The 269,527-nt window shown below is 52.3% G+C and overlaps 11 protein-coding genes, 1 long non-coding RNA gene and 1 other non-coding gene across 22 annotated transcripts; 6 read left to right on the top strand and 7 right to left on the bottom strand.

Annotated features, from left to right (window-relative positions):
• Nucleotides 1-1,318: 1,318 nt before the first annotated feature.
• Nucleotides 1,319-114,894, bottom strand: SIL1 (SIL1 nucleotide exchange factor). 2 transcript variants are annotated; one of them, XM_069029036.1, is made up of 15 exons: nt 114,854-114,894; nt 110,645-110,792; nt 93,517-93,631; nt 89,557-89,692; nt 72,933-73,053; nt 68,648-68,744; nt 64,608-64,723; nt 60,330-60,426; nt 47,488-47,603; nt 43,171-43,267; nt 40,823-41,014; nt 36,174-36,295; nt 6,039-6,135; nt 3,772-3,936; nt 1,319-1,794 (listed from the first exon to the last, which is right to left on the bottom strand). In XM_069029036.1, the coding sequence occupies exons 3-15, from the start codon at nt 93,619-93,621 to the stop codon at nt 1,444-1,446; spliced, it is 1,812 nt and encodes a 603-aa protein (XP_068885137.1). In that variant the 5' UTR covers nt 93,622-93,631; nt 110,645-110,792; nt 114,854-114,894; the 3' UTR covers nt 1,319-1,443. The 2 variants fall into 2 exon arrangements, with proteins under 2 accessions (XP_068885137.1, XP_068885138.1); XM_069029037.1 differs by lacking the exon at nt 110,645-110,792 and having other exon boundaries at nt 114,854-114,888.
• Nucleotides 114,895-128,396: 13,502 nt separating this feature from the next.
• On the top strand, nt 128,397-129,978 carry LOC138118139 (uncharacterized). The gene is made up of 3 exons (XR_011155010.1): nt 128,397-128,540; nt 128,835-129,069; nt 129,674-129,978. It is a non-coding gene; the product is annotated as an uncharacterized lncRNA (long non-coding RNA).
• LOC138118431 (small nucleolar RNA SNORA74) lies at nt 129,329-129,531 on the top strand. The gene has a single exon (XR_011155127.1). It is a non-coding gene; the product is annotated as a small nucleolar RNA SNORA74 (small nucleolar RNA).
• A 2,923-nt stretch (nt 129,979-132,901) lies between the features above and the next one.
• Nucleotides 132,902-159,143, top strand: MATR3 (matrin 3). Of its 3 annotated transcripts, none has more exons than XM_069028974.1 (15): nt 132,902-132,991; nt 140,836-141,918; nt 146,239-146,300; nt 146,909-146,950; nt 147,201-147,304; nt 147,905-147,957; nt 148,440-148,565; nt 149,158-149,283; nt 149,472-149,642; nt 150,894-151,025; nt 152,786-152,829; nt 153,297-153,687; nt 155,312-155,705; nt 156,278-156,399; nt 157,861-159,143. In XM_069028974.1, exons 2-15 carry the CDS (start codon nt 141,028-141,030, stop codon nt 157,909-157,911), a joined length of 2,709 nt encoding a protein of 902 aa, XP_068885075.1. In that variant the 5' UTR covers nt 132,902-132,991; nt 140,836-141,027; the 3' UTR covers nt 157,912-159,143. The 3 variants fall into 3 exon arrangements, with proteins under 3 accessions (XP_068885075.1, XP_068885076.1, XP_068885074.1); XM_069028973.1 differs by lacking the exon at nt 132,902-132,991 and adding an exon at nt 133,238-133,326; XM_069028975.1 differs by lacking the exon at nt 140,836-141,918 and having other exon boundaries at nt 132,914-132,991.
• Nucleotides 159,144-161,687: 2,544 nt separating this feature from the next.
• Nucleotides 161,688-170,224, top strand: PAIP2 (poly(A) binding protein interacting protein 2). Of its 2 annotated transcripts, none has more exons than XM_069028773.1 (4): nt 161,688-161,795; nt 165,349-165,514; nt 167,738-167,917; nt 169,108-170,224. In XM_069028773.1, the coding sequence occupies exons 2-4, from the start codon at nt 165,377-165,379 to the stop codon at nt 169,171-169,173; spliced, it is 384 nt and encodes a 127-aa protein (XP_068884874.1). In that variant the 5' UTR covers nt 161,688-161,795; nt 165,349-165,376; the 3' UTR covers nt 169,174-170,224. The 2 variants fall into 2 exon arrangements, with proteins under 2 accessions (XP_068884874.1, XP_068884873.1); XM_069028772.1 differs by having other exon boundaries at nt 161,723-161,795; nt 165,355-165,514.
• Nucleotides 170,225-171,953: 1,729 nt separating this feature from the next.
• On the bottom strand, nt 171,954-176,422 carry SLC23A1 (solute carrier family 23 member 1). 4 transcript variants are annotated; one of them, XM_069028993.1, is made up of 15 exons: nt 176,213-176,422; nt 175,682-175,753; nt 175,390-175,494; nt 175,143-175,300; nt 174,980-175,068; nt 174,835-174,902; nt 174,569-174,750; nt 174,350-174,470; nt 174,090-174,246; nt 173,767-173,914; nt 173,542-173,647; nt 173,336-173,465; nt 172,998-173,141; nt 172,760-172,855; nt 171,954-172,641 (listed from the first exon to the last, which is right to left on the bottom strand). In XM_069028993.1, exons 1-15 carry the CDS (start codon nt 176,420-176,422, stop codon nt 172,394-172,396), a joined length of 2,034 nt encoding a protein of 677 aa, XP_068885094.1. In that variant the 3' UTR covers nt 171,954-172,393. The 4 variants fall into 4 exon arrangements, with proteins under 4 accessions (XP_068885094.1, XP_068885095.1, XP_068885096.1 ...); XM_069028994.1 differs by having other exon boundaries at nt 175,390-175,491; nt 176,213-176,291; XM_069028995.1 differs by lacking the exon at nt 175,682-175,753 and having other exon boundaries at nt 176,213-176,284.
• A 244-nt stretch (nt 176,423-176,666) lies between these two features.
• Nucleotides 176,667-177,811, bottom strand: MZB1 (marginal zone B and B1 cell specific protein). The gene is made up of 4 exons (XM_069028997.1): nt 177,557-177,811; nt 177,163-177,269; nt 176,920-177,024; nt 176,667-176,841 (listed from the first exon to the last, which is right to left on the bottom strand). The coding sequence occupies exons 1-4, from the start codon at nt 177,746-177,748 to the stop codon at nt 176,667-176,669; spliced, it is 579 nt and encodes a 192-aa protein (XP_068885098.1). The 5' UTR covers nt 177,749-177,811.
• A 516-nt stretch (nt 177,812-178,327) lies between these two features.
• PROB1 (proline rich basic protein 1) lies at nt 178,328-182,986 on the bottom strand. The gene has a single exon (XM_069029324.1). The coding sequence runs from the start codon at nt 182,984-182,986 to the stop codon at nt 178,703-178,705; it is 4,284 nt and encodes a 1,427-aa protein (XP_068885425.1). The 3' UTR covers nt 178,328-178,702.
• Nucleotides 182,987-186,301: 3,315 nt separating this feature from the next.
• Nucleotides 186,302-201,017, bottom strand: DNAJC18 (DnaJ heat shock protein family (Hsp40) member C18). The gene is given in 8 exon segments (XM_069028812.1): nt 186,302-188,840; nt 192,332-192,504; nt 194,336-194,445; nt 196,224-196,336; nt 199,033-199,218; nt 200,577-200,722; nt 200,844-200,905; nt 200,907-201,017. Coding segments are annotated over 8 exon segments (1,026 nt in total). The 3' UTR covers nt 186,302-188,715.
• Nucleotides 201,018-202,631: 1,614 nt separating this feature from the next.
• Nucleotides 202,632-220,523, bottom strand: ECSCR (endothelial cell surface expressed chemotaxis and apoptosis regulator). 3 transcript variants are annotated; one of them, XM_069028830.1, is made up of 11 exons: nt 220,411-220,523; nt 211,461-211,502; nt 210,877-210,927; nt 209,412-209,528; nt 208,897-208,947; nt 206,981-207,049; nt 206,349-206,447; nt 205,499-205,597; nt 204,861-204,897; nt 203,798-203,897; nt 202,632-203,270 (listed from the first exon to the last, which is right to left on the bottom strand). In XM_069028830.1, exons 1-11 carry the CDS (start codon nt 220,460-220,462, stop codon nt 203,262-203,264), a joined length of 726 nt encoding a protein of 241 aa, XP_068884931.1. In that variant the 5' UTR covers nt 220,463-220,523; the 3' UTR covers nt 202,632-203,261. The 3 variants fall into 3 exon arrangements, with proteins under 3 accessions (XP_068884931.1, XP_068884930.1, XP_068884932.1); XM_069028829.1 differs by lacking the exon at nt 202,632-203,270 and having other exon boundaries at nt 203,286-203,897; XM_069028831.1 differs by lacking the exons at nt 202,632-203,270; nt 206,981-207,049 and having other exon boundaries at nt 203,286-203,897.
• A 2,224-nt stretch (nt 220,524-222,747) lies between these two features.
• SMIM33 (small integral membrane protein 33) lies at nt 222,748-225,078 on the top strand. The gene is made up of 2 exons (XM_069029002.1): nt 222,748-222,831; nt 223,278-225,078. Exon 2 carries the CDS (start codon nt 223,294-223,296, stop codon nt 223,702-223,704), a length of 411 nt encoding a protein of 136 aa, XP_068885103.1. The 5' UTR covers nt 222,748-222,831; nt 223,278-223,293; the 3' UTR covers nt 223,705-225,078.
• A 6,526-nt stretch (nt 225,079-231,604) lies between these two features.
• PCDH12 (protocadherin 12) lies at nt 231,605-244,286 on the top strand. Its single transcript, XM_069029323.1, has 4 exons — nt 231,605-234,442; nt 234,882-234,976; nt 236,145-236,332; nt 241,044-244,286. The coding sequence occupies exons 1-4, from the start codon at nt 231,605-231,607 to the stop codon at nt 241,406-241,408; spliced, it is 3,486 nt and encodes a 1,161-aa protein (XP_068885424.1). The 3' UTR covers nt 241,409-244,286.
• An 89-nt stretch (nt 244,287-244,375) lies between these two features.
• Nucleotides 244,376-261,479, bottom strand: DELE1 (DAP3 binding cell death enhancer 1). Its single transcript, XM_069028655.1, has 11 exons — nt 261,177-261,479; nt 260,997-261,093; nt 260,754-260,874; nt 260,300-260,443; nt 253,818-253,873; nt 251,989-252,082; nt 251,130-251,272; nt 250,135-250,293; nt 249,177-249,269; nt 245,683-245,839; nt 244,376-244,790 (listed from the first exon to the last, which is right to left on the bottom strand). The coding sequence occupies exons 1-11, from the start codon at nt 261,308-261,310 to the stop codon at nt 244,540-244,542; spliced, it is 1,449 nt and encodes a 482-aa protein (XP_068884756.1). The 5' UTR covers nt 261,311-261,479; the 3' UTR covers nt 244,376-244,539.
• Between the last annotated feature and the right edge of the window lie 8,048 nt (nt 261,480-269,527).

Below are 269,527 nucleotides of genomic sequence, written 5' to 3'. Positions count from 1 at the left end.
AGCTGGGGGGGTCACTGGGACTCTCCCGCAGGCACAGGCACATCCTGCTGCCATCCCAGGCCACAGGGGCTATTCCAGGGCTGGGCACCGAGTGGCACTGACCAGGAGACACCACCTGCTCCCTCCCGAGCTGCCCTGGAGCCCCACAGGCACCCCTCCGCCCCCAGGGCCAGCCCAGGAGTCCCCAATGAGCCCCTGCTCAAGAACTTGTTGGCTTTAAGACTTTTAGGAGAAGTGAGTGGGATTTTGGCTTTGGGGTTGGACAGGGAGGGCTGCTGGTGGTTTTCTCCCTGGCTCAGCCCCTAAGGAGGTGTTAGACAATCCCCACCTTAAATCCAGCTGTGAGATAGTGACAAGGCCAGGCAGGGCCTGAGAAATCCCTGTGCTGATCCTCCCCCAGTTCTGCTTGATCCCTGCTTCACCTGGCATTGCTCCAGAGGTTCAGGTTTCCAGCAGAAAAGCCCCTTCCCATGCTTGTCTTGGCTGTTAACATCAGAAATAGATACATTTTTTTAAAACCTACAAAGCAGTGCAAAGCCCTGGCAGGGCTGGATGGGACATGCATTTCAGATAAAAATAGAAAAAAAAAATTTAATGCCAGCAAAACAGCCTGAACAAACCCTGAAAAGAGAAAGACCAAAACAGAATCAATAGTTACAATTAGCCCTGCTACTTAACAGTGGCAAGTGACATGCTGTACACAGGAGCCACAAATATTTGAGCACAAAGAAGGGCTGGTGTCCAGTGACTGCAGGGCCATGGGGGGGATGGATCTGGTGGCATTTGTGCCCATCCCCAGTGGTGGCAGAGCCCTGCAAGGGCTGGGGATGGAAGGGACCAGCTGGGCTCTGCCAGGCCTGGAGGGAAGGCTGGGATTCAAACATTCCCCCCGGCTGTGCTGGAAGCCCGGTGTGCTCTGTGTTCCCACCTCCCACTGCCTTCACCTCTCTGTGCTGCTGGGCAAAGCCTGGGGAGGAAAAGCTGCTGCTCCCCAAAGGGGGTTGGCAAGAAAACTGCTGGACACCACCCATGGCAGTGGCCAGCACGTGGCTGCCGTCACCTCTCAAGGCTGTGAACTTTGTTTGCAGGGCTTTTTTGGTATTTCACAGTGTTGCTGCTGCTGTAGGAACAACCAATGAAGGGTGGGAGCAGCACAAACACAGCCCCCCATGAGAACACTGCTTGTTCCCTTTCTGCAGATCCCAAATTCCCCAGCTGAGCCCCCACCTTGTTCCCTCCACAGTACACCTCCCTTTTTCCAGCAGTATCCCATGAAAACAGGACATGCCCCGCGCCCCAAGGTGTTTTAATAATGAAGTTGTTGGCACATAGTGCTGGGATCTCGTTTAGTCCAGCAGTTTATTCCAAAGTGCACCTACACCACTGCCAGCCACACTCACGCTGCCACCCTGAATTCCCTGGAATTGGACTGAACCTACGGTTTCACCTCAGTTCCTGGATGATGGTGTTTATAGAGCCGAGGAGCTCCCTGAAGTAGCCGTCCTTGTCCCCTTCCCGCTGCTCCTGGGCCGCCAGCTCCTCGTACTCGCTGCGCAGGAGGCTGAGGGCGGTGCCCAGGGCGGGGTCCCCCCGGTAGTGCTCCCTGCAGAAGGCCATCAGGACCCCCACCAGCTTGAGGACCTTCTCGCGGGTGTCGTGCTCGGGCATGGCCAGCAGATTGGGCACCAGGGCGCACCAGCCCTGCTCCAGCACCGCCGGCACCAGCCTGACCTGCCGGTACTGCTGGATCTTCTCCTCCATCTGCTCTCCGTGCTGGGAGTCCTCAAGCAGCATCTGTGGGAAGTGGTGGAACACAGATTAATGTCCCTGTCAGAGAGGAACTGCTCCAGGAGGTGACACAGTAGAGGATGCACGCCTGTACCACCTGCCTTGGGACTTGCCACAGAAGACCAGACTGAGTTTGTGTCCTGGCTCCCTGGCCACAGGGGCTGGTTGTCCACCCTGGAAAACTGCCAGTGACTGGGGGTTTCTGTGTCACACAGCCTGGGAGGGGCTGAAGGGGCAGGAAGCCCAGCAGGACTTGTAAAGTCTCTGGTCTGATGCTTTTTGCTGCTGGACAGGTGCCTGCAGCACCTAATGAACATCATCACTTGGCTCTGTGCTGCTCCTCCTGGAGATGGGGATCTCAGTCTCCTCCAGCCACAGCAAGACCTTCCCCTCCCAGCCTGGTCCAGAAAACCCAGTACTGGAATTCTGCAGGGGGCTGGATCCCTTACAGTGAGAGAGACCTGCCCAGAGCAGCACGGGGGGCAGGGGGAGGAAGGAAACTCCCCAACACCCTCTGGGGCTCAGATGGTGGAGGGGCTGTTGACAGCATGGAATTCCCAGACAGGCTCCATTCCCCCAGGGCTCCTGCTGGCCTGGTGCTGGCCCCTGTGACAACCACGATGTCCGTGTAAGGCAGGGCTCTGTGCCGAGGGCTCCTGTGGGACTGCTGGGCAGAAATCCAGCCCTGGGGATGGGATGGGGCAGCCAACAGGACAGGAGCTGCCAGAAGCCTTGGGACAATGCTGTGGGTCCCTGAGGGGGTCAGTACCGTGTTCCCTGGTCACCAGTGACCGTGGGCTCTGCCAGGCCCTGGGCACTGCTGTGAGAGCCTGGTGACAAGGATTGACAGGAATGACACAGTGGGGACATGGAGGGAAAACACCAAGGAGACCTCCCCTCTCCTGGTCCCCTTGGAGAGCTGCCTGCTGGAGTGCAGGCAGGATTTGGGGTGAAAAGGAAGGAATGTGGCAGAAGGAGCCATTCAGAGCCCCAGCAACTCCTGTTTGCACTGAGAGCACTGCCAGGGTGGTTTATGATTCCAAACCAACCCATCTGACAGTCTCCCATCCCACCCCAAACCTGCCACCCCAGCTCAGAGCAGCCCCCCAGCACCCAGGGTTCAGCATTCCCAATCCAAAAGTCATTGTTTTAACATAAATCTGAGAATCTGCAGGGCTGTGCCTGCCCCAGACCCACGGAGCTGGGAACAGATGGGGCTCCTGGAGGGGGCAGCTGGAAAATGGGCAGCAGGATCAAATGGGAATGGCTTGAGTCAAAACGCCCATGTCTGCTCCTTTCCCATGGAGCTGTCAGGATCATGTTAGAGTCAGCACCTGGTAAGATTTCAGACCTGCTAAAATAATTTGCACCTTTACAAAGTCTCTTGGAAAATAACTGATTTAACAGAGAGGTGCTGCTCTGCCGTGCCTGCAACCCAGGTATTAGAGCAGCCATAATCCGCAGGGCAAATTGGCCATAAACTGAGCCAGAGTGGATTTAATTCCCATTCTCTGGAGTCAGGGAAATGCACAGACTGAACAACAAGCCATGGCGAGGAAAGACAGGCTTTAAACTGACATTTACAGCAATAATCCAGGGTATTTGAAAATAAAACACGGAACGTGGCGGGCTGGGCTCCAGTGAGGGACGTGCAGCAGGCAAAGGGCTCTCGGCAGGCCAGGCTGGCCTTGTCCCCTGGCCTCGGCTGGACACCACAGCCCAGGGCCTGCATTCCCTACTTGTGTCCTTGGTGTCCTGCTGTTCAAACACCCTCGGGAGGAAATGGTGGCAGTGGCTTGAAGGCAAACGAAGGTTTCAGCTCCCCCAGGCACTCGTGTGGTGTCAGCCAGGGGCTGTAGGGGACTCATCCCCACTGATGCTGGGCTGGCTCCTCCTCATCCTCCAGCTGTGAGGATGTTCAGCCCTGGCTGGTTTGGGGGTGAAGGTGGGGAGTGCCTGGCCAGGTGCCATCCCAGCTCTCACCTTCTCCATGATGAGGTCGTAGAGCAGTGTCACCACACGGACATGGAGGGTCTCCATCCCCTTCTGCCGGAACAGGCTCCTGAGCACCTGGAGGCCACCCAGCTTGAGGAACTGCTGCTGGGCATAGGGGAAGTGTCTCAGCATGGAGGACAGGGCGAAGAGAGCCTGGTGGAGAGGAGAGGGCAATCAGCACAGTGGCCATGGCCATCACATGTGGCACAGCCCCTCTTCATGGCACCCCGTGGGGACAGCAGAAACACGCTCCAGCCCATCTGTGCAGAGCTCCACAGAAAATGCATTCCAACCTTTCCTTGCTGAGGGGCATCTCCAGCAGTCCCCTTTGCAATCCCAACCCTCCCCAGCACTGTGAGGCTGCCCAGACTTGGGTACTTCCATCCAAACCCCAGTCTGGGCTGTCACTGAGGGGCCCATGGCCAGCCCCTGGCAGACCCAACACCATCCCTTCTCCCTGTTCACCCCCACACAGGCACAGAGCCCGGCCACAGGATGGGGTGAGGGGGGTCCACCAGCACTCAGCAGAGCCTGACCCCTGCGAGGTGATGTGGATACCTGGCTGATGTCCCTAAACCTCCACAGTCAGAGGACAAGGCCACGGCATTCCCCAGCACCCAGCCCAGCCCAGGCCCTGTCAGGGTGCAGCCCCACACACCAACAGCCAGAGCCCAGCTCCCACGGGTGCCCCGGGGCCTTGGCTTGGAGCCGAGGAGGCAATTAGGGGCCACCCCAGCCCCGCTGCCTCTCGCACTGTCTGGCTCTGACAGCCGTGGTGGCACAGGGACGGCGGGGCCCGCCCGGGGCAGGGGACGCGCTGCTCGTCGGGCGCCTGCCAGGAGCCGAGCGGGCTCCTCGCACAGGGGCCGGGCCTGGCCCGCTCTGCCGGACAGATCCGAGCTGACAGCCATGTCTTCCCCGGTCCCATTTGTTTCTATTTTCCGTTTTCCGAGTTGCCGCTGGTGAATTTGAGATGCTGCTGTCTCCCTTTTTAATCGTAGGCCAAAGGACGGCGGAGGGAAGAAGTGCACTTTTGGCCTCGCTGCCGTGTGAGCAGCGGGGCGGAAGAACCACCGGAGCGGAGCCCAGGGCTGCTCCCTGTGCGGGAAGGGGCCGGGGCACCGGCCTGTCCTTGGGAGCCGGTCTGGAGACACAGGAGACTGCACACAGCACGGGAGCTGGAAATTAAAGCCTCTGTCCTCCTGGAAAAGGGAGTTCAGCCCTTGGAGGGTCTCGTAACGCTGTGTGTGAACGTGGACAATACTGAGCCCACCCCTCTCGCTTCTCCAGGGACTGCCAGCACGAGGCACTCGGGTTCACTGGAAAGAATTATTCTGGTTCACAGTGATGCAGTGAGAGCCCCTGCATGCCCGGCCATCCCTCCCCACCCCAAAAGGAGCGCTGGGTTGAGGCACAGGCACTCCTGGGAGGAGTTTCTGAGCATGGAGCATCCCGTGGGATCACCTCACATCCATGGCCAAATGCAATGGGGTTCCACAGCCTCTCCTGTGCCTTTCACTTGCTGGGTGACTCTTACCAGGGTTAAAGGGGAACATATTTTAGGGAGCTCGTTAGAGGTGAATGGAAGAGCCAGTGGTCCCCCCACCCTGCTGGACCCCTCGTGCAGGAGATCCCCAGGGAAAACAGGGCTGGGGGTTTGGGAGCAGCCAGGTGGTGTTACAGAGGTGGCATCACACACTAAAGCGAGGGTAATGGGATCTCATGCTCCAGGGAATACAGCAGGGAGGGAGGGAGAGGGGGAGGGAGGGGGCGAGGAAGCCCCCAGCCCGATGGACAGCGCTGCACATTTGGCTGGGGGCTCTTGGTGCTGCTCCTTGCTCCAAAGCCTCTGTCAAAGGCAGGACACGGGGCTGGCTGCAGCAATTAACTCCTTCCAAACGTCAGCTCCCGTGTTTGTCAGCCTGGGATGCGCGTGCTGCCGTGGGGACCCTGGCCTGTGCCCCCCCAGGAGCTGTGGCCCCACGCCCTGTCCCCGCAGGCTGGCAGAGCCACCGTATGTGCCACTGCTGGCACTGGGAGAGACCACAGAGCCAGGGGAGTGTGGGCACCAGCCAGCGCTGCTGGGGTGGCCTGGCCCCCAGGGCCCCTCTCCTGCACCCCTGGGAGTGAAGCCCACCCAGCGTGGGGAGCAGTGGGGGTCCCACACTCTCCAGATGTCAGTGATGTCCTGAGGGTGTTTACATGGAGCTCAGCACAAACCCAGCTTTGCCCAGAGGTGCAGCCGCACTCCTCACCTTCTTCCTGACAGCCAGGGGTTGTTCCGTGGCCAGGATAACCAGGAGCTTCTGCAGGGCACCCCCCTCGATGGCCTCGATCTGCACTTTGGGGTTGCTGCAGGGATGAAAGCAAAAGGCAGGTCACCAACAGAGTGGGGCGTGGCAGGGTGGGAGGGACCCTGGTCTGGACCCTGCTCTGGCTTTACCAGCAGGACCAGGGCAGTGCCCGTCCCCTGTGCTGGCACTGCTGTGGCACCCCAAGGGCTGTGTCCAATTCTGGGCCCTCACTTCAAGAAAGACCTGGAGGGGCTGGAGCGTGTCCAGGGCAGGGAACGGAGCTGGGAAGGGGCTGGAGATCCCCAGGAGCGGCTGAGGGAGCTGGGAAAGGGGCTCAGCCTGGAGCAAAGGAGGCTCAGGGGGGACCTTGTGGCTCTGCACAAGTCCCTGACAGGAGGGGGCAGCCGGGGGGGTCGGGCTCTGCTGCCAGGGAACAGGGACAGGAGGAGAGGGAACGGCCTCAGGCTGGGCCAGGGGAGGCTCAGGGTGGACAGCAGCAGGAATTTCCCCATGGAAAGGGTGCTCAGGCCTTGGCAGGGGCTGCCCAGGGAGGTTTGGAGTGCCCATCCCTGGAGGTGTCCAAGGAAGGGCTGGAGGTGGCACTCGGTGCTCTGGGCTGGGAACAAGGTGGGCATCGGGCACAGCTTGGACTCAATGGGCTGGGAGGGCTTTTCAAGCTTCAGTGGTTCTATTTCTATTCTATTCTATTCTATTCTATTCTATTCTATTCTATTCTATTCTATTTTTCTGCCCGACAGTGGACATGAGCAAGGGTCAATCCAGCCTGATCCCAAACCAAAATCCCCCAGCTCCCACCCATCCTGACTCATGGTTATGGAAATGTACAAACCCTGCAGCCACCTCAAACACACCTGAAATGAAGGCAGTCGGGGTGGGGAGGGCACACTGGATCACCTGGGCCTTCCCACCACACCCCCCATCCCACCTGGCCTCCCCTGGCAAGGAGCCCTCCCCTGTGGCTCCCCATGAATCCTCTCACTTCACACCACATCCACTCCTTAACAGCCTTTGCATTCCAGTTCCTGCTTCCCCCTCTCCTCGCTTGCTGCGAGCCACCCACACACCTCTCACAGCAAGAGCTCCTCTCCAAGGACTACAGTGGCTGAATCCACCCTTCTGCCTGCGAGGACAGGCTGAAACCTCAGGTCAGGGTGTCAGCAGCTGCCCAGGGACACACAGACAGACAGACAGACAGACCATTGCCCCCATCCACGCTGACGCATTGCAAGCCCACTTCTGATGCATCTTGGAAGGTGGTGGAGATGCTCCAGGCTCCCTCCTTGGCAGGGCTTTCACAGTCAGAGCACAGTGTGCCAGCTGTCTGATCCCTGATCCTGGGTCTGATCCCAGGTCTCTCATGCTCCAGGAACGGCTCCAGCACTTCAGCCTTTGCTCAGCTCTGAAGCAGCAATTGCACCGTGCCAGACAAGGGTCACCGTCCCTGCTACAGCACAGCACCCACAGCTCTCAGTGCTCCCAGGGAGCTGCTGGAGCAGCCATGGCCAAGCCCCTCCATGAAATGAGAGAGACAGAGGCAGGCAGGGTCATAAACAAAACCAGAGACAAATGGAGCTGGGCAAGGAGCAGCTTGGAGTTAAACCCAGGGCTCCCGGAGACACAGCAAAGCACCACACTCATCTCTCGCAGCCAGTGTGCCCTCCCTGCTCCACCCACGCTGTGCTGCTTGCACCAGAAGGAGCCACCCATGGCTCAAAGGCAGCAGATCTGGTATGGGACTCCCCAGCTGGCATTACCAGCCTGACCTCAGGGCAAGAAAACCTTTGATTTCCCCTTCCTCAGCCGCTTGCTGCAGCAGACATCCAGGCAGAGCCATGGCACAGGCACCCTGCTGAGGTGGGGGCATCTGTGACCTGCCCAGAGAGGGCAGAAGGGAGAAAGAACCAACCCAGGAGCTCCAGGATCCTCCTGCAGATGAGATTTTCACAGTTCTCAGCCTCACATGTGCAGCCCTGCAGCATCCCTGGGAGCAAACCAGCTTCTGCAGTGCCTGCGTTGGGTGGGACCTGACACATTTGCCACCCTGAGTCCATCCCCAACCTCCCCATGCCAGGATGTGCAAAGGAGTCTCCTCTTCAAAAACAGGATGTGATTTTCCACCCCAGTACATTGTGCAATGACCCATGGATGGCATCTCTGAATGGCCTGGGCTGGACACTGATTTGGGGAGTCAACAGAGGCAAACAGCACCAGCTCCAAAACTGCAGCTGTCCCCAGGCCACTCCTGGGCCCAAGGCCATCTCCCCCAGCTCACAACTGGGGCTCTCATTCATCTCCAGCAAACCCGCAGCCACAGCCATGGCCCTGACAAAGTGGTCCAAAAATCTGATCCAATTTCACATGCAAGTCCCTCTGGGCAATGGAGACCAGAGCAAGGGCAGAAGCAGCTTGCAGGAAGGCACTTTGCTGAAAGGCACTGCACTGAAAGGACAATCCCCTGGGCTGGAGACCTCCTGGTGCTGTTCAGGGAAAACAGCACATGTGGGATATCCAAGCTTCTTTGTCACATCTCTCTAAAATAAATAATAAAACCTCTTACAGCAAGAGACACAACTGAGAAATTGGTATGCCTTTAATGCTTGGCTGGTCACCTGGAGGATTTGATCTAATTAAAATCTCTGAACCATGGAGCTTTTGCAAAGGAGCAGCTCCGGAGGTGAGGGAGCCTTCCTGGCTGCTGGGTGTGCCGCTCACTTCTCAGTGCTCCTGTTGCTCTGTCTCTGCTATCAACGGTCCTGGCTTCAAGCTAACAAAAAGGCTCATTTGAAGGTTTGGAAAACTCAGCACAGATCTGTACAAATTACACTGTCAAGCCCAGGGAAAAGCAGCCTGAACAAAATAAACACAATGAGACAGAGTGTGGAGCGCTCGCATGGGAAATTCAGCCGTGCTAATCTGCTCATGGGGACAGGATGGTGGCACCTGCAACAAAATTCACTGCAATGGGAGTCTGAGGCTGGGCCAGGGAGAGCAGGCTATGGTGACATCCCATAATGCTGCAGTGATGGCACAGATTTGGGTGTGCTCCACTGATGAGATTAATCAGCCCCTCTCCTGGGACAGGAACAGCCACAGGGCTACAGGGACTCCACACAAGCCCCATGCAGCTTCCCAAAAGAGACCCCCGTGTGCTAAACAGCCCCAGGTTGCCCTGGGAGGACCCAGCCTGGCTGTGGGGTCACAGCACATCCCCTCCAGATGTGGCCCTCACTGCACATCTGAGGTCCTTGTGCCTCCCAGCTGTGCTGCCCACATCCATCACACCCACCTCTCCCAGTCTGTGGCTGAAGAGTAGCAAACAAGGCTGGGTAGAGGCCCACTGGGACTCATCCATGCAAGAAACTGCCCAGGCACTGGGACAGGCTGAGGTTAAGGGGCACATGCTGTGTTCACGCTGGCCAAGAGGTGTGGAGCAGGGGTGAAGAGCTTGGGAAGACCAGCAGGATTCACTACTGCCCACAGGTGCCCTCACCATCATCCCTGAGCAGCTCCTGAGGAAGCTCTGTCCCTTGAGAGGTGGGACCTGTCCTGTGGTGGGAGTTCCTGAGACATGTGCCACCCATCCCTGACTGGGAGAGCCCCTCTGAGCAGCTCCAGGCAGGGGCCATCAGCCCCTCTCCTTGTGGATCCTGGAGATGGATCCCCCCTTCCCTGGCTCTGGGGTTGTGACTGCAAGCACAGCTTTACTGTGCCAGCTCTTCAGCCCAGCACTTCCCTCTTGGTGGCTGGGGAGGGTGACCTTCACTGGACAGGGGAAACACAAAAGCAGGGGAGGGAAAGCCACCAGCAAACCTCCTCCCAAGCCTGTCCTGTGCACTGGAGAGAACCTTGTCTGCCCCTTCACACCTCCCTGTGCTGGAATCACCACTTCCCACGAGGGGCTGGACATTATTACAGTCACAGCTGCTTTGCCAGAGCAACGTGAGCCTCAACAGCTCAGGGAGAGGGGAGCAGAGGAATTAAACTGGGATCAGCTATTGGGGTGAAACCAAAAGGAAGCTGATGCAGAGCCTGGTCAGCAGCAGGGCCTGCCTTGGGCAGGGGGTGAAAGCAAAGATGGGACCCAGCACCTTCCCCAAGCTGCCAGGTCAGGATGCTTGTGCCCTTCTTCCTGTTTTTTCTTCCATTAAATCTCCGTGTGGAATCAGCAAGGCCTCAGGATATGGATGACAGGCCAGAGGATCCCCAAGCAGGACGGAGGTGTCCTGGAAGAGAGATGGTCTCACAAGCTGGGGTCAGAGCCCCCCAGACAGCCTCTGCATGTCCCCCACTTCCCCAGCACCTGGCTGGTAGGGACCTGCTCCTGCCATGGCTGCCCTTTATCCCTGGATGCTGGTTTGGGAATGCTGTGGAGCAGCACCAGTACGGCAGATTGAAAATCCAGCATGGGCTTCTCTGCCATTTTCACTGGCAACCCATGGCATGGAAGCAGCTCCCACTTTGCAAATGAAGGGATTTTTGAAGAGCACTCTCTGTTAAGAGATACCCTCATTCCACTCCTCCTAGGACAACCCCAAGTGCACAAATTTAGGAGAGACTTCTCAAAGTTTTTGCAGACTGCACATGCAATGGGTGTGGGAAGACTGAAAAGCAGCAACACAGCCCTGAGGCGACAGCAGCTCTGGAGTTAGGTGGGAACTTACAATAAGGCAGCAAAATTAGATTTAAATTAAAAAAAAAAAAAAGCAAGCAAGCCAAGTGGTGCAGAGGGACCCAGGGACTTGGAAGCACAGAGCAGGGCAGGCAGGCAAATGCCCTCGTCTCTCCTGCTCTGACAAGGACACACACAGAATATTTATTTCATGGCCTGCTTGTTGCAGAAACTGCATGAGACCTTAGGAAAGAAAGGGTCACCTCCTCTCCTGGACATCCTGCTGAAGCCACGTGGGGAAGGACCAGGCAGAGGTGTGCAGGGGAGTGGGATGGAGGGGCCACCCCTGCCCAGCTGCTGGCACAGCACCTCTCCTGCCCTGGCATCTCCCCAGGCACCGGGAGCCGAGGCTGCAGGGTTGTGCTCTGATGAAAGCCCTGGTGCTGGTGCAAAGGCATGATAATCACCGGGCTAGACAGGGCTTAATGGGTCTCTGCTCTGCTCAGAGCCAGCACTCTGTGGTGCCACGTGGGAAATCAAAGCCTGGGATCAAAGTCTGTAAGTCTCTGAAACAGCCTAAAAAATTTAGTGTAGTCTATTTAGCTTGTGCTATAACCTGAGGATCAGAAACAGGCAGCGAGGCAGCATTGCTTACCTTGCCCTCCCCCTCTTTCCCTTCCCCTCCACAGTTTTCAGTCCAAAATCTGTTAATGGAGAAAACAAGAGCGAACCAACAGGACCGAAATGTGCCTTGTCTGGCTCCTGGGGCTCTCAAACCCTCACACCTGGGTCACAGTTTGACAGGCAATGGAAAAGGTCATTTTTGTGAGTCCTGGAAACAAAGCAACACAACCAGAGTCACACTTGAAAAGGCCAATGACTTCTTCATCCTTCTCTGTGTTGGGAGGATTTCTGACAGCTCTTGTAAGCACAGTCATGTTAAAATTATTTGACAAATAATAGATAGAGAGATAAAACAGATCATTACAATGTCAGTAATTCCAGCCTGAACTAGAGCTGTAAATCTGAGATGCTGAACAAGGGCAGAAGAGAGAGGCAGGGTGATCAGCAGCTCATTAATACTTGCACGACTGAATTTCAGATTGCAGGTTTAAGAATAAAAAAATAAAAGCATTCAAACAGCTCAAGTGAGAAGTGACACTTAAGGAGAACATGGTTTCCTCCTGCACTCCAAGCTCTGGCTATGAACTCTCCCTGTGGGAAATGACCATGGAGCAGCTGCAGTCAGCCAGATGGCTCTGAATCCATGGTATCCACATCTCCTTCCAAACTTCCTATCTTCCTTCTTAAGAGGAGAATAACTGGGACAACTCGATATCAACAGCCCTGCAGGCCCCTCACCCTCCGAAACGACCCCCTGGCTCTGCCAGCAAATGACCCTTAGGCACAGGGTGGGTGAATCCCTTACAAACCACATATTTAACTGAGGCTTCTCACACTGCACGGTCCCAAACTCTGGAAAAGGACATTTGCATGCACAATATGAGATACAGGATAATAAGATAACCCGAACGCCACCAAGGCTGCCTGTGACTATTTGGAGTGAGAAGGAGGAGGGATGAGGCACAGTCACCCCCAGAGCCCCAAGGGCTGCATGCAGCAGAACTGGCCTAAAAATCCTCTTCTCTGAGCACCAGCTCAGACCTGAGTTTATCACAGACAAAGGCCTTCAGAGCTATGACTTAAGGAGATTAAAAACCATCCAGAAAAATGGAGCCCTAAGTAGTTACACCGATGAAAATACAGCGGAGAAGAAAGCAGGGGTGAGGGGGGAAAACCTGACAAAAGGAAAACTAGGTTTCAATAGGCAACACAATACAACAATTTCATATGAAAGATGTGAAGCATAAAAGTGATGTTAGATGTTCAAAAGCCCAGAATATAGGAGAGATATAAAAAAATCCCCAAGAAGATGAAAATCTCCACTTCAATGCGATGCTGCCTTCCCACTTTCTACCAAGCCAGGCGCTCGTCGCCGTAGCGGGGGAGCAGCGGCGTCCCTGGGAGAGCAACACGGCTGCCGGTGACATCCTGGATTACAGGGACACAGCACGGCCTTTAACGAGCAATTAGGTTATGGAGTGTTTGTTGCTAAGAGGAGAACAGAACTGCAGAGGATAAATTGGAGCTGAGTACGTGACTCTGTGATTCTGATGGGCTGATGCGATACTCAAACGGAGGGAGCATGAATCATCCCAGAGATGCAGGAGCAGCGTGGAGGGCACCTGGGAAAAGCTGGGGGAACCTTGGCTTGGCTTCCAACCACGTATCTGTGTCCCAGGCAAGAGAGAGCCGAGCTTCTTATGAGCCCTCCAGCATCCCCTCTGAAAGCAGGAGGCTGTAACATCCCATTACAGAGAAGCCCCAGGCTCCCTGGGAACACAGTGACATCGGGTTTAACTGGGAAAACTCTGCTCTCAGCCGCACCATGGAAGTGGGAATTACCTCGTGCCAGCACCTGGCCCTTGGCAGTCACAACACTGAGCTGGAAGTGAGGAGTGTGGTGTGGTCAGGAGCCACTGGGAGCCGTGCAGGGAGGAGACCCAGCTCACCTGATCCCAGGCAGGGCAAGGGTAGTGTTCAGAACAGGAAAAAATCCAAGGAGCTGCGGTGCCCTAACGCAGCGTAACAGATGGATAATTAGATTTCTACAAAGAGCTGTAAAAGTAAGTAATTAAATAAAAATACAGAATAACAAATCTGCTGCAGCAAGACACCTCACAGGGCTGCAGAAAGCTCCTGCAGCTGGGACCCAGCAGTGCAGATGTGGGATGCAGGAGCTGGGGCACTTGTGTGGGTCAACAAAATCCAGGAGTTTCCCAAAGCACCAGAGAAAGCAATGGGAACACAGGGACTGAGCTGAGTCCCCTCCTCTTCCTCCCCTTTCTAAGGAGCAGAGTAGAATGAATACCAACTCTGGCAGTAAAATCTCAGGTGCCAGAACAAAACCAATCACACCATATTGTTCTGCTGAACACACACAAACAACAAACTGACTGGCTCTATTTATAGCTGTAGGAAAAGATGGTCCCACAGAAGCAGGTAGGAGATCACACACAGCCCCCAAGGGAGCCAGGCAGGAATCCCAGTGCTGCAGTAGGAGTGGGGCCTCCAAGGACACCCTCAGAACCCTTCTCTTCTCCTGACCCTTGGCTTTGCCAGCTCTGAGCTGTATTTCAGTGCCAGCACGAGCCCCTGGCTCCAGGACACCAATGCTGTCACTGAGCCCTCACTGGGCTGCTCCAGGGGGGATTTGCACCTGGAGCTCCCACAGACACCAGCACACACGGCGGGTGCAGCTTCAAGAGCCTCGGATGACAGCTCAGCTTCTGGGGGTTTAATCAACAACCCACAGACTATTTTATGATAAAAAGCAAAGGTTTGGGGATTTTCGGGGCGTTGCCATCCCCCCATCAGCACTGTCAAGGTCAGCCTGACTTCTCCCTTCTGATGGTGAAGGATGGGCCGTGCAGGCCACTCTGAGGGTTTGTCACCCCTCCGTGACACCAGGGCAGGACTGGGTGGCTCGTGTCCCACCTGCAGTGGTCACAGGAACGGTGTGAGCTCTCTTCCAGCTCAGCGTGGTGAATGACTGATCCTTCCAGGTAGGTACAGGCAAGTGCTCCACAGTGCACAGAGAAAGGCATCCCAGGAAATCCCCCCAGTGCTCAATCACCCAAACTGATGCTTTGTTTTTGAGGGTAAATCAACCTTATGGCTCTATGTGCCACACTTACAAAACACTCCCCATGGGTTCCTGAAAGCCTGGTATTTACTGTAGGTCAGACATGGATCGGTGCCAAGGGATGGGCTGTGCTTCATCAGAGGCTACATTAATAAAAATGAGGAGATGCTCTCCGAGTGTGAGCAGAACTCATTTATTTCTGTGCCATTTTAGCCAGAGCCCTCAAAAATTGTGTTCATTTCTTTTTTAAAAAATCCCGACACAGCAAGAAGCAAGAACAATAGTGCAGGATTAATACCACAGCCTCGAGCTCATCCCATGTTGTTCATCACACAGCCTTCAAAGCACCCCCTGATTTATAGACGGGGAGACTGAAGTGCTCCCAGGAGCGTCAGCAGCCACGTCAGGGTGCGAGTGTGGGGCTCCTGCCTCCCTGCTCCTCCTCTTCCTCACATTCCTGTTCTCTGCACGCCTCCGCCCTCCCGGCTCCGGACCTGAAGTGGCCCAGGTTGGTGGCAGAACACCCAAGGTCCTTCCCAGCTCTTTGCTGCTGCTGCAGGACCCCCAACAAGCCCCTCAGACCCCGCAGTGGGGCAGCTTTGCACAGAAGCCTCCCCACCAGTCTGCTGAACCGCTCTGGGCATCATTCCAGGCATGCCAAGTCACTCAGATATTTCAACAAAACCTATTCACACGCCTTAGGTGAGATGAAAATACTGCAAAAAGCTGTCTGAAAGCACCACAAGAAGAGAGCCTCGGCTCGGAGCGCTCCAGCTCTCCGGTGCCGATGTGACACATCCCACTAATCATCCTGAGAGATGCTAAAGGGGGCCCGAGGCTGAGCCCTTCCATTGTTATTCGCTTTATTTGTTTGCTTGCTCATTTGAGCTGATTTTTCTTTAAGACAAGTGCTAATAATATCAAAAACCCGAGGAAGCCTGTGCCTGGCGCGTTCCTGTTGGGAATGCCAGCGGAGCGCAGGCACCGTGCAGCTCTTCCCCGAGACACAAAGCGAAGTGTGAGAACAGGCATTTCACTCCTCTCCCTTGCAGCAGCAGCTCGGCGCAGCCCTGTCCTATTTTAACCCTGCCATCTGCTCGCAGCTCCGCGCTCCTCCCGTAGCCGGGAAGGCAGAGCGCTGCTCCAGGCACAGCCTTCCATCAGCTCCCACCCGCTTGGCTGCCGGCCGTGCCCCGGAGCAGCCCCGGCTGCCACGGCGGGAGGTGCTGCTCCTTAAACACCGATCCACTCATCGCTTACGAGCCTCATCCCGGCCCGTCCCACTCCTTGGCAGGCCAGGGAAGATGCTGGATCACAGGGAGACTCCCCCCCACTGCAGTGTCACTCTGACTCTTCCCAGTCCCACCGGGTTTAATGGTGCCATTAGAATCGTTTTAGTCGATAAAAGTAGATTTGTTTCACTGAGTCATGACTCGAAACCAAGACTTTGCTCCATCTACAAAAGCAAATCACCATCTTGCAAATGCCAAGCACAGATCTCAGCTCCAAAAGCGAAGCCTGGGGAATTTTTCCAGCCAGGGAGAGAATGGAAAAGCTGCATCTGCAAAAGCTAGGAAACGTTTTTTTTATTTATCTGGTTTCGATAAACAGAGAGGACGGCCTGTGGAATACCAGCTCCTGAAGAAACTTGATGAACTCTGCATCAAGCGACTCAATCAAGCATTAATAGAGGGGAGAGCAACAGCAGGAAATGCCACGGGACCAGGGACTGCAACACAACCCACAGACAATTCCAGCCAGTTCCCGGGTGGGAAGCCCTCGAGGAAAACTTGGGAGTCACAGAAAGCACCAGCAATTCTTTCTGCTTTCTGATTCATCCCTACTCACTCACCCACCCACATGCCATGGCAGAGGAGGCTGTAACTGCTACATTTAGGATGACATTTAAAAATCAAGGTTGTGCTGCTGATGGTCATTAAAAATCCCACAGCATTTTTCAGAAAAAAGTGGGTCCCCCCATCAGTGTCCCTGCCAAGTATCAGCACAGCAGTCATTTTTCTAGCAACTTCAGTTAAAAGATAAAAGAAAATTGTGCCCACCTATAATTACTGTTATTACTGTTGCTGTTGGTTCTAAAACATTCACTATATACCTCCACATTTTCTAAATACAAATTATGAAGAAAACATTTCCCAAAACCTTTCCAAGTGTCAGATTCATCTCTGTTAACATCAGACAGCTACAATTAAGACATCCAGCCCATAAAAGCTGCCTGGGCTCCCTCAGTAACATGTTCTGACCTGTGGTCTCCACATCCCTGGAGATCCTGTGTCTGTTCTTCCATGGGACTTGCCCTGGCTAACCCAGAAAGGCAAATCCACTGCCCAGCGCTTTGGGGGTCACTCTAAAGGGGGCTGCATCTGTTCTGAAAAGCATCTGAGGAATTCAAGGTCAGCAGCAGTGAGCAGAAAAGATGATTTTTCTCATGGGAGATGGGGCTGCCTTTGACTCCTGCCTTAGCTGGAATGATTTGCCAGTTGGAGGAGTCCCTGTCCCTGGATGGAGAGGGAGCCTGGATAGCCAGCTCAGGTGGACACCCGCGTAGGAAGACTGAAGCTGGGTGACACGGATCCCATCTTCAGAGAGAGGGTGAAGGAAATACCTACGAATGACTGAATCAAGCTCCCAAAAAGCCAAAATTATCAAGGTAGTTAATAAAATATGGGAATAACGCAAAGAATTCCTATGCAGGTACAGGAAACAAAGCCATGGCAGGTACTAGAGCTGAGGTGCTCAGGAAGAGTGGGAGCAGGGAGAGGAGCACTTTCAGAAGGGAAGATTCTGCATAAAAGATGCAGTGGAATAAGATAATTATGCAGGAAGAGAGAATGTCAGCAGTGTGCCCTACATCACTGATGGATGGAGAGAGCGGATACCTTGACAAAGAAAGCCAATGTGCTAATTAAGATTTAATGACCCTGAAGGCAAAGGAAAAAAGCCCTCCTGTGCCACAGTGGAGGAGGGAGTGGACAGAGAGCCCCAGACTGGCAATGAAAGGGTTAGGAAAAGCCCAAAAGATGAACAACATCTCTGCAAGAGGGAGCATCCAGGCAGGTTCTGCAAGGCAGGAGAGAAGGGCTTCATCACCAGGGCAGCAGAAAGCTCCGAGAGCAGAGCGTGGCTGCGGAAGCTGAGCCGCCCAGATCCAGGAACAGCTTGAATGCGAAGGTGAAGGAGGCAGCGGGTTCAATTCATTCCACGCTCTGGAACTGTGGAAAGACATACGCCAGGCAAATGTGAGTTGTGATGATCACTTCCCACTGCTAGACTTCTCTAGGAGAGGACGGGAAGGTGACACAACCAGGAGTTCACACATGTGCTGCGAAGGCGCAGGAGGAGCCAGGGCTTGCCGGTACTGGCTGGGATGTAAAAGCTCGGCCTTGTAAACAAATCTGGCTCTGCCTCCCCACGGCTCTGCTGCCCTCTGGGTCTGCCGGGGTCAGGGTGCACACCACGGGGTCTGCCAGCCCTGGGGGGACGGGGTGCTGCCTCTGCCTTCCGAAGCTTAAGGAAATCACTTCAGAAATCACTGGTCCTACACCAATGCTTCCTGCCCAGATGGATGTCGGTGCACCCACGTGGGAGCAGCCTGTGCTGAGCTGCTGCAGAGCATCTCCTGCCGAGGTCCAGCAGCAGCAGTCAGACTGAGCCGTGCACACCAGGGAGCTGGCCACGGCCTCCAGCCGAGCACACAGACCCCACGGGAGGGGGCTGAGGAGTCACCTGCTGTGTTGGTGAGTAAGGACATGAGTGCATCACGCTCCCCTGGCCAGCCCTGGGGTGTGACACACTGGCCCCTTCCCGAGCAGAGCTGCCGCTGCCTCCCACTGACAACATCCGCGACTGATTTGTGACAATGACATCAGCGTCCACAAACATCCTGCCTGCTCCAGCCCTTACTCACATCCTTCCCTTCCTGCTGCCCCAGCAGCAAGGACACCGGCCTGCCGCCCGTCCAGGGAGGATGAGCACGGCTCCTCATCCTCCCTCACGCTGGGCTGGCTCCCCACCTCACCCCACAGCTGATGGCACCGAGTGGCACCAGCACAGCAGGGTGACACCTTCCCCATGCTGGGCAATGCAGAGTCCAGGTCACAGCAGTTGTGGGTGATGTCTGCAAACCATCACCCCATGGAGAATCGTCGTCACACTGACCTACCTCCTCCCCATTCTCTGCCTACTGTGCAAAAGCAAGAAAAAATGCTCCATTTGATCTCAATCAGCCATTTTTAAGTTCAGCAATGGATAGCAGCTATTCCACAGATTCACCCCTGCTCCGGAGACAGGCTGAAAGAGGTGGGGTGGAGGATGGAATGCTCTGAGGAAACCTTAGAGCCCCTTCCAGTGCCGAGAAGGGCTCCAGGAGAACTGGAAAGGGACTTTGGACAAAGGCCTGGAGTGACAGGACAAGGGGGAGTGGCTTCACACTGACAGGGGCAGGGTTAGATGGGACATTGGGAAGAAAATGAGACCCTGGCACAGGGTGCCCAGAGCAGCTGTGGCTGCCCCAGCCCTGGAAATGTCCAAGACCAGGTTGGACGGGGCTTGGAGCACCCTGGGACAGTAGAAGGTGTCCCTGCCCATGGCAGGGGGTGGCACTGGATGGGCTTCAGGGTTCCTTTCCACCCAAACTATTCTGGGATTCTGTGGTTCTCCTCTCCCAGGAGGGCTGACCGGACAGCAGGAGTTGGAGACAGACCAATTCTCATGTTGGAAAACAGGACTTGGACAGGCTTTGTTTAAGTCCATCTTGCAGAACCGTTACATTCAGTTCCAGTTCTCTCTCTTTTGTGTGTGTTCACTGTGAATTCCCCAAATGCAGCACCATCTTTCAGCACTCCTGCCATGGGATGAATCTGGGCAGGTTCCTGGGCCTCAAACGCTGTTCCCTGTTTATGTCCTTCATGCTGTGCTGTGGCAGCACGTGCCACACAATGCCTTGGACAGTCTGGGCCCACACATTTATGGCCACAGACCTCTGTGTTTCACAGCACAAATTTGGGAACCTACAGCTGACCGTGGACACATCACTCATTCTTGAAATGTAGGCCACAAAGCTACTTTAGTTCTGCTTTTGCTTGTAAATCAAGGGCTTACATATGTAATTGGCCCAACCTTAAGAGCAAACAACAGCAGTGGTAGCACCATGCCAGCAATTATTCATGCCTATAATAAACGGCTGTAAAATTGAAAGCCAGCCTTTAAAAATCTGGCTCCTCACTGCACAAACAACAAAAACTCATTTGCAGGGCTTGGCCAGGGGAGTTTTTAATTTTGGGGGAGAGATTGAGGTGGGTGAGGATTTATTTTTTTCTCTTTTCATTCTCTAAAAACACCACTCATGCCTACGTTTAGGTCACGGATTATTCTGGCCACACTTCAGCACTGTGGGATAAACCCAGTGAGAGGCACGGGGGACAAATCTGCCCTCTGCATTCCAAGAGTAGGGCTCTGGGAACAGGCACAGCTGATCCCCATCCCTTGGCATGTGGGCACAGTCAACTGTTTGCAGGCAGCCCTTCCTGCCTCCGTGCTGAGCCAGCAGCGAGCCCGCAGATGAGACACCATCCCTGGGGATGACACAAGCACTGGCCCTCCTGCTCCAGGCAAACCCTGTGCTGCTGTTCCATGCCAGGACAGGGATGCTGAGCCTTGCACAGGTCCTACCAGTTAATAACAGCATCCTGGCTGATAAATCACTCCTCAGGGTCGAGCAGCAAACGCCCCTCTGCCTCTTGTGCCCTCTTTAACCAACCGTGGCCACAACACAGCCGCTCCTGGGCTTGCAGGGCAAAAGGTGTGATGAGATCATTCCTTCTGCTGTGCATATTTCTCACCCACAGTGCCAGAGCAACCCCTATAAAACTCTTGGATGAATGATGAAAATCTCCTTGGTGGTTCTGAGCAGCGGCCCCAGAGCAGCGGGCAGGGCCTGAGCGCAGCAATTCCCCCGCACAGGAGGCAGAAGTGCTGCCCTGGGCAGGGCCCGGCCCTGAGCAGAGCCCAGAGAGGCTGTGCAGTGTCCCTCGCTGGGATATTGCAGAGCTGTGTGGGCACACTGCTGTGCCCTGTGCTCTGGGATGGCCCTGCTGGGGCAGGGAGGTGGGATGACCATTGTGATGATCACTGTGGTCCCTTCCAACCTGAACCATTCTGTGATTCTGGGATTGTTTGATGGCAAAGATCCCACTGCCAACAGAAGTCTGCCTGCACAGTGGTCCTCAGAGGCCTGGCAGACAGCGCCCTGCTGAGATTCCATCAGTTCTGGTCCCTGAATTGCTTTAATAATTAGCAAGGTTGAAAGATGCTGGCACAGTGAGCAAAGGAGTGAGGCTGGAGTGACTGGCAGGGAGCAAACCTGCAGCCCCATGTGCTGGGGGGCACCACGCAGGGTGGGTGACTGCCAGCACCCCTCACACAGCAAACTGGCCTGTCACCCACACCAGTGCCCCCAAAACCAACGCCTCGAGTCTTCTCCTTGGTCTCTGAGTGAAACACAGCTATCACCACATCCTACAGAAGCCCTTCCCACGCACACCTTCTCGTGCATCTTTGGCTAAGGGTCAGAGCTGGTGGCTCAGCAGCTCTGCTGGCCTCACGCCCCTTCAGCACCAAGTCAGGGCTCTGCTTCCTCAACACTCACCAGGCAGGAGCAGATTTCTCCCATTCCAGCAGCAAATGACAGTAGCAGGGACCTTCCACATGCTCTGGACCCCTGAGTTTAGAAGGTCTGAGGCACTGTCAGACTTCTTTAGTGAGGAATCAACCATTTTACATTCTCCTTTGGCATTTCTGGTTGGCTTCCTCCTGCTTAAAGCAGTGGCAGAGCATGAATGGAAGAGCTCTGAGGACTGCTCTCCCTCTCTGCTATGGAAAGCTTCCCTCGTCAGAAATCTCCTCTAACTACCAACTTTTAGTGTCTTCTGAAGGAAGCTGCATTCATCACAGTCCAGAAGGGACCTTCTGGCCTAATCCCCACTAGAAAAGCTGCCAAACTGATCCTCCCATCACACAATTAGCAGCCACAGAGACTCTGCTACACCGGGCGATGCGGTGCTGCTATGACAACAGGAACGGGAGGCTCGTTAAGGGTCTCATCGAGAGGGATAACGAGCAATCAGGGCTCAGAGAGAAAGCAGGAATCAATGAGAGCTGTTGATACCAGCGATTTTGCTGGATCGGGCCAGGTATTCGGGAGCCCTGGAAGGTTGGCTCGCATTGTTACGGCACGGCCGCCGCGAGTACAACTTCTGAGGACAGGCAGATTCCTGGGGAGTAGAGATGAATATTCATGAAGGAACTCAGTTTGGGAGAGGAAATGAATCAAGTGTGACAAATGCCGCCTATTAGGAAAAGAGGGTGGCGTCTATTTTTAGTGGAGTTAAGCAAACATTAAGGCTCACTCTCTAAGAACTCCAAATAATACCACTCCCTGCTCTGCCTCCCCATCGCCAGATAAGAATTTAGCAGCACGTTCCCACCAGCCAAAACCCGCTCGCCTCAACAGAAGTTTTCCGATTTAGCCCCCTTGTGTGTTTTATAAAAATACAAGTTTTAATCTCTCATCTGCATAGGAAGATGTAACGGCTTCCACCAGGATTTATTTCTACCCCCCCCCCTTCTCCAGCATCATAAGGCTTGAAGGAACCTTTTTAAGACGGAAGAAAACGCTGCATTCAAATCTCCTAAAAGAGCACTCACGCGGAGCTGTAATCACTTCAGATGCACAGAATTATCAGGAGGAGAAAATTCATCTCACTTAGAATCAAGCCCCAATTTGAAGCAGAAAGGAAGAGGCTTGGTTTGCCGCCGTGCCAAGCACTCAGACTTTTCACTGAAGTCAAAGAAGCTACAGCTGCTCTGAGCCATTGAAAATCATGCCCAGAATCTCTAGCAAAACTTGTTTGCAGAGATGGTAGCAGGCTGATAAGGATGTTGACTATTCCGAATAGGCCCACGTTATTTTATATTTTTAGAGATACTTAGCCTGCCTATTATTGTTATTAAGCAGAGGTGGAGTATTTACTGCCCTTTTCTCAGAACTCTGTACAAATGCTGCTTTTCAGCAGACTCCTCTTTTTTTCTGGTGAACATTAGAGTTTCCTTCTTTTACTTTTCAGGCTTACGAACATCCAATTAAATAAGACAACAGCGAGAGAATAGTGCCTAACAAAAATGCCCACAAAAGCATGCCCATGCCCACAAAGCTACTTGAGAGGCCCTCATCCCATAAGCTAAGGGGCTCCCCAGCCAAGATTATGACCAGAGCATTTGGAGAGCGTTATGACATGGGTGGTCCTAACAGTGAGCACTTAGAAGACCCCTGGGCAAGGGGAGAGCAGGAGCCAGGGGTGAAGGACCCTTGCCACAAACTCTCCAGGCTCAGTCCAGGCAGGCTCCTGCCATGCACCAAGGGCCAGCTCTTCAAGGCAAACACCCAAACTCCTCAACCTGCAACACCACCCTCTGTCACCTCTCCTGTAGAGTGTCAAACACAGTCCTCGAGTTGGCTGAAAAAGAAGCTGCTGTGAAATTAGACATGTCACGTGTTTATTATCCATACCAGTCTCTGGCACCAACCAGGCTGGGTGAAGGTCAACAGCAGAGGGATTCAGCCTTTCCCAGGGTACCCAAACCTGGGAAATTCCCTATGGCTTTGGGATCACAGGTGGTGCCACTCCCCGAGGTCCCCCCCTTGGCCTTTCCTTCCTGATTAAGGGTCCTCATGATTCCCCCTCAGCTTTCAGGCTACGAGCTCCCCTTCCATCTGGAGGGGAAGATGCCCACCATTAATGAAGCGTGACTTGTAACTGGGTCCACTGGGGCAGCCTGCAAGCCCAGCCCAGCTGGGACCCCAGCAGGATGAGAGCCAGCACACAGAGCTCTCCGTGCCATCACCTCCCTGGTGCTCAGCAGTGCCATTTGTTGGGAAAGTTGGGCCCGGTGTCCTTTGGAGAGCACATCTCCATCCCTCGCCACGCCGGCCCTCAGCAACTGTTGCCATGGTTATTTCATTGGAGTGCTTTTCATCAAGGAGATGCTGCAACTGCTGAATTGTCTCTTGCAAGAGTTATATAGGAATAACTAGCTGATAAGTAGGAATAACGGGTTCTGACTGCCCACGGAAGCCAACGATCCCAATTATTTTTGTTTTGATCCTGTCTTTCTTTTGGTCTCTACCAGGCTCAGGTTTAAAGCAGGGGTTAGAGATAAGCAGCAGAGAAGGAATGCTTCCTGATGGGAAACGCACTTGGCTCTGCCAGGAGATTAAAGGTCTCTCCTCACACAAAGCCTCTGCTTTTCAATCAACCCTAAATAGGCTCTAACAAGGCACAGCAATCAACCAGGCAACATATATCCATCCTCACCTGTCAGCTTGGGGCAAGGAATGAGATGTATTTCCCAGTTCCATCATGTTAATTGTTAATCAAGATATTACAGGCAGAGCCCCAAACCCGTTCATCAGTCACGGGGAGTGACGATGTCCTGGGCTCGGCTCCTGCCCCGGCAGCGGGAGGGTTCTGCTGGCGGGGGCCGGCCCACGGCTCTGCCGGGGTTCATGGTGAGAGGCGGCCGCCTTTCAGACCCACTTTCAGCATCACAGAGAGCAGGAATAAAGCCTGCTCTGGAAAGCCAGGGCCGTTTTGTTTAGCTCTCATTGAAAGCTCTGAAGAGTGACTGGGTAATGATGGAGCTGCTCTTCCCCCACCGACGGGGCCCCACAGCGCAGGCCGTTAGGCTTTTAACGACAGAAATGCCTTTTTCTGCTCTCTGCTGTCCCTGGCACAGGGTTTGGGTAGGGAAGGTGCCACCTCAGACCTGGAGAACGGTGCAGCTGGAGGAGAGGCACATGGAGCCCACTGCAGCCTGTGCAGCCCCCAGCACCAGTGTCACCCAAATCCCAGCCTGTGACAGTGGAGGGAGCTGCCCAAGGAACCAGGATCCTCCCCACAGAGGGATGCAAAAGAGCAGGGGAAGATCTCAGCTGCATTCACAGGAACGAGCCCAAGGGGAAAAAAAATCTATTAGATTTTTCTTTCATCATTTTTGGGGGGCATCAGGCCCAGCATCACCAGCCAGGCAAGGGGGGGGGATTGTCCTGCTCTGTTCTGCACGGGAGTGGCCTCACCTTGAGGAGAGGCTGAGGGCACTGGGCTGGTCCAGCTGCAGCAGAGGAGCTGAGGGCAGAGCTCCCCGGGGCTGCAGCTCCTGCCCAGGGCAGCGCAGGGACAGCTCCGAGCTCTGCTCCTGGGCCAGGGACAGCACCCAGGGAGCGGCTGGAGCTGGGCCAGGGCAGGCTCAGGCTGGAGAGCAGGGAAAGGTTCTTCCCCAGAGGGTGCCGGGCACTGCCCAGGCTCCCCAGGGAATGGGCACGGCCCCGAGGCTGCCAGAGCTCCCAGGGGTGCACAGGGTGGGGTTGCTGGGGTGTCTGTGCAGGGCCAGGAGCTGGACTGGGTGATCCCAGTGAGTCCCTTAAACTCAGGATATTCTGATTCTAGATGTAAGCCAAGCACACCTCACAGCTGGAGCTGGGCAAACACTCTGTGCTGTGCCGTGGAGGCACTCGGCAGGGCCGTGGTGCTGGGTTTAACAGGGTGCCTGCCTGGAAGAGACACCTCAGTTACTACCAGTGGACTCAGACAGCCAAGCTGGAGCCCCCAGGCTGGTGCCAGCCCAGCTCTCCGGGGCTGAGCTCCCCTCCTTGCCCTGGCACAGGCAGATGTGGCTGCAGAAAGCCGCAGCCCTCGGCAGCACTCGGGCACGCACACCCTGCTCCACTCAGCAACCACCCACGAGGGACGGGCTCTTCCTGGAGAGCACACTGCACTTCTGGAACAGCCACAGGCTAAAGACAAAGAAGTGAATGTGGATGATGTGACCCCAGAGAGATCAGGATTCAGCCATTCTCGAGGTACCAGAAGAGACAGAAGACGACTTCGTCAATTCCAGCTGAAATAGCTGGATTTAAAGAAATTAAATTTGTCAGTTCATTAGTGTGTAACATAAGAATGAAAAATGCATTTCTAATTCCTGATCCACTAATCCACAATCCGCTGATCTGCAATCCCCAGAGTCCCCAGGGAAAGAAAAGAAAAGAAAATCCACAGCAGCCTTACAGTATCTCTCCATGACTTCTGGCCAGGTCCTGCAGAGAGAGCTCAGCCATAGAGCCTTCCTCCCTGTACAAAACACACCTCAGCAAACTCACTGCCATCCTAGGGGGACTCAGGGACAACAAAAATCAAACTGCACTTGTTGGAGTGGGTGAACACTGGATGTCTGGTGAGGTGTTGAGCATCATGTTCTAGGAGTTAGCTCAGCTCCCCACAGATCTGCAGGATCAGCTCATTTCCAGCAGTGCTCCCACTCCTCAGGACATTTAGCAAGGTCCCAGTCACCTTCTAAACTGTGAGTGCTGCCACTGCAGCACAGGAAGGGGTGCTGGTGCCTGTAAAAAGGCTGTCCTGGCTGCACCCGGGAGATGTGTCCCCTGTACCTTCCTCCCAGCGAGGGACCCATGGATGCCACTTGTCATCCAGTTTGCCCCAGCAAGACCAGTTCAGTGCACACACACCTGCCCAGCACACACAGTCACGGGCCCCCGGCCACGTCTGTACCCTAAACCATGATCCCCACAGCCAACTTCAACTTCCCACACCAAATCCTTCCTTAAATTATTCTCGCTGAGCTGCCTCAGGGGGAGGCACCCACAGCCCTCTCTTTGGCAAGTGCCCCCCGGCAGCACAACCCGTGCACAGAGGCCAGACCAGCAGTGAGCACCAGGTGGGAAACTGGGAATCTCCTGGGGCTGCCACTGCTGCCCTTGACCATCCTTCCTGCCCTCTCCGAGTGGATGTGCTGACACAGCTCCATAGCTGATCTGGATTTGCCTTTGCAAAGCAACTTTGCCTTCACTTGCTGCATCTCCCCAGCTCCAGAGCTGCTCAGGACTTGCTGACCATGAAAGCACCACCATGAGCAATAAAGCCAGTTTGCACAGGGAGGACTTGCTCCCAAAACACAGTGGGAAACTCTCCTTTCTGCAACACCTTTTCTTCCTCCTTTCCAGCAGAAAATGCTGTAAATGTCTGTGGCTACAGACCCCAGAAATATGCACTAATTCTGAAGCCACCATGCATAAGACACCTGGTATTTCTCCATTACTCCCTTCCCTCTCACAGGCAAGGATGGGAAACCTGAGGAAACTGTGCAGGTTATGCATGGAGCAGGAACTCAGAGCAGAGCCCAAATCCCATGCCACTGCCACACCTCTACATTCCCGTTTCCAAGTTTTTTGGAGCACGCCTCAAAACGTTCCCCTCCTCCCCGCTCAGCTCTGTGCAGTGACACCAGAGCCATCGTGCACAGCTGTGGGAGGCTCGAGGCAGAAATAGCAGCTCATTACCCAGGGACGTCATCCCACGCAAGGACCCCGACACGCCACCGTCCCCTCCTCACCCCGACCCACACCTGGGCCAAGCCCGCCCTCCTCCAGCCGCACGTCCCACCGGGAGGGGACAGCTCGGGGCTGGCTCTGCCAGGTGACATCTGTATGTCTCCCCCCGAGCTCTTCATGCCAGCTGAATTGATCCCCAGGTGCTGCCAGGGTAGGACCAAGCCCTGACTCCACTGCACTCTTGAAGGTTTCAATTAATCATAAAGCCAGTTCCATTTTGGGCTCCATCTGTCTTTATTCCTTCAGGGACTAATAATGCCTCACCATGTGTTTTCACACACTAGCTGAACTGAAATTAAGATGGATTTCAATATGAAGTACCTGAGAAGAAAATGCATTTTTAAAAAAGAAATCTCATGGTCGTTACTGTTCTCAGCTTGGAAAAAGACCTTGTTAAGTAAAAGCAGCGGGGTATTAATTTGGAAAACAACTCAGGTGAGTTCCTGCTCGTTGCAAGACGTGCAAACAAACTAAAATCATATTTAGGGGCTTTTATGACAGAGTGTGTATGGAAATATGACATAACCTGCTTCCACAAGGAGAGGAGGAACAGGCAGAGGAGCTCACACAGGCTCCCATGTGCAGCCTCTGAGCAGAGGGATGCCGGCAGCAGCCACCCTGCTGCACCAGGCATGGACCAGAACCCAGAAACTTTCTCCAACTCTCCCTGTTGCACTGACAGAAACAGATAAAACCTAAGAACCCTTGTGGTTCATCGTGTATGGCAGGTTTGAGCTGCTCAAGGCTTAGGGAAACCTCATTTACATGTCAGCACACCGTTAAGCACCTGGGTTTTGTGTTCCTTCCTCTGCAATCCAGCCAGGGGGGCTTTCCAGCCAGCCAGGCCTGCACGTCCACTTCAATAGGGCAATTCCCGTGTTGATCTGGTGGGTTATACAAAGCAACAGCCCTAATTATTGATCTCAGCAGATCAGCTAAGGATTAATGACCTGTCCCTTGGAACTGCCACTGCAGGGCTGTGCCCATCATCCCCTGGCTGTCAGTCTGGCAGCACCAGCGTGTCCCCTCCCTCCTCACCCACATGGAGATGTTGTCCCACATGGTGACAGCCGAGGCTGACGCAGGCAGGGATGCCCAAAGCCAGCTCCAGGATGATTAACAGAAGGGAACAGGTACAGCCAAGCACCAGGAGGGAATAACTGAGTGAGTCACGACTGTGGAGAGCAGCAGTGACAGGACGTTTAGCATGACCCACATTTTGCCTGGGCTCCAGCTACCACCACCTCACTGCAGGAAGAGCCCTTCCCCTCTCCCACCCCCTGTTTTCAAGGCGTTCAGAAAAAAAAGGAGAGAAGTCTGGAAAGGATGGTTGCAAGGAATTATAAGATGAGCTCCACGTTGAATTCATAAGAGACATGTGAGACGTGAGGAGTGCAGAGCGCTGAGGGGCATGAGGCTTCTGATGGAAACGAAGATCCTTTGATGGCAGCCTTCTGGAACTGGCTGCAGTACCTTGGAAAAACTCATTAAATGCAGCAGAAAGGACAAGTGACGTACATCTATTGATGCTCTGAGCAGCAAATTAGTTTTCCTATCTATTCAGGGCTCCCACAGTGGCATCAAGGGGCTGAGACTCGGTGGGAAGCGGCTGCGAGGTGTTTCTCCACCTCGAGTGGGGACTCTGAGCTGCCCTCAGGGAGGGGGCTGCCACTGGCCCAGCTCCCTGGGGATGTGGGGTGGCCACAGACAGCTGCCCTGAGCAGCAGGGCTCAGAGGGCTGCACGGCTGCTCAGGCAGCCAAGCCAGTGAGTCATCCCCTTCCAAAACACGCCAGGCCGCTCCGAGGGCCTCTGATGGACATCTCCTTTCAAGTGGAAAAAAGATCGTCTAAAATAAAGGGACATCAAAACCTAGCTCACAAGAAGAACAGAATGTCTGCACCTGAGGGAAGAGCAAGTAGTTAACAGTAATGACGAGTTCCTTCAGAAGGAGATAATTTCCAGTAAGCTGTTGTTTTCTGTCATCATCCCGTTCAAACACCTGGAGAGCCTCGAAGCAGCTGAGGTTGGCAGCAATCTGGTGAAGGCCTGAGGAACTGTCTTCATGGATGAATAATCACCTGTTTCAATGAATCTTTAAGCACATGAATAGACAGATGAGAGAAAGCTTATCAAAGCACTGTATCAAGAGAACAGGTAGGCTGGAAGATGCCAGCCTGGAAACAAGTTCCCTGCCGGGGCTTGGTCCCTCTTCAGTCAGGACAGTCAAGGGCCATTCCTGGATGCCAGGGGAGCCTGCAGTTGCTGGTTTGTGTTATTTTGCCTCCTATGAAAGCTCTGCTGGCCTCTCCTTGGCACAAGGAGAGGAGTGAGGGAGCAAATACAGCTAAATCCAGAAGAGAGGCCACGAGAGGCAAGGGCAGGCCCCCAGCACCCCTCTGACAGCCCAGTGCTGCCATGCAGCCCCAAAGCTGGCTCTGCATGCTCACTGTGTACAGCCTGCTGGCACAACAAAATCCAACAAAAGCCACGGTCAGGAAGGGGTAGGAGGGTGCACACAGCAGGACCTACAGAGGAAAAGATGGGGCTCAGACAATGGCTGCAATCATAAGGGTCAGTGCTGTCCACCCCAAACCCTGCTGCGAGCAGGTCCTCACTGAGGGTGGATCCTGCATTTCCCACTCCCATTGTTCATCTCCCATTCTTCCCTTCTGTGTTCTGTTCAATGCACTTTCTCAACCTCCCTTCTGAAACACACATCAGTGGGCTGCCACAGCCTCCTGCACACCCTGATCAAAGAGCAGATGCAGACGCCTCCTCTCTGTGAGTGTTTTGCACCTATTGTTTGAAGGGAATGCAGAGAACACGCCAAGACCTGGGAAAGTCACAGCAGGTCAGGAAAATAATGTAGGTGGTTAGGGAGGGAAATCTTTGAAGCTTGTGAAGCCATTAGCAGAGAGTGCTCAGGCTGTAGTAAAAAGGATAAACAGAAAACACAGAATCACAGAATCATTTAGGCTGGAAAAGACATCCAAGATCATCAAGTCCAACCATTAATCTCACACCACCGTGTCCACTGCTAAACCATGTCCCTAAGTGCCACATCTGCACAGCTTTCAAACCCCTCCAGGGCTGCTCCAGTGCTTCACAACCCTTCCAGTGAAAAACACGTCCCTAATCGAAACCTCCGCTGGCAGAACTGGAGACTGTTTCCTCACGTCCTATTGCTCGTTGCTTGGGAGAAGAGACCAAGCCCTGCCTGGCTCCACCCTCCTGCCAGGGAGCTGTACAGAGCAAGGAGGATGAATTAATAGTAGCTGAAGAGACAGAGGAAAACATGTTGTGTCCAGCTACAGAACCAGGTCTACACTGGGAAACAGCAAGTTTGGGCTGGTTTTTTTGGCAGAAAGTGATTAGGTAACCAGCCTGAACATGTCTTTTAAATGGAAACCACCACAATAACTCAAAGGCTTTAGCAGAGAGCATTTGCTAAACACAATGAGACAGAAACAACATGTTTTATATAATGCATGAGCTGGCTGTGATGCGTCTTTCCCTCCCTGCTAAAGCTCTGCTGGAGCAGCTTCCTGGTGCTCCCCACCCCTGTCCCAGCCCTGGGCAGCACTGGCTGTTCTGTGGGGCTATGTTTGCAGGGCAGGACACCTCCCACAGCCCTCAGAACATCAGCAGCTGTGGACAGATGAGAGCCTGCAGGCTGTGGGAGCACCCATCGCTGTGTGAAGGGCACAGGAGGACAAGTTCACCTACCTGAGCCCCAGGATAACTGGGAGAAGCCAGTGGAGCTGGGGGAGCCGTGTGGGAGCTCACTGCCCACGTGTGATGTGAGGCCAAACACTCCCATTTCAGTCACAGCATCCTCCCAGCACCAGCCCAACCCAGAGAACTCACTCCAGAATTCCCATGTTTTACAGAAAGGACAATGTCCTCAGCCTAAAACCAGTCCCTTGGGCTGAGGCCAAGATGCCCATCCCACCTTGTCAACTCTCCAGAGCTGCAGGCACCTGGGGAAAACACATCTGGAACAAGACAAGGACTTGACCCACCCTCTGCCACTTCCAGCCATCAGCATTTCCCCAAAAATTTCTCCCAAAAAACCCAGGAGCAAACCTTGGATTCTAGACTTTTCCCTCCTTGTCTTCCCGAGAGCACAAGGATGGCAGTTTACTCTTTAAATGTTAATTACACTTTCTTGTTAGATTTCAGAGGCTGAAAAATGTTTAGGGATTTATTCTTCTGTGTAATTAACCACAATGATGAAACACCCATTTATACTGCACTGCAGTTTTTGTTAAGGTTATTCATAATGGGGAAAGGCTAAATAGGTTGAGTTCATTATCATTACAGAAAAAAAATTGAGGTGACCCAATCAAATTAATTTGAAATTAAGTGCAGTGAGGCTGATAACTCCACACAAGTCAGGAGTTCAAATAAAGATAGAGGAGACAATCTACAAAGCAAGAAATTATAAGCAGTCAAGGAGTGGAGCTGGAATTACTGCAACTGGGAGATGGCAAACACATGGTGTGGGCAAACAGGGCCACTGAAAAAATCAGGCACAGTGGATAAAGAGATGGGCAAATACTGCAGGATGTAAAAGGAGAAGCTGGAGGAGGAAGGGATGAAGATGGATTGGAAATAAATGGGTAGGGACAGTGCTTGTTAAGCTAACCAGATTTATTTCTCCACACAGAAATTCTTATGTCCTTACAAGACAGCATCGAAGCAAGGTCTTTAATTTTACTTTTCCTGGGTTTATTGCTTGGGCCTCTGTGTTATTTAACACCAGTGAGCACCAACCAGTTTCAGTGCACAGCTGGACCTAACTCAAACCCCTTAAATCTGGTGGAAGCTCTTTCCTCTTGACAGAGGCATCCTGAAGGAGCTGCTGCTTCTCCAACAGAGCAGGGAAGTCATGAGCCCTGGGAGAATGGACACCACCAAGGGACTGATGGACAGAGCAAGGAGACAGAACTCCCACATCTCTCCTCCCTCAGAAAAGACAATGGAAAAGTAGAACCAAAACCAGGTGGACCCCACGATGCTGAGCTCTGTCAGACACCCCAGCACAACAAGGGGAAATAGAGCCCATCACTCAGGGAGCTTCTTTCAGGCTTCTCTTGAGAGGCAAACACATGTTTTATGCCTCTCCTGGCTTTACCAAAGTGGGGCAAGCTCTGAACGAGCCTGGGAGCTGGGTAACACAAATAATGGTGAATGGGATATTCAGGGTGCACATGGTCATCCTTTAAGGGGTTTAATCTCTGGGAAGCAGCCAAGACAATCCATAGCAAACTCATGTGTGCTGCTGCAGGATGATGCTTCAGTTATCACCTGTGATGAGTTTACTCCCAAGCCTTTACCAAGTGCTTTAGCACTCAGGGCCAAAAGGGAACAGTGAGACCCCAGCAGTGCTGGGCTTGTGGCCAGAGGCTGTGCTGGGCCTGTCCCATGCCCTTCTAGGGCATATGGCAAGCGCCAGCTCGGACCATCAGTGGGACATCACTGTCCCTGGCCACGTGGTTGGGTGGGGTTTTAAAGGTCTGGCCAAAGTGCCACGAGTCTCTCACTGCAGCTGCACAAGTGGCCCTCCCAGCTCCCCACTTTGGCCAGGCCAAAATCTCACCTTCTGAGCCTTCTGCCTTGTCCCCATGAAACACAAACTGCTTCCCTTTGCCTTGAAGGTCCCACAGCTTAACTTCTCTCCATGCTCACCTCCAACTCACCCCTAAGCGCACGGGCAGCATTTGGGATAAAGCTTCAAGAAGGCATTCAACATAAATTATTATTCCCCTTCTAAACGGATTACAAAAATCCTTTTATTACAAAATACTAAAATGTTCGAATTATTGGTGTGGAAAAACGTTTCCTGTAGGTAAAGTTTTCAAAAATGGAGGTTTTAATCACAAGCATAATCCTTTCTGGCTAACATTTCCAGTCTTGTGAAACATGGAGATGCAGATTGCACAGAGGCCTGGCTGTGCCACGAACAAAGGGAGATGCTGCCTGTAAATAGCTCAGAGGACATCAGAAGACACTTCTCTCATCAGCAATCTTTTTTAGCTTAATATAGCTCCTCTTTGCATAAAACATTGACATTTTTGTAATGTTTGGACCCAATGGTGCGAATGCTGATTGTCATCCGAACATACTGGAGTGTACCTTCAAAATATGCAGGAACATTTTACAGACAGTAGTTTCACTTGCCTCCAAAATGCTGGATCTTAATATTTCACACTTATATATATTTAAATGTTAGTACCACAGGATAAATGCTAACATGCTTTTATGCTAATGCAATCACTGGAAATCCAGATAATGCCGTGTATTGGCATATACTGTTAGTGAATTATGGATACCTAAATGTACAACCCCACATGCCTAGCAATCATTTTTGTTAGTGCATTTAACTTTTATTTGCAATCAGAGCACTTGAGGATTGTTCAAATGAAGTTTACTTTTGCAAACTGCTGAATGGAAAACATTTTGTTAAAGGCTTAAAAACAGTAAGGCTGTGATGAGGTTTTAGACTTGCAATAAGGGCACTGCTCAGAGAACTCCACCAGATGGAACAATGTTTGATTTGGTCACAGACTCAGCGATTAAAACCCAAATGCCTGAACTGAAGGACATATAAGAGAAACATGAGATGAAACCTTGATTTCCTCCCCATCAGGTGAAGAAATCTGCCTCTCCTGTGGCAGAGGCTCACAGAGGCAGATGGATGCCAGGAGGTCAGATCCTGGCAGCTGCACCCCAGGACCTTGTGCCCCAAGGTCCAAATCCTGCTGTGCTATGGCTGCTTTTCAAGTCTGCTTTAAGCCAAATAAATAGGAGCAGTATCAGGAAGGAGAAATCCTGAGCTGGCCCTGTTGTGCCTTCTCCTCCTCCTGCCTTTGCTGATTCAAGCCTTGGCCAGCCACCTGACCTGCTGGCTCAAGATGCTGATCCCCTGGAAAACCCTTTTATTCCAATGGGCTTTCAGCACAGCCAGAGCTCCGGGCCAGGTCCTGGCAGGGCCATGTGCAGGCAGGACCTGGGTGCTGCAGCTGCTTGCTCCACCCCTTACCTGCTTCACTACCTGAATGGAGTTGAGGACAATGCAAATCTGGAGAAGATCTGGGTATTTTTGAGAGCTGAAAAGTTCTGGATGTGACCCAAGCATGTCTGGAATCACTCTGTGTCCAGCAGTTTCCTCCTGTGTTAAACACGCGTTGACAGACAAAGCCAAACTCCCTCTTCCAGACTGAGCTGTGCCAGGAGTTACTGACCTCCCATGCCAGGCTCTGGAGCTGCTATCACCATGCCCTGATTTCCCTCTGGGAATGTTTGCCTGGCTTGAAACTGCTGGCCTGAGCCAGCCCAGCCGAAGAGACCTGGGAGGTGGCCACAGACCCACTGGGTGAGCAGCAGACCATTGCCTCTTCCCAGGCTCAGCATCCAGCACAGGACCTGACACCAGCCCCAGGCACACAAGCACAGAGCAGATCATGTCCCTGCAGCCCAGCGAGCTGTGACACCTCTGGGAATTTACTGGAAAGCCCTACCACCTCGCCAAGGCTCCCAGGAACAACCACGAGTGAAGGAAATAAACAACAAGCCCTCAGAAAAACACAAAACGCTGTGTGAAGTACCTGAAATGCCCCCGACAGTTTAACTGGAGCATGGAGTAAGCTGAGAAAATGTATGAACAAACGAATTAAGCAGTGAGCACACAGCAGACAAGTTGGCATGTAGGTGTCTACTGAGAAAGCTTAAGCACAGCAAGGGGAAAAAAAACAAACTCAAACCAAGGCATAATATCCCTCATATTTTGGAACGGAGCTCTCAGACAATGTATCACCCAAAGCACTCCAAATTACCATCTGCCAGAATGTCCTTCAAAGAAAAAAGGCCCACAAGTTTGCAAAGCAGCAGTTTAATGTTGTCATATCAGATGAGAGGTCCAAAGAAGGTTTTTGCACTTGAGTGAGGAATACTACACAAAAGCATGACTCTGGTGGCCACTGCTACACTCTCATGTGCCGTGAGACAGTGAATTTTTGGAGTCTGGACCATGTCATGTCAGGTACATCTGTGAGAAGCTCTTTAACAGCCCCTGTCATTTCACTAGTTACCTGCAAATATTTCCACACCCTCTGCATGATCTTCTCTGTATGGGACATATAATTAAGAATCTACATAAAGAACCTGAGCAAACCACTCCAGTATTGTTCCAAGGATTAAGATACACCAGAATATGAAGAGCAGGTTGTGTTTCTGATGTATCCTCCTGTCATCACTAAGTCAGGCTCTGTTTCAGACTAGAAGCTGGATCCTTTCCTGGTGCCAGTCTGGGTACCCGCTCCTATCCACGAGGCCCCATCACTTCGCACATGCTGAGGGCCAACTGCATTGTACACAAGATTGCCAAATAAATGCAGGTCTGTGGACCATGTGTTAGACTAAGCCATAAATAATTTATAATGCTGGAGAAGGTGACTGTATTTTTAGGTGTAGAAATATGCAGATAAAACAGCCCTGACCTTCAATTTTCACTCTGCACTGCTGATCCTGAAGTTTGAGTCCATCCAATGCATTTCTAAAGCCTCTGCACCTCTGAATGTACAACACATCCCCTGCAAAGTCCCAAACCCCATAAATCCAAAAGGGGCACCAAGAAAACCCATGGAGCCCACAGGGTACCTCCTGTAGCACTACACACAATGCCCCAGCATGAGGCAGACCAGGCTCCTACCCGTGAATCTCAAACATCCTGGAGGCCAGTCTCCTCTGGATTCTGGCTGCTGACCCTATTCCTGACCCTGCATCTAATCAACACCTCTTTGATGTCAGAGGCACATGTCTATGGGGCCCAAACTCTGCTCCAAAGACCATGGGAGCTGCTCAAACCAGCATTTTGCCATCCTGGAGCAGCCCAGGAGCAAGGAAGAGGAGGAACAAAGGTGCTCACTAGGGTGCTCGTCACTGCACCCCCCTTCACATCTTCCCCCAGAGAGGGCTGGGGAAGGGGAGAGAAGCAGAATTATTCCCCCCTTGGACTTTGTACAAGCAGGGAACCCAGGGAAATCAAGAAACAATCCTAGATTTGACACCAAACTACTTCTGGATATGTCCAATGAGCAAGATGAGGACAGACTGAGGAGAAGGGGTAATGGGTGTTGCAAGAGCTAGGCAGGGGACAAGACAGTTTTGGGGGAGTGGACTCTGTGGTGTGTCACAGCACAGCTTTCAGTCTGTGCTATCAGAAATAAACCAAGAGAAGTGAAGAGAGGCACAGAGCCCAGCTGAGGGCAGGTCTCACCTGGACAGGGCAGCTCCCAGGACGAAGGCAGCGTGTTCCTTCAGCGCGGCCTCGCTGCTGTTGAGCCCCTCGATCACCAGCCGGAGCCCACCCATGGACAGGAAATCCTTTGCATTGTCCACCTGGGACAGCAGGGAGAGAGCAGGTCCTGTCAGCACGAACCCCCAGCCCTTGGAGAGCACCTCCCTTCACACCCACAGCATCCCCTTCCTCCCGCTCTAACCAGCACAGAGTTTTAAACGGAATTAAAAATTCGGAGGGAACAGCTTTGGCTGAACTCTGCAGAGCCCTGCCCACGAGCAGCGATGCCATGGCTGCACAGGCACAGTGGGAGGATATTGTCACATACAGAAGGCATCACTGGAAACTCCAATACTTTGATTATAGCTATCAAAACTACTCGACACATATTTCAGTAATGCAGCTGGTGTCAAAATCTCAGTACATCTGCTGATGTCAGAAAACTCCAGCTCTTCGCTCCCACCTGAGCAGGCCTTTACTGGGGACCCAGGGAATTGCATGCTTTGCAAATGCAATTAATTAATGCTGTAATTGTAGCACCAGGAGTCAAGGATGTTTAGGAGCCTGTCAGCACCAACAGGGTACACAGGTGGCATCGGAGTGAGGAGTGTGGGCAGTTCTGGGAGTTCTCCATGAGTTCCATCAACAACTTCATATGGACAAGGCAAGAAAAAGCCAGTCCTTGCTTGGAGGGGTCAGCCAGGAGCTTCCCCATGGAGCAGCCCCACAATGACCTTTCTAAGCAAATAATAATGGATTAACTGCCAGTAGAGAAAAGTTTACACATTAGTGGGGATTCATCAGCCTCTGGCTCTAACTGGATCAGGGGCTAGCCAGGCACAGTCCCAGCGGGCATCTGCTCTTGGAGAGGAGATCAGAAAAGGCTCTGAGTGCTCACAGACAAAATTTAGAGAAACAGCACAAGGTACTTCAAGTACAAAATTCAGTCCAAAGTCAAATCGATGCATTTTGGTATTCAATGATTTTTTTTTTCAGTTTAAAAGGGGATCTGATGAATGCTCAGAACTGCCTGCACAGAAAAATCAGGTTTAGAAATTCGACATTTCTCCTCTCTGAAAGACAGGGAGACAACAGCAATCGTTGGCAGATGGAAACAGAATATAAAAATGAGTTATCAGCAGGGCAGACCGACCCCCCAATGGGGTGGGACAGGACAAACACCACAAGCCATGCAGGGCATGTGGGACACTCTTCTAGTCAATGACTTCATGCTCGGTGTTATATTTATCTCAACCATGTACCTTCATCAAAACTGGCCCAAAGTCAGATATTTCAGGTACCCAGGAGAAGGAAGAAGCTTTGTGTCCTACGGGTCTGTCGTCACCAACCAAAGCAGGACCTGGGGAGCTCCAGCTCGTCTCTGCTCCCCAACGGGACAATACCCACCACTTGCTGTCCCTCTGCAAAGCTGCTCTCTGCAGGTCTGCTGGGGCTGATTCAGGATTTGCAGCAGCTTTTGTATCCTTTCAGATGCTGTTCTTTTAACTGTCCCTATAAACCAGGCCTGCCAGATCGCTCACTTTTCTGCAGACCCATCTCTGTCTACAAAGAAATCTATGCAGCAACCCAATTTCAGCTGCCAGTGGGTCCTTTTATTACTCAGCCTCTGTAAAAACTGGTTTAGTGCTGGAATGGGACGTTGACTTCTGCACGAGAGGGAATGTATGGACAGGCAGGAATTTGCATCCAGCACCCAGTGTGGTAAAACCAGCCATTGCTGGGACCTCAGCAGCACCAGAATCCTTCATGCCACCCTAGCATCAGTGAGACACCTCAACTGCAGAACATAAATTATGCTGTAAAGCTTTTTCTCAAGATGTGTTTATCTTTTTTAACCAGAGTCTGTCGTGAGAGCTCCTTCCCTCACTCACCGTTTTAAAACCAACAAAATCCCCAAACTTAACAACTTGAAGGTATTAACCTCTCTGGGGAGCAGCGGATGCTGTGAGGCAGCAGCTCCTACCTCGCTTCAGTCCACTGAAATCGGCACAGAAGAAAAACCAAAGATCAAAAGAGCTCTTGAGTAAAGTACACAGGCAAAGCAGGCAAGGAGAGAGATGGGAGAAGAGCAAATATGACAGCAGTTATTCAGGGAGCAGGTTTGAATTGGAGGAGAAAGAAAATAGGGAGGGAAGGTGAGAGAGAAAATGTTAGAAAACAAGAGCAAGGGAAAGCAGCATGTCAACCGTACGCGATGGAGAGGAAATTAGCAGAGAGAGACGGTGTAGCATGTCAGAGGAGAGGAGAGAGGAAGATAAGGAGAGTAAATAATTGAGAGAAAGAGCCTGCAATGCCTGAGAACGGGTCTTGGCTCCGCACACTGCTGTGCAAGCACCGTGAATGCTGTTTATGAGTTACGCTCTGCCCTCTTCACATTTGCATTTGGGTTTTATGCGTTACAGATAACCCAGTAAGCCAAACCCTCCTGCTCCATCTCCGAGACGGGCTCCCGAACATGCCAAGCTGAATCGTGACTGAGGAGAGGCAAACCAGAGCTGGCAACCAAAAGCTGAGCAAACACAGAGCCCTTGGGCTGACTCTTCAGAAGCAGGAGAGAGCATCTCCCGGGCTCGGCACCGGCCACGGCTCCCGCTCCGCTCCCCGCGGCGCGCTCCGAGGCACGAGCTGCCTCACACCCCGCTGCTTCAGGGTGCTCACCACCAGGACACAGAGCAGGGAGCAGCCTTTGCTTGTACACCCCCCAAGGCATGGCATTTTCCACTCAACAGGGCACCCCGTGCCCCAGAGGCAGCAGCACGATGGCCAGGAGCCAAGGAGTTGTGAAAAGCCATGGCACGGTACTGCTCTGAGGGAGGCTGGGGAAGGTGGGACCAGCAAAGTGGTCCCACATGTGGCCTGGGCCACCTCCACCTGCAAGGATCCCCTGCTCCCGTGGCACAGCACGGCTGTGACTCGCTGCAGAGGAGTCCTGACAGTTCAGCCCTTCCAGGGTTATGCGGCACAAGCGTCCTTTGGCTGCTGTTCAGTAATTACATTAAGCCAGTGCTGCTAAAGGCAGTCCCAAGCAGAGATAATGCTCTGGACGTATTCAACTGACTGGAAGAAGAAAGAAGAGGAAAAGCCATGCTGGCTTAGAGACAAGTCATATTTCTTATCAGCTTCCTGCCTGACGAGAAGGTGCTGCCCAGCCATCTGCCCCGACAGCGCGGGCACAGAGCAGCGCTGTGATCGGCGCACAAAGGAGCCTCTGTGCTCCCGCCAGCCTCCTGCCATTCCCCCTCCCTGACCCCTTTGATGCTGGATGTGCTTCCCTTTGATGCTCCAGCCCCTGCTCCTCTCGCCATTCCGAAATTGTTTGCCCCATCCTGTGCTGCAGGGATTTTCTGCTGGAATAGTCCAGACCGTTATGCTGGAATCCAAAGCATCCCAGGGTGTTTGGGAATTGCTTTTTAGCACGCTGGCCTGATGCTCTGGCACCCTTAATCAGGCAAGATTAGCCCTGAGTATAAATATGAAGCTCTTTGGGCGCCCATTGTTCACACTTATTCTCTGAGTCACACAGATGCCGTCAGTGACACAAAAGCAGGGAGAACAAACAGCAAGGCAGCCTCTGCATGCCCACAACAGAGATTTAGAGTGGAAATTCAAGACAAAGAGCCTTGGAAATAACACTTCTATCAGCTGGCACATGGACTCCCTCTGTCAGCAGCAACACTTCAGCTACCTGCCCCCAAAAGACCACCTTTGGTTTAACGAGTGCCGTTCCAGTGAAAGGGCTTGCACTGGCACCTCCCAAGAGCTGTCCCATTTGCCCTCTGAAATGATAACGTGACACTGGAAACTCTCCCAGCGCACTCCAGACCCTCCCAGCCACTGGGGAGGGAGAAGCCAAGTCTTTTCCCACAAGGCAGAGCAGAGGCTGGATGCCCAGACACCCTCCCAGGGGTGGCACTGAGGAAGGCACCAAGCCCAGGGGAGGAGAGCTCTGGTGCCTGCAGCTGCATCCAAGGGGAGCTAGGAATGTGTGAGCTGAAAGCAGAGCAAGAGAGATCAGAGGGAGGGGGGAAAGGTGTGAGCACAAACCCAAGGAAGCGAGATGCCAGGAAATATGTTCACCCTCACACAGAGCTAATGAGCACAGCGAGGCTCTACACGCCACTGCTTACTCACACCAAGACAAAAGAGGGGGTTTGGGGTGGCTGTCGCCTTCCCTGGTACAAAGACATTATCTGTGAACTGATGTAAGGGCACCTACCCTCAACCATGGCAGCTTTCCACGGAAGCAGTGAGAAAATAATTATTTTCTTAGCACCCACCACTCTACCTACCCAAAAATGGCAGCTAAAACCCCATTTTGTAACATTAAGCAGATGAAAGAGGAAAAAGAGAGGATAAGAAAACCAGCCTGATAACAGACAACAAATCAGGCAACCCCTAGGATACTGCTGGCTCCTGGCATGACAAGTGATTAATTCAAACCTGGATATAAAATAAGCCTGCACTAGCCCTCTGCTGTCTGGTATTGTCCCAGGATTATGGTAATTAAGCAATTTGTATTACCTGATACCGATAAGAAAAATAAAACCCCATTTACGACACCATATCCCCTGGATTTTACACGGCAGTTACTGATGCATTCTTGTTACCTGGTGAACATAATATTCGAGATCATAAAGCGCTGCTACTTTTTCATCCAGTGTGGAGGCAGAGCTGTTGAGTTTGCTTATTAATTTAACCATAATTTCATAATCTGTTTCCATCTTCATGTTCAGCTTTTCAAACTCCTCCTTCAGCTGCTCTATGGGCCGGAACTTCTTCCTCACCTCTTCCTCTTTGGCCTTGAAAACATAAGGAGGAAACCAGAGATGAAGATGGGAGATGAAGAGAGACAAGACAGACACAGAAAGGAACGCCACCCCAAATTTACAAAGGGAACCTGGCTGTCTGTGCCAATGCATTTATTGCTGTGCATCAGAGATGCAGGGGCAGGGCTGGAGGGTCCTTCTGGGAAACCCAGTTACTTGTGAGATACCCACAGTACGAGTGAGCAGTAGGGCTTGTACACCACTTCTACATCCGGACACCATTTGTGCACCATTTCTATGTCTAAACACCATTTGTGCACCATTTCTATTTCCCACATCCTTCCAGCTGAACATCAAGCCCACAGGCAGCAGCACTACGGTTCTCTGTTTGCCTGCAAGTGGATGTTCTCAAAACCTGACTGCAAAAAGCCCTGAGCCACCTCCCTGATCTTACAGCTGAACCTCCCTGGAATGGACATGATGCTGGAGAGCTCCGGTGATCCCACCCAGCCTGAAGTGCCCAGTGACTCCAAGGAGATCTCGGACACAGACAAAGATGTTTTCACCATTCCAGGCACTGAACACATTCCAGGATGGCTCTATCTCCCAGGGAAAGGTGTGGGGACAGAAGGTGTCAGAACGGGAAGCAGGAGGAGCAGTGATAAGCTGGGGGCAGCTGCAGTGCTGTGCCACGAGGCTTGTCCAGGACACAGCCTGTCCTGAGCACAGCTCATCTCCCTCGCAGTAACAGCATCCCAAGGGCTGCCATGAACTGAGAGAGCTGACACAAAACATGTGATGAGAAGGAAAGGATTTGTCAGAGATCTGAGAGAGCCCCAGAGGCGCAGGAACATCAGCACTGGTGGCACTGGGGACAGAGCCTGCTGCTGCAGGGGACACAAGAAGCAGAGAGGCCAGGCTGGAGCTGGGCTGCCCCAAGGACAGGAGAAAAAAAACCAGGGGAAAACCTGTTGTGTGAGCAATGGAGGTGAAAGCTCCATCCATGTACTCATTAATTACCACAGGTACCTCACCCAGCACCACGCCCACCCCAAGCACCCGAGCTGCCTTTGCTGCAGCACAGAGGGACACAGGCTCCCTGTAACTCCATTTCCCCTGACACGGATCCTTCAAGGATGGATCTGCTCTCTGCAGGAAGGACTGCAGATGGAACACTTTAGGTCCATTAGATGTAGCTGCTTTTAGCCCAGTTGCTGGGACAAAAGCTATTCTAACAGGGGATTTTAAAATATGGCTTATTTTCACCTAATAGAGGATCGCTAATTTTTGCATTTCAATGATCCTCATTTCCAGCAGCCCTTTCCAGCAGCCCTGCAATCAATCTGCAATGCTGCTATGGAAATAATTGCACAGCAAACGAAACCATGCCCTGCTGCCACATAAGGGGAGAAGAAGCCTTTCTGCGACAGCAAAACTTCAGGGCCTTGACTGCTCTTTCAGTTTTCCTTTGACTGAGCCAACACCAGGGCAGCAGGAGGAGAGAGGGTTGAGGAAACGCTGCTGAGGGGGAGAGGGGAAAGAGGCTGTGATGCACCTGCTGAGTCACACTTCGTCCTACCTATTTACTTTGGGTTGAGGATTGTTTGTAACTAAATGGACAACTTGGAGCTTGTGTAAGGAAACTTCAGCCCCTGCTTCACCATGGCCATTTGGGTTTTTCTATCCAGGGCATGAGGCTGGAAACAGAAAGCAAGGAGGGCAGTGAAAGGGAATGTAACTCCCTTTGTAAATACCATCAGCTGCAATCAAGCCCCCTTTGGGGCCTGCAGACATTTTTGTGAATTGAGCAGTAGTGGAACAGATAAATTACACTGTTCAGAGCAGCTGTGGCTGCCCCAGCCCTGGGAAGAGCTCAAGGCCAGGTTGGATGGGGCGTGGAGCAACCTGGGATAGTGGAAGGTGTCTCTGCCCACCGCAGGGAGTGGCATGAGGTGGGCTTTAAGGTCCTTTCCAACCCAAACCATTCACAGAACCATAGACTCCTACAGAAAATCCAGGGAACACTATCACTAACAGGTTAGCAAAGGTATTTTAGGTCCATATTCAGCACAAGATTCGTTTGCACGGTGTTTTCCAAGCAATCATTTTAACCACTGTATTTCTGCAGTGTGCAACAGGGTGTGTTCTCAGCCCTGCACTGTGCATTGCTTTAGAAACAGGAAACTCACCTTCCTTTCGGCCTTCTCACTTTCCTTCATTTTAGCCAAGGCCTTTTTGAGCTCCTCAGATGTGAATGAATTTGCATTGACGTCGACCTTGCCCAGCCTTGCAGAAGAAACCAAACAAACCAGAACATGTTATGAGTGAACAACTGCCTCTATTCTGTTTTCACTGTGACATTCGAGCAATGGCCAAGGGCAGGAGGAAAGGAATGAAAAACCCACCATGCTCAAGAAAAGATTGGTCTGAGTGCTGTATTCTGCGTGGGGTTTGCAGACAGCTCACCCTGACAGTCAAGGGCTCTGCAATCAGCCTGCTGACCCAAAATCTCAAGTCCTACCACAATAAAAGCAGCTGATTAATTGATACCTCAGAATTTCATGTAGCAATACAGAAAGCACCCCTGTGCCACTGAATCATTGCCTAGGGCTTACAAGCTTTAACCTGGAGATTTCAGCTGAAGGTCTGATGAGCACTGCACACAGAGTCAGGGCAAGGGTAAATCCACACAGAAATTACACAGACATGCTAAAAAACACGTTGTGTTGATCTTTATACCTCTCTTCTTGGTTCAAGAAGTGTTTATCTGGGCCACAATCACTCTTGCACAGAAAAAAAAGGAAATGCAGCTGCTGAGGCATTGTGAAGCTAAAGAGCATCTCCATGGCCTGAGCAGGAGTCACTGAGCAGGCTTTGGTGGCATTGCTGCAGGGGCCACTCATGTCCAACCCCCCCTCTGCTGGTGACAGCTTTGGGGACACTGCTCTGCCCCAGCCCAGCAACACCAGCAGGGCCCAGTGCTGGGACTGGCACCAGTGGGGCCCTCTGTGCACAGGGACCCCCAGCCCGGGGCGGCCGTGCCAGCACCCCCAGGAACACCCAGATCTGGCAGCACTTTGCTCAGCTGCCCTTTCCAGAAACGCAACCATCTCCTTCCCGAGACAATTCAACCTCTACCCAAGATCATTTTCTACACACTGCTGATCAGAAATGTTCCTCTGGACTTCCTCCACCAGAAACATGCCCACAGCCCTGGAAGAGATTCCAGGGGCATCATTAAAGCCTCCACAAACACTGCACAGGCACCCAGGATCATCAGCTTTCCTTCTTTGGCATTCAGGCTCCCTGCACTGCTCCTGTTCATGTCCTCCTCCTCTCTCCAGAACGGTGGCAAGCGCAGAGTTCCCAGGCAATCCCAAGGCCAGTGCCTTCCATGGCTTGTTGGACACCCCCATGGCTGATGCCCCTGTTGTTCCCAGGGAAGCTGCTGAGTGCCAGAGGGGGCCCTGAAGTTGCTGAGGGCACTGGAGCACCTCCCTTGTGGGGAAAGGCTGAGCAAGTTGGGGCTGTTGAGGCCAGAGAAGAGAAGGTTGTGTGGAGAGCTCAGAGCCCCTTCCCAGTGTGTGAGGGGGCTACAGGGAAGCGGGAGAGCGACTCTTCCTCAGGAACTGTAGTGACAGGACAAGGAGTAATGGGATAAAAATGAGACTTGGAATAGATTTGATGATGGGAAGAAGTTCTTTACTACGAGGGTGGTGGTCCCTGGCACGGGCTGTGCAGAGAGGCTGTGGACGCCCCATCCCTGGGAACATCCAAGGCCAGGCTGGACAAGCTCCGCAGCAACCTGCTCAGGTGGGAGGTTGTTCAGCTTGGAAGCAGATGATCTTTAGGGTCCCTTCCAAGCCAAACCATTCAAGGATTTGATCATTCTATGATCTCCATGTCCCACCGTTGAGTGGCCCTGAAACTTCTGTGACATCACAGACAGTTCCACATGGAACATCCAGGCCCTAGAAACGAACCCAGTGGGCAATCCACGTTGACAGTGGTCACTTGGCACTTGCTCTTCGCTACGTCAGCAGTGCTGAGCTGTTCCTGCTGCCTAGATTTCTCCTGCCCGCACTGAAACACCAATTGCAGCAGGATGTCCGCTCCTGTCCCAGCAAAGGTACAGTGCCATTCCAGGGAGGTGGAAACCCCCTGACCGGGTGGGTGGACTGCAGCCCTGTGGGGATGGTGTGGGACAGGGACCCCACTGAGACCTTGTGCTCCCTGATGCAGCGTGCCAGACGCAGCGCAGAGGACACGGAAGTGGCCATGGTGGTAGATACAGAAGAAATGATGGAGGTGGACGTGAAAGAATCTGTTGAGGACATGGATGTTGATATGGAGGATGACATCGAAGACATGGAGGTTGACGAGAAGGATGAAATCGAGGACATGGAGGTTGACGAGAAGGATGAAATCGAGGACATGGAGGTTGACGAGAAGGATGAAATCGAGGACATGGAGGTTGACGAGAAGGATGAAATTGAGGACATGGAAGTTGACGAGAAGGATGAAATCGAGGACATGGAGGTTGACGAGGAGGATGAAATCGAGGACATGGAGGTTGACGAGGAGGACAACACCAAGGACGTGAAGGTCAATGAGAAAGACAAGGAGCAGCCCATGATCCTCGGATGAAGATGCACCCTCCAGCAGCAGGACAGGCAGACGGTCACCATGCACTGCCCACAGGCAGAGTGGGTCCCCTGCCGCCAGGCTGGGGCTGGGCTGGCTGGCCCCGCTCAGGGACACAGTGCCCAGGGGGGACAAGCACCACCTCCAGCCCACCCTGCACTTGCTTTGGACCACGCCAGCCCTATCCCAGTGCTTGGGGCCCATCTCCCAGCCCCAGCCAGGCTCAGTGCTCAGGGGAGTCCTGCTCTGCCAGTGTGTGCCAGCCTGAGGGCACAGAGAACAGCCCTCAGTGTCCCTGCTGCTTCCTTTATACCACGACTGACAACGACTCTGGCCACAGATCTGGACGTTAGAAGTTTTCTGTAAATACGTTCTAGATGTTAGAAGTTTTCTGTAAATACGTTTTGAAGATTGTTAACCCTATAGGCTCCCATGTAAATACGTTTTGAGGATCGTTAACCCTATAGGCTCCCATGTAAATACGTTCTATAGATTGTTGTTGTTACAAGGATGTTCTGTTGCTGATCTATTAAATACTGTTTATTTTTAAAAGCCCGCTTCTCTTTGCAATTCCTTTGGGCACCGGCAGCCTTTGAGAATTGTTGTGGCTTCTACTTGCTGCAGGTTTCCAGGGCTGGAGGTCCCTGGGGGTGCTGGCACGGCCGCCCTGGGGCTGGGGGTCCCTGTGCACAGGGGGTTCCACTGACGCCGCTCCCGGCACTGGGCCCTGCTGGTGGCCCCAAGAGCAAAGCTGTCACCAGCAGAGAGGGGGCTCTGACAGGAGCAGCCCCTGCAGCGATGGCACCACAGCAGGCAGGAAACCTTCTGCCCCCCTTCCTGCTGGAGCCAGCGGGACTCCTGGGCCGAGAGCCGGCATCGGGCCCCAGGGAGGAAAAATCCCCGTTCGTGCTCTGAAGGCCATGACAGCCTTGGGAAATGTGGGAAACAGATCTGGGGTGCTGCAGGGGCTGGTGGAGGCTTGGAGCCTCCAAAGGCTCCGGGCTTCGCTCCCCCCGCCCCCCCCGCCCCCGCACTGCATCGCCCTGTGCCCGGATTCTCCAAGAGACAAAAGCCAAGTGAGGGGATCGTCGCCCCGCCCGGATTCCTGCTGCTGGCAGCAGCCACTGGCCCCTGTGCCCCCTCGGGGGATGCCTGGAGGGGCAGCGCAGGCTGTGCGGGGCAGGGGTGCTGGTGCCGGGGCCTGTGGGCCCAACTGGGCCCCGAGCTCAGCCCCTGCGCCCCGCAGCCCCGCGCTCCCCGAGCAGCCCCGGGCCGGGTGGCAGTGGGAAACCCCCGCGCTTCAGGAAAGAAACTCCCCATAGGAACTGAAGCAGCCTTTGTTCAGAGGCTTCCGAGGCGAAAGTCAGCATCAGCTGGCGGTTAAAGCACGTTTAAAAAGGGGGGTGCAGGGAAGGTGGTGTGAGCTCCGCGGACTGTGGCAGTGCCTGGCGTGCAGGTGAGGCTCTGGGGCTGCTCCCAGCCGGGACACAGCACCTGGCTCAGGCCACCCTCAGCCCCTCACGGCTGTTCCCAGGGAGTGGGCTCAGAAAGCCATTTCAGACCAGTTGCTGCAGATATTTCAAAGGACTAAATGTTATTCAAAGAAGCCACGTTGCCAATTTAGTTTCGGTGTCATGGCATGAGAAGCCACGAAGGTGCCTCTGAATGTGCACTCAGGGCACTTCCAGCACCATCCCGAAGGGAACACAAAGGACAGGGCTCTGCTTTCAGCACTGCTGAGCTCCTAACCCAGCAATTAAGTCTCAGGAAGAGACAGTAATTGAGTGCACCAGAGAACCTGGCCTCTAATAAAGGGCATGAAGCCCACAGCCCAGCCAACCCGATGCCTTGCATGTCTGTACCTTTTCCTCCTCCTCTCTCCTCTCGCATCACTTGCCCCGTTTTCGCTGTCTGGGAGCTTGGCTTCTCTCTCTCCTGTCTGCAGGTTCAGCCGCACGTGTGACCCTGCAGGAACGGCCTGACCTACAAACAAAGGTCACGTTATTTCAGAGCATGTGCCCAGTTCCAGCTTTGGGAGGAACTGGGAGCTGAAGGTACATGCTCCTGCCTGAGAGAAGGGGAGAAAACCTTCATCCCACACAGTGAGGACCCCCGTCCCCTCCAGCGGAGCCCCTAAAGTGCTGCTTTACCCTCCAGAAATGCCACCCCGAGCCACCAAAGGTGTCCCTGGGCTGCCAGGCTGGCTCGGATCTACAGTGGAGGTGGAACCCTGAGCCCAGCAGACACTGGTTCCTTCCTCCCTCGCAGCCCAGTTCCTAGGAGAGCACTAAAACTCCTCATCAGGAGTGGATCTGAAGGCTCCATGGAGAAAGGGGAATTGGTTGCTGATTGGGGCAGACAGAATAAAAATGTGGCTGCCAAAGGGAAATCAAAGCATCCTGCAGAGTACAGCCAGGTACGCTGCACATCAGGGCTGTGGTGGTGTGGAAATACTGTATTAAAAGGAATTTATGATCACTACTATCTGCCAAAATACATTAAGCTTCAGTTTTAAATGCAGAAAAGATAGGAAATTCAGAGTGGTTTTCCTTGGTCACAGTTCTCCACGAGCACATCTCGATGGCCAGCCCAGCACTGGGTTGGAGAGGAGGCAATATTTGGTTGCTACTTCTTGATGGCACCACTTCTTCTGTTAATGCGGGAAATCTGCCTGCCCAGGACAGCAAGGCTGCAGCTGAGCAGCTCCAGAGCTGCTCACAGATGGACAGACAGACCACAGCTGCTCACCCTCCTCCCTCCTGAGGAGGATTCCCTATGCAGCCTTTCCTTTCTCTCTCTCCTTTTACCTAAAAAGATGCCTGGGACAGAATAACAGCATGCAGGAGACAGGGAGCATCTCCTGCCAAAGGGAAGTGAAGACAAGGGAAATTATTTTGTACAACAAATACATGCACTCAAAGACAAAAAGCTCTGGTCTCAGGAACAAGTGGATTGATCCCTCCCTGTTCAAAGAGACATTTCCCTGATCAAAGGACCTGCTGCTTCCTACATAAGACTGGGATGTTTGTCACCATTCAGACAGAAACATTTCAAAGCCTGTAGCCATCCAGCAGGTATAAACACATTCAGAGAAACCAGGAAAATCCATCTTGGAGGATCTCCCATTTAAACAAGGTTTGCATTTCTGGTAGAGCCTCTTTCTGCCCATCAGTCCTGCCCAATGGAAGTTGCATTGGTTGGATATGTGAGAGGACAGATGTGATTATCCTCCCATCCTAAACGATGGGAGGGCAGGTTAGATGTGCCTCCTCCATGCTTGGAATGCTTTCCATGCACCGATGCCAACCTCCTCCCGCTCCTTTAACTTGTGATAGACGGGACCTTTAATCTCTGTCTGTCTGTGGGGGCATCCTCCCACGCTGAGAAGGCGGGCTCTGCAGGAATTGGGTGCCATTGCCGAGCTGTGCCCCACGCTGGTGGTGGAGCTGGGACGTGCTGGTCAGAAAGGAGTTTCTAGGATCTCCATGAAAAGGGCAACACCACATCTCCTGTCCCTGGTTCAGGAGACAGCGAGACAGGGCTCTGTCAGCAAGCAAAACACTGCAAATGATAACCTGCTCTAGTGGAAGATGTCCCTGCCCACGGCAGGGAGGTGGAACGAGATGAGCTTTAAGGTCCCTTCCAAGCCAAGCTGTTGTAGGATCAAATGCCATCGCGTGCCAAGGACACGGAAGCAGGAGGACAATCCCCTCCTCAGCAGACACGAACGTGCTCAGGGGCAAAGTGAGGGGCGAGCTGGGTGCTTCCCCCCAAAGCCAGTGGCTTTCCTGGCCGTGTCACCAGCGCTGGGCCAGCAGGGTTCCAGCCCCAGCAGTGGCTGCAGCAGCTCTGGCTGTCACACAGCCAGGAACAGCCCCCGCCAGAGCACAGCACGGCCGTGCTCCCGCTGCACCCGGCCACATCAGCCTCCCAGCTGCCAGGGGAGAGGAAGGAGGCGGCTGGGCTTTGCTTGAGAGGATCATCCACAGGGAAAGCACAGGAGCAGGCTCCAGAAGGGCCGGGGGGCTGGGGGGCCCAGTGAGCGCTCAATAAAACCAAACGCGGAGCTGGTGCACACGAGCTCCACACCCAGCAGAGCCAAGTTACAGAGGCTGCATCAGCCAAGACACAAACCCTTCCTGCTCCTGCTCTGCACACTAAACGAGATTTGGGCAGGAGCATCCGAACCCCAGAGCAAAACTTGCCGCCTTGATGTGTTTAAGCAGCTCTCGGCGCTCCGGGGATTTCTCCTCGCCGCTCCGCACAGCAGCCCAGGTTCATGGCACAGCAGGACAAACACGGTGCTTTAATAAATAAGCCATGAAAACCATCTCTGCTTTCAACAAAAAGATTGACATTGTCACTTAAAAATATTACAGCTGTTCAAGGAAGGTCTTCTGTCTTATTTAGTTTGGGGTATTTTGAAGTAGAAAGTGTGTTTGAGGGTGGGTTGACTTGAAGAATGTGATTAAAATTGCTGATTTAGACGAGTAAGCTGGAAATCCTGAATTTTAATCATGTTTCAATATGTAGCTTCTAGACATTTCCCTTAAAAATAGTTGATTCTCTTTGATTCCTATAATTTGATACTATTCAACAACTGGGAGCACACACTGGAGCAATACATATGTAAGCAGTTACACAGCTTCACATGCTGCTAAAACAGAATCATTCTGTTAATAGCTTTTTCCCGAGAGAAATTAATTTTTTACTTATTGTTTGCATTAAGTTGCATTTGGGAAATGAAACTCAATTAAAAAAATATAAAAACACGTTTATATTTAAGCCATTTTGTAACATTTTTTTCTCCTTGACACCTTAGACAAATAAAATATATGTATCCACAGGTAGGCACTGCATAGATGTGTTACTGAATGGTCCCACTTCCCTGAGAGCTGCAAATCCTACAGCTGCTAGACCTCATCCCTTGCTCCTCATAAAGGGAAGGAAGAGTTTCCATTCTAATTAATTTCCCAGCTCTAAATCAACTACCCAGTGAGTAAAAATAGCTGTGAAATCCCCTCCACCAACCTGCCAGAAGGGCTACAGCTGTGCAGGGGGAAGCAGCAAACTCCCACCCTCACAACTGGTTTGTACTCCTTACCACTTAAAAAATATCCCACACTTGGGATTTTTTTAACCACAACTAAAATAAATTAAAATAAATTAAAAATAAACTCACAGAATCATAGAATCACAGAATCACAGGATGGTTTGGGTGGAAAGGAACCTCAAATCCCATCCAGTGCCACCCCCTGCCATGGGCAGGGACACCTTCCACTGTCCCAGGCTGCTCCAAGCCCCAATGTCCAGCCTGGCCTTGGGCCCTGCCAGGGATCCAGGGCAGCCACAGCTGTGCCAGGGCCTCAGTGCCCTCCCAGGGAGCAATTCCTCACTAATATCCAGTCTGAACCTGCTCTCAGTTTGTGCAGGTGTTATTGCATTGCCTGGGGATGATGGATCAAGAGAAAGCCCCAGGGTCTGAGCGGAGCACCCAGTGTCCCTGCTGGGGATGTGCCACCCAGCTGCCCCTCAATCACTCAGCTGCCTCACAGCCAAAAAGACAGCGTCCAACAGGTAAAGGAGGATAGAAACCCTTGTCACTGCACAAATGACAAGGTCTTTATTGGGAATAAATGTCAAAGCAGAGCGACAGCATTTATTTTCCAAGCAGGAGACACTGATCCTGTGGCAACAGTGCAGGGATGGTGTTATTCCTGTTCTTGATTTAATCCCTTTATCAGCTGCAGAAGCACCAGGACTGGCTTTGGTCTCCCATGCCAGCTCTGACTGACACTGCTGTCCCCCCAAGCCGTCCCCACCCCTGGGTGCTGCCACGTGCCCGAGGCTCCACAACCCAAGGCAGCCGGAGATCCCTCCGAGCATTAGCACTCCTTTTATTGGATGTGCTCTGTCCGTAAAGTTGCTTAAAGAGACGCCGAGGAAGACTTTCATTTATAGCCCCATTCTTTTAATCTTGGTCAGCCAGATTTTTTCAGACATCTGTTTATATCTCCCAATAATATATTGGCTGGAGCAGCAGCACCAGGCAGCAGCTCACTCACAGGGGCTCTGCTGACATTTATAAACCGAAGCGATTTCTCTCGTGTGCTTTATGTTATCAGCTAAACCTGTCCACTTAAATTATTGCCTTGTAACCAAATCACAACTATCTGTTACTCCACTCTGTGTACGTTTCCCAGGCTATATGCTTACATCAAGCTTTGCAGAGGCTGAAAACAAGATGATAAATAAATAAACAAATGGAAAACGGGACATGCTTCCACCAGGCTCACAACTGAGGGAGGACCAGGCATGCTGTGCACCACATTACTGAAAGCAGAGGGCTGCTGTGTGCTGCAGCTCACAGTGATATCCAGAGAAGCCCATCTCTCTTTCTCTAGACCAACCAAATGACCAGCTGTGTCTCCTCACTAAAGGAGAGGGGTCTCACTCATCTTGCCCAGCTCCTTTCCAGCGCATCATTCCATGTGCTGCTGGCCACCAGGGGGTTGGGGTTTCAGCACAGCGAGAGGGCTGAGCCCCAACTCCTTGCACAGCAGCAGGCAGGCATCAAACATAACCAGGGAAGTTGTACATCATACACTGACCTGCAAACCTCCCACTGAGCTTGTGAAATAACTCACTGCGCTCCTGGCAGCGGCTTCCCCATCCCATCCCATCCCATCCCATCCCATCCCATCCCATCCCATCCCATCCCATCCCATCCCCATCCCATCCCATCCCATCCCCATCCCATCCCCATCCCATCCCATCCCATCCCATCCCATCCCATCCCATCCCATCCCATCCCATCCCATCCCCATCCCATCCCATCCCATCCCACCCCTTGGGCCCCTGAGCTGCCAGCCATTGACTGCCCAGCAAGAGGAGCCCAAGAGGGACATGAGACCCTCCCCCTGCAGCACCACTCTGCCCCCAAGGCAAAGGAATGTCCTCTGGGAAGGCTGGTGCAAGCAGAACAAAGGTGATCCAGCTCGCTGAGGCAGATCCCCAAGTGAGCATCCTTGTTTGCCATTGTAAAAGAGCTCAAAAATCTAACAAGGGTTTGAAAACAAGCCCCAGCTATGAGTCAGTAAGTGGCTCTGCAGCTCTCAAAAATTACCTCTGTGTGTGAGCAAGCCTCAGATAACACCTACCTTCCTTTTCTCAGATAACATTTACCTTCCTTTTCTCAGATAACATCTACCTTCCTTTTCTCTTTGTTTCTCTCCATGAAGGGAGTGAGGGGAAAGGGACTTTCTGTCTAGTCCAGGCAACAAAGGAATCTGGAATCAATATGTGAATGTTCTAGCAAAACACACCGGCAGTGCTGCAGTATTGAAATCATCACATTGACGGAGCATCCACAATGAGTTGTCTGATGGCACCGCACCTTCTCCCTTAATAAAATAATGATTAAAAACTACCAGGACACAAATCCCAGGGAGCAGCAGAGCTCCCCACGGCTGCTCCAGGAGCCACCAGTGCCAGGGCTGGGGAACTGGCTGAGGGCATCACGTGCTGGTGGCACACAGGGGACACTGTGCCTGACTCCAGCTGTGCCTGGGTGGATGGGATGTCCCATACCAGGGCACGCTGGCTGCACCAGGGTGCTCTGAGGGAAACAGTGGAGCCAGGCCTAGTCTGGGGGGCTCAGCTCACACCCTGAGCCCAGACTCTCTGGTTAGACCTGCTGAGCAAGGAAGCAGCAAAGCCTGCCTCCTTTTTTCCCCCCTTTCTTTCTTACAAAGGCAAGTCCTACCACTCTCTGGATTGCTTGTTACTTCAAAACAGAAAATTTTACACACAAAAGGAAGATGTGTAGCAGACACAGGTAAGGAAGAGATGGATTACTGATGGGAAGAAGAGGCCCAGAGCCTGAATCTCATTTTATTTCTTTCAGTCTGTTTTTAACTCAGCTACAGCCTTTTGCATTAGTTCACTGTCTGGCACTCACTGCCCCTCCCAGTTAAGTGACACTGGAAAATGTCATTAATATGCTCTATGCCACCTCTTCCCGATAGCTGGTGGAGAGGTCTCACAGCACCAGGCCTGGAAGCTCCCCCAGCAACTGTCCCAGAGCCCCAGCACTCCCCACCTGTGGCAGTGAGGAAGCTCAGACACCTGTGTGCCCATTCCAAGTACACACTCCTGTGACGCTGGAAGAAATGCTTTAAAGATGACTCCCTGTGCAGCTCTTATTCCCACTGTACTGCTGGGAAGCCACAGCTGCCTGTTGAGCACAGCATCTCCTCACAGAAGCACCAGCCTCGTCACTGCCTTTTGGTTCCTTGGGTCACCAGTAACAGCAGGGGCTCTGTTACCTACTGCAAATACTTACAGAGAAAACTCTTCTATAAAATCCCTGTATGCTGTCCATGCTCATAAACTGCCCCTTAAGCATGAGCTTGCAGCCTCTGCAGGGGATGGGATGCAGGATGAAGCCCTGGGGTGATCCACCATGCCCAGTGCCATCGTGCCACCTGTGCCACGCACTGCCCAGCTCGGGCTGAAGGAGCTGTGCTGCCTGCGAGTGACCGGTCCTGGTGGTGCCAGCCTGGTTTCGTCGCTGCTGCTTTGTCTGATCACCGCCCCTGATAAGGACAAAGATCCTGCTGCACAGAGGGCTGACAAGGACAGAGATGTCCTTCTCTTCCTGGGATTGCAGAGGAACCGTAAGAGAGGAGTTTTGTCCTTACAGCGTGAGCAAACAACTCGCAGTGCTGCTTCCTTCTGCCTCCCAGAGCACCCAGACGCACACGGAGCAGGCAGGGCCTGGCCCCCAAGCCACAGACGTCCAGTTTGTGGCAGCAGCTTGCACAGGGTCCCCCAGAAAGGCCCCAATGGGATGAATTGTTCAGAGCCTGAATGAACAGTTAAAAGCACCTCAACAAAATCGAGGAAGTCTCATGTAAGACACTTGAGTTGGTTGATCTGACAAACCTTTCTGTGACACTCCAAGCTATGTTAATAAATATCCTGGAAATCGACCTGTCAAAACAGGGATGTCTAAGTATGACATCTTCTCCAACACTGATTTTGCTCCATGCTGCAGTGGAGCAGGGACAGAAGCCATCTGAAATGCTTTCAAGCTTGCCAAGGGTGAATCTGTCCCCTGTTCAACACCCAGCACTGCCACTGGCAGCAAAGCCGTTCCTGGGAAAGCCCCAAAGTCACCCTGTTCTGATACATCCCAACACCACGTGTGCTCCGGCCCACACTCACAGGTCCCAAAGCAGCAGCACGGCTTTCTGCTGGACTTGAACCCCACTTGAAGAGGGGACAGGGAAAGAATTATGGAATGGTTTGGGGTGGAAGGGACCTTCAGAGTCATCCAGTTCCAATCCCCCACCATGGGCAGTGATGCCACCCCAAAAGGGCTGATCCCATTCCAGTTTCTCATTTAGCAAGAGAGAAGTGACCTACTGGTGCTTGCTGTGCTGCTGCTCTCCTGTGGCTGATGCCACAGAGCTCACTGGGTGCACTCAGGTGTTAGCTCCTCACAACCAGGATTACAGGGAGTCACACCCCCACAGTAACCCTTGGGAGAACTTTCTGGCACCCTGTGATTTTTAATGCCAACCTTGCTGCAATAACCATGTCTTTAAGCCCCATCCATCAGGCCTTCAGCTCAAACATTTGTTTGGCTGAAAGGGGTTTTAGAGCCACTCTTTTGTCCCAGTGCTGAGAGGTTTTCTCTGTAATTTGTTCCCCTCAGCAAATAGAATGAAAACATTTTTAAAATGGTGCCAGAATCCAATCCCTCCTCCCATGATTCAATCCACAGCTAGAGGACAACAAAGCCTCACAAGGAAGGGGCTCTCCACTAAGTAACCCTTGATTAGAGATGTGAAAGCACTGTTCAGTTTGGACATTGGGTTGGACGGTGCTCACAACTGCCACTTTTCCCTGAGCCAGGGCTCTCCGTGGCACTGGGATTTCTGTTCTCCCAAGGGATCAGCTCGTGCCGAGCGCTCTGAACGCTCTTATCAAACCGGTGGCAGCCCATGAGGGCTGGGCTCGCTCCTCAGCCGCCTGCCAAATCCTCTTGGCTTCGCCTCCGGCTCCTGCAGCAGGACAGAGGGAGGGAGGGAGGGGCAGGTGAGCCCCTGGGGACAGGCAGGACCATGGGGACAGGCAGGACCCTGGCTGGCAGTGCCGGAGCGGGCCCGTGTGACTCCCGCCCACCCTCGCTGGCAGCCAAGGCGATGATGATGGCACACGTAGCCCAGCCTTGTGCCCAGAGCTGAGCCAGCTGCCTGCTGAACACACCAAACCTCGCCCCTCTCGTGGCAGGGGAACCACGAGGACAGGAGGGGTGGCTGTCACACACGGGGCACACACGTCCCTCCCACGAGGTGCCTGGCACCTCCTGGGAAGTCTCGAAGTGATGGAAGCGAAGGCGGAGGCCAGCGAGGTGCCTGGGGAGGAGGGATCTCAGGGAAGGAAGGGGTGACAGGAGGGCTCAGAAGGGAAATACAGTGCCTCTGATGCAGGCCCTGCTGCAGCATCTGTTGATGTATCTGCTGCTGCTGCTGCTCCAGTAGGGAAATGCTTCCTGCGGCAAAGAGCTCCTCGCAACAAGGGCTCTGCCCTCCCACCTCCCTTGCAGTGCAACAGCAGCAAACACGCCAGGAAAAGAATAACCACAGGGAGGGAACAAGGTTGCCCTTTTGTAAAGTGGGCACAACATGTTTTCACTTTCTCAGCAAACCCTTCTCCCCAGCTTCAAGCCAGGCACTGCAGCACGTTACTGCAGCCCTGGGTACAGCAGCAGCCATGTGCTCATGATTCAATACGAGGCACTTGATTTATTTTTTCTTCTGATACTGGGCTTGAAGTCTGTGAACTGAAGCAGTTTAGAGAGTTTAATCCCACAAAGGTCCGAGCAGAAGAAACAGAGAGACCAAAGGTATCCAGCTGCACTCTGATATCTCATCTCTCAGATGGCACACCTGGCTGCAGAGACACTGCAGTGACCTTTGTCTCACCAGGTCCCCAAGTCAACATCCGTGAGAAGCTTATTTACAAAAGCCAGTTTTAATCCCTCTCCAGCTCACTACATTATTTATCCCCAAGACAATGCTACAATCCATTCAATAATTGTCATTCCTCAGGTCTATTTGTTACTCCAGAAAGCCCACCTGGGATGCTGAAGGCTGAAGGTTCAGATAAGATCAATGCAGGACATAGGCAGAGAAGGACAAGGCAGGTGACCAGGAGAATTGAGAACCTGACAAAAGGAGCTGAGGATGATATTAATTTTGTGCAATTTTAGGCATCTAATACCTTTTTGAGAGAGGCACCACTGGCTTCTTTACTATGATGGAGATTAGCACCTCCAGAACATCATCAACCATCGTGTCTCTCACATCTGTCACTCTCAGAGAGCCTCTCCTCCTCTCTCGGGGACTCATGAGATGGCCACCAAAGAACCTGGCAATGTGGAGGCACAGAAATTGGCACAATAGGGAGGGATAACCCATCAGGACCAACACCAGTGTGAGAATGAGGAGGTCTAAGCTGGCCATGGTTAATCTGTGGTTGGAAACAAGGAGTTGAAGGCTAAGACTGTGCCATTTGAGGACAGTAAAGGAGCAAAAAAGGAAACTCTTTTCCAGGGGAAGGCTGGGAAGCTCAAGAAGGGGTGTTCATGACCAGGCCTCAGCATTCTCTTTTCCTGTCCCCAGCTTCTGAATCTGTAACTCAGTCAGTGCTGAAACTGGAAAGATAAGACACGTACAACACAAACTCCCTTCTCCCAGCTCCAGCTCCCACCGGGAGCGTTTCAGGACACGCTGTGCTGCTGGCAGGGCGTGCAGTTTATTGCCTTGCATCCCATCTCTGCTCGATGTGTGTCAGCTGGCTCCTCTCACCCATGGCCGCAGCCACAGCCCGGCACCGGTGTCTCCCCGAGCCCGGAGCATCCCGCAGCGCCAAGGGCAGCCGGGTCCGCAGACACTTGGCCAACATTCGCCAGCTCAGCCCTGGGAGGTGCCTGATCCGACCCGCCTGGCTGCGAGACGAGCGGCATGGATGGGAAAGAGCCGCCTGCCAGCCCCGCTGCCAAGCAAGAGTGAGAACAAATTTGGATAATAAAAGCTGGAATAAGAAGATGCCTTGGAGAGCGCGTTGGAATAGTGCTTTGCAAAGCTTCAATTTAAAGCCTTGTTTCTACAGCTAACGCAGCCGTAAGGGACATTAGCCTAATTTCTGTCAAGAGAACTTGTCAACACTGCAGTATTTAAGAGAGACACTAAGGACGTGTTTTATCTCACAGATAGATCACTGAGAAAGGAAGGAGCTGTGCCACACTTGGTTTGCAGGAAAATAAATTGACGTTCTCCCTGGGCCTAATTGGTGGATGCTGTTTTATAACACCACATGCATGAGCAGCCTCACATTTTATCAGTGTGCAGCTGAGATCGGTGCCAAATCCACTGTGGGGTTAGATACAGGAACCCACAGGGACGAACTTCAAATGGCACCCAAGGACACAGAGCTGGGCATTTTCCAGCCACGCAGTAGGTGAAACATTTGGCCATGTCCTGAAGGGTCAGGTGCTTCTACTGATGGTGCTCACCAGCTGAGCCACAACTAGTGGGGTGGGATTTCAGGGCCAAGGGCAGAAAACTGCTGGTAGAAGAAGAGGACTGGCTTTGCCTCCTCAGGACCACCAGCTGGAACTTGCCTGGCCTGGTTTTTAGAGATGCTCCATGGCGAGTCAGTAGAAAGCAAGGAAAAGAGAGACTGTACCCTGCAGCTTTAGGAAAGAAGTGTTAGCATGATCCTGCTCCCATCACACTCCACTTTGAGGCACTAAAACATTCCCAGGAGCCCAAATGTATTAACGCTGGCATGACTTCACACATCCCACGTGCCAGCCTTGGAGCTGGGTTTGAGACATGCCCAAGATAGTGCTGGTGCCATGGCACAAAGGCTTGTCCCAGACTTGCAGCTTCTGCAGTGAAAAGCTGAAAATGCCCTTTTATTCACAGTCGTTACAGGGAAATAACAGCAGTGTAACCTTGTCCCAGCCTTGGAACAGAAATCAGCTTGCAGAGGAAGCCTGAGGGAGCGCGACCCTGAGCTGCAGACTCGAGGGCAGGAGGGTGGCTCTGCTCTGCTACAGATTCTGCACTTGCAGAAGAACTAAATCACTACAACAGCCAGAAATGTCCCTCGGGAAGGAAATCCTCTCAAAGATAAATCAATAACTCAGTGTAATTTTAGCACGCAGCCAGGAGAATTTACATTGCCAGGAAGGCTGAGGGCTCTGCCACAGAGACAGAGCCACAGCATCATCAAACAGCCCTGCAGCAGACCCTGTGCCAGAGCTCGGGCTCTGGGTATTCACTGCAAAGCCACGAGTCTGGGTTCTGCACTTTGGGACCCCAAAGACCCAAATCAGAGTGCTGGCAGCAGGGATGTGGTCCAGCAAAACTCCCTTGGGACAAACCCACCTTTCCCTTTTCTCCTCCTCCTCCGCAGCAAGGCTGCTCCCTGAAATCATGGCAGTGCTGGCAAACTCTCCAGATCCCACAGGGTGAGACACACACAGAGCACAACTAAACCAGGCACTGGAGCAGAGGGGGAGTGCTCCAGCCACAGCCTCCACCCCTGGCCAGGGGTTCCCCCCAGCCAAGCCACCCACCTCCTCTCTGCAGGAGGGACTGCAGATGGAACACTTTAGGTCCATTAGATGTAGCTGCTTTTAGCCCAGTTGCTGGGACAAAAGCTATTCTAACAGGGGATTTTAAAATATGGCTTATTTTCACCTAATAGAGGATCGCTAATTTTTGCATTTCAATGATCCTCATTTCCAGCAGCCCTTTCCAGCAGCCCTGCAATCAATCTGCAATGCTGCTATGGAAATAATTGCACAGCAAACGAAACCATGCCCTGCTGCCACATAAGGGGAGAAGAAGCCTTTCTGCGACAGCAAAACTTCAGGGCCTTGACTGCTCTTTCAGTTTTCCTTTGACTGAGCCAACACCAGGGCAGCAGGAGGAGAGAGGGTTGAGGAAACGCTGCTGAGGGGGAGAGGGGAAAGAGGCTGTGATGCACCTGCTGAGTCACACTTCGTCCTACCTATTTACTTTGGGTTGAGGATTGTTTGTAACTAAATGGACAACTTGGAGCTTGTGTAAGGAAACTTCAGCCCCTGCTTCACCATGGCCATTTGGGTTTTTCTATCCAGGGCATGAGGCTGGAAACAGAAAGCAAGGAGGGCAGTGAAAGGGAATGTAACTCCCTTTGTAAATACCATCAGCTGCAATCAAGCCCCCTTTGGGGCCTGCAGACATTTTTGTGAATTGAGCAGTAGTGGAACAGATAAATTACACTGTTCAGAGCAGCTGTGGCTGCCCCAGCCCTGGGAAGAGCTCAAGGCCAGGTTGGATGGGGCGTGGAGCAACCTGGGATAGTGGAAGGTGTCTCTGCCCACCGCAGGGAGTGGCATGAGGTGGGCTTTAAGGTCCTTTCCAACCCAAACCATTCACAGAACCATAGACTCCTACAGAAAATCCAGGGAACACTATCACTAACAGGTTAGCAAAGGTATTTTAGGTCCATATTCAGCACAAGATTCGTTTGCACAGTGTTTTCCAAGCAATCATTTTAACCACTGTATTTCTGCAGTGTGCAACAGGGTGTGTTCTCAGCCCTGCACTGTGCATTGCTTTAGAAACAGGAAACTCACCTTCCTTTCGGCCTTCTCACTTTCCTTCATTTTAGCCAAGGCCTTTTTGAGCTCCTCAGATGTGAATGAATTTGCATTGACGTCGACCTTGCCCAGCCTTGCAGAAGAAACCAAACAAACCAGAACATGTTATGAGTGAACAACTGCCTCTATTCTGTTTTCACTGTGACATTCGAGCAATGGCCAAGGGCAGGAGGAAAGGAATGAAAAACCCACCATGCTCAAGAAAAGATTGGTCTGAGTGCTGTATTCTGCGTGGGGTTTGCAGACAGCTCACCCTGACAGTCAAGGGCTCTGCAATCAGCCTGCTGACCCAAAATCTCAAGTCCTACCACAATAAAAGCAGCTGATTAATTGATACCTCAGAATTTCATGTAGCAATACAGAAAGCACCCCTGTGCCACTGAATCATTGCCTAGGGCTTACAAGCTTTAACCTGGAGATTTCAGCTGAAGGTCTGATGAGCACTGTACACAGAGTCAGGGCAAGGGTAAATCCACACAGAAATTACACAGACATTCTAAAAAACACGTTGTGTTGATCTTTATACCTCTCTTCTTGGTTCAAGAAGTGTTTATCTGGGCCACAATCACTCTTGCACAGAAAAAAAAGGAAATGCAGCTGCTGAGGCATTGTGAAGCTAAAGAGCATCTCCATGGCCTGAGCAGGAGTCACTGAGCAGGCTTTGGTGGCATTGCTGCAGGGGCCACTCATGTCCAACCCCCCCTCTGCTGGTGACAGCTTTGGGGACACTGCTCTGCCCCAGCCCAGCAACACCAGCAGGGCCCAGTGCTGGGACTGGCACCAGTGGGGCCCTCTGTGCACAGGGACCCCCAGCCCGGGGCGGCCGTGCCAGCACCCCCAGGAACACCCAGATCTGGCAGCACTTTGCTCAGCTGCCCTTTCCAGAAACGCAACCATCTCCTTCCCGAGACAATTCAACCTCTACCCAAGATCATTTTCTACACACTGCTGATCAGAAATGTTCCTCTGGACTTCCTCCACCAGAAACATGCCCACAGCCCTGGAAGAGATTCCAGGGGCATCATTAAAGCCTCCACAAACACTGCACAGGCACCCAGGATCATCAGCTTTCCTTCTTTGGCATTCAGGCTCCCTGCACTGCTCCTGTTCATGTCCTCCTCCTCTCTCCAGAACTGTGGCAAGCGCAGAGCTCCCAGGCAATCCCAAGGCCAGTGCCTTCCATGGCTTGTTGGACACCCCCATGGCTGATGCCCCTGTTGTTCCCAGGGAAGCTGCTGAGTGCCAGAGGGGGCCCTGAAGTTGCTGAGGGCACTGGAGCACCTCCCTTGTGGGGAAAGGCTGAGCAAGTTGGGGCTGTTGAGGCCAGAGAAGAGAAGGTTGTGTGGAGAGCTCAGAGCCCCTTCCCAGTGTGTGAGGGGGCTACAGGGAAGCGGGAGAGCGACTCTTCCTCAGGAACTGTAGTGACAGGACAAGGAGTAATGGGATAAAAATGAGACTTGGAATAGATTTGATGATGGGAAGAAGTTCTTTACTACGAGGGTGGTGGTCCCTGGCACGGGCTGTGCAGAGAGGCTGTGGACGCCCCATCCCTGGGAACATCCAAGGCCAGGCTGGACAAGCTCCGCAGCAACCTGCTCAGGTGGGAGGTTGTTCAGCTTGGAAGCAGATGATCTTTAGGGTCCCTTCCAAGCCAAACCATTCAAGGATTTGATCATTCTATGATCTCCATGTCCCACCGTTGAGTGGCCCGGAAACTTCTGTGACATCACAGACAGTTCCACATGGAACATCCAGGCCCTAGAAACGAACCCAGTGGGCAATCCACGTTGACAGTGGTCACTTGGCACTTGCTCTTCGCTACGTCAGCAGTGCTGAGCTGTTCCTGCTGCCTAGATTTCTCCTGCCCGCACTGAAACACCAATTGCAGCAGGATGTCCGCTCCTGTCCCAGCAAAGGTACAGTGCCATTCCAGGGAGGTGGAAACCCCCTGACCGGGTGGGTGGACTGCAGCCCTGTGGGGATGGTGTGGGACAGGGACCCCACTGAGACCTTGTGCTCCCTGATGCAGCGTGCCAGACGCAGCGCAGAGGACACGGAAGTGGCCATGGTGGTAGATACAGAAGAAATGATGGAGGTGGACGTGAAAGAATCTGTTGAGGACATGGATGTTGATATGGAGGATGACATCGAAGACATGGAGGTTGACGAGAAGGATGAAATCGAGGACATGGAGGTTGACGAGAAGGATGAAATCGAGGACATGGAGGTTGACGAGAAGGATGAAATCGAGGACATGGAGGTTGACGAGAAGGATGAAATTGAGGACATGGAAGTTGACGAGAAGGATGAAATCGAGGACATGGAGGTTGACGAGGAGGATGAAATCGAGGACATGGAGGTTGACGAGGAGGACAACACCAAGGACGTGAAGGTCAATGAGAAAGACAAGGAGCAGCCCATGATCCTCGGATGAAGATGCACCCTCCAGCAGCAGGACAGGCAGACGGTCACCATGCACTGCCCACAGGCAGAGTGGGTCCCCTGCCGCCAGGCTGGGGCTGGGCTGGCTGGCCCCGCTCAGGGACACAGTGCCCAGGGGGGACAAGCACCACCTCCAGCCCACCCTGCACTTGCTTTGGACCACGCCAGCCCTATCCCAGTGCTTGGGGCCCATCTCCCAGCCCCAGCCAGGCTCAGTGCTCAGGGGAGTCCTGCTCTGCCAGTGTGTGCCAGCCTGAGGGCACAGAGAACAGCCCTCAGTGTCCCTGCTGCTTCCTTTATACCACGACTGACAACGACTCTGGCCACAGATCTGGACGTTAGAAGTTTTCTGTAAATATGTTCTAGATGTTAGAAGTTTTCTGTAAATACGTTTTGAAGATTGTTAACCCTATAGGCTCCCATGTAAATACGTTCTATAGATTGTTGTTGTTACAAGGATGTTCTGTTGCTGATCTATTAAACACTGTTTATTTTTAAAAGCCCGCTTCTCTTTGCAATTCCTTTGGGCACCGGCAGCCTTTGAGAATTGTTGTGGCTTCTACTTGCTGCAGGTTTCCAGGGCTGGAGGTCCCTGGGGGTGCTGGCACGGCCGCCCTGGGGCTGGGGGTCCCTGTGCACAGGGGGTTCCACTGACGCCGCTCCCGGCACTGGGCCCTGCTGGTGGCCCCAAGAGCAAAGCTGTCACCAGCAGAGAGGGGGCTCTGACAGGAGCAGCCCCTGCAGCGATGGCACCACAGCAGGCAGGAAACCTTCTGCCCCCCTTCCTGCTGGAGCCAGCGGGACTCCTGGGCCGAGAGCCGGCATCGGGCCCCAGGGAGGAAAAATCCCCGTTCGTGCTCTGAAGGCCATGACAGCCTTGGGAAATGTGGGAAACAGATCTGGGGTGCTGCAGGGGCTGGTGGAGGCTTGGAGCCTCCAAAGGCTCCGGGCTTCGCTCCCCCCGCCCCCCCCCCGCCCCCGCACTGCATCGCCCTGTGCCCGGATTCTCCAAGAGACAAAAGCCAAGTGAGGGGATCGTCGCCCCGCCCGGATTCCTGCTGCTGGCAGCAGCCACTGGCCCCTGTGCCCCCTCGGGGGATGCCTGGAGGGGCAGCGCAGGCTGTGCGGGGCAGGGGTGCTGGTGCCGGGGCCTGTGGGCCCAACTGGGCCCCGAGCTCAGCCCCTGCGCCCCGCAGCCCCGCGCTCCCCGAGCAGCCCCGGGCCGGGTGGCAGTGGGAAACCCCCGCGCTTCAGGAAAGAAACTCCCCATAGGAACTGAAGCAGCCTTTGTTCAGAGGCTTCCGAGGCGAAAGTCAGCATCAGCTGGCGGTTAAAGCACGTTTAAAAAGGGGGGTGCAGGGAAGGTGGTGTGAGCTCCGCGGACTGTGGCAGTGCCTGGCGTGCAGGTGAGGCTCTGGGGCTGCTCCCAGCCGGGACACAGCACCTGGCTCAGGCCACCCTCAGCCCCTCACGGCTGTTCCCAGGGAGTGGGCTCAGAAAGCCATTTCAGACCAGTTGCTGCAGATATTTCAAAGGACTAAATGTTATTCAAAGAAGCCACGTTGCCAATTTAGTTTCGGTGTCATGGCATGAGAAGCCACGAAGGTGCCTCTGAATGTGCACTCAGGGCACTTCCAGCACCATCCCGAAGGGAGCACAAAGGACAGGGCTCTGCTTTCAGCACTGCTGAGCTCCTAACCCAGCAATTAAGTCTCAGGAAGAGACAGTAATTGAGTGCACCAGAGAACCTGGCCTCTAATAAAGGGCATGAAGCCCACAGCCCAGCCAACCCGATGCCTTGCATGTCTGTACCTTTTCCTCCTTCTCTCTCCTCTCGCATCACTTGCCCCGTTTTCCCTGTCTGGGAGCTTGGCTTCTCTCTCTCCTGTCTGCAGGTTCAGCCGCACGTGTGACCCTGCAGGAACGGCCTGACCTACAAACAAAGGTCACGTTATTTCAGAGCATGTGCCCAGTTCCAGCTTTGGGAGGAACTGGGAGCTGAAGGTACATGCTCCTGCCTGAGAGAAGGGGAGAAAACCTTCATCCCACACAGTGAGGACCCCCGTCCCCTCCAGCGGAGCCCCTAAAGTGCTGCTTTACCCTCCAGAAATGCCACCCCGAGCCACCAAAGGTGTCCCTGGGCTGCCAGGCTGGCTCGGATCTACAGTGGAGGTGGAACCCTGAGCCCAGCAGACACTGGTTCCTTCCTCCCTCGCAGCCCAGTTCCTAGGAGAGCACTAAAACTCCTCATCAAGAGTGGATCTGGAGGCTCCATGGAGAAAGGGGAATTGGTTGCTGATTGGGGCAGACAGAATAAAAATGTGGCTGCCAAAGGGAAATCAAAGCATCCTGCAGAGTACAGCCAGGTACGCTGCACATCAAGGCTGTGGTGGTGTGGAAATACTGTATTAAAAGGAATTTATGATCACTACTATCTGCCAAAATACATTAAGCTTCAGTTTTAAATGCAGAAAAGATAGGAAATTCAGAGTGTTTTTCCTTGGTCACAGTTCTCCACGAGCACATCTCGATGGCCAGCCCAGCACTGGGTTGGAGAGGAGGCAATATTTGGTTGCTACTTCTTGATGGCACCACTTCTTCTGTTAATGCGGGAAATCTGCCTGCCCAGGACAGCAAGGCTGCAGCTGAGCAGCTCCAGAGCTGCTCACAGATGGACAGACAGACCACAGCTGCTCACCCTCCTCCCTCCTGAGGAGGATTCCCTATGCAGCCTTTCCTTTCTCTCTCTCCTTTTACCTAAAAAGATGCCTGGGACAGAATAACAGCATGCAGGAGACAGGGAGCATCTCCTGCCAAAGGGAAGTGAAGACAAGGGAAATTATTTTGTACAACAAATACATGCACTCAAAGACAAAAAGCTCTGGTCTCAGGAACAAGTGGATTGATCCCTCCCTGTTCAAAGAGACATTTCCCTGATCAAAGGACCTGCTGCTTCCTACATAAGACTGGGATGTTTGTCACCATTCAGACAGAAACATTTCAAAGCCTGTAGCCATCCAGCAGGTATAAACACATTCAGAGAAACCAGGAAAATCCATCTTGGAGGATCTCCTATTTAAACAAGGTTTGCATTTCTGGTAGAGCCTCTTTCTGCCCATCAGTCCTGCCCAATGGAAGTTGCATTGCTTGGATATGTGAGAGGACAGATGTGATTATCCTCCCATCCTAAACGATGGGAGGGCAGGTTAGATGTGCCTCCTCCATGCTTGGAATGCTTTCCATGCACCGATGCCAACCTCCTCCCGCTCCTTTAACTTGTGATAGACGGGACCTTTAATCTCTGTCTGTCTGTGGGGGCATCCTCCCACGCTGAGAAGGCGGGCTCTGCAGGAATTGGGTGCCATTGCCGAGCTGTGCCCCACGCTGGTGGTGGAGCTGGGACGTGCTGGTCAGAAAGGAGTTTCTAGGATCTCCATGAAAAGGGCAACACCACATCTCCTGTCGCTGGTTCAGGAGACAGCGAGACAGGGCTCTGTCAGCAAGCAAAACACTGCAAATGATAACCTGCTCTAGTGGAAGATGTCCCTGCCCACGGCAGGGAGGTGGAACGAGATGAGCTTTAAGGTCCCTTCCAAGCCAAGCTGTTGTAGGATCAAATGCCATCGCGTGCCAAGGACACGGAGGCAGGAGGACAATCCCCTCCTCAGCAGACACGAACGTGCTCAGGGGCAAAGCGAGGGGCGAGCTGGGTGCTTCCCCCCAAAGCCAGTGGCTTTCCTGGCCACAACTAGTGGGGTGGGATTTCAGGGCCAAGGGCAGAAAACTGCTGGTAGAAGAAGAGGACTGGCTTTACCTCCTCAGGACCACCAGCTGGAACTTGCCTGGCCTGGTTTTTAGAGATGCTCCATGGCGAGTCAGTAGAAAGCAAGGAAAAGAGAGACTGTACCCTGCAGCTTTAGGAAAGAAGTGTTAGCATGATCCTGCTCCCATCACACTCCACTTTGAGGCACTAAAACATTCCCAGGAGCCCAAATGTATTAACGCTGGCATGACTTCACACATCTCACGTGCCAGCCTTGGAGCTGGGTTTGAGACATGCCCAAGATAGTGCTGGTGCCATGGCACAAAGGCTTGTCCCAGACTTGCAGCTTCTGCAGTGAAAAGCTGAAAATGCCCTTTTATTCACAGTCGTTACAGGGAAATAACAGCAGTGTAACCTTGTCCCAGCCTTGGAACAGAAATCAGCTTGCAGAGGAAGCCTGAGGGAGCGCGACCCTGAGCTGCAGACTCGAGGGCAGGAGGGTGGCTCTGCTCTGCTACAGATTCTGCACTTGCAGAAGAACTAAATCACTACAACAGCCAGAAATGTCCCTCGGGAAGGAAATCCTCTCAAAGATAAATCAATAACTCAGTGTAATTTTAGCACGCAGCCAGGAGAATTTACATTGCCAGGAAGGCTGAGGGCTCTGCCACAGAGACAGAGCCACAGCATCATCAAACAGCCCTGCAGCAGACCCTGTGCCAGAGCTCGGGCTCTGGGTATTCACTGCAAAGCCACGAGTCTGGGTTCTGCACTTTGGGACCCCAAAGACCCAAATCAGAGTGCTGGCAGCAGGGATGTGGTCCAGCAAAACTCCCTTGGGACAAACCCACCTTTCCCTTTTCTCCTCCTCCTCCGCAGCAAGGCTGCTCCCTGAAATCATGGCAGTGCTGGCAAACTCTCCAGATCCCACAGGGTGAGACACACACAGAGCACAACTAAACCAGGCACTGGAGCAGAGGGGGAGTGCTCCAGCCACAGCCTCCACCCCTGGCCAGGGGTTCCCCCCAGCCAAGCCACCCACCTCCTCTCTGCAGGAGGGACTGCAGATGGAACACTTTAGGTCCATTAGATGTAGCTGCTTTTAGCCCAGTTGCTGGGACAAAAGCTATTCTAACAGGGGATTTTAAAATATGGCTTATTTTCACCTAATAGAGGATCGCTAATTTTTGCATTTCAATGATCCTCATTTCCAGCAGCCCTTTCCAGCAGCCCTGCAATCAATCTGCAATGCTGCTATGGAAATAATTGCACAGCAAACGAAACCATGCCCTGCTGCCACATAAGGGGAGAAGAAGCCTTTCTGCGACAGCAAAACTTCAGGGCCTTGACTGCTCTTTCAGTTTTCCTTTGACTGAGCCAACACCAGGGCAGCAGGAGGAGAGAGGGTTGAGGAAACGCTGCTGAGGGGGAGAGGGGAAAGAGGCTGTGATGCACCTGCTGAGTCACACTTCGTCCTACCTATTTACTTTGGGTTGAGGATTGTTTGTAACTAAATGGACAACTTGGAGCTTGTGTAAGGAAACTTCAGCCCCTGCTTCACCATGGCCATTTGGGTTTTTCTATCCAGGGCATGAGGCTGGAAACAGAAAGCAAGGAGGGCAGTGAAAGGGAATGTAACTCCCTTTGTAAATACCATCAGCTGCAATCAAGCCCCCTTTGGGGCCTGCAGACATTTTTGTGAATTGAGCAGTAGTGGAACAGATAAATTACACTGTTCAGAGCAGCTGTGGCTGCCCCAGCCCTGGGAAGAGCTCAAGGCCAGGTTGGATGGGGCGTGGAGCAACCTGGGATAGTGGAAGGTGTCTCTGCCCACCGCAGGGAGTGGCATGAGGTGGGCTTTAAGGTCCTTTCCAACCCAAACCATTCACAGAACCATAGACTCCTACAGAAAATCCAGGGAACACTATCACTAACAGGTTAGCAAAGGTATTTTAGGTCCATATTCAGCACAAGATTCGTTTGCACAGTGTTTTCCAAGCAATCATTTTAACCACTGTATTTCTGCAGTGTGCAACAGGGTGTGTTCTCAGCCCTGCACTGTGCATTGCTTTAGAAACAGGAAACTCACCTTCCTTTCGGCCTTCTCACTTTCCTTCATTTTAGCCAAGGCCTTTTTGAGCTCCTCAGATGTGAATGAATTTGCATTGACGTCGACCTTGCCCAGCCTTGCAGAAGAAACCAAACAAACCAGAACATGTTATGAGTGAACAACTGCCTCTATTCTGTTTTCACTGTGACATTCGAGCAATGGCCAAGGGCAGGAGGAAAGGAATGAAAAACCCACCATGCTCAAGAAAAGATTGGTCTGAGTGCTGTATTCTGCGTGGGGTTTGCAGACAGCTCACCCTGACAGTCAAGGGCTCTGCAATCAGCCTGCTGACCCAAAATCTCAAGTCCTACCACAATAAAAGCAGCTGATTAATTGATACCTCAGAATTTCATGTAGCAATACAGAAAGCACCCCTGTGCCACTGAATCATTGCCTAGGGCTTACAAGCTTTAACCTGGAGATTTCAGCTGAAGGTCTGATGAGCACTGTACACAGAGTCAGGGCAAGGGTAAATCCACACAGAAATTACACAGACATTCTAAAAAACACGTTGTGTTGATCTTTATACCTCTCTTCTTGGTTCAAGAAGTGTTTATCTGGGCCACAATCACTCTTGCACAGAAAAAAAAGGAAATGCAGCTGCTGAGGCATTGTGAAGCTAAAGAGCATCTCCATGGCCTGAGCAGGAGTCACTGAGCAGGCTTTGGTGGCATTGCTGCAGGGGCCACTCATGTCCAACCCCCCCTCTGCTGGTGACAGCTTTGGGGACACTGCTCTGCCCCAGCCCAGCAACACCAGCAGGGCCCAGTGCTGGGACTGGCACCAGTGGGGCCCTCTGTGCACAGGGACCCCCAGCCCGGGGCGGCCGTGCCAGCACCCCCAGGAACACCCAGATCTGGCAGCACTTTGCTCAGCTGCCCTTTCCAGAAACGCAACCATCTCCTTCCCGAGACAATTCAACCTCTACCCAAGATCATTTTCTACACACTGCTGATCAGAAATGTTCCTCTGGACTTCCTCCACCAGAAACATGCCCACAGCCCTGGAAGAGATTCCAGGGGCATCATTAAAGCCTCCACAAACACTGCACAGGCACCCAGGATCATCAGCTTTCCTTCTTTGGCATTCAGGCTCCCTGCACTGCTCCTGTTCATGTCCTCCTCCTCTCTCCAGAACTGTGGCAAGCGCAGAGCTCCCAGGCAATCCCAAGGCCAGTGCCTTCCATGGCTTGTTGGACACCCCCATGGCTGATGCCCCTGTTGTTCCCAGGGAAGCTGCTGAGTGCCAGAGGGGGCCCTGAAGTTGCTGAGGGCACTGGAGCACCTCCCTTGTGGGGAAAGGCTGAGCAAGTTGGGGCTGTTGAGGCCAGAGAAGAGAAGGTTGTGTGGAGAGCTCAGAGCCCCTTCCCAGTGTGTGAGGGGGCTACAGGGAAGCGGGAGAGCGACTCTTCCTCAGGAACTGTAGTGACAGGACAAGGAGTAATGGGATAAAAATGAGACTTGGAATAGATTTGATGATGGGAAGAAGTTCTTTACTACGAGGGTGGTGGTCCCTGGCACGGGCTGTGCAGAGAGGCTGTGGACGCCCCATCCCTGGGAACATCCAAGGCCAGGCTGGACAAGCTCCGCAGCAACCTGCTCAGGTGGGAGGTTGTTCAGCTTGGAAGCAGATGATCTTTAGGGTCCCTTCCAAGCCAAACCATTCAAGGATTTGATCATTCTATGATCTCCATGTCCCACCGTTGAGTGGCCCGGAAACTTCTGTGACATCACAGACAGTTCCACATGGAACATCCAGGCCCTAGAAACGAACCCAGTGGGCAATCCACGTTGACAGTGGTCACTTGGCACTTGCTCTTCGCTACGTCAGCAGTGCTGAGCTGTTCCTGCTGCCTAGATTTCTCCTGCCCGCACTGAAACACCAATTGCAGCAGGATGTCCGCTCCTGTCCCAGCAAAGGTACAGTGCCATTCCAGGGAGGTGGAAACCCCCTGACCGGGTGGGTGGACTGCAGCCCTGTGGGGATGGTGTGGGACAGGGACCCCACTGAGACCTTGTGCTCCCTGATGCAGCGTGCCAGACGCAGCGCAGAGGACACGGAAGTGGCCATGGTGGTAGATACAGAAGAAATGATGGAGGTGGACGTGAAAGAATCTGTTGAGGACATGGATGTTGATATGGAGGATGACATCGAAGACATGGAGGTTGACGAGAAGGATGAAATCGAGGACATGGAGGTTGACGAGAAGGATGAAATCGAGGACATGGAGGTTGACGAGAAGGATGAAATCGAGGACATGGAAGTTGACGAGAAGGATGAAATCGAGGACATGGAGGTTGACGAGGAGGATGAAATCGAGGACATGGAGGTTGACGAGGAGGACAACACCAAGGACGTGAAGGTCAATGAGAAAGACAAGGAGCAGCCCATGATCCTCGGATGAAGATGCACCCTCCAGCAGCAGGACAGGCAGACGGTCACCATGCACTGCCCACAGGCAGAGTGGGTCCCCTGCCGCCAGGCTGGGGCTGGGCTGGCTGGCCCCGCTCAGGGACACAGTGCCCAGGGGGGACAAGCACCACCTCCAGCCCACCCTGCACTTGCTTTGGACCACGCCAGCCCTATCCCAGTGCTTGGGGCCCATCTCCCAGCCCCAGCCAGGCTCAGTGCTCAGGGGAGTCCTGCTCTGCCAGTGTGTGCCAGCCTGAGGGCACAGAGAACAGCCCTCAGTGTCCCTGCTGCTTCCTTTATACCACGACTGACAACGACTCTGGCCACAGATCTGGACGTTAGAAGTTTTCTGTAAATACGTTCTAGATGTTAGAAGTTTTCTGTAAATACGTTTTGAAGATTGTTAACTTTATAGGCTCCCATGTAAATACGTTTTGAGGATCGTTAACCCTATAGGCTCCCATGTAAATACGTTCTATAGATTGTTGTTGTTACAAGGATGTTCTGTTGCTGATCTTTTAAATACTGTTTATTTTTAAAAGCCCGCTTCTCTTTGCAATTCCTTTGGGCACCGGCAGCCTTTGAGAATTGTTGTGGCTTCTACTTGCTGCAGGTTTCCAGGGCTGGAGGTCCCTGGGGGTGCTGGCACGGCCGCCCTGGGGCTGGGGTTCCCTGTGCACAGGGGGTTCCACTGACGCCGCTCCCGGCACTGGGCCCTGCTGGTGGCCCCAAGAGCAAAGCTGTCACCAGCAGAGAGGGGGCTCTGACAGGAGCAGCCCCTGCAGCGATGGCACCACAGCAGGCAGGAAACCTTCTGCCCCCCTTCCTGCTGGAGCCAGCGGGACTCCTGGGCCGAGAGCCGGCATCGGGCCCCAGGGAGGAAAAATCCCCGTTCGTGCTCTGAAGGCCATGACAGCCTTGGGAAATGTGGGAAACAGATCTGGGGTGCTGCAGGGGCTGGTGGAGGCTTGGAGCCTCCAAAGGCTCCGGGCTTCGCTCCCCCCGCCCCCCCCCGCCCCCGCACTGCATCGCCCTGTGCCCGGATTCTCCAAGAGACAAAAGCCAAGTGAGGGGATCGTCGCCCCGCCCGGATTCCTGCTGCTGGCAGCAGCCACTGGCCCCTGTGCCCCCTCGGGGGATGCCTGGAGGGGCAGCGCAGGCTGTGCGGGGCAGGGGTGCTGGTGCCGGGGCCTGTGGGCCCAACTGGGCCCCGAGCTCAGCCCCTGCGCCCCGCAGCCCCGCGCTCCCCGAGCAGCCCCGGGCCGGGTGGCAGTGGGAAACCCCCGCGCTTCAGGAAAGAAACTCCCCATAGGAACTGAAGCAGCCTTTGTTCAGAGGCTTCCGAGGCGAAAGTCAGCATCAGCTGGCGGTTAAAGCACGTTTAAAAAGGGGGGTGCAGGGAAGGTGGTGTGAGCTCCGCGGACTGTGGCAGTGCCTGGCGTGCAGGTGAGGCTCTGGGGCTGCTCCCAGCCGGGACACAGCACCTGGCTCAGGCCACCCTCAGCCCCTCACGGCTGTTCCCAGGGAGTGGGCTCAGAAAGCCATTTCAGACCAGTTGCTGCAGATATTTCAAAGGACTAAATGTTATTCAAAGAAGCCACGTTGCCAATTTAGTTTCGGTGTCATGGCATGAGAAGCCACGAAGGTGCCTCTGAATGTGCACTCAGGGCACTTCCAGCACCATCCCGAAGGGAGCACAAAGGACAGGGCTCTGCTTTCAGCACTGCTGAGCTCCTAACCCAGCAATTAAGTCTCAGGAAGAGACAGTAATTGAGTGCACCAGAGAACCTGGCCTCTAATAAAGGGCATGAAGCCCACAGCCCAGCCAACCCGATGCCTTGCATGTCTGTACCTTTTCCTCCTCCTCTCTCCTCTCGCATCACTTGCCCCGTTTTCGCTGTCTGGGAGCTTGGCTTCTCTCTCTCCTGTCTGCAGGTTCAGCCGCACGTGTGACCCTGCAGGAACGGCCTGACCTACAAACAAAGGTCACGTTATTTCAGAGCATGTGCCCAGTTCCAGCTTTGGGAGGAACTGGGAGCTGAAGGTACATGCTCCTGCCTGAGAGAAGGGGAGAAAACCTTCATCCCACACAGTGAGGACCCCCGTCCCCTCCAGCGGAGCCCCTAAAGTGCTGCTTTACCCTCCAGAAATGCCACCCCGAGCCACCAAAGGTGTCCCTGGGCTGCCAGGCTGGCTCGGATCTACAGTGGAGGTGGAACCCTGAGCCCAGCAGACACTGGTTCCTTCCTCCCTCGCAGCCCAGTTCCTAGGAGAGCACTAAAACTCCTCATCAAGAGTGGATCTGGAGGCTCCATGGAGAAAGGGGAATTGGTTGCTGATTGGGGCAGACAGAATAAAAATGTGGCTGCCAAAGGGAAATCAAAGCATCCTGCAGAGTACAGCCAGGTACGCTGCACATCAAGGCTGTGGTGGTGTGGAAATACTGTATTAAAAGGAATTTATGATCACTACTATCTGCCAAAATACATTAAGCTTCAGTTTTAAATGCAGAAAAGATAGGAAATTCAGAGTGTTTTTCCTTGGTCACAGTTCTCCACGAGCACATCTCGATGGCCAGCCCAGCACTGGGTTGGAGAGGAGGCAATATTTGGTTGCTACTTCTTGATGGCACCACTTCTTCTGTTAATGCGGGAAATCTGCCTGCCCAGGACAGCAAGGCTGCAGCTGAGCAGCTCCAGAGCTGCTCACAGATGGACAGACAGACCACAGCTGCTCACCCTCCTCCCTCCTGAGGAGGATTCCCTATGCAGCCTTTCCTTTCTCTCTCTCCTTTTACCTAAAAAGATGCCTGGGACAGAATAACAGCATGCAGGAGACAGGGAGCATCTCCTGCCAAAGGGAAGTGAAGACAAGGGAAATTATTTTGTACAACAAATACATGCACTCAAAGACAAAAAGCTCTGGTCTCAGGAACAAGTGGATTGATCCCTCCCTGTTCAAAGAGACATTTCCCTGATCAAAGGACCTGCTGCTTCCTACATAAGACTGGGATGTTTGTCACCATTCAGACAGAAACATTTCAAAGCCTGTAGCCATCCAGCAGGTATAAACACATTCAGAGAAACCAGGAAAATCCATCTTGGAGGATCTCCTATTTAAACAAGGTTTGCATTTCTGGTAGAGCCTCTTTCTGCCCATCAGTCCTGCCCAATGGAAGTTGCATTGGTTGGATATGTGAGAGGACAGATGTGATTATCCTCCCATCCTAAACGATGGGAGGGCAGGTTAGATGTGCCTCCTCCATGCTTGGAATGCTTTCCATGCACCGATGCCAACCTCCTCCCGCTCCTTTAACTTGTGATAGACGGGACCTTTAATCTCTGTCTGTCTGTGGGGGCATCCTCCCACGCTGAGAAGGCGGGCTCTGCAGGAATTGGGTGCCATTGCCGAGCTGTGCCCCACGCTGGTGGTGGAGCTGGGACGTGCTGGTCAGAAAGGAGTTTCTAGGATCTCCATGAAAAGGGCAACACCACATCTCCTGTCGCTGGTTCAGGAGACAGCGAGACAGGGCTCTGTCAGCAAGCAAAACACTGCAAATGATAACCTGCTCTAGTGGAAGATGTCCCTGCCCACGGCAGGGAGGTGGAACGAGATGAGCTTTAAGGTCCCTTCCAAGCCAAGCTGTTGTAGGATCAAATGCCATCGCGTGCCAAGGACACGGAAGCAGGAGGACAATCCCCTCCTCAGCAGACACGAACGTGCTCAGGGGCAAAGCGAGGGGCGAGCTGGGTGCTTCCCCCCAAAGCCAGTGGCTTTCCTGGCCACAACTAGTGGGGTGGGATTTCAGGGCCAAGGGCAGAAAACTGCTGGTAGAAGAAGAGGACTGGCTTTGCCTCCTCAGGACCACCAGCTGGAACTTGCCTGGCCTGGTTTTTAGAGATGCTCCATGGCGAGTCAGTAGAAAGCAAGGAAAAGAGAGACTGTACCCTGCAGCTTTAGGAAAGAAGTGTTAGCATGATCCTGCTCCCATCACACTCCACTTTGAGGCACTAAAACATTCCCAGGAGCCCAAATGTATTAACGCTGGCATGACTTCACACATCTCACGTGCCAGCCTTGGAGCTGGGTTTGAGACATGCCCAAGATAGTGCTGGTGCCATGGCACAAAGGCTTGTCCCAGACTTGCAGCTTCTGCAGTGAAAAGCTGAAAATGCCCTTTTATTCACAGTCGTTACAGGGAAATAACAGCCGTGTAACCTTGTCCCAGCCTTGGAACAGAAATCAGCTTGCAGAGGAAGCCTGAGGGAGCGCGACCCTGAGCTGCAGACTCGAGGGCAGGAGGGTGGCTCTGCTCTGCTACAGATTCTGCACTTGCAGAAGAACTAAATCACTACAACAGCCAGAAATGTCCCTCGGGAAGGAAATCCTCTCAAAGATAAATCAATAACTCAGTGTAATTTTAGCACGCAGCCAGGAGAATTTACATTGCCAGGAAGGCTGAGGGCTCTGCCACAGAGACAGAGCCACAGCATCATCAAACAGCCCTGCAGCAGACCCTGTGCCAGAGCTCGGGCTCTGGGTATTCACTGCAAAGCCACGAGTCTGGGTTCTGCACTTTGGGACCCCAAAGACCCAAATCAGAGTGCTGGCAGCAGGGATGTGGTCCAGCAAAACTCCCTTGGGACAAACCCACCTTTCCCTTTTCTCCTCCTCCGCAGCAGCAAGGCTGCTCCCTGAAATCATGGCAGTGCTGGCAAACGCTCCAGATCCCACAGGGTGAGACACACACAGAGCACAACTAAACCAGGCACTGGAGCAGAGGGGGAGTGCTCCAGCCACAGCCTCCACCCCTGGCCAGGGGTTCCCCCCAGCCAAGCCACCCACAAAACAGCTCCACAGGGATGCACCGCAGCCCCCGGTGATTAATGAGACTGCAATTTACGTAATTATATTCATGCAAAGTACACTCAGACCAGTAAGTTCAAGGGAACTAATGACACTTTAGAGCACAGTTCAACACTGAGCAGTACCTCTAGCAAAAAGAAAAGAAAAAAAAAAGGCCCCTAATTATTCCGTAGCTCTTCTCCCAGATTCTCAGGGTCAGCTTGGAGGAGAAGGTGGCCTGAATTATATTTTCGTTTCCAGAACATCAACAGAATTGCTAAGTGAGTTCCAGCGGCAAGGTCAGAGCCTGCCCATTGTTATGCATGCCAGCCCCGTCCCTTCCCGGCTTGGCAGGGCGGGCTGGGCTGCCGTGCCCTGTGCCAGCGGCTCCCACCACCCTGTCCTGCTGCTCCCGGGGACACGGCCCGGCTCCTCTGCCAGCTCTTCGCTCTGGTCCCCAGCACAGATGGACAAACCACAACAACCAATTCCTTAGAAGCCAACTGCAGCCTCCATGTCTGAAGGTCCAGGGCCCTGTTCAGGATAAGGCTGGTGAGCAAACTGCCCAATCCAGCCAGCAGAGACTCCTGTACACCCAGACCACTGCAGACTGCCTGTCGGCACAGCCAAAGCCCCTGGCAGACATGGAGCCGTGCCAGTGCATGGAGGGCTGGGAAGGAGTGTGCACACACAGAGCTCTTCCCCTGGTACAGCCCACCTGGAGCCATGGAAGCACTCTGGAGCACCTGTGCTGGCCACAGTCGTGCCACTCCTCACAGGCTCCTCTGGTGCCAACAAGCTCTCACACAGATTGTGCCATCAGTGCTGATGTGCTCCAAGAGCCTCTGGCTGTAAATCCAACTTTACAGCAGCTACAAATGCAGTCTGTGCTTCTGTATTACTTCATTGAGACTTGGACTTTTACAAGGGCCTGGAGGGACAGGACACAGGGAATGGCTTCCCAGTGCCAGAGGGCAGGGATGGATGGGATATTGGGAAGGAATTGTTCCCTGGGAGGGTGGGCAGGCCCTGGCACAGGGTGCCCAGAGCAGCTGTGGCTGCCCCTGGAAGTGTCCAAGGCCAGGCTGGACAAGGCTTGGAGCAGCCTGGGACAGTGGAAGGTGTCCCTGCCTATGGCAGGGGATTGGAATTGGATGAGCTTTGAGGCCCCTTCCAACCCAAACCATTCTGGGATGCAATGACTCTGCACCTCGGAAATGCTGAGATCTGCCAGCAGAGCTGACCCAAGGGACAAGGTCAGTGCTCAAAGCTGAAGGTGCATTATGACCACCCCACACAAAGCCAGGACAACTTGTTATGCTCCTACGATGCAGAACACGAAGCTGCCTGAGAAGCCAGGGCAGACAAACTCTGCAAAGACAACACAAAAGAGGAGACCTCACAAGCCTCACATGACCCCTGTGTCTGATTGAAAACCAAACCCAAATTAAATGAATGGTCACAAGTTTGGTGTCTCAGGATTGCCCTCAGAGCTCTCCTGGTGCCTTCCAGCATCAGCAGCAGCATCCAGCAAGAGGGAACATGCAGAAAGCCAACTCAGTGATGATTAGGAAGACACATATGGAGTTACCCATCACAGAGCAACCTGTGTGCACCTAAACGTCCTGCAGTACAATCAGAAATCAATAGCAAGACGCAGAAACCCTCAACCACACAGTCAAATATAAAGAACGCTTGTAATATTGATTTTAAAAGCACCTTGGTGAAGACAGTTCAGAAGAAGCCTGAGAAAGCAAAGCAAAATTCCTGAACTGAAGCCTTTTTTTTTTTTTTCCTCAAAAAGACATTTGTTAGGGCTTTAGGATTAATAATGGATTTTCAATGCAAGAAGAAAAACTGAAACCCACACCAGATTCTCCTGGTAATAACAGCTTTCTGCAAAGCCCAGCTATTAATGTAACAGGGACGTCCATCAATCAAGCACACAGAAAGTACTTTGAGAGCTAAAAAAAGAGCATGCAAACATCTGCTTTTGGCAACTTAAATTTTGCCCTTAAGCACAAGGAACATAATAAATTATCAGAGGGTTGGGCTTGAACTTGTTTTCCTCCATCCTGGACCGAAATGCTGAGGATGGGAGTGAAGGTACACAAACACGCTGCTGCTGGGATTTGTCCTGACAAAAAGTGGGAGAAAGGAGCACAGTTTCATTTGCGTTTTCATTTGAAAATGCTGGTGCCATTCTCAGGAGCGAGCTGCCAACAGCCAACCCATGGGGACAGCCACAGCAAGGGAACACCAAACAGGGGTGTAGCAACTCCCTGCCTGCAGTTCAGGAAGCTCTTATGAACCCTTTGCCACCTCCAGCATCCTCAGCACGTCCAAGACTGCCCCGATGCTGGAGTGGTCCCCCAGTGGGGTGACAAATGTGCCAATGTGCTCCAAGGTGCCCATGGCATCCCTCCTCGCCCAGCTCCTTCCCTGCTCCCCGTGGAACCGTGGTGGTTTTGGCAGGTCCTCGGTGCCCGAGTCCCTCAGCGCTCTCATCAACCACCGCGTCACACTTGGGGTCCATCCACGCAGCCGAGCACTGCCTGGGCTGTCACAGCAAACCCCAGAGAAGCTGGATTTGCACCAAGGAAACGGCTGGCAGCGACAGCACCGGGGTGTCCCCACGCCTCCAGTGTCTCCTCCCTTGCAAAACACAGCAGGTCAAAGCGAGCGCCAGAGATAATGAACACAATTTACTGATTCAAGCACGGGAAGCTGCAGGCATGGCTGCAACTAACTCTCAATAAATTCTGAAGAGTGACACAATAAAATGGCATTACAGAAGGCTGGAGTTATTGTCTCCCCATGCTTCCGTATCCAAGGTGCCACGTTACACCTAAAACACTTTTCTCCTCCGCTGCCAGTGTTGCAAACCCTGACAAGCGAATGGTCGGGCCAGCCCTGCCCCAAACACACACATCTGCACCCAGCACACAGCTTCAGTGGCACGAGCAGGGATAAACGATTAAACCAGTGCTGCCCAGCCTGTCCCCTCTGTGCTGGCTCCGCAGGGCTCCCTGCCACGCAGCAGGACGGGAGTTTTGTCCCTGGAAGTGATGCAGAGGAGGAGCAGCTGTTGTAGGATGGTGCCTCACGCACAGGGACCTGCTGGGACAGGAGCACAGCGAGCAGGGCCGAGCATCCCTGCCCTGCCCTCCTGGGAACACCATGGCCCTGCCAGCAGAGCAGCCCCAGCGGCAAACTCCTGCCTGCTGTCACGGCAAGCTCTGTGCCAGGCATCAGGACACCCTTGTGGAGAAACATGGAGAACCAGAGGCCCTCATGGAGGACCACAGAGCACCAGAGACCCTCAGGGAGAACCAGAGGACCCTTGGTTCCTCGTGCCAGAGCTGCAGGAAACCTCCCCATTCAGCATTCCCAGCTCTGCTACCACTGCAGTGTGCGCTTCCACGGCTCCAGATTTAGCTGTTAGACCATGGATACAATCTTTCTTGAGCATGGTCTCCACTGAGCTTCTTGTTCTCCCTGTCGGTGTAGTAGTCCTAGGCCTGCAAGAAAATCACCTTTGAGCTTCAGGCAGCGCCTTGGGTGTGGATGGAAACTTGACAAGTGTAAAGGTGCTACTGCCCCATCCCGGTCTGCATCACCTGCACTGCAGAGGACACAGAAGAAATCACGTGAACCATCTCTAGTCCTCTTCAGAATAAAAAAAAAGACAACAAAAACCCCCAAACTCACGTATGGAAGTGTATCAGGTATAGCAAACAGTACAAACAGGCAGTGCAGGTGTCTGACCCGAGGATGCTCGCAGTGGATGGAGGAGGGTGGGTACATCTCCTCCTCATCCAGTGTTCACACCTCTGACCACAGCCTGCTCTGGAGGAGCCTCGGGTCTCCTCCTCTCTTGCCAGCTGACAGGTACAAGCTCTCCTGGGCAGCCTGGCTCTGCTCCTCCTCCAGGACAAGTCCTTTCCCCTTCAGAAAGTAATCCAAAGGTTTAGAGAGCATCTGAAGAGATCAGTGTGTGGAAAGATGATGAAACAGGAGTCAAGTGAAAAGCCTCTTGACTTCTCTTGCAGTGAAGGCTCTGCTCCCACAGGGTGCCTTGGCTGCAGCCTCTGGCTCCTGGCTCCAGCCCTCTGGACCCACAACTCCCCAGCAGCTCAGACATCACTTTCTGCTGCCCCTTTTCAAGGAAGACCCTTCTGTGTTTGCCCCATTCAGACTGAAGCTGATATTAGTGGGGGAGCAGTCAGCACTGCCACCAGGGCTTGCAGCTCTCTGTGAAGCCACCATGAGATCTTCTGTCTTAAAAAAGGCACTGCCAGACAGTCCCTGATAGCTGAGGCTGGAAACACCTCTGGGATCAACCCCTGCTCAAGCAGTGTCACCTCCAGCCCTAGGCCTGTGTTCAGGAGGGTCTGAACACCTGGAATGTCTCCCAGGACTCCACCACCTCTCACATGGAGTTGACCTGCTCCAGTGACCCTGCAGTAACCAGATTTTTCTATGTTTAAACAATGTTTTCTGTATATTTTGCCATGGAGGTGTCTTGGAAGAGCAGCACAGCCAACGGGACAGCAGCCACTCCTCCAGCTTTACCTCAGACAGTCTATAAATACCTTCACTACACCTGTAAAACCCATCACCATGTGCCACCTCCTTACAGCTCCAGCTAATCCAGATACAGCCAGGGATAACAATTTTTTGTGTACTATCTGGTGGAGAACAGGGAGATAACTGTAATTAGCAGCACCCTGGTTAGCAGGTGGAATGATAGTGTAATTAATGAAGATCAGGTGGGCTTTGTTTCAGATAAGAAAAGCAGCAGATTCTATCAAAATGTAAATGCAGCTTAAAATACAGCCTTGGTGATCACTTAGAGGTGCTTTTAGAAACAGCACCAGCCTGAAATGCAGAGATTTCACTTGGGCTGAATGACATCCTAAAAATAAAACCTGGTCTGGGGCTAACATGTAAATTGTTGATTAGAGCTATTTATTCACACTCTGCAGTGATGGGAGAGACTTGCAGCTCCATGTTCCTTCTCTCACTCTGCAGGATCACAGGCACATTCCTGTTATTGCCACTTGCAAGGGCTTTGCAGCCCTGGGAGCTCTCCAGCAGCAGAACAGCAGCAATTCCAAGTGACAGGCTGCATACATTAACTCTGTATTCAGATAACATCCTGTTGCAAGTGAATGACCCAAGCAAAACTTCCTGCAGTCTTAAGGAGCAGGCAGAAAAATCAGGAGAGAGGAAAAAGAATCTCTGGACTGAAGAAAGATCTTTTGAATCAGAAATGTTATCCCTCATTAGAATTTCCAACACCACCACATTTACTCCTTCCAAAATGTAAACACATAATAAAAAATTAAACGTGAATCTAGCGCAGAAGAGTTCTTCCAATAAATGGGAATTAGTTCTACAGAACATCAGGACAGACCCAAGGAGATTACATTTCTTTCCCAAGCTTTTGCTGGTAAAGCAGGGCTGGAAGAACAGAGCCATATTTATTTTTGAACTCAGACGCTTCCTCAGGATGCTAAAGGAAGCAGCTTCAGTAAAGCAGAGCCATTTGTCTCAGTGTGCGTTCGAGTAAGAGCAAATGCAAAACCAGCTTCTAGACCTCAAGGAACATCAAATAGCTTTTTAATTTATGTCCCAAATTCCCTGCAGATTCTAAAATGAACAGAGGGCAGGGTTCAGAGAAAATGTCTCGCTCAATCAAGACAGCTGGATGGATATTTGGAGTTTTCCTCAGAGGAGCAAGGTGCTTTCACACCAGAATGGAGCAGGTACAGCACATGGCTCTGGAAGGATCTGTGGGAAATGCAGACCTGTTGCTTGTGTGACCCTCTAAATAAATGTACAGAAAATTGAGTAACTTACTTAGGAAAAAAAAGCTGGAGCCCCATCTGAGCAAGAGCACAATTTGCAGGCATGAGCTGTGAAGGACCAGGGGAAATATTCCTCACAGGAGCCATCTGACTGTGCTGACTGCCTGGAATCCCTCTGATCTTGTCCTTGGCCACCCAGAGTCAGTTTTGTGGAAGTTTCAGTAAGTCAGGCCTTAGTCCATGGGGGAAACTGCAGGGAGGAAGGGCCTGAGCAAGACCATGGAAAATACTCCCTAATTATGGAAAAAGATAATGCTGCTAAACCATGGTTTAGCAATGTACATGATCCAGACTGAACAGGAAGGAAAAAACAGAGATTAGCTTCCAGAGCCAAGTTCTTTTGTAACAAATGCCACACACATCCCAGGGCCCAAATCCAGCAGCTCCTGGAGCATATGGCCACATGTATCCTGGGAAAAGGGCTCAGAAATGGTGATCCTGGCCACGGGCTGCCAGGCACTTCTACTCCAGGAAACCTTCAGTCAGGGCAGGGAGTCTGAATACAGAGCCAGCGCTGCCAAAGGGATGGATGTGGAAGGAGCTGGAAAGATGGTGCATCCCCTCAGGGCTGGGGCAGCTGCCTCCATCACCACCAGCAAATGACAGCAAAACAGGAGAGTGGGCTGAAAACACAGTGTCTGCAAGATATTTATGGGTCAGGGTTTAATTTATGAAATTACAGAATAAAGTTGCAAATGTAGGGAAAAAAAACCAAAACTCTGCAGGAATGTCTGACCCCCAGAGCTGCCAGCCTCTCCCAGAGCGTGTGGTCAATCACATCCTGCAGCAAACACTGCAATGCCTGGAATGCTTGTCCCACACAAGATCACACATTTGAAGCCTGAGGGAGTTGCTGTGATTATATTTGATCAAACCTTCGGAACTGTTTCAGTGACCCTGGCACCCAAGTCCCACGTTTTGAAACCACATTCCCATAATACCCAAGGAAACTGTCAGAGCCGTGGGCCTGGTGTGGCTTGCTGGCTTTGGAAGGACGAGGGATGATAGCCAAATTGGAAATTCAAGATAACCAAGGCTGGAGGCACTGCCAAAACATTTTAGAGGAGGGAAAACATTTTTCTTCCAAAGCACTGTTACAAGCTTGAAATAAATGTGCAGACTGTTAGATAAAGACAGAGATAAAAATAGGCCTGTTATTAAATACCTCTTCTTTAATGAGGTTCATCCTTCTAAACAGCCGTGCGAAGGTTATTTGAGTTATTGCAGAAAATACAGCCTGCTTGCACATAAAAACCAGAGCAAGATATTCCTCATCACCCAGCACACATTTAAGCACCTCTCAGCAGCTCACACGCTCACAGCATCCCCAGCTTGGCAGGGAGGAGATAAAAGGAAGGAATGAGAGATGTCTTCTCTGGGAAACAATCTCTCTTCTTTCAAAGCACTTTTCCCCCACCAAACAATGTAAATTTAACCACGGGAATGATTCCCACTGCTGATGTCTACTGCTACTGTACCAGCACCAGCCTGAGCATCATTAAAGCTAAGTCTGAAATGATTCTGAAAGCTGCAGCTTAACCTCCTCCTGTTGCACTGAAACCACTGCTTGACTCTCAGCACCTCATCCCCTGGTTTATGACCACTCCAGATCACCTGGAATACCCTGCAGAGCTCGGAATTCCACAAACCACTAGCAGCAGTCATGGCTCGGCTCACGAACACACAGCACTGCACCCTTGTTTTGGCAATGCCCCACAGCCTAGCCCGTGGCTGTGGGTCACAGAAGCTGCAGGCTTGTATTCTGGCTGCTCAGAAGCACAATTAGTTTTTGGCAGAATGAGCATCACTGCAAAAGACTTTTGTAACCAGTTTGTTTAATGAAACCAGTAGCCTCACGGCCAGTAAGGGACAGGACTGACCTGACATGCCAAAAACCCACCCCAAAAACCCACCCCAAAAACCCACCCCACTTTGCTCCTGAACCTGAGCACCCCAAGCAGTACGTGTAGGGCTTTTTCTCACCCCACCGGTGCTGCTGGGATACTGGAGCTTCTGGAAATGACAGAAGACAAATTTTACCTGCATTTGGGGGGAAAAAACCAATTCATTACAGAAACACTGAAACCAATACCCTCATGGATGTGCTGGGGAAACACTGACTGCCAAACCTCCCAGGTGAAGGAAAAGCAGATAGAAAACACAGGGAACAAGCCTGTGGGTGGGACTGTACCTGGCCACACTGGAGGTGTCCCAGTGAGTGCACCTTGGTGTCCCTCCCATTCCTGTGAGGGGGCTGCCCTGGGGAACAGCACTGCCCTCAGCTGAGCCACAGGGAAGGACACTTGTGCAGTGTCACCCTGTCCAGAGCTGGCATCCTTCAAACACTCCCTGCTCGAGCAGAGGGCTGGGAACCACCTGCCTGCTCCCTGTCCGAGCATCTCCTGAGCCCCAGCCCTGTCCTTTTACCAACAGCAGGCAGGGAAACACCACTATCCCTCTCACCCAGCCCAGGACCAAGGCATGGAGGACATGCTTGGTGTGACACATCTGCCTGGCACTGCCCCACACCCGAGGCAGGAGCTGCACCTGGGGCTTCGGCCCTGGCACTTCTGCCATGGACTTGGAATTAGGCACAATCCAGGGATAGGGACTCTGTGCTTCCTGTGATGTGGAGGTGAGAGGCAAAGGAAAGCCCACGAGGGTGAGGAAGCTGAGAGAGGAGCCCATGAAGGCAGCTGGCAATAAAAAGGACAGGCACAAGATACATTTAGGATATGAAAAGCCTCCTGTGCAAGAGGTCAGATTGAAAACAAGCAGAGGGAGAGCTACCAGAGACCATAACTCCGCTTCCAAGCACTGAAGATTTGCTCTCAAGTCAGCCAGGCCTTTCCTACCTGCTGGAATCACCCTCCAGCTCTCCTGTTGCTGGCCAGACAAAATCATAACAACTCCACAGTTGAGATTTTTCCCCTCTGCACATCAGTAACAAGTCATTTTATAAAGAAACCCGTAGAAGAAGCATTTCATCTAGTAAGAAGCATTTCATCTAGTATAGATAAGGTTTTTAAAATTCCATTTGCCTTCCCTCTATATGCAAATCTGTGCTGATCTGATGAGGCTCCTATTTCCTGGATTAGACACGTCAAACTTTGCAAAAACGAGCATACCCTGGTGGTTTCACCCTGCATTTCACAGCCCTCTCTTGACAATGCTGCCAGAAATATTTCAGAGACCTGTCCACCACTGTCTGAGTTAGGTCCAGGTCAGCGAGAAGCCAGTGGTTTGGACAGTCATTAATTCAGCAAAGCAATTAGCAAGAGCTGCTGCAGCTCAGGACATCCCAGTGAGCAGCAGGAGCAAGATACCCACAGACAAGGTGGGAGGGGAGCCTCAGCAGCCACCACAGCCCCACCATGGGCTGTGGGACAGGCCAGCACAGGACTCCTGGGCCAAAGGCATTGCTCCTGCCTCCTTCCTCTCTCTCCCAGCTTTACAAACCTCAGCTTAAAGCAGCGCTGGCTCACTTGGCCACCGAAATCTCCTGAAAGAGAGAGACTGGCAATGAGACTGGACCGAGTTGTTCCCCATGCTGAGTCCTGTTCTTTCCAAAACCAAAGCAAGTCCTTCACAGCAGCCTCTGGAAATACCTCCCCAACGTGGCTGCCTTGAGAACTGTGTTTCCATAGGTGTGAAACCCTGTTTGTGCAGCAAATGAGACGGGAGAAGGCCCGTGACAAGTAGGATCAGCAAAGATAGCCTGAGGATCCTTGGAAGCTGCAGCCATGGATATTTAAATGCCAAGCAACGCTATCACTGGCTCCCCACTGAACATAAGACCATTTCATCTTTGCAGAAGCAGCACCAACAGCACGTTCACATCAGCTTCACTCTGGCAGCCTGATCAACAGCAGCAGCTATGGCTCCTTAATGTGATATAATCAGACACTTCAGAAAATGACTCTGGGCAGCACAAACACTGGGGAGTCACTGCAGGTTCAGCTCTGCCTTGCAGAGCTTTAACCATGGCTGAAGGTGCAGGCCAGCCAAGCTCCCTGCTCTGCCCTGAGACATTCCATCCAAACCCCAGAGAGATCCATGCTGCACCATGCCAGTCGCCAGTGCCAGGCTTTGCTCCATCTCTCCAGTCTGCAAGGAGCTGCTCTGGAGCAAAGGCAGCCTCTCTGCCCCACTGCTGGCTGTCTGCAGAGCAGACTGTAAATATGTTGATCTTTTGGGCAGCGGAGGTTCTCACTTGTCCATCTGGATTGGAAACTGGACTCATTAACTCCCAACTGTCAGCTGGAAAACCTGCCAGAGGCTTTCTGCCACATCAGGGAGCAAAAAAGTGCTGCTGCCACAGGGGTGGGCAGAGCAGAGGCCCTGTGCAGCTCCAGCTCTCCACTCACCACTGCTGGGGGGGTAATTAACCCTCTTTTCCTTTCCCAATTAAACCCTTGCCTCTTGTATCCTTTTTCTGAATCTTCACAGCAAAGCCTTCCCACTGCTGAGTGGAAACTTTCCCACCCTAATGCTGGGTGGAAAATCTGCTGCTCAGTGATAGGACTAGATGGACAGAGCAATCCAACCTTCAATCATCATCAGGATCACTAAACAAAATACTGGGAAATATGGTGCCCAAATAACAAAAGTAGGTAATTCCCAGGAAACAAACATTTGTGTACTCTGGGATGCTGCATGGCAGATTTGAGGACACCAGAAAGGTGAAGGAAATGCTGTTATACACAGAACCTCCAAGAAAACTGTCAAATTGATGGAAAAAACCACCACAGAATCATGGAATGTTAGAAAAGACCTCTCAGGTGAAGTCCAACCCTTAACCCAGCACTGCCATGTACCTAAGCACCACATCTACACCTTTTTTGAACACTTCCATTCATCTGTGCCATCCCAATGACTGAGGATCAGCCTCTGGTTGCCACAACCATCAGGCAGGATCACCTTGAGAGGCAGCAGGTGCTTCTGTGTGCAGACAGACTCACCTCCACGAGCCTGGCACAGCTTAATGCACACAGCAACAAAAGCAAGTCACCTCTGCCAGGTTTCTCCAGAGAGGTCCCAGCTCCCAAGGGTACTATCACCTGGAGAAAGTGTATTCTGAAAGGAAAAAGACAGCAGAGGAAGCACAACTTCAAACAAATTCTGTGACTGCGGTGGAGCAGTTACCTGGCCACAAGGAGTCTGAGCAGGGGTGTGAACCTTCATTCAGAGGACACTGCAATCCCACTCACTAAACCCCAAAAAACCTGCAGGTTCCTGTGGACTCCAACCACGGACAGAAGGAAAGGCCCCCCAGATGATGCCAAAGCAGTAGCAGAGGTGCTGGAAGCCTTTCCAGGGCACACGTCTCCCTTCGGGCTGAGCCCGCTGCACCTGGTGCATTATTTAGTGCCAAGTGAGAAAGAAGCAATGCCTAACAAAGTGTTAAAGGACTTTGTGAAGTTTCACCAACCTTTCCAGAGCCCTCAGCTCCGGCTGCCTGGCAGAAGAGACAACTGATTTTGCTTCCAGATTACAGGAGGCACAGCTCTTAGGGCAACTGTATCTCTCTGTCTGCATCCAGCTACCTCCAGCAGCTTGAAGCGTGCTCAAAGTGCAAGAAAGCACTTGATCAAAATCCAGCTCACACTGTAGACAGCGAGGAACAAGCGCCCAAAGCGTTACAGATACAATAACAATTGAATTGGGGGGGGATTTGACAGATTACAGGTTGATGACACTGCTGCAGTCTCGGCAGAAATGTGGATTGATGCAATTAGCAACAGGGAACTAGAAACTCAGCAGAGGAAAACTGGGAATACATCTATAAAAGATGAGCTGCTGCACCATTGTAGAGAAGCACAAAAATCCTGCATGAGCTCACAACAGAACAAGTTGAAGCAGGAGGGAGACGGAGGAAACGCAACTCCAAGCTCCCTCCCCGTGCTCAGAACTGAAATCCAAATTTATTTGAAACATTTGCTTCCCCCAGAGAGACTGGCCCAGTTTGCCACAGGGATACAACAGGAGAGGGAGTGGGAGTGTCCTGGAGAGATGGGCAGCAGAAGGCAAACTCCTGAGCACAGCCCAGCCAGCCCGGCCAGGCTCTGCTGGGCTGCCAGTGCGTGGAACCGCATCGGAAAGCACAGGAAGATGCAGAACCAGTGGATTAGACACACTGCCAAGGTGCAGGGCTCTGCTGAAGGACCAAAGGGTGCATCCTTGTGCAGCCATATCAGCAGCTTCCCTCGTGCCAGGGTCAGCTCCCTGCCCAGCACAGAGCTGTGCTCACACTGGGAAAGCCTCGAGGCCAGGGGCTTCAGGGACGGGCTCGTGCTGGCAGCAGCGTCCCCAGCCTTGGGTAACACACGTGCTGAAAGTTTGAGTGCCAGCCCACAGAGATTTGACTTCAGAGGAGCCCCCAGGAGACAGAAACCAAGGCTGGCAGCGGGAAACCAAGGCAGGCTCCTCTTTGTGCCACGTCCCCAACGCTGGGATCTGCAGCAGTTAGAGCATGAGGCAGGACACCACTTAAGTCTCTGCAAGAGTAACCACAATCGCTCTCCTCTGTGAAGACTGACAAGCTCCCCACTTCCACAAGCCCTTCACTGCATGTGCCCAACACGGAATACCTACGGAAATGAAGTGGAATAAGGCACCTGGGCAGTGGCGAAGGTGCTTGAGAACAAACCCTGCAATGAGGTTTCTAATGATTGCAAGTATGTACATGTTCTGCTCCAACAAAGCTGGTGGGGAGCTGCCAGGCTGAATAATGAGCAGGGACACCACACGCCTGCCATACATAATGGTGCAGAAATGGAATATAAGTATATACTGCGGCTCTGTGGAACGTAGGGGCTTTTGTAGCCATTTATGTTATACAAAGATTTACATTTGGAAAAGTCATTCCGCTATATCTGGCAGAAATCGCAAGACAAATGGAACCCATACTTATTCATTCAATGATAACACCAAGCACAGGATAAAGCTCTTAAATTCAGAGCACTTTACAAAAATTAATTACTACTTAGTTCACCCTTGTGAGGTGGGAAGGTATTACACCTGCATATACATGAGGACACCAAGGCACCAATGGATTAAACAGCTTGTCCAGGACCCCAGAGACAGGCTAATTGTTGAAATATGTATGCACACATGCATCTGTGTGTGTTTGAATGGGTTTGGCCCCTCCAGAGCCTTCCCAGCACACAGAGGCCAAGCTGCTCCGCTGGGCTCCTCTCACCACAGAGTCCCAGGCACGTCTAATGAAAGACACCAACCCAAAGAAAAGGAAGAGATTTTTTTGTGGTTTGCACAGATAGAAATAAAAGCTGGCTTTCAAACAGCCAAGGAACAGAAAGCCCATTGTTAAAAAGCTGTGCAGTGCTCCAGTGACAGCTCCTAATCAGCTTGCCACTGAGCAGCTCCACACCAGAGCACAGCAGACCTGGGAATCCACGTGCCAGCAAATGTTATAAAACCCATCCCTTGACAAATGAAGAGAGAAAGGGCTGTGGAGCCAGTGACAGAGACAGCCCCCCACCCCCTACGGAGCTGGCAGCCCACTCCTCCTGCCCCAGTGACCTGAAAGCACTTGAGCAACTGCTCCCCTTGTGGGACACTTTGCCCTTGGCCTCCAGTCCCTGCGCGGGGTCACCGAGTCCTCCTCTCTTTATCTGCACATCAGCAAAAGCACACATTGTCATGGGAACAAACAGGTGTTGGAGAGTCTGCAAGGCTCCTGTCAGTGCTGACAGGTGGGGTTCCAGAGGGATGCTATAATTAGCCAGCAGCAGTTACCTGGGCGCAGGGTTTGCCACTGATCTGTGGGGTAAAACACTTCCAGGTCTTCAGGATCAGCGTCATCCTCTGTCACCGGCTCGTTCCCACTGTCATCTTTTATGTCGCTCTCTTCTATTTTCGTAAGGGCAAACTCCTTTTGGAGAGAAGAGATTCAGCTCATTAGCAATTGCATCTGGGTAATTTAGTGCTGGCTGAGAATACAAAATTTTTTCCCTCGCCAGCAGATTTTTTTTTTTTTTGACATCCGAGATTCTTTCCACATGGTTAAATTTAGATTTAAAGTATATTAAAGGTTAAACATGCATAACTAGCATGACATTTGTGCTGAACAAAGCAATGCAGCTTATTTCCTATTCCAGAGCAGGTTGCAGGTTTCAAACCAGCTTGCACAGAGCCTCACCTGTATTTCAGTCAGACACAGGAGCCCTGGCTATTATTAGGGTTGTGTAACGTTGTAAGACCCCATTTTCCCTTCCCTAAAAATATGTCAAACTTTTAACTTTTTCAGCTGAAATTTTCCACACGAGTGGAACGCCTCAAGGCTTGTTGGTTGGTTTGTTGTTTTTTTTTTTTTCTTAAATGCACTTATTTCAGGCTTGGAGAAGATTTCAGCTAAAATAGTTCAGCTATTTCCAAAATAGGACACGGGGAAAAAACACACCGAGTTGCCCACATGATACAAATGTGAGGATCCTCTTCTCCACCCGCTCCCAGTGTTCTCCAAGTCTTTTAAAACAATGAGGCAGGGATTTAATCACCACCTCCATGGCAAGTGCAGCACGAGGATGGCAGAGGTGTGGGACAGCAGCCAGCATGAGTGGTTCGACATTACACCAAGGGAAGAACAGGGAAGAACAGCAGGGAAAAAAATCCTTGCTGTGAGGGAAACGTTGCTGTTCAATGGAAAGCCTCCCCAGGGAGATGGTGGGAGTCACATAAAACTCTGGAGAGTGCATAGTAACCCTGTACTCCCACACCAGGCACCGACTCCTGGGTCTGTGCTGGTCTGGTTCGAACAGGAACAGATGAACTGGTCCAGGTTCATCATCCCGACAGCTCAGTGCCCGCTGAAGGGAATATTTTCAGCTTCTGAGATCACCAGTTCAGTCACCACTGAAGAATTTGAGGTAACCACCCTACACAAATGATTAGTCCTGATTGTTGGCCATCAGAATAGAGTTACAGCTCACTTCATGAAGGGTTTGGATATCAATCCTTAGGATGTTTTCACAGGAAAAAACATAAGTAAATTCAGAGGTTAACTGTAAATTTTGGGACGCATTCTGCCTTCAGTTCTTCCACTCTTTGGGAAAAAATGCATGCACATTTTCTCTCAGAATTTGGATGCTCTGCATATAAATGTCCATTTCCAGCCTAAAAGAGTCTTTCTGAGCAACAGAAATGTCAATCTGATCAAAACACCTCCAGTAGCAATGGCAGCGTGGATGTGGCACTCAGGGACACGGGCTGGTGGTGGCCTTGGCAGTGCTGGGTTAATGGTTGTGCTCAGTGATCATAAAGGTCTCTCCCAACCTAAACAATTCCACAATTCCACGACTGTGGTAGCACACAAAGATGGCTGACAAACCTATAGTGTTTTTATTTTAGCTGTCGAAAGGGACTGCCCTTCCAGAAATGCATGAGAAACCAGATCTTAACTCCTGCTTTTGCTGAGTGCAGCAGGGGCTTGGGATTGTTCAAATTATAGCAAATGGTTAAAGCTCAGGAACAATCAGAGCCATAAAAACCCAGGTTGTGCAGATGAAAATCAATGTTAATATTTTCTGAGCCAAGACTCAACAGGACTAAAAAGGAGTGAGTGGAGCAGTTATTACTTAGCTTATTTCCACAGCTCTGTGATTATCCAAGAGGGAGTTAGCGATACAGGCTATTGTAAATTTACCACCAGGCTGCCCAGTGCTGGATCTGTTCAAACACATAATGGAGACAGCTGATGTTTACTGGCTCTGCTTAGGAAAAGTGCTGGGGTTTAAATGCTCAGTAAGGAGAAAAGGATGTGACTTGGTTCATTTAAGTGTTGCTGTCACTGCCTGGCCACAGTTGCTTTGCAATACCCCATTTTCATTAGCATTTCTAGCAAAAATGGGCAGCACCACACAAGCGATTCTTCATTTACACAGAAATCAGTCGAATTCTTTTTGGTTTCTTTTCATAATTCAAGCAGGAGAAAGAGGTTTCCTAAAGAACAGTGGGCATTTCCTTAGAGGCAAAAGGCATCCTTGTTTCATCAGTCTGAAATGGAGGGCAGGAAGGTCAAAAGCCTGAGCAGGGAGGGTCTGGGACACTCTGCAGCCTGCTTGTGCTACAGGAGGGATGTGACTGATGTGGAGCCTTTGGAGGGGAGTGCAGGAAAAGATGATGGGAGAGAAACCCCATTAATCCTGCCTGGACCTTGGGCTGCTGCCCATTCCCACACCTATGACTGGGTGGCTGTCCCAGTGCTCAGTCTCCAGCTGGGATGACTGGGCTCTACCTCCAGCCTCCTTCCTCCCCTCCCTCCCTGAAATAAAGATGTATTATCTCATGTTTCACAGAATCACAGATTGGAAAAGCCCTCCCAGCCCATCAAGTCCAAGCTGTGCCTGGTCCCCACCTTGTTCCCAGCCCAGAGCACCGAGTGCCACCTCCAGCCCTTCCTTGGACACCTCCAGGGATGGGCACTCCAAACCTCCCTGGGCAGCCCCTGCCAAGGCCTGAGCACCCTTTCCATGGGGAAATTCCTGCTGCTGTCCACCCTGAGCCTCCCCTGGCCCAGCCTGAGGCCGTTCCCTCTCCTCCTGTCCCTGTTCCCTGGCAGCAGAGCCCGACCCCCCTGGCTGCCCCCTCCTGTCAGGGACTTGTGCAGAGCCACAAGGTCCCCCCTGAGCCTCCTTTGCTCCAGGCTGAGCCCCTTTCCCAGCTCCCTCAGCCACTCCTGGGGCTCTCCAGCCCCTTCCCAGCTCCGTTCCCTGCCCTGGACATGCTCCAGCCCCTCAAGGGCCTTCTTGAAGTGAGGGCCCAGAACTGGACACAGCCCTCGAGGTCCCTCAGCAGTGCCAGCACAGGGGACGGGCACTGCCCTGGCCCTGCTGCCATCCCAGTGCTGATACAAAAGTCCCTACATGGCTCCAGGTGGGCCCAAGGCACTGACATTACAGTGCTTATACCATGATCTGTCCTTGGATTGGCTCTGGGTGACAGTGCAGCCCCCAGACAGCTGCATCCCAAACCAGCAGCCCAGCAAGGTGCACTGCAAAGGCAGGAGGGTCCAGGCACATGGAGTCTGGTGGTCCCCTGTGCCAGTGTGGCTGGGATCCCTTTATTAGACAAAAAGCCACCATCCTCTACTGCTCAAGCTTCCTCAAGGAAGTTTTCTGTGGGCCTGGCACCGAGGGCTCTGCAGCAGGATCCATCCCGGGGAGTTCTGCACAGCTGTACCTGTGCTAAGGGGAGACAGACTGCCTCAACTGCAGCTTCCAAAAACCACTGCAAGCAGCAAAATCCATGCAGGTGGGACCCAGGGACCTGAAAGGATTCTCTCCTAAGCCTGACTCACCTGTGGTCACTCAAGAGATGCACAGCCAGAAACCTACTGAGGCCACCCCTTCCCCTCTGCTTGCCCGTAGACCACACAATTAGCTGTGCCTCTTGCCAGGGGAGCATGTGTGACAACTCCAAATAAAACATCTAAGCCAACAAGAGAGCTGCCCCAGTGGCACTGTTCCTGCTGGAAACCCTCTGGATTGAGCACATTCTGGATTTCCTGGGGTGAGGCAGACAGTCTTAAGAAGCCCTTCTGAAATTCTGTTGCTGAAGTCCTGCTGTTGAGAAGAGGTCTCACCAACACCCTCCCTGGCTCTGGAGGGGGATGAGGAAAGGCTGTCACCCCAGCAGAGACCCTGGTGGCTGGACAGCCCTTAGTGAGCAGGGCTCCCAGCTGGAGCAGCCAAAACTTACGGGAACTCTGTCACTCAGGCTGGACCAGGAGAAGAGCACAGACAGCAGCAGCACCAGCAGGCTGACTCTGGCAGCGGGGGAGAGGAGAGCGGCCCAGCGAGACATTGCCACCAGCCTGCAATGCAAAGGAAAACAAACCCAACAGTGTTTTTTTCCATTTTCACAGGTTTCAGGACTCTTTACACAACACTTTGCAACACAGCATGGGATCAGGGGTGCGACACCACAGGAAGCACAACACCTCGAGGTGTGAGCACACGGGGCTCATGGGGGGCAGCCGGTCTCACTGCTAATGGGGTTTGTGACAGGTAATGCAAAGTACCTTATACTGACCCTGCAGGGGATAAAATCTCTCCTGGAAAATATGAGGAGACCTGCAAGATTTGTTTAAAATCATTGTGTTAGTGCCGTGGATGACAACTACAGGGAAAAATAAAAAGCAGTGCAATCCCATGAAGGCTTTTTATGCCTCATTTTAAGCACAGAAGTAGCTGCTGTAATTTAAATTAAACAAAACGACCAGCTGTCCAAGGATCAGGGGTTTATCTAATCCATATGTAGGTTTTTCTTGAGGAAAACAACATTTTGCAGAGGTCAACAAGGTTTGCTTGGTGGTTCCTACAGCACAAGGCTTTCCCTGATGCTCAGAGCAGCGGCTCACCCGAGCCGTGGGGACAGGAGCTGGCTCTGACCACGCTCAAGGGGACCAGGGAGCAGTGCCATGGCACAGAGCCACCCTGATCGACCACAGAGCTCCTGCTGAACTAGAGAGGGGGAAAAATGAAGGGTTCTGCTGTTGTGGGTGCCAGTGCCCAGGCACGGAGCTCGTGTGCCCACCCTACGTGTGTAACCACGCACACGTGTGCCCCCACTGCCTCGCCACACGAGGCTCTGGATCCACCTACAGCCTTCAGCTCGCTGCTGGGGTAGGGAGTGGAGCAGCCTGCCAGCACACAGGCTGCACAAGTATTTCCTTTGATTGGCTCTAAATTTACACGCTGCTAAATTAAACTAAATGAGGTCTTTTGAAAGAAGATGGGACTGATTAGTTCCGTTCAAACACTCCTTCATTACTCATCCCTCCATCAAGTCTGCTCCTACTCCTATCCAGGTTTTAAAGAATTTCCTCCCATACATGCAGTCTGAAATATCTTGCTTTCTCTCTGCTGTCCATCAGGATGGCACAGCACACCACAGAGTTCTCCTTCCTTGAAGCAACCACTTTCTGTCCCACAAAGCAGAAAACCTGCTCTCAGGAGCACCCAACACCAGCTCCTGCCACCAAAGAGCCTCTGCTCCCAGAAGCCTTCAGGGACGTGGAGGGAAGGCTCCTCTCCTTCCACCCCTTCACTGGTACCTTGGCTCTCCACTCCATTATGTTACTTCCTCCTCTTCCTGCTTGGTTTTTGCCAGAAAAAAAAAAGACAGCCCACCACATCACACTGGTCAGTGGTGGACAGGAGAGGGACAGAGCAGGGAGCAGAGGTAACAATACATCTGATGTACTTCTGCATCTTCCAAAAACTCCTGAGCCAGGGTCTTCCTCAACCTCTGAGGCACCTCCACCACATCAACTGGATTTTCCCCATTAATTGGTTTTGGAGCAGATCTGGATTTCTGACACCCACAGCATCCCTGAGCAATGAGTTCCCCTGCTTAACTCACAAAAGGCAGGAAAGCATCACCTCCCATTTCCTCCTTCAGAGTCTCCTCTTTTCTGAAGGGTCAAAGAACCACCTCAAGGACCCACAAGTCCTTATTAACCTGAACTGGAGTAGAAGAAAAGCTCCCTGTTTTCGTAAGACAGGCAGAGACAACCTGTGGCCAGAGCCTCCATCTCTCTCCTGGGACATGGCCAAGCAAAACCAGGCTACAGCCAACACCCAGGCTCCTGAGCTGGAACTCCCAGAGCACAATGCACAGGCTCAAACTCCATCTGCTCCCAGAAGATCTTTATGTCCTTCTGGACAGTGCCACAGTCATGACCTCAGTCTCGGGGTGACCACAACACACAGTTCCCTCTCACCTCAGAACAAACTGCTGCCTTTCACACAGGAAACAGGTTTTTAGGTTTGGTTGGGTTTTTGTCAGTTATGAAACAAACAGCAAAACTGGAATAATGAAAAATAGATGTATCCCTCAAACTTTATCTGCAAGCCTGGAAATAAAAAGAAAAAAAAAAAAGAAAAATAAATTCAACAAAGCAGTGGCTGAAAGCAAACGCACACTCCCAATAAAAATAGAGCTCACGTGTACCGAGGAGGCTGGTAGCAAATGACAGCACAGCCTCTTCCAAGCCTCCAGCCTCCTGCCTGCCTGGCAGATGACATCTGCACAACAATTAGCAGCGTGCTTCGGTCCCAGGTAGGCAGGAGGAGCCAACATGTGCAACACGGGGCTCTGAAGCTCCTGGAGAGAAGCCTGCACAGGCTGACACCTCCTTACAGACAGACGCACGCAGAGGGCACGGGAGGATTTCCACACGGAATGTTCTGTGCAAACAATGCATTTTCAGAAAGAACCCTTGCAGCCTGCAAAGCAGGAAGGGTGGTCATGGTGACCCCCCCTGCACAGGGAATGTTTGCTTGGATTTGAGGGCATCTCTGGGGATCCAGCAGCACTCATGTACAGCAGCTGGGCAGCACCAAAACCGCATCAGGAAGGCCACAAATTCCCCTTGTGCAGAGTGGAGGGGCTGATTTTTTCCTAATAATCCTCTTTTGTCAAAGCAAACCAGGTACTAGGAAAAGAGCAAAGGGTCAGACTCCAAAAAGTCTCCATTCCTGTGTGTAATCCTCCTGTCAGAGGAGGAGATGTTGCTGGCTGGGAGGTTCTGCTCCACAGCTCCAGAAATCCCTGTCTGCAGCAGCGGCGGCAGAAACAACAGCCCCGGAGTTGTGCTGCCCATTAGCAGGGACATTTCCACTGATTGCACGAGCTGTGCATCAGGGAGCCTGCACAGCCCCGGGAATGCAGCTCCTGCAGTCACAGGTGACAGCTCAAAGGCAGCCAGCGAGAGGAGAGGATTTCATTAATGCCTCCTGCGGCTGCCAGCGCTCCACGCTTTCATGTCCCGGCACAGGGCCCACGCTGCCTGTCCTGTGCCACTCCAACACATCCGCCTGAAGCCTCATCTGAATTCTGATCTGCTGCTCCAGGAGAGCACACAGACATCCTGGAGCTCCTCAGCCCGGTCATCAGCCTCTGGCTTTGCAGCCAAATGGACGCAGAATGACTGGATCATTTATGTTGGAAGAGACCTCCAAGACCCAAGTCCAAGCTGTGCCTGATCCCCACCTCGTCCCCAGCCCAGAGCACTGAGTGCCACCTCCAGCCCTTCCTTGGACACCTCCAGGGATGGGCACTCCAAACCTCCCTGGGTAGTTCCAATGGCTTTTCCATGGAAAAATTCCTTCTGATGTCCAAGCTGACCCTCCCCTGGCACAGCTAGAGGCCATTTCCTCTTGTCTTGTCCCTTGTCCCCTAGGAGCAGAGCCCAACTCCAACCTGGCTGCCCCCTCCTGGAGAAGGTCCCCCTGAGCCTCCTTTTCTCCAGGCTGAGCCCCCCCAGTTGCTCCTCACAGCACGGACTCTCCAGCCCCTTCCCCAGCTCCATTCCCTTCCCTGGACATGCTCCAGCCCCTCAATGTTCTTCTTTCCATGAGAGCTCAGAACGGGACACAAGATTGGAGGTGCCTCAGCAGGGCCAGCACAGGGGACGGGCACTGCCCTGGTCCTGCTGCCACACCAGTGCTCATACAAAAATACCAATTACCTCTAAGAATAAACAATAGCAATAAGCTAATCCTTGTTCCCATCTAGGGATGAACTGAGGGAGCAGGATGGGTATTGCAGTCTTGCAAAACTGCCTGCAGATTAACTACTTCAGGCCAGGTTTCCATCCAGCCACCCCTCGCCGAGATGGCCGGCGCTGATGGGAGCACCACCAGCACATCGTGTGTCTCCCAGCACAAACCACTGCCAGAGCTCCCTCAGTGAATGCAGGGCAGAGCCAGCCAAGGATGGAAAACCTCGAGGAACACGACCCAAGCACTCTCCAGCTGAACCATGGCACAAAGACCTGCCGGCACTCACAGCCTCTGCGGCTGAAGGGAAAGTTTCCTGGGCAACAGCAGCTCAGGGAGTGTTCTCCAGCCAGCTGTGCCCAGGGGCTGAGGGATTGGAGAGGGCTCTCAGGACACAGAGTGCAATCACAGCGAGCTGAGATCCCCTTCACACACAATGTCCTTTTAATGGGTGGCATCCACAGCTGAGCCCATCGTGACGGGCTAAGTGATGTGCAGTGCCATGGAGAAAGAGAAGGAAATTTAGCTGACCTGACCTGAAATAATCCTCCTCTGAGCAAGAGGGTCCCCAGGTCTGTGAGGAGCACTCATGTTTGCTGGTGCTCCTCGGGAGCACCCTGTGGCCAGCTGTCCCTCCTGCTCGATGACTGCACAGCTACACCGGCATGCCTGGGATGATCTCAGCAGCTCTGCTCCTCCAGGCATCCTGTCCTCAGGAAAGCACCCCTGTTCCTCCACCCCCACAGAGGAGCCCACTACAGTGAGAGCCCCAAGCCCTGCCAGAGGGTCCCACCTGTGCACAAAGCCCCAGAGAGGTAAAAGACAGCCCAGCGAGCAGCAGCACTCGTTTGCAAGCACCCTCACACGTCCAGGATCTCAGTGGAGAGGGTGTAGCTGCCATGCAGACCATTCCATTCATGTTGCTTATGAAATTGCTTTAAAAAACCCCATTTATTCTTCTTGCTTGCTCCTCATCATTTACTCCTACCAGGACTCTGCTCTGGCATGTTAAAAACACTCCTACACAAAGGGAAAAGTTGTGGGAACACCTTCTTGCTGCCTACAGAGGACCCACGCAGCAAGGAAGCCACGCTTTGAGGTTCACAGGAACAAACTGGGCTGGCTGGGCCCAGCCTGAGCACAGGCAGCAGGTCCTGCTCCCACCTGCAGCAGAAGCCTCGCTCCAAACTGGGCCCAGCACACAGGAGGGAATTGTGGCACGGGCACAGGGTGGGAGGAGCAGGATAACCATGGCACAAACACGTGTTTACAGAGCCCGGCATCTACCGAGCGGTTGTGCCACCTTTGTAACTGCTGCTAACAAATAACAACAATAAATATTAATAACCCCTCCAGGCTCCCTGTGCATCCATCAGCTCACATCAGCCCCACGAGCAGCAGCTTGGCCATGACACCGCCCAACGCAGCTCCAACAGCCCTGCCAGGTGCCGGCACAAGCGGGAGCAGGACAGGGATGTGTCCAGCAGCAGGAGACAGCACAGCGGTGCCCGGGCACGGCAGGGGCAGCTCTCGGCACCGGCAGCTTCACCAGCACTGCCACAGCTCCCCCAAGAGCAGAGGAGGGGGTTGCTGTGCATGGCTTGGATAAAGCCAGAATCGCCCCTTCTACCCGGCCACAGCAGCCCTGACCCTGCTGTTTATAAAGTCGCACAGTTTAACACTAAGCATCGTTTAGTCTATCATTTTAATTGACTTAATTAACTCGTTCAGCAAGCAGCATTCACACAAAACGCTGCTCTCCAGAGGGCAGGAGCACAGCTTTGTACTTCGGTGGTTTGAAGCTTGAGCAAGGCTGGCCTCCCCACCCTCGTTAGCAACCGTGGCACGAGGGGCCACACTCATTAGTGCTGGTGGCACAAGGGGCCACGCTCCACCGTGGCTCAGCACGACCCCAGTTCCAGGAGCTGCAGCCCGTGCATCCCCAGCACCCCTCAGAGCCTCCACGCCAGAGAGAGAGCGCTGAGTCCGGGATGGGGGATCTTCTCTGCCAGGATGGAGTGTACAGAAGCAGAGCGTGCCTCGGAGATCAGAGGCTGAATTTATCATTTATTATTTATAAGCAGTGCATCTATCTGAATTTCTGGCAGCTGCTCTCACAGGGCTCTGTGGCTGTCTGCACTCCACATGACACTCCCGCTCCACAGAGCTCTGGGACTGGCAGGGACCTTCAAGTCCCCACCCGAGCGCTGGTGCTGATTTGCACCAATTTAAGACTTTAGGACTTGCCAGGAGATGAGAGATGCACAGGGACCTTCAGGACAAACATCTTTCTGAAAGCTGTCACATTGCCTGACCTCAACCGCCTGAAACAGCTTTCCCCTTCCTCCTCACCTCCCCACCACCCCAAAGCCCAGCCAAAAACACCTCTCCTCCTGCCCTTCTCCCATTCCTTGCTGCCATTTCCCACGCACAGCACATAGAATAAGTGATGTTTTCTCCCCCCACTCAGATCTACCTTTTTCATCAGTTTCTATTTGCAAGGTGACACCTTGCTCGCACTAACCCAGGAGTCTGCCAGCATTCAGCATGGTTTTTTACCCTCTCTGCTTTCCCAAGCTTGGAGAATCTAACAGGAAAGAAAGCACATGCTGCACTAACCAGGTCCCAGAGAACCCTGATGTCCCACTGCAGCTGGGCCCATGAATTGCCAGAGATTTAACTGGCTTATTCCCAGCCTCTCTGGAAACAGCTTTTTGTGTTTCCCAAGTTCCTGCTGTTCACCCGTGGCTCTCACAGGGAATAACAGCCTCCTTCCCCTGTCAGATGCTGGCTTCCCTATAAAGAGGCTCAATTAAGAGGTTAAGAAACCATGCAAAATTCCTGCTCAGTGTTCTAGAAACCCAGCGGTGATGGATCCGGCATACGACTCCCACAGCAGCACCACACCGCCAGCCCAGTACAACCATCCATCCCCATGGCCCTATCTCAGCCTGTCCCAGCCAGGACCCTCCCTGCCAGCCCCAGCTCAGCCTGGAGGTTTCCCATGGGGATTGCCAAGCCAAGGACCGCCCTGCAGAGCACGTGGCACAGAGGTGCCCCGACAGCGGGCATGCCAAGGACTGCTCCAGCTGCCCTATCGATCTGCCAGGAGCGGCGAGCTGTGAGGTTTATGAAAAATGCATTTTCTCACCTCTCCACAGAGCGCCAGGCAGTGGTGACAGCTCTGACTCCCCGTGACAACCCAGGGGACAGGGAGCAGCAGGGAGCAGGATGGCACACGGGCAGCAAGCGTGGGGCTCACCCCCTGCGTGCTCCGGATACGTGGCCAGGAATCACATGGCATAGCAGCCTGTGGGTTAATTGCATGGGGGGCCTGGTTGGATGTCCAGCCCTGGCTGGGCTCCCACGTGCTTCCAGTTTCGTGGAAAGCTCCCCGTGGGATCCACCTCGTGGGTCAAACCCACTCAGGAGCTGCCAGACTGGCACAAGGACCTGGAATAAGGCCCCAGCATTTCACACAAAGACTGAAAAGCAAGTCTTGCTCCCCAACCATCAAAGCTTCTCCAGGCCAAAGCCAAAGCAGAACAGCCAGCCACTGCAGGCAGCATTCCTTCAGCAGGGCTTTTCCTAAGGAAATTTAAATTAAAAAGAGCCCCAAGGGCTGCAAATGCAGAAGCAAATGCACAGACACAGAAAGCTGAAAGAGAACATAATTCCTTCCCTCTCCTGTTCTTTGTCTGCCACCCCTACTTTGGGGAATGGTTTGTTGCCTTTTAGAGCTATTTTAGATGTTACTTGCAGCAATGTATGGAGAAAACAGTTGAAATGTGATGGTGCAGCATTCTTTTTAATTAAACAATCCCTCAGGCACAACAGAATGGCTCCAGTCAAGCCCAGGACACTGCAGGCCTGCCTCCTCGGGGGGAGATGCTGGCCCCGCTCCTCCAGCAGAGCAGAAGGTCTCACAGGCCCCTCTGGAGGTCTGTTATCAGGTGGCCCAGATCTTCCGCAGGCTTTGCGTCCTTCCTGCTGCCATCCTGGCTTTTTGCCTCGTCAGCCTCTGCTAAGCAGAGCTTTGATCCCTCAAATGACTCCTGGTTCAGGGATCTTTCCTTCTGCTGCCCAAACACGAAGGACATGGAGCTGGAGCTCCCCAGCACTGCAGTTTCAGACGGGAAGGCTTTGATGTGGCACAGAGCGCCTGGCTCTGAGATTCCTCTGGTCTCCTCAAACAGCAGCAGAGCCACAGCTTGCGATCCATGCAAAAGAGCATTTTCCTTGGGGAATGGAAGCCACGCCGGCGTTCATCTCCACCTTGTCATGGCAGAAGAAGCTGCATCGGTGCTTCAAAGAGCCCCTCAGCCCTACATCCTTAGAAAATGTTGACTAAGTGGAGAACCTGTCTCTGAACGTCTCATGATGCCAGCAGAGGTTATGAAACAGCATTCCTGCGCATGCCTGCGCCGCCATGGGACCCCGCGCGTGCCGCTGGAATCGCAGCAGCCACCGCAGGGGAGGCTCAGCTGCCCCATGGATATTTGAACTGACGGGTTATGGAGAGAGAAATGAGGTAGTAAAGCTCCCGGTCCACAGGTCCCTCCTGAGCTCCACAACCACACTCCCTGCTCCTCAGAGCTGTGGGGTTCACTCAGAAGCAGTACCTTAACTCCGTGCCACTGCCCCTCAGCCACACCAGTCTAAAACCTGCACTGCGGAAGGAGGAGAACAGAGATGTGACCAGAACTGAGTGGGTTTCCTCCACAATTTTCTCTTCCAAGGGACAATTACTCTGTTTGTAACCACAGCACCTTCCAGTCAGTGCACTGCTTCTCATCTGGAGCTCAGACCAACAGCAGGAGATGCAGACACTCAAAAGGAAACTCCTTTTGGTGAGATACCCTATAAAGAGCCACTTCATGGACTGGCATATCTCAATAGCTGAGCAGCACTGGTCCACAAAGGGTTCTTCCTTTGGCAGCCCCGGCTGTCACGGCATCTGCTGGCTCTGCAAACACCCAAGCAGCAGCCAAAGGACACAGATTTTCACTCTCCATGTCTTGGTGTTTGCTGTAAGGTGATTGGCAAAGCCAAGAGCTCGAAGTGAGCAGCAGGCTGTTACTGTGCACACCCTCAGCTCTGATCAAAGATGCAGCTGCAGCACCTTCCTCTCTGCTGTGGGACACCAGAACATCCTGAGCAGCTGCCTCTGCATCCTGGTGGTGCCACGGCAGGTGGGGACGTGGCACGTCCACCACAGGTCTGCCAGACCCTGTCTGTGCATGTCTGAGCTTCTCCCACGATGACCACATGTCACAGTATCCCACAGGGGTAGGGAGAAGAGAGATCCAGCAGGCAGGAGTTGTGCAGCAAGATTCCTTTATTTAATTATTTTACAACTCTTTTATAGACTTTTTTCTGCATAGTCTAATTGGTCAAAGGATCAGGATCAGCCACCCCTTGATGTGATTGGCTAAAATCCTAAAACATCCACTGTCAAAATATTTTTCTATTTTCTGTACTATAAACAAAGCTCTGCAAGGTCGCAGGTGTTCATAGTTTATAGAACTCTACAAATATCTTCCGTGAGAGAGAAAAATATCTCACGGGACTGGAAAGAAGCAAGAAAAATTATTGCTAGCAGCATATCTGTATCCACAACCACAGACCTCAGCTGTCCCCTCCTGCACACAGATTTCATCCCCAACTATTCTGCAGAGTTCCTCCATCAGCTGCCATCTAAATGAGGCTGCTCTGTGAATCCAGGCTGTTTCAGTGACAGCCTCCACAGTGACTTCCAGTGACCACACACATCACATGTCAAGACAAGTTTTGGCACTGACCCCAATGAGGGAGTGAGAAATCTCCATGCACCCAGAGGCAGGCAGGGGCAGTTACTCACATGTCAAAGGGAACAGCAGTGGGAACAGGCCGCATATGTTTTCTGAGGCAAGGACCCTGTCATTTATGGAACAAATGGCACACTTATTGTGCTATTCAGGAAGAAATAATAATTACAGTGGCCTCCAGTCTCCAGCTCTTTTAAGTCTGTACTTAAAGAAAGAGCAAAAAAAGACCAAAGCAAGCAACGCTTCCACAGAACCCTCTGAACTGGCTTTTAGCTGCTGGACAAAAGCGTGGCAGCAGCAACTGCTCCTCATTGTCCCGTCTCGTTCCCGTTTCGTAACCGCAGCCCGGCACTGCAGGCAAAGCGCGGCAGGAGCAAAGCCCTGCCCGGGTGCTGGAGCTGCCCTGACCTCCAGCCTCCTGCCTCGGCACCGTGCTCCAGGTGGCTCCAGGTGTGCTCCAGGTGGCTCCAGGTGTGCTCCAGGTGTGCTCCAGGTGTGCCCGGCTGGCCTGGCAAGTGCTGCCTGCTGGGCTCGTTCATCCCAGGGCCAGGAGCAGGGAGCCAGCTCGGGCACCTGGCGGGCTCTGCGTGCCCAAGGGCGTTGAACAGGGACAGAGGAGCCAGAGCACACCCAGGGCTCCATCCACAGCTCCAGGATGAGCTCTCAGGAACACATTCCCAGCACACATAACTCTCTGTCTAATCAGGCACTCAGCCCTGTTGTGGGCGAGATTTACGGAGAGGCTTTTTTCTCCTGGAAGCAATAATAGATGGACAGCAGGAAAGGGAAGAAATTAATGAACAAGTAATCATTCCCAAAGTTGCAAATAGGAGCGATTCCTCACTCTGAGACAACTCTGGAAAACAAGATTAAAATGCTTAGGGGACATATTCAGAAAACTGCAGGTAATAGAACAGATAAAATGTATTTACACTATCTCACAGGGGACATGTACTTTTTATTCTGCTGAGGAATGTAATATTCTGCTCCTCATTGCAGAGCTAAAAGGGTGTCCTAAAAAAAGCAACTTAACAAAGCGTTTTTAATGGCAAGTGGGTCTGGTTCCAGAACACAGGCTCTCCTCTGCCCCGCAGCCAGCACGCCACAGGAGCCACAACCAGCACCTGCAGACACACCCAGCACACAAACATCATTAATAATCCATGCCAACAGCACAATTATCCACCAGCAAAAGGAGGCTGGGATGGCAGGGGGGTTACAGCAACGCTTCCTGCGCTGATGTTTCCTAAGAGGAGGAGGCAGGCCTGCCTTCCTCCACTTCCCAGTGCCCGCAGAGCCACGGCTGCCAGCGAACAGACTGCGCCTCAAGTAGCCGCCAGCAGAAACAATTTGTCATGTGTCAGATCAAATAAACTCTTATGAGGCCACTGTGCTCCCTGAAGCAGACGGCTGCCAAACTCCAAAGCAGAAATCCAAGAAAGCGAGCCGGCCGGCGTCAGCCCCGAGTGCTTGCGGAGCCCAGCACTCTTCTCACAGCGCACCATCCGCTCCCGTGCAGCACCCCAGGTCAGGAGCCAGCAGCAGTACCCATGCTGAACAAGGATTTGGTGTTTAAATTATCACTCTGCATAGTCCAGAAACTCCACATTCCTCATCCAGTGGCACAGCACCTCGCTCATCCCAGTGAGGCCTGAGGAAGGCTAATATCTGTCAAGTGTCTGGAATGTGCTGCAATGGATTATCACTTGTCTGAGCAAGTGCTTCCTCCCTCCCAGCCAGCACATGATCTCTTGCTACAAGAATTCCCTCAAAACTGAATTACATATTACTCATTTTTCCTTTTAAATAGTCCTAGAGCCCTTTTCTTTTGTTCATTCCCAAGCACCACTGCAGTTTCTCATGCTTTGGGCTTGTGCCCTTGTGTTGAGGCCCCTCGCAGGTCCCGTTTGCTGCACAGTCCTAGAAGAACCACTAAAGCACAGGACTCAGACATATCCTTCTCTGTGATCCTGCTGGGCAGAAAAACCCCTAAAACTGCTCTGGGCACGTCTTTTTATTTATTTATTCTTTATAAGAATAAATTATGCCAGCAGTACTGTGAGGATCTCAAATCACTCACCTGCTCCTGCAAAGACCAAGCTCAAGCACTCCCTGGTCTGCACAGAGGGCACATCCCTCAGCCCAGGGCTCAGCCACTGGCTCCAGATGCTCCAGTGGGCTCCGTCTGGGAGCAGCCACCTGAGCCCTGCCATAGCCAGGAAAGCCACTCCTTCGATAGAAGATGGATAATGGCCCCATAAAAGTGAGTCTGCAAGAGGCCTGAGGTTCCTGGCTGGAAGGAGGTTAGTTTATGGCAAAGTGAGAGCAGCCACAGAGAAAGGCAGGAGATCCAAAGGAAGGACAGGAGAAGCTGGAGATGTTGCTTCAAGTCACCAGAAAGCAACCTCCTGCCCCAAACTCCAGCAGCAGAACCTCGACACTGCCTATCAACAAAATGAAGTGAGAAAATGGGAAATCTGGCAGCCTAAAGCAAGGAACAAGGGAAGAACAAGGAATCAGGCACGGGGCATTCCCCCTGGCATCAGCAGGGCCAGTACAAACCTCAGCTGTCTGGGGTTTTTCCAGTTTATTTAAAGAGCATCTGATGCCTGATGACAAGCTATATTTAGACACCCTCCTATCTGTACCAGGACTCCTCTCCAGCCACACGGACTGGCATGGAGCACAGGACCCCATCCTGCAGCCTTGGCCAGGATCATTGTTCCCAGGAGCCTCTCAGAACACAACACTCAGGCGCCCCAGGCACCAGGAGAGCTGTAAAGGACTCGCGGCGCTGCTTCCAGCAAGGAGCAAAACACAGGCTGTTCCTGGAACGCGGGAAGTGTTACACCGAGATCCCGGGGAGGAGGAGGAGGTTACAGACACAAGTCTGTCATTTACAGCGATGCTTTTCAGGCACTTACAGCTGCGCAGACATCAGGAGTCAGGTTCCCACAGATTCCCAGCCTTTGCATACTCCGGTTTCCAGCCAACAGCTCTCTGGACTGTGACCCAGCCCAGCTCAGTGGTGGAGAGCAGTGCACAGCCCTTGCCCCCAGCCTTTGAAGGCAGGTTAAGCAGGCAAAGCTTTAGGCATCAACCTAGGACGTGGCTTGAACTCACATCTCTGAATGGAAACTTCCTCTGAAAAATTCATGCTTTTTTCAGCTCTCTGACCGTGAGAGATTTCAGAGAGAATCAAAGGGCTGGAGTGCTGTGGGAGTCCAAAGCACCTGCACCGGGCTCCTCAGCTAACTCTGGTTCTGTTCCTAAACAATGGGAAATTCTCCAGACACGTGGAGAAAACCAAATCTGCCTCAGCCATCCCATCTCACCCTGCTCCTCAAATCTGAACAAAGGAGCCCATTTACAGCACCACTGATGAATTCCTTTTCCCCAAGAACACGTGCCCAAGTGCCACGCTGTGAGTACTGGGATGATTCCCAGAAGCCTCCTGCTGACGTGGAACACCCTTCCTGAGCCTCCCCACATACACTGGGTACTTCATTACCCCACACTCGCTGGGAGAAAAGGAACAAAATGCATTCCAGAGACACTTGCTGATTGCTGAGTTGAGTACAACCATGCTGCAGGCAGCAACACCATCTTTCCCTCCCTTTCCAAGGTTGGCACGTGCCATGTCCAGTTCCCAGAGACAGGAACCTCACACCCAGCCCTTCTGTTCTGTCACCCTGAGGAGGGCCCATCTGGAGGAGCCATCACATATTAGGTAACAACATGGTATTCCAAACTACTTCCAGAACTTGCAGAAGCACTTAGATCACCCATGGCTCCTGCTGGAAATTTTCCACAGTGTAACAGTTTATTTTGTGGGCAGGAAGAGAGCAAGAAAATTAATTAAGGCAGAGTAAGAAGAAAAAACTCCCTGTGAAGTGAGTTAACGACACTAAAGCAGCAGTTGTGGGCAGGCCAGGTCCATTTTAAGGGCTATACATTTTCACTTCCACAGTCTTCAAAAGGAAAATGAAGAGACTTTGTTCTGTATGCATATTGTCCACCATTTGTTATTGTCTGTCTATTGATGCTTACTTGAAAAACAAAATTTAATTAAACCCCACAGTACTGCATCGCCTGCCTTTGAAATATGCCTGCATTAGTGGATCATTACAGTAAATGAAATACAGCTTCATATCGGATTTTTCAAATAACGTCCTAAAACTGTTACAAATTAAATAATACTCCTGCAGAGAGAAATTAAGAGACAGAGTTTTCAGCAAGGGCAAAGAGATGTTTACAGATGAAGTCTGGGATGAGACGTGGAGGCAATGAGGCAGAGAGGTGCCACAGGGCTCTTCCACACCGTGTTGGGAGGGTTCTGTGTACCAGAAACTAGACAAGGAAAGAGTGTGCCAGGGCCAGGCATGTGGAAAGGGCAGTGTCCCCAATCCCCCAAGAGTGTCAGCATGAGCAGACAGGGTTTTGGGGTGTGCTGGCACAATCTGTCAACGCAGAGAGGTGTTTCTGCACGGAGCAGAGCTCAGTGCAGCCACACACCCTCCACGTCCCCTGGAAACCCGGCCAAAGCAGCAGCAGTCACGGCAAGTGAAGCCTTGTAACCACTGGAAGCAGTGCGAGCCTGGACACTCAGTGGCCAAGGACAGGGATGCAGGAAGGTGCTGTTGTGGCAGGATGAGAAATACAAACCCAGGGAGGAGAAAAGCAACAGGAGCTTTGTTATCTCGGGGTGAGCAGAAGCACAAGCGGGTCAGTGAGTCAGCGCTGGGCACAGCGGCAACGCCTGACGGGGGACACCGCAGAGCAGAGTGCTCAAAGCAAGTGAATATTGTGTGAGCCTCACAGCTCTGGCTTCAAGAGATCTTTTCCTTAATGGCACCTGGGGTGATGCCAAGTTTTCTCTGACGATTTATTTACTCCAAGAAATCATTTTCCCTAAATAAGCGGAGCCCATTACCGCATCCTTCTTCACGTGAGCCTGGAAAAGGCTGTGCCCTGCAGCTCCTGTGGCCTCATCTCCATGGTGATGCACCAACACACACTGACTCCAGCAAGAAGGCAAACCTCCCCAAAGGAAAGGCTGAACCTCCCCAAAGGAAAGGCTGAACCTCCCCGAGGGAAAGGCTGAACCTCCCCGAGGGAAAGGCTGAACCTCCCCGAGGGAAAGGCTGAACCTCCCCGAGGTTCAGAGCTCTCCTCAGCACAAGCCCTGGGGTAAGGTGTGCTGCAGGTGTTGGCAGGCAGGGCTTTCCAGAGAAGCAGAGCATGTCAGCCTACAAGCAGGCTGGAAATTAAGAAAACCTTGCAAGGGCACCTCTGGATCCATTTTACAGGAAAACAGTAGAAGATTCCCAGCTGCTGTCCATGCCAGGGAGCAGCAACGAGAGACAAGTTCCTGTAGTTCTCATCAGCCTGTGTATCTATTATTTATAGGAAGAAGGTTCAGCATATAATTATTGAAAACTGTCAACTTCCAGCCTACGCAGAGCTTCCTCTGTGGAAAGGCTCCTGCTCTGTGAACCAGGGACTGCTCACGCCTGCATGTCACAGGATTAAAACGAGCAGCTGTGGCAAGAGGGGATCTATTACACATTGCCTTATCGGTCTTGCAGCAACAACGAGCACTGGGACTCCACAGCACTAACAGCACACAGCAACATCAGGCAAAAAGCACAGGAATACAGAAAATGGAGCCCAGGATCCTTCCTGAAGGAAAAATATGGTGGTCAAGGGGCATTGGGAGTGATGTAAGAGAGCTGGCACATGGAGCAGCTGGGGAAGGAGACTGACCAGGCTCTGTGGGGCCAGACTGGCCAAGGCAGGGCGCCAGCCCAGTGCTCTCCTCACCCGCACACCAAAGCCTCCATGGGGATCAGCAGCACACAGCCGCTCACCTGCACACCCCCAAACGCTCCAGAATCAGGAGATTCTGGCTTTGTGCTTCCCAGGCTGTGGCAAAGGCTCCCGTGACACCTAAAAGCAGCACAACCAGCTTGCATAAAGGATGGAGATTGCTGAGGCTCCGCAGCCATCCCGAGGCGGGAGCGATCTGTGAGTGCCACAATCATCAGGCAGTGGGAGCGTGCCAAGAGCAGGGCAGACAGAGGTTAAAACTGAGCAGGCTTCACACTCCCAGGTATTCCAGGAAATGTGCTCATCCTCAGCTCACCAGCACTCCTCTCCTCTTCTGAACACAGCCAGAATGAGGTCTGATCATTTAAAACAGACCAGACTGCTGCTCCCAGCTTGCTGGAGGAAATAAAGGGAGTGGGATGTCTGATAGGGAGGAGGGGGCACAGCACAGGCACCTCTGGAAGTGCCCTGTTTCTGCAGTTCAAGGTTAAACACCTCCTTTGCACCAATTTCTGAATCTGCCTCTCTCTAAAGCTGCACCAGGTAATTAGAATCATTATAACTATTATTAGACCATAATATTATTATAGCATTTTTGCTACACTTGACATCTGTTGGCTGATAGATTTAACTGGTACATAAGAAATAACTGTGCAGAGATTTCTTGCAAATGAGCACCAACACGGAAGACATTAAAGCATTCTGCATTCAAAAAGTTAATTTTATGGAAGTACGCTTGAAATAAAAATTCTAAAATTAAGTTAAACCTTTAAAACCTCTCGTTAAAGGAATTATTTGGGTTTAAAGTAGACAACCATTAAAAAATCCTGAATTTTGTTTAGATGTTTAAAGGCATTTACATGGCTTGGTATCTCCTTCAGATCAACATATGCATCTTCTTCCCATCTACTCCAGAGATTTCTAAATCATCCTTCCATCTTCCTTTCCCTCTCTCTGCAGCAGGCACTTGAATTATTTGGGCAGAGTCTGACTGCACAGTGAACCAGTATAATCAGGGCTCTTACAACCTGCTGTCTGCAAATCCTATAGAATTATCAGCAAACACACATCTAGAATAAAATACAGCTTCTTGCAGCCCATGAAGCCCAAAGGGCTTTGCAAACTAGACTCAGGATGCAATTTATCCACCACTGAGATTCAGCTGTAATCCAGAGTGGAACACAACCTTTCTATCCATATTTAACTACAGCACACAGCCCCCTGGAGAAAAGTGAGGAAGAATCCAACAGAAGCCACAGGAATGTTTTAGGGAGACTGAATTTTCTCCCCTGGAACTGAACTTTGGTCAGGGCACCCACTGAGTTGTACTCAGTGATGCTTGTGGGTGCCTTCCAACTGAGAATATTCCATGATTCTATGACTCTACCATCAGCCATGGACCAATACAGGAGAGCAAAGAGGGCACCGTGTCTCCATCCTGTTGAGGGTGTCCCTGAAGCACAGCTGGAGGGAACAGCTGGGTACCACAAGTTACCAACCTGGAGAGGAGGAAGAAATGAACACCACAGAGGAATCCCATGTTGTCCTTAGATTCAGTGGGGCCCAAATTTCACCCCACAGTTACACCGATGTGCAAAGAAAGATGGAACAGTGTGTGGAAGAGCACTTCAGAAAAGGACCCATTCTTAAACTTCAGACAGCTGTGCCCAGCAGCTCAGTACTCACGGAACTCGGTCCTGCTTGGGCAGTGATGTTTGCTCCAGTGAAATCTATTTCAGCTCAAGCAAATCCTCTTCCTTAAGCAGTCGGCACTGAGGTGACAGCAGAGCCCTGGTGCATTGAGGTATCCTGCAACCACTCCCACAGTGACACACTATTTAGGAATAAAAATGAGTGTCATTAATTTCTCCAGAGCAAGTAATTTTATTTTTTCCAGAGAAGAGTAACCACACAAGGAACTTGGAATTGCTTGAGGAGAAAAATGTACATTTGCTACCTTAGTCACAAACAGACAAGCCCAACTCTCACTGAGGAGACCTATGGGGAAACAAAGGGGAACGAGAGATGCTGGACACAACTTCGCCCCATGCACACCCCACTGCTCAGGCAGCTCTGAGTGGAAAGCAGGGCTGAGGACTGCTGAGGAGCAGTCGGCAAGAAGCCCCAGGTAAATGAAGTTCATGAAAGCCCTTAAAAATCACCTAAGCCTTCAGAAAGAGAGCACAAATCCCCCACTACAGAGACCTGCCCATCACACCTCTGACCAGCACAAAGCAGGCTTTTCACTCTATCCATCTGATGCTTTCAAAAGCCAGAGGAGCTGGGTCAGGGTGAGCTCACCTTAATGAGGCCCAGTGCTCATAACTAACTAAGAAAAAAAAGACCAACCAAAGCAACTCAACCCCACACACTTGAGGGGTAGCTATCAGCAATTCCCTGTCAGCACAGGAGAAATCCTTGTGTATGGGCCCTGGGAGCTCAGCCCAGGTCTGCTTCTGTTCATCCTTTCCATTAATGGCCTGAACAACAAAAGAGAAAGCACTTACATAAAACCTGAAAGGATGCCCAGAGTTAAGAGCTGAAAGCACTCTGGAGGTCATGATCGGAATTGATAAACTGAAGAAAAGTTCCCAAAACACCCACAAATCAATAGAAAGAAAAGCAAGGAAAACAATGCAAAGAACCGCACCTGGAAACAGCACAAACAGAGATCAGGCACACAAATAGAAACCAGGGGAAAGCTCTTCAGACAGAGGGAATGCTGGGGAAAACCGGGGACCAGACTAAGTGTGCCAGCGCTGTGACAACCACAGCTCCAAAGAGCTAAACATCGCTCTGTGATCTAGGAACATAAAATACCCAATTCTGGGCTCTGTGCTGGGGATCACCTCTAGTCACAGACAAACCAGAGGGTCTGGGCAACCAGTAGAGCAGTCAGCAGTACAAAACACGCTGCCCCATACCAGCTGTGGAGGGGTTTCTCCATCCCTGCTCTCTCCAGGGCTGGTACCAGCTCTCAGATTTTAACAGGCTTTACTTATAAGGACAACCAGCCTTATAAATAAATGCTCCCCATTCTACGAAGGAAAGAGACAAACTGGCTGCTAAGTTTGCTGCAAGGGCAAGTTAGATGAGCTGTCAGGCTCTCTGAGACTGGGATTCCATTAAGGCCCAGAGGGAACTGGGCCCTGTCCAGATCTGCACTACCATCCACCACTGTCCAGCCTGGAGCCGAGTATCCCTCACCTGGCTCAGGATGGGGCCATGGACAAGGAGGCTGTTCCAGCCCTGTATTTCATTTTATCATCCTCCATCTGGCTACTCCTACAGCAGTGACAAAGCCAAATGAACAGCCTTCTCTTCCTCAAAATACAATCCTCATCCTGCTGAGGGGCACCCACACACAACCACCGCTCCCATTCTCGCCTTCCGTATCTTTCACAAACAAAGCTCTTCAAGCTTCATTTGCCACCTCACCGCTGCAGCCAGAGACGCCAGCAGGGAATGGGATGCTGCCCTGGGGAAGGGCATGGCTTTCCAGCTTCCCTCCTCCCCTCTCACCCCACACAGCCCCACCGACCTCTGCAACTGCCCGAAGCCCAAAGGGGCCATCACGCAGCCCCCCCAGACACCTTAATGTGAGGGGACAGTTGTTGAAAGCCATTGAAGTCATTGCCACAAGGTGTTACAAAGCAGGCGACAGCAGCTGATGCCACCAGTGGACAGCTGCACCAAACCCAATCAGCAGCTTGGGAGAAATGCAACAAGGGCACAAGAGCTACAAATCTCACGCAAAAGCAGGGTTTAACTCTCAGGAACATTTCAGATTTCCCAAAGACTCTGAGGGATTTGGGGTTCTGCTGAGCTGCCTCATGAACCGCAGCCAAAATGGATTTGACAAAGCCTCGGTGAGCAGGCGCCGTCTCCCTTCGCAGGGCTGCTTCCCAGAGATCCCCAGTGTTGTGTCACTTCTCACTTCAGGTGCTAAGAATATCTGCGTGCTCATAAAAAATAGCAACTAGCTACTGAGAACTTATCAACAAAGCGCCCGACAAATCTTAATTAAAGCTGATTCACCACCCTCACGAGCCCGAGTTGAACGCTGTTTCTCAGAGGAGAACGCTGAGTGGTAAGAGCTGAGGTGGGTTATAAAAGCCACGGAGGGAGTCAGTAGCACAGAGGATTAGCACATAGAAAGGCTGACTATTATCCCTAAATTTATCCCAATAATCCACTGCCTTGCAAAGTCTCAAGGTACGGCTGCTGTGCTTTCAACCACACCTGCCCAGCCCAAGCAGGAGCAGAGACAGGTTTGGGGGTGCTGGAGTTTTCCAGGTGTTTTATTGCTCAGGCTGAAGAAATTCTCCACTGTAAAAAGGGAGAAGGTGGTGGCAGTAGCACCAGCACTGCTCTTGTGCTGCTTCAAGACACAGGGACAACGCCGTGGGTTCAAAAGCTATTCTGACAATTCATTAGGAATTGTTTCCAGCTGACTTCTTCCAAAGAATCATATTTGCATCCCTTCAAATTCAGTAAATTCATGGTCGCACAGACAGCAGCCTCCAGAACTCGCAACACTGCTCTCACCTCTGGTAGCTGGACTTCTACAAAAAAAGTTTCTGGGACAATATTTTGGATACTTCCACCACAGAAATTCCCTAGAGGCTGCTGAAAAACAACGTGGACCAGACTGGGTCATTTTAAGGCAGGGTTGGGGGAAAGAAAAGAGAGAAAAATGGAAGTCCATCCCTTAACAATGCTACTCCCTGAGAACAAATGAATTCAAAAGATCACAGGGAGCAGGAACACTGCGGCAGCACGTCGGGTAAATGACAGGGTGTCATCGTCTTCTAACGTCCTCTGGAGACTTATCTACACTTAAAAGGTTCCTGCCGGGGCTGTGCACGGAGCAGCCTCTCCCACAGACAGCTCCACCACAGAAATGCCTCTGCAGATTATCCTCCTTTGGCAGGCAAGCTGAACAGTACCGGTGCAGGCAGCTCTGCCTCTGCGCCACACTCGGACTGGGTTAGTTCTAGCAGAAAAACACTGCAGAATAAATAACTTGGCCCTAAGAAATTTTATCTACAGAACTTGTTGGTGTAAACCCGGACCCTCCCGAAGGCGGGCAGCGTCAGCGCTCTGTCAAAGATCACTCCCAATGCAAGTGTTAGTCAACCACTGAACTTAAACATTTCAAGGCAACATTCCAAACAGTGTTTATATACAAAATCCCATTTGCACAGCGCTCCCTTCCTGGCCTTGTGCAACGTGTCATTTTACCAGTTCTGCAGCCAGGGAGCCATATGCAGGCTTGCACCAAAATAATTGAAGCAGTTTTAAAATTCTGGCCTCGTGTTACAGAGCACACACCTTGGAGAAAAATTCATTTTAGTATCCCAAAGCTATTCCAGTGGTTCCAGCACATTTTTATTCTGCAGCGCCTAGGCACTCAGCAGGCCAGAGGTCACCCAGCCCGGCCTCGCGCTCCCGGTAGGATCCAAACTGTGCCCGTCGGGAGAAACTTACGTGTAAATACTTATGTTTAAAACCCCTCAGTGTAAGGGATCCCTGTCCTGCCCCCATTGTGCCCCTAAGTGCGCGTCAGAGGGCCCGGCCTTTTCGGTCACGGCTGCTACACTCCAGCCGCAGCAGCGGCCTGTCCCGCCAGCCCTGCCCGAGCCCCCGGGGCCGGGCACACGCCGTTTCTCACGGCTCTGAAGCGAAGCGGGGCGGCGGGCAGCGCCCACGCCAGCAAGGCCTCATCGCCGCCTCCGCTTGAGCGACAGCAGCGCAGGGGAAGCAGCGGCGCCGTGCCCACCCGGCCGGGACCAGGGCTGCGGCCGGGACCCCGCGTCCCGCACCCGGAGCTGCGGCCCGGCCCTCACGGGGCCGCGGCAGCGCCGCCCTCCGGGACCCCCCACCCCGACTCACCGCTCCGCACTGCGCACGCTCCGCCCGGCCCCAGCCGCTCCGCCCCCGGGCCCGCCCCGCCCAATCAGCACCGGCCTTGGCCCTGCTCCTGCCCCTGGCCCCGCCCCCGGGCCCGCCCCGCCCAATCAGCACCGGCCTTGGCCCTGCTCCTGCCCCTGGCCCCGCCCCCGGGCCCGCCCCGCCCAATCAGCTCCGTCCTCGGCCCCGCCCGGGCCCGCCCCTGCTCCGTGAGGCGGCGGCGCTGCCCCGGCCCCGCCCCGTCCCGGGCCGGGCTGAGCCGTGTCCCGGCTCGGGCCTCGGGGCTGCGCTGGAGCAGGAGCCTCCCTGGCTGTGCGAACCAACGGGCAGCGGGCAGCGGGCAGCAGCCCCGCCCTGCAGGATGTGTCCCTCAGGAAGGGACTGACGGGACTGGCTGGCGAGGGGCCCCTCTCCGCATCGTGTTAGGTTGGACATTAGCAGGAATTTCCCCATGGAAAGGGTGCTCAGGCCTTGGCAGGGGCTGGTTTGGAGTGCCCATCCCTGGAGGTGTCCAGGGAAGGCCTGGAGGTGGCACTCGGTGCTCTGGGCTGGGGACAAGGTGGGGATACCTGGGATGGGTGCTGGGGGTCAGGAGGGAATGCTGGCCTTACGCATCACATCATCCCTGCTGCAGGCTACTTCACCACCTCCTTTATTTTTCACAGGTTTTGAGGAAGGTAGTGAGGTTTCAGGTAAAATCAAGGGTGTAAATTCTCAGCCTTGGCACCCCTGGCTGATGCTGAAATGAGGTGAGAAAGTCAGAGAAGGCACAGGGAATGCCAGGTTGCCACAGGTGTGAGCTCGCTGGTCCCTTCACCTCGTTCACTCTGATTCTGCTGATTAAATTCTGCTGATTAAAATCCTGCCAAAGCATTTCCCACTCCTCTCCCGACTGCAACCGAGTGATGGCATTGCAGAAATGATGGAAAATCGACAGCCACGAGCTGTGCAACCCTCCCTGGCAAGGGCTGGGCTGTGGCTGAGGAACAGGCCATGGAAAACCACCCTGCCAGCCCCAAAATTAAACCTTCAATGCATAATTATCCTGTGAAAGATGCTCAGTGACAGCAGGGGGACCTGTCCCTGGGCCACTGTCCCCACGGCTCCACACACCCGTGCTCTGTATTTCGCTGCTGGCACCCACAGAGGTCCTGGAGGCAGGAGATTGACTGTAAGCAAATCTCAGCTCTCCTTGCCAGTAATTGAATATTTTCAGTCTTTCCAGGTTGGTTGTAAACATCTCAAAAACATAATCTGGAATCAAATCCCTCAAAGCCCATCAGGAGTGCACCAGAGCTTTATTGATGTTTATGATTTTTGTTGGGGCTTATGGTCTCTCAGGCAGCTACGTGATTGCTGGCTGGGTGTAACTCCTGGCCTTTGGATGGGTGAAAGCACTGCTGTACTCCAGCCTCTTCCTTCTCCTTTTGGGCTCTGGGTGCTCTCTGCTCCTGGAGCAGCATTGCCACAGCTCGGGACATGGCACCGTCTCTGCCCAAACCCTCACCAGTGGGGCAGGTGAGCTGGATCCAGCTCTACCCCTTCTTTCTGCCAGGTGGAACAGCACTAAGGGGATGATCCCCCATCTCTCTGAAGCCAGGTGATCCCCCTCTTTCAGGCACAGCAATAAAACCCCTCCAGACACCAATCCCAAGGCTGACAGCCAGGCAGGACTGGTCTCTTTGCTTGCAGCCCAGGAGCAAAATGTCAACTGGGGTACTGGGAAGAGGATTTTCTCCCTGGTTGTCTCAGGGTGCTGGCACACCAGCTACCAGGCAGTTTGGGAAGCCTCACTGAGATGCTCAGTCCATCCAGAGAGGAGTACTGCTGCATCCCTGGGCAATCCCAGCTGAATCCCACATCTGAAACCACTCCCACATCAAAGAGATAGGAAAATAAACTCTGCATGTACGCCTTCTGCATCTCGAGTTCCTCTCTTTGGTCTGATGGGGTGGACGGCTTTTTCCAAAGGTATTAGGGAAGATGGGTGTGAGAGAGTAATTTGGGACTGGGAGTAATTTTTCATCAGTATACTTAAAGACAATCACAGCACTAGGAGGGAGGCCTAATTGTGGAGTTGTGTAATTAGCTTTTATGTCACTGCAATTATTCTGTTGGCTACATATAAAGAACATGGGAAAATGCAGCACTTAATTTTAAATCAAGACTTGATTCTCTTTTAGTAGGTAATTGATGTTGATCACATCACTTAGCAGCGACTATAAAATGTGCTATTTAGATTGTAAAAGGACGGAGAAGAGGACTAAGCAGATAGGTAATTGATGAATCACGGGCCGCCTTGGTGGGAGGCAGCAGGAATCCTTCAGCTGGCTCTGTTTGCAGCTGCTCCTGGGCTTCGTTAGTCCCCAGGGCGTTAATGAGCACAGAGCCCCTCTCCCGGTCCCACAGCATCGCTCTGTCCTGGACCACAGTGACAACAGGGCAACTGCAGTTCATGAATTGATCCCTCCTGGTTAAACCCCATCCTTTAAGGAATTCAGATTTTCTTCAGGAAAAGGTGTGTGGGTTTGTGCCCAGGACTGCCCCATGCTCATCTGGAGCCACCAGGCTCCTCTCCTCAAGGCTGTCTGGCTTCTCCAGTAGCTAAGTTGTGGCAATGTGTCCCAAATTTGGTCACAAATCAAATTACATGACTGGTGCTAGACACCCCTAGACACATAAGTGGACATTTAAGTCCAAAAGCAAAATTAAGTGACAAGGTGCCATCGCTGCGAAGCCTCACAGTGCTGCCCCTTGACAGGTAACTCCTAGTTTTTTAGTGATTTTTTCATACTAAAAGTGCCTGCAGGTAGTTTTGGTTGGAGGCAGACCCAGAGAAAAGCCATGGATGCTGTTTAACACAGCAAGGCAGAGACATTCAGAGGGTTCAGTTGCCCTTTTCCCTCTGGAAGGATGCCAGGACCAGCACGAGAGGTGTCTCTCCTGGATATGAAGCAGACTCCACAGGCTGCAGGAGACTCCTGAGGTCACATTTCCAGGTGGCAGGTCCAGGCTTTGCACTTCCCAATTGCAGCAAAATAGATGGATTTGTGGCCAGAAACACTTTTCCTCTCCAGCCTTTCCTTCCCCTCAACCTTTTTTGTTGTGCTGTAGCAAAATATGAGATGGAAATTGGGCTCCAGTGGGTGTAATTGTTGAACAGCCTGCCCCAGCCAGCCTCACCGCTGCTGGAGAGCTGCCCACGGCCACTTTCCACGCTGACACAATGAAATGCATTTTTACAGCCCAAGAAGTGAGTCATGACCCAGCCCGAGCTCAGACCAGAGGGTTTTTGCAGTACATGTGACTCCAGAGAGGCCAGAGGGGAACCCCGGGCTTGAGATAGGATGGCATCACAGCTGTGGAGTTACCCCAGTCCCTTTTAAAAATGCTTTTCCTCACCCATTTTGTGTGCTGGGACATGAAGGCTATTGCAGGACCTGTTCTGCCATGTCAGCATCAGCCACTCCAAATTGCCACGAGGATCAGATGGCTCCAACTTGCAGCCTCTTATCAGCACCAGCACAAATCCTATTTCATTCACTGCCAAAAAAATTACTCATGCAAGGGCTTTTGCCTTCAGTCCCTTGGGGGCTCCGGAGTGGTAAGCAGGATGCGATGAGCCCAGGGGCCATCCCTGCTCTCGGGAGGGCTGTGCCAGCGGGGATGAAGCACGAGGTTTACGGGTGAGCTGCTGCCCGTGCAGCCGCGGCACAGCTCGGGGCCAGGATCCCGCTGAGTGACAGCCCCTGATGGTTCTTCTCCCTCTGGGCCGAATCCACAGGACAGCTCTGCCCTCGTGGGACTTCAGCTGCGGGACAGAGGGAGGGCTGTGCCTGGTTCGGGAGGCGGCGGTGCCAGGTGGCTGCAGCGTTTCATTCCGGGTTATTAACGGCGCCGTTCATCACCACCAAGTGCTTTGCCCTCCGCAGGTTCCCCCGCTCGCTCCTGCCTGATACCGGCCTTGGATTAAATTAGCGAAGGTGACACAGTGATCAATTCCCAGCGCTTTGCTCCGGAGCCGGGCACAAAGGAGTGGGAAGCAGGGAGGAGAATAAAGCCTGTGGTGAGGGCTCAGGGACCTGTAGGTACAGAAGGGCTGTGAAGGGAACCTCAAGTTTTCAGTGCCACCAGCTCAGCTGTGACCAGGCAGGGACAGCAACCCCACGGACCCTTTCTAGAAGCCGTCACCCCAGATGACCTGGGCAGGGGCCTTTATGGGTGCCCAAGCAGGGATTTGGGTGAAAAATAAAGTCACCAGCAGAGAGGGCCATGCAGGCAGCAAGGGGACAGTTCAACCCCCTGCCTCCTCCCTATGGAACAGACCCTGGTCACAGACACACAGTCCTGGTTATCCCTCAGCAGAGCCAGACTCCCTTGGCCTGGGGGCAGTCAGTCCCTCCCAGGGCTGAAGGATTCAGATCTGGAACAGCCCATGGGCAGCGCCCATCCCTGCCTCTCTGGCTGCCTCCCCCAGGAGTCACATCCCAGCTGCCACCTCCTCTTCGCTGTATTTGAAGCACCTCCACATCACAGCACATGTGGGCTCAGGAGCAAGGGCAGGGACAATTAATAAAACACCTCCCCTGAGGTGGAAACAAGGAGACCATCCATCTCAGCAGTGTTGTATCATTAAGGGACAGGGGATGGTTTTGAGCCATTATTCCCTGCAAAAACGGGCTTTAAATCATCATCCATCACCAACACCCAGCACTGGATGTTCTGAAGGTGTCTGGCAAAGCCCTTGTGGCTCCTTTCCACCATGGCACGGGTGACCACAGTCATAAGTATCTCCATCACCTGCAGATACTTATGGAGCCTCCACATCCACACTCTGCTGCTGCTCCTGGTACCAACGTCCGGGAAGAAATCAGCCCTGTAAAACACCAACAAGACCAAACATGCTGCCTTAGGGTCCCAGGTCCATCTCCCCAGGGTGGGATCACAGGAGGGCAGGGCTCCCCAGCTGCCCCACCCCTCCTGGCGTGGCAGGATGTTATGGAGCAGCAGTGCAGTAACTGAAAGCCTTTTTCCTTCTGGAAGCCCTTGAGGCTGCCAGTCTCTCAGCTGAGCTGGCGCTTGCCAACACTTTTTCATTTCTCCTCTGTTTCATCTAAACTTTCCATTGGGTTCCTCATCCATCTGAGCTGCAATGATAAATGTGGAAATAAAGTGGCATTTACAGCCCCTCTCCTGGGTTGGTTTTGTGTATAAACAAGCTGTGCTCACAGCATCCTCCTCTCCACAGTGCTGGCTCAGGAGCAGCAGGGTCTGCCCAGGACTCAGCGGGGTGAAGGCTTTGGGGAAAATGAGTGTCAGCCACATCCCTGGGTCACTGTGGGGAGAAAACAGCAGCAAAAGGGATGGGGCAAGCAAGGCCCACAGGAATTTCTGTAAAGGACTCAAAGGGAAAGAGCAACAGCTGAAGAGCTCATTGTGTGAAGCATGAAGAAAGGCTTTAATTTGCACAGAGTCTCTTAATCCATTAATCACAGGGACATTTGTGTATGAAAACCTCCCTCTCGCTTAATACTATCTCAGGTTTGTCCAAGAAGGCAATAACTGTTTGGCAGGGGAGTGGGAGGAGCGAGGTGGGACAGGCTGAAGCCATGGGCTTGTTTCCAGGGAGGGAAGATCAGCCCTTAACAGCGTGGAGCCAGCACAGGGATGAGCAGCGATGAAAAGCACTGGACACGGCAGCCCAGGAGCCACAGTGGGCACTGGGGACGCTGCTTTCATAAGGAGGATGCCCCAGGGCCTCTTGGCTCTCTGGAGGTTGCCTGCAAAGGCTGGACAAACCTGCCTGGGTGCCTGGAACAGAGGCTTAGGGGTTTAAGAGCAGACTCTGACATCTTCCCTTCGTCTCCACCACAGTCCCTTCCTCTCCATTCACACTGCTCCAGCGTTCCTTCCCTTGCCCCCAGAGAGCTGGAGGGTGTGTGAGGATCATCCTGAATGCAGAGGGAAGCACTGGCAGCATAGCATGCTAGGGCATGGACCGATCCACCCCTGATCCTCACCTAATGCTTTTCTCAGGCTTAACCTGTTCTGCTTCAATCCCAGGTGCTTTCCCAGCAACGCCAGCATTGCACCAGACCAGCCAAAGTCTCCTCATGTCCCATGATGGTCCCACAGACCTCAGACTTTCCTGTCAGCCAGCGGGTGAACATAATATCTACAAACCCAGCTGCCTTCCTGGAGCTGCTACCTGTGCTCCTCAAGGGAGAAAAATAGGAAAAATTAGTATGCAGCTTCTTCCTCGAGAAATCAATGCGATCTCAACTCACTGTGAAGTTCCCTGACTGTTAGAGATGCTGCACTGGTAAAAACTAACCCTCAGAGGAGAAAGGGTGGGGAAAAAAAGGAAAGAAAAATAAATTCCAGTGACTAGACAAGTCTAAAATGTTGCAGAGGGCTAAACTGCCAGGGCTGGGGCTTGTTTGGAAGTCCCAGAGCAGAGAGGGCTGCGCAGTCCAGCTGTTTATCACCCCACCAAGAATCAGCTGTAATTGTTAATTCTAATTAGAGCTGTTGGGAAAAAATGTAATCAAGAGTTTCCATTAGAAAAAAAAAAATAAGACATTTCATCTAAATGAAAAATTTTGGTTTTTAAGAAAGAGGGTAAACGTTGAAAATTTTGTAACAACTCATTTCAGCATTTTGAAGATGAAAAGGGATGTATTTTTGCTGTGAAATGCATCATCAATTCAAATGTGTTTTATCTTACAGTCTGAAGAGCAAAAAATAGTTTTCAAATCAAAGCAAAAATGGTATTTTAGGCATTTTCTTTTAAAAAGCCTATCTGGGGGTTTCTGTCCTAATTAAGAATGATTATTTTCTTTTCCTTTTTTCTTAATGGAATAAGCTGTTCCTAGTTAGCTCTGCTCTAAAACGCTGGGTTGGTGCTTTTCTTGACCCATCTTGTCCCCAGCACCTGACCCCAGGGCTGTGCTCATACCACCCCGCTCTGGGTGTCAGCACTGCCTAAAATCCTGGAGATTTGAGTCAGGCTTTATAAAACTCACTGAATTAAAGCCAATTCCTTGCTGCCAAGAGACCTGGTGGGGCACTGGAAGGACACAGTGTGTTTGGCGGGCCTTGTGCAGGTCTGAATTCCTAAGGGGAGCAGGTAGTGGTGCCCACACTCGGGGCAAGGCAGCTGCAACACCCCTTGTATGTTTGACCCTGTGGCTTGATGCCATGGGGTTGCCACAGATCCCAGTAGTGGTTTGCATCCTAGGGGATCCTCTCCACAGGACTAGCAGGCCACATTTATCACACTGAGAAAGTGGTTTAGGATCTGTAAGATGAACAGCGGAGTTTGTGGTTTGTGATCTGTCTTCTGGGTGGGAGTACTGAAGGAGGGAGAGGACAGAAAAAACGGGAGGTAAATAGGAGCTGGGAGCAGAAAGGGACAGCAGGGAAGGAGACTGGGCCAGGGAGAAGGTCAGCCAGGGAGGAGAGGAGGGTGGAAGAGGAAGGGAGCAAAGCTCAAGGGCTCTGCCAGAGATGAAATGGGAAAATAAATTGCTGTGCAGCAGTTTCAGCCCAGAACAGAGGGAGCTGCACGGGCTCCTCGAGCTGCCCGAGTGCATTTTGAACAACAAAAAGACCAGGCTCTGACAGGGACAGGAGACTCAGGCGGGGTGGAAGGAGGGAAGTGGGGACAGGGGCTGCAGGCCCGGGGGAGGCAGGGTCCCACAGCAGGGTCCCAGCAGGCAGGGCACGCTCCTGCCCAGCCACATCCCGAGTGGCACTGCTCTTGCTGCTGGTGCAGCCACCCCTCTGGCAGACTGATTGGGGGTTATGTAACCTTTTCTGACTGCTCTTTCCTCCAGACCAAGCAAGGTTGCTCTCCAGCTCCATGGTGAAGGGAACAGGCTGAGCAGCCTTTCCTTGAGCTGCCCAGAGGGACACATCCAGCCTCAGCCTCCGAGACAGCTGAGCAGCAGATCCTGCCTCGCTGCCATCCCTGGGGAGCTGTGCTGGCAGAGCGGTCACCCAGGACATGGCACGTACCAAGCCCCGGTGGGAGGCTGCAGGCCCTTGGCTAGGGAAGGAGATGGTTGGATCATGGGTTCTTCTTGCAGGGAGCAACTGGTGGATGAAGCCTGGAGCACCCACTCACACGTGGGAGCAGCAAGCCTCGTGTTATCCCAGCCCTGCGCCTTCATCTCCTGACATAGCCACGGAATAGTGCAGCAGGACAGCAGCTCCCACTGGCACCCAGGGAGGGTGACAGAGGAGCAGGCTGATGTGCAGGTGAACAGGGCTTGTACTCACTCTCTTACAACAAAATGGTGAGTCCAGCAGAGCAGGACAGGTCAGCAGTTCCCTAAGGGAAGGGGAGCCAAGATGACTTCAGCAGAGATACTGTCCCCATCAGCAGGCAGAGTCCCGCCGGGTCTGAGCACAGCCAGGTGCTGGTCACAGGGTCACCATCTCAGGTGCAGCTTGCAATGACCCCAGTCCAGAGCCCAGATGACCCAGGAGCCTGAGATGAGCCAAGGACAGGGCTGGAGGCACAGCTACAAAATGGATCCAAAGTTAATCTGGGAAATACAGCCAGAGGCATGGCTACAGTGTCTGTCTGAGGGTCCTTCCAGGAGCCAAGGGTCTGACCAGGAGCAAGGTGCTCCTGCAGCATCCCTCACAGGAGGAGGGAAGTTCCAGGGCTGAGCTTCAGTGGGGCTCCTGTCGTGTAGGTGGGGGGTGTCAGTGATCTGGAAGCTCCTTACACTGAGCCCTGGCTGTTGGCTGTGGGTTGTGCCGTGGGTGGGCAGGGGGCTCTGGGCAGGCCCTGTCCCCACGAGGGCACGGGGGACACAAAAGGGATAACACACTGCACCAGGACTTTATGTTCCTAAATCAAAATAAACTTTCTTTTTAAAAATGTATCTAAGAAGAATGATTTTTCTCTTTTTTTTGTTATTATTTTGAAGTTATAAATCATTGAAAGATTTCTCACTACTCTCCCAAACCATTCTCAGGCGAAGAAAAGGCAGTTCTACCTTCGTCAGTGCTTTGTAACAAAATGAGTCAGATTAATTTTGCTCATGATTTGCCTTTGGCTCCCTTTGTCCATGTCTTAAACTACTTCATGGCTTGGTCTGATTAGCAGGGTCTCCTCAGGGGCAGAGGAGGGCCTGCAAGAGCTGGAGGTGGTGCAGGTCAAGATTAAAGTGCTCTGCATGCCATTCACTGTCAAAACTATAACTGGCTTAACTCAGTGCAATTAGATGGCTCAGAGGTTAGGGAGTAACAGCAGCAGTGTTTCAGTGCAGGTGATTAAAGCACAGCCCTGGCATTAAGGGATGTGATTAAAAGGTAGTGCTGGGGCTGAGACCTGGCAGCGGAGCTCAGCAGGCAGGGTTAAATCCACAGCTTCTTCTGGGGTTGGACACCCCAGGGTCTGGAAAAGATCTCCAAGTATCAGCTGAGCCAGCTCAGCTTTTAGGTCTGGAATGCCATCTTGTGATGGCAGTGGGGAAGTGGAAATGGCCCCTCTGTGGAGTCAGAGGACATCATGGAATTACAGAATGAGTTTCGTTAGAAGAGACCATAAAATAATTTTATTCCTCCCCTTGCCATGGGCAGGGACACTGTCCACTATCCCAGGCTGCTCCAAGCCCCAATGTCCAGCCTGGCCTTGGACACTGCCAGGGATCCAGGGGCAGCCACAGCTGCTCTGGGCACCCTGTGCCAGGGCCTGCCCACCCTCCCAGGGAACAATTCCTGCCCAATATCCCATCCATCCCTGCCCTCTGGCACTGGGAAGCCATTCCCTGTGTCCTGGCACTGCATCCCTTGGAAATTGTCTCTCTCCATCTTTTTTGGTAGTGGAAGGCCACAATTTGGTCACCCCAAAGCTTCTCTTCTCCAGGCTGAACAATCCCAATTCTCTCAGCCTTTCCTCTGATCATCTGCCCCATGCCTCTGATCATCCCGGTGCCTCCTTTGAACTCACTCCAACAGGTCAATGTCCACCCTGGATGTGATGAGTGCCTCTGGTTTGGATGGACAGGAAGCCCATCACACTCCAGCACAAGTCAGGGGCTAAGAGAAAATCTGCCTCCAATTGAAAAGTCACGGACTATTCTTGCTTGGAGAGAGTGCAAATGGTTCATTCCATCAACATTTCTCTCTCTAGGTGGATTGTGTGGCTATAAAAGCAGTTTATTCCAGGCTGAAGAATCTGACCTATGTCTCTCCTTGGGTGCTGAAGGAATTTCCTTCTCAGAACAGAGGGACAGAGTCCCACCTATGCCAATAGCTGCAGGGGAAGGACCTCTGGCTCAAGGTGCCATATCCAAGCAGTAAAGGTACTTTCCTTCCTGGACTGAAGCTGGGGAATTCAGCAAGATCACCTCAGCTGTGAGCATCCACACCAACCTCAATGCTGAGATGCACATGTAGGGTCATGGAGAGCCCGTGGAGGAAACACAGGATCTGTGGAGCTGGGAAAACTGAACTCAAGCACCAGCTCATGGGAAGCAGATGGCCAGTGAGCTGCCTCTCTGCTTGCCCCTGATGTGTCCCACTTCAGGCACACGAGGCAGAAGTGTCAGCTCAGAAACAGCTGCCAGCAGCAAAAAATCCAGCCCTGAAATAAGCAGAAAAAAAGTTGTGGTGCTGCCAAGTGCCTCACTGGGAGAAGCACAATTCCACAACTTCCCTGGCCTCCACTGGATGCCTTAACATCAGCTCAGTGCTCTGTGTATCCATGTCCAGGCACAGCAGTGTAACTGTGACCTCTCTCACTTGGGATCCATTCAAAGGAAGTTTTTCTCTGGGCTTTGTGCTCCAGTGAGACATGTCAAGGCCTTTGCAGAAAACCTGGCATCCCTCCCCCATGATCTTCATGTGCTTATGCTCTCAGAGCTTAGGGACGAGCTCAGCTGGAGCTGTGTCTTGCCTCAGGCAATCATCCACTCCAGCTCTGTCTTCTTCAAATGCTTCATGGTCTATTTTCAGCCCAAGGCAGGCAGCTATTCTTCCTGGATGTAGGGTGCTCCTCCCTGGCTCAGCCTGATCCTGCCTCATCCCAGGCAGCTCTGGGCTTGTTGTGCCCAGGACACGGCTGCATGCAGGGAGAGAGGCTGGTGCTGAGCAGCAGGAGGAGTTCAGTGCTTCCCCTGTCGGTGACGAACCTGCTGAGGAACAGGTTTGCCAGCTATGCCCAGTGCAGCACAGGAAAAGCTGTCTGGTGGAGGGACAGGTAAGAGCAGACACAGAGCACTTCAGGCTCTTGTTCCTGGAGGTCTCACTGCCCATGGCCGAGGGCACGTGCCCACAGACAGGAATGGATGATGGCTCTGCCAAGACCCTAAGCCACAGCTTCAGTTTGGAAGCTGTTTATTTCATTAGCGCATCATGGGGCCCAAATTAATATGATTTGTCTCTTTTAATAAGACATTTTCAGCAGGATCAGGGAGATACTTCAAAAGCTTCCTGAATGCCAAATACCAGAACTCAGCAACTCTCAGTGCCAGGACCAGCCTCTCACTTCCCAGCAGATTCCCTCTGTGTGCACAGCTTTTCCTCTGCTTGCTGGCCTTGGAGGGGGGCTCAAACAAAGGCCTGCACATCACTTGTGAACTTTGGGTGAAAGGTGTCAAACCAAATGAAACACACTGGTTCTGCCATGGGAGTGAAGCCCTTTTCTGTCACAGGAATGTGCTCTCTGCACATCAGCTGCAGCCAATCCCTGTTGTTCATCTTGGCTTGGTGGCAGCTAAACAGATCCTCCTTTTCTCCTCGGCACTCCCCGCAAGTGTTGTGGCAGGGGCTGAAGGGACTGAGATGCTTTGTTCCAAGCCAGATTAGAGATATGAGTTACTACAGAACAAAAGCCCAGCCAGCCTTCAGGAGAGCTCCTCTAGTCTTGACACAGCCTCCCCTGAGCTCCCTGCATGCCAGCACAGCCATGCAGCTTGTGTTCAAAGCAACTCAACAGGTTCAAGAAGCCTGGGTAACCCCTGTTGAGTGAATGCTCAGTTACAGCATAAAGGAGGAATCACATCTGAGTGATTTTGTTCCCATAAATTAGCAGGATGGGTTAAACCAGGACACGAGCACTGTCTGCTGGCACAGTGCATCCACTCAAGAGATTTGCACTGGCATGGAGCTGTAATGCTTCAAAATACATGTGCTACAAGCCTGGGATGGGACATCTCCCCCCTGTAGGCGATGTCTGCAGCTCCTGGGGCAGCAAGAGAGATCCTTTACTGTCACCTTAGCCTGGAACACACCCATGCCCAGGGCTCACTGCCTGCCCTATGTCACCACTCACCTCCAGCTCTGGCACTGCAGGGTTGGTACTGTGATCCTTCCATACTGATCAGATCTTGGCTCAACGCCATTTAGCCACACCATCAGTCACCGGAGAAAAAGACAGAGTAGTACTGTGGGAAGAGGAAGAAAATTCAGTGAATCTATGGAAGAAAAGATTTGTGGATGTACTTCATCATTTACTGTGGTGGGCACCTCCAGGCCCACAGCCAAGCAGGTTCAGGCTCTGGTGAGAAGAACTTTTGTCCCCTCGGTGTCTGTCCTGGCTGGGGACTGTGATGATGACGCGTTGCAGGTGTTTGTACCCGCACTGCACTATGAGAGACACCAGCCTTGCTCGGCTCCCACACAGCAGAGATGGGGCAGCCATGGCCTCAACACTGCCTTTTCCTCTTTTAGGAGATATAGCGCTCTTTGAGGTGCTGCACCTAGGTCAGGGCAATCCCAGGCATGAGCACAGACTGGGAGCTCATTGACCAGCAGAGCAGGACTTGGAGGTTCTCGTGGATGAAAAGCTGGACATGAGCCAACAATGCGCAGCAGCAGCCCAGAAACCCCCATGTGCGGGGCTGCACAGAGGAGTGGGCAGCAGGTGAGGGAGGGGATTGTCCCCCTCTACTTTGCCCTTGTGAGACCCCCCTGCGGAGCTGCTCCAGCCCTTGGGGCCCAGCATCAGAAGGGTCTGGGGCTATCGGAGCGAGTCCAGAGGAGGGCACACAGATGCCCTGAGGGCTGGAGCCCCTCTGCTCTGGAGCCAGGCTGGGAGAGCTGAGGGTGTTCACCTGGAGAAGAGAAGGCTCCAGGCAAAACTTAAAGCCCCTTCCAGGGCCTAAAGGGGCTCCAGGAGAGCTGGAGAGGGACTTGGGATGAGGGCTGGAGGGACAGGACACAGGGAATGGCTTCCCAGTGCCAGAGGGCAGGGATGGATGGGATATTGGGCAGGAATTGTTCCCTGGGAGGGTGGGCAGGCCCTGGCACAGGGTGCCCAGAGCAGCTGTGGCTGCCCCTGGATCCCTGGCAGTGTCCAAGGCCAGGTTGGACATTGGGGCTTGGAGCAGCCTGAGACAGTGCAAGGTGTCCCTGCCCATAGCAGGGGTAGGACGAAACGATCTTAAAAACCCCTCCCAGCCCATACCGCTCTGTGACTGATTACCGAGTTTTCCCCGCCCCGGGGGGAGCGGCCGAAGCGAGCGGGGCGGTGCCTGTGGAATCACCTCGGCAGCGCGGGACGGCTCGGTCCTTCTCTGCCTCCGCCCCCGTGAGGAGGAGGAGCGGCTCTGGCCGGGCCGGGATCCCTCGGCTCGCCGCCATGAGGGGCCGCCGCCATGAGGGGCCGCCGCCATGAGGGGCCGCCGCCATGAGGGGCCGCCGCCATGAGGTGAGGGGGGACGGGGAGGGGTGGCGGCGGCAATGGGGCTGCAGACCGGGGCTCCGGGGACGGAAAGCACCACCTGAAATACTCCCATTTTTTTATTTACTTGTTTCTGCATCCCGCGGTGCCCCGGGACTGGGGGTGTTGCTCGGCTGTGCCGTTCAGCACTAATTCCTCAACCTTTTGCTCGATTTGCTGCCTTTTTTTCCTCTCCCACAAGCCAGGCCGCTGCTGTTGAGCTTTATGAATACAGATTGAATTAATGGATTATTTGCGATATTTCTGCTGTCCTCTCTGTAGGTCTTCAGGCGATGGGGGGGATCGAGGTGAGCCGGAGCTGTGGGTGGCCGGGAGCCGCCCGAAGGAGCAGCCCTGAGGGGACCCGACACCGTCGTGTGCGAAACCCCCGAGCCGTGCTGTGCTGGGACGGCCAAACGAGGCATCCCCGGGAGGGCACTGGAGCCTGCGGAGAGGAGATGTGAAGGGACAGCCTGCCTGAGAGGCACAGGAAAAGCTCTGGAGCAACGTGGGTGAGGTGTGACCATGAGCCAAGCAGGGGAAATGAGCAAAAATGTTTGTTTTGCTGTCTTAAATTAACTGAAAGGCTTCTGCTGGCTCCTGTGTTAGCCTCAGGTCCTCGGGGTGGAAATAATATGGTTTATCCAGTGATAGGTTTAGCTTATCTGTTCCTCTTGCTGGATGAAGCCTTGGTGAGAGCAGTCATCACTAGAAAGATGATCACTAGAAGATCACGTTTTTCTGCCCTGTAAAGCCCCCAGTTCTGTTTTCTTTCTCCCAGCAGTAGTCAGCTGCCCGTGGCTGCTCGGTGCCTGTGCCAGTGTTATGCTGCTGGGAGAGAAAGGTGCTGCCGAGTTCTCCTGGCACCAGCGGGGCCGTCCTGGCGCTCGGTGGTGCCAGGTTTTGGCAGTGCTCTGCATGCCCGAGAGTGGAGTAACTCCTGCCCGTGGAGTTAGAGCCTAGATTGGATGCAGACAACACACAGAAAATGAAAAAATCTGCTGCAGATATTTTAATATGCATCTTTCACATAAAAATGGATATCGCCTAATTAACTGGTCAGTGCTACAGGTTGAATGGGGGTCCTCCTTTTAACTGTCTTTCCTGGGTTTTTATTGCAGGCAAGTGGTTGGTGTGGGGCTTGCTGGAGCAGCAGGAGTGGTCAGAAGAAAAGCTGTCGATGCTGCTTTGAAGATCCTTGTTTGAAAGGTATTGGGAAGATGGAAACCTGGAGCCCACAGCTTAAACGGGGCAGCTGGAGAAGGACTTGTTTTCAGGATCTGGCTGTAGGAATTGGAAGCATCAAAGGTGGTTTGGGGCAAGGTACAACAAGAATTACATGTACAATTTACTGTTAATCTCCTCACTGCTTTTTTAACATACATTTCTGTATGACCTCAATTAAACATATTTATATTTAAGCTTGCTCAGTTTGTTTTTCATTATCTTACAAGGCTGTTGGGTGCAGCAGGATTTGAGAGTGGTGTTGAATTCTTATGGGAGACTGGAGTGAGTGAGGCACCAGCTCTCATCCCTGGGCCTGGGGGAAAGGGAGTCCACAAAAGGTTGGAAAAGGCTAATGAATATGTAAAATAATCTAAACTGGTGGGGAGGGGCAAGATGGCCCTCAGGGATTCAGACAACAGCAGTGTTTAAATGCAAAAGTGGGAACAAAAGGAGTGTTTTGCTCTCTCCAAGATGAGATTTAGATCCCTTTGGATTCTGTGCAGTCTTCTTAGGACCCCTGTGCTTGTGAAATAATCCAAACTCCATAAATGTACCTGACACTGCTTGTTTAGCCATGAGCCCTTCTGTCACCTGAATATCCTGAGCTTTGAATGCAGTTTTTATACAGCATGTGGAAATACTTGTTAAAATACTCAACATTATCGGGAGAAATTTTTTTCCTGGTTGAAGCCTGTGAGTTTCTCTGTTTCTGTAGGAACAAATCCTACCTGCAAAACTAACCAAGGATTTCCCTGTGGATTTATGTTGTGCCCAGCAATCTTCCTCTTTCCCAGATGGGTGCCACAGGGCTGGGTGCCTGTTGCCCTCACGGTGGGGGATCCTGTTGGCAGCCAAGGAACACTCACTGTGGAAGGGGGCTCTGCTGCTGGATCAGGTATTTCCAAAAGTGGCAAAAATGGGGAATATGGGCTCTGTCAGCCACATAAAGCATGTGCCATATGGACAACAAATACAAGTTGACAGGCTTATTTCCTCAAAAAAAGGTCTCTGTAATAAAGCTCTATGACACTCATCTCAGGGCTGAACCCAAGACTCAGAAAAGGCAGAACAGGGAAGAAAGTCTGTTGGCAGTGGCAATTCTCCCCTCAGAGCAGCTCTGCTCAGTGAATGCCTCACCATGAGAGCTCTGCTGAGGCCCTGCAGCTCAGCATGTCGTTTTTTTCCCAAATCACAGAATTCCAGAATGGCTTGGGTTTCAAGGGACCTTAAAATTGCATCCAGTGCCACCCCTGCCATGGCAGGGACACTTCCCACTGTCCCTGACTGCTCCCAGCCCCAATGTCCAGCCTGGCCTTGGGCACTGCCAGGGATCCAGGGGCAGCCACAGCTGCTCTGGGCACCCTGTGCCAGGATCTCACCATCTTCACAGCCAAGAATTTTTTCCCATTATCCCATCCATGTCCTGTCCCTCCAGCCCTTGAAAATTGTCTCTCTCCATGTTTCCTGCAGCTCCTTCAGGCTCTGCAAGGCCCCACTGAGGTCACCCCAAAGCTTCTCCTCTCTGGGCTCACCAATGCCAGCTCTCCCAGCCTTTCCTCCCAGCAGAGCTGCTCCATCCCTCGGATCATCCTGGAGCCTCCTCTGGCCTGGCTGCAGCAGCTCCAGGCCCTTCCTGTGCTGGGCCCCAGGGCTGGGGCAGCTCTGCAGGTGGGGTCTCACCTGAGGGGGCACAGGGGCAGAATCCCCCCTGCCCTGCTGCCCACACTGCGGGATCTGCCCAGGGCAGGGGGGTTCTGGGTGCTGGGGCAGGTCCAGCTTCCAGCTTTGTGCACAACTGGAAAATAAAAAATAGGGATGTCCTAAAGTAGTCAGCACAAGCACAGGCTCGGGGGTCTGGAGCTCGGGGTGTCACCTGTGGCAGGAAGGGGACAGCCAGCACTGTGCAGCACAAAGGCAATCAATAAAGGTCAAAATGATTCACCTTGGCCCCACTTTGGTGCCTCGAGCGAAGGACAGCAAAGGGAATTGGGAGAGAACCCATGAAGTCCAAGACTGGCGGTGAAATAAAGCTGGGAAATGGAGCAGGACCTGCATTCACGCTCGGGAAATGTCAGCATGATTTATGGTTCTGTTTAGGAGCACAATACATTTTGCAATCTATATATGAGTTTTACCAGGCAAAAGTGGCTGGATTGCTTCACATTTGCTCTGCTTTTACTGCTCTGCAGCACCACAGCACCGGGGGATTGTTAACTGAGATTTATGAGTTTGTTTTTGAGCACTTAATTGTTTTTTACCCTGAGCTTGTTAAGAGCTTGATTTCTTGTGATTGTTCTCTGAGCACTTCCATGTTATTTCAACATGTATATTGCACCACTTCCATTTTTTAAAAATACCTTAGGTGTGATTGTTTCATTGTGCTCTCCACACTTCTAGAGAAGAAAAATCAGCCTGTGATGAATTGTACAGGCATATTTTCCCTTTCCCCCGGAGCTTTCCCTGAATTCACGTACACACCCTCGCCTTTGTAAAGCTGCTGGAACACAGCAGCTTCCAGGCTGATGGAGAGACTGGCTCTTTAGGCACAAAATTAAATAGGGAAGAAAGATGTTGACTATGAAAGCAAACCAAATAACGAATAGTACTTGCCGGGTTGCACGAGTACCTTGGTCACAGCCCTGGGCGTCAGGCGGGCAGCGGCACAGGGACCGCTCCTCATCCAGCACCAGGTGGCAATGTGGGATCAGAGGAGCAGCACAGCCTCGCACATCGGCCGCAGGGCCTTTCTGCCAGAATCTTCTAACGAGTCTCACAGCCAGCGAGAGCCCAGTTTTGAATATTTTAGCGATGGTGACACCTGCGTTGTGCTGAGGAGAGCGGCCTTGGGCAGGGCGGGGCTGGCTGCCCGTGAGTGTGCCCTGGGACACAGGGAACGGCGCTGGGGACCAGAGGATACTCTGGATATCCCGGACACCCCGGATATCCTGGACACCCTGGATACTCCGGATACCTCGGATACGCAGGACACACCCCGCAGCAGCGCTGCCGGCGGCGCAGCTCCCCGGCAGAGGCTGAGGGGAGACGCGAACCCGCGCTGGCGGAGCCCGCACCCCTCCCGCCAGGGGGCGTGGCCGCCGCTGCGCCCCGCCCCCCGCGCCATCCCATGCTGCCCCGCGGGAGCGCGGACAATGAGCGGGGCGCGGGCGGCGGGCTGGCGGCGCGCGGTGCAGCGGCGCTCTCGCGAGAGCAGGGTGAGCGGCCCCCACCTCTCGCGAGAGCCGTGCCGGCGGCGCCTCCTCCCCGTCCCCATCCCACATCCCTCTCGGCGGGCGGGGCGGGCGGTCCCGGCCAGCGGTGGGAGCGGCGCGGACTCACCGGCGATACCGGAGCCGAGAGGGGCGGCCGCCGCCGGGCACGTGAGCGGGCGGGCAGCGGGCGGGCGTGCTCTCGCGAGCGCGGCGAGGCGCGCGCGGAGCTCGCGCAGCCGCCTCAGTCCCTCTCTCCCTCCCTCAGTCCCGCCGTTCGTCCGTCCCCTTCCCCCCGCCGCTGGCGCCGCACCGAGCGGGAGGTCCCCGCCGGCCCGCAGGTAGGAGCGGCGCCGCGCTCCCGGCCCGCCGCCATCTCGGGGTCCGGCGGCGGCCGCTCCGCCGTGAGGGGGGGGGGGTGAGGCAGGAGCGGGCGGGGGCGCGGGCGGGCGGGCGCGCGGCGGTCACGCGCAGGCCCGGCCCGGCCGGTGCCGCGGCCCCCGGGGCGCCCCCGCCCGCCGCCAGCCGGTACTGCGGGCGCGCCGGGCCCGAACAAAGCCCCGACTCCCCCTCCCCACCGCCGCCCCCCGGGCCGGGGACAGCGGCTCCTGCTCGGCCCCTCGGCACTGCAGCCGTGACACGGCTCCAGCTGCGCTTCCCGCAGCCTCGAGCTGCCCGAGCGCCCTGCCAGCGCTGCTGGCCCAGCCGCGGCCTCGCAGGCGGCGTTGTTCCTCCCTCCTTCCTTAACTCTCTGAAGGCCCTTAGAGTCAAAAACTGCTGGTTTTGATGTTTATCTGGCGTTAAGAGTTAATGAATTGAGCAACAAGAATCCTGACAGTGCAGCCAGCCGTTTGACTCCTCTTTCTACTCAGTTTCACTTTCATATAATTCAGGCTGTGGTTACAAATCCAGCTGCGGGGGCAGCTTTTCTTCCTGTGATGGATTGATAATGTTCAGTTTTTTTAATGTACGTACTCTTCTTCCAGAGTCAAAGTAACGAGATACAAAGTTCACCTATTCTGAAAACAAGCAGAAGTTAAAAAGAAGTGTCTGGGAGCCTGAAAAACTGCTTTGTTAAATGATAAATGAGGCATTTATGCTGTTGAAAGAAAGCTGAACCATCCCTCAGATTCCAAGTGTGTGGCTGTTTTTCTTTCCACGATGCAGACCTTTGGGAAAAAAGTATCTGATAGTGGTTCAAACTGCTGAAGGACCTTTATTCTTTTTACTCAGCATTAAATTCTTAAGGTGTTTTGAACTGTAGGTGGTCCTGACTTCCTGGAGTCAGATAAGTAGGGAGCAGCTCTGGTCAAAAACGTAAGTTTCTTAAAGCAGTCTGTGTAGTTTTCATGGGGAGAAGAAAAGGGTGCATTTTCAGTAACTTCTTTACAATGAATCTGTTGATCCAGTGATCTGATCTTTTCATACTTATAAAAAACACAATAATATATTTAAGTTTTCAATGTGCTAAAATGATAAATTGTTTTTTTAAAATACACTGGAACGTACTAACATTTTTATTGTATTCCCAAGAAATTAGTGAGCTTCTGTCTTGAATTCTATAAAAACAACTTCCCAAAATGGTTCGTTACTGAATTCTGAGTGGGGATACTGGCGCTCAGACCTTGGACGTGCTTGTGAGGTGATAAGCCAGTGTTTGTACTTGTGCATTGTGCACTTGATGTTACATACATCTTGGAACTAAATGGTGGGGAAAAAAAACCCAGAGAAATTTCTAAATGCGTCCTTAAAATGTGAATATCCACATTCCTGAAGATAAAAACTGAAAATCAGTTAAAGAGGGGGGAAGAAGAGTCGGTCTTTGGGGCTGCAGACTGAAGTTCCACACAACTGTTATATTATAGCCACCTGGTTTATTCAGGACTGATTGGGTGAGAAATTGGGAAATGCTGTGTGCTGCCTTTTGCTAGGACTTGCACATGTCTGCTGAGAGATTTGGTGAATACAAAGGTACTTTGTAATGTAGTACTCGATAGGCTTCTGGGTGCCTCAGCAGATCTGGGGGAGAAGCTTTTGCAAGCAGAACTGCAACGAAATTATTTCCATTCAGTTTGTTAATTTATGAGTGGTTTGTTGTAGCCTCAGTGCTGGTTCCTTTCTTCATCAGCTCTCTGAGTCAACAAGTCTTGAAAACAAAAGCAAATACTTCATGATATTTCTGAACTAATTTAGTTTGTGAGTGCTTAAGTACCATATTGTGCAGTCATAATTTCAACAAAAGGGTTTTTATTTTGAGCAGTGAACCAGTGAAACAGTTCCTTGATTTTTCTCTGCCTCTAGAATACTTCTTGCAGCCTCGTGCAGGAATTCAGCTGGGAAAGAACAGGATTTTATCCCAGCCCTGGAAATGCCAGTAGACAGGCAGAAATTGAGTTTTCCAGATCAGAACACAGAACTGTTCTGTGTGGGGTTTTTGGTTTGTTTTTTTTGGGCTTTTTTTTTTTTTAATGGCAAAATTTGGTCTGGGTTTGGATCACTTTCTCTATGACCTATTTATAAAATTATTGTGATATGTTCTGTGGTTGGAGTCAAAATTTTGGTGCCTGGGGGGCTGTTGGTCACCACATGTGGTGGGAATGGAGGAGGATTGTACCCTCGTTGTGCGTGTTGTGTTACCAGAGCTTCCAGCTGAGATCCCACAGCATTCCATGGAGACTCTGGTTTTGGCAGAGCCCCTCTGTTAATGGCTCCATGGAGCTTTTTGTAGCTGCAGGAACCTGTGTGTATCTATCTTACTGGAGAGTGGGGGCTCTGAAGGTGTCAGAGTGGGATTGAAAACAGTAGAAAGGAATGGCTGGAAGCCATAGAGGTGATCATGTGTTTGTGGCATGGTCACCACAGTGACAGCAGTTACCTGTTGTTTCTGGGTGTTACTTCTTTCCCTTTCCAAAAATACATGGGTTTTGCCTTCTTTCTCTGCTGTTCCTTGCATTTTTTTCCCCCCACTTCTGTTCCTGTAAAGGAATAAATGCACTTTTTAAGTGCACTTCTTACAAAAGAGGGCTGGTTGAATATATTAAATTATATAATGAGCAGAAATAGGAAACCAGTCTCTTTTAGTGTTCCTTTCTGCATTCAGATGTTGAAAACTGTAAGTTCTTTTAAGATTCTTGATTGCTAAACCAGTCATTTTAATTCCCCATTTGTAAATATGCCTGTTAAGATGTCACACTTCTCTGTTCTGAAGCAATCCTCTGTTACAGTCACTTCAGCTCTCAGATTATTTTGTGCTCCTCTGATCAAGGAAGTCCCTGGGATGAAGCTAAACATAATCCTAAGAACTGAAACTCCTCCAGTTGTTGTGCCTGAAACAGACTGGCTAATCTGTACCCAGAAAAAGTGTACATCCAGTGTGCCAGGTGCTCCTGAAGTTTCTGAGGCCGTGACCTCTGAGATGGCTTGAATAAGATGAGTGCTTTTCTTGCATGTGAAACAGCAATATTAAATAACAACTCTGAATACTGTGACCTGAAATGAGCAAGAATCTGCATTTTCTCTAAGGTTGCTGGACAATTCCTCCTTTGCCTTTGGAAAGACAGTGGCCTTTTCTGTATTGTCCAAAAGTTAATCTCTTAGATGTGAAATCCATTTACTTGGTCATTCAGCAACTAGATAACATCTGCTTCTAATTTCCTTGCAAGTTCTTGTTTTTACTACCATTAATTCTCAGAGCAGCATGGGGGGCTGCCTGTCGAAATTCCAGATCTCTTCCCTCAATAACCCTTTTTGCCATGATGTGCTGGAGCCAGTTTTGCCAAGAAGCATAAGAATTCTTCATGGCAGAAGGGATTGCCACACCAAGTATGATGTGTAAGAGAGGAGAAGGAAGACCTTTGTCCAAAGGGCAGACTTCCAAAAACTTGTATGAGACTTTTTTCCCAAGGGTATATACAGTCTGCAAAAACAGTGTGTTCTTACAAAATGAGGGTGTCCTTTTCAGCTTGTAGATAACTTCATGTTTTTACTGTAACTGAATTTATTTGTTTTAATTCAATGTATTTTGAAGTGAAAGTGAAACTGACTAGAAAGTGAAAACAGTTATTTTTCATTTTTAAGACTTTTTTCTGTACATAGTGGAAGAGGAATGGGTAAAAGATGAGTTGTTCTAAGAACAAGATTAACATGAAAATTACAACAACTGTGCATAGGTTAAAACCCCCTGAGAGTGGCAGAAGGAATAGGGAGCTGAGGACTTATTTTCAGCCTATTGGTGTTCTGTATAAGGTGACAAGCTGAGGTTATTGTGTTCAGCATGATCAATATATTCCAAGAATTCACTGAATTAAACCGTTCTCAGGTCAAAATAATATTGGAGCAAGAGTTCTGTAAGCTTTATTGAAAAGACATGTTAAGTTTTACACTAAACGAAAAATCTTTTATAGTGTTTGAAAATCAGCCTTGTATTGGGCTCTGATAATTGTACTCTGTGTAGGATTCAAATTCCTTATTTTTGTTGTCTGCCTTTATAGAAAACTCTTTTGCAACTTGTAGATAAAAATTGTTTTCATTGTCTGCATTTGTCTGGAAATCTAATAGCATTTTGACTTTCAACTTATTTCAAGATTGCTTTATATTATATATTTTCAAATCTTAATATGGCCAAATTTCTGTCCACAGATCTTAAAAAAAGGTGTATCTGAAAGCCTGTCTGTTCCCAGTGTAGCTGAAATTACATGGAGAACAATTAGCATAACACCTTCAACTAACTCGTGTCTGGCTCTCGAGGCAGCTCTGTTCAGTCCTACCCGTCTTGTTGCTGTGACTCAGTTGATGGCACCCTCTCTCAAAAGTTGGCCCTGCTCCATAGGAACCTGTCTCTGTCAGATACTGCCGTGGAACCTCTCCGGAGCAATCAGCACGGGAAGTGCTGCCTTAGGATCTTGTTAAACCTGACCATGTGGAAGTTAAACATCCTCTGGTGTGATGGTAGAGTTCTTCCCCCACCTCGTTCCATTGTCTTCATCGGGTCTTAAAGGATGGGGTTGGTTAGGAGTGGAGTGCAGCAGCCATTGCAAGATGAGTGGTGTGATAAAAGTGGTTTTTTGAGGATATTCAAACTTGTTTATTTAAATGCTCAAGTACCTGATTGAGTGTGGGGCATTTCCTGACTTAGCACCAACTGCCAATTTGTGCTGTGTCTTCATCATACACTTGTCTTGCTGTCCCACTTCATGCTTTTCCATAAGATTGTCTCTCTCTGTGTCTTTGTCTTGCCTTTTCTCCCATCTTTCCTGTTTTTATTTTTCCCTTTGCCCCTTCCCTGGATATGTGCAGCTGCAGGAGCCTGGTGTGGTTCTGGAAAGGCTCTGGTGTGGGTTCTCAGCATGGCACCATCGGGTCCCTGTAGCTCTGGTCCTGCCGGGCCGGGGTGCCATGGGGTTTGTTAAACCCTGCTAATCCCTCCAGAGCAGCACACAATGAACTGCCAGCTGACAGCTGTGACAAGAGGATTAGGGACCGTTTGTTCAAAGAGAAAGGGTGTTCCTGAAAAGTGGAGAACTTTCCTGATTTAGTGGAAGCTTGAATAGTGTGGGTCCTTGCACTAAGAGCAGGACGCAGTGAGCCTGTCCTGACCGCAGGGGTGTCTGTGGAATCGCTGCAGGGTCAGGCTCAGAAGGCCCTCTGGAATACTTGATTTCATGAAGAACCCAGTAAGTTCAGCTTCAAACCATTCTGAAAGTGTGTGAATGAACTAGGAGGAAATTTAGGTGTAAAAATGGAGTAAGGATTAACTTGTAAAATTGCCATAAAAGTGCTTTGAAGAATACTGAATGAATGCAAGATAAAAGCATGGTACCCAGGTGAATATTAGAGTTCCTCTCTGTTTGAACTCAAAAGAGTCTTGATTTTTACAATACAGTTTTTCAATGCTTTCTGTTCAGGTGTCCTCCAGTGTGGCTCCTTTCTCTGGGACATCTCCCTTAGAATTTGCCTGGTATGCTTCTCCTGTGTTCTTGTGTTACTGTTTTCCTCTGAAGCTTTCTACAGTGTTTTTCTGTCTTCTGCCTCAGAACTTTCAAACTTATTTTTATCCCCATGTTTCTCAATCTCTTATTCTTAACAAATGTCACACAGTTAAGCTTCCTTTAAATGACTCCAGCATATGTGAATCTTAAAAATGTAGCTGAAATGAGTTTAGATGCACTGATAACAAAGTACGTAGCAAATTGTATAAAGGAGTTACTTTGCAAAGGTAGAGTTGCGTGAGTTATGTGTATTTTGTGTATTTTTCAGGGAATCCATTAATTTTTTACATAAATGCTAATTTTGTAACGTGCTGCTACTGAGAAAGAAAACCCAAGTGCTATTCAGCTTGGTGCACTGTTGGGACAGGCTGTGGATTGAGCAGGCAGTGGGGATAGAGACCTATTCCTAACCTTGACTTTTTCCTTCTGTTTCCAGTACAAGAGCCATTGCCTTCTGCAGATCTGGTCTCTTCAAGGAAAAGTCCTTGCTTTCATTTTGTCCTTTCCATTCCTCCCCAAATGAACCTGTTCTCTTGGGAGCTGACTTCGTTTGCAGCTGTGCAGTCTGTGCCTGTTTCTTTTCCAAGTGGTTCTGTGTTTGATGTGCTCCTCAGTGGCAGTGCTGGAGAAGCAGAACTGCTCTGCCGACGTTGGAAAGGGCTTTGAGGCGTTGGCGACCCAAGAACAGATTATTCCTGCTAGAGTATTTTCACATGTGTTGCATTGCTTTAAACTTTGTGTATCTGTCCCAAGGCTGGAGGAGGATGGGGTGAAGTATTACAGTTTATTTCTGCTCTGCACTAAAAGAACATTTTATGAAATATATTCATTGCAGCATGCTGTGGATATTGATACGCTGTTTAGTTTAAATTTCATGTAAATGCAGTTGAACCAAATATTTGACTGCTAGGTTAGTATTTTAGTGGGACACCAAAGAGTCACGTCTCTCTTGTGAGCAGTGTTTTAGGATCTTTAACTCCCACAAGTGGTCATGGTATCAGTGCCAGCCCCAGCCAGGCAGTGCTGGTATGAGACAGGGCTGCTGGGATGTTGTGCCATCTCCTGACTCACTGGTTTCTCTTCCTGCAGGAGCAGGATTTTCCTTGGGTCTCCCATCCCAGCACTAAGCCTGACCTTGTTTAGTTTGAGGTCTGAGAGTACAGGCTAATGTCACAGCTGCCGTGTAACAGAGTAAAGAATCCCTTCCGAAATGCTGTTAGCAGTGTAACTGCAATTGGAACAAGAGGTCTTGTTTACTTCCTGCAAAATGTAAAACTTGTTTTTCTTGTTCACATCTGTCTTCACATCAGTAATTGGAATTTTACTGCATAAAGATTGAAAATTATGTTTGGTCTCATTTACAGATCTTATAGCAGAAACTTTTTGCCCAAACTTCAGTTACTTTTAACTTCCTTTCGTCCTGTTCTGTGGTGGTACAGGTTTCATTTTCAAATATGTGTTATATGCCAAAGTCATCTTGGATTCTGTGGGCCTAAGTTTTTTGTGTTCTTCTCACAGACACAGCACAGTAATGTAGGGTATGAACAAAGCCATTAACCAGAGATCAAGGCTTACATGTCAGTAAACTTTATAGATGCTCTCAGACATCCCAAACTTCTGAAATTCACTTTTCTTCAGTGTGAAAGTAGCTTTTTGTGGAAGAAGAGTAGTATGTATAGGAAACACTACTGTATTTTTATCTGCAATAATATATGTAGGTTCTGGGTACCTCTTGAATCTGTTATGTGATAAAAGCCTTGTAAGATTGAGATCTTTAATGTTTTTTAGATCAACATGATGCATAAGTTTAAAACTGCATCTGTTTAAAGGGATTTATGACTAAAACTGCTTGTTTTTCTACAGAATTGTCTGGTGTTTCTCAGCTTGAAGAAGATCTGCAGTCATTATTGATCCTCTTTCTTGGCGTTACCGTTTTTGAAGTGAAGTTTGCCTAGCTTTCTAGTGTGAGCTCTCTTTGCAGCCATCTTAAAAAAAAACTAAAAAAAAAAAAAGAATATTTTTTGATCCATAAAGTAGACAAGCTCTAGTTCTACAATGTCCAAGTCATTCCAGCAGTCATCTCTGAGTAGGGATTCACAAGGTCATGGGCGTGACCTCTCTGCAGGAATAGGCCTTCTTGCTGCTGCTACCCAGTCTTTAAATATGCCAGCATCTCTTGGAAGGATGAACCAGGGTACTGCACGCCTTGCTAGCTTAATGAATCTTGGAATGAGTTCTTCATTGAACCAACAAGGATCTCATAGTGCACTGTCTTCTGGTAGTACCTCTTCCCATAATTTGCAGTCTATATTTAACATTGGAAGTAGAGGTCCGCTCCCTTTGTCTTCTCAGCACCGTGGAGATGCAGACCAGGCCACAAACATTTTGGCCAGCTTTGGTCTGTCTGCTAGAGACTTAGATGAACTGAGTCGCTATCCCGAGGACAAGATCACTCCTGAAAACTTGCCTCAGATCCTTCTACAACTTAAAAGGAGGAGAGCTGAAGAAGGTTATGGTAGAGATGGCAGATCATCCACACGGGAACCACCATACAGAGTACCTAGGGATGATTGGGAAGAAAAAAGGCATTTTAGAAGAGATAGCTTTGATGATCGTGGTCCTAGTCTCAACCCAGTGGTTGACTATGACCATGGAAGTCGTTCTCAAGAATCTGGTTATTATGACAGAATGGATTATGAAGATGACAGATTGAGAGATGGAGAAAGGTGTAGGGATGAATCTTTTTATGGTGAGACTTCGCATAACTATCATAAATTTGACAGTGAGTATGACAGAATGGGTCGTGGTCCTGGTCCCGAGAGATCTCTCTTTGAGAAAAAGAGAGGTGCTCCTCCAAATAGCAATATTGAAGACTTCCATGGATTCTTACCGAAGGGTTATCCCCATCTGTGCTCTATATGTGATATGCCAGTTCATTCTAATAAGGTGAGTTATGCACCAGATACTTCTATTTTCCTTTACGTTGTAGTATCTGTTCTGTTTTTACCTCTTTCTTTAATTATTTCTATGGCCTGGTTGCTTTTGAAATGATCTGAAAGTTGGTTTGAGAGTGAAAAAGTCACTTGGTTTATTTGCAAGGTAATTATTGACAAACATTGTAAACCAGGGCTTTACATTAATGTATTTTATTTGCCCAGACTGCTTAACTTCAAGTCAAACAGCTATCATCTACTGGGATATCTTGTTTATATTTTACATCTACATGTTCTCTTAACCACAAACATCTGGCATTCAAGCAGTTTTGGGGTGGGTTTTGGTATTTTTTTGTTGGTTTGGGGTTTTTTTGCAGTGTATCTACTGTGCCATTCCGGAACCTAGTTTCAGCTCTCCTCCACATCTGTCTTGATTGCTGATTTATATGTAGTTAAGATGCATTCTTGCACAGTTCTGCTTTTTCCCTGTCCAGAGGGAAAGAGTTAATGTAGAGCCCTGGAACTTATTTGCAAAAGTAAAAACCACGTTTTAGATTAGCTCATTCTTGCCTTTTTAATTTCACTTTAACACTCTATCTCATACTATGGCTGAAATTTGTCGTCATTTTTCTCCTTTTTTCACAACTTTCTTAGAACACTTCAGACTCACTTTTTATTGTCACATGTTGCATCTATCCCTGTAGACTCTCCGAGCAATCAGTCTGCTGTTGCAGTATCCTGCTCTGTGTTCCTAGTAGTGTTCTTTACTTGGCTCACAAGTAGAGTGGATCTTCGGGTGTGTTCGGTGATGCTGAGACTTCCCTCTTAAGTTATCCATGACTAGTGCAGCTCTGCAAAGGAAGCAGGTTACTCAAAATGGCCTGTTGATTCAGATGGTATTTTCAGAGCCTTCTCACTTTCAGCTTTTCCAATGTACTCATCTTGCTGTTTTCCAGTATACTAGGCAATTTAATTGGCTAATTGGCTAATACAGTGCCCCTCTTGTCACAATTAGTGGCTAATTAGCTTGAAGGCCTTCAACTGAAAGCGTAATACATGCTATTACTGTAAAATTGATACAATGTGGAATTGCTGTTACTAACCATTTCTTTACAGTTACCTCTCAAAAAGTGCTGTTCTGTACATCTGATCTTTTTGAAACACAAGAATGATTCTGTCCCTGCAAGGAAAGGATCAAACCACTTCTAGAGCACACGCAGTATGGCTCCACCTGATCTGACAGTTTATGAACTTGTGTTGCTTTAATTACTTTTTATATAAAATACAGTAATCCAGGTTTCTTGTCTCCTGTATTTGACATTTATTTTCACAAAAGTTTTAAGTGTTAACAGTTTAGCTGCCATGCTCAGTTCTGTAAAAGGACTTCAGTTGGTTAGATTGAGAACATTAACTTCTGAGGCCCTTGAAGATGACAACCAGTAATCCTGTAAGTAGGGGTCTTTTTAGCTCTTTATTTTAAAGGCTCTTAGTGTGCTTTGGAGTGCAGATCTAATGAAAGGATATCCACATGGAAATACCTTTCCAGGTATGAGAAATACCAAATTCTTTTAACAGCATATAACCTAAGTGGCTGACCTCTTCTGTAACATGTAAAACTTTTTTTTTTTTTTTTTTAGGAATATGCTTTGACTTTAAAACTGCTAGTACATTATAAAATATTTGTGATTAGATCGTCTGGTTCTTATGACCCAAGTTGAGGCTCTGTTTCTAATTTCAGAAACCATGTCACCACAAGAATTTTTCTCTTTCTCTCCTTCTTTCCTCTGCTTTGCATACCCAACCATTACAGAATTCTTTATTTTGTGTCTCCCACAAAATCAAATCAAGTAAAACATAACTTTTAAAGTAATGTGATTTGAGCCGAAATTTATGGAAAGCAGAAAGGGAATGCTTTTCATAGCTGGGACTATGTAAATTTATTACTGTAGTAAAAAAGAAATCTCATTTTCCCCACCTCCAAATAAAAATATCAGAGATTTTTTTAAGTGTTTGATCAAGCCGTGTGTGTATTTTAAATGGAAGCAAGGTGTTAAACATCCTTAGTGTAACTTAAATTGGCAGATTAGTCTTCTTGGTTCTTTTTATTTTAGTGATGTTCTTAATTGCTTCTTTAATTTGATGTGTATATATTTTAGGACCGAGTTTATTTTCTGTCTGTGGAGTAAATTGTGCCCCAATACTCAGGCGTTTTGTCAATCCTGATCCCTTTATCAGGGAATGAGGTGTTAGATGTGGAGGGATTGTTTTCCTGCCAGAGACAAAGGCTGATGCAACCCGAGCAGATGAATTTGGAGGTTGAACACTTGAACCTGGTACATCTCAGAGGGAGAGCCTGGCTGTGGCCCTGAGAGAAGGCTGGCTAAAATTAGGTGCTCGAGTGTGGCCTAATTTTCTGAGGAACAGCATGTCCTCTTGCTTGCATTGACTGAGCCAAAGGGGAATCTGGGTTTTCAGAAACTCAGTTCAGGTTTTCTCTTGCTTAACTTGGGGCCTTTGTGTTAATGAGTTCCTGTAAATACAAATAACCTGGTGCCCCAAAACCTTGGGGAAGGGAGACTTCCAAATGGATGCAGGCAGCAAAGGGAATTCAGATTAAGAATTGTGTAATAAAAAGTTAATGTAGATGAGCTACCGTTGTTCCCTGGGGGAGAAAAAAAATCTGAAGTTAAAAGTCACATCCCCCTTTTTTGCCAACTTAAAACCATTTGAATGAGAATTAAATCTCCCAATCTTTGCCTGTAGTTTGCAGGTAACTTCTGCACCAGTTTAGAATAATTTTAAATTGTGTTCAGACAGATTCAAAGCATGTTATGTCTGGCAGAACCAGCCACTGAGGCTTTACTGACTGTGCACCCAAATGTAGAGGGGTTTGGGGTTTAAAGGACTTTTCTAGAGTGTACTGCTAACACTTGTTAGAAAGTGTTGAACTAAAGAAACTTCATATTGAATGGTTCGTAGATTTTTTTTTTTTGGTGGGTATTTTTCATCCTAATTGGCAGCCTATTTATAGTTGCAGAGCCTACATCTTGTGCAGTTAACAAGAAAAAGTGGTGCTCTCATTTTACATCTTGATAAAGGGGATGATTTAATCTTGCTCCTTGTCAGAAGCATCGTGGAGTAATATTGTAGTACTTTATGAGAGACCTTAAATCCAGGTTTTTCTCCATTGTGGGAAGTGCAGGGTAGGCATTTAACATATGAGAATGCTACAGTGAGCCTTGGGAATGTCTCATTGTACCCAGAAGGATGGCTGCAGTGTGGCAGAGACCAAAATGTGGAGAGATATAAGGAATTAGGAAAAAATCCTTGGTGGGTGCTGAGCAGAAATAGACATTTAAGAAGAGCCACATAAAGCAGTTGTCACTGCACTTTGTGTTCATAGTTGAAAACATGGCTGATAAGAAAAAACCTTCAGCCCCAAGGTTCTTGAGTTACTCTCCCCCCTGTTTATCTCTGCTGGTCCCTTTCCTCCCTGAGGAGCAGCAGTGTGAAGGTCAGGCTGTGGCTCCCAGATGTGCAGCAGGGAAACTCCAGACATTCTGTCACTTCACAAATGGGAGTAAAGCACAGGCTTGTGCTCTTACTTGTAAGAATGTAAAGATGCAGAGATCAGGCACTAAAGTAAATAACTCCCTTTGTAGTTAAAACAGTCTGCAGAGAAAAAGTAGAAATCCCTCATTCCTTTCTAGTGCTAAAACCAGAACCAGGACAAGTTTCATATAGCTGATTTGGTTTAATTTCATTATTTCTCCTTTGTACCATCTTGATTTAGATCTACTTTTTTCCTTGGTAATTCCCCTTGAGTGGTCATATATGTTATATTTCACCTGTTTACTTGTAGTTTGTCCTAGCTATGCACTTTCTTTTAGTCTTTCCTTTCTGAATTCCGTGCAATTTCTTGGCCTCTTTACGGTTCTAAAAATTGGAGTGTTTACTTCATATTAGCCTCTAGAAGTCTGAGGAATGAAGCAGAGAGTGGAGGAAATTCTGAAATGCCTGAAGACAAGCAAACACTCAGCCTTCGGTTCCAAAGGCTGCCATGGCACTCTGTGCCTGGGCTGTAGTTTTCCAGGGAGCTTTGCACTCTGAGGCAGGAGCGAGCCCTGTTCCCCTCAGACGCCTTTTCACTCAGGTTAGGAGGGAAGAGGTAGGTCCAGTGGCAGTGTCTCTTCAAAGCACCACAAACAGATGCCATTATCTATGGATCTGCAAAACTCCAGCTTAGAAGAGAAGATAACTGCCTGTAGGCCATGACTCTGCAGAAAGGACTTGATGTGTGGCTGCTAATTGTGACTTGTTTACTTTGCTGCAGGAGTGGAACCATCACATCAATGGAGCGACTCACAGCCGCCGCTGTCAGCTGCTGCTCGAAATGTATGAACTGGAAGTACAGTAACTGGGGAGGAGGGCTCAGCCTGGGCACAGCACCAGCCCTGCCACAGCTCATGGAGCGCTGGGACGGCACTCAGGCACAGGCTGGGATTGTTGGGGGTCCTGTGCAGGGCCAGGAGTTGGACTGGATGATCCTTGTGGGTCCCTTCCAGCTCAGGGTGTTCCCTGAGTTTAAGTAACTGTTACGTTGCACAAAGCAGGTTTAGAAAACATACCGTGCCTTGTAGGGAATAAAAACAACTTGGAGCATCTTCAGGACAAAAAGGAATCCTAGTTCATAGCTTTGGAATCCTACTGGTGTATATGTAACAGCTGGATCTCAGCAGCTGAGAATCTGTTGTAACTGCAGTTACTGATACCAACTTGGACATTTTTGTTGTAAAACCAGCAGTTCTGCAAACACTAGGGAGTTTGTCCTGAAGAGCAGCATTTTGTCAGTGCTGTTCATGGCTCTGGCAGTGGCCTGGAGTGTTGCCTTTGCTGCAGCTGTGTTACACCTACAGGTATCACTGCTTGGGTGAGAAGTGTTACACACAGGTAGAGGACATTGCATTTTTCTTATATTTTCTTTTAATTTTGTTTCTTTTAAGATACCCAGAATGGAATCCTGACAGTGATTCAGGACATGGAATGTAAGTAGTAATTAATTTTGAAGTATTTATAATTGTTTATTTGAAGCAGAGGACATTCCTAACATTTTATGTGAAACAGCACACCACCTTTGGTTCAGATGGATTCCTCCCTCTGTTTTCTAGCTGAAGGGCAGAGTAAAAGTAGCCTAAGTTGTCTGCATAGAAGCTCTGCAGAAATTAGGGTGTTTTGTGAATGAAAGCTTCACAGTTTTTTGGTTTAAAATGACAGTGTGTTTTCTCCTCTTTCTAGGGGTGATCCTTTTATGTTGCAGCAGTCTACAAACCCTGCACCGGGAATTTTGGGACCACCACCACCTCCATTCCACCTTGGAGGACCTCCTGTTGGGCCCAGAGGTAACATCAACAGGCACCTACCTTTACCACGCTTAACTTCTTTCCACGTTTATTTTTGGTTTTTTTTACTCTTGTTTTAATATGTTACCAGTGTTTTAAAACAACAAAGCAAAATGCTTTTCTGAGCAGTAGAACTGAAATACTTTGGCCAGGGAGGGACTAAACACTGGTACTGACTTCCACACTTCTCATTTCTGCCAGCTGCCAACTCCGTACGGCTGGTGATTTTTAACTGAGATTAATCTAGACGTGTTTAGCACTTGGGTTTTTTTCCTGTCTAGGAGGTTTTTTATCTGTCTTCCAAGTAGCTACATGTTGGTGGAAACTTGGTGGGTGAAACTTGTAAGAATTCATTGTCCTAAGTGGTTTTCCCCCTTATTTCAAGTGAATTTGAGAAATAAATTGGAATAGCAAGTTACAAGAGCTCTGAAATAAATTAAAAGCCTTTTTAGACTGCAATGAAATGATTAGTTTTTAGAACTTGATCTCATTCTGGTTTGGTATTACAAGTGACATATCTTTTAAGAACTCCTGATGAGACATGTTAATCCCAGTCTTACAGGTTGAACTAAGCTTGTTCATTCTTTAAATTTTTTAAAGGAGCTGGAAATGGAAATATGCAAGGACCCAGACACATGCAGAAGGGCAGAGTGGTTAGTATTAAAATTCTTTTTTTAATGCACATTTTTGTTGTGTAATTTTTCTGTGCTTTCTTAAGGTGTGGGGTTTGTTTGTTTTGTTAATGAATTGATTGTCTTTAGAAGGGAGATTTTAGAATTTGTGTGGAAGTACTGAAGCTTTGGCATGAGACTGGGGGTTTGTGGTATTGAGTACTCTAAAAAATACTTATTCCAAAACTGTACAGAACTTCTTTAGACATTTCTCTTTATGATGAAGCTCTGGGTCATGAACTTATGGAAAGGCAACTTTGGCATGACAGGCATCTTCCTCTGGAAATCCCTAGAAATTCTGTGCCTCTCTTGTATGCATCTTGTTTTGGTCACTAGTGAAGATAGATATAATAATTTTTTTTAAATAGAAAAAGTTAAACCATTAGAGCAGAGCATTTCCAGCTTTCTAGGTTTGCTGGTACAGGGGTTTTTCATGCTGTGTACATGTGCTTTGTCTTCAACAGGAAACAAGCAGAGTTGTGCACATCATGGATTTCCAGAGGGGAAAGAACTTGAGGTATCAGCTGCTTCAGCTCGTTGAACCCTTTGGGATAATTACAAATCACCTGATTCTAAACAAAATCAATGAGGTAAGGTTGGTTCCCAGGGCACTGCTGGTGGGGTTGGCTGATGTCTCTGGTGGGCTTTGTTCTTGTAAAAGGACTTGCTCAGCTACTAAGTTGAGATGGGACTTTTGTCATCAGGGTCGTGTGGGAAGGGAGGAGTGTGTTTCCAGAAATGTTGCACTACTGCATTTTCACTTAAATATTGAAAAATCTCCTCCTTGTTGGTTGTTCATTGCTTTCTCAACACCACCACATTCTGCTCTTATTCTAAAACTGTCTAAAAACTTACTTGGTCTTAGTTTGTATTATATAGTGTGTCTTATTTTGAAGTGTAGAAAAAGGCAATACCATAGAAGTGAAAAAGCAGGAAGCAGTTGAATGTTCTGAATCCAAATCTAGGTGGAATGTAAACAAACAAAATAATTCTGTTTGTGCACCTCAGGAAAGTATCTGAAATTCATGCCGAGTTCTGCAAGTCAGTTCATGTTGCAATCAGAAAGCAGTTTTCATTTCTGATGCAGTTGTTTTTAAAAGACAGAATGGAAGAGCTTGAAATTTTGAAACAAAATTAGCTTCCCGAAGGAGCAGCATGTAATTTGGTTTTGTATGATTTCAGGCATTTATTGAAATGTCAACCACTGAAGATGCCCAGGCTGCAGTTGAGTATTACTCAACAACACCTGCCCTGGTGTTTGGTAAACCAGTCAGAGTCCACTTGTCACAGAAATACAAGAGAATAAAGGTAAAACACTTCTGCTATTTTTAGCACTGCCTTATTTTAATCTGGGGCAGTCAGGGCTATGAGGCTGCTGCGTTTAAGTTATTCTTAATTTCTGTACTTTTCAGTTGCATCAAATTAATCAAGGGATAGTCACCCACGTATATTTTATATATAGGTCTTGAAAAAATGTCATTCCCTTTTTATCTTAGAAACCCGAGGGTAAACCTGACCAAAAGACCGAGCCACCAAAACCAGAACTTGGTCGTGTGATCCACCTGAGCAACTTACCCCACTCAGGATACTCTGACAACGCCGTGCTCAAACTGGCTGAGCCCTACGGGAAGATTAAGAACTACATCCTCATGAGAATGAAAAGCCAGGTAACTGCAGGGGAACACGCCTGGGGGAGGCTTTGAAGGGAGTTTTAACTGAATGAAGGCATTACACACCTTCAGCTGGGACGTGTGTAGACTTTTTGCTGAGGCAGATGTTTGGAAATGACCCAGGGTCTGTCTAGGTGGGGGGTTGTTATGGAGCTTCCTGTGAAGTGTCCCTGGAATATGTGCTGCTTTAAAAACAGGAACAGGCCTCAGCTGGAAAAAGGTATTTTAGCATGGAGGCTTAATTATTTGATTATGCAGATTTCTTGGAGTCTTAGGGTGAAAAGCCACTACCTACGAAACATTAACAAATATATTCCACTGTTATATGTTTCTTTTATTTAACCTTTATTTTTCATTCTTTAAAGAAAAGCAGTCCTGCTGTGGCTCTCTAGCTTGGAAAAGAAACGTTTGAAGACAGGCCATTGCATGTGTATAGTAAAATGCTTTGGATGTGCATGGCCGTGATTTCTATAAATAGACAGGAGTTTAAACTATTTAGCTCTAGTTTTTTTAAGCTTTACTGTCCCAGTTCATTGCTCCCGTGAGTTAAATAGGAAGTTCCACTGCTTTTTCAAAGAGATGGGTGCCTGAATCCCCTAATGCTACACTTGAAAAGTGAAAAATTACTAGACTATTGCATGACCCCTAGGAAGTCCTCCCTGACCTTATTTCACTGGAAAAACAAAATCCCTTGCTTTACAAGTTGGCTGCTGAAACAGCTTTCAGTTTTTTGGCAAGGATACTCTAACCCAGATGTGTTTGTTTAAAGCTCATTCAGCAACCTTAGTGTGCCATAGGCTTGTTCCCAGGAGGATCTCCTCACAAAGCTGGAGGAGCAGCAGTTGCTGCCTTTCTGTTTCAGGCTTCTCTCAAAAACAAAAATAAAATACTGGGGTAGTTTCACATCTCCCCTGAAATTCCCAGGTACATAAGCACTAAATAAGAGTTTCATTGCCCTGATATGTTTTTATTTAAATAATATTTTAGGTAGTGGAGACTTTTTTGACAGATTATTTAAATGCTTGCTTAATTTCAGAGCTGTCTCTGGGACAGATGTTACTGAATTAAAAAGCTGAGGTTTGCAGAGCACTTGGGTAAATGTTAAAGTGTTTGGAGAGGATGGATGTAATTAAACCTCATCATTTTGTTTCAGTATTTGGAAGTGCTGTGTTTTAAGTTAAATAGCTTTGCCTGAAAAAGTGTTGTGTGTTTCAGAGTCCCTTTTCATGTGTGTTGTAATCTTTTCAGGCCTTTATCGAGATGGAGACCAGAGAAGATGCTTTGGCCATGGTTGAGCACTGTGCCAACAAAGCACTTTGGTTCCAAGGCAGATGTGTGAAAGTGGATTTATCTGAAAAGTACAAGAAGCTGGTGTTAAGGGTAGGGAGTGTTTTTACTTTTTTAATTGAAGATGTTTTGATTGTTGTTGTAGTCATCGTGGTACTTGTATCTTGTCTACTTCAGTGTGTCAGACAGTGGTTTAACAAAAGCAGCTAAAGCAGTGCTCATGGCTTAAACAAGAGAGGGAGATACTGGAACCCTGGGTTTAGAGAATTTAGGTTTCTGGGATATAATTATATATGTGTGTAACAATATGGAGGATTTGGGGTATGGATTTGTCCTTCATCTTTTCTCCTTCACAAATCTGGCTGTTCTGGTATTGGGTCAAAAAACGCACACTGCGGGTCATGAATAGATAGTTATTGGATTCTAAATAAAAACATATTACTCAGTGTTTTATAATTGGGTGATTTGGACTTTAAAAGGCCTTGAAAGTTAGAACTCACAGCCACTTTCCACCTTGTTAACTTGGAGGCACACTGTGCAGCTGTGCTCTAGATAAGAAATAATAAACATCTAAGTCCGAAGAACAACCTGGCCTCGTCTGCCTTTTAATCCGAACTCTGACTAAAAGAACTCGTGATTCAGAGGTAAAATGAAAACAGAGAAATTAACAGGGAAGTAGATGACAGCCGTTTCTTCCAGAAAACTCGGTGTTACTTGTAAAATGAACAGTTGGCTCTAATATTTTCTGGCTCCTCAAGTGCAGTTACTTGCCATGAGTGTGATGTTATGAGGCCTAGAACCAGTTAAAGGATATTGCTTTCAGATTAAACAAAACCCAAACACCTACTATAATCCAGATTTTAGAGTAAATTATGTAGATTTTAATTAAGATTACTCCATTTAGAACATTCTGTCAAGTGGGTTCCTTTATTTTTCTTCCTCTGAAAATGAAGAAGGTTTGTGGAAACTTTTATCAGAATGGCACCTCTGCCTGTGCAGCTCATTTAAAGGAGGGAAGGGTTGACTGAAGGAGGGTTTTTACATAGCACCAGGGTAATATTCATGCAATTGTAAGTTTTTCTTGATCACACTGGGACAGTAGGTAGAAAACTGAGATGAGCTCAGTTGGTCAGAGCATGGTGCTGATAATGCCAGGGTTGTGGGTTCAACCCCTGTGTGGGCCATTCACTGAAGAGCTGGACTTGATGATCCTTATGGGTGCCTTCCAACTCCAGAATATTCTGTGATAATATTAAAGTTTTGTGGTAATAAAAGCAGGAGAAATCTGAATTGTCAGGCTGTCTCCTAGAAAAATCAGCTTTGTTGTGGAGCATGAAGAAATCTTAGTATTGCACTAACGGGTAATGCAGCATATTGAACACTTAGTGGCAAATGGAATAGATTTCCTTGTTACTGCCTGCAAGTGACATTTCCTGTCCAATAATTCATAAACAGGTGAAGTGGTGGGAGTCTGCTAAAAGTGTCCCACTAATGATAGGGAGAAAAGTACAGATTAGGACTGATCTGTGCCAGTGTCTGCACTACATGCTCTTGGTTCATAAACAAACCAGGAATTGTATGTGAATTTTCTGGAGCAGGATATCCCATTTGTTTTGTATCAAATAACTGGTAATTAGTGTGAATAAAGGCAGGGGATTTCTAGGTTGGTCAGGTCCTGTCTGAAAAAAAATAAGAGTTTACTGATCAGCTGGTGGGTGGCATGGGTAGAGTCCCTGGGGTTAATGTAACTGCAAGCACTTGGCTGGATTGGATTCTGGTCTGAATTAATGCTGCAACAGTTGTGCAAGTCATTCTCTGCTGTGACTCACAGATTTTTTTAAATTTTATTTTAGATTCCAAACAAAGGAGTTGAACTGCTGAAAAAGGATAAAACCAGGTAATTTCCTATTGTTAAAGCATAACGATGTTTAAAAGAAATATGAAAATACCTTATTCAGAGTATAGAAACAATACAAAAGAGTCAGGCAGGCTTTGAGATCGAACGGTTGTTGTTGTGCCCAGAGATGAACTGTTCATGATACGCTACCCACCCTCTTCCTCTATCGATGGAGATTTCACAGCCTCTTCAGGCTCCTCAGGAAATCCTTTGCAGTCCCTAATTAGCCTTTCCTTCCTGCAATTTAAACCCACGAGCAGTTGTCCTGTCTTGTAAGGATAATTTCTCCTTGGAGCAACCTTTTGTATGTCTGAAGAATGGTGTCCTTCAGGGTTTCCCTCAGCCTTCCATTTTCTGAGCTGAAACACATAGTTTCCAGGCTTGTCTAAAGAAATACGATCTTTTTCTTTAGTAATTTCTGGATTCTCTCCAGGTTTACAAGCAACAATGTTCTTTGTTCTTTACAGAAAGAGAACATATTCCCCAGACAGCAAAGATTCTCCCAGTGATAAGAAGTCCAAAACAGAAGCTGCTCAGAAACCTGAAAGTGGCAATGCAGAAGAAAAAGCGAAAGAGGAGAAACAGGAGGATGCTGCTGAGCCTTCAGGTGCCAAAAGTGGGGAACAGGCAGAGCAAGACGAGCCCAGTTTACTTCTGGAGTCTGAAGATGAGCTGCTGGTGGATGAGGAGGAGGCAGCAGCACTGTTAGAAAGTGGCAGCTCAGCAGGAGAGGATGCAGATGTTGCCAATTTAGCTGATGTGGCTACTGAGGAAAAAAAGGACACCCCTGATGATGCAACTGTAAAAACTGAGGGGAATGTTGCGGCCACTCCAGCAGCCAAGAAAAAGCTTAAAAAGGTAATTCATACTGCGAGGTACTGAGTGGGGGAAGCCCAGTCTAACTTAGGGAGCACACCATATACATTCTGTTGCAGAGCCCCCTCTTTGGGTCTTTAAACCACCTTTCTGGAGAGGAACAGGTGTTAAATGCTCCTGTGAAGGAAATGGAAGGTCTCACTGGATGTAACTTGCACACGGACTCAGTTAGAAATCCCTGGTTCTGTTTTGACAGAAGCCTTTGACTTGTGGGCTTCTACCCTTGTTGCTTGCTGGGGATTTGCTTGCTTTTCTCTTCACCCCTTTTTTGACTAATACTTAGCTAGGAACTGTGTTCTCCCCAGCAGTTTCTCAGAGAACTGGCTGTAGTTACCCTTGAGCCCAGAAATGATGTGTTAAAGTAATGTACTGGGGACTTGAGGCTAATCTGGGTTTGGACAGAGTTGTATGTACAGCTACACCTTACACTGAGAGACAGGCAGGGCCGTCTGCAGTTAGCCAGGGCCCCTTTCCCACTGGAGAAAGAAAACAATTGGTTTCAAGGTGTTTCCAGTCACAGGGTACTTGCTGTGAATTCCCTTTTTCTCACCACATGATCCCACACTCTTGTAGGTTTTATGTCCTACCTGCTTTGTTAATCATACTCACTTCCATGGAGTAGTGTGCAAAGTTTTAGTAATTTGTTGACTTGGAATGTTGTTTTGCAAGAAAGTCAGGCATGTTCCTAATTAATGAATGAGATGTGCATGGATCTCAGTTTTGGGGGATCCTTGTCAGGAGCCTGGTTAATGGTGCTGAGATGGATACTGGCGAGGCAAATGGCATTTCCTGGTTTTCTTAGTGCTCCTTATTAGCATGTGGGCATTGGCTGTGATAAACTGCCTCAGACCCAAACTTCATTCCTTGAAGACCTGCATTCACAAAGCTAGTGCTGTTTCAGTCCTCGCAGTTGCTGTTAAGTATGTGGAATAGTGGTATCTCTGTATCGGCAGAAACACTTCTAAAAATTCAGGATTTAGACAGTCCCTCTTCTAATGAAACCTGGATTTTAAGAGGCCTTCACAGTTTGGGTGGTTGGTGGGGTTTGGGTTGGTTTTTGTTTGGTTTTGTTTGTGTTTTGGTGGTTCTTTATATGTGGATGCTCTAAGCTTTCTACTGGCTGAAAAGAGCTTTTAATTATTTTTAATGAACTTTCATACCATTAGCAGGGACAGAATAGTTCTGGTAAGGTTTTACCTGCTAGTCAGGCATGAATTCAAGGATCTTACGGGACTCTCAAATAGAAACAAAATTTGTGCGCTCCAAAATGACTTTCACTTAAGGTACTCATGTTAAAAGAACTTTCAGCTTAAGAAATTTAAGTGGTTTTTGTCTCTGTTCTTAAGTTGAAATCATGTTGCTATGGTGAAACAGTGGCCACTCCTGATGCAAAAAAAAATAATCATTCTGAAATGGAATCCTTGATTCTGGGGCAGTGGGGTCCAAAAAGATCTGGATAAACCTCTGCATCCTTGAGTAACAGTTTGAGTGAGCGAGGTAGGTCTTGGAGGAGGAGTTTGGAGAAGATATTTCTGTTCTGAAGCTTAGGAGAGTTTGAGGGGAGCACTGCAGCCTGAGCTGACGCGAGGCCCCGTTCTCCCCACAGCGCTATGTGGGCGGCTTCCCGCGGAGCATGGAGGGCTTCGTCACCCTGGACGAGGTGGGCGACGAGGAGGACTTGGACCACCAGAAGCTCCGCAAGTCGGGCCTGGCAGTGAAGGCTGCGGGCAAGAACGAGGACAGCCTGGCAGAGATCAAGGTGGACAAGATTGAGGAGCCGGAGCAGGAGAACGAAACATTAGAAAACGGAACTAAAAGCGAAGAGAACGCCAAGGCTGAGAGCGTTGAAGGTTCTGATGCTGCGACAGCACAGGATACTGAGAAAAATTCCCAGGAAAACACAGACCCCCAGGGCGAGCAGGAAACAAAGAGTGTCCAAGAGAAACCTCTTGTCCCAGATGAGTTTAGGATTGGGCCATACCAGCCAAACATTCCTGTTGGTAAGGCTGTTTCCATTTCTTCTCCAAAATGTCTCTGTGCATTGCAGTAGCATTTCTCATTTCATCTGACTTTTATTTTTGGCAATACATTGCCCCATAGCCTTTCATTTTAGGGCTTCCCCCTCCTCCCCTTTCTTCACTCCTGCCCTAAACCGAGTATTTTCTTTCTCTTTTCCTTATTTTCATACCGTTTTTCATAACACTTTCCTTAGGCAGAAATTGAAAGAGGTATCTTCTAGCAACACAAATTCAATTGCTAGCACAAAGCACAACAGTGGTAATAGTTCAGTCATGTTAAATACTCCAAAACTGATCACAAAACATTGTGAGTTCTTTTGAAGGAACCAATAAAATGGGCCCTTAATCTGAAAGGTTGCTTTTTAAATAAAAAAAAAAAGCCTGCGCTACTAGGCCCCTGCTTGACTAAACTAAACCAGAGACTTTTAAAGATAAAGCAGCTTTTAATGTAAAGTGAATTATGGTTTTAAGATTTAGCTGAAATGACATATGACATTAAAAGAAATGATGTAGAGTAGATCTCTTAGTTTATTTTGTGGTGTTTACTCCTCTAGGTGTGAATTATGTGGTACCCAAAACAGGGTTTTATTGCAAATTGTGTTCCCTGTTCTACACAAATGAAGATGTTGCAAAAAAGACCCATTGCAGCAGCCTTCCTCATTATCAAAAGTTGAAGGTAAGGCAAAAACTTGTTCATTTTAAATGGCTTGATTCTTTCTGGGGAATAGAGCTCAACGAGACTGGACTGAGAATAAAAATACCCTTCAGGCAGTGGAAATTGGCTTACTCTATAACTTTTAACTCTAGGTAGACCTCTCCAAAACTTCATCTTGTGAAAATAATATGCAGAATATACAGTTTAAAGAGGGGCTCCAGCATTTTTTTTTATCTTGTAAATTTGGATTAAAGAGGGAATTCCAATTGGAATAAGGCCAGGCTTAGAAGTAGCGATGCAGAGTAAATACAGATGGCCCAGATCCCTTCCAGTTGTCCCTTAGAGAGTGTTTTTAACCAGTCAGCAAAGCTTAAGATTAAGTTTTTATATGTTTAAAAAGACAAAAACCTTTGCAACTTCTGATTTTGTGAGCATTTTTTACATTTTCTAACTGGATGAGGTATCACATGATTGCATGGCATGAGTGACAGTGCTGCTGCTGTAACCTCATACTGTGAGCTGCAAACATCACCTCCAGGAAAGGGCAATCCCAAAGGAATTCTGATGGTCCTGCAGTGTCACATTAATGCATTTTGTAGCAGTTGGTTGTTCCCTGAGCTGAAAGCAAAACCCAGGGGCTTGACAGAGGAGGAGAATGTGGCACCTCAGGCTCCAAACACTTGTCTTCTTGCAGTAACAGGGAACCCTAAACAAACAGAGGGCCCAGGAAGGCACATAGCACAAAAATTGTCACCAGACAAACAACACTGTGAAGGAGTAGATCAGAAAATCAGTTCCCACGCAGGATCTTGTAGGAAGAAAACCCACCTCATCCATCACCATAGTGTTTTTTTCTTTTTTTTTCCATTGAGGTACCTGCTTATGGGACATTAAAGCCTTGATGTAAAAAGGGAAGGGGGGAAATAATGCCGATTTGTGAACTGTATTACTGTAATGAAACATGACTTGCTTTGCTTTTTCCATGGTAGAAATGATTAGTGAACTGCTCGTGGGTGACTGTGGGACAATGGTGGGGTTTGGAATTGGGGAGGGGGGGGGGGGGAATGCAGCTTCTGTTTCACAGTGGCTCTTCTGGAGCTGGGAGTTTCCTTTTCTTGGAGAGCGGGATAAATTAAATAGGTGAATTGATGTTGCTACCAAATGTCATCAAAATGATAACAAATTAATCGAACTTCCAAATTAACCCTTCTCCAGGGAGGGGAGATGTTGTGTCCCTGCCTCTGTAGAGGGCATATTCTACTCAGGTAAGTGGCACAAGGGGAAGGAATTCCCTTGGCTTGGAAGGAGAGCTCCACTCCAGGGCAGGCAGAAGTGCCAGCCTGGTTAGTTATGACCTTTGCAATTGCAATTAATGTTCACAGATTTTAAACTTGGAAATTGGACTTATGATTCTGTTCTTTATGTTGTGCCCGTGAGAAACTCTTTAAATATATCCCAAATGTAACTGCTTTCTTTCAACAGAAAATTCTGGATAAAATGGCGGAAGACTACAGGCAAAAGAAAGAAGCTTAAAAAGAAGGAAGGATGTAAGAAAAACGTGGCTTTGTTTTTAATGTTAATCTTTTTTAAAAGCAGTACAAGTAGTAGATGGAATTACTGTATTCTTTTTTGTTTTAGTGAGATACAGTAGGCATTATAGGTCTGTTCATGTGTTAAATGTTGTAGCAAAAAGCATATGCAGTTAAGTTAATGACAACGATTTGTTCTTAATGTGAGAATGGCAACAACTTTTCGTTTGACACTTCAAGCTATTACAGAGAAAAAAACCTTGCACCCTTGTGGAAGGCTCATCTATGAGAAGAAAACTGCGTTTAAATGAAACTTACTACTTTCAAGCTTCAGAAACTGTCTCTCAATTCCATTCTGAATAAAAAATGAAAAGTAACACTGTATTTTTATTTTATCTAGAACATTCCGTATTTTGGTCTGAGCCTAGCAGCTATTTGATTTTTAGTGTAAGGCTGTCATTGCATTTCACTTTGGAAAAGTCTTTAAATGTAAGTTGCATTTTTAAATGTTGAATTGGAGTTTCTTTTAATGTCACTGCTGTTATCTATAGCAAATAGGAAAATTAGTGATTAGTCAGCTTTACAACTTTGTGATTTTTTTTTCCTAAGCTCTTGCTAGACTTTCCTATTCAGCTATTCCGTGTATTTTTAGTGAGAAGTAAATGCCCATTCTCTGACCAGTATTATTTCCTCGAGCTCTTCCTGCTTTTACTTGAATCTCGTCGCTGTCGTACATCTCTGGTATATCAAAAGCAGCATTGGAGTCCTGAAAGGGACAAAGGTATCTTTATATTCTACACATGGAAGTTTTCATACTTGCATTTTAACACCATTTTTTTGTTAAAACCTGGTTTTGTCAAGACTCTTTAGAACTGTGCTCTTAATGTACCTGCACATGTGAGATGTGAACAGGAATTTGCATGTGTAACCTGTGTTTATCTGTAGTTTTTGTTATTTACTGCTTATTTGTGACTTCAGGTTACTAAAGTGATTCCCAATAAACAAAGCTAGGCCACAGTGATTTGTTATAGATGTTTGGCATGTTAACCAGTGTGTCTGCTGAACTCTTTATCCTGTGTCATGTCACCACACCAAAACTCGAGCTCTCTTTTTAAAATGTGCATGTTTTTAACACCTGTGCTTCAGCAGCTTCCCGCTTAACTTTTCTTTCTCTTCCTAAACCTTCTTGCGTTTCCAAACAAATTAAAATATCACTTGTTAAAACTCTGGTAGGTATATTCTGCTGACAGTTTTATTTCTGGAGTTTTGGGGTGTTCTCATCAAAGCTGAAGTTGAAGCCACATCGCATTCATGAGCATAAAAGAGACTGGGCCCAATTCTTCCAGGCTGAGCCTCCACCAGTGAGGATTTGGGGCTTGGAAGGGGTTTGGGATGCAGGAGGCTGAGTGTTGATGAAGTTATAATGTCGTTAAGCAGACACACCCAGCAGGTACAGGACAGTCTGTTGTGTGCAAGTCAAGCCTTGAGAACTTGTTTTTCCAGCTGTGACTTTGTGTTGCACCCTCACCCAAGGGGCTGCAGTCCCTCACAGAGCTTGAGCCACCTCCTTCGAGGGCAGCAGGTTCTCTGGGGCCCCGGGAGAGGGGAGAGGTGCTGAAGAGCAGCTCCCGTGCAGGGTTTGTTTAAATAGCACATCCTAATGAAGTCTTACCAGGCAGTGACTCATCCTTGTACAGAGAGCAGCTCCTGCTCTGTGCACAGCGACACTCATTAGAATGCAAAATGGTGTTTGGGTTTGTAGGAAATGGATTAAATGTCAGGCTGTGATAGAATCTTAAAGCTTTTTGAGGCCCCTGAAAGAAATCACAGGCAGCAGCAGCCCTGCACTTAGAACAGAACTAAGTCCCAAGGATGGGCTTGGAGCCCCAGTTAGGGTGGCATTTGTCACTCACCTCTCACTGAGAGGCTGCTGAGTCCCTCAGCCAGGCCTTGGCTGCAGAGCAGCCGCCCCTTCACTCTGAGAGATTTGTTTCAAAGGTCTTCATCTTCCCCAGGCCTTTTAAGTTTCCTTACAATGTGCATTTAAGATTAATGTCTTGAAATATTACATTTAATTTTTAAATAGCCTTTTGTTAGCTAATACCTGTGCTGATCTTGTACCCTGTGTGAGTGCTGACCTGTGTACATGTACACGTGTACATCATGTTTAGTGTCTAAACCTACACCTAGGAATGCTTTAAGTGTAAGGATGCTTTTACATGTCAGAAACTAAATCAAACCCACTGCTTTTGCCAAGGGTCTTCTGTTTCCATGCAAAGGTCAGGGAGAATACAGCCCCTGGGGTAATTTCTGAGGAAGAGCTGCCAGAAAATCCTGATCTTGAGGACAGATGCGAGATGCACACATGGGTGCCAGGGGCTGGTTATCTGGGAATAACTGTGTGCACTGTGTAGGGGTGAGGGAAATGCCAGAGCACAAGGCTGAGTGTGAAATGTTGGGCTCTGCACTTGGGGTACCAGTTTCACCTGGGAGGAGTAACCTGGAGGCTGTTGTCCCTTTGCTGTGGGAAGTGAGTAGAAAGAGAAGCCTTTGTTAGAGATGAGAAAACCCTGCTGCATTTGTACAGTTGGAAATGGTTGTGGAAATAAGAGTAGTCAGAACATAATGGTTTTTTAAGGGTGATGCTTGCACGGGTATTTTGCAGTGTGCTGGACTGTGGGGAAACTTGCATCCTGGGAACACATTGGTAACAGTGACTAATAAAATCAGTATAAACACATGCCCTAAGGGACAGTCGCCCCCCAGAAAATTCTGTGGGAGTAATTATCCCTTACTAAATTTTAGGATGCAGAGAAACGTTAATGCAATTGTTATACTTGGATCTCCCTTCGTTGCTTCCCCGACCTCCTCTGTGAGCACTTCGAGGGCAGAGGATCCTTCCCAGCCCCGAGCTGGGGCTGTGCTCACTGCTCTGCAGCTGGCCCAAGGAGGGCTTGTGGCTCCAGATCCTGCTCCTGGCATGGAGCAAAGGGCTTTAACTCCGTCCGTGTCCGGTTTCTGTGCCTCTGTGAGGCTGTGAATGGGAGCGGGGCTGGGCACAATGAGGGCACAGCGCAGCTCGGCTGTGGGCAGGAGAGGCGTTCCCACCTTCCCCTGAGGAGAAGGGGAGGTGGAGCAAAAGGGAATAAAAATGGCCCTTTGAACCCATTTTGTAAATGGGGCTGAAGCCTCGGCACGCACCCAGAAAAGAGTATCTATTATGTCCCATTTCCTGATAGCCTTAAAAACGCACGAACCTCGTGCAGAAACACCAGTTTGTGAACAGGAATGTTGTTCGCCCAGTGTTTCATTAGCCTCTCCCTCAGCGAGGCGAGGGATCTGCGCCTCCCGGGTCAGCCGCTGTCCCGAGGGAGGCTGGGGGAGCCTCGGGGTGCCCGGGAGCGAGGAGTGTTCGCAGCCCCGTCCCAGAGCCCCGGGGGCGTTCAGCGCTCCCTCTGTGGCCACCGCGGGTGTTCGGCCCCCGCCCCCTCCCCGCCGGTGCCACAAGATGGCGGCCGCCCCGCCGGACTGCGCTTCCCGGCGTGCCCCGCGCCGCCGCGCGAAATGGCCGCCAGGTGCCGCGCGAGACTACAGCTCCCGGCATACCGCGCGCCGGGAGGCGGGAAAAGACTACGCGTCCCAGCGTGCAGCGCGCCGCCCCCCCGCCGGTGCCGCGGCCTGGCGCGCGCCTGCCACCGCCGCTTCCGGGGGAGAGGGGGCGGGGCCGGCCGGGGCCGGCGTTGGCGGAAGTGACGTCAGGTCCGGCGGTGTGTGGCGGAGCGGGGCGGGCCGGGCCGAGCGCGGAGCGGGCGGAGCGGAGCGGGGCCGGTGGGTCCGGTGGGGTCCGGGCGGGTCACGGCGGAGCGGCGGCTCCTCTGCGCACCGCAGGTGAGCGGCGGGGGGCGGCCCCGGGCACGGACCGCCGCGGGGGGCTCGAGGGCGCCGCCCCCTCCCTCGAGGCGGTGCCGGGCCGCGGCCTCCACCCCCCGCGGCGGGGCCGCCCCTCGGTATTGTCTGCGGCGCCATCCGGGGCCTGCGGGGGCGGCTGGTGCCGAACAAAGCGGGGGCGGGGGGAGGCGGCCCCGCAGCGTTACCGCCCGCGCGGGGCCGAGCGCGGGGCCGGGGGAGCGAGCGGCGCGGCCCGGCCCGGGGTTACCGACAGCACGGGCCCGGGGTTACCGACAGCACGGGCCCGGGGTTACCGGCAGCACCGGCCCGGGGTTACTGGTAGCACCGGCCCGGGGTTACCGACAACACCGGCCCGGGGTTACCGCAGCACCGGCCCGGGGTTACCGGCAGCACCGGCCCGCGGCGCCCGGGCTCCGCTGTTACCGAAACATGGTCCCGGCAGCGGGGTCCGGCCGGGGCCCGTCCCTGCCGCGGCGCTGCTCGCACAGCCCCCGCCTTAGCCCCGCGCCAAGGAGGCGGCTGCGTTCCGTAACCTCCAGCGCAGCCCTTGGAAGCGTTTATATCAGATAGCGCTGGCGTCCCGCATCAATTTGATTAAGAAATCTGTTTATTAGGCGAGTATAATTATTAGACGGGTGTAATCAGCTCCGTTGATAAGAGCCGTGTGCTAATCTCGATAGATAAGGGGGAGCTGGGCTGGTGCTGCCGACTCGCAGGAGGAATCACCGGGTGATAAACAAGTCACTGACTCCTGCAAGAGCTGCTCTAAAATACCTTCCCTTAATCTTCAGCTCCCACTAAAACCATCGTGTATGGTTTTGGGTGCTTAAAGCAAATATCGTGATTTTTTAACTTAATTGTTCTCCTCACTTTTTTTTCTGTCGCGGGTAAGGAGCTGGGGTTGATGCATGGAATTAGGCCTGACCTCACCTCCGGAGAAGGCAGTGGATAATCTTCTTTCGTGACTAGGTTTTAAATGCAGACTCTTCAGTCACAAAGCTCTGAATTTTAATGATGGTCGGTCAAGGGCTCTCCATGGCTGTAACTGCAGCAAAATTCAGGGAAATGAGTGAATTAATGGGCCTTAGTTATGTTCTGGAGTAACAAGCTTCACACTCCATACAGAAAACAACTCGGTTAACTGAAAGCATGTTCCTACAGGATTTTTAATTTCTGACTTCATTCCTAAGATAAAAATCCTTTTTTTTTTTTTTAAGTGCCTTTCCTTATGCACTTGCAGTGTGCTTGCTCCATCACTCCCTCTCCACACCACAATCCCAGAGGAACTTGTGTCAGGCCCTCACAGTGTGTCACCGTGGCAAAATTCTCCCTGTTTTCTGTTCCTTAGCACTGCCAATGTTATATTTCCTCTTCTAGTGTGAGGAGCTTTGAGCTCCTCTGCTTCCCACCTACTCCCAGATGGAAAAGGGGTTATTTTTATTCCCAGCAGCAGTGTAGCCTGGCACTGGGGCTTGTTTCCTGCAGCAGCCTGCTTAGATTGGGACATTTTGCAAGACTGAAGTGGCATTTGGCTCTCCCCCTCAGAATTCCCTGACTGAAAAGGTTGTATCCACTAGTGGTGAAACGAGACTGATCTCATCCCCACATGTGAGCATGGAAACCTGGTCTGTGTCTTGAAGTGGAGAAATGGGAAGGTTTATTTGTTCTATTGGAAGCTGCAGAAAATTAAACCAGGAGTGCTGCGAGTGAGGGACTGGCCTGGGGCTTCCTCACCATTTCTGGGGCTTCCCCACCATTCCTGCAGGATCAGTGAGTGTTGGCATGTTTCCCTGTGGGAAAAGCATGAACGGACTGAGGGCTTCATCAGATAAACTTCAGATATTCAGGCTGATCCTGGGTCCTTCTGGAAGATCATCCCCATCATCCTTGGGCAGTGCTGGACAAAGCTGGTTTGGTCCAAGCTGGAGTTCTCTTCCCTCCCTCCTAAAGCTGGAGTTTCTGTCCGGTAGGAATGCTTCAGAAACGGGAAAGCCAGTCCATGATTCAACAAATTAACCTTCCAAGCTTTTACACAAACAAGTAGGGTTGGTTTGTTGGGTTTGGGTTGGTTTTTTAAATTGTTTTTACCTTTCTGAACTTGTCTGGTACGGTCACCTTGGTGCTGAAGCTGCCCGAGTTCCTCACTCCTGAGGCAGTTACCTTCAGGAAAATAGTAATAGCAAGACTAGCTCCGCAAAAGAGAAGGTGAAAATACATGCCAGTAAAAAGGAGGGGGGAAAAAAAGAAATCAGGCTTTTTAGGTTTTATTTCCTGTACTCCATCCCATGTGTTGGCTTGGGAGCAGCTGAAGTGGCTTAAAGCAGTTTCAAGCTTGAATTGGGGTGTTGAAGGCAGCATCCTTTCCTGTTTTATGTAAATGCTGCCAGTAATCCTTAGCAAGTTTGTTTTGTAAGAACATCAAAAGGAACCTGTTTTCCCATGGTGGAACACACGGGATCTGCTCCCATTCGTGGCACTTCCCAGGGAGCTGCAGTGACTTCTGTGCTGGGGTTTGCCTTTGATTTAAAAACCTGGAACAGAGCAAGCCCGGCAGGTTCCGTCTTCGTTGTGCTTTCTTAATTGGTCACTTGGATGTGGCAGGCTTTTAGCTGGTATTATCAAGAGTTTAGAACCAAAACTTGCATTAATTCCCTAGATAACCGGCCCAACTGGTTGTGCAAAGAGAAGATGTGAGGTGCTGGGTGATAAGCCCTTGTACTCTAATAACAACACGGCTGTATTTTGATACCGTCTTCTCTGAAGAAGTCGCTCTTTGATATGCAGACAACAAGCTAAAGTGTTGTTTTGATAATAAAAATATTTTCACTCGCTGCTGCAACTTTCACTGTGAATTTTAACATGAGAAGAACATTCAAATTTGACTTGAGTCTTGGATTTTTTGGTCAGGTTTTTTTTAGGTCATTTTTTGGAAGATGTTGCCTCACTTTGCATACTGTTTAAAGAAAATTGATACTACCAGTGTTAGTATCCAACAAATACTCAGCTTTTCCAGTGTTGATCTGTGTACTCGAGCATGGTACAGGAAGGGCAGCAGTGTTGTCTCACCTCAGAACACACAGATTTCCAGGTGGCCCTGTGCAGGGTCAGTTCCTTGTGGTTTCTGCTCCCTGCAAGGTTTCCCAGCGGGAAAGGGCTGTGAAACCTGGCTCGTGCCATGACACACAACACTTAAAAATGCTTTGGAAAACAAATTCTCCTTTTGAATGTTGCCTTAAAATTTTCCTACTGGCAAGTATGTGTGCTTCCTGTTTTTTCCTGTCACTTTTCATTGGCCGTGGTGCTTGGCTTTGGTGAGGTTCAGTTTGGGAAATTAATTTGTCCCTGGAATCCACACACAGTGGGAACGGTGCTTCTGATACTGTTCCTTGTTGTGATCTCAGAGCTCTGCTGCAGTCGGGGCAAGGCTGCCTTGGGCCTCCAAATGCAGGTGCAGCCTCCCTGCCCTTGGGCTGGGCTTGTGCAGAGGCAGGGAATGAGGAATCTGCGCGTCTGTAATTGCCGCCCTCCTCAGTTGCAGGTTTGGGATCGGAGTGGCAGCCATGAAGGACCCGAGTCGCAGCAGTACCAGCCCCAGCATCATCAGCGAGGATGTGATCATCAACGGGCACTCCCACGAGGATGACAACCCCTTTGCTGAGTACATGTGGATGGAGAACGAAGAGGAGTTTAACAGGCAGGCAAGTCATCCTCTGCTTTCAGTGTCCCGTCTGTGCTTTGTCACTTCCCAGCTGAAGGGACAGAGCTGGGGTCCGACACTGACAATCCTTTGGAGAAGGAGTTTTAGATGGGCTCTCTGGAGGGATCCTGGGGAACAGACGGGTCTCCCTTTCTCTGGCAGTAAATGTTCACCTTCTGTAGTCCTGGTGGAAAATACAGGAAGTGCAGCACGTTCTAATGCATCCATTAATTCCCTACTTCTGCAGGTGGGAGGGGAGAAAAGGGAGTTGACAGATGTGCGTGGCACTTGGGAAGGGCTGGCCCGGGAGCTGTTCGTGTGCGGACATGCCGAGTGTCCTAGTGCTGAGCTGGGGAATTCCAGGTGCACACCTGCCTTGGGAACAGCACTGCTGCTCCACAGGGTGACAGAGCTGCCGGGTAACAGGCCCACTCATTTTAGTACTTGAGTCTTACAGCTCCCTTCTCCATCGGGTGGGAAGGAAGCCTTACCTTCCTCTGCCGCCTTGCATCTGTCACCCTTTTCTCTCCGGCTCCTGCGGAGGCTGGGAACAGCCCACCTCTTTCCACACTCCTTTCCCATTCCCAGCTTGCTCTGTGCACTCCACAGCTGCTGCCTGTGCTCCAGCAGCTGTGGCTGTGCCAGGGGCTGAGCCGCCAGCATCGGATCCACAGGGTGCCAGCAGCACTGAGCTCATTCCGAGTCAGGTTTGCTCACAGAACCTCAGTTCTCTCGTGCATTGTTTCCTGTTTGGTGACTCTTTCCCCCTGGGAGCTGTACCACAGTTAGCATACAGGGGGTGTAGTTCTCTGGGAAGGAGCTGAGAGTTGTGCCATGATTTTTCAGGCACAGATGCCATTGTCAGAGCAGAGGAAAGGTGGGAGTGTGAGGGGAGAAGGGTCGTGCTCAAACACCTGAGGCAGCCTGGTCGCCTGCTGCTGCAGACACAGCCCTCTGGGAGCTTGAGCAAGTCAAACTGGAGCTGTAAAATACAAATGGGCAGTCCTAATTTCCAGCTATTTGGGGAATTAAATGTTATTTAGTACTCCCGGAGCTGCCATGGAGGCATCTGTAGGGGCACAGGCCTGTAGCCAAGCCCCTGGAGCCAGGCAAGCCCTGTGTAACAGGAGCCTGTGGCTGTGTGCCCCCGGCAGGAGGGAGGCAGTGCCTCCTGGAGGTGCCATCCAGGCTGGAGTGCTGCTCTGGGATAGCTCTGAGTCAGCGTTGGTGCTTGTGGAGTGCCTGGGCGGTGGCTCAGAGCACATGGGGATGAGTCCTTGTTCCCCAGAGCACCAGGTGAGCTGGTGGGTGTGTTTTGCCCCAAGGGCAAGGACCAGGTTGCACAGCAGTCCTGATATGTGGTGTTAATGTTTTTGATTTGGTGTTTGTGGTAACTGAGTTTCCACTCCAGGATTGGGGCGGTGTTTGATTTCAGAGCAAAGGATAGATGGGAAAACTTGTTCAAGCTTCCACTGAGTGAACTTCTAAATCTGTCCTGAATCATTTTTCCATTCCCTTGTGTCTGGGCAAGTCATTCACACCAGCTTCTGTTTCCCTGCTTTCCACTCTTAAACACTCTGATGCAGGACATGGAAAATTTGTAGGATGAACTCCCTCCAAAGCTTGTTTACTGAACAACCAAGGAAAACTGCTTTAATCTCTGCACTGCGTGTCAGTTCTGCATGGGTTGGTTTGTCCTGCTCCCAGGACAGCAGGGCTGCATTCCTGACAGCTGCTGGGACCCCGTGGGGTTCCCGAGGAGAGCTGCAGTGGGGGAGCACACAGCAGCAGCCAAGGAGAGGCTGCTTGTTCCGGGTGACAGGCCGTGGTTATTCTTTCCCCAGGAGTCCCGTAGGACGCTTTCCTGGGGAGTGTTTCCTGGCTGTGTGTGTTGGCACAGCTCCCTTCCTCATGCTTGCAGGAAGCTCAGTCCAGACTAGTTGGTACAGCTGCAATTTTTGCTTGGGACCAACATTTTCCTTCTCCTTTAGGTCATAACAAGCTACAAACAAAACAGCTGGGGCTGGCGGGGTTCTCCTGCCATTCCCTTTCAGCTGCAGCCCCAATCCCTGGGACAAAGCACTGATGTCCTTCCTGCTGCGTGGACATGGTGCTGGGCTGGGGTGCTGTGGGATAGCTGGGAAGGTCAGCACACACCTGGGAGTGAAAACCCCACGAGCTCACAATAGATTTGTTGCTGAAGCAGTTTCTTTTCATTGCACAGATCGAAGAGGAGTTGTGGGAAGAAGAATTTATTGAGCGCTGTTTCCAGGAGATGCTGGAAGAAGAGGAGGAGCATGAATGGTTTATTCCAGCCCGTGATCTCCCACAAACAATGGATCAAATCCAGGACCAGTTCAATGACCTTGTTATCAGTGACAGCTCATCGCTGGAGGATCTGGTGGTAAGTTCAGCTTCTCATCCTATTTCTAAAGCTTGAGTCTTTGTCCAAGGCTGTTGCTGCTAATGGTGAGAGAAAATCCTTTCCAGTAGGAAGGAGCCTGTTAAACTGCCTGCCTGTGCAGGGTGGGTGGGAAGGGATGTGTCCTCGTGGGATGTGACCTGTTTGGTGGGTTTCTTCAAACCCACATGGAGCCTTTCCCAGTGGATGTGCAGTGCATGGCACATGTTCAAGAGTGGGTGGGATGTTAGGAAAGAAGGGCACTGAGTGGAGCTGGGGCTGTGAAGGGGTCACTGGGCATCTGCTGGTTGGGCTGGTCTGAGCCCTGTCCCAAGGTCTGTCTGGGATTGGGAAAACCACAGCAGATCCCTGTAGCAATTCTAGGGAAGGGGAAAGCAGCCAAACTGTGATTATTTCCCTCTTTTTGCCATCTGACTTCTGTCCAGAGCTCAGCTCAAAGGAAAGGGCAGAGTGTGCTTATTTTCCCTCACAGAATCCAAAGTTCCTCGTACAGAGCACAGACCCCACACCATCCTATCACACAACTGCTCTGGGATTCACAGGCAGACCCTGACTTTTCCAAGCTGAAGCAGCTGCAGGCAGCAGTTTCAGACTCGATGACGATCAGAAAAGCCTAATCCTCCATTTCTTGGTGATAAAAGAGCTCCTTTTGAAGGTGCTGGTGCCCATGTCTAACTGCAGGACACTGAGCAGCAGCAGTTTGCCAAGGGGGAGGACAGGGGAGTCACAGACAGAATGTAAAAAATCAGTACAGTGCTCATACTCATGAAATTCCCAGAAGTGGCTGAAGTTCCTGGAACAAGTCACCTCTTGCTTAAATAAGCAAAGTTTAAAAACCTCATGGCACGTTTTAACAGCTCAACTTGAGAAAAGGCCATTTCAGCATGGGGGGAAGCTGCCGTGTTTGCTGCATGCCTGTGGTTTGCTGCTTATTCCCCGAGCCCTCATCCAACTGAAACTTCAGGTGGAGCTAAGGAAGGTTGGGTAATTCAGGGAGTAGCACAGAGGAATGGGCTTTTCTAGGGATTATAGACTGCTGATAAATTTAAGCAGCCTATTGTATACCTGATTGTTACTCTAAATCCATAAAACTTTGCCTCTAATTGTCTTCAGCTTGTAAATGGAAGCTGAAAATAATGATTCACCTCAATTTCTGTTCTTCCCTTCCTCAGGTCAAGAGTAATCTGAATCCAAACGCAAAGGAGTTTGTTCCTGGGGTGAAGTACTTAAACATTTGAGTAGACTGGGCCCTCTTTTGGTGGATGTAGCACAATTTCCACACTGTGAAGCCAGTATTAGAAGATTTAATTGTAAAAGCTCTCTCTTCTTGTCACTGTGTTACACTTATGCATTGCCAAAGTTTTGTTAGTCTTGCATGCTCAATAAAAGTGCTGAGACTGTTATTAAGTAAATCTGTCAAAAGTTTAATGGAAACATAATTGGGCCCTGGCTCTGTGTGAAGGAGGCAGTGAGGTAAGAAGCACCAGTCAAGTTGAGACAAAGTACCACGTTAATAAAACCTTCTGCAGACTCTGCTTTTTAAACAGGACTTGGAATTTGCGGTGAATGGTCTGTTTTTAACTAAAGATGTGTTAACTGGTGCTAGCTTGCACCTGATAATGCCTTAACTTCCAAGTGAAAGTGAGGAGATCTGATTGTTATGCAAATTTGCTAACTTTCCTTTGAGGTATCAATGTTGTTACTAATGTTAATTTCCCCCCTTACAAAACATCACGATCCTGGGAAGCGGCGTGAGCTTAACCCGAATCATACAGACCTGTACAGAGTCGTAGATCTCAGCTACTGAGCTAACATCCAGGCGATTGGGAGGAAGCAGTTCCCGGTCCTTTGCAGTGTGTGATCATGTTAGAACCCTTCCCCTTCCCGTGCTGTTTGAGGAGATGTGAGATCCATCGCAGTTTCTTCCAGGAACGGGCGCCGTACATAGCACTGCCTATGTAACTCTTAGCATCCGACTTTCCATAGCTGGACTTAACCAGGCAACCCCCAGCATTAGTGATTTGAGTGGTGCTTTTCCCTTGCTTTGTTTAATCATCACTACACAATAGTCTACAGCACAACGACTTTTTGGTTTCTTTTGGTTTTTGGTTGTTCTTTTTTTTTTTTTTCTTTTAATAAAGCTAGAACAGTTTTGGCTTCTTAAACTTCATATTTGGGTAGGTTAAGCTGCCATACGTGTTCAGTGTGAATAGTGTTTAAGTTGAAAATATTGTAAAAAAATTATATTTTTTCAAAAATATTTAAAAAAATAAATAATAGTAGAACTGATGTGGTGGCTGTCTCATAACTGGGCATCTCGCACGGGAACTCGCTTGGCAGCGTGTGGAGGACAGGGCTGGACTGTGGGTGCCAGCCTGGAAGGCTGTGGAACCCGATGGCCCAGGATCCTGGCTGTGGCTGGACTCTTCATGGAGCCAGAGACTGCTTTGGGTCGGAAGAGACTTCAGCGATCCAATTCTATGGCCAGGGACACCTTCCACTGTCTCAGGCTGCTCCAAGCCCTGTCCCGCCTGGCCTCAGACACTTCCAGGGACGGGAATTTATTCCTCTCCTCCCACTCCATGCTCTCCCTTCCTTCTCCCTGTGGCTGTTCCCAGCTTGGCCCTGCTGGCAGCCCTGGGAGCAGCTGCTGGCACTACAAAGCTGCTGCCACAGCCTCTCCTTCTGCGTGGAATATCCTGAGTTGGACCCACCAGCATCGAGCCCGACCCCTGGCCCTGCTCAGGACAGCCGGGCCTCGCTGTTGAAGTCTGGTTAAAGCGAAGGGGAGCAGCTGGAGCTGCGGCTCTGCAGGACGGGCGGGGTGAGGCGGGGCCTTCCCGCAGCAGCAGAACCACCTGGGGGAGCACCAACCCCTTCTGCTGTTGCTCTGCAGAATGGTCATACCCGGGGCTGGGCGCTGGCCTTCCCAGACCTGCCAGCGCTAGTCCGGGATTTCCACTGGCCTGGGGAGAGTTAGGCTCGAGCGCCTAAAGAAAGGTCAGCAAATAACACACAGCTGATTTTTATCTGCACTGCGAGTTCCAACAGCGAGTCCTGCGTGAGCTTTGGCCTGGCCACCGTCACATCGGGGTGGTGGCAACTGAGTGCAGCAGCCAGGAGCCAGCGTGTGGAGCAGCCAGCCTGGCCATGGGCTGCTCTCCTGGCGTTGGGTTTATCCCTCTCCTGCATCCCGTAGCACTGGGATGTTCACTGGGGAGGAGCCGCCGCTGTCCGTGGCAGCCCCTGCCCCTCTGGCTTTGGGGTGTGACTGCAGCAGAGGTGGTGGCAGCCGGTGCTGAGCAGCACCTGCACAGCACCCAGGCGTCCTCTCACTCCTGCTCCAGCCCCAGCAGCTGGGCTGGGAGGACAAGGAAATGGGAGGGGATGCAGCTGGCCGGAGAGCTGTCACACGCTGTAACACCGTGCTCGCCACCAGCACCAGGACAGCAGCAGAAGAGGGGCCTCAGAGCCTGGCTGGTGCTCGTGGGAGGTGGGAGTGGTTCTATTTGCATCCCTCGGGGCTTATTTTAGGTTGGGATTTTTTTTTTCCCTTCATCTTCACAGATTTTCTCACTTCTCTCCCTGCTCAAGCTGGGGAGTGAGTGTGTGGCAGTGCCACCATGGGCTGTCACGGGGCTGTGCAGTGTTGCCTCAGCTCAACTTTGGTGCTGAATCCAGGCCCAGGACTGGCTTGACCCCGCTGCGTTGGGGGTCTGCCCCCTCTGTGCCTGCATCTGGGACCACCCCAGCGGCATGAGGTGCTGTCACCAGCACGGCCGGGACAGAGCCAGCGCTCCAGAGCTCCCTGAGCAGGAAGGGTTTGCCAAGGGCTTGTGCTGAGCTGCCTCTCCCACAGCACTGGGTCCAGGCAGAGCCCACCTGGAAGAAATCCAGCATGTCTCCGTGCCTGGCAGCCCAGGAGGGAGTACGGTCAAAGGTGCTGATGCCTTTGTGGCGCTCAAAGGGCGAGGGAACGGTGCAGGAGGCACCAGAGATGCTGGCGGGGCACGTGCGCTTGAATATGTTATCATTTTTAATGTGTAGTCTTAAATTAGGCACCCTACGCTGGTCTGGACGCTGCCCCACGCAGAGCCCGTGCCAGCCGCTGGGCCACCCTCCCGGAGCCGAGGGCAGGTGAAAATCCGTGGCCCTGGCTGGGAGCTGGTGGCCCCGGGGCTCCGATGTGACTGACGGGCTTCAGCTAGCGCTGGACAAATCTCAGCCAGCCAAAGCTTCAGGTGGAGCATGGCACGGGGTGGCGGTCCCCAGGCTGTACCCCGGAGCTCGGGATGTCCCCCAAGAGAAACGTTGTGTTTTTCTAGCCCTGCGCTCGAGCCGAGCACCAGAAGCCTTGGCTTTGGCCTTGGCCGGTGCTACCGAACCCCGACAGGCCCCGGGAGCTCGGCTCGGCTCCTCCGGCGCTGGGGCGGGACCCTCCCGGGACCCTCCCCTCGCTCAGACCTTGGTGCACACCGAGCCCCCGTCTGCGCCGTGCGGCCCCTCCGCGGCCGCCGTGCCCCTGCCGCTCGCCCGGGCCCTGAACCCGGTGAACACCGGGCAGATGGGCACCTTCCTGAGCCAGCGGCTCCTCCGCACCGCGCCCATCCCCAAGGGAAAGTCGTAGCTCCTCAGGCTGGCGCTGCTCGTGCTGTCCGAGTGCGCTCCTGCCTTCCACTGCACGAGCCCTCGCTCCTCCTGCGTCCCTGCGGGGATGTCCAGTGTCACCCCCCCGACCCCGCCATCCCCTCTGCCGGCTCTAAATCAGCAGGAATCTGCCCCAGCCCCGCGGCTTCCCCTCCCCGGCCCCTGCGCTGCAGCTACCCGGGATGGTGTTGTCCAGGACGAAGGCGATGGTCCCCCCGACGAACATCTCCGTGGTCAGCAGCACCGTCAGGATCTGGTCCAGCTCGGGGACACCTGCGACAGCGTGGGACGGAGCCGGGGGTGCTGTGAGGAGCGGGATTTCCCAGCTGCTGCCCCGGGGCGGACGAGCGCCGGGAGATCTGCCCTCCTCTCTCCCCAGACTCCCAAAATCGCGGCTTTTCGCGGCGGGCGGTACCTGTGTTAATGGCCCCGGGGTGGGAATCCAGGTAGTTCGGCAGCGTCAGCCCGAAAAACATGGCAAAGCCCAGCACGAAGAGGTTTCGGGAGGAGTTCATGTCGACGAACTGCAGGTTGGAGAGGCCGACGGCCGTGATCATTCCTGCCGGCAGAGACGCGGCGATGCAGGCGGAGGTGCCCGCGCTGGCCGGGCATCGGGGGCTGCCCCAGCCGCGGTGAGGGTGCGAGGAGGCAGCCCCGGCTCCCCCAAACCCGCTCTGCATCCCTTGGGCTCATCAGCCCCTAAGGCTGCGGGGACGTGGCCCCAGCGCTCCGGGTCTGGGGGGGAGCAGTTACCGAATAAGGTGCAGAACATCCCGCCGAGGACGGGGTCGGGCAGGGAGGCGAAGAGCGCCGTGAACTTGCCGACGGTGCCCAGCACGAGCATGATGCCGGCGCCGTACTGGATCACCCTCCTGCTCCCCACCTGCACGGAGACACCGGCAGCAGGTGACGGTGCCTGCGCCCCCCGGCCGAGCCGCGACCCTCCCCGGCCCCGGTACCTTGGTGATGCCCAGGACGCCGATGTTGGGGCTGGAGGACGTGGAGCCGTTGCCGGTTCCCAACAGCCCCGCGATGATGCAGGAGATGCCCTCGGTGAAAATGCCCCTGGGGAGCAACACGGTCGGGCTGGTCCCAATCCCGCGCTCCTGCAGCATCCCTGGCCGGTCTCCAGGGATGCCGCGGTGCGAGTGGGGAACCGTGGAGGGGGGAACAGCTGGCTGTACCTGTTAATGGCGTGCACAGGGGGCGGGGGCGCTCCTGCCAGCCGGGCACAGGAGTAATAGTCCCCGATGGACTCGATGATGCCCGCCAGTGTGGCACTGAACATGCCCAGCACGGCTGCTGAGGTCACCGTGGGCAACCCCCACTGGCCTGCTCGGGGGGCAGAGCAGATCAGGACTGGGGACACCCCAGGACCCCCCACCCGGTGCTCACCGGTGCCACTTTGGGCCCTCCCGGCTGCTCCCCTGCCCCGCCGATGCTGCACCGTCAGCAAGGCAAAGGGGTATCGGGGGCCCAGAGCGCCGCGGGGGTGCCAGGCACTCACAGGGGTAGGGGACGCGGAACCAGGGTGCCACGGACAGGATCTCGCCCCGGGCGTCCGTCCTGGCCTTGTACCCGTACTCCCCGGGCTGGCTGGGGAAGACTCCGGTGCGGGTCAGCACGTAGCAGATGAGCCACACCACCATGATGGCCAGGATGATCTGCGGGGCACATACCAGGGTGTTCCCGCATCGCTCCCGAGCCCACGTGCGGATAAAGGGGGGAACTCGGGGCCGCCCCAGCATGCTCTCAGCCAGTCCCTACCGGGAACATCTTGAAGATCTGGATGCGGAGCAGGACAAAGCCGTGGCCCCGCCGGTAGCCGGGCAGGCAGATGGCGACCTGCCGCAGGTACTGGGCAAACAGGACAATCAGGAAGATGGTTCTGGGAGGAGAGAGAGATGGGATCCCTCGCGCCTCGTGCAACATGGGCTCCATGTTGGACCAGCCTGCCCCCCTGTGCCCCGTGTCCCCATGCCATACAGCACAGAGATGCCCCAGTGGGAGCCAGCCCGGTCTCCAGCCGCCTGGAAGACGGAGAGTCCGATGAGGGACACGGTGGGGGTGACGGTCAGCGGCCCGATGTAGCTGAGCAGTGCCCCGGGGAGCCCCAGCAGCCCGATGACCACTTCCACCAGGCTGGACACTATGATGGCCCCCTGGATCTGCAGGGCATGGAGAGGTGCAGGAGAGGGCGTCAGCAGCCTGCCGGGGAGTCTGGGTGCCCCGGGGGTGGTGGCAGGATGTACCTCTCGCATGCGGGGCTGCCAGATGTGGGACGTGTTGAGGGGCAGTGACCAGTTGCCGTAGATCTGCTCTGGGGATGAAGGGGGGGTGAGGTGGTCCCGGGGGGCGCCGGGAGGCTAGACACCCCCTGCACCCCCCTGCCCTCACCTTCAGATGGGCATCGCCACTTCTCCAGGGCCAGGATGGACTTGGCGGGGACAAGGAAGGCCAGCGCGCTCGCCTGGAAGAGGGGCAGCCTGGGGGGACGAGAGGGATGCCTGCGCCCGGGCCCGGGGCTGGGCAGGGGGTCCCGCCGGGGCCGCGGCCCTACCTGATGCCCACGGTGGTCTGGATGAGGGTGGTGATGCCCACGCAGGTGAAGATGGTGCCGATGAGGTAGCTGACGGTGAGCTGGTCCTTGCCCACGCACAGGCTCTCGGCCAGCAGGAAGGGGACGGCGATGGTGCCGCTGAAGCAGGTCAGGTAGTGCTGGGGGGTGAGGGGGGCTCAGCCGGGCTGGGGGGTGCCCCACACCGCGGGGAGCGGGGACTTGGGGTCTGGCGCTTCCCAGGCTGTACCTGGAAGCCGAGCAGGATGCAGAGGTACCAGGGGGGCACGTCCTCGATCCTGTAGAGCATGTCCACCTCCGGCCGGGGGGCCCTGGTGCCCGCCCCGTGGTCCTGCTGTGTGGGGGCACAGCTCAGCCTGTCTCACGGGGGCTGCGTGCAAGGACGGGTACCCCACCCTGCCTCCTGGCAGCCCCTGTGCCCTCAGGGCTGGCAGGGGTCCCGGCTGGCCGGTCTCCATCCGCGGGTGCGTTACAGATGGATTTGGGGTGCGGCGCTGCCCGCGGGGTGCCCCGGTACTCACCCTGCCCGCCGCAGGCAGCTCCTTCCCAGGGGTCTGCGGGGAGCCCGCGGGGGCCAGAGCCACGTTCCCATTCTGGCAGTGAGGACGAGGTGGGAGCTGGGTCAGTGTGGACCCAGGGGTCCCACGGGAAAGGGGCTGGGCTCTGCCCTGGGCGACGCGGGTGACACCGGGCCACGGCTCAGCATGTGTGTCCGGTCAGTCCCACCCGGTGCCAGCTCTGACCCCAAGAGGGGTCTGGGCTCCCAAACCCACTGGTCCCTATGTGGTAGTTTGTTCCTGGAAAGTGTGGAGGGGGATCCCCACTGCAGGTGCTGGGAACGGTGGCACAGCCAGTCCCAGCCGCAGCATTCCAGCGTGCTCCCTTTGTCCCGGGAGTCACCCCAGCCCCCAGACTACCAGCATCTGGGCATCCTGACTCTGAGCTGGCCATCGCTGGGGCCAGTGTCCCTGCTCACCGCCTCCCTCCCCACCGCCCTGGGATGACACCGAGGAAGGGATGGGGATGGGGACAGGGACGGCGCCTGCATTCACCTGGGGCTGAGCCAGGTCTCCTGAGCGGGTCCCCATGCTCCGGCGACGCGTCCCCGGCGGCGATGTCCCTGCCCGGGGGGGTTTTATGGCCGTGGGAAGGACTTTAGTCACCGGCCGGGCGGTGGCGGAGGCCGGGGCGGCGGGCGGGAGGGCGGCCATTGGCTGGGGGTTGTGAAACCAGGGAGCGCAGCCCCGGCGCGGATCAGCCATTAACTCCTTTAATTGGGGCTGCAGCCGCCCGGAGCAGCTCCGTGGTGAAACATTAGAGCCCGTGGGTTACAGAGTAATTCCCGGTTCTCCCGGACGCGCTGCCGGCACGGGCGTCGAGCGACGGCGGCGACATCGGCGACAGGCGACAGCGGGAAGGTGCCCACCTCCCGGCACGTGTCGGCTCCCGCTGGGGACGAAGTCGGCTCCGAAGGTCACCGGGGCATTAAGCATTAACCGCGCCGGGCTACAGCTCGTTCTGCAGCGCCTTGGGGGGGTCCGGGCGGTCCTTGCGGCCCGCACAGGGTCCCTTGTCCCCGTGGCACAGCAGCTGCCGCAGCACGGCCGGGCCCCGCCGGTGCGCCTCGTAGATCTGCGCCTCGCCCCGCTCGCCCACGTAGCCGTGGCACAGCTTGGAGAGCCTGCGAGGAGCCGCGGTGGTCACCTGGCGGCGAGGGGACAGTGCCCGGACCTCCTGCACCGCCAGACCCCCCACTCACCTGCTCGGCCATGGGCCCCCAGACACCATCACGCTCAGGGGCTGCTGCCTGGGCAGCCCTGGCCCCGACAGCCGCTTCTCCCCGTCCAGCTCCAGCACCCCGTAACTGCGGGGAGGGGGGGGGGTTGGAGGGAAAATCGTCGCTGGGCACAGCCCCGGGGGCATTCTGACCCCTGGGGCACTGCCATCCTTGGGGACATTCTGACCCCTGGGGACACCCCCATCTCAGGGACACGCCGCTCACCTCTCCCAGTCCTGTGAGCAGCTCCTCTCCAGCACCTCTATGTAGTCCGACTCCCTCAGCGCCTTCTTGCCCACCTTCCCCTCTGCCTTGCTCAACTGCTCCTCAATCTGGGGTGAAAAAAGGCGGAATCCGGGCAGTGAGGGTGGCAGCCTGTCCACGACCCTGCTCCCGAGCGGGGCTGGGGTCTGCACAGCCTTCCGTGCGGCCCTAGCAGCAGAAGCACATCTGCATGGGTTAGAGGGTCCATGAGGACCCCCAAAAGGCTTTTTAAGTTGCCAATAAGGAATATCCATCAGTGGGGTGCCCCAAGGGAGCCGGCAGCATCTCCCCAGGCTGAAACATCCCCGCAAGGGTTCTCACTCCGCTTTTGGGGCGCCGTGTCCTCGGTCCCCACCTGGAAGGCGATGGCGTGGCAGGCGTCGCAGCGCAGGGATTCGGGCATGTGGGGCGAGAGCCGCTCCTCGGGGCTGAGCTGGGGTGCAGGGACCGAATGGGACGGGGTGGCGGGGGGTTCCCCACACATGTGCTGGGCCCCTGTCCCCCCCAGCAGGCTCAGCACCAGCCACGCTGCCAGCGCTGGCCGCATCCTGCCGCGCTTAGAAAGTGCGGGGCGCAGGCGCGGGGCGGCTATAAACCCCCCGGGGCGGGCTATAAACCCCTCGGGGCGGGCTATAAACCCCCCGGGGCGGGCGAGCGAGCGGCGCTGAGGCGCGGCCAGCACACACCTGCATCCGGTTGGGGCGGCCCGTCCGTCCCGGGTGTCACGGCAGGAAGGGGGGGTGTGGGGTGTCCCCGACCGAGTGCCCCCCTCTCCGGGAGGCTTTTGCTGTAACTCAGTCTTGTAATGCCTGATCCCTTCTCCTCAGCCTAAATCCTTCCTGGGATGGTGTGGATCTACGGAGGCTGGGGATCCGGGCTGGGATCTGAGGTTCGCAACTAGGGTTTGAGGCTTGTGGCTGTGGTTTGGGGCTCAGGGCAGGGGTTTGGGGTTCAGGGCTCACTGAGGACTGCAGAGTCCCTTCCTGCTCACAGGGACTGGGATTTATCTGGTGGACACTCCAAGACAGACAGAGGGGCTGCAGGTTCCAAGTGCCTCAGCTCCTCGCCCCCCTTTACAGACCACACAAGCACAGGATGAATAAGCAGATTTAAAGCTGTTCCAGCATTTTTATTACTCTTTTGGGGTGTCTGTGCTGCAGCTGTGGCTGGGGGGAGGCTGGGGGTGCCCAGGCCATCACCCCCCTGTGCCAACCAACCAGAGTCATCCTTGAGATAGGACTGGCAGGACAGGGGAAAGCGGGGCCTGTGTGGTCCCTTTGCTGGCCGGGGACCTCCATGCCCCCTCAGAGCCCCAGGTGCTCACACTGGAAAAGACCCTTTTTGTCCCTGTTTCCATGAGAAGCCAGTGAGGTCCAGCCAGTGCCCACTACCCCTCGGCGCTTTGCCAGCTCAGCCGTGGGCAAGAGGACTCTCATCAGGTGATGCTGACTTCGGGCTAAAGCCCGGCCATGGGAAGGGACATCCGCGCGGGTCCATCCCGTCACATCCGGAGCAGTGACCCCTTCTCGGGCGCGGCAGGGCTGGCGCGGGCCGGGGGCTGCTCGGGGCCGGGGCTGGCCCGCATCCCCGTGGGGATGTAGTACAGGCTCTCCAGGTAGCCACAGTCGGGACCCCCGGCAGGGGACGGCCCCTCGCCCTTGGGAGCAGAGCCGGAGGTCCCGGGCACGCCGGGGTTGTCGGCCACGGGCAGCTCGGGGTGCGACGGCGAGGGCGCGGAGGGCGGTGGTGCTGGGAGCCCCGGGAAGCCGCTGTAGGGTGCGTAGGGTGGGCCGTAGACCCCCATGAGCAGGGGGTTGAAAGGTGCCTGGTAGAGCCCAGTGTGTGATGCCACCGGTGGGACCAGCATCTCCAGGTACTGCCCGGTCTCGGGGTCGTAGAGCGTTTTCATCTGGGGCTGCCGTGGCGGCTCCATGTAGTAGCACTTCCCGCTGCTGGGATCCACGAGCATCTTCCTCTGGGGGGGCAGGGGGGCAGAGAAGGGTTTGGGGGGGCTCTGCCTGCTCCTCCCACTCGGTGAGGGGCCATCGGTCCTCCTGAGGAAATGAGGAGCATCCTCGAGGTGGGGCTGGGCTGGGGGCTCCACAGCAGCTGGGCCCTCGGGGGGTCGGGGCAGGGGGGGCTCAGGGCTGGGCTTGCTCCAGGGCACTTCTCCACCAGGAAGGGGATAGGCACCACTTCCCAGGGGAGCGCTGGCTGCGCTGGGGACAAAGGGGGATCCAAAGAAAGAGCCAGCCATGTTGGAGACTGACGGATGCCCAAGGGAAGTGGGGACTGGGTTGGTGACTAAGGGGGACCCAAAGGAGGAGCTGCCTGGGCTGGGGATCAAGGGGTTCCCAAAGGATGCACTGGATGCATTGGGGACCCAGGCATTCCCAAAAGATGCACTGGATGGATTTGGGACCAAGGGGTTCCCAAAGGATGCACTGAGTGGATTGGGGACCAACGGAGACCCAAAGGATGCACTGGATGGATTTGGGACCATGGGGTTCCCAAAGGATGCACTGGATGGATTGGGGACCAATGGAGACCCAAATGATGCACTGGATGGATTGGGGACCAAAGGGGTCCCAAAGGATGCACTGGGTGGATTTGGGACCAAGGGGTTCCCAAAGGATGCACTGGATGGATTGCGGACCAGTGGAGACCCAAAGGATGCACTGGATGGATTTGGGACCAGTGGAGACCCAAAGGATGTGCTGCACAGGTTGGGGACCAGAGGGGCCCCAAAAGACTTGTTGGGGTTGGAAACCAAGGGGGTCCCAAATGATGTGCTGGCCAGGCTGGAGGCTGACGGGAAGCCAAAGGATGAGTTGGTCACATTGGTGACCATGGAGGTCCCAAAGGATGCACTGGCTGGGTTGGGAGCTGAGGGAGTCCCAAAAGAGGCGCTGGCCGGGCTGGGGACAAAGGGAGTCCCAAAGGATGCATTGCCTGGGTTGGGGACCGAGGGCACCTTTGGCACCAGCGTGGATTTGGGGGCTCTCTCGGGGATTGCCAAGTAGCTGGAGTTCTCGGCCAGGGCAGCAGGCGCCAAGGGCTCCGTGGCCGCCGGCCACTGCGGCGAGTGCTCCCAGGCCTCCCTCCGCTCCGGCAGCCGCCCGGGGGGACCTTCGCTGCCCTCCGCGGCTCGGATCGGGGCGGAGGGGCCGGGGCCACCAGCAGACCCCCCGCTGGCTACCGACACCCGCGGGCCGCCGGGCTGCTCCTGCCTCGGCTCGCCGGCACGGGGCTCTGCCGCGCCTCTCGCTGCCGGCTCCGCAGGCTGCGGGCGGGCGCTGCTGCCGGCCGGGGCTCCGGCTCGGGGGTCCCTGCTGTCCCCGCTGCTGTGCCGCTGCCCCAGCGACTCCGGCCCCTCGGCAGCGCGGAGCGCTCTGCTGCTGCCATGGCCACGCACCTCCTTCCCCTCCGTGGGGCTCGGCGGTGGCGGAGGCAGGAGAACGGTCTTCTCTGTCCGCAGCACCGCGCTGCTCTGGGCCGGGGAGCTCTCCCTGGCCACCGGGGACGGCCGGCCCACCAGGACGTGCAGATGGGTCTCCACGTGCGGCACCCCCTCGGCCACCGGCGCCCGTGGTGGCACCCGGAGCTCGCTCCGCTCCCGGCGCGGGGGCGATGCCGGCGGCTCCTCCGTGGGGGCCGCTCCCCTCCGCGTGGCCTGGACCCTCGTGATGTTGATGGGGGAGCTGTGGGAGGGCGCGGCCCTGCTGCCGGGGGACTTTGCGGGCCCCTCGGCACACGCCGGGGGTGGCTCTCGGCCGGGGGCTGCCAGCACCTCCTCACCCACCGGCTCCGGAGCTGCCTCCCGACGGACCGAGGTGCAGTGGATGACCAGAGGGGTGGCCGGGGGCGGCTCCCCGCTGCTCGCCGGTGCCACGGTGCCGCGGGAGGTGCCGGCAGTCCCGAACTTGAGGCTGTAGCTGCTCTTCACCAGCTTGCGCACGTCCCGGGGCTGCGGGACGCGCCCCTTCCCCTTCTCTTCTGGCTTGGGGGGCGCGGCTGGCGGAGACCCCCGGGGTGCCGGGGTGCCGGGGCTGGGCGGCCGGCGGGGCACTGCTGGTGGCTTCTCTGGCTGGCTCTGCGGCAGCGTCCTCACCTCCTGCGCCCGGGAGGAGGCGAAGCGGCGGTGCGGCGGGGCGGCGGGGAGCACCCGGCTCTCGACCTTGAAGGGGGGGGTTTGCGAGTGGATGGGGCCGATGGCTCGCTCCTTCAAGCTGGGCCACGGCCTCGGCGCCCTCGCAAACCGGGGAGCGACATCCAGCACCTTCCCCACCCCAGGCTGGGCTTCGAACAAGGCGCGGGCTCGCTGGTAGCAGATACTCTCCGACGTGTGCTCCTCAGCGGCCGCGGGCAGCCAGCGGCCCCCCAGCACCTCCTGGTACTTCATCCTCTGGTTGAGCTCGTTGAACGTCTTCCTCAGGTTGCAGACAGTCTCCCTCGTCGCCTCGCTCAGCACCACGCCCTTGGTGGGATGGCTGGTGGTGGCGTTCCCCGCGGCCGCCGTGGCCACCGGCATCCCGCCGCCCCGCAGGTCCTCGGCCGAGAAGCTGCAGTCCGAGCGGGACAGCGAGCTGGACTTGCCCTCCAGACCATCCCCCAGCAGGTCGGTGCCGGCGGAGGACGGCCCCGAGGAGGTCGAGCTGCCCCGCAGCCCCTTCTGCTCCATCTTGATCCGCTGCTCGTACTGCATCTTCTTGGCCAGGACGTTTTTCACCAGGCACGAGGCCGCCCGGGTCCTGTCGGTGCCGGCGTCCAGGGAGGCTGCCTTCATGAACTGCTGGTAGTTGAGCCTGAAGTCCTCGCCGATGGCTCTGCCCTTGCTGGGGGGCTCCTTCCTGGCCGGGGGCTGGGGTGCTGGGCCGTCCCCCCGGGGACCAAAGCCCGTCTCCTTCCTCTCCTTCCTCTTCAGCAGGATCTGGCGCTTGGGCACCGTCCTCTTCTTGCCGTGGCCCTTCCTGGCCTCCCCGCTCTCCAGCTCCACGTCCACGCACTCGAACTGTTCCTTGCCCAGCAGCTCCCCGTCCACGCCGGCGGGGAAGGGCCAGCCCACCCTGCCATGCAGAGCTGTCGCCGCGCCCCGGGGCTCCCCGGCGCCCGCCGGCCACCGCCGCGGCCGCCCGCCGTCCTCCGACAGCGAGTTGGAGAGGCTGGAGGAGGTGTGGGAGCTGCACATGTCGAGGCGAGCTCCGGGGAGCCCCGAGAGGCTGCGGAAAGCCCTGGCCGTCAGCGCCTGCACCTCGCCGTCCACCTCGTCCGAGTCGCTGGGAACCCCGCCGAGCATCGCCCCGGGCTGCCGGGGCACGGCCGGCTCCCCGCCGGCAGCCGCGGCCGGCACAGGCTGCCGGTCCCCACCGAGGGGACCCATCCTGCCCCCCTGGCCCGGCGCTGGGCTATTCTTAGCCGCGCTGGACAGCTGAGCCCGCTGCGGGCGGGCGAGGGGGCCGGGCGGCGGGGGGACGCCGGGGGCCCCCGCCGGAGCCCAGAGCCCCGGGGCAGCCCGGCCGGGCGATCCCTCCTCGTCCAGGAACTCCAGGCAGTCCTTGAAGGTCTCCGTGCCGTCCGAGCACAGGGCGGAGTGGTAGGAGGACACGGAGGAGCTCGACATGCTCTTGGTGGGGTCGTCACGGGGGAGCCCCGGGAGGTGTCCGTCCTCCTCCTCCTCCTCCTCCGCGGACCGCCGGCCGTCCCCACCCGCGCGGGGACCCTCGCCACCGCGGCCGGGCGGCTCGGCGGGGGACAGCAGCACGGGGTCCCTCTTCCCGCGGGGCATCGTGGCAGGGAGGAGCCCGGGGGGTTCAGCCGGTGCCGGGGAGCCCTGCTCGGGGCCGGGGCCGCTCTGCCGGGGCCGCTGGCTCGACCTTCTGGCTCCCTCGCCGTCCCGGCGGCTGGAGCCGGCGGCGGCACAGAGCAAGCCCCGGATCACATGGACTCAGCGAGCGCCAGCCGGGGCAGCCGATGCCAAGCGCATTGCAGGGATGCCACCGCCGCCCCCAGCCTCGGGGACCTGCCGGGGGGCCGCCGGCTCATCCCTGCCCCCGCAGCCCGCCCCGCTCTCCCCAAACCGCAGGACAGGGCCCAGGTCACCCCCGCACCCCATACATGTCCTGGGTGTGCAACCCCGTGGAACGGCCTGGGCTGCCCCGGAGCTGGGGGAGCTGCAGACTCCTCTGGGAATGTCCCATGCCCGGTGCTGAGGGCACGGCAGGATCTCGAGCTGCTGCTCCATCCCCACCATGGCTCCTTTCCCGGTGCCACAGCAATGGTGTGCCCACACTGGGCTTTCCCCAAAACCCACCCTATCCCAAGCAGGAGCTCCTCCCTTCCTAATCCAAGGGGTCAGGAGCAAACTCAGGGCTTGGGATCAACCCGGGCATGGAGCACCCCTGGGACTCACAGGAGCTGACCAATGGACTGCTGCCATGTGTCTTTTTTGGGGAGACTCCAAGCCAGTGGCTGGGGTGGCACAAGGGTCTCTGCAGCTTGCCCACCCCAACTGCTGCTGGTGCAGCCCAGTCCCAGCTTTTGGGGGAATCTTTGCCGTGAAGCAGCAGCAGCAGGTGCTCCCCAGCACTGCCAGCCCCGGAGCAACCCGATGCCCAAGTCCTCTGGGTTCATGCAGGGACTAAATTTAAACCTTGGCAAGGAGGAGAGGAAAGCTTCCCGCAAAGCTGGGCTGGCACTTAACCCTTCACTGCTGAGCTGGGCTGGGCTTGCAGGTGGCATTTGTGCCCACAGGGACTGCAAGGGACCTGCCATGGGCAGTGCTCACTGCTATGGTGGCCTTGTGCAAGAAAGAGTGTGTATGTGGGATTTCAAATCCTAAAATCCCACCCTTTTTTCATGGAAAGGGTGGTCAGGCACTGGCACACACAGCCCAGCGCAGTGGTGGAATCACCATCCCTGGAGGGATTTAAAAAATGTGTAGATTGGGTGCTTGGGGTGACGTGGGCTAGGGGTAGCCTTGGCAGGACTGGGGGAACTGTTGGGCTCAATGATTTTAAAGGGCTTTTCCAACCTAAATGATTCTGTGCTTCTACAGAATATTGGTTCTGTAGCTGGGTCACTGCTGCCTGCGAGCCTGGAGTCCCTGCCTGATGCTGGATTTGCAGTGCCAGGGCAGCTCCCTGAGCTGACAGCCCTTGCTGCAGCCCGGCCCTGCTTCTCCGTGGAGCTCCAGGGTGTGTCTGGAGCCATCCACCTCCCGCGGCACCGACAGCGGGTGCTGGGAAGCGGATGGACAGCAGCCGGGTGTCCGGTGCTGCTCTCCTGCCACCCTCGCAGCCTCCGGTGGTGTTGTGTCACTTGTCGCAGCTGCTGTCCCTGTGACCAGTGTGGCTTCAGCAGGACCTGGGTGTCAGATGCAGCAGCAGCAGCAAGGACTGTGCTGAGCATGAGTGTTGGAGTGAGGCAGGGGAAAGGCTGGGAGAGCTGGGAGTGCTCAGCCTGGAGAAGAGAAGGCTCCAGGGAGAGCTCAGAGCCCCTTCCAGGGCCTAAAGGGGCTCCAGGAGAGCTGCAGAGGGACTGGGGACAAGGGATGGAGGGACAGGGCACGGGGAATGGCTTCCCAGTGCCAGAGGGCAGGGCTGGATGGGAGATTGGGAAGGAATTGTTCCCTGGGAGGGTGGGCAGGCCCTGGCACAGGGTGCCCAGAGCAGCTGGGGCTGCCCCTGGATCCCTGGCAGTGTCCAAGGCAGGCTGGACTTGGAGTAACCTAGGATAGTGGAAGGGGTCTCTGCCCGTGGCATGGGCTTTGCCATTCTTTCCAACCCAAAGCAGTCTGTGATTCTGGGATTGCAGGGATGCCATGAACAACCCGTCTCAGGGTGGTGTGGGAGCGCAGCAGAGCTGGCCGGGCATTGCTGTCACTCTGCCCTGGCTGCAGCCCAGGGCTGCCAGCAGCCACCAAGCCAGGCCACGCTCCAGCACCTCCTCCTGCTCCTGGGGTTTGTCCCTCAGTGTGGAGGCCGTGGAGAGACCCCGGGGTCCTCCTGCCAAACGAAACCCAACCAGCATCTCCCAGCACCCAGAGCAGGCCGGGCTGTGCGTGGGAGCAGCCTGCGGGGCACAAACACGTTACAGAGCAGAGGGTGGACTCCAGCTGAGCCAGACCTGCTAATTAAACACTCACTTATGCTTAAGCCAGCGTGATACTGCCTGCAGCTCATCACTGCATTTGCTTATTAACCTGGATTTCATGCCAGCTCGGTGCGTGCTCACCTCAGTGCTGGCAAGCCTGGCACGGGCAGCGAGGAGAAGGATGAAGAGGAGGAAGGCTGCTGTTGGCTGTCGAAAGCAGGACGTGCCTCTCCCACGCTGGAGCTACTTTTTGCAACTCCGGAGGAGCAGGAAACACCGGCCCAGCTTGGCAGGGACTTTCAGAGCCGCCTCAGGGGTTCAGGAGGGATCTGGGCATCGGGGACACGGCAGCAGCCCCGGCAGAGCTGAGGCACTGGGACACCCCAGGGTGCGGTGTGACAGAGGGACCCGCCGGGGCGTCACAGGGCTGCCCTGCTCCCCCTGGCAGCACCGCGCTGGTGCTGTGGCACAGCGGCGATGCCCGAGCGGGTGCCACGGCCCAGAGTGCGGGGCCGGGCTCGGACACGACGGGGCGGGAGAGTCCCGCGGCAACACGGCGCCGTGTGAGGGGCCAGCCCCGCTCCCAGCCCCCTCCCCTGCTCCCAGACTCCTGCCCTGTTCCCAGCCGCCTGTCCATTTTCCAGCCCCGCGCTCCGTTCCAAGCCCCGTTCCCAGCCCGGTCCCGAGGTGCCCCCGTCCCTAAGGGCCGCCCCGCAGACCCCGCCCCAGCGGGCAGGCGGGCCCGGCCCCACAGAGACCCCGCCCCACACAGCCCCTCCCTCTCCTCAGACTGAGGGGAGCGCTCAGCCCCTGATCCCGGTCCCGATCCCGATCCCGATCCCGATCCCGATCCCGATCCCGATCCCGGTCCCGGTCCCGATCCCGGTCCCGATCCCGATCCCGGCCCGGGACGGCCCGCGGCTGGCGGCAGCCCAGGGCCTCGGCCATGTTCCGCGCCCCGCGGCAAATGGCGGCCGCCGCTCCCTTCGGCCAGGCTCGGACCACCACGGACAGGCACAGCGATGTCACATCTTTAATTTAAAAATAAATAAATGTATATACACACACAAACCCATGTTCAAGCGCTCGGTGCACCCAGGAACACCCTTTCCTCCCGTCAGAGCCCCACGAAGAAGAACCCCAAGTACCCTTTGGAGAAGGACGGCGATGCATTTCCACACCTCGGGCTCCAGAGAGGATGCTCCCGTTCCCCGTGGAGCACCGTACAAACGCAACTCGTCCTGTTTGTCACCGCAGAGGTGCCAAGCCTCATGTCCTCCCTCACAGCTCACACCGGGACCAGCACCCTGACCCTCCCTGGTTAGAACAAAGAACACTTATTGCTTTTGGGCACGTTTTTACCTCCCTCCTGCGTTTCCTAGCTGATTGTGCTTCCCACAGGAGGTCTCCCACCTCCATCAAGTACTCAAGATCTTTGGATGAAAGGTACAATCTGGTTTCAGTGCAAAATGCTATGGAGGAGTTCAAGCTCCGTGCAGGACATTGTGAGTCCAGGAAGTCACTGGATTTGGTCTCCCTACCTGTATCCCTCTACAGTCACACAGGAATGACAGGGAAGATACCAACCCTGGAACCAAGTCCAAACAAATAGATTTCTAATATATTCTACAAGCTATTTTATATATAAAAAGCAACATTATTTTCACTTTTTGTACACGCTCATGCTCAAAACTGGGAAATACCAGAATTAAGGCTGCCTGCTCTGCAAGCCAACTCGGAATGATCACCCATTCTTGCCCTTAAACTCTGGCACTAAGTATGTTCCACACCAAGCCCCTCAAAATGCCCTTTTCACCAGTGCTCCTCCTGCTCCAAGTGCCCAATAAATTCTACTCAACATCCCCCCATGCTCCTACAAGATTTCCTACAAATGGGGCACAAATGTCAGCATAAAAATGCAACTTAGAGAGTCACTATGTTGTTTTTTTCCTTTTATGACACACCACCACAGCACTGCTGCTGTACCTGGCATGTTCTCCTCCCTGGGATGGGAGCTGGGATGTTTAGGGCTCGTGTGCAGGAGCACCAGGCCTCAAACCTCATATCCCAGTGCAGACCCCAGAAAAGCTTCTTTTCCTGTAGCTCCCAGCTTCCTTTCCTGCCAAACCTCCCAGGGCTGTGTGGATGGGACAGGGACACGGAGGGGACACATTGTGGTACCAACATTCCCAGTTCCATCCAGCAGGACTCATACACCACTGCACCAGTGCCCAGCACAGGGACAGTCTGAGCTTTAAAGGCAGGTTTAATCCTGGCATTTCCCAAGCTTTTGAGCATTTGCTCCCTAGGTTTCAGCCAAGGCCACCTGTGCATCCGGTGTGACTCCAGTTTCAGGAATGTGGCAACAGCAGAGCCTTGCTCATGTCTCACTGACTCACACCGCCAAGGTCAGAGGGCAGCAGTGCTGGTCTGTGAGCCCCCCACCCCGGGCAGGTATTCCCTGGAAGAGCAGGTCATTCCATGCAGGGCACACACCAGACTGGCTCAGGGGGTTAATAGTGCTTAACTGGAGTAACACTGGTCTAACACTGGTCTGCTCCTCATGAGGACGACCCAGCCTCAGCCTGCCCTTCAAGGCCTGGCTGTGTAAAGGAAGATCAAGAAAAAACAGGACATTGCCACATGGATTTTTTTCTTTGCATTATCATGTCTACAGTGAAACATTCGTAGCTGCTCAACAGAGTAAAAATATGCTACATGAGAACTGTACCGGAAAAAGCAGGACCCTGGGAGAGCTGGGGAAGTGTGCAGATAAAAACCAGAATGGAATAGCCAGCTTCAAAATATGCCACTGCAACAGTCTGGCAGACACTGGAACTGGTGCAATTCCCAGACTCCCATCATCTGGTCGATGTCGGTGCCAGGACGGGCACAGCCCTTCCTTGAAGCAGCACGGGATACGATCCCCGGGGCAGTGGGAGAGCTGGGAATGTGCTCAGGGGCTCACCTCAGGCAGAGACCTGTCCCTCCTGCACTGCAACCACCCCAGCTCTGTGGCACAGCCCCGAGGGACAGCGGGAGCGACCCCCAGCCCCGAGCGCGGTGCTGCCGGGATCCAGGGAGCTGCAGGTCCATAGGAAACACGGGAAGCCGAGAGGCGCCTGCTCTCCTGGGAAGCACACACAGCCTGGGGGGCGGACAAACCGCCCACGCAGACGGGTTCTGAACTCAGAGCGCGCCCTGGGGAATTCATTTACAAAGTGCCACTGGTCCTTGGAACCAAATCTAATGTACAGGATATACTACAGCAAACAGCTCGTGCTGGCCCCTCTCTGCACTACCTGCAGAAGGACTCCAGCGTCCAGACTCTTTACAACAGACTCCTTCCCTTTTCATATGAAGGAAAATAAAAACATAAGTTAAAACAGCAATAAGTAAAATTACGGAACGTGCCCGTCCTGGTCAGCCCCCTTTGTGCATCCCGATCAGACTGGAGAGCTTCTCACAGTGCTCAAGTTTCAGGGACTCTGCTTTCTGTTTTAACCGCTCATCTCTGTAGAGCTTGGCCAAATTTGACAAATCAGACTCTGAAAGATGAAGAAAAAAAGATGTATCAGGATGAAGTCGTGAGCCTCCTTTAAAGAACTGTTTCTCAATGCTTTATTATCCTTGTGGCACTTTTGATTTTGGTGGGTACTGAAGCCAGGGAGGTGAACAACTACCCAAGGGACTCATCTGGAAGGCCTCCCTGCCCTTTCATTAACAATCTCAAAGGTACTTTGCATTTTGTTCCTCTTCTTCTCAAAAGCCACATAAAACTGAAATAATCCCATTGTTTAAATTATTTCCCCCCAGTAATTCAGAGAAGTTTCTTTTGCTGATTAGCTGAGGAAGTCTTACTATAGGTTTCTCCCTGAAGAATAATTTGGCTGCAGGATTAGATGCACCGGGGAGAACAGCAGTAATTTACTTCTGAAAAGGTCAACATCTCCGTAAGCGCAGGCTACCTGATGACACTCAATTTTTCAAAGAGCTTTTATACACCTTACAAGCCCCTCATTTTACAAAATTATTCAGAGTGGAAAGAACTTCAATAGATCCTTTCATGCCTTGCGTCCTCTGTCCCTGTCCCACTGAAATTTAAAGCCATTTAACCCTCCTCCCACTCACTGAAAAGCTTCACAAACTGACAAGCAGGAACAGTTCATTTTAGAGCAGGAATCCATTTACAGGTTTATAACCAAAATGCCACTCAAGCAGTGCTGGGCACAGCCTTGTCAAGCCTCCAGCAAAAAACAGGCTCAGGTAATTGTCCCTGAGCCCAGAGTCCCTGGAGTTGTGCAGTGGAGAATCTCAGTTTACACTTATCCAATTGGGGAAAATTATTCCCTGCACTTTCGACAGCATTCATTCCATCACATTTGCTCCTTGTGGGTTTCAGTCTTTCACAGACTAGTTCCTTTGAAGCCTTTTCTTCAAGGAGGTTCTAAAATACTGAATTCCAACTATATTTACATTGGATATACAGAAGAAATTCTTCCCTGTGAGGGTGGGCAGGCCCTGACACAGGGTGCCCAGAGCAGCTGCGGCTGCCCCTGGATCCCTGGAAGTCCCCAAGGCCAGGTTGGACACTGGGGCTTGGAGCAGCCTGGGACAGTGGGAGGTGTCTCTGCCCATGGTGGGGGGCGGGATGGGATGAGCTTTAAGGTCCCTTCCAACCCAAACCATTCCATGGTTCTATGCTACTTATCCTGATTCGGTTTTCAGCTGCCTCTTCGTGACCCCGAGCTCTTTGCAGCCTCACTTTACAACTGTGGCATCCCAGCTGAAACACCTCCTCTAAAAACCTGGGATGTGCTTTTTGAACTTAACTGTGCCAAATATTTCAGGAGATCCAAACCCACAGCACAGCCAACTTGCACACACTGCTTTGCTGAGGAGTCTGGTGCAGCAGTATAAAACGGACTGGCCGAACAAAGCACCAACCAATCCATTATTTTAAGGTTTTCCTTAAGGTTGTTGGACACCAGGTACCACTTTTCAAGTCATAAAATCAAGGACTTTAAAAACCAAACTGTTCCTGAACTACTCATCTCTGTCCATTTTGCTGGTGCTCAAGGGAGATGTGCCCTCAGTAAACACAACAAATGTACTATAAATAGACATTCAACTGTCAAAAAGCTCCTCACACCAAGTCCAACACTTCAGCAAGGATTAAGGGACCAACACTGTGCAGCAACAGCTGACTAAGAACGGCCTCAGCATCTGCAGAACTTTTCCCCAGCACTCTGTCCTGTATTCAGGGTTTATTTTTACAAACGTGACTGTCCTAAGGTCAGCCCAGTCTCAGCTATGGCCTGGATGGGAGGCACTCAGAAAATGGTTACTTTTACTGACAGCGGTGTCCTCAGGCTATGCTAACTGTGGCTGCTGTAAATGTATTTGCAGCTGGTGACTAACACAATCCCTAAGTGTACAAAGCTCTGGAGGAGCACCGTTTGGCAGGCACTTGGCATTCTGGGCTGGATCATCTCCCCTCTCTGACTCCTGGGCTCTCTAAGACTCACAAACCCTGTCCCCCTCTTTGGAGCTGGGCTCTCCTCAGCTCCAGGTCTCTGTGAAAGAGACAATGTGGTGACTTTCAGTTGCACGAGGTCAATAAAAGAGATTTTTCTGTAAGAAAGAAACTCTCCCTGTAGCAAGCCTACATTTATGAGTAGTAACAGCCACATTATCCCTGGAGGCTGCTCCTGCCAGCTACAGATACTCAAAGTTCCCAAGTCAAGCACACCAAAAACGTCAGGACTTTTATGGTCTTATATTATGGGTTCTTTTCCTTTTTAAATTCAGAGCCTACATCTTTTTATTTCTCTTGAAAAGCAGGATTGGTAACTTTTATGTAAAATAAGCCAAAACAAGCCTTCCCATCAAAAACTTGTAAAGAGTCTGGAATCAGCAACAGTATTCCTGTAGGATTAAATGAGTCTTGTTTAGACAAACTGTGTTTCTACAATGATGCAATTGGCCAAGAAACTGAAAACAAGTGCAAAGGCACTTTTTAGCAGTGTTCTGCACAGAGCAATTTAAAACCCCCACCAGCGTGTGAAAGCAGCTTGTCTGCTGCTACTGAACATTCACACAGACACAACTTGTTCCAGCTTCCTTTACACACAGCACTGCTTGCTGTTGACTCATTTGAAGGTGATGAGTTCTTTAGGTCAATAAAATCAGTGAATAAAATAAGTCACAACATCCCAGCCTAAGCTACTCCTCGTAATTTGATTTCTGTTATTTTTTACCATTCTGCAAGCAGCAGGAATTTGCTGTCTCTTCAATGAACCAGATTAGTGGCAATTAAGAAGTAATAAAATATGGGCTTAACATGCCTTTATTTGTGCCACTGATCTACTCAAGGCTGAGTGAGAATAACGATTTTGAATGCTCACATCTGTGTTCTCCCTTTCAATTCTTGTGTCTGAAAGACGTGAAAATGGTGAAAAACATGATCTCCAACTCAGCTAAAGATAGAAAATGCAAATAACACCCAAAGCACAGAAACACGCTCTGAAAACTGATACCAGGAACACGGCCCACTGCAAGAGGGCTAAGAGCACCTGGACAAGCTCTGGACTCTCCTGGAGAAATTTTAAGGAAAAAGTTACAGAAACCTCTTGTGGAGCCAGTCAAAGCAAAACTGATTCTGCTCCAGCAAAGGAAACATGGAATAGGTGATGTCTCAAGATCGTTTTCAGCCTAGCAATCTGTCAGGGCTGAATAAATGTGGTGGGTTGTATGTTTAAAACAGCACTAAGAGTTATTCAAGCATAAAACCTGAGCGGAAAAAAGTGTCTCAAATGGTGAAGTCTACTTTCCACTCGTCTCTCAGAATCACTTAAAATGTATTTTGACAGATCTCAAGAACAGAAAATTCAGTGTTAAGAGCAGATGTGAGACACCTTAAACCAGTGCAAGGCTGAGATGTTACAAGGATTGGAAACTGAGGCTAAAAACAGCAGAGCTTTGTGAAGCACATCCACCCCCCAGCCTCTGAAACACACGTGGCACAGAAATAACTTACTTTGCTGTTTCTCCTTCCAGCAGCTGGTCTGAATATAGTCTATGTAATCTTTCTCAACTGTTTTCTCAAGCTCTTGAAGTTCTGCTCCTTGATAATTCTTTTCAAAGTTTTTATCAACATAGTAAGGCACCTGCAAGTTCTCTGTTTCTCTGCTGACAACGTGGCCTATGGACCTGTGGGAACAGCAGGGAGAATTCAGATGTTTCAGCAGTTCAGACCTCAAGAAATCAAGAGCTGTTTCTCCATATTAGCATTTCCAGAGGATGATATTTACAGCAATGTTTGTACAGTCCATTTCTGCAGGATTATGGCTCCCTCAACCATCCAGTCAGGAAATTACAAGTCTCAGGGACAGCAAGCTGTGCAGTACAAACAGAATCCCTCCTCCTGCTAAAACCACAGGAGAAAATCCCAGGTGGAGAGGTATCAACACAGTTCCTTCCAAATACTGTGTTCATTCCCAACAGTTCAGTCAAGAAGACCCTTCTAAAACATAAGAGCAAATTTTATCTATGAACTCTGCAAACACTTTATTCTGTTTGCTGGTGATTTCTGGCAAGCTCAGTCCAGAAACCCGTGGGGATTGATAACAAAGGCAGAGATTATAAAAACTTAGGGCATAATGCAATTGGATCTGGATTTTCCCATTTTTTGGATCCTTTAGTAGCAATAAAACTTAGCAGGGGAGATTCTAGTTACACTTTTCTTCAGGGTTTTATAATCATCAGTAAGCACAGTGAGGCATGGAACAGCCTGGAAAATACCCTGTAGGAAGAATCAGCCCCTCTGACACAGTCACTGGATTAAACCACACTCCTGGAGTGAATTTCCTTATTTGAGCAAAGATACCCAGGCCTTTGCTCAAATCACTGCCCACAGAGAGAGGCAGGCAGCCAAAACACAAAGGTTACACTCTACTCAAAGGAATCCCGTTTGCCCCTTTTTCCTGGACTCCTCTTTTCCTTCTCTTTCCCTGTGTTTCAGAGGTGTCCCCAATTTCTTTTAATTTTTAGGCTGTTCAGTTGTTTTAAGCCTAACTCTGAACCAGGCTCAGGCCTGACTATCTCACATCACCAGGAGAAGGGGAGGTAAAGAAGAAAAGCAGCTCAGCTGCTGTGGGGGTAGCGTGGGAGGTTTCACATGGGACTGGCAGATAGCAAAAACACTCCCTGGAAAAAAAAACCCACCATAAAAACATCCACCCTCCTGTTCTTTTCTGAGGGCCTCACTCTGACATCGTGTGGTAAAATGATGAGGGGTGTTGGGCTGCTCTGACAGAGGAGGGGAGGGGAAGGCTGGACCTGAGCAGTTTTACTCCTAGAAGGGAGCAAGGGGAATGTTTGGAGCACTCTGCTGGTTGCCCCAGACCTGCCAATTCCACTCCTCTCTCAGTGAGGGCCAGCCCAGGTCCAGATGTGACCTCCAGCACCAGATGTGACAGGAGCATGTGGGTTTTCCCCTGTCCCACAAGCTGCCAGTGCAGCAGCTCTGGTGGGGTCCTTCTGCTCCCAGAGCCCACCAGCCCCCCAGGGCCCTGCTTTGCTACAGAGGTTAAACCAGGGCATTTCATGGCTTTAACGATTTGTGGAGCTTCCAGTAGAATTCGTGCTCCAAGGAAGGTTTGGATTTATACTGCAAACCACATGCTTCATTTTTTAGTTGCTTTCCAGAGGAACCTCAGGGGTGGTCCACAGATTCTGGGGGCTGGGCAGATCAGAGGCTGATCTACACCCACGTTCCCCATCCTGTATCACTGCAAAGCCATTTCACACCAGCTGAGGAAGGTTTCTGACCCTCTTTGTGCACTAAAGCTCCCCACAGGCAACCCCACAGTGCTCAGGAGAACTCACCAGTGCAGGCTGCTGCTATTTCCTTATTTACAAACTGATAACATTTTCTACAAAGAACAAAATATTAACATGCATTTTGCTATCAAACCCAACTTCCATCTGCCTTCATACTGCAAACAGCAAGAGCAGAAAAATGTGGTTTTAAAGGACTTACGATTTGTAGAATAAGCTGTAGGGTGGGTTGGTGGCCATCAGCTGGGTTATAACTGACACAATTATAATGATGAAAACTGGCATCAACTGGATAAATGCAGAGTATGAATTCTGAAAAGTACAAGGATTAGCAGTCAAGAAAATACAGAGATGGAAAAAGGCATCTGTTCACAGAAGCCAGGCTATCAATCACAGATCAACAATTTGTTACATGGAAACTTAGAAGAAAAAAGAGGAAGGACTTTGGGATTTTGAGAGGGATGACACTGTAATTTCTAAATAACCTTTATCAATAATATCAGAACACTCTTGAACACCATTTCCTTTCCACTATCTTTTCCTCTGCCCCTTCCCTCACAGTGCCTACAGCACTGTTGTAGCTGTCAGTGTCCAATCCAGCCTGCAATTCCCGTGTGCCTACGGCATTCCTGCACCCTCTGAATTTGCTCTCCATTGTAGATCTCAGCCTCTGCTCCAACACTGCATTTAATGGCTGAGCAGTAAAGGGTTAACAGCTCACATGCAGTGTAACTTCAGACAGGATGCAAGCACTGGGGCTTTTGTTTGGATTAATTCAGCAGAACAAAAGACTGGAAGCATTATCAAAGAGAAAACACTGATCTTTCCTTCTGCTCTTCCATTTCTTTCTAAACTGGCTTTTAAAATGCCTTCTCTCATGCAGAGGAAGATATCACATGCAGCTATTTAGACACTGCCCTCTACCCTGGGATAGCAACAAGGATTCCTGATGCAGTAGTAGGTGGGATTCACTGAACCAAAGAATTACTGAGGTTGGAAGAGCTCTCCCAGCCCATCGAGTCCCAGCTGTGCCTGGTCCCCACCTTGTCCCCAGCCCAGAGCACCGAGTGCCACCTCCAGCCCTTCCTTGGACACCTCCAGGGATGGGCACTCCAAACCTCCCTGGGCAGCCCCTGCCAAGGCCTGAGCGCCCTTTCCATGGGGAAATTCCTGCTGCTGTCCACCCTGAGCCTCCCCTGGCCCAGCTTGAGGCCGTTCCCACTCCTCCTGTCCCTGTTCCCTGGGAGCAGAGCCAGACCCCCCCGGCTGCCCCCTCCTGTCAGGGACTTGTGCAGAGCCACAAGGGCCCCCCTGAGCCTCCTTTGCTCCAGGCTGAGCCCCTTTCCCAGCTCCCTCAGCCGCTCCTGGGGCTCTCCAGCCCCTTCCCAGCTCCGTTCCCTGCCCTGGACACGCTCCAGCCCCTCAGGGTCTTTTCTGCAGTGAGGGGCTGGATTCACTTCCCCCAGCTGGGCTGTCTGTCAGCTGCACCAGATTTTTTTTCTGAGCCTGAGACTCACAAGGAAAAACTCATCTTCCTTGGAGAACGATCCCTGGAGGTTAACAGACTGTCTCCAGAGGAAGATTTTGCCAAAGCAGGTGGCAGGTGTGTATGTGCACTGACAACAAAGGACACCTTGTGTCTCATCTGGAGGTCTCAGCTGGCAGAAATGTATCCCACACCCATCCTGTCCCAGCTGGAGGAAGCCCGTGCAGCCCCTGGGTGCTAACTTACTGAAGGACTAAATACACCTTGAGCACAAGCCAGTACTTCCATATCCGTTACCAGTCCTCATTTGGACTAATTGTTGTTGGATTACCAAGCATTGGAGCTTGCAAAAAGCCAGCAGCAGCAAAACCCTCTGTGACAGAAACTGGAGGGCCTGTAATCCTATAAACACAATGCATCTCTACAGCAGTGATTACTAACAGCCAATCTCGTGACAAAGGAAACATCCACTGCGGCTGCAGCCTTTGAGGATAAACACTGAGCACTCAAGCATGGGAAGGTTTGTCCTGGCTTTGGAAGAGGATCCCTCACCCTGCTGAGATATTTAAATATTTAAGCTGTGGAGATCCTTCCTGCTGGCTACCTGTGGCCTGTGCTCTTCCTCCTCTGGCTCCTGTGTCCACGCCCTCTCAGCCCGGTGCCTCCGTGGGTAATAGTGAGCATCTCTGGTTACATTGGAGAACATGTGGATATTCCCTGGAAAAGAAACCAGGACAGACCTGTGTTTCACCCAGCTGCTGGAACTCACCAGGATTCCTCAGTTTCTATTTAATTATCCAGGTTTATTCTCCACAGCCTGAATTGCAGCTGGGAGGTCTGAGACTAGAAAGCACAAACCACATCAAAATTAAACACCATCACAATGTTATTCCAAAAAGCCTACCAGAGAAATTGTACTGTGCTCCAATCCATCTTAATTTAAATCAAGCTGCAGAAACATGTTCTGATTTTTATGATTGTATCTCATATTTTAATGCTGTTCTTGTCACACTCACTTGCAAGGCTGTGGCAGGAAAATGAATTTGCTTCACCAGGCTCGGGCCATGAATTATGGTCTCCCATAATTACTGAATGTGGTCTTCTACCCTCATTTCTAATTCCTCTGCCTTCAAGCCATTAATAATTTCACTTAATTATTTTATAATAAGGGAAGAGATTTTTAAAAGAGTAAAAAAGGAGAACAATTCAGGATTTTCTTTCTTGCACACGGAATGCGGTTGATTTATTTTTAAAAAATCTACAATGAGGGAAGAATTGCATTTGCTGCTTCAATTTGAAGCTCAGGATCTGATTTTATCACCATATGAATATCTTAATAATAGCTGTGCTCTCCTCTTTCGAAATTCAGAATGTCTTTTGTGTTAGAGAATTGAAATCTGTGGCTTATCATCACAACAGAAATGCAAAACTATTTTTAAGCCCTGGGAAAGATGTCACATTATTTTATACTCTTATCCTGTCCTTTTTTGAGTTTCCCAAAGAATTCTGCAAGAAACCTGGGCAAAGGTGACCTCTGCTATTGTGTCAAAACCTCTGTTCCACTGCTTGTTCGAAGATTTTCCAAGCTCTAGGCATGTGTGCAGTCAGAGCTCCAACAGCGAGCTGAGCCAAGCCAGGCTGGCTCCAAGGAGGAAAGTTCTTTTGGGAAAAAAGAAAGTTAATTTCTATCCTTCAACATTGCTCAGACAGGATTTTATCAAGCTGTGAAGAGAAGCAGCCAGTGTGAGAAAAGAAGAACGGCTTTTATAGGGGTGCCTAAAAAAAAGGTTTTCCCAAATTTTAAGTTTCTCCAAGAATTTCTGCCAGCAGTTTCTTTTGTTCCATGGGCATTTATTTTTTATGAGAACCTGTAGCCTCTCCTCCTTACAACTGCGACACTCTGCCACGTGGAGTCTCCTTTGAGTTTAATCACATTTAACATCTTAAATTTAACTATTTTTCCATTGAATATCCATAGAGGAAAACTGCTCCATAAAAACAAAGCCATAAACCTGCCCTCAAAAGCCCAGTGATGAAACTCTTGTTTACTACCAACACCCACTGCTACAAAATTGCCTTTTTATTTTCTTACTCTTTGCTGGTTTCCTAAAAATTCCCATTTTCTCCCTGTTAAACCTGCCATGCCCAATACCCAAACTCCTCCCACAGCTCCTCAACTTCCTGTCCTCAATTCCAAGCACCCTGTTCCCCACAGGCCCATTCCATGAGGGTAATGTCCCACAAAAGGCACATCCAGGTGCAATTCCTTGCACAATCAGAAATGGAAAACGTGCAGACTCCAGCTGGAATTACACCATGCTGGGGTTGGCTCACTTTGCATATCCACTGGTGCAAGTCTGGGAGCAATCTGAGGTTCCTTTAGCTTCAAGATGCACTGCTCACAGCAAGGTTTAGTAATTAACTACTTGTCTCTGTGTCTTCAGGCTGTAGTAACTGGTGTGCACCTCACTTCTCATGACAGCTTGGAGGTGGAAAGTTCCCAGGAGTGCTAAAGCAATTCTTTTGATGCTGCCAGGAAGGCCCTTGAAGTCCCCACACCTTTCAGATTTCCTTTTAATCCACGGATCCTGCAGGATCTATTTCTCCTGCAAATCCAAATGCCAAGGCTGGACTGAGACATGCACAGAGCTACTACAGGTACAGCTCCACTGCTGTGTCACTGGATCCTGCACATCCACCGGATCCTGGATGCTCTCCTGGCAGGCAGCTCTTGCTGAGCTCCCAGGCTGTAATTTCATGACAGCACAGGCTGCTGCGAGGCACAGCAGCTCCTGTTTCCCCTGAGGTCACAGCTCCAGGAGCTGGGCTGTGCTGGCCTGGAATGCTGTCAGGTGCCTCAAGTACAACCCAGCCAAGGAATTGTTCATGTTGAAAAAGACCTCTGAGGTCACTGAGTCCAACCATCACCAAAGACACCTCTGATCCCGTCCCATTCCCACCCTATTTCACCTCCCACACCGTTGCTGGCTTCAGATGATGGAGGGAATAAAAGACAGGCAGAAATCAAATGTGAAAAGGTTTCTGCTCTTTTCAGATGTATGATCAACTCCCTGAGCAGTCCCAAGGGAAAGTGACCTTCCTCATGGTTTATAGAATCACAGAATATGCTGAGTTGGAAGGGACCCCCAAGGATCATCCAGCTCCTGGCCCTGCACAGACACCTCAACAACCCCACCCTGGGCATCCCTGGCAGCGCTGTCCAAACACTCCTGGAGCTCTGGCAGCCTCGGGGCCGTGCCCATTCCCTGGGGAGCCTGGGCAGTGCCCAGCACCCTCTGGGGGAAGAAACTTCTCCCAGAATCCAGCCTGAGCCTGCCCTGACACAGCTCCAGCCGCTCCCTCGGGGTTAATCAGTCCACAGCCCTTTAAAATCCCTGCAGACAGGTACTGACCTGTAGGGAAATGCCCACCAAAAAACACATTGAATATTTCTTCTGGTGTGATGTCTGCTTCGAATTCTGTGTAGTAATTGTAGTGCCTGGCCTGGCCAGTGCTGACGTGCTCGTGGTCACTCCCGAGTTCATCGTAGCGGAGTCGTTTCTCAGGGTTGCTCAGAACTGCAAAAGCATTGCCTATTGCTGGAGAGGGAATTAAAACCAGCGTTACATTTCCACTGTTACACGTCCCACTTTTATAACTGGAGTTGCAAAAAATCCCCAAACAAGCCTAGGAAATTTGTGCTTGACCAAAGACTGAGTTACTTTTGTAACAGCAAGATGTGTAACAGCTCTGACATTACCTGTGATGGAAACCACTTCCTGCTGTCACGGAAGCCAGCAGAAAGAAAAAAGTGTCCAAGTATATGGAGAGACTTGAAATATTTGTAAAACTGATGTGAGAGTTCACTTCAGCCAAGAAACTGCGTGAGAATGGAGCATTTTATCAGCTCAAACCAAATGCAAGTTTGGTCTGAGTGCACCTCCATATACCACATACAATTAACACAAAGTTAATAACTGCAGGGACAAATTAAAATGCAGAGGGCTATCCCAAGTTTTTCCTGCTGGCAGAGATGCTCCTGAAGCTGTGTGGCACACCTATTTCACACCTCACATCCAACCACTCAGAAGTGTTTGTTTGGCTCATCTTCTTCTTTGGTCTCTGACAGAACAAGTTCATAGAGAAATATAACCCAAACACAAAGAAAGAAAGAACATCCCTTCAGAAGCTCCTTGTTTTAACAGACTGTGAATGAATCACTTGTTTTCCTCGTGCTGTGCTGCATGGAAAGGGAAAATATGTATGAGTTTATGCTGCAACATAACTGAGAACTCTGGACACAGCATATTGGATTAAATTTCATATTCCCATACATATACACATAAATAAAAATTTATTCATCACAAGGAGCAGTTACTGATGACAAACATCCCACACTCCTGCATGGGCAGTGTCAGTTCCAAGTTCTGAACCTTCTGCAGTATCATGGAATCCCAGAATGGTTTGGATCGGAAGGAACCCTACAGATCATCCCATCCCGCCCCTGCCATGGGCAGGGACACCTCCCACTGTCCCAGGCTGCTCCAAGCCCCAATGTCCAGCCTGGCCTTGGACACTTCAGGGATCCAGGGGCAGCCACAGCTTCTCTGGGCACCCTGTGCCAAGGCCTCAGCACCCTCACAGGGAGGAATTTGTTCCTAATATCCCATCAAACCCTGCCCTCTGGCAGTGTAGAAGCCATTCCCCCTTGTCCTGTCCCTCCAGGCCCTTGTCAAGTTCCTCAAAAGCATCTGGGACTGAGACCTGGGATACATTTCCCACCGTTTCTAAGGGAGACGTGTATTTTGCAGACGGAAATGGAAGCCCTGCGGAGCCGCAGCGGGGTTCTGTGAGGACGCTGCCGTGTGTGCAGCCCCTCCCGGCCCCGTGGGCCGGCGGGCGCCTCTGCACCGGCGCTCCGGGTGCGGCCCCTCACGGTGCCCCCGGGCCCGCTCACCTTTGAAGGCCTCGGTGGCTCCGGGTGCGCGGTTCTTGTCGGGGTGGAACTTGAGGGCCAGCCTGCGGTACGCCCGCTTCAGTTCCTCCTCGCCGGCGTCCCGGCTCACCCCCAGGATCTCGTAGTAATCCCGGCACCGCTTGATCCTGAGGGCGCACACGGGGTTATCCCGGGGCTCCCCGGCCCCGCTCCCCGCCTTTCCCCAGGCCCTCCGGCCCCGCTGCCCGCCGCCCCCCGTGCTCCCGCGGGCCCCCCGTCGCCGCTCACCGCCGCACCCCGTCCAGCTGCTCGGCCGTGTAGGTCATGTCGGCCCGCGGCCGCCGCCGCCCCTCGCTCACCGCCCGCCACCCCGCGCCGCCATCTTGCGCGCGGGCGCTGCTGGGAGCGGGCCCGGCGGGGCTGGCGGGGGCGTGACGTCATTGCGAGGGGAGGTGACGTCATGAGCGGTTCTGAGGGGAGCGGGAGGTGGGCGGTCATGGAATCACGGAATCATGGAACCACGGAATGTCGTGGAATTGTGGAATGTCATGGAATTATGGAATGTCCCGGGCAGGAAGGGATCCGCCAGGATCATCCCTCCAGCTCCTGGCCCTGCACAGACACCCCAGCACCCCCACCCTGTGCACCCCTGGGAGCTCTGGCAGCCTCGGGGCCGTGCCCATTCCCTGGGGAGCCTGGGCAGTGCCCGGCACCCTCTGGGGAAGAACCTTTCCCTGCTCTCCAGCCTGAGCCTGCCCTGGCCCAGCTCCAGCCGCTCCCTGGGTGCTGTCCCTGGCCCAGGAGCAGAGCTCGGAGCTGTCCCTGTGCTGCCCTGGGCAGGAGCTGCAGCCCCGGGGAGCTCTGCCCTCAGCTCCTCTGCTGCAGCTGGACCAGCCCAGTGCCCTCAGCCGCTCCTCGGGTGGCCCCTCCAGACCCTTCCCCAGCCCCGGCTCCCTCCTTTGGACACTCTGGAGCAGCTTTAGATCCCATCAGAAAAGGCCTCGGGGGCGCTGGTGACAGCAGCTGAACATGAGCCCAAGGTGGGCAAGAGGCCACTGGCCCCTGGGCTGTCCCATCCCTGGGGTGGCAGCAGGATCAGGGCAGTGCCTGTCCCCCTGCTGGCATTGCTGGGGGACCTCGAGGGCTGTGTCCAGTTCTGGGCCCTCACTGCAAGACATTTCCCAGTTGCTTTCATCATTGCTCGTGCTGTTGCTGGTTTCCCCTCATCCCACCTGCCACTGTCCCAGGCTGCTCCAAGCCCCAGTGTCCAGCCTGGCCTTGGACACTGCCAGGGATCCAGGGGCAGCCACAGCTGCTCTGGGCATGCTGTGCCAGGGCCTGCCCACCCTCATTGCAAGACCCTCAAGGGCCTGAGGGAAGAAGGAGGTCAAAGGAAGGAAAACGAAAGCAGCAGTGAGATCCTATGGGATCTCAAAGATCCAGGGAGATTTGTTATAACTTTGCATTCACTAAAAATCTACTTGTAGTGCTCCATGTGTGGAGTTACTGGGACTGGGAACTGGAGCTGTTTGGGTTTGTCTAATTGCAAATCACCCGGGATTTTGTGTTAAGCAAATTCACCAGTCTGGTGGAGCCTGGGTGAGTGACAATGTTTTACTTTTCATGAATGTAACCAGAAAAGCTCCATTGATTAAAAAACAACTTATCGAACTACCTGGTGCAGGTGTCAGAGGTTGAAAGTGCATTGGCTCTTACCAGGAGCTGTGAAAATGTTGCATTTATTTTGCTGAACATTTCCTTGCCAGCTGCAAAGCACAGCTGCCTCCTGCATTGCACAAGGGGATGCTGCTCTCCTGGCCTTCCAGGAAGCTCTGGGAAAGCAGTGGTGGAGATGAGACGATGGAAGCTCTCCTGGCAAACTTGGGCTGCCAGCCTCCAGGAGCTGAAGCAGCTCAGCATTTTGCTTGTGACCACTCATTTTATACTGAGATAAACCCTGGTCCATGCAGGGACTTTGTTCCTTACACTTCAGCTGAGTCTTTGAGCATGTGGGGAGATAACGATCTCCCTTCCTGAAGCTCCGTTCTTATTAATAATAACAAAGTGTTTAAGATGGCAATTTGCATTTCAGCAGCGCCTTTAATTCACGGCTCTCCGAACGCTTTACAGACATGGATTAACAAGGCCTCACAACAACCCTGTGAGGTAGGTGGATGTGACCATCCCACTGCTGTGGGGACAATGAGGGCACCGGGGATAAGGGGCTTGGAGCAGTCGTGCTGGGATTTGACCTAGAACTTGGGCATTTAAGTCCCATCAGGCCTTCAGCTTCAGATCAGGCTTTCCCAACGCACGGGTCTGGCTCGACGTGGGGCTACGCTGATTAACAAGCCCGTGACTGCCTGGCACAGACTATAAAGGCCATTAATGTAAGGCAGCGGTTTATTAGCGGAGTAGATGGTGCCTTGGTGCTTCTTGCTGCTGGAATTATCTGAGTGTTTGAAGGCATATCAAAAATAGAGTTAGATATCAACCACCGAGCGTGGCAGGCTGTAACTGGAGAAAGCCCTTAGGCCCCAGGTGGGGAAGCTATGTAGGACACTACTGTAAATGTACTGATCAGAAAGGACATAATAATTTATATATAAAGTCCACCCTTGCTCTTTCCCCGAAGGAACAAAATAAAGAACCTAGAAAGCCACTGCTGGTTGTCACGTGTCAGCTTCAAGCTCCGGGCTCTCGGCTTCATAGCACCTGCCAAAAGAACAAAACATGGGACATCAGCAGCCTGGCTGGGCTGGCAAAGGGAGTACAGCAATGTGTTCTCCTGAACTCACTCCCAGCTTTAAAACAACCAAAAATGATGTGAATTCCTCATGTAGGATGGACCTGAGAGCACCGATGGGGATGTGCTTCAACCATGTGTGGGGCAGGAGTGGGTAAGCTGGGCTGGAGGGTGAGACCTCGATTTCTCACAGACCTCTTCATTTAATGACAAACCACTCCAGCTTTGCAGCTGGCCACAGGTGATGTCACCTGTGTGTGTGAGGTAAACTTGGCACCTTGAGCTCTGCCAGCCCAGGTAAACCTGAGATGGGCACCCACACTTTTCACTGGGCTCACTGGAAGCAGTTTGGACCTTTAGAAGTTTGGTGGCAGCTGTTTTTTGTTATATTTCTGAAGGAATAAAAGAGCAAAGAAATACCTCAAGGCATGCTCTTATCCAGCCAGAGAAATGATCCCCAGCTGACTCCCTAAAAAGCAAGGCTGAAAAGGGAAACCTTTTCTGACGGGGGGTAGCTTATGCTGTTGTTGGTGTTGATGTTCTTCATGGAGATCAGAGTGATGCTGTTCCCCTTCTGGCTTGTGTCTGCTGAGCAGCTGCCCAGGAGAGAAGGAGATATTAATTACTCTGGGAAACAAGACAGGGAATCACAGAATCAGAGTCACTGAGGTTGGAAAAGACCCCCAGGACCATCTAGTCCAACCTTTGAGCAATCACCACCTTGTCAAGCAGACCAGAGCACTGAGTGCCACGTCCAGGTGTTCCTTGGACACCTCCAGGGACAAAATTTCTTTGCACACAGCTGGAGGCAAACAGGCAAGGCCAAGGCTGGTACAGGAGACCAGCTTTGGTTTCCACTGCCCACTGAGCTGCTGTCCTGATTCAGGCCCATCCATAGTGAGTTACAAGGCTTAGGAAGATGGAATTCCCCTTTTTTCCTACCCTGAGGGCTAGGATGTGCATTCCTGACCAGTGAAGACTGGACAGCTTTGGGGATCAGGGAGCCTTAGGCACTGTCCCATTTTCTGGCATGTTTTGCCTCAGTGGCTTCAGATCCCTTGGATGATGATCTTTCAGGGTATTTCGTGACCACTGATGTTGATGGAAATTTGGCACCTAAACGCTTACAGACTTTGCTCCCTGTGTCCCTTGTCCATTTCCAAAGCAGGGTTTATTTATTTGGTAGGAAACTAGCAGTGGGAAACAGGAATGGCCATCCTGGAAGATATCCAGGACTGCTCTGAGATCCAGAAGCTTGAGTTTAGACCTCAAGTCTGTGTCTAGACAAAGAAAGACAAGCAATCTGCTTTGGGAAGGTGATGAGTCTTCTCTCAGTGCAGCTTTGAAATGAGGCCCCTTAATATTGACCTTCTACCTATTTCTCTATCAGAGGCTGAAGTGTTATCAAAGCTGATTTTGCTTTTCTAACTCTCTGTCAAAGATGTCTTGACATGCTTCCTTCCACCTGAAATAACCAAAGCAAACTCTTTTCCATGCTAAAGTTAGCTCTGGGATAAAACAGGCTCTCTCTCAGATGTGGGTAGTGTGAGCAGCCTTACCTCTCTGACACCATGGAGGTTCCTGGTTTCTGTTTGTCTGGGGGGAGAAAAGCAGTTGGTGATGTGGAGGTGAGAAATCATCCCAGCTAAGCCATAAAATAAGTCAGCTCTATTCCGAATTACATTGTACAGGGATATAAATGAAATCTGCATGAGATTGGAGGGAAACATGGGAGCTGATTAGAGAAAACCCTTCAGCTAAGGGGACATACTGGCAGGACCTGCCGGCCCTGCTGCCCGTTCGGTCGCCAGCATCCTCTGGGCTTTAGGAAGGTGTCTGCCTTGCTGCAGAGCAGCCTTGCCCTCTGGTGGGCACCACTTTGTGGGAAATGGGATTCCCAGGGAAAAGGACTGTCAAACGCCATGATTTTTGCTGGAAGAGCTGCCCACCTCCTGGAATTTGAGCTGCAGGAAGCTTGAGACTGGCTTCAGGAAGCCATGTCCAGATGAGGCTGGGCTGGGGCTCTAGCAAGGAGGTCACACTGCGTTCCTGACTACTCAATCCATGTTCCAGTCTGGCTTCCAAATCTCCCCACCACTGTGTAAGCTTTTCAAAGGCATCTTTTAGGAATTGCCAGATCCACATGGAAACTGGTGACTTGTTGGTTAGGGAAGTACAGATTCCCCCAGACAAATACCTTCCGGGTCCTTGGAGTGGTTGCACTTGAACCTCAGGCTGACCACGCTGACCAGGATGATGACCACCACTATCAGGATAACAACAAAGCTGATGACACCTGGGGATGGAGGAAAGAACTGTCTGAGCAGCAGAGAGACTTTGACATCAAAACTTGGGTAGGAAATCAATATCTTCATTAATGTGAGCATGGTACGTAATAGACAGAGAAGCAAATAGTTGTTAGAACAAATAGCTTTATCCTCCTGTGTTTTAACCTCAGAGGGCTTCTCTGAATACTTAGTCAATAAATACTTAATTGATAAGGCAGTGCCAGGAAGGCAGAAGTCAGCTGATTACACTGGGGATTGATAGGAGTCAGTATGTTCCTGCTACAGTTGGTAAATCCTATCCCAAAAGTGTGTAAAGCCAGATAAATAAGTAATGTAACAGGGAGAGACAAGCTAGAGCTGTGGGTGATGTTATCTGTCCCATAAACCATGTTTAGACACTTTAAATCAACTGTAGATTTGATACTGACATCAGGCCTCAATAAATCAAACAATTCCTTGTACAGGAAATTTGTCCTGCTAAGAATCCCTCAGACTTAGAATCATGGAATCACAGAATGGTTTGGGTTGGAAGGGACCTTAAACCTCATCCAGTGCCACCCCCTGCCATGGGCAGGGACACCTTCCACTGTCCCAGGCTGCTCCAAGCCCCATCCAGCCTGGCCTTGGGCACTGCCAGGGATGGGGCAGTCACAGCTGCTCTGGGCACCCTGTGCCAGGGCCTCATGAAGTTGGGTGTCCAAACCAGCGTGGCCTGGTGAAACAGAGCCCCCTCCTCCCCCAGGTGCCACAAGACCTTACCAAAAGCTGCCACTGTCAGCGGTGATTTCTCGTCTGTCGGGCTGGGCTGGGGTAAGTGGCTGGAGGGGTTCGGTGTTGGGGTGACAGGCTCTGAGGTGCCTACAGAGGGGAGAAAGGTAGATTTACATAAAAGTCATTCTTCCATGGCTGGGAAGAGGATTCCTAGCAATGCTAGAGGACCTAACTCTCACTTGCACTTCACTGGAGAGACCAAGTTTGGATCCTGGCCAGGTCCATCAATCTTAATAGCAAAGTGAGCAAGACCTGTGTAGAATCATTGCCATGGTGGGGCCCCCTTTATGGACAAGCTGAAAACACCCACAGGGTTTTTGGGATCCCAGTGAGGAAAGGTCAAGGTCAGCCCTGGCAGTGCGTTTGAGGGGGGAGTTTGTCCAGTCTCCCTCCTTTTACAACCTTTTGACATAATGGCACCTTTCCTGCTGTTCCCAGGCTCAAGAGGTTGCCCTGAAGTGCTGCTTCTGCAGAGCTTTACAGCCTTTTCAAGGGCTGGATGGGATGTTCAGCCTCGCTCAGGTACGCACTGGCCTTTCTCCACACTGCCTTGAAGACAGCAGTGTGATGGCCTTGCTGCTGGCCATGCAGAGGAATATAAAATACAGAGCAGGAATCACCTCTCTGCAAGGAGGAAGCACCTTGAGTCACTGATGTCGTGGTGCTCTTGTTCCCCACGGGATCCTGACCTGCACAGAGAGACACAGAATGTGAGTCTTGACCTCCAGTGTCATCTAAGAACCAAAGGAATGAATGGGCACCTGGAGAGGAGAATGGATTCACAGTAGTGCCGGCGATATCTGGGGAAACATGGAATTAATACTCCCACCTCCAGACTAAAGGCTTCCTGTGAAACATACTTTGTACTATTTTCCATGTCCAAATGGAAACCTAGGAAACTGAAGTTCAAATACCCTTTTGTAACCTCTTTAGGGTCTGCAGTCCCAGGTGCAGATTTGGGGCAGAAACAGCAAGGGGAGGCTGGAAGACTGAGCTGGGAAGGTAATAGATTTGCTATAGGTCATAAACATTGAGACTTTAAAATAAATCTGCTTAGGGGAAGAAATGTTGCAGAATGTGGGTGTGGATTGACTATTTGGCTTGTCCCTGGGCTTGAAATGAGTGGATTTGCTATCCTAGGTTATCTAGAAGTAACTAAACCCATTCGAGGTGGGCTAACTTGTACACCATATGTAGGCTAGCTGTGGCAGCACAGAGGTTTGTCCAAGCAAGGACTCTAGTTCTCAGTGGGATAAACTGCCTTGAGTGAAGCTGCTTTGTTTGTGACAGCTGCTTCCAGTGCCTGTGCAAGGAAATGTAAAGCCAATGTGTGAAATGTGTTTCACTTGTACAGAGAAAAAACATCCTTTGCTGCCTCCAGGCTGTTGTTAAACAGCCAGAGTGTCTGCATCGACCTTAACGAGCGGCTACAGGCCCTATCAGGAGACTCAAAGTGGCAGTTCAGAGCTTCAGAAGATCATTTGTAGGTCAAGTAGGATCTTCTTCCCTGCTTTCCCATCCGCACGTTCCCAGCAGCAGTGCTGGCCGAAGGGATGTGGTGCCTGGAGAGCTGTGCACAGCTCCTGGCACTGCCCCGGGCAGCAGCTGAACCCAGGTCCTGTCCCACAGCAAACAGCCCTGCTTTGGAAGGGGATTTTGCCAAAACCCAGAAGAAAAAGGGGAAAAAGCATGAACTAACCAATCTGTTTCAGAAGCCACACAGAGCAGAACAGTCTGGAGAAGCAGGGTCTGCTGCTGTACAGTTTTTTCCCCAGTCATCGAATTCTTTGTTTCATTCTGAAATTGTTCTTCTAGCCACAGGCAGAAGCTGTGGTTTGCCGAGCCTGCCATGGATACCCCACCCCTGGGAAATGTTGGGTCTCACCCAGTGGGAGACCTGGCCTTTGGAAGCATCAGCATCTATAGTCAGAGATGTGTGGGGCTTCTCAGTGGTAAATCAGGGTTGGAATGAACAGCAATCTGCTCTGAGCAAAGGGCTCCTGGCTTAACAGGGGACAACCATGCTGGGTGGGCATCTGTGTGGGCACAGCTGGCCATGGGTTCCTCACCTTGCTTGTGTTAGAGATCTGAGAGGTACTTGGAGAGGCAGAGCAGTTTCTAGACCATTGCAGGTTTTTGAGGCTGAATCTTTACTGGGGAATCAGCTCAGTTGTCAGATTCCAGTCTTCCAGTCACTTGGATTCTGCCCTTATTCTGAGAAAACTCTTACTGTATTCTCTAATTTGTGCTTACAGGTTGGGTTAAGCAAACTGTCAAAAGCAAAATTGTATTTATTTAAAAGGATTTTAAAAGGGCTCTCTTCTTCTAAACATAGATCTATTGTTCAGCTGTGCAAGTTCATCCCAGCAGAGGATGTTAAGAGCATTTTTCTTGTGTTTTATCACTGCTTATAAGGACACCAGATGTGGTTTTGGGTGGCTCAACCCCAAAAAAAGACTTGTGCTTAGAGAACCTGTGCCATTGATTGCCATGAAATTATCTGATCTTATTGTTATTTTACAAAAGGACAAAGTACCTTGAGGTGTTGAAGGAGCTGCCGTGCTTCTGTTTCCACTGGACTTATCATCTAGATAAAGAAAACATGGGAAAGGACAATTAACTTGTGAAGCCACTACAGATTCCACTGTGGAGAGCTGTTGGGTGTCTATGGAGTAAATATCTTTATTTGCATGATACTTTCCCTCCAGACAGACATCAGGATGCTGGGTTAGCAAGGTGTGGAGTCAGCTCAGAGTGTACCCGACAGGTGAGCTTGGCGAGGGAGGCTGGGGAGGCTGGGGCTGCTCCAATATTTGATAAAGCATGATCTGGATTTTCTGATATGGGCTTGGCCTGGCTGTGTCCATCTGGGGAGCTGGAATGAGCTGCTCTTTCAGCAAAGACTCAGAGAAATTCAATATTTGCAGAATTGCTGAATAACCAGCACAGTGTGGACTAGCCCAATATTCTGATGCCCGCAGTTTGGATTGGGTAAGGAGGGAGGCACAAACAGGTCCTGCCTGAGCAAATATTTGAGTTTTCCATCCTTACCTTGCTCAGTGGTTGCTGTCAGGGTTGTTGTAGTGATGGGGGAGGGTTTGGCTGTAGTGGTTTGACCCACAGAGGTGAGGTTCAGGGTGGTCACTGGTGTTGGTTTTACTGATGGCTCTGTGGGGAAATTGTAGCGTTACCTCAAAAAGTTCAGCTCAGAAACAGCCTGGAGAGGGCACAGCTATTGCAGAGTCATCAAATTTCTTGAGAGTTAGGAATAACCTGCTAGGGAAAGCATGGAAATAGCCTTCAACCTGCTCAGAGTGAAGGAGCTCTTGTACTTTGGAATTCACTTTTGCTCTTTTCACTGTGGGGAGATGCTGAGCTGGCAGAGCTCAGCAAACACATGGAGAGAGTCAGGGGTTTGCCACTGCTTCCTTCCCTGCTTTGAAAAGTGAAGGTGTTTTGTCACTGGACACTTGAGCTGCCTGGAGCTGCCTGGCACCCACATGATCATTTCCTTGTGCTCTGAAGTGCCAACTTTCACATTTCATTTTGCTGAGAGTCTCCAAGCACAAATAATTCAGCTCTTGAAGTGGTCTGGAGGCTCCGTCCTCTGCCTCAACCTGCTGCTCCAAACTGCACCTGATCCAGAGCAAGATGTGGGGGAAAAAGCTTTCAATAAACCTCTGCAAGGAAGAGTGGATCACCAGCTGGGAATTTATAGGCAAGTTCCTTTTCTAGACTTCTCTCGGCTTTCCAGTAAATTGAAAAAATGGTGAAATGGTTTCAAGGTTAGTGTGATGGGCTTTTTTTCCCCCTTTATCCAAATGCTTCACTAAAATATTAGAATTTAAGATAAAGTTTCTTTTAAGTTTCTTTTTTTTCCCACAAGGCTTGGAAGCAGGAGCAGAGATCTTTTTGAGATCTTATTCCTTGATATTTTTGGGGTCCTTCTGGAAGGGTAGCTATGCTTAGATTTTATTTTCCCCTGAAACATAGCAGGAAGAAATCTGACTCCAGAGATCCAAGTGGACACAAACAGATGTGGATCTGGAGCTGGAGAGATCATTTCTGGTGTAATTGGTGTTCTGTACATGTCACAAAATCATAGAAAGGCTTGGGTTGGAAAGGATCTTAAAGACCAGCCAGGTTGGATGGGGCTTGGAGCAGCCTGGGATAATGGGAGGTGTCCCTGCCATGGCAGGGGGTGGGATGAGATGAGCTTTAAGGTCTCTTCCAACCCAAACCATTCTGGGATTCTGGGATTCTATCATCATCTCATTCTCCCTATTCAATTTAGTGATTTTTTTCCCCCCCTGGTTTTGCTCACACCTGTGCCTTGATCCCCGTGGGCTGAGTTGGCTGCATCAGAAGCCCTGATACCACAAAATTTCCTTCCTCCTCACCACTGTCCTCTGCACAGCCCCAGTTACTGCTGGGTGGCCCAGTCGGGCTGAGGTCAGACCAGTTACACACTGGGATGTCCCCGAGCCGCTCTCCTCGGTCTCCAGCTGAGCGTTACCTGAGCTGTGGTTCTTCACTTCAGGGCTGTGTTCTATTGGTTGGGATCGACCTGGAACACAAGCAGAGGCACAGAGGTGACTTTTCCAGGTTGGTGAGATCCCACAGGGAGGGTTGAAGGATGGGCCAGAAAGGGGCCATGGTAGCCAACGAGAGCAGAAGGGGTCAGGGGGACAAGAGATGCCAAGGAGAGGGTTTGTCACCGGTGTGGCTGTCGGGACCAGAGGGAGCTTGGCAGCTCCATGGATCCCTAGCTGCTAGGAAACAGCTGGGGAAAACAGGGAGCAAAGGTAAGGTGGAATTCCTCTGCTTTCCCCAGGCTCCCTGGAACACAGCCTCGCTCCCTTCCAAAATGAGCCCAGCCAGGTCACCCTCTGGGGCACAGCACCATCCATGTCCCCTGGAGATCTGGGGGTGAATGCTGATGGATGGGGCAGGCAGAGGCAGGATCCTGGGAGAAGATCCCTCAGCAGATGGGACTTTTGAATCAGGGTCCCATTTGGGGCCTGTCCATTTGCAAACCCCCATTTCCACGTGCATCCACATCCAAACAGACACATGAAGCACATCACAAGCCAGAAATACCTGTTCCAGCAGGGCTGGGGGAGTTTGTGGAAGCTGTAGGACCTGAAAGGAAAGAGCAGGAGTGTGAGTGGTGCAGGATCTGTGATGGTCACTAACACACTGCTGCTCCTGTTCCTTGTGTGGCTTGGGTTTTCCTCACCTTCTGTCAGAATGACTTTGAAATATGGGATCCCCCCAAAAGCATTAGCAGAGAAGTAGTAGCAAAGGAGTTTTACTGCGTGTAAAGCTACCAGGCTCTGAGTAAATTAGTACTGGAGTTTATCCAGCCAGGATAAATGTCCTCCTCCCCAGCTGGAGCCGAACCCTTTGGGGGGCCACAGAAATCCATGGGGTCATTCCCTCCCTGTGAGCTGTTTGCCTCAGCTCAGCCTTGGCAGAGAAGGGTGTGTGACCTGTGTCCTGGTGCTATTCAGTTAAGACACACATTTGGACACTTAGTTTCCTTGAGAGTTTAAGGAATGGATGGCTGAGGTTTGTAAAGGCTTCCAGGAGCTGATGGGACTGGCTCTCCTTCCTGTCCTGTGTATCCTGGGAAGCTGGCTGAAGCCTGTGGCTGTGAGTCTGGAGGGAGCTGCAGCTGCCTTCCCTGTAGGGCAGGGTAGCCCTGTAGGTCCATACGAGGTTGTAGGTGTTTCACTGGGTCCCCAGTTCCTCAACTGAAAGGTGGTATTTGTTTGCTTTTCTTTTGGATTCATGGCAAAGCATCCCTGCTCCAATCCCTCATGTTTCCTACTCTCAGCATCTGTGATGTTTTCCTTTAAGCCCCAGCTCCCAAAGTCCTGTCCTCATGGAATCACAGAGCAGAGTATTTTGGATTGGAAGGGAACTTTCAAGGCCATCTAGTCCAACCCCAAGGGTTAGATGTGATGCCAATTAAAAATGCTGCCCTTGAAAATGGGAGAAAGAAATGCCCCACACTTGAGGACAAGACCTGGAAAATGTAAATACACTTTAAATGCTCAAATCCAACCCAGCTGGTTTAACTTTGGGAAGGTGACTTTGAGTCTGTCATTGCTGGAATGCACATCCTAATTGGGATTTTAAAATGGTTATTGCTGGTGACCCTGGTGCTCTCTGTGGTTAAGTTTAATGAAAGAAATTACACTACAGGTACAGAAAGCAGCTGAACCTGACTCCACTGGTGATCCATCTCACTAGAGTCCCATGGGAGATAAAGGATTTGGACAGAAAGGGACATCAGGGAAGGTTGAATCCTTCCAGCATGCTGTCCCCTCACGATGCCTCAGTGGTCTGTGGTGGGAGCAATGCCTTTGCAGGAGCTGCAGGGGAGGGTCCAGGCAGGCAGCACCAGCCAGGGCACAGCAGTGCCCCTTTTCAGCCAGAACCTGCCCTCCCTGGGGGCAGATGCAGCTCAGCTGCTGCTTCTCATCTCTCCTGAGCCAGCTGTGAGAGAGCTCCTCCCCAGGCCCCTTTTCTCACCAAGGAGGGGACCAGGCAATTCTAAAACGCCGTAGCTCTGACCTGTCTCGGATCTCCAGCCTGCAACACCCCATAATGGCTTCAAACCAAAAGAGAGCAGGCTTAGTTTGGATATATGGAAGGAATTGTTCCCTGGGACAGGGTGCCCAGAGCATCTCTGGCTGCCCCTGGATCCCTGGCAGTGTCCAAGGCCAGGCTGGACATTGGGGCTTGGAGCCACCTGGGACAGTGGAAGGTGTCCCTGCCCATGGCAGGGGTGGAATGAGATGAACTTTAAGGTCCCTCCCAACCAAAACCAGTCTGGGATTCCACGATTTGATACCAGGAGCTGTAGGGGTGATGTAGATGAACTTTGGGGTAGGTCCATGAGCTGCTGGTGCCTGGGGAGGCTGAGGGCCCTGCAGGGAGGGGTGTCTGGAAGGAGACTCTCAGCACTGAGTGTGGTTTCCCAGGGCCTGGCTCAGAGCTCACCCTCGGCACCCTCTGGGTGTAGCAAGTTCCTGATTGATCTCATTTTCCTCATGGAATTGCTTTGGAGCTGTAATTGCTTTTGTGTCTGAGGCTTTATGACAATGATCCCAGCCAGACAGGAAGTGTGTAAACCATGGTGAATACATAATAAAATGTGGTCTATTCCCACACATGCTTTGGCTGTGAAAATCAGACTCGACTTTTCAGACCTTTTCCATGTTTTTCTCTTCTACTTTACTGGGCAGCAGGCTGGGAAAACAGTCCTGTTCAGTCCATGGAAGAGGAGACAGGATCAGATCTTTGATTACACAGAGAGGAATGGACTGGCTGGTTTCTTATCTCTGTTTGGAGCAGGATCAGAAAGCAAGGACCTCTATGTGCAGCAAGGAAAAGGGAGGCTGGGCACTAGGAACCTGCCTTAGCACAAGGATAGTGAGGTGCTAGGAGTGATGGTGTTGGAGAATTTATGGGATGTCCTTTCCTAGGGGTTTCGAAGAGCAAGTCATAGGAGTATCAGGACAGTAAGAGACAGGGTTACGGGCAGCTGTACCATCACCTACTAAATCAATTAATATAATGGGGGAAAAAAGTGTTTTAGGCATGTTTGCCCTTCCTAAAGAGGTGGCGATGCTTCTTTTGAGGATGGGAGATGATTCTGGACATTGGTTTGCAAATGCCTTAAGATACTCTCTACATTCAGCACAAAAAATAAAGCGCTGAGATCATCATGGGGGGTCAATATCCTCCAGCAGCTGCCAGACTCAAACAGCTCCTCTTTCTCCAAAATTCCCTTGCAGGACCCATTGTCTTGTTTTCCTGCGGGGAGAAGTAGTTGTGACACATTTATGGAAATGATCACAGGTACTTTTTCATGGTCATGGCATGTGGAAGCACCCAGAATCGCTGGAGAAAGAGCTGCTGTCTGCACTCAGCCAAAGGAAGAGGGGAATGAAGGTGCTGAGCTGGCCATTTATTCCACCATTTTTGGTGCAGATGAGGAGAAATCTGAGAGCTTGAACAGAGCCTCTAGGGATGGGAGGAAGCTGAGGGTGAGGGAGATGACATTGCTCTGTTCTGCCATCCCTGATGGGACCATCCATGGGACAGCTTCACTGCAGCTTGTCCTGTCAGTGAGGGTGACACTGGAGAACTTCTGAAGTTCTCTGTTTGCAAACCTAAACCGTGGGGTTATTGTAAAAAAGATGAAAAAGCCGTTTTTTCCCAGTGCTCAGTTCCCGGAGTTCCTGTGGCTGGGCCGATGCTTGCCTTGCTCTGGAGTGTTGCTGTGGAGAAATGCCCGGCCTTGCTGTGGAGAGGCCAAGGGATGGAGATCCCCTTCTGGCATTCTGCTCCGGAATAAACGGCCCTGGCTTCTCTAAACACATCCACACTTCATTTCAAAGCGGAGCAGGCCTGGCTCTGACTTCTGGCCGCCGCTGCTGCTTGTTTTGCCTTCCCTGCCAATTCAAATAAGCAAAAGTCCCGTTCTATTGGATGTTTTCTTTTGGGGAGGGTGCTCAGCATCCCTGATCCCACAGGAGCGGGATGGATCTGTGCAAAGCAGGATGAGGCTGAACTCCCGTTGTGGGGCTGGGCAGCAGGATGGGGATGAACAAAACACGCCACGCGTCGCGGCTCCCTGCAGGCATCCCAGGGGATTCTGGAGTTGGAAATCATTCCCTCCCAGCGCTGCTGCCAGCGTGGAGAGCCCTGGCTGTACAAACAGCAGCAATAATCAGCACCGTACAGCCCTGGCTGTACAATAAGCAGCAATAATCGGGACACAGCCGGCGCAGCTGCAATTGCAATAAACATCAAAGCCCTTCCACGGGTGCAGGCACTGCCAGTGCGTTTGTTGCGTGTTTGGGTGCAAAGGATTTACAGCTGGACTGTGCACTCCTGGGTGGAGACTCGGAGCTGGCTGAGGGATTTACCATGGGAAATACAGCTTTCTGCTCGTGCTGTCATGGGAAAGCTCCAGTTACCCACCGGAGCTGCAGAGGAGCACGTCGGAGCTGCAGCTGCATTTGGCACTCAGCGCTTGCTGCTTTCTGGTTTATTTTTCCAAAGGATAAACAGGAGAATTTTGGATTTCTGGTTTTGGTAGTTGTTTTTCTGTGGGGTTAGGTGTGTCTAGACTGATCTGGAGCCTTCTCTTGTGGCAACTGAGATATTCCCAAAGCCAGCAGCTCACCCCACTCCTCAGCACAAAGAGAGGATGATGTCAACCAAAAGACAGGTGAATTTTAGGTGTTTCTGCTTTGGTACTATTTTTGGCAATTGTAGACATCTAAAGCATGGTTTTTCCAGGTGCTGACCAAAGAGAGGGACTGACTTTAAACCCCCAAACTTTGCCAGGGCCTCCTATAGAGACCTGAGCCAGCTTTCTGAAAGGCTTCAGCAGGGTTTAGATCAGGCTCAAGACAGGCTTGTGGTGTCCAGCTGGGGTTCATAGAGGGCTGGAGTCACTGGGGGGGACCTCTGGCACTGGTGTGGAGTCACAGGGACTGGTCCTGTCCACTTAGAATTGCTGATGGGGAGGGACCATCTATTCCCAGTGACAAGGAACCCTGCACTTGTCCCTGCCCTGGCAGTTTTGAGGGGATGTCCCACGTGCAGAGGCCACGGGGCAGTGCTGTACCTCAGTGTCATCCTGCGCTTGAAAATGTGTTCAGAAAAGAGATCCAGCAACCTAAAAATAGGCTTTTCAACTCAGATATTGGCACTTCTGTCAGATGACTCACGACAAAAAAAATACCAACCACTTAACACAGGTGCAGCTGTTTCCTGGGTGAAACACGGCAGCAGTGAGCAGCACCCAATTCCTAGGACTTCCACGTGGAAAAAATCCTCTGTTAGGAACCCTGGAAAGCAGAGAGCTCTGCCAAAGCCTAGGTCCTGTTTTATTAAGTGCCTATATAAAGTGTCTCTGCCTTGAGGGTCTCACAGCAGAACAGGTGGGGTGGGAATTGTGGAGGAGAGAGAGGAAAAGTGTTGTTCTGCAGGCTGGATAACTGACAGCCTAAATCAGGGCCAGATCCACAGAGGTATTCAAGTGCCTAATTCCCAAATGGTGTGGGGGGGTTGGCAACTCACTGCCAAGTGGTTCTGAATTGTAATGACTCAGTCAAAGTGTTATGGAAAGTTTAGAGAGCCAGGAATTAATCCCGGATCTCATCAGCAATTAAAATTAATCGTTGCCTTCCTCTGCCCATCCTCAAGGGCTGGGCCTGGGCCTGGGCATCCTCTCCAAGCATCACATTCCATGCTCCTCTCTGGTGAGCTGGTCTGGAAGCAGATCTTAGTGGGAGGCAATTAAAACCCACTTGGATGTAGAAAGCAACAGGAGACAAACAAATGTGGGGAAGCTGCGTGCAGGGAGCGGCTCTGCTGCACCCCCGTGGTGCCCAGCGCTGGTTTTTCCATGCAAAGGGGCTGTTCCTGGAAGGAAAAGCAGCATGGCTTTTCTCCTGGCTGCACCACCACTGCTCCACCAGGCTGCTGCTCCATCACCCTCCCAGCTGCTTGCTGGTCCCAGTTTCCTCCTGACCTGCTTATTTTAGAGCTCTGGGTTTGCTCCTGCTGTTTGCAGTGCTGGTGATGTGGGTCCTGCCCTTCTCCTGGCTGTGCTGTTCCTCAGGTTTGGAGCTGGGTCTGGGATTTTGGAGGGGAAATCACTCCATGCCCAGTGCAAATGCAAAATGGCTGCACCACCAATCCAGGCTCAACTGGAGCCAGAGCCCAGCCTGTGCTTTTTGCCTACCTACAAGTTTTTAATAATATTATTTATTAGCAGAGCTCAAAGCACTTTATAGAGGAGACTTTCCAAGTTTCTCCCCAAACTGATTATTCTTTCCAGTAATTCTGAGGTTCCCCGGGTTTATTTGAGTGCTGCTCTGTGGTGCTCATGAACCACCAAGCAGGAATGTGATCTGCTGGGACTGGTTCAGGAGACACGGTGTGAAAGGGGCTGGTGGCTAAGGGATTTCTCATAATCCCTGTTCTTTCCACCTGCTTTTCTTTGGTGTCCTGGCTTGAGTGCCAGGAGAGATGAAGGATAACCGTGCTTGGAAGAGGTTCCAGTCTCACAGAAGCAACAGCTACAGGCCAGGTAAAGCATCTTGGCCTGACAATTCCTCTGAGTCCAGGTTTTGGGTGAATGAGCCTGGTGATATCACCTAGGTTTTATTCCCACATTTTGTAACTCTTTATGTATCCCCCCGTATCTCACACCCCCACAGCGTGGGCAGCAGGGGAGAGGGGACTCTGCCCTGCTCAAGTGAGACCCCACCTGCAGAGCTGCCCTCCTTCAGCTTAAGGACATTCCCCCTTGTCCTGTCCCTCCATCCCTTGTCCCCAGTCCCTCTCCAGCTCTCCTGGAGCCCCTTTAGGCACTCTTTAGTCACTCTTTAGGGGCTCTGAGGTCTCCCTGAAGCCTTCCCTTCTCCAGGTGAATCCCCCCAGCTCTCCCAGCCTTCCCTCATGGCAGAGCTGCCCCATCCCTCTGACCATCCTGGTGCCTGCTCTGGACCCAGATGAGAGCTTCTCCCTTGTTGAGGTCATGGTGGCTGGGCTCCTCTGGGAAGTGGGGCCAGGAGAGCTCCCAGCTGGGGCTGGGCCTTTGCTGGTGCTGCAGAAGCCACAGCTCCCCTCTCCAGCCTGGCTTCCCAGCAGGAGCGTTCCTGCTTTGGGACAGCAGCAGCACCTCCTCCAAGGACACCTGTTGTTGACTCACCTATTGTAAATGGGACATAATTCCTGGAAGCTGCTGCAGTCAGATCTGCAGAGGCACCGGAGGGTTTCGTGTTACCGAAGGGAGCAGTTTGTTGTGCGAACAAACATTTCTCCAAACCACCTCCTGCTTTCTCTTCCTTGTTCACCACGTCAGGGCTGGGCTGGCCTCGCCCTTGGCTGAGGAATTTGCTCTGGGATGCTCTGGTTTGAGGATGCAAGTCTGGAATATGGGTGCCTGTCCTTGACTTGCACCCCATCTTTTTGATTATATAGAAAATATATCTCGAAATACATGTCTGGTTTTGAAATTCCACATTTGTCATGGCATTATCCATCCACAGGCTGTGGCACAGATAAGGAGAGCAGTGGATGGAACAACAACAGTGGGAAATCCTGCTGGGTTTTCATCAGCTTTGAGGGGGAATTTTTTCAGTGGAAATCTTTTGTCTGGAAAACGCCTGCCCATTGTAATGGGAACGGTCCATAGGAAGAGGTTTGTTTGGACAAATTTTCTGCTAAGTGTTTCTGGGGGGAGGAAAACCAAATTGGAAATGTGCCAGACCTTCTCGCTTCAGCAATTTCAAAATAACAGTTTGAGCCTCCCTTATGTGAGCTTCCCTTCAGAAATAACCTTGAGAACAGAGAAGTTTAATTTAGGAAGTGATAAATTAATAAAATATTGAATTTGCACCAAGCAAAAGCAAGAAAGGCCTGTATGGGAACAGGCAGGTGGTAGTGTCCAGCCAGAGCTAATTCTCTGTCTCCTCAAGGTTCCCTCCATCTCCCCCAGGGCAGGCAGCCTTGTTCCAGAGCCCCTAATTCCCTTTTCCAGCTGCCTGTGTGCCGGCAAATCAGCGGCGTCACGGAGCCCTCTGCCCCTCTCACTAAGCTGCTGCTTTGCCTTGTGCAGAAGCTTCCCCAGGGGCTGCAGCACCTCAGGGACTTGCTGTAAAATTAAAAATGAAATGAAAAAGCCCTTTTGGAGCTGTTGGGTCAGCGCAGAAGAGGGAGCCAGGACACATTCCAGGGAAGGCCGGTGGTTTGGTGGGAGAGGTGTGACGGTGCCGTGACCGAGGGGGGTGGTTTTAGCCAGGTGGCTTTGAGAGGACAGAGTGATGCTCTTGGGACTGAAGGATGGAGGGTGGCATCCCACCCACCTGATGCTGCAGCTGCCAGGTCCTGCTGGCAGCTGGAATTCGGGGCAGTGCTTCTGGGAGTCCCGCTCTGTGGATCCTGGCGTGGTGCAGGCGGGCCAGGGAAGGGGGCTGACCCCTCTGTGGTGTTCCTGTCCCATAAAAGCCCTCCCAAGGAGTTTTAAGAGGGAAGACAGCATTCTGGGTGGGCACTAAGGAGTGTCACAGCGTGGCCAAGGCACTCAAAGCCTCTTGATCTGATCCTTGATCCGATCCCAGGTGCACATCCCCCCTCTGCTGAAGGCAGCAGTGTTGCCCTCTAATGAAGAGAGAAAATTTCCAATCCACATGCTCTTATTTCTTGGAATTATACAGCTACAAACTGAATTGGTTTCTATATTCTATGGAATGAGGTGATCTTTCCTTTCTACCACAAACCATTCTATGATTCTCTGCCTTTTAAAAATCCCATTATTACCAGCACAGTGGCTGTAACCCGAGGCAACTTGTATGGTTTAATGATAAAACCTCAGAGTTGGAGACACATTATTTTATATTCCTTTGGATGTGTTCCAGCTCCCAGCTACTACAGCTGTCAGCAAGGCAAGAGGTGCCTGACAATGCAGGGAAAAGCAACCTGTCATTCTTTGGAGCAGGAAACCAGCTCCTTCATCCCACACCTCCACTCAAGAAAGAGAAGTTAAAGCGGAACTACCCCAAAGCAGCAGAATTATTACAGCAAGGACGAGGTGTGCTCTGCACGAGCCATGCACGTGGGCTTTGTACTTATATTAATGAGAGGAAAAAGTGCAAATAAAAAGTATTTCTGAGGAAAATAATGTCCTATACATTTAAACATTCCACCTTTACTCTGATTTGACAAAAGCCACCTACTACAAATGCCTCAGCATCGCAGCCCTCAGCAGAAACACTCCTTTCATTAACCAGGAAACAAAGTTTTGTATTCCAGCACTGCCAAACAAACCCCATAAACCCGACAAAGCCACATTTTCCCAGCAGCCTGACTCCTGCCACCCCTGAGCTGAAAGGCTGAGCTTCCCAGTGGCAGCTCCCACACCTTCCAGCCTCTGCCCACTTCCCTTGGGAGTCCCCCGTGAAGCCGGGCCCCCCAAATCCCCCTCGCGCTCCCCGGGGTGTGTGGAGCAGCTCACCTGGGAGCAGCAGGAGGAGCCAGAGGAAGGGATGGAGGGACGGGAGCAGCATCTCCGCGCTGGCTTGTGGCTCGCGGAGCCTCTGGCCATCCCGGGAGGGACCGCGAGCAGCGATTCGCCCGCCTGGGCTGACTCTCACACGGCTTCCTGTTAAAGAATAGGAGGAAACGGGCTGAATCCACAGGGGAACTGTGTTTTTCAGCCCATTATGGCCGGGGAGGATGTGAGACATCGCTTACCGGCGGCAGAGGAAACCTCACCGAGCTTTGCTGGGGACTCGGCTCCCGGCACGGAGGGATGCCCTGCTCTGGGCCTCAGTGGCTTCCTTGTGCTGCTGGGGTTTTTGGGAGGTGGTTTGCGTGGGGTAGGATGTGCCCCCAGGTCCCATTCCCCGCACATGACGGCTGTGTTGGGCCTCCCTGGGGTAGGAGCTGCTGGAGGAGCCTCCCCGCCACATGAGAGGGGGTTTCTTACCCATCCATGAGGAATCTGGGAATAACTGCTCCTTGTGGGGCCAGGGTAGCCCAGCAGCTGGATCTGCCCTGCACCCTGGACCTCCCTGGGCAGCTCCAGCGAGTCTGGGCACCGGGACATGCCAGCTTTGGGATGGTGGCTTTGGGATGGTGGCTTTGGGATGCTGCTCTTCAGACAGCACAGCCTCCCTCCCTGCAGGACACACAGCCCTGCTGGGCTTGGACCGACCCCATCCCCAGTTCCTTGAGAAGGGGAGGAACTGGAAACCCGAGCTGGTTCTGCCCCCATGCAGCCCAAGGGGTTCAGGCATTTGGTGTCTTGGCCGTGGCCTTGTGTTGTGCTGGTCCGTGCAGGTCCTGCCTGTCACACTGTGAACTCCACAGGTTCTGGTTTATCCTGTGCTGGATGTCAGTGGGTGTTTGGGGGAGGAGAAGGGTTTTAGTGTCCCCATGTGGGAAAGGCTCCTGTGTCCTTCTCCGGGGGTCCATGTGGGTATTCAGGACGCAAAGCCACGGAATTCTGTCTCCTGGTCTGAAGGGCTGGTCCAGCCCCTTCCCACAGCCCCCCAAAAGCCACAGAGCCTCAGCCAAAAGGCAGAGGAGCTGCTCCTTCACTGCATCCTTGCTTCCCACAGCTGGCAGACAGCAGCAGGACTGGAGGCAGTGATCCCTGTGCATGGCACAGCTCCTCACGTTCCGTGGGTCTCTTCAAACCCCTCCAGCCCCCCAGGAGAACCTCCAGGCCCAAGGCTGACAGCCTCCACAGCAGCCTTTGCTGGGACAAACCCCCTGCCAGCAGCCCCCCACCCTTTTGTCCCTTGCACAGATGTGACGCTCAGAGATTATGCTGTAGATTAAGGTTTTACTGAATCCTGAAATGAGTGCAAATACCCAGAAGCTCTCACACACAAATCTCTTCTGGATGCTCGGCTGGATGGTGGAAAAGGCATTTCCCACCCTGTCCTCCCCGCATGCGGGAAGGACAGAGCCCAAATATTCACCCCAGCCTGTCTGCTGAGAGCCTGCAGGTAAGAGCAGTGGTGCTGTGGGGTGGAAGGGTGGGAAGATGTGCTTTGTAAGGGCTAAAACTCCAGGGGATCCATGTTTTCCGCTCTGAGATGTGCTCAAGGTCACTCCCAGTGGCAGAGGGGGTGACACACGGCATCCCCGGGCCAGGCCGATGTACCTGTGTGCCTGGAGGGCATCCCTGCAGCCTTGTGCCACGGCCGGCGGTGAGGGGAGGGATGTGCCAGCCCTGACCTGGCACTGGCTCCTGCCTGCGACCCCCAGCAGGTCACGCAATCATTTAGGTTGGAAAAGCCTCCAAAATCATCGAGTCCAACCATTGGGCTGGAGGCCCAAAGCATCCGGAGCTCCCCATGGACTCGCTCCACAGCCGTGCTGGCAAATGGGACCCCCGGCAGGGACAGTCATCCCCGGGCTGTGCCACCCCTCGGGACAGGGCCCTTCCAGCCCGGAGCACGGCCTGGGCTCACCGTGCCGGGCTCTGCAAAGAGCCCGCGGGCAGAACGGGGATTTTTTACAGCCGTTCCTTCGCCACATGACATTTTCACGCCCCGCCGGTGGCAGGAGGGAGGTTTCCTGCAGCCGAAGGGGGGAGGGTGCTTGTCCCCAGACAAAAGAGCCCTTGTCCCGCAGCGGGGGACAGGAGGGTCGCGGGGCGCGGGCAGGGGCGGCAGCGCTGATGTGGCAGCGGGCAGGGCCGGGGTTGAGCCGGGGGATGTGCCCGCGGGATGAGCCGGCGCTTCCTCGTGTGCCCCGGGGAGCCCCGGCGGCTGCGGGGCCGGGCCGTGACGTGGCAGCTTCCGAGGTGAGTCCGGCTGCACCTTCACCGCAGAACCAGCCCGCAGCTCGTCCTGCCCGCCCCGCCGGCAGCTCCCAGCCCCGCCGCTGGAGACGATGATTCTCAGGCAGCAAGGACGCCCAGGTACCCCGTGGGGCTGGCAGGGCTCTCCTTCCTTCCTTCTTTCCTTTCCCGCTGCTCCCACCCGAGCTGGCTCCCACGGGGTCGTGCCTCTGGCGGGGGACGACTTACGGGGTTGGGTTCCCCTGGGAGGTCCCCGTGGGGTTTGGTCCTGGGTCAGCACCGTGGGGCTGAGGTGTGAGAGGGGAGGGCAGAGGGCTCCCCACAAGAGCCAGGTGCGGTGGCCGAAGGTGCCCAGGACATGGGGATGCAGGGCACCGCCTCATCCTGCAGCCCCAGACTTAACCACCAAATTTGATCCTGTGCTGCGAGCCCGAGGGACGGAACACTTATGGGATCATCCCATTCCCTGGCAGCTGCGAGTGCAGGCAGGAGCTGCGGGCTCGAGGCCGGGAGATAGGGACAGGGACGGGCTCGCTCGGTGGTCACTCCCCGTGTCCCTGTCCCAGGTGACCCCGCTGAGCCATGAACGCCTCGCTGCCCGGCAGCCAGCCGAGACAGCCCGAGCCGCAGGACGTGGCCGCCTTCACCCCCGTCTCCATCGTCAAGAGCGTGACCAAGAGATCGGACGCGCTGCCCGTGATCTCGGTGATCGTCGCCCTCTTCGTGCTGCTGGCCGTGTTCATCATCCTGGTGGTGCACTACGGGCCCCAGCTGCGCACGGTGCAGATCACCCTGTACCACGAGCCCATGCCCCAGCACATGGACAGCGGCGTGCTCCTCACGGACTGGAGGCAGCTGGATTCCCACAGGAAGCTGCCGGGCTGGGATCTGCCCGGCATGGACTCGGCTGGCGTGAGCTGCCACTGCTCCTGCAACCATCACCTTCCCCATGGGAGTGCTGAGCCCAATGTCATCGAGATCACCTACCTGTGACACGGCCCTGGGCACCTGGGCAGGGCTCAAGGGACATGTCCCACTGGAAAAGTAGTGGCCGGGATGTTTGTGTATCCCGGGACTCAGCGCTGCCCTCACGGGGACCTGCATCTCCCCAGGACGTGTCTGGCCCCAGGAATGCTCAGCCAGGAGCTTCAGTGACCCATCACCGGCCCCCAAAGTCCAGCCCAGGGGTCCCGCTGTCCCCAGGCAGGAGCTGGGTCCCAGCCCGAGCTCAGCCTACGTGGGACAGCTTTAGCATCTCTTCTGGTTTTACCTGCCCTGGTTTTACCTGTCCCACGCTGTCTGGGAGTGGCCAGCAGAGCTGCCTTGGTCCTTGCCCCAGCTGGGGAGCTCTGGGGCTGTGCTCGGGCCCTTGGCAGCGGCTGGAAGTTGCATCACCCGGAATTGTTTTCCAATGAAAGATGTTTCCACATGCAGTGTCCTCATTACACTGTTGATATGGCACAGAGAATTCTCCAGCCTCATGCCTCATGCCACAGCCCCTTTTCCCCCGCTGAGGGCTGGAACATTGTCCTGTCCCTGCCAGCCCCCTCAGCCCCTCTGGCAAACAGCCAGAGGAGGGGAGAGGAGAGGAGGCAGCTCCTGATTCCGTGTTGGCTGGAGCCAGTGACAGGGGACAACGTGTCCTGTCCCCAGTGGAGGTGGGTGAGAGAAGAGCGGTGACACAGCAGAGGCGAGAGAGGTGATAATGACACATCACAGCTGGCTGAACATCTGGACAGGTTGGCACCAGAGGGGAAGCTCACGTGACTCTGGGCAGAGCCTGCAGCTCTGTGCAAGGGGATGGGGAGAGCTGAGGTCACCCTCACTGTGGCCACCTCTCTGTCCCCATCCCTGGCTGCTGTCCCAAGGAGGCAGCGCTGGTGGCGGTGGCACCCGCAGTGGGGTGGTGTTGAGGTGGCACAGAGGGAGCAGGAGAGGTGAAACCTCCTGAGCCCTGCAGGCTCCTGGGGGCGTCAGACCGTGGTCCCTGTCCAGCCCTGGGCTGCTGGAGGCACTGGGATCTCTTCAGTCCCAGTTTCTCCTCCTGTGGTGGAAGCAGGACCTCAGTGTGTGCCGTGCCTGGGGCCAGAGCAGCCTCTGGGATCCCCCACAAGGATTTATTCTGATGGACAGTCCCAGAATAGAGCTCCCACCTCTCCCACTCTGGAAAAGCTGGGTCTGTGTCTGCCCTCAGATCCCTGGCACAGATCCCTGTGGGCACAGCCGGACAAGAGATGGGCTTTACCTGTTCCTCCAGGTGCTGGGGGTATTCCCAGCTTGGCAGATGCTCCAGGATCCCTCCTCTCACTTATTTCCAGCCCTTTTCTTGCTTTAAGGCTGGGTAGTGGCTGGACTTGCTGGAAAGCTTTTGTCTCCACAATAAACATAATTTATATTACTTTTTGGGAGGGTTGTTTTCTGTTTTGACTTTGTTCCTGTTTGTTTTCCAGGGGTGATAGGGCATTATCAGCTCTCCCACAGCCCTGTTAGAGGAGATAAGGGCTGTCATTCCACTGGAAAGCAGGGAGTCCTGCTCCCCTTTGCATGTCAAAACAGGGCCTCCTTTGCAATGTGTTCAACCCTAACAGCACCCCTGAGGAGATAATCACCTCTAGGGACTTCTCCTAATTAAGAATTCCTCCCTGGGAGGGTGGGCAGGCCCTGGCACAGGGTGCCCAGAGCAGCTGGGGCTGCCCCTGGATCCCTGGCAGTGCCCAAGGCCAGGCTGGACATTGGGGCTTGGAGCAGCCTGGGACAGTGGGAGGTGTCCCTGCCATGGCAGAGTGGCACTGGATGGGCTTTAAGGTCCTTTCCAACCAAAACCATTCCACAATCTCCTTAAATGACATCTGTGGGTTGTGGCCACCCACACTAAGAGCTGGAGAAACCTCCATGTGACCATCACAAGATCTGCACTGTGGCCCCAGAGAGGCTGCACCCTCCTCTTGGGGACATCAGCCAGTGTCACCCGCCCAGGGTGAGGCAGCAGAGTTGTCCCCCAGCTTTGGTGGCTGTGTCATTCCAGCTCGGGGAGCAGCACAAAGCCTTTAATTGGAGGAACAGGAGCTTTCCTGAAGGACACCCACAGCAGGGAAACCTCGTGTTTAGAGAGAAAAGATTAAAAACGCCTAAATATTAATAAAGAGAAAGATAAAATGGGTAATTATTGCTGGCACTCATTGATTTGCAGCCGCTGGGGACTCGTACAGGTCTGATTGATGTCACAGTGTGCCGTGGCCCGGATCCATCACTCACCCTGGGTTGTTGTTCAGGTGTTTCAGGGTGTCAAACTAAAATCAGATAAAACTGGCAGTGAATGGTGGTGCTGGGGGAGCTCCAGTGTCCCCAGATTTGCCCCGTGCTCCCGTCCTGTCAGCACGACACGACCGTCTGTGCAAAGACCCAGCACTGAAGCCCCCGCCTTGGGGAGCTCTTCCCTGCGCTTCGTTTGCAAACAGAAATTTCAATACAAGCTTCTGGAGCACAGGAAAGAAATTACTGCAAGACTCAGAATAGCAAATTAAATCATACAAGCGAGTGACAATATGCTGCCAGCTTTCTCCTCCAGAAGGACATCAAGGGTTAGATCTCAACTCACTGCTTTCTCCCACACAATAAAACATCATTTTCACAGCTTCTCCTCGTTTCTCTTTGGCCAGCTCTGCCTCTCTCTGCTCACAGAATTGCTTTTTGTAGCACCGGGCTTTATAAAACACGTCAGGGTCCTGGAGCAGCGGAGCCGTGCATGACATTACCATAACATTATTCCTCTCTATTCAAACACCCAGCCTGGCCCAATTTACTTCACTTGTAACTTTCTTCCCCTCCTTAATAATAATCCTTTTATGAGCACAGAGCAACAATAACTCTCCTTATCGTCCCCTCTGCGTAGGGCAGCTCCTGGAGCACGGCAGGCAGGAGCTGCTCTGCTCAAAGCCAGGTCTTTGCCTGGGGAAGCTTTCAGGAGCTGCTGCATCAATAATTACCTCTGTCCTGATCAGGGATCGCCTGCACCCCCTTTTATTTCCTTCCTAATTAAGGTGTTGCCCTGCACGAGGGGAGGCACCTTTATAACCCCCCCAGGGGAGGGTTTAGTGGGGGGTTACAGCGGGGTTTGGGGGAGACGCTGCTCGTGGTGCTGCAGAGTTGCCTGAAATCGCGTAAAACCGAGGGAAACACCCGAAAACTGCCAAACTGAGGGAGGCACCCAGAGCAACGACCCTAAAATCGTATAAAACCGAGGGAAACACCCGAAAACTGCCAAACTGAGGGAGGCACCCAGAGCACCCGCTGAGCACGGAGGGGAGGCAGCTGCAGCACCAGCGGAGCCTCCCTGCAGGGCTGGGGGCGCGGGGGGGGAAGGGTGAGGGGGGTCGCAGCCCCTCTGTGGGGAGAGCTGGGGGGCTCAGCACCCGCTGCCCCTCGGGCAGCGGCGGGGACGGGCGGGGAGAGCGGCGGGCACGGGCGGGGAGAGCGGCGGGCACGGGCGGGGAGAGCGGCGGGGACAGCGGCGGGGAAGGGCGGGGAGAGCGGCGGAGCGCAGCGCGGAGCTGCAGTGGGCTCTCGTGGTGGAGCGACCCAACTGCAGAGCGCGGGCAGCGCCTTCCCCGGCCCGGGGCTGCAGGAGCCCGCAAGGACAGCCAGGGAACGCCTGGGGTGGGGAAGGATGAGCAGCCCGGGCCAGGCTGGCGCGGGTGGCACGTGGAGGTCACCCTCGGCCAGTCACCTGCTGGGTTTATGGAGAAGATGGGCTCAGGGAGAGCCAGACACCCCCGAGAGAAGGTGCCCCCACCTCTTGCAGAGCTCTGTGCCTGGTGTGAGAGGGGGAATCACATCCTTCCTCCTGAGAAAGGGCCCCAGGAGCCTCCCAGGTCCCTGCAGGTGGCTGGGGAAGGTTCTGGGCTCCCTTGTGCAGCGGCGCCTGCACCCAGCTCCTCACACACCTCATGCTCAGGGAGGGATTGCTGTCCTGCTGAAAAGGGAGTGACTCTTCTAGGGGAGCAAAGGCTGTCTTTGAAGGGCTGAAAATTCATAGAATCACAGAATATCCAGAGTTGGGACCCACAGGGATCATCCAGCCCAGCTCCTGGCCCTGCACTGGCACCCCAACAACCCCACCCTGGGCACCCCTGGCAGCGCTGTCCAAACGCTCCTGGAGCTCTGGCAGCCTCGGGGCTGTGCCCATTCCCTGGGGAGCCTGCTCCAGCTGCGGGATAAACCTCAGGATCCCTGGGGAATGGTGAGAAGCAGCCGTGCCTGTGCTTGCTCCATCTCTGTTTGCAGCCTCTCTGAGGTGGAGCTGAGCCTGGAGGAGCCCATCCCTCCTCAGGGTCCATCCTGTGTCCATGGCCTCGGTGTCCTGACCCTCAGACACCATTTCTCACCCCACAGAGCAGAGATGAGACCAGATAAGCCCTGAGCACCCCAGTGAGGCCCAACTTTGGTGTATCACCAGTGGTGCTCATTTTGAACTCTTCTCCTTTTGATTTTTTTTTGAATCACAGAACCACAGAATGATTTGGGTTGAAAGGGACCTTAGAGCTCATCCAGTGCCACCCCTGCCATGGGCAGGGACACCTCCCACTGTCCCAGGCTGCTCCAAGCCCCAATGTCCAGCCTGGCCTTGGGCACTGCCAGGGATCCAGGGGCAGCCACAGCTGCTCTGGGCACCCTGTGCCAGGAACAATTCCTTCCCAATATCCCATCCATCCCTGCCCTCTGGCACTGGGAAGCCATTCCCTGTGTCCTGTCCCTCCATGCCTTGTCCCCAGTCCCTCTCCAGCTCTCCTGGAGCCCCTTTGGGCCCTGCAATGGGCTCTGAGGTCTCCCTGGAGCCTTCTCTTCTCCAAGTGAGCACCCCCAGCTCTCCCAGCCTGTCTTCATCAGAGAGAATTATTGGATTTGAAGAAGTCTCTTCCCTCTCACTTGAAGCTGCCCTCGGCTCCCTGCTGTGTCATGGCACAGCTCCTGCTCCCAGGCCAGCACCGTGTCAGCCCAAAATGACAAAGTTTGAAGATTTCCAGCTGTGCAGTGGAGCTCAAAATAGCCTGGTGGTGCTGCTCTCTGCCCTGTGATGGACAGGGAGAGCGGTGCCTCCAGCACAGCCTGCACCCCTGGGAGCTCAGGGTGTGCCCATGTCCTGCTCTGGAGCCCGAGGAGCAGCTGAGCTGCAGAGGAGCCAGGTTTGCACTCCTGAAAATGGCATTTCCAGCTGCTCTGGGCACCGACAGCACCAGGCAGGAGCTGAAGGAAGCACTGCACACAGTGAAGGGAGGAAGCACTGCAGTAACTGAATGTGGCTGAGGCTCTTTCTGAGCTTTAAATGAAAGGGTTCAGGTGCAGCCTAAACCTTGGTGGGGGAATTTTGTGTTCACAGGCACCACATCGTCCATGGAGGTGCTGAAGTACGCTGGGAGCCACCGGGGTGTGAACAGGAAACAGGAGGAGACACGTTTTGTTTTTAGCACCAGATCTCATTTCCCTGCCTGTGCTTCTGGCAAGTCTCAGCTCAACCCTGTTTTTCTTTCCAATTTTCTTGCAGCATTACTTTGTCCATCTCCCTCCCCAGCACTGGTTTGCAGCTCAGCGATGCTTGTGCAGCATCCTCCTGCCAGCTGGGAATGTTCTGATGGCTGGGAGTCACAGGCCTGGTCTGTGGGGATTTATTCCTGAAGAATCATAAATAATTCATGCAGGAGCTCCTCCAGCTCCTCCTGGGCAGGCCAGACCTGTCAGCAGTGCTGGGATCTGTACAGCCTGGCTGGGGACAGTGCTCAGGGGGTCACAGCCCAGTGACAGAGGCTTCTTCTCCCAGCCCTTCCCTGAGAAAACTGGGGCTCAAAATCCCACCTGGTCCCTGTCTTGGGGAGAAAAAAAAGTGGTTTGGAGGTTTGGAATCCTCCCAGCTGAGGGGTGGGCACGGCAGCAAGCAGGGTCTGGCAGGTGGGTGCTGGTGTGGGGGGAATTCGCCTCCTGCAGTGTCAGTGGTGGGTTAAACACGGGGCACTCGGGGACACTGGCTTGTTCTGCAGTGGGATTGGGAGGTGATGGGAGAAGGAAACCCCACGCTGGGCTCCTCGGGGAACCCCCCCAGCCCTGGGGTATCACATTTATTTCCTTTTCCTTGTGATGTTCCAGCGCGATTCTTCTGTCCCGCTCCACCCCTGGAAAGGAAAAGCATTAAAAAGACGCGAGGCGGAGGGATAACCTTCCCAGCAGAAGGAAGTGGCCTTCCCACCTCCCCTCCCAAAATCGGGGCACGGGCTGGGAGACATCCGGCTCTCCGCCCGCAGCTCCGCGGGCAGCAGGAGCGAGCGGGAGGGAACGGGAGCGAGCGGGAGCATCCCTCCGGGAGAGCCCCGGGCTGCGCGGGAGGAAGCGCGAGCACAAAGCAGGGAAATGACTTGGCAAAGGTCACCTGGAGCTGGGGCCGAGCCCAGGAATAGCACCGGGGCTCCGGCCGCGGCACCGTCCCCTCCTCCCGCTGTGCCGAGCGGTGGCACCGGCCCAGCTGAGGGGACGGCTCGTGGCACTGGGGTGGGGTTGATTTTGTTGCTCTTTGGGGCATCAAAATTCACCAAGACAAAGAAAAGTGATGACAGCAGCGATGCAAGAGCCTCACCTGGGATGGGAATAGGTTTGGGGTACAGGGGGTGCCCATCAAGGCTGGAAAAGCAGGAGGAGATGGCAAGGTGGGCACAGGACACCAAAGGAGGCTGCCTGGAAGGTGTGGGGACACAAAGGTGACGTGGCTGGTGGGGCTCCAACCACACCTTGAGGATGCTCCACAACGGCCAAGGAAAATTCCACACGACCTTCCCTGTCCAGAATGCCTCAGTCACCTCGAGACCGAAGTAAACCCAGCCCGGGCTCCGGGGGCTCTGCAGGCTCAGGAGGAATACATGGAACAGCTTTAGGCTGTGTGTGCACAGCTGGCCAGCTGTGGTGATACCTCTGCAACAGCTGGGCAGCCTGAAGGTGGGGGCTGGGGGCAGGCGCTGAATTGAGGCGGTGCAGGAATGACGCCAGGGACATCAGTGCTGAGCCAAGCTGGGATGGAGCGCGTGCCAAGACAGGGAGCGGCCGGGGCAGGCGGATGCAGGGGTGGGGAGAGGCCTGAGCGGACACAGGTCGTGTCTGCCAGCGCCTCCCTCCTTCCCCCGTGCCCTCCCGGCCGCGTTTGATGTGGCCACGCTCCTGCTGATTCACCAGCTCGTTTTGGTGCGGCCAGCTGGAATTGGTGACATCATCAAAAGCTTTGTGCTGGGAAAGGTGACTTGGGCACATCGCCCTCCAAAGGCAGAGCAAGGAGCAGGGATTGCCCTTGGATTTAGGCAAAATGGGAATAAGTCAAAGCCTGAGATGTGACAGTGGGGGAACAAGGCTTTGAGTCAAGGCAGGAGCGGGAGTCCATCACCTCTTCCTGAAGCATAAGAGGTTTGTGGTGGGTCAGGGAGTGCAGGAATCACACCTTGTGGGCAGTGTGCTCTGCAGGTGACAGCAGTGACGGTCCCTGCAGGGTGGCAGCGGAGGGCACTTCCCCACCCTGTCGCAGCTGGGCCCGTGCCGCCCACGAGCAGCCACCCCGCCCCGGCATTGTACCAGCCCGGTCCTCCCTTTTCCTGTAGGTGGGGTTTCCATAGGATGTCGGCCGGTCCATCCCCAGCCCGGCCAGCCGGCCGGTGGCTGCTCCCGGGACGGTCCCTCCGCTCCGGGCTGTCGCAGCCCGGGGAGCACCCGGCTGCCGCGCTGTCCCCGGTGATGGCAGCGCGGGGGACAAACGCCAGCCCTGCTCGTGATTTCCCCTCCTTTCCAAGCGCTGGCTGGCGCCCACGGCTCTCGGAGATGGGAGAGGATGCCGAGGCCCTGCGGTGGCCGTGAGGACTCTCCGGGGATGCGGTGGCCGGCGGGACAGCCCATGGCAGCGCGGCGGGGCCGCGGGGGCTCGGCCAGCGGCGTGTTCGGGCTGAGCCGCTCGGCGCTGCAGCTGCCGGCGCTGTGGTGGTGGTACCTGTTCCTGAGCGCCGATGCCCAGGAGGTGGCCACGTTCACGGTGCAGTACCGGGTGCTGGAGGAGGTGCCCCCGGGCACTGTCATAGGGAGCCTGGCCGAGCACTTCGAGGGCGGCGAGAGCGGAGAGGCGGCGGAGACGTTCCAGCTGATGGAGACCCCCGGGAGGTTCCCGCTGCACGTGGGCAGCGGGGATGGGGTGCTCAGCACGGCCGGGCGGGTGGACAGGGAGCAGCTGTGCCGGCACAGTGATCCCTGCTGGGTGTCCTTCGACGTGCTGGCCGCCCAGAACCCGGCCCTGATCCACGTGGAGGTTCAGGTGATGGATGTCAACGACAACGCGCCGCGGTTCCCCACGCCCGAGCTGGAGCTGGAGATCTCGGAGAGCGCATCCCTGCGGACACGGATTCCGCTGGATCGAGCCCTGGATGCTGATGCTGGCCCCAACGCCCGCTGCTCCTACGCCCTCTCCCCCAGCGAGCACTTCGCTCTGGATGTCGTCTCCAGCTCCGACGGGACGAGGCACGCGGAGCTCGTCGTGGTGAAGGAGGTGGACCGGGAGCTGCACTCCTCCTTCGACCTCGTGCTGACGGCCACTGATCACGGGGAGCCACCAAGATCAGGTACTGCTTTGATTAAAGTCATTGTCCTCGACTCCAACGACAACAGCCCCGTGTTCGCAGAGAGCTCCCTGACGGTGGAGGTTCAGGAGGACGCCCTGCCCGGGACCCTCCTCGTGACGGTCACAGCCACCGACCCCGACCAGGGTCCCAACGGGGAGATCGAGTACAGCCTGAGCAGGCACGCGCCCCCCGAGGTGCTGAGCACCTTCAGCATCGACGCCCGCACGGGCAGCGTCCTCCTGAGGCTCCCTCTGGACTACGAGGAGACCCACGCCTACGAGCTGGATGTGCAAGCGCGGGACCTGGGTGCCAACCCCATCCCGGCACACTGCAAGGTCCTGGTCAAGGTCCTGGACGTCAATGACAACGCTCCCGACGTCCACGTCACCTGGGCCGCGCGGGTGCCCGTGCTCTCCGAGGCCCTCCCCAAGGACAGCTTTGTGGCCCTGGTGACAGCCAGCGACCCCGACTCGGGAAGCAACGGGCAAGTGCTCTGCTCCCTCAGCCAAGGGCACGAGCACTTCAGGCTGAAGAGGACCAACAGCCACAGCTTCGCGCTGCTGACCAACGCCTCGCTGGACCGCGAGCGGCGCGCTGAGTACAACCTGACGCTGGTGGTGCGGGACATGGGGGACCTGTCCCTGGCCGTGCTGAAGCACCTCACCATCTGCATCAGCGACGTCAACGACAACGCCCCAGCCTTCGAGAAGGCCGCCTACGAGGCTGCTGTTGCCGAGAACAGTGAAGCACCTGCCTTCCTGCTCACCATCCGTGCCACCGACCCCGACCTGGGCTTCAACGGGAAGGTCACCTACAGGATCCCGGACCCCTCTGCTTTGGGGCTGGTCTCAGTTGACCCCACCACCGGGGATGTTTTTGCCCTCCAAGCTTTTGATTACGAGCAGGTGAGGAGCCTGGAGTTCCTGGTGACCGCGGAGGATGGAGGGCATCCCAAGCTGGCATCCAACATCTCCATCAGGCTGGCTGTGCTCGACCAGAACGACAACGCTCCCATCATCACCACGCCAGCGCTGGTGGGAGGGGTGGCCACGCTGTCTGTCCTGGTCAATGCGGACACTGGGTGCTGCTGGGTGGTCCCTGGGAATGGGAGCACCCAGGGAGCTGCGGCAGTGACCAATTCCACACTGGTGTCGTGCCCTGGCAGTCCCCTCCTCTTCACCATCGTGGCCAGGGATGTGGACTCTGGCATCAACGGGGCTCTCCGGTATGATCTGGTGGGTGGGGATGATGCCGGGCTCTTCATCCTGGACCCCCTCCTGGGGCAGGTGTCCCTCAACGCCAGCAATGCCAGCAGCCTGGCCGGCAGCCAGCGGGAGCTGCTGGTGCGGGTGAGTGACCAGGGGGACACCCCCCTGCACACCCTGGCGCGGCTCCGCTTGCTTTTCCGGCACCACGGGGCCTTCTCCAAGATGTCAGCCCAGGATCCCGGCTGGCCGAGCCTCTCCGTGGTGGTGGTGATCTGCCTGGCCGCTCTCCTGGGCGGGTGCCTGCTGCTGCTGGCGCTGACCCTGTCCCTGCGCAAGAAGGACAAGAAGGACGGCATGGCCTACAACTGCCGGGAGGCGGAGGACGCCCGCAGGCAGCAGCAGCTCAAGAAGCCGCACAGGCAGATCCAGAAGGCCGACATCCACCTGGTCCCGCTGCTCCGGGGCCGCCCCCGGGAGCCCGAGCCCCCCCGGCCCTGCCAGGAGGAGCAGCCTGGCACAGCCACCCCCGCGGCCGGGGGGTCCCCACAGGCTCCGCTCCACCTCACCCCCACTCTCTACAGGACCCTGAGAAATCAGAGGACACAAAAAGACTCAGAGGAGCAGCAGGGCACCTTCGACCTGCCCATCCTGCAGCGCCGGCCCTGCCAGCCCCACAGACCCAAACACTTGGTGAAGGAGCCTGGGAGCCCCCCGGAGGCACCGCTGCACGGCAAGAGCTTGGTGAAGCCACCCATGGGAGAGCCCCAAGTGCCACCCGAGCAGCCCCAGCCCCACCAGCAGATCCTCAGGAGCCTGGTCCGGCTGTCGCTGGTGGCCCTGGCGGAACAGAGCCCGACCGGGGAGTTCGCGATGGAGTCACCCCCAGTGCAGGTAGGAGCTGTCCCGGGCGTGTGGACACCCCCAATCCTTCCCTGCCCGGGCCTTGCCCACCCTGGGGGGGTGGGAATGTGCGCCCTGATGGTCTTTGGTTGGTCTCTTCCCCCAGACTGGGCAGCGATGCCTCAATGGGCTGGGTAGGATGAACAACCCGTCCCGCCCGGCAGGGTCACCCCAGCAGGACGCTCGGGAGCGGGGCTGTCACAGGGAGAAGGGGACAATCCCGTGGGCAGGGAACAGCAGGAGGGGTGCAGGGGGAGCTCGGGGCCAGGTGGGCTGCCCAGGGCTTGTTTTTCCCCCGGTGTGGGGATGCTGAGCCATCTGCAGGAGGAGGAAACGCTATAAAAAGGCCGGGGGGGCTCGGAGGGACGTCCTGGCAGGAAGCAGCTTGAGTGGCCAGCCCGGGGCTCAACAGGCTTTTCCTGCCTTGCAGCAAATCTCCCAGCTGCTCTCCCTGCTGCACCAGGGCCAGTTCCAGCCCAAAACAAACTACAGGGGAAACAAGTACACGGCCAAGAACGGCAGCAGGTAAGGCTGGCTCCCAGCACTTCCCTTCCCCACGCCCCCTTCCCCTGCTCCAGTCCCACCAGTCCAAAACCTCTGAGGGCAGGAGACACCAGGGCAGAGACACAAGGGAAAGGCTCATCCCCTGGGGTTGGAGGTTCTCTCCTCAGGGGATGGGTTTGCTCCTCTGGTCCTGGCTCCCAGTGGTATCCAGCTGCTCTTTGCCTCCTTCCTGGGGCACCTTTGGCAGGTCCCTCCATACTCACCTGAGCTCCTCCATGGCCATGAACCATCATCCTTTGCCAAGAGCTCTGATGGTTTGGGGTGCCCAGGAGCACGCAGTGGGCCAGCTCTGGTGGCAGCAGCACAAGGATGAGTGTTCTCATGGCTCTGGGCAATTCCTTAGTGCCTGTCAACATGAGTTTGGGACACCTGACCCTGTGCCAGGGGGCAAAGGAGTGAGGAACTGCAGCAGGGCTGGAAACACTGAGATATCTCAGCTGTGTGCCAAAGATATCCCAAACTTGACGGTGTTCCCATTAAATGATGCTGCTGACCTCTGGGTGCCCACTCCTGAGGATGCCAAGGCTTCATCCCTGCTTTGCCATGTCCCCCTGTCCCCACCTGCCCAGGCCAGGGGCAGACACAGCTTTCTCCACCTTCCTCACCTGCAGCTGCAGAGGAGGGAGAGGGAGGGAGAGCAGCCCCAGGGCTTCTGGGGCAGGGCTGGGCTGTGGTGCTCCTCACCTGGAATGCAGGAGGGAAGCTCCTCTGAGTTCATGGGGAGGAGCCAGCAGGTCCCTGTTTGCTCAGGATATGCCCCTGGATCCCTGGAAATGTCCCAGGCCAGGTTGGGCAGGGCTTGGAGCAGCCTGGGACAGTGGAAGGTGTCCCTGCCCATGGCAGAGGTGGGATGAGATGAGCTTTAAGGTCCTTCCAGCCCTTCTGTGGTTCTGTGATCTTGCTGCAGAAGAATAAAAACCCTCTCAGGCAGGAAATGTGGAGCAAAACCCCAAAACTCACTAACTGAGGGGCATTCAAAGGTGCCTTTGGTTCTGAGAGTGATGCATGGGGAGGGTGCCCACAGCCCCTGTCCGGGGCATTTTGGGGGGATAGAGACCCTTCCAAGGGCTCATTGGGGCAGGGCTGTGCTGGGAGCTGGAGTGACTTGGGTGTTGTGACCCCCTGGCAGGGCTGCAGGGCTGGACACGGGGCTGGACACGGGGCTGGACACAGGGCTGGACACTGACTGCCTGAGCACCAAGGACAGCGGGCACGGCGAGAGCGAGGCCGGGGACCGCGACTGCGACAGCGCCTTCGAGCTCTCGGTGCAGCAGCTCGTGGGAGAGGAGCTGGAGACCCTCCTGGAGCCCCAGGCAGGTGAGGTGACCTCGCTACGGGCACAGGGTGGGGCTGGGGGGGCTCCAGCAGCGGGATCTCCTCAGGTAACACACCCTAACCCCAGCCAGGAGGTGCAGCTGGCTGGAGGGGCACATGGCACCTCCTGCAGTGGCTCTGGCAGGGGCAGTGCTTGGGGCAGCACGTCTGGACCATCCCAGGCTTTTGGGGCCAAGCAAAGGGACTTGCTGAGCTTCATGTTGGAATTTTCCACGTGTTTATGGCTGCTCTTCCCTGCCATGGATGTGTCTGCTGTGGTTTAGGGTTTAGTGATGTGTGAGCTTGACCTTTGTCGTTGCTGAGGGGTGAGGTCCGGTTTCACACTGCAGCTGGGGAACTGCTTCCCACGCTGGCCTGAGCCCTCCCTTCATGGTGTCCTGGTCCATGCAGAGTGAGAAAGGTGGACACTTGTCCTTGTCAAGCCCCTCAGGGTGTTAGGTACCCTCAGAGCCCTGCTGGGCTCCTCCTTCATCTTCATGTCCGGTGACCAACCTAATTTTAGTGTATCTTTTTTGAGATGTGTGGCCAGAATTGTGTGCAGTGTTTAGGGTCCACTGGGGGTACAAGGAGGTTTTCTGGTTTGTTCCTCATTCCTGTCCTGGCCAAGCTCCACGCTGAGCTCTGGTTGTGGTGACTCCCAAATCCCTCCTCTGCGTGGAGGGAGAGCCATCAACACATGACAGGTCGCTGTTCCCTGGGACAATTATCTGGCAGTTGGTGACACAGGAATTCACCAGCCACGTGTTGCTCATGGCACTCAGCATTATCAGGTCCTTCAGCAAGCCTCTGCTTTTGGGTGTTTTAGTGGAGTCAACACCAACATTGTCCCATTTCCGTGTCATTTATCACTGTGTTGAGCAGATACTCTGGGACTCCACTAATGACCTCCCTTGGTGGGGAAGATTAATTATTCCTACCCTCACTTCCCAGCTTTTAACACATATTAGTCCCTGCAGAACCTGGCTGTAAATTCAGGCACAGCTCAGGTCCCCTGCAGGCCTGGCTGGTGTTGTTCCACCAGCTCAGGTGACCTCTGCCATCACAGAACTGAATCCTGGAATGGTTTGAGCTGGAAGGGACCTTAAAGCTCATTCCATCCCACCCCTGCCATGGGCAGGGACACCTCCCACTGTCCCAGGCTGCTCCAAGCCCCAATGTCCAACCTGGCCTTGGGCACTGCCAGGGATCCAGGGGCAGCCCCAGCTGCTCTGGGCACCCTGTGCCAGGGCCTGCCCACCCTCCCAGGGAACAATTCCTTCCCAATATCCCATCCAACCCTGTCTGTCAGTGGGAAGCCATTCCCCCTCATCCTTCACTTCAGGCCCTTGTCCAAAGTCATGCAGGACTCTCCATCCAGCCTTTCCAAATTTCCAGAACACAATTCCCCATCTGACAATGTCAGGTGGTTCCTTTGGGAGCAGCAGTTCCGTGGCTCTCTCTGCTGAGCCTTGCACAGAAGGATTTCTCTGACTGCCTGTGCTGGATTCACCTTCACTTAAAAACTCCTGTCACCATTTCCACCTCCCCTCCCTCTGATCCCGCATTCATTTGAAGCAGTAGTTAATGAACAGCAGCTAATAAACCAGGCAATTTCATATCTGAGTTCCTCTGGCACTCCGGGGTGAATGCCATCTGGGCCTGACATTTTCTACATGTTCCTTTTATTGATTTGTTCTAAAAATCTCCTCTCCTGGCATTTCAATTTGAAAGAGTTGGGCTGACTCATGTCCTGTAGCAGAAATTTCATTGTGGAGCCTCTGTGCTCGTCCACAGTCAAGAGAAACTCATTGAGCTTTGCTGCTGGGGTGGTTTGAATTCCAGAGCTGGGCTTTTTTGGTGCTCTTCCTTAAGGACAATACCTGCTGCTTCTCCCCCTTTGCCTTCCTGCTCTTTTATTCCAGTAAGGAGCAAACAAAGGAAAGGCTGAGACCTAAAAGCTTCCTTGGATTCCAAGGTCCTGCAGCCAGGAGCAGGGAGCAGACAGGAGCCCAGCTCCATCCCAGGTGCACTGGCACACCCTGATGCCCGGAAAGGGACTGGTGGACCTGCCCAGTAGCTCTGTCTGGATCCAGTCCTGCCAGGACTGGACCTGCCTACTCCAGGGAGCATCCTGGAAAATCTGGGCTACGGTGAGGCTGATCCATGAAGTGCCATCTCCTGTGATTCTTGGATCTAACGGGAAAAAACCCCTTTGGCCAAAGTCCTGGAGTTCCATAGAATCATTCGGGCTGGAAAAGCCCTCTCAGACCATTGTCCCCTGCACTGCCAGGTCCACCACTGACCGTGTCCCCAGTGCCACATCCCCATTCCTGGGATGATGATTCCGCCACTTCCCTGGGCAGCCTGTTCTGTGCCAGCAGGGAATGCTGAGGCTGTGGCTGGGTGGGCTCCTGCTGGCCATGCCCAAAGAGGCTGCTCTGTTCCAGGGGTGCCAAACCTTCCCCAGGAGCCCAGACCTTCCCGCAAAGGCGGCCGAGCGCAGCCGCCGGAGCTGCCGGGCTCCTTCCTCCTCTCCCAAACACAAACAGAGCCGTGGCCTTGCATCCTGAGAGGGAGGAAGGAAGCACTGCTGGTGCTCAGGAGGATCCTAACAGCTGGCTGAGGCTGGCTGGGCCGTTGTGCTGCTCCCAACGGAGGGACTGCAGTCCCAGGCAGCTCTGGGATTGTTGATGCTGCGGGATGAACTCCCAGCACCGTCTGTCAGCGCCGATCCCCCACCAGCCCAGCGCAGCACTCCCAGCAGCAGATGAGAGATAGAACTTTATGGATGATAAAAACAACCCCTGCTCCCCAAACACCATTAAAACAAGGCAGTAAAGAGTTATTGGTCAAATTAAACATACGTAATTATGAGGTTTCATGGCCACGGGACCGTCAGCCTGGCTCTCCCTGCAGAGAGCAGACCAGTTGTGCCCTGCTCCAGAGATGAGGCAGCCAAGTACTCAGGGAATGAAGTGGCTTCTTGCAGGCTGGGGAGGAGGATGCTGCATGTTTTACAGCAAAACCTGCAGCACACTCGGGTGATGTCTCCAGGAACAGTCACTGTGACTCAAACACTGAGACTGCAGAGAGAAACCCTGCATGCGAAGCAACACAGAAGAATTTTGGGGCTCCAGCTGAAACAAAAATCTGAGGGCTGTACCTGCCCTTCTCTCCTTACCAGGCTGGAGTCCCAGCTCTCGTCCCCAGCCCATGCCAGGACAGTTTTTTCCAGGGGAAAGGCCCACTTGCTGGGCTGGCTGAGGAGGGAGCCGTGTCTCAGTCACTGACTGCAGATCCCATGTCCCAGCTGTGGCAGGGTATTATTGATGACCCTCTGGAATCAGCAGGATAAAAGCATTGCTATGGGGACCCTCCTTTCAGATGCCAGGTCTTATGTCAGAGCCACACAATTGTTACAGGGACACCAGCCCTTGCTACCCTGCGACTGCTGGGTTTTGTTACCAGGGAGGTTTTGCTGCTCCCAAAACCATTCCCAAACCCAGCGGTCACTCCAAACCCCCTCGAGCTTCTGGGATGTGCTTTGGGAAGGAACAATGAGGGGCTGGAATGCAGCCTCTGTGCACCACAGCACGGACTCTTGTTTACCAGCTACCTCAAAAAACAAGAATCCCTGTTTCCCTTCCTGCTGTCTGACGGGGAAGCTATTCCAGGCTCCCCCTGCTATGGGGTCCTTCCTTTATTTTCCAGGAGATGTTTATTCATGGACAGTTATAATCACTTCTTCTCTTGCCAACACTATTTTAAGCATAAAGATTTCCTCTGCTGGTGCTTATCTCCTCAAAATAATGACAGGTTGCAGTCAGATCCCTGGAGAGCACTCGCTTCCTTAGGAGCAGCCCCCCCCCACCTCTTGGGGTGTCCATTGTGTCAGCCTGGATCACTCCTGGTTTCATCTCCAGAGTTTTCCCTGCTGGTGTCATTTCAGCTCCCGCTCCCACAGATGGATCATCCGATTTGTGTGTAATTCCCCCAGTCACACCCAGTAACGATCCACCCTGGCTGTGCCTCCCTGCCAGCAGGGAATACCCCAACCAATCCTCTGTGTGATTCCAGTCGCCCATTTTGGGCCACAATCAAATTACTGGTGCACTAACGAGCCTGCCCCAGCCCCCAGCCCAGGCTCCCCCTGCTCCTCAGCTGTTTCCAATCGAGGAACAACTACTTTAGAGCTCAATTGTTCGGTCCCAGTCTTCAACCACCCAGCTGTGCATTTTATAATCCAGAATTTCATTCTGGTATTATTGTTTTCACAATAACCCATTTCTTTTCGGTCTCAATCTGCCTCTTTAACAGCACATTCCCACCCTGGAGTGACCCTGAAGGGAAGTCCACTATCTTTGTGTCCAACACTTCCCCCTGGAAAGCTTTTCATTGTCTGCTCCCCTTCAGCCAGTCCTAAACCCTCCCTCTCTCAGGCTTTGCTAACAATATAGTGAAGTGCCAACTGGGACTGCAACAAATGAGAATGAACAGTGATTCTAATGGTTATTTTATTAAAACAAACCAAACCAAAACCCCCAATAGTTTCAAACCAGTTCTATTGTGTTTGGCTTTGTTAAGCTGCTGGTTTGCGTGGTGTCACTGGTGACCTGTTACAATCACTGCTCTCAGCTGATTTTAGATATTTTCATTTATCAATATTTTTATTGATTTATTCCCCCCCCTTCTCTGCTGTGCTGTCCCTCCCCAGAGCTGGCCCTCAAGAGGCTGACAGCTGCAGACCCAGCGTGGGTGGCCCGGCTGTCCCTGCCCCTCACCAGCAGCTACAAGGACAACGTCTTCTCCCCCGACTCGCCGCGCTCCCCCGAGGACGAGGAAGCTGCAAGGCAGGAGAAACCAAGGACCTTTGAGACCTTTGGCAAAGGTGCTGGGGCTGACCCCAGTGGCACTGGGACGAGGCTGGCCAGCACCTTCCTGTCGGAGATGAGCACCCTGTTTGAGATGATCCTGTCCCAGAAGGTGCAGGTGCACAGCGAGGCGGGTGCGGGGCTCCTGCGGCAGCTGTCGGCCCGCGGGCAGAGCCTCGGCCTGGGGGACACTGCCCCAGGGCTGTAGCGGCTCGGTGGCAGGGAGAGAACAGTCAGAGATTTGGGGTGCCCAAGGCCACCCCCAGCCCCAGCAGGGTCACTGTAGGACCATGTCTAGACAGGTGTTATTTCCTCCTTTGCCTCGCCCCATTGAATTTCTCCACGACTGATTTCACCTTGTTTAGCTCCCCTCCGCCTGCCCGTCCTTGCCCTCCTCCTCTCCCACCCTGCTCTCCCAGTGCTCTCCCAGTGCTCTCCCAGCCTCCCATCCCACCCAGCAGCGGGAGGGCCCTTTCCTCCCAGGACAGGCCCAGGGAGGGGGTTGTGAGAACAACCACAGCACAGCGAGATACATCCATGTGATCACAGACTGTGAAAGTACCTGTCACGGACACTGCTGCAGCTGGACCCCAGGGTTTCAGTTATTTAAATAAAACTGGTTTTTTCTAACACTACCCTCTCTGTCAGCAGTGTAGCTGACACAATCTATGTGCAGAAAGCCTGAAGTGGCAGCTGGGGAAGGGGAGATGTGCCTCTTGTCTCCCACTGGTCCTTCCAGCTTCTGTGGTTCTGCCACTGTGAACTTGGCACTTTGTAGAACCCCCCAAAATCAGCCCTGGCATCTCTCCTACAGCTGCTCCAAGTGCCCACCATTTCCTTCTCCATAAGGACTGGATGTGGCACTCAGTGCTCTGGGCTGTGTGACAAGGTAGGGATCAATCACAGGTTGGACTCGAGGATCTCAGAGGTCTTTTCCAACCTCAATGATTCCATTCTGTTCTCTCCTTTGAGGCCATTGGGTTTTGGAGCACAGTCCTTATCCAAAAGCAGACACCAGATGGCTGGAGTCTGCCACAGGTAACCTGGGAAAAGGGAAGCGTGAAAACACTGTTTTGAAATATTCAGTCACAAGTTTCACCCTTTTTATGGGTTTTCACTTTGATCCGTCTGTCTGGGAGCTGTAAGACAGTTTTGGGATAATAGCACGGGTGGGAAAACGAGGATACTGGTGGCGAAGGAGGAGGCACAGAGGTGTTTGTGCCGCTGCACTCCTGGAGAAGGGAAGGGCAGTGGTGACCCACAGGCTCATGCAGCAGTGTGGGGATGGCAGGAGAGGGCTTCTGGGCTCTCCTGGACCATCTCAAGTGTCCTACTCCTGTTCTTCTCCATGGACCTGGAGGTGACAGTTCCCAGCTTTAGGTGTGTACACACCTGAGCCACAGCACCAGACAACCACACAGATAATTTAAAGCAGAGTAAATGAGAAAGTTACCCCTTTCTGTTGCTCTTGGGACCCAATGACAAGAGCAATAGAGTGAGATTTCCCCAGGTGGACTTTTTAATATCCAAAATGTTCTATTTTATTTGGAGTCTTCAAAATGCTTGTACCGATGAGCCCAGGTCTGGCATCCATCCACGGATGGGTTTGGCCTGGCCTGCTCATGCTGCTGCTCTGCTAACACAAATCTCTTGCTGGTTTGTTTTACAAACAAAACGAGTTCTTGCACCAAAACAATGTCAGGGAGCCAAATTCTAACTGAGATGCAGCTGTGCAAACCATGAGGGAGGCATTTGTGACTGAGGAGCTGCAGCCCTGTGGGATTCCTCTGCACCATGGGAGCACAGGCAGAGGGACAAACACCCGGCACAACCTCACATCTCCCTCTGCGAAGTTGCTTTGATGTGCCTGCTAGAGGACAATCCATACACAAAAATACCTTGTAACAAGCAGGTTTAAAAGGAGACAAATTCCTCCCTCTTGGTCCCGTTTCCTGATTCTGCAAACTGCTTTCAGCCCCCCCAGCCCCTCTCCCATCCCGACCACAGCGTAAGCACACTCTGGATTATCACAGCATAGGAAATCCACCCCAGGAATTTCCTGCTACTTGTATCCTGCTTGGTAAAGGAAATGGTCTAAGAAAGTTTGGTCTGAGCAGAAGGAGAGAGCAGACCAGAAGAACAATCAGATGTGTTGAGGGCTGGCTGTGCCCCTCCCTTGCTGCATGGAGAAGTTCAGGATGGGGCCATTGCCTTTGTTTGCGGAGCCTGATCTACGCAGAGCACCAGAGCACCACGGCCACAGGAAGCTGGACAGTTTGCACAGATGCCCTTGAACCAGTTTAAACTGGTGTGAACAAATGCCTTTTTCCGGATTCAGCTGCCCCAGTGGAAGAAATTATCACACCAGCTGCCTGCTGCTGCTGCCTGCCAGTGGTGCCTTCCCGCTGGGAGCATCCCTTATCCACTCTGCTGAAAATGAGCTGGCGTGCTCAGCAAACAGGGACAGGATGAATTTTGAAGCAAAGCTTGCTCATTGTGTCTCAGAGAGGTGTGCCCATAGGAGCAGCTCACTGCCAGGGCTGCAGGTGGGGACAGAAGGACACTGACACGGTGCAGGATGGCCAGGGACAGCTGTCACTCTCGCTGGTACAGGTGGATCCGTCACATCCCATAAAAAACTGTGTCCTAATGATGAGACTTCACTCTCTTGCTTGCCCAGGTTTGCAAGCAGATTAAACTGCCCTAATAGCAACACAGGCTGGTAGCAGGGGCACTGCAGGGACTTGCCTTGAAGAAAGCAGACTGCCTCAGAGGGAGTGGGCCAGGCCAATCCCAGGGTAACTTGCTAATGTCCCCATATGGTGGCTTGTAAACCTTCCTGGGGGACCATGAGCAAGACATGCAGGGCTACTGGAATTACAACCCCAGATCACACCACTGTGGTGCAGAACAGGATGGTTTGGGCTGGAAGGACCTTAAAGCTCATCTTGTTCCACCCCTGCCATGGGCAGGGACACCTCCCACTATCCCAGGCTGCTCCAAGCCCCAACGTCCAGCCTGTCCTTGGACACTGCCAGGGATCCAGGGGCAGCCCCAGCTGTTCTGGGCACCCTGTGCCAGGGGCATGGTGGGAGTCTGTGCATGGCTCTCATATGGAAATGCAGGTGCAGAAGCAACGTCCCTGGGTGGAAGGTAAGAGGAGCGGAGGACTTGGTGGTGTAGCAGACATGACAAGGTTTATTCTCAAACCCCAGGGATTTAAAAAATGCCTCCTGTTCCATGAACAGAAAGCTTTCTCTTCCCACTCACTGCCAGCCTGCTGCCATCCACACCAAGGCTGCCTTGCCCTCTGCCTGCTTGTCTCACTTACTGCCTGCTCTACTGGCAGCAGTGCTGGGGCTCCCAGCCCCGCAGCTCCACTGGCACTGTCCTGGCTCCGAAGGCACGGCTCCATCCCGCACTGCTGAGCAGCATCACGTGCAGCCTGTCTGTGCTCCACGAGTGGGGCAGGGGTAGGGCACACTGTCCTGGCTGGGTGCTGTGGAGACCTGCAGGCTCAATAGTCCAGAAATTGGGGCTGGAGGAGGAGGCTCTTAATCCCGAAGGGAAGGGATGCTTTGTGTGCCCATCTGGAAGTAGAGAAAAACAAGCTATTAATGACACTGTCATGGACTTGATCATTCAACCACAGAATCACAGAATATCCTGAGGTGGAAGGGACCCCTAAGGATCATCGAGTCCAACTCTTGGCCCTGCACAGACACCCCAACAATCCCACCCTCCCTGAGACCGTTGTCCAAACACTTCTTGAACTCAGCTTTGGTGCTGTAACCACTGCCCTGGGAGCCTGTTCCATTGCTCAACCACCCTCTGGGTCAAAAACCTTTTCCTGGTATCCAACCTAAACCCACCCTGACATGGCTCCAGCCACTCCCTCGGGTCCTGTCCTTGGTCACAGGGAGCAAAGCTCAGAGCTGCTCCCGTGCTGCCCCTCCAGAGGACACTGAAGACCACAATGAGCTCTGCCCTCAGGCTCCTCTTCTCCAGCAAACCAAGTGCCCTCAGCTGCTCCTCACAAGGCTTCCCCTCCAGACCCTTCCCCACCCTCGAGGCCTCCTTTGGACACTTCTCTAACGGCTTCTTTGTATTGTGGTGCCCAGAACTGCTCCCAGGACTGGAGGTGAGGCTGCCCCAGTGCAGAACAGAGCAGGACAATCCCTCCCTGGCCTGGCTGGTGATGCTGGGCCTGGTGCCCCCCAGGACACGGTTGGTCTTTCCAACAGAAATGATTCTGTGACCCACCATACGATGGGAACAGCTGATCCACTTCAGCAGGACTGGAAAGAGCTGCTAAGAAGTGGAAAGAACTAAGAAGGAGAAGTGGTCCCTTCCCTTCAGTACAAAGAGCTCCTTTGTGCCGTGGCCCTGTGCAACCCCTCCTCTGGCAATAGAGGCCCCACTGTCACGGGGTCACTCCCCCAGGCAGTCCCGCAGCCCCTGGTGCCCTGCTGCCCCTGGTACCTTGCAGCTCCTGCTCCCACGCCCGCAGTCTCTCCCGGGCCTGCCTGTTCCCAGCAGCTGCCGACTGCCGGTAGTGCCGCAGTGCTTCCGCCAGGTTCTGCTGCACTCCCAGGCCCTGCTCGTAGCAAACGCCCACGTGGTACCTGCTCTGGGCATCCTGGCACAGCAACCAACACAGGGACAAGTGACAACAGCACAGGGAAGGAAACAGAGAGTCTTTAACACCTTCTTTAGGGTTTACTGCTCTATCCTTGGTCACCTTCTTAAGTTTACCCCTCCATCCCTCAGTTTGTATCTTCAGTAATTCAGCCCCCTGGAGAGAAGCACAATCTCTGACTCTGCTCCTTCCTATCCCTCTCCAATTAAATTCACTGATTTCCCTTCAACACCCAGGGCTGTGTCAGGGGAACAAAGGAGCAGCTGGCTCTGCAGAGCATCCCAGTTGTCTCAGAGGTCAGAGCTGAGGTGTCTTGGGCAGCCCTGACTGCACCACATCCTGATCCCACCCAAATTCCGAGCACGCCCTGGGACTGCCCTAAGATAGTTCAAGCCCAAGTCTTGTAAAAACATCACAACTGGCACAGAGGTACTTGCTGCCAAGGGCTGGGAGATTGCCCTTTAACACAAGAGTGCAGCACTCTCCTGCTCAGCCCCACCTCATTCTATTCCAGAAGAAATCTCAGGCAGCAGAAATGAGGTAAATGAAGCAAATATGCACTAGAGAAAAAGCACCTGAACCACTCAGACATACGTAACTGCTGGGAATGAAGGGGAAAGCAAAGGTTGTCACTGCAGTGAAGCCAAATCCAAACCCAAGACATGTTTATGTGTCAGCTGTGCACTTTACTCTGAGATCCAATGGGAGGCAAAGGGTCTCAGATAGCAGGAGAGCAGGATGACGCTCCTGAAGACATTGAAAAGACTGCACAGCCTCGTGGTCACACAGACCTTTTCAGCAACAAAGCCAGCAGAGCAACCTGAGGAGTGTGACTGCCAGAAACATGATCTAACCAAGGCTTTGCAAAAAAAAAAAAAAAAAAAGGGAAAGAAGAAAGAAATAGAAAAAAAACCCCTCAAGTAAGTATCAAGTTTTAATAAAGCCACGAGAAAAGAACATATTGCAAGTGTTCCTGTCTGGGATGTAGCTGGTAGAGGCAAGTGAAGAACTCAGTGAGTGGGTGCTTTGCAAAATGTTGCAAGTCTGAGTTTATGACAGCAATAAACTCCTTTAGAGATGAGATAAACACATTGAAGGATTGGCACTTCAGCTGTGACAAGAGATAGGGTTCAATCAGGAGTACTGCAGCTCCATCTCTCACAGGATGAGCGCCTCAGAGCCACGACTGCAGCGAGAGGAGATCCCCAAATTAGCACGGCAGAAGTGACTGTGACACCCTTGGAAACCTGGAGGTCAGGCTCAGTTCTCCAAGAAAGCTCTTTAATAGGGGTTTATATTCTGTGGCTGCACGTCTGAAATAAGGGAGGATAAAAAGTGGGAACCAAAGTAGAACACAGTGTTGGAAAAACACTTGTCAGAGTTCCCTGCTCGGCTCTAGCAGAGAGGAACGACCAAAGAAATGCTGAATCCAAGACTTCTTGTGCAGTTTTCCTTTTTCTGGAGTTGCACTGAACGGTTCTGTCCTTGCTTCGTCCATACCCAGCGTTCTTTCAGCCACCTAAATGTAAATTCCAACTCCAGGGTAATGGAAGTGAACCTGTCCCTGGAGCCCTTCTCCCAGGAGAATGGGTACATCCCAGGGAGCCCAGGATCAGCCTGCCCTCAAGGCTGAGGCTCTGGAGCATCCCCAGCCAGCATCCACTGAGCAACAGAGATGGGGAAGGATGCCTGGGGTCTGAGAACTGCCATGGCTGGGACCAAAGCATGCCAGGGGTGCACCCGAGGACCTGCAGTTACCTGAGAGATTTTGTGTTGTTAAGGCATTACCAGGAAATGACAATCATCTATTTAACAGGGTAACCCAGTGTGATACTGTTCAGCATAAACATCTGACTCCAGGCTGGAAAAAAGGAGCCAGTGATGCATCTTAGGAGAGACCCTTAGCAGATTTGGAACTAAATACTGTGTATTGTGATATCTGAGCTGCTGTGGCAAGTCAGGCCCCGTCCCACCAGACTGACAGTGTCTGCATTCTGGAAAGAGGGTGAAAACCCAAGTGGCAAAGTTTACAGTGATGTTATGCCATTCAAAATGGTCAAACTCACTATAAAGAATTAATTAAAGAAGATCTCACACGACTGAGGAGTGGGCAACACAATGACAAAGGAAACAGTATTGCAAAATTGCAAAGCAGTGCTGATAGCCAGAAATTTGGGTATCACACTGTGAGAATTCCCTGAGACCAGCTCATCACCGCTCAGTGTCAGGCACAGGGCAAGCAGCATTAGGAATTATTGGAAGGGAATGCAGAACAAAGCAGAGGATCTCATTATGTGAGATCCATGGCATACATCCATCCTGAGTCCACTTTTAGTCCAAGCATCTTAAAATGGTCAAAGGAGAATTAGAAAAATGGAGAGAAGACTGACAAGCAAAGTAGAACAGCTTAACTACACGGAGAGACAAACTAAACCAGCACTGTGCAGCCTGAGAAAGAAATGACTCAGAGAGGACACACTAAAGGGCACCACGACCAGAACTATTAGCCAGCAGAACAGGCAATAGCTATTCATTATTTTCCCTTGCACAAAAGCTGTGGGAACTGAAGTTAAAATGAACAAGTTCTTCAGAAAGAAAGCCCCAGCCATTACAATGCAGCTGAAAACAAGGGGACAATGTCGCAGTGCTGGAAAGAAACAGAACTGTGGGATGCAGAAACCTGGCTGTGAGACATGGGATCCTCCCTTCTGCTCCTCTAAATGCTGGTGGGGTTCAGGAGAGTGCTGTGCCCACATTGTGGCACTGCCTTTCAAGAAAGAGAAGCCTGGGTCGCTTGGAGAAAGTGCAAGCAAGAAGATTCTTGGGGATCTAACATGACCTGTGAAAAGAAACAGCAACAATGGGGGAAGGCTGCACGGAGATTCAAGTGTTTAAATATGTTAAAGGTGCCTGAATTAAAAAATAAATCCAGAAATAGTCTTTTCATCCTCTCTACAGAAGGAAAGAAACAATGGGCCAATTCTGAAGCATAGATTTGAGACAGACACAACAAAGTTCTCGAAGTGAGGCAGTAGTGAAAGATTTTGACTGAAGAGGGTGTTGATGCTCCATAATGGGAAACCTGTACAATTCTGGAAGCTGGATACAGGCCCTGGTGCTGTAGGAACTCCTCCAGCCCAACAGGGCTGCCTCTGCCTCTGTGTTCTGTAGGGTCTGTGCCCAGGGCCTGTCTCCTCTCCAAGAGGCACCAAGGCCACCCTGTCCTTTCCCACTGTGCAGTAAAATCCTGCCACTTGCTCCCATTTCCAAGAAACCCTGAAATCCTCCACCTGCAGATCCCAGTCTGAGGACAATCCCTGGCAGAGGGATTACTCACACCACTGTTTGCTGCCAGCAGCAGGTACTTCAGACCTTTCTTCTCCTGCGGTTGCAGCCCCCTCATGTAGAACACTCCAAGATAAGCCTGTGCCTGCAACAAAACCACACGGTCCAGATCAGCCAGGATTTTAATTACTCAGTTCTTTTACTCATTTTGCAAGCTGCTCAAATGCTGGGGTTACTGTGGCAGTGTGGTAAGGACCCTGCCTGTGCAGGGGCTGCTGGGAGAAGCAGGGCTGCCCTAGGAAAAATCAGCAGGACATGGTAAACACAAAGAAATCACATTTGAGACCCAGAGTATCATTTCAAACTTCCCTGTGGGACTCAGAGCCAGGGAATGGCTCCCACTCATGACCTGTCCCTAAGATCCAGCAGATGCACCACTGGGGCAGTGTGCTCCAGGAGGCACAGGCACTGCCAGCCTGGCATTCCCAGGACAAGATGGCACACACCTAAATGCATCTCCTGGAGAAGGAAAGAGGGCAGGATACACAGATCTGCACAGATGAGTCATCTCAGAAAGTCACAGATACAAGATGAGGATCTGTTCTTGCTTCAAGCACTGGAATTTCCTCCAGCACAGCGACCTGCACTCTCGGAATTGAGAGGAGATGAAAACTGAGCTGTGTTTTCAACCACAGGTCAGCTCTCCTAAGCCACAAGTTTAATGCAAGAGCCACATTAACAACAGTGTGGCACAGTGGCTCCCGTGTGCAGGCAGGGCTGTCTCCCAGACACTGCCAGGAATACAAACAGAGAATCAGACAATGGCTTGGGTCAGAATGGACCTTAAGGATCCTCTAGTTCCAACCCCCCTGCTGTGAGCAGGGATAAATACATCGGAAAGCTTTTCCTTGCAGTGCCACCGACGCTGCTTTCTGGGATGTGGCTCCAGCCCATCAGTCAGGGCTCTCTGCTGGCTCTCTCCTCTGCCCTGCCCTGCTGTGGGCACCAACCTCTGTAACGCCAGCCACTGCTGCTTGCTCCAGGAGTGTCACAGCCTTGTGATGCCCGTCCCAGTGGCTGCCAGGGCCGTGCTGGAGCAGGTACCTGGCGTAGCGGTACTGGGCCATGGGGTGACAGCTGCTGGCTGCCTGGCAGTAATAAAAACCTGCCTGAGAAAGAGAAACCCAGGTAATGCCTGCCCTGAACATGACATGGCTCCCTTCAAGCTTCACCTCTCTGTCTAGACCCATCACAAGCTGCATCCCTCCCCAGAGCCCTCCCACAATCAGAATATCAGGTGGGTTAGGTGAGACAGCGGACTGTGACCACCCCAGAGCCCTGGAACCACCCTGCCTGCTCCACTCAAACTCCCCGAGCTGAAGGGGGGGGCACTGGGCCAACAATGACTCAAACCAAGCTACCTTTGCTGCCCTTCCCAGCTCCAGCAGCTGCTGGCCAGCTTGCACTAGGTGGCAGGCTGGAGTTACAGGAGCCAAACCGGAGATCTGAGAAGCCCTGGGATGTGCAGTGGTGTCTTAAATACAGCAACATGACAGGTTTCTCCTTGGAACCCCGCTGGGTGCTGGTAGCACAGCCTGTGCACCTGGAGAACGCTCAGAGGCTGTGGGAAAGGGGAACTCAGAGCACCTCTCTGAGGGGACTGGTGACACTGAAAGCAGCTCTGCAAAGCTGCAATTTTTATTATTTCCAGCATTTTCTACCCAGTCTTCAGAACAGGGGCACTGCCCAGGCTCCCCGGGGAATGGTCCCGGCCCTGAGGCTGCCAGAGCTCCAGGAGCATTCGGACAGCGCTGCCAGGGGTGCCCAGGGTGGGGTTGTTGGGGTGCCTGTGCAGGGCCAGGAGCTGGGCTGGATGATCCCTGTGGGCTCCCTTCAGCTCAGGATATTCCATGACTTTCCCACCCATGTAAAAGGAACAAGCACCCAGCACAGAGCCCTCTCCTGGTGTGTGCTGCCCACACCCAACCCCGCAGGCCCTGGGTACCTTTTCCAAGTCCTTCTCCGTGCCCCTGCCGTGCTCGTAGCACAGCCCCACGTTGAACTGGGCTTTGCTGTAGCCCCGATCCGCCGCCAGCTTGAAGCAGGTGAAGGCCACCCGGCAGTGCCCCGCCCTCATGCTCTCGATCCCTGAGGAAAACACAGCCTAAACCCAGGGAAAACAGGGAAAAGCACAGGGCCACAACCCAGCCTCCAATGCAGCAATCTCCCCCACAGCCACTGGGCCTTCCTTGGCTCACGCCAAGCGCTCTGGGCCACTTCCAGCTGGCTCACCAACCCTCACTCCACGGTTTCCATAAGAAAAATGGCAACACTGCATTTTAGGGATTTTTCTAGGCTTGTGGCAGAGAGGGATCACAGGCTAACACAGCGTATGGCTCACACAGAAACAACTTGCTTTTCAGTGCTGCAACTAGTGGTGTATATAGGGCAGGGACTTTTCTTAGATCATTGCATCTTCCTTCTGCTTTTCTTAGAGTTGCAATCCTGCAATTGCTTTTTCAGCTTGCCAGGAAAGCTGTGAGCTCAGACAATAAAAGAAGGATACAAGGATATGACATCTTATGTTGCAAAAAAGACAGAGATGGCTTAATTTCCAACTACAGATGTCAGGACAACAGTGCAGGCTTCAAGCAAGCCTGGATTGAAATATGCTGAGGTAAATCAGGTGGCACGATGGGACAAAGGGCAATAAATCTCTCCAAGCACAGTTAAAATTGCTGAAAGGAGGCTTCAGCTTGGGTATTTGCCATCCCTGCCTTCGCACAAGACCTGCAACCATTTGGAGGTCCTCCAAAATGAGAAACCTGTGGTTTAAGGGCAAAACAAAACCAACTTCCCATTACCGAGGATATTCAATGCAATGGAAATATCAATTCGGAAAATCTGCTGCAATTGGAAAGCGGCTTCCTCTAAATGCCCTCGCTGAGCTGGGTCACCCTGAGGAGTCAAAGAAAAAAGCTATTAAAGACAGCTAAGTTATATCAATCCTAGAGGAGATTCTTGCTTGGAAACCAAGCAGTGAGACCTGTTTGTATTGTGGTACAGTCACCAGGAGGGTGATGTGTCCACACAAAAACCTCCCTGTCCTACACAGCCACCTCGCTGGGGAAGCTGTACGGACACTGGGCTGGCCAGGGAGCTTGGTGCAGCCTCTCAGGCATCATCAGACCTTTCAGAATTCAGCAAATACCTGGTATTACTCAGAGCAGTCTGCAGCTCCTGCCCAGGGCAGCTCAGGGACAGCTCCGAGCTCTGCTCCTGGGCCAGGGACAGCACCCAGGGAGCGGCTGGAGCTGGGCCAGGGCAGGCTCAGGCTGGAGAGCAGGGAAAGGTTCTTCCCCAGAGGGTGCCGGGCACTGCCCAGGCTCCCCAGGGAATGGGCACGGCCCCGAGGCTGCCAGAGCTCCCAGGGGTGCACAGGGTGGGGTTGCTGGGGTGTCTGTGCAGGGCTGGGACTGATAATCCTTGTGGAACCCTTACAAATCAGGATATTCCATGATTCTAAGATAACTCCCCCCTCCAAAAATAACACTGCCCCTTGTTCCCTGTCCCACATCATGCCCACAGCACAAAACACCCTCATACCTTTGCATGTGCTTTACCCAGTTCCGGCTGAGCTCACACCTCAGCTGGACTGAGCTCTGCCCAGGGCTGCTGAAACCCTGCAGGGCACAGACAGTTCCTTTCCTCCTCGTGATGAACAGAGGGGCTCAGCCCAGCCCAGCCCAGCCCAGCTGCACACCCCGAGTGCCATCGAGCGGCAGCAGAGCTCAGTGCACACGGGCAAGTTGGGAAAATGCCCCTTGGCACACCCAGCTCCACTGCTGAGCTCGGGGCTACTCCCAAGAGGCCAAGACTTGGGACCAAGGCCCCTCCTTGAGCTGCTCCATGACCTAGGACCCAGCTCCAGGCTCTTCCTACAGCCCTGCACAACTGACACCTCCCAGGATGGGGAGATCCACGCTGAGCCCCCCCAGCAGATCAAGCAAATGCCTCCCTGGTGCCCTTTGCAGGAACTCGCGCTGCTAAAAACTGAATTTGCCTCCTCTCTGCTCACAGTGTCCTTGAGCAATTGCTCAGCCAACTGATTTTTTAAAAAGGGAATTATCTGCATCTAAGATGTGAATTGGAAAGAATTGGCAGGTTTAATCACAACAAGAACAATAATATAATTTATGGCCTTGTGACTCTCGAGCTGATGCACTCTCTTCAAGCCCCAAGTGCTTCCCTCTTTAACAGACAAGAGCCAGCCCTGATTCGCAGCGTTTGGAGGAGTGACACCACCTTCCCCAGTCATGGGTTGTCTGGTAAACACCAAAATAGCAACAGCATGTAATCACCTAGTGAAAGATTGCATCAAAATGCAAATACACAGGAGCACACTGGTGCTGCTGAATTTGTTTTTTTATTTGGTTGCTTGGTTTGGTGTTTTTCCCCATCTTCTTTCAGCACTTCCCTGCCAGCAGCCCTGTTACACTGTTACCTGAAAGGATGGGGATGTCAGTTTGTAAATCCTGGAATTCTGCTCTAAAGCAGATGCCAGTATATCTCATCTCCCTTTTTTTTTTTCCAGTCTTGTGTGTGAGTGTTGCTCAGGCTGTGCTTGGAGCAGCTCTGGGATGAGCTCCTGAAGGGAAGGTGCAGACACAAAGGGTAGAAAATCAAACCATACCTTTGCACTGTGGAGAACTGGCCCCACCCTGGAGCTCACAGGGATTTGGAACTCTCCTGCATTAACAAAAAACCCAACAAAAAAGCAAGGTTAAGCAATGCTGCATCTTTGCCTCTTCCCACCTTCTCTATTCCACAGCTCTTTCCTGAAGGGCTGATCTCCCGTCCAGCCAGGGTCATCAGGAACAGAAGGAATCCCAACTAATCTGACCTTTGGAGCAAGAGCAAGCACGTGCCCCAGGAATCCAGCCCTGTGGGGCCAGCTCCTCCAGAAAGGCCCCTGGTTTTGATCTGAAGACACCGAAAGCAGAGAATTGCCTGCTTCTCCTAAATGTGTGTTCCAGTAACTCATAATCACTGCTTTAAACCCCTGTGTTTCATTTCAAATTAAAGCACTTCTACTCTGGGTTTCTGCTCACAGGCACTGGCTCTTCTAGTTTTTTTCTTCTTTACTAAAAAGCCAATTCCTGCTTTTGAAAGTCCTGACACGACTAATCAGCCCCTCTTGATTCCTGTCTGTGATTCTAAAAAGACTGCACCATTCATGTCTTTCAACTGCAGCACTTTTCTGCCAGCCTTGGTTAATTTTACGACTTTTTGCTACTGTTCCTGAATTCCCAACACTGTTCCTGAGGGGCAGCCCCTCTCAGCAGTGTCACAGGAAGGGTGACATTGCCTCCTCATGCCCAGTTTGCCTGGATCAGAATTGTGCTGCAGCTCCCAGCTTGCCCAGGGCATCACACCCGCCCTCAGCTGAGATGCTGCCTCCTTAGCTCCTTCTCCAGGTAATTTCCTTGCAGGGTACAGCTCTGCTTCTGCCAGGGGATGATCAGCCCTGCTATCAGGCTGCATCAGATGCAGGCTTAGGTTATCAGCCCCCTCTGCTCCCCCAGCTCATCCCTGCCCTCTCAGGTACACTGGGACAGCCAGTTCAGCACTGTGTGACCAGTTCCAATCAGAATTATCTGACAGAGCAGCTACAGCACAAGCTAAGGCACCCTGCTCAGAGCAGAACCCTGCTGGCAGTGGTTACAGTGGCACTTACTCCAGCCACTCTACGAGGACAATGACCTCCACGAGGAGGACAGACAGCCTGAGGCCAAGTATTTTTAACCTGGATCACCACAAGCAGCTGGATCCCACGGGACATTTAACTCCAGGTGCTGGAGCCTGGATCACTGTGAGCCAGAGCTGCTCACACCAGGAGTAGCTGTGCCCTCCCTCTCAAGCTGTGTGGGAGCCAACACAAGCAAAAAAAAATGTCCTTTTAGGGCCTGATTCCTTGATTCCTGGCACTGTTTGGCCCCACGAGCAGCAGCAATGAGGTGTGCACCAGGCAGGAGTGCTCCTTGCAGTGCCTGACTGTGGCACAGCGTGCAGGAGCTGTGCCCTGTGTGCCAGCTGCAGCCTCATTATTCCCAGACAAACAATTCCCCCCGGCTGAATGCAAATGTGTGTTATCTGAACAGGCCCCACTCACCCAACGAGCAAGATCACTATGGCAAACATGATTTCTATGCATCATTCCACCAAAAGTAGTATAATCTGTGAATTTATTAGTTGTGCTTTCCATTTCTTTGCAGAGCAGGCGTCAAATTATCTGATATTTCTCACTGTAAGGCTCTATCATGTATCTCCCTCGTGATGTAATTTGGGTTTTTGCCACACATACAACTGCAAATCCCACGGAAAAAATGGTCTGTATTAAGAATTCTCCCACTACTTGTTTAAACAGCATTAGTAAATGCACACTTTCAAGAAACTGTACATTTTGCACAGATGTCTACTCCTAAATCAGAGACTCCTCGTTTACTGTGAAAATGTTGTAATTTGGACAAACCACTGAACCATGAAAAATAAACAGCCACTAATTCTGAATTCTGCCAGCCTGCAGAAGCACCTTGTGCCCCTCTAGCACTGGAAACCCCTCCTCACTCCAATCTCCCCACATTAGGGTTACCAATCCCAGAGAAGGTCTGGAAGAAAACCCAGGGACCAACTGATCCCGACACCCGGCCCCAGCTCCTGAAGGATCAGAGAGTCCCAGAATGGTCTGGGCTGGAAGGGACCTTAAAGCTCACCCAGTCCCACCCCTGCCATGGCAGGGACACCTCCCGCTGTCCCAGGCTGCTCCAAGCCTCAATGTCCAACCTGTCCTTGGACATTCCCAGGGATCCAGGGCAGCCCCAGCTGCTCTGGGAGACCTGAATTCCCTCAGAATCACCTTTGAGGCTGGGCAAGCTAAATTATTCTTCAGGTTATGTTTAAAAGATGGAATAACACAGCTGGAATTGTCTGTGCAACTTTATTTCTACTTCTTCAAACCCAAGCTATGATGCAACGTGACTGCCCATCCCTTTTTCCATGCAATCCTGCAGCTTTCAGCGTTCTGGATGCCCAATGCTCACATCTTCAGCAGTTAATAAATATTTCTGTCTTTCCCCACTGTTCATCCTGGACTAATCAAGTGTTGCTCACAGCTAGCTCCAAATGAGGAATTAATAATCTTCTCATAGACAGCCTAGATTGCTCATCCCAAAACATCCACAAGAATGAAGTCACAACAAGAGCTGGCCAAAATCCAGCATTTCTGCCTCATGGAAAATTTCACTGTTTCCAATTGGTTTCATTGTGCTTTGAAATGAAAACACACTTTTGCAATGTTTGTGATCTCAGAATTGAAATAACGAATTTTACAGTTCTGCCAGGGGTAAAATACAAGTCCCCAGGGCATCATTCAGCTGCTGTAACACTGAGACTGGCTGTAATCACCTGCTTGCTCACTCTGTGCCTTTAACTTCCAGCAAAATGCCTCTGAGTGAGGCAGGAATTGCACGGAAAAAAATAAGATGTGAACACAGAGCTGAGGACTTGCTGGTAGCAATATCCAGAATGCTATTTAAGGCAAGTTTTAGGTTAATTTCCTGACGTTTTCCTTTTAAACAAAGGAATAGATTTTTATCCTATTGTGCTCAGTTAAAATTGGAATGGCTCCTGTGGAAAGCTGGGATGTTGGGATCCATCACACAGATCTTTGCCACAGCAACAGCAGATTGTCACTGTACAGGGAGACCAGCACCAGCAAGTCTGGCAACGAGCTGAACACCCAGAGAAAGGGTAAGGACATGGAATTCTCTCCAGAAGATCCCTTGCCATTGCTGGCAGCAGCAAACTGGAGCAGGGAAGGTACATTCTGCTCCACTCCCAGGGCTGCTCTCTCATGGCAAGACTTTGCTACCAGATTCCCCTGCATCATCTGCCAGGCGTCTGTCCTTCCCTTCCTTCTGCTCTCCCCAGCTTCCTGCTGCATCCTCATTTTGCCAGCCTCGCCCTCCTTTAGTGGCTAAACACCAGGAAAAAAAGAAAAACCCTGTACCTCAGGCAGGTTCTTCCGTGGAAAGCAAAATGTAGTGAAAGAATGGGATCATCAAGCTTCACTTTCCACGGAAAGGTTCCCAGGACTTCTCACATGACAAAACCCTGCATTTTGTCAGGCTCTTCAGTGCAAATTACCAAATCTCTTCCCCCTGACTTTTCTCCACAAATTCCCACAAAATGGATGCACAGCATAATGTGGAATGTAACCCGAGGACTTATGTATGGAGCAAAATCAAATTATTTCTGACATATATTATCTCTGACAAGTGACAGTTGGAGATGCTTGGGCAGAAGGGTGAGGAGCAGGGATTATAAAGTCACGCTCTCCCTGGCAGAACTTTCCAGCAATCAGCTGTTCTGTGATCTGAGCAGGAGGCTTGGCTGGACCAATTAAGTCTAATTTCAATGTGTAATTTTACTTTAATCACTTCCTGGAACCCACTTGTACTTCTGGCCTGTAGCAGCGAGTTCCACAATTTCCCTGGGCACTGGCCAAACACAAAATGCCTTTTGCTTTTTTCCAAACTTGCTACCTGACCCTTCTGTGCTGCCTCTTAATATGAGGATTATGAAAGAGATGGTCCCCATTCCGTTTCTCTCAACACTTTTAGTTTCACAGAGCACCAGCACATTCTCTGCCACTTCTTTTTCTTAAGCTGAAGAGTCAAGTCTCTGTTTGGATGTAATTGTCTCCTTGTCATCTTTTCTCTGCAGTTTTGTCCCTATTTTTCAGACACTGTCTTTTCCTTAAGTGTTGAAGACGTGGCTGCATCCCAGACTCACACGAACCCTCGGCACTGCCGTGTCCTCAGTTCCTTCCTTCACCATAATTAACATTTAATTGGCCTCACTGCTGCCGAGCACTGACTTAACCTTATCAAAAGCACATCCACAGTGACTTTAAATGTTCCCTCTGCAAGACAATTATTAATTTGACACTGCTCATTCTGCATGTGTATTTACAGCCACACTCCCTTGTGTACACTCGCTTTACCCACCTGGGGATTACCCTGGCTTTAGCTCTTGTGCAGTTCTTGCCTGTGACTTTCGGATTTGACTGTCCTGAATAATTTTGTACCATTTGCTGCTTCTCTTGCCTCACTCGTCACCTCTTTTTTCCAAATCACTGCTGACTGTGCTGAACAGAAGAGGTTTAACAAAGGACAAGGGAATCCTGCAGTAATGGCTCTCCACTGTGGAAACTTTCCTGTGCTTTAAGGAGTTACCAGCCCAAGGGTAACCCCTCCATGTTCCCCCACATCAGCTTTAATTCTTTAGATAGCTTTGGTTTAGGTCCTGTCTGGATGATTTTCAGAAAGCTAAAAGCTGGATTATCTTGCTCCACATGCCAGTTGACTTCTCCAAAGAAGTCTTAATAGATTTACAACTCTCTCAAGTCTCTGCACGGGAGCAAGCTGGCCTGAGAAATGGCTTCCTAAATCCTTCCAAGACCTTTGATCCAGCCCACTCATCCCAGCATCTGACATCTCTATCCTGTTGCAGAGTTTCTATCAAATCAGAATCACCTTTTTTGCAGTTCTGTGCCTCAAACAAACACCCACCCACCCCTTTTTAAAAGCCAAGCTGTGCAATCTGTCAGTGCTCATTCCCCTGGTCACAGAGCAGGTTTGAGCATTGGGATTACAGATCATCCTTGGAGGCTCAGTGACTTCCCAGCTTCTGAAGAACATCTGAACAAAGACCACGTGGCCTTAGAGACTTGTCACTGTTCAATTTATCAGTTTGCCTAAAAGCTCTTCCTGTTGACTCTCACTGGGAGCTGTTTGTCAGACACACATTCACTCCAGGATGTTCAGCTGTGCCAAGTGGAGGCATTGCTGTCTCCACTTCTTCCCACCACTCCTCCCAGAGGTCCGTGTCCAGTCACCTGCCAGTGCTGGAGTGCTTCTTAATGCGCTCCAGGCTAAAGCAGATGGGTTAAACAGCCTGATTGGCAGTTTAGGTAAATTAACCTGGCTGTTTTCCTGGAGTTAATTAGGAGACATGGAAACAAAATGCTCCATTTGCCAACTGATGGGAATGGTAACCTCTGGCAGGAGATGGTTTGATAAGCAGTGATGGGCATGGCTGAAATCAGCACAGAAGGAAGCCAAAATTCTGAAAGAAAGCAAAAAAATGGGGAACAGCTTTGACCTTTTATGCAGCACCTTTATTTATTTAAATTCCTCCCTGGGAGGGTGGGCAGGCTCTGGCACAGGGTGCCCAGAGAAGCTGTGGCTGCCCCTGGATCCCTGGCAGTGTCCAAGGCCAGGCTGGACATTAGGGCTGGGAGCAGCCTGGGACAGTGGGAGGTGTCCCTGCCCATGGCAGGGGACAAGATGAGCTTTCAGGTCCTTTCCAACCCAGCCCAGCCTGTGATCCTATGATTTAGCCAACATCTGTGACTGGTTTCCTCGTGTGCCTCTCTACACCACTACTGAATGCTGTCCCCTTGCCACCTGTTCCAGCAGGCTTCCAACAACTTTCCTGGGGCCATTATCAGTGTTTCTATATCTAGTGAGTTGTGGGCCTCATCTGATCCTCCTTGGTTTGACTTTAAATTCCCTATGTAGGACACGCTTTCCTGGGTGAGACTTCAATTTTGTTGGGAGTCTATCTTTCTATTTTTATAAAACTCATTTTAATAATGTCTTTGATACCTCCTTCCACTGTCTTATCTATGGCATAAGAGCTCAGCAATGCATCCTCATCTTGCAGGAAGAGAATAATTCCTTTAGTTTCACACCATGTACACCAGTGTCCCAGATCAGTGGTGCAGCATCCTCCTGAATCCTTCTGGCTGCAAACACCTGCCCACAATAAAAGAGCAGGACTGGATGCTGTAATCAGTCTGCTAAGGCAGAGCAGGGTTGGGAAAGCCGTTGTCACCTGCAGTTACAGCACAGCCTTGTCTCTGCCTTCAGGAGGTTTTTTCCTCCTGTCTCTGACTCCCAATTCATCTCTCTGAAATTCTGCCTTTCCACTCTGACCTGCCTCCTCAAGTGTCAATAAATGGCTACACACTCCCTGGCCCTGAGCCTGCCTTGGGGGAGCTCCCAAGTCCTTCTGCCACAAGTATCCTGCCCCGCAGCACATGGCACATACCTGCTTCTGCCCAGGGCTGGCTCTCTCCTTCCCCTGAGGGGATGCCTGAGGATGAATTCTCTGGTACAGCCTCTGGACTTGCTTTCTGCAGGAACTGGGAGCCCAGCTGCTCACTGGGACAGCTGGTTGATGCTTCAGTCACCACTGTAATACAGAGCACAAAAACTCTGTCTGCTTCGGGGGACAAGGGCAGTCTGTGGACATACCCAGTGTCCCACGGACAAGCAGAAGGAAAGTTCGTGCAGCAGAATTCAGAACGGAAAACAAAGGTAAGGGCACACAAAGTGGGATTGCACCAAGCCGTTTAAAAGCAGAGATTGTCCTGACACCCTTCCCAGGGCCCGAGAGCGGCTCTCAGCCTCTCCCAGCTCTCTTCCAGGCTCAGTTAACACACCACAGGCAGGAATCCCACCCGGCAGCCCCGCACCGCCCTGCCCAGGCCACAGCCGCTGACCTGTGGGCTGGGCGGGCAGCGAGGAGAGCCAGGGAGGCCTTCGCTCTGTCCTGGCGTCCGGCAGCGACCTGAGCCACGCGATCTGCCGGAGCAGCTGCAGCAGCAGCGCGCCCACGGCTCCCTGCGGAGAGGCGGACACAGTCAGCGAGAGCAGCCCCGCTCCCTCTTCCCGCTCCCATCCGGCCCCTGGTCCCCGGCTCTGTTCGGGGACCCCCGCGAGGTGTCCCCGGCGCCGCTCCTCACCCAGGTGACGGCCTCCCGCACGGAGTAGCGCGGCACCAGGCCGGGCAGCGGCTGCCGCCGTCCTCCTCGCTCCGGGCCATCCTGACACGCGGGCGCCCTGCAACAACCACACACACGGGGCCCCGTGAGGCCGGGCCGCGGCGCCGGCCCCGGGACGGGGGACACCCGAGCCGCACTCACCGCTCGGGGCTGTGGCCGCGGCCGCCGCCCAGCCCGGGGGCACAGGCGGGGCGGGCGGGGGTGGGCGCGCAGCGGCCCCGGCCCAGCAGCAGCCGCCACATCCCGCCCGCCCCGCCAGCAGCGCGCGGGGGCATAGAGACGGGCGGGCGGCCGGGCACGGCGGGGGCACGGCGGCCCGGGGCTGCGGGGACAGCGGGAACAAGGGCGGCTACAGGCGGCCGGGGCCGGGCGGGCGGCGCGGGCGGAGCGGCACCATCGCCACGGAGCGGGGATACAGCGGCGCGGTCGCCATGGAGCGCGGACGGAGCGGCACCGGCGCCATAGAGCGCGGCTAGAGCGGCCCCGCCGGCACGGAGCGCGCAGAGAGCGCCGCCCGCCGCGGGAGGTCCCGTGTGGGCACGGCCGGTGCTGAGGGGGCACCGAGGGCCCGAGGGGGTCGTGGTTTGCAAAATGTGGAATATGGGAAACATTTCTGAGGAAAGCGTGTTCACTGGTGTTTGATTGTGGTATACTTTCCAGCCTAATCAAAAAGAAGGGGGATTTTATCCGTGAAACAGCAGCTCACAAGCTCTATGTGGTGTCCAGGTGTTTGAAAGTCCGATTATTTGTTGGTGGAATCACCTTGTTGATGATGCTGATATTTCAAGAGTCAGAAATAGTTAACAGTTTGTCCAGAGTGTAACAGGGAATGAGAAGGGGATTATGAAACAGGGCGCTGCCTTATTGTTGTAAAATGGGGAATAAATTAAAATTACGAAAGGATGTTCTTTGGTGCTTGATCTTTGTGTGCTTTCAAGCCACACCAACAAGAAGGGAGATTTAATCCCTGGAACAAGCTCCAAGTGCTGTCCAAGTGTTAGAAGGACAAATTACTTGGAATGGCCTTGCGAAGGTTTAGGGCTGGACATGTTTCAATGATCTCAGACCCCAGGGAGGTTGAAGAAGCTTGGGAAGAAGGGTGTACCACTGATGGTGGACACGATGCAGGATTTATAGACCACAAGGACATTCGGCAGGACCCACGAGATAAGGAAGAAACTGATAAAGCCAACTCAGCAACTGGGCTGAAATCAGCTCCGATTGGGTAGAAGGTAATTCCAGCAGGGGCAGGCCACAACCACTGACCCATGGCCCAGGAAACCACTGACCCAAAAGAAGAGAAGGACTGAGAGTGGGACTAATTAGCATGAGAAGCGAGAGACTTATTAACCAATAGAAGATAGAATACTAATTAATAAGAGAACTAGGTGACATGCAGCCAGTGAACACTGATGCCTTTGTTTGCTAAAACGTATAAACAGTGACAAGTTTTGGTTGTGGCTGTGCTGGCTTTGGGGGTTTGCCAGCAGCCCCCTTTTCTGCACAGAACTGTCAGGAAATCAAACACCTCGACTCTGTGTGGATCAGCCCCTTGCACACCAGGGAAAGAACCTATTTTGGGAGAACAGGGAGAGTCCCTGGGGATTGCTGTACTTCAGCGTGGGGGGATAATTCCTCCTGGGGACATGGATAGGGACACACCCCAGACTGGTCATACCCGGGTTGTTACTGCAGCTTTGGGGTGTCTGTGAGTGCTCCCTGAGCCCTGGGGGTGACAAAATGTAAGAACCACGTTAATCGTGGGGGGTGCTGAAGGATTCCTGTGGTTGCATTATAGATGGAATTTAGAGCCTTTTCTTCACCCAGAGCTGCACCCTACAGGGGCCATGCCGTGCCAGCCTGAGGAAAAATCATCTTCATGTCCTCCTCACCCTGGGTTTCCATGAGGAGTGGGAACACTGCCCTGCTCATTCCAGCTGAACACTCTCTTGTTTATTCCTTTGCTCCATAGGCACAGAAATTCTTGGCCATTCCAGCAATTGTCTCTCTTTCTGGAATATGGTGTGTTCTGTGCTGGTAATTCCTGTTATGAGCTCGGAGTTCTTGTTCAGTATTAGCTGTGGTTTATGCTTGAATGGCTGCTAGTTTAATTCCAGGTATGGCTTTCCACAAGATCCATAATCATTCTCCTTCATCAGCCTAAACACTCCCTTTAAACTACAAAATTTCTCTTGGTGTTCCACAGCTTGTATTTTTTTTGTTCTTTGGTAGTGTCATATGGGACACAAATCCTTTATCCTTTTCACCCCAGATTTGGCTTAATAGTGTAATTACAAAGTCATTTAGTTGCCTGTTTCACTAAATGTGTCTGTAATTGTCTCATGTTAGTAGACTGGTGTTTGCTAAGCTACTACAGTTTGTTTGGGGATGAAAATTACATGCAAAATAGAAATATCAGCATCTCCACTCTATAATCTTGCCTTAATTTTCTTGCTCATCAGGTTGATACCACTAATTAATGCTCCAAAAAATGAACCTGCATTTGTTGGTAGTGGTTCATCCAAGGTCTTCTCAGCTGATCACTGAATTTTTAATGCTTTGGTCCTGGTTTCCTTTCAAGTCCCCAGCCTGGTGGTGAGTGATACTCTCTGTCTTTTCTGTGACTGGCAAGGCAAGAGCAGAGCTGGTGTGTTTGGATTCCTGTTGAGGGGATTCCCCAGGAGCTGCACGGTGTCCATGGTGCAGTTATGTGCCTGTGCTTTTGACACTGGAGAAGGAAAATCACTGGATGGAGGTGAGGGGATGCTGAGAGATGAGGAAGCAGCTCTGGAGGGAAGGACCAAGTGGCCAAGGAGGCCAGTGGGATCCTGGGGTGCTTTTCCAGCAGGTCAGGGAGGGATCCTGCCCCTGTGCCCAGCCCTGGGGGCACCTCTGGGGTGCCGTGCCCAGCTCTGGCTCCTCAGCCCAGCAGGGCCAGGGAGCTCCTGGAGCGGGGCCGGCGGAGGCTGCGCAGCTGAGGAAGGGCCTGGAGCAGCTCCGTGCCCAGCACAGGCTGAGGGAGCCGGGGCTGCTCAGCCTCGAGAGGAGCCCCAGCTGAGAGGGGCCCTCAGCCCTGGGTGTCCCTGGCTGCAGGGAGGGCTCAGGGCAGGGCCCGGGCTCTGCTCCGGGGCCCGGCAGCGGCCCCAGAGCAGCGGGCAGGGCCTGAGCGCAGCAATTCCCCCGCACAGGAGGCAGAAGTGCTGCCCTGGGCAGGGCCCGGCCCTGAGCAGAGCCCAGAGAGGCTGTGCAGTGTCCCTCGCTGGGATATTGCAGAGCTGTGTGGGCACACTGCTGTGCCCTGTGCTCTGGGATGGCCCTGCTGGGGCAGGGAGGTGCCGCCGGGGGAGCCCCTGTGGGCCCTTCAGCCTCACCCACTCTGGGGTTCTGGGAAGGGAACTGACAGAGCAAGACAAAGCTGAGCTGGAAAAGATGTGCAGGAATGTGGCTGAAGGAGGGAATGTTGAAGAGAGAATGGCTCAGGTGGAGGCAGGAGGACGTTCAGAATGTTCCACATGAGGTTCTGCTGCTGGGGTTGTCCAGCTCAGCCAGTTTGTGTCCTTGCAGCTTGAAGGCAGAGTGGAAAGGACATTGAGAAGGAGGAGGGGATCAGCTCTGAGGAATTGCTGCAGGTGCAGTGTCTTGCTTCAGCTTTTCTGCCTGCTGGTGCTGGGATTGTGTTCCCTGCACCCAGGGGTGGTGGGGGAAGTGGCCAATGTCACTGCAGGGTCTCTTTGCAAGGTCACAGCAATCAGGAGACGATTCTGCTGACTGAGAAAGGACAAACATCATACAGTCAGTGAAGAATTGTTCCCTGGGAGGGTGGGCAGGCCCTGGCACAGGGTGCCCAGAGCAGCTGTGGTTGCCCCTGGATCCCTGGCAGTGTCCAAGGACAGGTTGGACATTGGGGCTTGGAGCAGCCTGGGACAGTGGGAGGTGTCCCTGCCATGGCAGGGGGTGGGACTGAGGAGCTTTAAGGTCCCTTCCAACCCAAACCATTCTGGGATTTTATGAAAAGGGTAAGAAGAAGGATTGGACAATTCTAAAACATTCGATTTAACCTGACTCTCTGGAAAGTGTTGGGGAGCTTTCTCCTGGAAACTGTTCTACGCAAGATGGTGATTGGGAACAGCCAGCATGGATTTAAGGACAATTATGCCAAAGGAACCTGATTGCCTCTGTGATGAGACTGGCTCAGAGGGGAGAGCAATGGGTGGTGTTTACTGGACTCTAGCACAAAGGCACCCCTGGTGTCATTCTACCAGCCTGGTGGGTGAGGTGTGGAGTGGGTAAATGGGCCATAAATTGGATGGAAATCAGCCTGGATTGCTGGGCTCAGATGCTGGTCAGCAGTGGGTTAGCAGCACACAGAGTGTACCAGAAGGGACTGAGAAAACTCTGCTTGTTATCATGATAATTTTAGAAAAATAAATACTTTGCTCCTGGGGGAAATAAATACTGTGCTCCTTAAGAAATACATTTATTTTGGTTGGAAGAAGGAACCAGGCTGGTTATGGAAAGCAAGCTAAAAATAGGCACCAAAGTTCTAGAAGGTTATACACGTTCTGAGTTCTTTTAAAACCTGTGCAGTTGAAATCACTCTTTCAGTCACTGGTTTAAAGACTCATTGATGCCCCTTCCCCCTCAAAGTGCAGACAAAATGAAGGTATTTCCAAGTTTTTGATTATTTTTTTTGAGGCACATTTGGCACTGGTACTTTATTCTCTGGAGCTGGTTCCTTTTGTCTTGTGGTGGCCTCCTGCTAACTTGAGTTTTCATCTGCATTTTTATTTTTCTGCATCTTGAGCAAAGTAACTTAGTGGGCCATGTAAGCTTTGATAGATAATAGTTGTTTTTTTAATCTAAACCCAGAAATTTATGGCCAAAAATCTCACCATCCCCCTTTGACCAAATAGACTTCAAACAGTGTAATTACAGGGGATATCTCGTTTCACAGCTCACAGACAAAGCAAATGTGTTTGTTTTACTTTATTAGATTTCTTATAATACATTCATACAAACCCAAATGTGCATATACACACTCTGTCAATACTGCCAACTGCAATTTATTAAGTTTTATAAATTTTTTCCACTAGGTCACTATGTTGTTGAACAGAGAGTGAAGGCAGGATCAATGCAGAAGATGGGAAGGCTGAATTTCCAAGTAAACAATCTCAGCTTTCTCTTAATAAGTTTATAAGGGATATTTTTGAGGAAGACTAATTAATCATATGCCTGAAACCTCTCTTAAAGCAGCTGTAAAATAAGAAAAGAGTATAAGCAAACAAAGGTATTTGGGCATAGCTGTAGCTCGTGCTGCTGCTTCCCTCTTCCCTGAGTGCTGCAAAGCCCCTCAGTCAGTCACAGTAATCCAGAGCTGGAAGTGGGAGCGGGCTTTGGGGATAGATCTCGTTGCTTTGTGATGAACTCCGAGGCCCTGGGAGAATCTCTTGGTGTTGACAGCCCCTGACAGTAAATGTCACATGGATTCGGAGGGAGCTCAGAGCCTTCTGGTGACTGCTATGAGAAGAGACACGGTGACAGCAAACCTGATTGATGAGCCGTGCCACGAGGACAGGGAGCTCTGGGTGGTGATTGTCTGTAATTGAATGGTCCACGGAAGTTATTTCTGGGTTTCCACAAACACTCCAGGAGAGTTTTCACAGGGGAGGGGTGTGAATTCAGAATGAGGTGCTCAGCAAGTCCTTGTTAACTCAGCCCTAACAGACTTTAAAACTTAACGGGCTGGTTTAGCTCCGTGCCCAGAGCTGTAATGAAACAAACAGCACGTGGAGATGGCCAGTCCTGCAATTACCTTGAGGAACGTTCCTTTGTAGCTTTTGCCTCCTCTTTTCAGTGCCCTCTCCTCGTGGCCGGGCCGTGTGATGTTGGCGATGGAGGCTGTCCCTGGCTGTGACACGGCTGTGCTGTGACACCCGCTCGTCCAGTGGCGCTCCGGGCGTTCACCGTTCACCGGGAGTGTGAGACCTCGGAGCCCCTCACCCAACGGAGCATCTGCTGGCACTGACCAATTAAATTGGCCTCTCTCTCATTAAAACCCCTGTGCAGGCTCTGGTGTGTCACAGATCTTTAAAATCTCCATTATGAATTCCACTTTCTTGTGGGTATTTTTAGCTTCTACTTGAAGAAGTGATTATTGTCTCTTGCACTTAAACATATCAATTTCGGCTCCACAGACATCTCCTCTGGGCTATAGTCAAAGACCTGATCTGACTCGAACTGCTGAATCCTTAGGGAGGATTTCAACACAGCTCCAAGCGCTCGGACATTGGAACTGTGCAAGCAGGAAGAGGGAAAGAAATTCAAGCCCTCCCCCCTGCCCTTTGGTTAGGCAGGAGCACATCCCTTACAGATTTACTTGGTTGTGCCAATTTAATGTGATTTCTTCTGAGGGCCTGGAACCACTCAAGGAAGGCTGACAGGTTTTATCAACAGAATGGAAACTGAAGTGATAAGGTGAGAGTTGTTGACCTGATAACTAACAAACAGAAAACTCCAGTGTCCCTCCAGCTAAATATTGTGCTCCTCAGGTAAGTAAATGATGGCAGCAGCTGTGGTCTTGTCACCGAGCGAGAGAGTGTTTGAGTGTGGAGGAGCAGGAGGTGAACTGTGAAAACAAACACATTCAGTTTGCCACAGACTATTTCCCTCTATTACTTTTAATGAGAGCTAAACTCCAAAATGCACAATGGGACAATAATATTGTGGGGAGAAGGAACTCTGCGTGCAGCTCCGGAATTCCAGACACCCGGTTGCAATTAAAAGGATTGCTGGTGTATTATTAATGGCTCGCCAGGAGTTTGAGGCTGTTCCCAGGTTTGGGACCAGTTGGTACAAGTCAGTGCACAAGTGACTGAAAGGCAGTGCTGTCCCTGAAGGAGCTGAGTTAACAGCCTGAACCCACAGTGCTCAGAGGAGCTGGGAAATGAGAGAAGTGTGAAAAGGTGAGAGGAGCTGTGTCAAAACACATCCCTGAAGGGGCTGGCAAGAAACAGCTGGGTCACTGTAGGCAGATGTTAGTAAATACAGCCCAAGTGTGTGCGTGGGGTTATCACTTTTATTTATTTTAATTCTGAAATCGTGGTGGGGGGAGGACAGCTGGGAAGGGAAGTGGAGACCTCTAATGAGCAATGATTTTGAGGTAATGGGCACAAAAAGCACTGCAAGTCTTTCATTCCTCCTTCCCCCCTTGTATCTCCCTGAAAGCCTGCTGGGATTATGTAGCAAACGGAGCTGTCACAGTCCTCCCAGAGCCCTCGGAATTGTTGCCTGACAGGATATGAAGGCTTCAGCAGCTGAACAAAGAGGCACACGACAGAGCTCGTGTTCGGTGTCCGTCTCCCCTTGCTGGCACCTGGCCTGCTCGGCACAATTGGCAACGACAAATGCCAAGCGATCCCTTCCTATTCAACCTCTCATTCATGCTCACTCTGTTTCTCACATGAAAGCAGTTTTGTACTCACCATGTTTGTCATCCTGCCATGTAGCTTTTCTTTTTGCTGTTACAGTTTCTTTTTGTCTCAGGTGAGGGTACCAGAGATGTGCTGGGTGCTGGAGAAGCTGAGCCACCGTTACTGTGAGCAGGGGCTGGGCCGTACTTCTCTCTCCTAAGAATTCTAAACTTTGGGATGTTTTTGCCTGCTCTTGAGCAATGGGGTCATATATTCATAGAACAAGCTGTTATAATGTTGAGATGCATTTCCTAAATTGTGCAAACTAGCTCAGAGCCCATCACTCTGCGTGTAAAGTGTTGCTTTTTGTGGGTAACCAGATTATAGTTGTCAGGGCTGAAATTTGTCTTCCACTTCACCAGGAGGCTTGCTCAGTGTCCTGGCATCTTGAACTTTCTGCAGTAACTAGTATCCTAATTAATTTCGTTTTTATCAGCAAACTTCTTCACTGTTCCCCCAACCTTTCAAATCATTTCTGAGCACACTGAACACCGTGGACCTTAATCCCCACGGGACTCCACTGCTGATCATCTTCCACTGTGAAAACTCATCCTTTAGGATAATCTTCTATTTCCAATGCTAAATTGTAACTCTGTGAGGTCCTTACCTGTAGTCCCTGGCTGTTTTAGTTTATTTAAAAGCCTTTGATGAGACCTTCTATGCATGAGGTTTCTGGAAGCTTGGGGTGAGTTGGAAATGCAGGGAAAAATTCTCAGCTGGAGCTCTGCTATTTACATGCTTTTGACTCCTTCAAAGAATTCCAGCAGATTTAGAAGGCTTGGATTCCTTTTACAAAAGTCATGTTTACTTTTCCTTAACATGTTACTTTTATTCATGTATTCACTAATTCTGTTCTTTACTGAAGCTTCAGCCAACATGACCCATATGGACATTGAGCTTAGTGGTCTGAGGCCTCTCGAATCGCCACTGGATTTATTTTAAAAACCCCATTTCTTATTAGTTACCTGCCAGTCCTTTGATAATCACTGCAATTTTCAGCAAAAGGTTACGCACTGAGGGTAT

This window comes from Aphelocoma coerulescens, chromosome 13, assembly GCF_041296385.1.
Source record: "Aphelocoma coerulescens isolate FSJ_1873_10779 chromosome 13, UR_Acoe_1.0, whole genome shotgun sequence".
NCBI classification, from domain to species: Eukaryota; Metazoa; Chordata; class Aves; order Passeriformes; family Corvidae; genus Aphelocoma; species Aphelocoma coerulescens.
This window is presented reverse-complemented; position numbering and strand designations above follow the sequence as displayed.

Coding starts and splice junctions, on each gene's coding strand:
- SMIM33 (XM_069029002.1), top strand. CDS start 223,294: ATGAACGCCTCGCTGCCCGGCAGCCAGCCGAGACAGCCCGAGCCGCAG.
- PCDH12 (XM_069029323.1), top strand. CDS start 231,605: ATGCGGTGGCCGGCGGGACAGCCCATGGCAGCGCGGCGGGGCCGCGGG. Junction 234,443..234,881: donor TGGAGTCACCCCCAGTGCAG/GTAGGAGCTGTC, acceptor CCTGCCTTGCAG/CAAATCTCCCAGCTGCTCTC. Junction 234,977..236,144: donor ACGGCCAAGAACGGCAGCAG/GTAAGGCTGGCT, acceptor ACCCCCTGGCAG/GGCTGCAGGGCTGGACACGG.
- DELE1 (XM_069028655.1), bottom strand. CDS start 261,310: ATGCCCCCGCGCGCTGCTGGCGGGGCGGGCGGGATGTGGCGGCTGCTG. Junction 260,444..260,753: donor GCTGCCCGCCCAGCCCACAG/GTCAGCGGCTGT, acceptor TCTGTATTACAG/TGGTGACTGAAGCATCAACC. Junction 252,083..253,817: donor CAGTTCTCCACAGTGCAAAG/GTATGGTTTGAT, acceptor TTGACTCCTCAG/GGTGACCCAGCTCAGCGAGG.
- SLC23A1 (XM_069028993.1), bottom strand. CDS start 176,422: ATGGCTGATCCGCGCCGGGGCTGCGCTCCCTGGTTTCACAACCCCCAG. Junction 175,301..175,389: donor GCATCCTGCTCGGCTTCCAG/GTACAGCCTGGG, acceptor CTCACCCCCCAG/CACTACCTGACCTGCTTCAG. Junction 173,915..174,089: donor GTTCCGCGTCCCCTACCCCT/GTGAGTGCCTGG, acceptor CCCCCCGAGCAG/GCCAGTGGGGGTTGCCCACG.
- ECSCR (XM_069028829.1), bottom strand. CDS start 220,462: ATGCTGCTCCCGTCCCTCCATCCCTTCCTCTGGCTCCTCCTGCTGCTC. Junction 206,448..206,980: donor TGCTTCCTCCTTGCAGAGAG/GTGATTCCTGCT, acceptor TCCCCTCTGTAG/GCACCTCAGAGCCTGTCACC. Junction 204,898..205,498: donor CCACTCCAAGGACCCGGAAG/GTATTTGTCTGG, acceptor TTCTCCCCCCAG/ACAAACAGAAACCAGGAACC.
- PAIP2 (XM_069028773.1), top strand. CDS start 165,377: ATGAAGGACCCGAGTCGCAGCAGTACCAGCCCCAGCATCATCAGCGAG. Junction 165,515..167,737: donor AAGAGGAGTTTAACAGGCAG/GCAAGTCATCCT, acceptor TTCATTGCACAG/ATCGAAGAGGAGTTGTGGGA. Junction 167,918..169,107: donor CATCGCTGGAGGATCTGGTG/GTAAGTTCAGCT, acceptor TCCCTTCCTCAG/GTCAAGAGTAATCTGAATCC.
- SIL1 (XM_069029036.1), bottom strand. CDS start 93,621: ATGTCTCGCTGGGCCGCTCTCCTCTCCCCCGCTGCCAGAGTCAGCCTG. Junction 36,296..40,822: donor TCGAATATTATGTTCACCAG/GTAACAAGAATG, acceptor CTGCTGTCCCAG/GTGGACAATGCAAAGGATTT. Junction 1,795..3,771: donor ACGACCTCATCATGGAGAAG/GTGAGAGCTGGG, acceptor CACTTCCCACAG/ATGCTGCTTGAGGACTCCCA.
- PROB1 (XM_069029324.1), bottom strand. CDS start 182,986: ATGCCCCGCGGGAAGAGGGACCCCGTGCTGCTGTCCCCCGCCGAGCCG.
- MZB1 (XM_069028997.1), bottom strand. CDS start 177,748: ATGCGGCCAGCGCTGGCAGCGTGGCTGGTGCTGAGCCTGCTGGGGGGG. Junction 177,270..177,556: donor GCCACGCCATCGCCTTCCAG/GTGGGGACCGAG, acceptor TTTTCACCCCAG/ATTGAGGAGCAGTTGAGCAA. Junction 176,842..176,919: donor GGGGGCCCATGGCCGAGCAG/GTGAGTGGGGGG, acceptor GGCTCCTCGCAG/GCTCTCCAAGCTGTGCCACG.
- MATR3 (XM_069028974.1), top strand. CDS start 141,028: ATGTCCAAGTCATTCCAGCAGTCATCTCTGAGTAGGGATTCACAAGGT. Junction 146,951..147,200: donor AGTGATTCAGGACATGGAAT/GTAAGTAGTAAT, acceptor TCCTCTTTCTAG/GGGTGATCCTTTTATGTTGC. Junction 153,688..155,311: donor CCAAGAAAAAGCTTAAAAAG/GTAATTCATACT, acceptor TTCTCCCCACAG/CGCTATGTGGGCGGCTTCCC.